At 38.6% G+C, this 288358-nt stretch overlaps 14 protein-coding genes and 1 long non-coding RNA gene across 26 annotated transcripts in view; 10 read left to right on the forward strand and 5 right to left on the reverse strand.

The window, feature by feature from the left end:
- The first annotated feature begins 1763 nt into the window (after nucleotides 1-1763).
- Prp8 (pre-mRNA processing factor 8) lies at nucleotides 1764-25622 on the forward strand. 3 transcript variants are annotated; one of them, XM_019054074.2, is made up of 25 exons: nucleotides 1764-1892; nucleotides 2665-2899; nucleotides 3532-3700; nucleotides 4661-4825; nucleotides 5588-5803; nucleotides 6150-6362; nucleotides 7192-7317; nucleotides 8698-8803; nucleotides 9054-9201; nucleotides 10105-10485; nucleotides 11268-11494; nucleotides 11977-12510; nucleotides 12908-13112; nucleotides 13320-13598; nucleotides 14330-14756; nucleotides 15350-15647; nucleotides 16043-16421; nucleotides 17181-17542; nucleotides 18325-19124; nucleotides 19618-19922; nucleotides 20599-21089; nucleotides 21759-22193; nucleotides 23122-23325; nucleotides 23948-24072; nucleotides 24514-25622. In XM_019054074.2, exons 2-25 carry the CDS (start codon nucleotides 2692-2694, stop codon nucleotides 24821-24823), a joined length of 7113 nt encoding a protein of 2370 aa, XP_018909619.1. In that variant the 5' UTR covers nucleotides 1764-1892; nucleotides 2665-2691; the 3' UTR covers nucleotides 24824-25622. The 3 variants fall into 3 exon arrangements, with proteins under 3 accessions (XP_018909619.1, XP_018909621.1, XP_072158176.1); XM_019054076.2 differs by having other exon boundaries at nucleotides 1776-1892; nucleotides 2670-2899; XM_072302075.1 differs by lacking the exon at nucleotides 1764-1892 and adding an exon at nucleotides 1957-1976.
- A 2325-nt stretch (nucleotides 25623-27947) lies between these two features.
- LOC109038922 (nuclear protein 1) lies at nucleotides 27948-28602 on the reverse strand. Its single transcript, XM_019054193.2, has one exon. The coding sequence runs from the start codon at nucleotides 28408-28410 to the stop codon at nucleotides 28183-28185; it is 228 nt and encodes a 75-aa protein (XP_018909738.1). The 5' UTR covers nucleotides 28411-28602; the 3' UTR covers nucleotides 27948-28182.
- A 2083-nt stretch (nucleotides 28603-30685) lies between these two features.
- LOC109038894 (adenylosuccinate synthetase) lies at nucleotides 30686-49519 on the reverse strand. Its single transcript, XM_019054157.2, has 9 exons — nucleotides 49076-49519; nucleotides 42262-42364; nucleotides 37800-37930; nucleotides 36850-36998; nucleotides 35992-36197; nucleotides 35108-35262; nucleotides 34448-34572; nucleotides 33399-33646; nucleotides 30686-32737 (listed from the first exon to the last, which is right to left on the reverse strand). Exons 1-9 carry the CDS (start codon nucleotides 49178-49180, stop codon nucleotides 32685-32687), a joined length of 1275 nt encoding a protein of 424 aa, XP_018909702.1. The 5' UTR covers nucleotides 49181-49519; the 3' UTR covers nucleotides 30686-32684.
- Nucleotides 49520-51107: 1588 nt separating this feature from the next.
- Nucleotides 51108-60377, reverse strand: AspRS-m (aspartyl-tRNA synthetase, mitochondrial). Its single transcript, XM_019054197.2, is given in 13 exon segments — nucleotides 51108-51431; nucleotides 52376-52562; nucleotides 52952-53016; nucleotides 53019-53166; nucleotides 54025-54243; nucleotides 55218-55337; nucleotides 55981-56160; nucleotides 56578-56754; nucleotides 57069-57239; nucleotides 58047-58145; nucleotides 58568-58666; nucleotides 59264-59430; nucleotides 60054-60377. Coding segments are annotated over 13 exon segments (1959 nt in total). The 5' UTR covers nucleotides 60181-60377; the 3' UTR covers nucleotides 51108-51231.
- A 3528-nt stretch (nucleotides 60378-63905) lies between these two features.
- LOC109038887 (facilitated trehalose transporter Tret1) lies at nucleotides 63906-82233 on the forward strand. 4 transcript variants are annotated; one of them, XM_019054142.2, is made up of 8 exons: nucleotides 63906-63993; nucleotides 69716-69901; nucleotides 70364-70502; nucleotides 74443-74828; nucleotides 76668-76875; nucleotides 78515-78714; nucleotides 79853-80124; nucleotides 81271-82233. In XM_019054142.2, the coding sequence occupies exons 2-8, from the start codon at nucleotides 69800-69802 to the stop codon at nucleotides 81551-81553; spliced, it is 1590 nt and encodes a 529-aa protein (XP_018909687.2). In that variant the 5' UTR covers nucleotides 63906-63993; nucleotides 69716-69799; the 3' UTR covers nucleotides 81554-82233. The 4 variants fall into 4 exon arrangements, with proteins under 4 accessions (XP_018909687.2, XP_072158177.1, XP_018909685.2 ...); XM_072302076.1 differs by lacking the exon at nucleotides 63906-63993 and adding an exon at nucleotides 64004-64286; XM_019054140.2 differs by lacking the exon at nucleotides 63906-63993 and adding an exon at nucleotides 64004-64280.
- Nucleotides 82234-85127: 2894 nt separating this feature from the next.
- Nucleotides 85128-99894, forward strand: LOC109038888 (facilitated trehalose transporter Tret1). Of its 2 annotated transcripts, none has more exons than XM_019054143.2 (9): nucleotides 85128-85426; nucleotides 86201-86490; nucleotides 87345-87483; nucleotides 89076-89360; nucleotides 91838-91938; nucleotides 92970-93159; nucleotides 93764-93960; nucleotides 96010-96281; nucleotides 97356-99894. In XM_019054143.2, exons 2-9 carry the CDS (start codon nucleotides 86389-86391, stop codon nucleotides 97621-97623), a joined length of 1554 nt encoding a protein of 517 aa, XP_018909688.2. In that variant the 5' UTR covers nucleotides 85128-85426; nucleotides 86201-86388; the 3' UTR covers nucleotides 97624-99894. The 2 variants fall into 2 exon arrangements, with proteins under 2 accessions (XP_018909688.2, XP_018909689.2); XM_019054144.2 differs by having other exon boundaries at nucleotides 86235-86490.
- A 28-nt stretch (nucleotides 99895-99922) lies between these two features.
- LOC140224960 (uncharacterized) lies at nucleotides 99923-157281 on the reverse strand. 3 transcript variants are annotated; one of them, XR_011900180.1, is made up of 4 exons: nucleotides 154101-157279; nucleotides 150812-151068; nucleotides 150042-150173; nucleotides 99923-100061 (listed from the first exon to the last, which is right to left on the reverse strand). It is a non-coding gene; the product is annotated as an uncharacterized lncRNA (long non-coding RNA). The 3 variants fall into 3 exon arrangements; XR_011900179.1 differs by lacking the exons at nucleotides 99923-100061; nucleotides 150042-150173 and having other exon boundaries at nucleotides 150787-151068; nucleotides 154101-154247; nucleotides 156012-157279; XR_011900178.1 differs by lacking the exons at nucleotides 99923-100061; nucleotides 150042-150173 and having other exon boundaries at nucleotides 150787-151068; nucleotides 154101-157281.
- Nucleotides 103165-126266, forward strand: LOC109038886 (solute carrier family 2, facilitated glucose transporter member 6). Its single transcript, XM_019054138.2, has 8 exons — nucleotides 103165-103443; nucleotides 106775-106916; nucleotides 109176-109460; nucleotides 117000-117100; nucleotides 117677-117863; nucleotides 118981-119177; nucleotides 121806-122077; nucleotides 123942-126266. Exons 1-8 carry the CDS (start codon nucleotides 103345-103347, stop codon nucleotides 124222-124224), a joined length of 1566 nt encoding a protein of 521 aa, XP_018909683.2. The 5' UTR covers nucleotides 103165-103344; the 3' UTR covers nucleotides 124225-126266.
- On the forward strand, nucleotides 129435-141583 carry LOC109038916 (facilitated trehalose transporter Tret1). Its single transcript, XM_019054187.2, has 8 exons — nucleotides 129435-129697; nucleotides 131370-131511; nucleotides 133068-133352; nucleotides 134199-134299; nucleotides 135192-135375; nucleotides 135980-136176; nucleotides 139445-139710; nucleotides 140987-141583. The coding sequence occupies exons 1-8, from the start codon at nucleotides 129596-129598 to the stop codon at nucleotides 141282-141284; spliced, it is 1575 nt and encodes a 524-aa protein (XP_018909732.2). The 5' UTR covers nucleotides 129435-129595; the 3' UTR covers nucleotides 141285-141583.
- Nucleotides 144807-165273, forward strand: LOC109038864 (trehalose transporter 1-like protein). Its single transcript, XM_019054090.2, has 8 exons — nucleotides 144807-145058; nucleotides 151510-151648; nucleotides 153677-153961; nucleotides 157160-157260; nucleotides 158884-159058; nucleotides 159921-160120; nucleotides 160998-161272; nucleotides 164506-165273. Exons 1-8 carry the CDS (start codon nucleotides 144939-144941, stop codon nucleotides 164759-164761), a joined length of 1551 nt encoding a protein of 516 aa, XP_018909635.1. The 5' UTR covers nucleotides 144807-144938; the 3' UTR covers nucleotides 164762-165273.
- Nucleotides 165274-167591: 2318 nt separating this feature from the next.
- Nucleotides 167592-178891, forward strand: LOC140224968 (facilitated trehalose transporter Tret1-like). Of its 2 annotated transcripts, none has more exons than XM_072302123.1 (8): nucleotides 167592-167917; nucleotides 170725-170863; nucleotides 172306-172590; nucleotides 173247-173347; nucleotides 173968-174139; nucleotides 175035-175231; nucleotides 176181-176452; nucleotides 177833-178891. In XM_072302123.1, exons 1-8 carry the CDS (start codon nucleotides 167816-167818, stop codon nucleotides 178158-178160), a joined length of 1596 nt encoding a protein of 531 aa, XP_072158224.1. In that variant the 5' UTR covers nucleotides 167592-167815; the 3' UTR covers nucleotides 178161-178891. The 2 variants fall into 2 exon arrangements, with proteins under 2 accessions (XP_072158224.1, XP_072158235.1); XM_072302134.1 differs by lacking the exon at nucleotides 167592-167917 and adding an exon at nucleotides 168336-168486.
- A 2260-nt stretch (nucleotides 178892-181151) lies between these two features.
- LOC109038816 (facilitated trehalose transporter Tret1) lies at nucleotides 181152-197413 on the forward strand. The gene is made up of 8 exons (XM_019054015.2): nucleotides 181152-181401; nucleotides 182614-182752; nucleotides 183837-184121; nucleotides 184949-185049; nucleotides 185672-185843; nucleotides 188168-188355; nucleotides 194355-194626; nucleotides 196064-197413. The coding sequence occupies exons 1-8, from the start codon at nucleotides 181321-181323 to the stop codon at nucleotides 196401-196403; spliced, it is 1578 nt and encodes a 525-aa protein (XP_018909560.2). The 5' UTR covers nucleotides 181152-181320; the 3' UTR covers nucleotides 196404-197413.
- Nucleotides 197414-199220: 1807 nt separating this feature from the next.
- Nucleotides 199221-212156, forward strand: LOC109038863 (facilitated trehalose transporter Tret1). The gene is made up of 9 exons (XM_072302139.1): nucleotides 199221-199523; nucleotides 203794-203984; nucleotides 204598-204736; nucleotides 205233-205517; nucleotides 207095-207195; nucleotides 208015-208204; nucleotides 208392-208591; nucleotides 209080-209351; nucleotides 211527-212156. Exons 2-9 carry the CDS (start codon nucleotides 203883-203885, stop codon nucleotides 211816-211818), a joined length of 1581 nt encoding a protein of 526 aa, XP_072158240.1. The 5' UTR covers nucleotides 199221-199523; nucleotides 203794-203882; the 3' UTR covers nucleotides 211819-212156.
- A 1062-nt stretch (nucleotides 212157-213218) lies between these two features.
- LOC109038862 (protein abrupt) lies at nucleotides 213219-258515 on the reverse strand. 2 transcript variants are annotated; one of them, XM_019054086.2, is made up of 8 exons: nucleotides 258280-258515; nucleotides 251883-252295; nucleotides 231788-231985; nucleotides 230224-230490; nucleotides 229297-229507; nucleotides 228527-228589; nucleotides 221757-222061; nucleotides 213219-221218 (listed from the first exon to the last, which is right to left on the reverse strand). In XM_019054086.2, the coding sequence occupies exons 2-8, from the start codon at nucleotides 252078-252080 to the stop codon at nucleotides 220706-220708; spliced, it is 1755 nt and encodes a 584-aa protein (XP_018909631.1). In that variant the 5' UTR covers nucleotides 252081-252295; nucleotides 258280-258515; the 3' UTR covers nucleotides 213219-220705. The 2 variants fall into 2 exon arrangements, with proteins under 2 accessions (XP_018909631.1, XP_018909630.1); XM_019054085.2 differs by having other exon boundaries at nucleotides 257828-258515.
- A 13471-nt stretch (nucleotides 258516-271986) lies between these two features.
- Nucleotides 271987-288358, forward strand: part of Ca-beta (Calcium channel protein beta subunit) — a 328761-nt gene continuing 312389 nt past the window's right edge. The window contains exons 1-2 of one of the 2 annotated variants that reach the window (XM_019054128.2): nucleotides 271987-272118; nucleotides 275005-275252. In XM_019054128.2, coding sequence (XP_018909673.1) covers nucleotides 275202-275252 — 51 coding nt within the window. In that variant the 5' untranslated portion in view covers nucleotides 271987-272118; nucleotides 275005-275201. Of the gene's footprint in view, nucleotides 272583-275004; nucleotides 275253-288358 lie in introns of both variants that reach the window. The other variant, XM_019054127.2, reaches the window with a different exon arrangement.

The raw sequence follows: 288358 nt of genomic DNA on the forward strand, positions 1-288358 counted from the left end.
GCGCCACTGACGAGGAGACCAAGTACAGAAAATCAATTTTATCCACTTTAACAATTGATCAAATTTAACATGTAAAGCTCGTTACAAAGTTTAAAATACGATAAAGAACATTTTACTCTTTGCGTTTTTTCCCTAAGCCCCCATTTTTTGGAGTTATGGGGCATTTTCGGGACAATTTTCAATTCGATGCTGTAAGTGGCCAAATTATTCGCATTTCAAAATCTAAAAGTCTCCTGAGAGGAGAGGTCAATACTTTCTTTTGATGTGCCATATGCGCCCTGCTGATCGCAAATTTTGGGGGCCACGACCTCAAATCACGCAAATCACGCAAAAGGCGTAAATCACGCAAAACATAAAGTTTACAAAGGTTTACGATTGTGCAATAGCCATCAAATCAGATTGGATTTTTTTCATAAAAAATAAATTCTTGAAACTTAACGCTAAACAGGACCGGATGAAGGGGGTGGCCACATGGGCCGCGGCCCATGGCGGCAAATCTATAGGGGGCGACAAATTTTGCAATTTTTTTAAATGTAGGTATAAAAAAAATTCGGATTTAGAAAAAAAAATTACAAACGAGAAAAGGCGACAAAATCTCTAATTTTCTGAGATGATAGTAATTTCTACTTTTGTCATCTTTCAGTGATACAAGAGACAGCACCTTTAATTAGTCGAGTTAAGAGAGAAACCAAACACGCAATTTGGCCTGGAACTGCGCAACTTACCTTGAGAGAAATGATGACGAGGACTTGAGATGAAAAGGAGAAGCCCTCGGCACGGTAATCGGCATGTGACACATATTAGCGCCTGCAAGACTGCACGAATACTTCAAGCATTGCATCAAACACAGCGCGGTCACTGCGGACAGCGTGAAACGGATAGCGCCTACAAGAATGCATGAATACCTCACGCATTGCGGCAAACACAGTGCGATCAGCGTGAGACGCATAGCGCCTACAAGACTGCGTGAATACATCACGCATTGCGTCAAACACAGTGCGGCCTGCGAGGCGCGGCTGCGGAAGTTAAAATCATTAATCCACATTTATGTTTGTTCTTTCATAATTTTTTCGTTCATTTCTTATGAATGGAAGGCCTTGTCCACACAGAGATAGGTTTACGAAACTTAACTTTCGCGCAAAGTTCCGTGAACTTTTGCTAGTAGTGTTGACAGGACTTTCCCAAAAAATGTGTTCAACACCAGTAAAAGCGTCTCATGCACCCCTCCCCCGCTGGCACGTTCATTTGATGGTTTTCATCGATGTTTCAAAACGAATGAGAAGGGGGCGGCAAAATACTAGCGGTGACTAGCGGCCCATATGGGCGGCAAGTAGGTAAATCCGGCCCTGACGCTAAATACCTCTCGAAATTTCAGGAAATTATGAAAGTTGAAATATATTACAAAGTGCGATTCGATAATGGATTTTCACCTTTAGGTTTGAAAAAGTATTAAAATTCAGTTAATTTTTCACATGTAGTCATGCATATGGGTAATGGGTGCATGTTTATGCCTCTCACTTTCATGCAAAAAGAAATCTTTCTTTTCACTTTCTGTGTTTTCTGCGACTTGCACACTTTCGTCTTTGAAAAAAATCTAATACTTCACAGCATAATGAGATTTCTTTTAATTATTCCCAGAAATTGCAAATCTTTTATATTTTTTTCTTTTATAATCAAACCGGCACCAAAATCTGCTTAAAATCATATTTCGCGCTCGTAATTTGATGGCAACCGTTCAACCGTTGGCCATAAATGTTGAGCGATGCAAATCGTCAGTTTCGAGCATCCAAATTCACGCCGTACGCCGTCGTCTTCGATGTTCCGTGAAATTAAGTACTTTTAAGTTCGTAATGTGATTCTGTTTATTATATAATAATGATAATTTTGAGTTGGTGAGTTTTTACTTTTTATCTGAATGAGATGCGTTCCTTTTGTAAGTAGAAATCGGGAACTGTTCACACCGTGCGGTAGGTTAGGTACGAAGGCCTCCCCAAGCTTACACTATCTCTAACTACATTTACATGTGAATTGTGCAAAATTATTTCACCAAGGTTTTATCTAACATGTTTTCATTCTCTACTAGCTCAACCTTCAACATCTACATGCCCAGTTAGGTCCCATTTCTTATTTGTACCCAACGTCACTTGTTGGAACATCCTGCTTCTTTACGACTGTCACTGTTTCCTTAGTCCATTGTTTTTCCTCAATCATCCTCCCCTGCAAATACATTTAATGCCGTCATTTTTATTACTAAGTTACTTTTATTACTTTGCTGATCCAATACAAAAATCCGTTACTTTCTGAGCTCGTTGTCGTTTCTAATTCAGGTGCTATGTTGACTTCTATCTTTAGTGCAAGGGTTTACCTTAATTGCATGAACCTTCTTAAAACAATTTCCGTGTAAGCTGGATTTCAAAGAATATGAAAGCTTTCAGTTAATTTTCTCTCTCTCTGATGCAATTTTCATCGGAAGTATTTGAAGTGTTCGTAAGCTACAGATATGCTGATAACGAATGTCAGCATCCAGGGGTTAGTAAACAATGTCATCTCTTTGGAGCCGCTAGAGCAAAGTGCTGCACTGCTCATCGGATGAGCATTCAGACTTCTAGCTGGAACCATGCTCTGAGTTCTATCTGTACTTAACTTATTCTTCATTTGTTTCAGAGAAGAGTGTGAAGTTGCTGTTTGACAATGGCGATACCACCTTACATGCTGCCCCCTGGGTGGGCATCTGTTATGGTGCAGCAGCAGCAAATGCATGCTGCTGCAGTCCATGCGCAGATGCAAGCAGCACAGCAGCAACAGTTACAGCAACAACAGCAGCAGCAACATGTTCTGCCGTTCCCTACGCAGCCTAAACTCCCAGAAGCTTTAAGCGAGGAGAAGCTTCAAGAAAAAGGTAACGATTAAGTCTTAAATGATTTCAACTATTGAGAAATTCTTTACTAGTCCAAGTGAACAATTCGAGCACCAAACCGCAATCTGTTCGTTAAAAATTTTATAAAATTACTTGAGAAAATTAAAAAGCGGTTAACAGTTATTCATGTACAATATACTGGAAAGTAATCACTGTAGCAGCGGTGATTACATGGTCAGTTTTCAATGTGTTTCTTTAAATTTATTTAAATACTCTCCTTTCTAAGTTCAGAATGATCTATTTCATTGTTTGAGTATTATCCTCTCTACTCCTATAAAATCATTTTTAAGACGCCCAAAGTACGGGGTGAGAAAAGAGAGTAAGACGATCCCAAGAAGGAATCTAAATTCAGAATAAGGAGGAAGTCAATAAGAATATTGTTTGGTGGGGAATTTTTATTGGAAACATTGTTTTGTTATTCAATTAAAATTATTTGCTCATTATCTGCCAACGGGCGATTTCAACAATTTCGCTGGCCGCGAAGCGGCCTTCACATTTGGGGGCTTCACATTAATTGATATTTCAGGAGTATCATCCACTTACACAAAAGTTTCAGTTCATCATTTGGTCTCATACCCTCTTCCAACCTAACCCAAGCTTTTTTAAATTTTCAGCACAAAAATGGCAGCAGCTTCAATCCAAAAGATTTGCTGAAAAAAGAAAGTTTGGGTATGTGGATGCACAAAAAGAAGAAATGCCCCCAGAACATATAAGAAAAATCATTCGTGATCATGGAGATATGAGTAGTAGAAAGTACAGACATGACAAGCGAGTCTACCTTGGGTAAGTTTCCAAGTAGCATTTTAGTAGTTTTCATTGCCATATTTTCTCAGGGTCTAACGAATCTGTTGGAAATATCGTGGATTTCTTATGGTATTCAGATAATGAATCGGCCCAATTCCTCACTTTTTAACAAGGCGAAATGAAGCGAGCAACTACTAGAACTCCAGAGTAGGAATGTAGTATCAAGCAAGACTGAAGGAAAATCATAGCTTTTGGCCTATCTCAAGTTACTGAAGTTTATGAATAATAAATGTTTGCATCGATATTAAAATTGCTTATTTTTGCTATATTGAGATAAAAGCTATGTGATCTCTTATGTTCTTAATCAACCGCTGGAACAATCGCGTATTTTTCGCGATATTGTGGTGCTAATCAAGTAATTGATCATTTTTTTACATATTCTCAGGAAAAATAGGGCATTATTGCGTAGCTCTCTCATTTTTTCTTTTTCTTAAATATCACTGAAAAAATAGTTCATTTTCAGCAACTGATGCACAAACGGCTTGAGGTGAATTTTTAAATTTTTTTTCTTTACATCTATTATTGGTTTTAAGAATCAAGTCAAAATCGTGGAAAACTGTTGATGAGGAACTCCGGATTGTTGAAAATATTGGTTTCAGGCTCAAAGATGCAGAAAGGGTGGCCTTCCCATTTCAAAAACACTTTTTTATTTTTCAGAGTGATCACCATCATTTTAATCCAGTTCTCATGCCCAAGTGAAATAATGTCCTTATCTCCAGATCCTTTCTTGTGGTCTTCACTTTTTCAAAATCACTATTTGCAGACTTCGCAGTTTAGCAGGACGCTAGAGCTAGGCAACTGCCAGTTGTATGGTCGAGATTTTTTTGTATCTCTGATTGATTGAACTATGATGATGATGAAATGTTCTTCATATCTTTAGGTGTATTCCTGTTGTTCCAAAACTCTTCTCTTACTTTAATTCCCCCTGATTTTTTGCAGTGCTTTGAAATACATGCCTCACGCTGTTATGAAGCTATTAGAAAATATGCCAATGCCATGGGAACAGATTCGTGATGTAAAAGTTCTGTACCATATAACTGGTGCCATAACGTTTGTCAATGAAATACCGTGGGTTGTTGAACCTATCTATATTGCGCAGTGGGGGTAAGGAATTCGCTTCACTCTTTTCTATTTGTAGCGTTTTATCTATAATATGGAATTAATTATTCTCTCTCATAATTAATCTTGTACATACAAGGGTTGTTCAGAAAGTAAGATTACCAACCCAAGACTAAACTAAGATGAACAGAGAAAATCTTTAAAATACGTCAATAAGCCATTACTATTAGCTTTCTGGACCTAACTTGAGGTAGTGGGTCCAGAAAACCCCACTTTTTTAGAGTTCTATTGATCAAAATTAAAATTTCTGCAAGGCATCAGAAAGCCTAGAGTAGTGGTTTCTTACCGCTTTTCACAGGTTTTAACTATCGATATCAGTTTAGGAGTTATGAAAAAGGTGAACTCACTCTCCGGACGACCCTCGTCCCTTCACAATGAATCATATAGACATTAATAAGTTAATTAGAATTTAGAACTTATTCGTTTGAGCCTAACTGATACGCCAAGCATAGAAACAAATAAAATGAATTTATTTTAGTTTTATGTACAAATCCTCTTTTGCCATTGCAATATCTCGTGTTCATTGCGATTCATTGAATCGTACTATAAAATCATGCAGATAGGCTTCAAATTCAGGCAACAGAGGTGGCGAGCGAAAGTGAATGTAAATCAATGCAGTCTCTTGAGCTGGTTGTCAGTTCCTTTTTCAAAATGACTCCTTAGCTTCCTCGCCCATAATCAAAACAACTTAAACTGTAGGGAATTATACATATATATTTCCATGCTGATTTTTCATTTTCATTTCAGAACGATGTGGATTATGATGAGGAGAGAAAAACGTGATAGGCGACATTTCAAGAGAATGAGGTTCCCTCCATTTGATGATGAAGAACCTCCCCTAGATTACGCCGATAATGTCTTGGATGTTGAACCCTTAGAAGCTATCCAGATCGAACTGGATCCGGATGAAGATGGCCCAGTCCACAAATGGTTTTACGACCATAAGCCTCTAATCGGAACCAAGTAATTTGATAATTTTTATAAATTGTATTTTATAATTCCATTTCATAGAGTATTTACAATTTCAAAATTCCTCAGATCTAACATTTTCACGAAATATCTAATCAACCTTTTTTTTATTTATGAACAAATCAACAATTCATTTTAAATCTCATACTCATTCTCTTTTTTGTTTGGATCATGTGTAATACATACATGTTTAAAATCCTCCTAAGACATCAAGTTTTTCAAGTTGCCTTGCTGTTCAAAAAATAGCTGTATATTAATTATCGGTCGTATGACCAAAACTCACCTGTTACTGAATCCATATTTTCAACGTTAAGTTTTGAACATCATTTATTCTTCACAGACACATCAATGGTTCAACTTATCGGAAGTGGAACTTGACATTGCCCCAACTAGCAACCCTGTATAGACTTGCCAATCAGCTCCTAACAGACTTGGTTGACGAAAATTACTTCTACCTATTCGATTCGAAGTCATTTTTCACAGCCAAAGCTTTGAACATGGCAATACCTGGTGGACCTAAATTTGAACCGTTAATCAAGGATGCAAATCCTGCGTAAGTGTGCTTTTGGTTTCTTATGTATTTTTGTTATCATACCTTAGTTTTACTAACCCTTATACCCTCTATATAGCGTCCTTTTTTGACAATGAAACTGCAAAAATGCAGATCTCAGTTACGATTTTTCGAAATCGGTGCTCTCGTTTTATTTTTGAAGAAAATACGAAACCAACATCATGGCTTGAAATTTTGACAGAGTATTCTTCTCATTGAGAAGGAAAATCACCAAAGTTTTCAAGAAATAATGTTTCGAGGTTTTCTATGTAGGAAACAAAGTATAACAAGAAAACCGTGACACTGTAAACTGAGATATGCATTTCTACAGTTCCATCATTGATTTGCTCCTAATTTTATTTGAATAATTAGGCATGAACAAATTTCCTCATAGAAATCTTATAATCTGAGAATATAACTTTCAGGACACGATTTTAACCCTTCACTGTGCCTACTTTGTTGTTGTTCTACCGTTTACGTTTTTTATTGAAGTCCATCTTGTGATGCATTCGTTACAATATCCCACAATTGAAGTATTCAGTTCCTCCATTATTTTTGGCTGCATTTTGCGACAGATTCGTCACACAACGCAGCATAAGATTCAGCAAGCAAAATCAGTTTTTTTTTTTTTTTTAAATTCTCTCTCACTTAAGAAGTTGACTATGCTCATTTGTTTTTCTCAAGGAGCCTCATTTTGTGATCTTAGATGAAATATTGAAAGAAAGCATGGAGCTAAAAGTGAAAAGGTCAAGCAGTCATCATGGGTGAAATAATGGTCTCTTTCTATTGTCATTAGCTGTAATTTTTTTCAAGTATTCTTTTGTTTTTCTAGGGATGAAGATTGGAATGAATTCAACGACATCAACAAAATTATCATCCGGCAACCAATCCGTACTGAATACAGAATAGCATTTCCTTATCTGTATAACAATCTCCCTCATTATGTCCATTTATCTTGGTGAGTTCCATATTAACTAATCATTACTGTTTTCTTTCTTTATTAATAGTCTGATATCTCTGATACTTTAAAATATTTAAAATTGCATTGCCAAACTGCTATTCTGTCAGAGAGTGCTGATTCAAATGCAGTATGATGGTTTTTTTTTGCAGAACAAATCTGATCCAATTGACCGAAAATTAGTGTATAACCTAAATTAGTCCTAGGGTGTCTGGAAAACAGAGAATTTTATCCGGTCAGGGAACTCAGGGAATTTTATGAAAAAGATTAGGAATTTGAAACATTTTGAAACTTTTAATCTGAAAAGCATCAGTGCTATCCACTTAATCATATTGATTCCCAGTCTCATTCTGGGTTCAAGAAAAGGTTAAGAAAGTTGAAGGTTTACACTCTGTCATTTGCAGTGAAATCAAAGGCAAACATTGTTCATTTTCAGTTCCATGCATGCTAATTGTTGATGTGAAAAGTCAGTGAATTTTTATCATTTTTCTGAGGATAACCTTGAAAAGTCAGGGAATTTTTTTTTCATTTATGTCACTTGTGTGTGTATTACATGAAATGTTTTGAAGTTGAAAACTTTTCAGGGGCACAAGTGGTACAAGAATCTATTGATTTGATATTGGTTGACTTTTGAAAACTCTCAAAGTTAAATGCTACCGATCAATTACAGTTTTTAAAGTGAACTCAGTAAGCCTTTGCTTTGGACAAAATCATAGAGAAAATGCAGTGGGTAGCACAATCGGAGAAATGCATATATCTATGCCACTGTGTATTGTATCTCGTGAAAACTGTTGCCGAGTTGGGTCATGTATGGCATAAAGCAGTATCTAAACCCTCCCGTAGACTCTTATTGGCTGATAGGTGGATGGTGGATGTATATCTCTTTGTCACTATTTAATCCAATGGTGGCTCCCGTGCCACCATCTTCTGTATTTTCTCGATGAGCCAAATTGGCTCAAAAATCATCCAAGGGTCGAGTAAATTTGTAGCAGCCTATTTTCTGCTTTTGTATTCTTTTAATTTTCATCAATGTGCTTAGAACTGAAGTATAATGGCAGTAGAATTCCCAAACCATGCATCTCGTAAGCAATGTTTAAAAATCTCCACTCCTATTTTATTTTTTAAAGGAGATCAAATCAGCATTATTCCCTTTCCATCAATCAACATCATGGCTTTTCTTGAATTTGCTTGGCACAGAGAAGAAAAAATCACGGAATCTTTTAAGAATTAAAGCTAAGTAGCTCTCCAATTAAAAATGAAAGTATTTCAGGAAGTCTGCAACGTTGCAAACCAAGTACGTCACTTTGGAGTTTCACTGTTGATATACTATGTCAGTCCCTTACCATTGGGTGATGAATAATAAATTGTTTATCTTTTCAGGTATCATGCTCCAAATGTAGTCTACATCAAAACTGAGGACCCTGATTTACCAGCTTTTTACTTTGACCCCTTGATCAATCCAATTGCTCATAGGCATTCTGTCAAGGTACTTTTTCTCTTTTAAACATTCATAATTTGTCAAACATTTCTCTCATACGATTAACTTACTTTCATATATTATACTTTTTACGACATCAAAATTGCCGGAAAACAACAAAATTTTGTTAATTCTTTGAAAGAAGTTGCGAGTTTTCACTTTTGGTGGAAGGACTTTTTTCTCTGATTTTCCATGTAACTTCTCCAATTGATTTTAAAGCCATCTTTGTTATTAAATTGTAAAATTCTTGTCTAATTAGGTGGTAGAACCTCTGCCAGATGATGAGGAAGAATTTGAGCTCCCTGAAGAATTCCAACCCTTTTTGCAAGAGACTCCATTGTACACAGATAACACAGCCAATGGAATCGCTTTGTTATGGGCCCCAAGGCCTTTCAACACTCGTTCTGGTGAGTTTCAGACATCTTTTTAAAATATTAGCATCATTAATTTGGCACATTCCATCCATGCTAATCTATGGATGAGCCTGATCAACTTATTTTATTAGACCTTCAAATCGCATAATGTAACTTTCATTGTCATTTCACCAGTTAGTAAAGCCAGGTGTCTAACAGCAGGAGAGGTTAGGTAAAGTGATAGAGACAAAATCAGTCAGGGAGAAAAAACGGGGAGTTGAAAGATTCATGAACTCCAGTGCAAGATGGTGATTTTTTGCATGACTTTGTGGTGCTTTGATGCTAAACCAGGCCGAGTTCTCTCCTGATCTGTAGTGAACTCTTCCCCTCAGAGATTGGAGCCTCTACCAATCTGTACAGGTACTTTACGTTGAGCCATGTTTATTTTTGTGTCACAGTAAGACCACAATTTATCGGATCGCAATTTAATGGATTTCGCAATTTAACGGATCAATTTTGTAGTCCGTTCAAGGACTTCAAGGTAATTTGAATCAGCAGATTCCGTGATCTATCGGATCAATTCGTCAGTCCTGTGAAATGCGATAAATCGAGTTCTTACTGTACTCTGCGTTTGGTAAAAAAGTCAGGAAAGCTAAGGAAACAGAAAATTTGGAAAGTTAAAGAGAAGAGAAAGTAATTTTTGCTAAATACCCTGTACTAGATGAGCATTATGGAAAGGGCTTGCATCAACAAGCTCTTCATCACTTGTTCTGCACACACTGGCTGAAATCTTGAAACATTTTCTTTGATTATCCTACAGTTTCTGCCGAAAATTGTTCCCCATTTGACCCTGAACTTGCTTTAACTTGCCATTTTGATATCTCTTTTGCATTTATTTAGATGTGATTTTATACTGTATGTTTTTCTAAGACAGTGGTAATTTTTTCTTCTGTATAGGACGTTGCAGGAGAGCCATCGATGTTCCTTTGGTGAAAAGTTGGTACAGAGAGCACTGTCCTCCTGGCCAGCCGGTGAAAGTTCGTGTCAGCTATCAGAAGCTGTTGAAATACTTTGTCCTTAACGCTTTGAAACACCGTCCCCCTAAACCTCAGAAGAAAAGGTATCTTTTCCGATCCTTTAAAGCCACAAAGTTCTTCCAAACAACATCGTTGGACTGGGTTGAAGCAGGGCTCCAGGTTTGCCGGCAAGGATACAATATGCTGAATTTGTTGATTCACCGGAAGAATCTAAATTACTTGCATCTGGATTACAACTTCAATTTGAAACCTGTCAAAACGCTTACTACCAAAGAGCGTAAAAAGTCCCGTTTCGGAAATGGTGAGTTACAATTTAGTTTAAAAATAAAATGCCAAAGAATGGTCTCTGAGTCAGAACCCCAAATTAACCCCTCATTAAAAACCTTTTATGAGGAGTAGATTTAGTTCTCTAAACATAGATACTGCTCAATACAATATTTTCCAAGTGTATTAGGATTCAAGTTCCTTTCTGTGCTGAATGACAGGCTTAGATCCTGTTCCTAAAGTGTCATCAAAATTCATAAAAAATTGAATGAAAGCTTATGTTTTGACTCAAATAATTTAAAGACAGGTTTTTTCTTAAAAACTTACCATGGAGAAGGTACAAAAATTGCTCTATCAAGCGATCCCAATCTTGGGTTGTGAGGAAATTTTCAAAAGCACTTCTTCCCCCTCCTGCTTTTTCGCTCATCCTCTCAGGAAATTGAACATTATCAAATGGCATGAATTACGCCAGATTGCAAGAGTTAGAGGTCATGTTGGAACTTCTTATATCCTAGCAAAATTTTTTTTAAAATCTGAAATCACATGAAAAATACATAAAAAGTTCAAGTAAAATTCAAAAAAAGTGACTACCCATCTTGTTGATGTCTGCACAAAGGTATCTATAGATTGCCTTTTTCACAAAGGGTTTTGAAACTTAATTTGTTCTAATTTTTTCTTCGTTCCAATGACGAGTTGAAACTAATTCGAATGCAAGTGCTGTTAGAAATCCTGATTTTCTCTCTAATCCTGCAGTCGTAACATGGCTCAGCTAAATCATTTTCATCCAGCGCTCACAGAAGGCTCTGTTTGCTCTTTCAGCTTTCCATCTGTGTCGAGAAATCTTGCGTCTGACCAAGTTGATAATTGACTCGCATGTCCAGTACCGGCTGAATAACGTTGATGCATTCCAGTTGGCTGATGGTTTGCAGTATGTCTTTGCCCATGTGGGTCAGCTAACGGGTATGTACAGGTACAAGTACAAACTAATGAGGCAGATTCGGATGTGCAAGGACTTGAAACACTTAATCTACTACAGATTCAACACGGTAATTTTCCATGTCTATCTTCTTCTATGTTTGTATATGAACCTAATTTTTTTAACATTGCTTGAAGTAAGAAATAATCAAAACGCTTGCGTGGCAGTCTAATAAATCAAAGTTTTTGAAGAAGGTTCAAATTTCTTAGCAGAAAAATGGAAAAGTTACCCGCTCTGTTAGAGATCCATTTTCCCGTTTTTTATTCCTCAATGTTAAAACGATGGACTTCTGCTGGTTTTTTCAGAGAAGATATATTCCTCAGTGAGAGTCTAAAAATGCCATGAATACTCATATTTTTTTTTTTTTAAAAAAAAACTGGACTTGTACCCTTTTTGCATGTCTCGCAATCAGTTCAGTCACATGGTTCAAGCAGCATTGAGTATTGCTTGATTTTATAAAAAATTCCAAAGGCCTTGAAAGAGCTTGATTTTTTTGAAGGTGCTTAAGAACACAATTTGAGTTTAAAAGACCTGTCTTTGTAATTTTCACAGGGTCCAGTTGGCAAGGGACCAGGTTGCGGTATTTGGGCTCCTGGTTGGCGTGTCTGGCTATTCTTCATGCGAGGAATCACACCACTACTAGAACGATGGCTTGGAAACCTTCTGTCAAGGCAATTCGAAGGACGTCACTCAAAAGGAGTCGCTAAGACAGTGACGAAGCAGCGAGTTGAGAGTCATTTTGATCTTGAACTGCGAGCCTCTGTGATGCATGACATTGTCGACATGATGCCTGAAGGAATAAAACAGAACAAAGCACGAACCATCCTCCAGCATTTGTCTGAAGCGTGGCGGTGTTGGAAAGCCAATATACCGTGGAAAGTTCCAGGACTGCCGACCCCTATCGAAAATATGATCCTGCGTTACGTGAAAATGAAGGCGGATTGGTGGACAAACACAGCTCACTACAACCGTGAACGTATTCGACGTGGTGCAACTGTGGACAAAACGGTCTGCAAGAAGAATTTGGGACGTCTTACTCGATTGTACTTGAAAGCTGAACAAGAGAGACAGCATAACTACCTGAAGGTACGTCATCCTTTGCTTTTCTGAATTCTGATCTTTTTCATGTTTTACAAGAATTACAGACTTGGTCTCATTGTCAGTTGTTTTGGGACAATCCTTGTAACAATTCATAGTGATAGCAAGAGTTTCCTCCCAACTATCAGTGCTCTGTTAGAGAGGCTCTGTTAAAAATGACAATAAGAGTCTTACTAATAGCTGCCGGATTTTTAGAGCTGGTGAACATTATCTGTTACTAAGGTGCATCTTTGTGACAGTGACCTCAAAGACACAAATGTAAGGCAGAAATGACAGAATGATTATAAGATAAGAATATTTACCTTTGAAATCTAACGCCCAAATCAAGTATCTTCATTTTGGATTCTCGTATTCTAATGCCATGTTTTGTTCTCCAAAAATTTAGGATGGACCCTACATTTCACCAGAAGAAGCTGTTGCAATCTACACAACAACTGTGCACTGGTTAGAATCACGGCGCTTCGCTCCAATCCCGTTCCCGCCTCTCTCATACAAGCATGACACGAAACTTCTAATTTTAGCTCTCGAGAGGCTCAAAGAAGCATACAGTGTCAAATCACGCTTGAACCAAAGCCAACGAGAAGAATTAGGTAAGATAGCAAATTATTATAAGTATCTGTTTTCTTGTGAACAAAAATGCTTTTCCTGGAAAATTTGCCCTTGTGCACAAAGGCTCCTTGGTTACATGCCTGAATAATTTTCTCTTCCTGGCGATAAAATTCTACCACAATCAGCGTATATTTTCTCTTTTTAGTGCGTCTGAACTTTTAATAATTAATATTCATTGTTTTTTGCAGGTTTGATTGAGCAAGCATACGACAACCCTCACGAAGCACTGTCTCGTATCAAGCGTCATTTGCTGACGCAGAGAGCCTTCAAAGAGGTCGGGATCGAGTTCATGGATCTGTACAGCCATCTTGTACCAGTATACGATGTGGAGCCATTGGAAAAAATCACGGATGCGTATCTTGACCAATACCTGTGGTATGAAGCGGACAAGCGGCGATTGTTCCCACCATGGGTCAAGCCTGGAGATACAGAACCCCCTCCACTTCTAGTCTATAAATGGTGTCAAGGTTTGTATATTTGCATCGTTTCCAGTTGAACAGTATGCAAGCCCTGCTAGGATTTTTTTCTGAAAAAAATCTTATAATTCCGATTTATCTTACTGTGAAAACAATTACATTTGTGTGTTACTTGTTTCGCTGCAAATAGTTTACAAAGTCACACAATCTCAGCAGCATTGCAAGTCTTATGCGCCCTTGTTCCAAGGAACTCCTCAATTGTTAGTCTCAAATTTTTTTTATTTTAAGAACATTAAAGTCCCCTAGAATTTCATGTCTGTTGATGTTTCTCAACACTTAACAAGTGACAAACTAGCTTGCTGAACTATAAATCATTGTTCAATACCAAAGCCTCGTCCACACAAGTGCAGTCTGAACGAATTCGCTCCATAAACTATGGTTTTGCGGCATAAGTTATAGCTGAGCAATAATAAGTTCTGGAAACAAGTTATCCCGAAAGTTCTGCAAACCGCGCTTCTGTGGACAAGGCCTAATTAATCACCTGAATGGTCAGAGAAAAATAAAGAAAAAGGTAAGAAAAGAGTAAAAAATGTTCCCTCTGAACCCGATTATACACCTTGTTCTACATATTCCTGCCATCATGTTTGTTGTTATAGTGCCTTTGCATTAGATTAAATATCGTAAACTGAAAATTTTCAGGCTCTCAATACTTGCTATTCTTATTGTAAGATTATTTTGATTCAAGTTAGAAGTAAGATAATATTGTTTTATTTATTTTTCAGGCATCAACAACCTACACGATGTCTGGGACGTTAGTGAGGGTGAATGTAACGTCCTGCTGGAATCAAAGTTCGAGAAGATCTATGAGAAAATTGATTTAACCGTGTTGAATCGACTTTTGCGTCTGATTGTCGACCACAACATTGCTGATTACATGACAGCCAAGAACAACGTCGTCATCAACTACAAAGACATGAACCACACTAACTCCTATGGTATCATACGTGGGCTTCAGTTTGCATCATTTATCGTCCAGTACTATGGGCTTGTCCTTGATCTCCTAGTTCTAGGTCTGCAGCGAGCCTCTGAGATGGCTGGCCCGCCACAAATGCCCAACGATTTCCTCACATTCCAGGATGTCCAAACGGAAGCGGCCCATCCTATAAGGCTGTATTGTCGCTATGTTGAAAAAGTCCACATATTCTTAAGGTGAGCCCAAACAGTTTTATGATTCTTCTCTGATCAAATGCTTTTGTGTAAAATTAGAATGTTTTCTTTATTAACAGACTAGCACTTTTTTTAAAGATCACATCTCTTGCTGTAAAAATAAGATTCAGTTTTAAAATTTCAATAAAACTAGTATCACAGTAAGACCTCAAGTTATCAGACTTTACGGGACTGATGTATTGATCTGTTAAATAGCAGAATCCGTTAATTCAAATTAGATTGAAGCCCTTGAAGGGAATGAAAGATTGATCCGTCAAATCGATATCAATCCGATAAATTGAGGTCTTACTATAGTAGCGTCATGAGATCTGTGCATTTGTTGAATGCGAAAATCAGTTCCCTAAAAAATTGTGATCAGTATGCTCAAGTGGGTTTTTCTATTTTTTCCTTGGTAAATGAAGCTCTGCTTACTAACTCTCAGTAACACTCAAATAGAAACAGAATGCTTGGCATTGGCGTGTAACATCTTAAAAGTTCCTGTGAAGGAAGTAGGGTAATTGAGTCAGATAGCTAGTTTTGAATTTGATCTCTGATCGAAAATTTGCATTCACAGAATTATTCTGCCCCTTTTTTAGATTCACAGCAGAAGAAGCACGAGACCTAATTCAACGCTACCTGACAGAGCATCCGGATCCAAACAATGAGAACATCGTTGGCTATAACAACAAGAAATGCTGGCCTCGTGACGCTCGCATGCGTCTGATGAAGCATGATGTTAATTTGGGTCGAGCCGTGTTCTGGGACATCAAGAACCGTCTGCCTCGCTCTACCACCACTATTCAATGGGAAAACAGTTTTGTTAGCGTCTACTCGAAAGATAATCCCAATCTCCTCTTCAACATGAGTGGTTTCGAATGCAGGATTCTGCCAAAGGTAATATTTTAAAGACCGTCCTTAAATTAACTCTCGCCTCTTGGCAGAGGAGGGGTCTGAGCTTGCTTAGCAGGTATGCCATTGGGGGATGGGAAGAGAGGGAGAAGATCCAAAATGATGAATATTTTTCAAACATGTGTACCTTTTTATGACAAAGAAATTAAAGGAAGATCCAAAATTAAAAAAAGAGGGGATGAGAAATAACCTAATTAAAATGTTCATAAAGAAAAAATACATGTTACTACAGAGATTGGCCGGATACTCGCAATCTGTATGAACTAGAAAGTTCAATGTGATCTTCTCCGCACATACTTTTTTGTATTCTGTGGCTGAAGCACAGTTTGGATTTAATTAATTTGGTCAATAATGTGATCTTTTTTCTTGCATTCCCTCAGTGTCGGACAACGCATGATGAATTTACTCACCGTGATGGCGTCTGGAATCTGCAGAATGAAATTACAAAAGAGCGTACTGCCCAATGTTTCTTGCGTGTAGACGATGAATCCCTACAGCGATTCCACAATCGAGTGCGTCAAATTCTCATGGCTTCTGGTTCAACAACATTCACGAAGATCGTGAACAAGTGGAACACAGCACTAATTGGGCTCATGACCTATTTCCGTGAAGCTGTGGTCAATACCCAAGAGCTCCTCGACTTGCTTGTCAAATGTGAAAACAAGATCCAGACACGTATCAAAATTGGTCTCAACTCCAAAATGCCCTCAAGATTCCCGCCAGTTGTTTTCTACACCCCTAAAGAACTTGGTGGTTTAGGTATGCACTTAGTCCTTGTATCAATATTGACTTCAATTTTAATTGATCTCCGAAGACTTGTTTTTTCAGTTGGTCGGTTTTCCAGTCTTGTTGTCTTGCTATTGTTTGTGCATATTTTACATTCACCATCATAAATAGGAAAGGAATCATTTTTAAAATATAATTAGTTTGGTTTGGACACTGTGTACAAGTCAATTAGCACTCCCAAAAACACTGAAAGCTAAAGCTCTAGTAATATATGTATTAAACATATTGCAGCTTTTTCACAGAAAAAAGTATTCATTTAGCAGAAAATCTATGAATCAATTGTAAATTAACATTTTTCATCATTCCTGACTGAATGCAAAATGTCAGTTAACAAGTAAGCTCATAAGTTATTTTTGATTTGAAAGATGATAGTCCCGTAAACTATAGTCAATGTCTAGTATTGTCCAATAGATCACAGTTATTCTGCAATTTGTTGGAGACCTGTGCCAGACATTGGAAAGGCTGTATAATTGAAATCATACGAAAAATGTCGGAATTCATGGTAAAAGAAGAGCTGGATGAAGCTGTGAACTGAGTGCAGAACAACTGAAATTCTGACTTAGTGTCTCAAAAATCTTTGTGTGTGAGATATTTTTATAAAAAATTCCATCAATGATTTTTAAGGAGTCCATTCTAAGAAGTCCTTCCACCTTGTTTTCTACAGGAAGAAAGGTGCTCACAGTTTTTGCTGAATCTTCATCTCCCTCTCACCAAAGTTTTTATTAATTGCAGGTATGTTATCAATGGGTCACGTCTTGATTCCCCAGTCAGACTTGCGTTGGTCAAAACAAACCGATGTTGGCATCACCCACTTCCGATCAGGTATGAGCCACGACGAAGATCAGCTCATCCCCAATTTGTACAGATACATTCAACCATGGGAGTCGGAATTTATTGATTCTCAGCGCGTCTGGGCTGAATATGCCCTGAAAAGACAAGAAGCAAATGCCCAGAACAGACGTTTGACACTGGAAGATCTCGAAGACAGTTGGGACCGTGGTATCCCAAGAATCAACACCCTTTTCCAGAAGGACCGACACACCTTGGCCTATGATAAAGGATGGAGGATTAGGACCGAATTCAAACAGTACCAGGTACCCAACATATATATTTTTCAATCTCACTCACTTACCTCTACACCTTTAAAGTAACCGTCAATGCTGCCAAATTTTATTCAAGCTTGGTCTAATAATTTCTTGGCATTTAGGGCATGAAAACCCTGAAGAATTATGGGATTCATAAGGGAATAAAAAATCCCACAGGAAATAATGAAATTCATTAAAGAAGCAGAAATTAAAAGTTTTAAGTTCCATCTTCTCCTCCATCGAAGCCTTTTATTTCCTGAATTTGGTGATCCTTATCAGCTTGCGCCAAAGAATCAGCCAGAAGATGAATGAAGAAATCAGCACAGAGCAATCAGGCTCACTGTACCGACTCAATAATGAATCATGATAAAATCACAGCATCTGCAAATCGATGACTTATGTCAAGAATTACTTATCTTTGATGCAAAACATAGAGAGTTGGTAACACTACAGTGCTGGTACGTATTTTTCGACCTCAGCCACCAAAATTTAGCAGGAAACGTAAACGTGTTGTGCCAAACTAGAATTATCAGGAGTTGTTCACTGCTCTTGCCTCATACAGCACAAATATTCTAGGATGTGTTGATGGGTTAAGGTGTGGCTATGGGTTGAAGAATTCCCAACACTCAAATCCTGTTTCTCAACAACTGCCAGTTTGAAATAATAAGCATTAAATTGTGAATGTGGCAACAAGAGTGAAGTGAGAATCATTGTTACCAGTATAATTGAAATATTCTGTATTTAGTATTTTAAATTTCTTTAGTTAACCATTTGTTTTGTTTCATTCACAGGTTCTAAAACAAAATCCATTCTGGTGGACCCATCAGCGGCATGACGGCAAATTATGGAACTTGAACAACTATCGGACAGACATGATCCAGGCCTTGGGAGGTGTTGAAGGTATTCTAGAGCACACACTCTTCAAAGGAACCTACTTCCCAACCTGGGAAGGTCTGTTCTGGGAGAAAGCCTCAGGTTTCGAGGAATCCATGAAGTACAAAAAGCTGACCAACGCCCAGCGATCTGGTTTGAATCAAATCCCGAACCGTCGATTCACACTTTGGTGGTCACCAACCATCAACCGTGCTAATGTCTATGTTGGTTTCCAAGTCCAGCTTGATTTGACTGGTATTTTCATGCACGGCAAGATTCCAACGCTCAAGATTTCCCTGATTCAGATTTTCCGAGCCCATTTGTGGCAGAAGGTCCACGAGTCAATCGTAATGGATTTGTGTCAAGTGTTCGATCAAGAGCTAGATGCCCTAGAGATTGAAACAGTCCAAAAAGAGACGATTCATCCCCGTAAATCGTACAAAATGAATTCATCATGTGCGGATATTTTGTTGTTTGCTGCATACAAGTGGAATGTCTCTCGACCGTCATTACTTGCCGACTCCAAGGATGTTATGGATAACACAACCACACAGAAATATTGGATCGATGTCCAGTTACGATGGGGAGACTACGATTCTCATGATATTGAGCGTTATGCCCGCGCCAAGTTTTTGGATTACACAACTGATAACATGTCTATCTATCCATCACCAACTGGAGTTCTCATTGCGATCGACCTAGCATATAATTTGCACAGGTAATTACATTTATTACTAAGTGTGTTTTTGTTATTCATCAGTCAACAGCCTAAATCATTTTGCATTTGCTTTCAATTCTTAAGTCTCAACAGGGTTGGAAGTACAATTCTTTCGGCTAGATTTTCAAGCATCCTAATTACTTGGTCTCTAAACTCCAATTGTTAGCAAAGTATTAATTAGTGGCTGTCAGGTCCTGAATGGTCATACTTGTGAAGGATGGATAAGTCTAAAATTTCGTTCTGGTACTGATTTTTGCACTTTTAGTTCTCTGGTTTCGATAGCTCTTTTTCCAGTCAAGAAGGTAATTTGTGAGCTTTCTTTCCATCTTCCCTTTGGTTCAAAGAGAGATTAAAGTCATGTGATTATTTTGCCTTAAAAACATCACAATCCTAGTTACTGTATCAAGTTTTTTTTTTTTAAAAATTTTGTGAGAATGGATTTTTTTTTTAAACACACAATATAGTCAATGAAACATTTCTCTTCTTTTTTCAGTGCCTATGGTAACTGGTACCCTGGATGCAAGCCCCTGATTCAGCAAGCCATGGCTAAAATAATGAAAGCAAACCCTGCATTGTATGTGTTACGTGAACGTATCCGCAAAGCACTCCAGCTTTATTCCTCAGAGCCAACAGAGCCTTATTTGTCCTCACAAAACTATGGAGAACTCTTCTCAAATCAGATCATCTGGTTTGTAGATGACACAAATGTGTATCGAGTCACTATTCACAAAACGTTTGAAGGAAATTTAACGACAAAACCGATTAATGGAGCTATCTTCATTTTCAACCCTCGCACAGGTAAAAATCAAGGACAAAAGGTTACTCAAAACTACAGAAATCATGATGACTTTAGTCATAAATTATTTTCAATTTAGACGTAGTAATTTACTAACCTCTCAAAAGATAAATGATAATTTTTCTCTGTTTTCTCTTCGACTTTCAGGTTTCTTGCATATCATCCCTAATTGAGCTGAAATGTGCTATTAATAAAATTTTAATGGTCATTGCAATGAATTTTTTCATCATATTTGCAATCAAATTGAAAAATAAATTGTCGCTGCTTTTGTTTTTATTCTATTTTTATCGTTCTGATGATAGTGCATTACCATACTGCAGCGGAATAAAATTGCACTGTCCATGTTGATCACCCGATAAATATAGCCCAACTGTGCATTTTACTGTAAGTGACAAAGGATTCTCCAGATATTCTTGATTGTAGAGGTTGCCAGTGCATTTATAATTCAATGAAAAGTTGTGTGTGACACATTTTAGGGTGAATTATGCCATGATTTTCTTTGCGTTGTTTATGTTCTTGAAATACGTTGAGCTCCATTTTTCCTGTCTTTTAAAAGATCATTAATTCTTCTAATGCCTTTCAACATGATTTTCCCTGAGCCTCTCACAGAGATTTAAAGCTTTGACATAATTTCTATTGATTCCATCTAACACCTAGCCTGAAATTAAAATTTTTCAGGTCAGTTGTTTTTGAAGATCATTCACACATCTGTCTGGGCTGGCCAGAAACGTTTGGGACAATTGGCAAAATGGAAAACAGCAGAAGAAGTGGCTGCCTTGATTCGTTCTCTACCTGTTGAAGAGCAACCCAAACAGATCATCGTAACCCGTAAAGGAATGTTGGATCCATTGGAAGTGCACTTGCTTGATTTCCCTAACATCGTAATCAAAGGATCGGAACTACAGTTGCCGTTCCAGGCTTGCCTTAAGGTCGAGAAGTTTGGTGACCTCATTCTCAAGGCCACCGAGCCGCAAATGGTGCTGTTTAATTTGTATGACGATTGGCTCAAGACAATCTCGTCGTACACTGCATTCTCAAGGCTGATCTTAATTCTGAGAGCACTGCATGTCAACACAGAGCGAACTAAGGTTATCTTGAAACCCGACAAAACTACGATCACCGAGCCGCATCATATCTGGCCAACGTTGAACGACGATGAATGGATCAAGGTACGTTTTTACGTTTTAAAGGTTCTTTTTTCATTATCATATTGGGTAGGAAAAGATGATCTATGTAATTGTTGCGTTATAATTTCAGACTGAGTTTTATGTCCATGCTGTTGCAGTCTTGAAAACTACAGTACAAAGAGTTAAGGAAGGACAAAATTGTTCTTTATTTTCTTTGCTCTATTAGCCACCTAAGTTCTAAGTAATTTTTCACAATAAAATAAACAAATTAAGCCTGGAAATATTAATTTCCAACTGCATATGAATGTTTCATTGTGAAGTCGTGTATCTCGTTGTACCCAATAAGGTCACAACAGGCGAGTGTTTCAGATCAGGAAGTTAGGGGCACTCTCATGGATGTTGTGTAAAATTTGAGGATGCTTGAAAGAATTCTGCATTCTAGTACTGAGGTGAAAAAAAGAGCCTTAGAGTTTTTCTTCTCAAAGTATACTTTGAATCCAATTTTATTAGTATATTAAACCTTCTAATCTGAAAAATGATTCAATTGATGAGTTATCTCAATGTACGTTTTTAGCCCTCACAGAACTATAGTCTACATATTCGGATTAGCCAAAAAATTTTCTATTATTTTTAAGTAAGAGACAAATTATCAATTCTTCATCTCAAGAAATATCTTTTGAAATCTTTCATAATTCTTCTTTCCCTTTTCAGGTGGAAGTCCAATTGAAAGACCTAATTCTGGCCGACTACGGTAAGAAAAACAACGTAAATGTTGCCTCTTTGACGCAGTCTGAGATTCGTGACATCATTTTGGGTATGGAAATCTCAGCACCATCCGCTCAACGACAGCAGATTGCCGAGATTGAAAAGCAGACCAAAGAACAGTCTCAGCTCACAGCTACAACGACTAGGACTGTCAACAAACATGGAGATGAGATCATCACGTCAACGACATCGAACTACGAGACACAGACATTCAGTTCCAAAACTGAATGGAGAGTCAGAGCCATATCAGCTACGAATTTGCATCTGCGTACGAACCACATCTACGTGTCCTCAGATGACATCAAGGAAACTGGCTACACGTACATCCTCCCCAAGAATATTTTGAAGAAGTTCGTCACAATATCGGATCTTCGAGCACAGGTTTGTTTAAAAATTGTAATTCCATGTCGGAAGAATTTAAGTGGGTACCGGTGCAGTTACATGCCAAAATTTTCTTTGCTCGCAACTTCAGTCTAATTGAATGGTTGCTGCGAGGATTTTTGCCTTTCTCTCACTGCCATTTAGAGAGCAAGGTAACAGGCATGATTTTTTTTTTGTTTTGGTCATCCTTTTTCCCATCCAGACAAAGTCTTCTTCATTGATGATTTCTGTATGGTTAAAAATCCAAAAAGACAGGTTTCTTATCGAATTTTAGCAAAGTCGGCTCATGTGTTTTTTCTCCACGATTTTTTTTAACTTAGAATTTAGTGAGTAGGTACTCAACTTATCATTGGATCTGGTGTGGAGCAAGTCAATTAAGTTGATTTTCTAGTCACAAACTGGACAAAGGTTAAATCAAGAGTTGCAGGAAGTTCTTAGCCTTGCCATTTTTCAAACTAGCCTTCTCAATTTTAAAAACAGTCTTTTTTTATCAGAATTATCAGTGCCATTACCTTGTTTTTGTTCTTTATTCATAAATTGCCTCGATTTTGCGATAAAAACGCGAATTTCTTTGCTATTTTGCAACAGCACATGCAAATTTTATCGTCATATTCGTAAAATTAAGTGTTTCTGAAGTTCCTGTAGCTGGCCTTCTCAATGTACACAGCCAACCCATTTTTTCACATCAGCGGCCATGCTATCGTGATTAGGAATTTTCTGCACCCTTGGGTTGAAGAAAAGGAAAAAAATGGACTGTAATTCCGCTTTCTGAAATTTCAGTGTGATAAATAATCGCCCAAATCAATTCATCGCAGAAAAATCTCTCTGGGTTGATAATGCAGACTCATATTTCTGTGATTTAGTAGCTAAACGAACTATCACTTTTTCATTTTTTATAAGGTTGACCCCCTTTAATTTTTTATTTCAGATTGCTGGTTATTTGTATGGTGTGAGTCCTCCTGACAACCCACAGGTCAAAGAGATCCGATGTATCGTCATGCCTCCTCAGTGGGGAACACATCAAACTGTGCATCTTCCAAATCAACTACCATCGCATCAGTATCTGAAAGAAATGGAGCCACTTGGATGGATTCACACTCAGCCCAACGAGTTGCCTCAACTTTCACCGCAGGTTTGTTTCACAGCTTTTGTATTTCTTTTGTCCCTTCAAAGATCTCTGGCTATGCTGTGTCTTTTCTGTTCTGTGAATTCTCAATTCCAAATCAACAGAATATCGCTGAAAAAGTTCAGATCTATCCATTTTGGTTCCAGTGTTTCAAAATTTCCACTCTTTACTTATTCGAGAAAGAAAAGAAGACAATTTAGTCGCTTGAAGTTTTCAATTTTCGTACCGAGAGCAAATTTTTAAGAAATTACAGTGACAGGCTCCCCAATCACAAAACATTCGAATGTCCTTGCCAATAAGATTTTGGCACTTTTGGAGTGAGACAAAAGATCCCCTATCTTGGATCTTGTATTCACTTTAAATGTCAAACTGAAGACAATTAACGGAAGAGCACAATGACGCAAACAGAGGTACGTCGTTTCAGAGTCTAATTGTTGATACATTGATGCTATTGAGTTGTGGTAAAGGAAAGTAAATTATAACATAAGGCTCTGTTATTCTAACAAGAAGTTAGTCTACACTTCGGCAAGACAGTTTCAGAGTGCAATTCCAAGCCTATTGCCAGTAGTGATCGGCCGTCTGTTCAACGTTATGAAAATATTTTGATAAAATTTATTTTTGTTTTCAGGACATCACAACCCACGCTAAAGTAATGGCTGACAATGCATCTTGGGATGGAGAGAAAACCGTCGTCATGACGTGCAGTTTCACACCCGGGTCTTGCTCGTTAACGGCTTATAAATTGACGCCAAGGTAATTTTGTCATCTTGTGTTCTTCTACAGCTTTGTTTATTTCTTGTCATAGATCGGTTAGAAAAGAGCCAGCTGCGCTAGTTAAATCCTATCAGCTAGGAGTGAACTTGAACTGTAGCAGAACTTGTTTTAGCAGTTGTATACTTTTTCTTGTCACACATAGTAGGCAGATTTGCGCATGGCAGAAGAATCACCGGCTGTCAATCCTTGGTCACTATTACTATTAAAGTAGCAGTGCTTCATCTCAACTTACTAATGAACATAAAAGTATCTCAAGTTCTTTCAAAACTACTCTTTGTACTTTAAATGATGCTACTAATCTTAAGATTTTATTTGAAGAGCAAGTATGGAAAATATTACTGAAATGGAAGTATAAGGCTCTTAACGGCATCATCGTATGACGATGACTTTATTGATTTCTGATTTCTCTTCTGTTTGCAGTGGTTTTGAATGGGGTCGACAAAACACAGACAAAGGCAACAATCCTAAAGGGTACCTTCCGAGTCATTATGAGAAAGTCCAGATGCTGTTGTCTGATCGATTCCTTGGATTTTTCATGGTACCAGCTCAAGGATCGTGGAACTATAATTTCATGGGAGTGAGACATGAACCTGGAATGAAGTACGAATTGCAGTTAGCCAATCCCAAAGAATTTTACCATGAAGTTCACCGCCCGGCGCATTTCCTCAACTTCTCATCATTAGAGGATGGTGATGGGGTTGGAGCTGACCGCGAAGACATGTTTGCCTAAATAATGTATTGGTCAGACTTCAAGCTTCAGCACTTCAAGGTATTTTCTTTAACTCGCTCATGTGTAAATATTATCTATAGCAATGAATCAGCGAATTCAACTTGCGGAAGTAGCATTTACTGCCTACTTACATTTGGCTGCTTTATCAGTCTAGTGTCAAAGCTGTTTTTGTACTTATTTTAAAATAATACTTTGTAAATATCAGTTTTAAGAATAGTACACGTTTTAAAAACTAAGTGTTCCCGAAAGGAGACTCATTCTCTCACCTGATCAATCGTAAAGTTCTAGGAGAATTTTAATAATAGTAGACAATATGTTGTTGCTATAATGATCAACAAAATTGTGCCTGGAGCAATTTTTTGATCCTTTATGCCCACATGATGGAAAATCACCGTCCCATCAAGCACATGAACCCCTATACTGATTATAATTTGTATCTATCTTGTATAAACAACTTCGGAGTTCTAAACTGTGTATCCTTGCTCTAAGATTTACATGAAATTTCCCTTCGAGCACAGGTAGCTTAATAATCCTCAACACTGGAAATTCTTTCACAACTTGCGCATCTGACTGTATCATGTAAATATTTTTAAATGTATGCTTTTCTCTCCATCAATATTGATTTTGACTTTTCACTCTAGTGTTGGATTAATTAGCGTTGACATCATGCAAGACATCAGCCACTGAACTACACTAAACTTTTAAACTTTAAGGAATCACTCACTTGTACATATTTTGTTATACTGTCCAGTTGCCCTATTTTTCCAGTCAGAATAAATTGATTTTTTTTTTCAATTGATTTGGATTCTTTTTCTTCTTTTTTATTTTCATTAGTAACACAGATCTCGATTTCCCTAGTTTCCCCTTGAGTCAGTATGTCTGTAGACTGATTTTGTGGTTATGTCGCATGAAACATGACCAGTTTTTGCTGCTCTCAAAATGTGCAACAAAGAGTTTGATATCAAAACAGTCCATTTATTTTTGGGTGGAACCATTTGATGGCTTTGAACTAATGATGAACTTGAGGTGATTTGTCAAGCTTTCTGACGCAGTCGAACTAGCATGCGATAAATCGCATTGATTAGGTAAAAAATCTTGGCAGATTTTGAATTTTTAACCATAAAAAGGCCGATAACCCCTGTGCATGAGCCTAAAGAATCATTCTAAACCAAAAAATTGGTAAAATATAGGAAAACGAAAGTAGGATCCTGTTATGAAATAAACCTTGCATTTGATACAGAAATCGATAACTGTCGAATGCAAGGTTTTTTCCGAACAGGATTCTGCTTTCATTTTCCCACATTATGCCAATGTTTTAGTTAAAAACGATTCTTTACGTTTATGTGCAGGGGTGAATTTCCTTTCTTTGGCCAAAATTCAAAACCTGCCAAGATTTTTGACCCAATGAATGCGATGTATCGCATGCCAGTTTGCTCATGTTAGAGAGCTTGATGAATCACCTTAATGTCAACCTATCAAAGTTTCATCAAAATTTACTTGGAGCCATCAAGGTACAGTGAGGAGAGAATCTCATAGGTGTGCAGGGTTCTTCTGAGATTTTTTTTTTTATGTACACTGTCCAACTAATGATAAATCTGAATCATAGTTTTCAATAGAAGGGCTTACTTTGAACCTTGCCGCATAGTTTAAAGGGAGGATGTGTAATGTTTGAAATTTTGATGGAAGTATCTTTTTCTATTTTTATACATTACTAACATACACAGATTTTACAACTTAAGATAACCCCTTCCCTTACTGTACATCTGGCACGTTTTCAATTCAATTCTCTCCTAGGAAATTCACCCAGAAGAAAATTAGTATCATTTCATCGTTAAGTAAGTCTCAGGGCAAAAAAAACATACGTAATTTTTTTCTTATTTTTTCCAAACCTGAAAATTGTTCTACTAAATTTTAGTATTGTGAAAAGGCAACCCTAATGATACACTTCCTGATCCTTATGCACATCAAACTCTTCTTGAATGGGCTTTGTAGAACGAAAAGGGTTAGTGAAGTTCAGACATGATTCATCAAATTCCTAGGACGCCTCCATTCTTATTAAGTTAAGTAAATTTTTCTTGCTTCAGATGGGAAATAAGTCCTTACAGGACTTAGGGAACTTACAGGAAAGGTTTCGACTTCCCATGTTCTTGGTTGCTGAATAGCAGCCTGATTGTTGACATTTTTTCATTGATCAGACAAGACAAAACCAAAATGGAATGGAGATATGCATATGTTTGTCAGTCGTTCATCTTCTTGGGCTTGTTTTGGGTTTAACTAATGACTAGACAGAGCACCTCTTGAGTTGCAGATGGTTTATCATAAATTTTACCAACATAGGCAAGACAAACAGGACGACTAACAAAGACGTTCAATCACATGACTCCATTCCACCTTCCCCTTGTCTTTGTTCGGTTGACAGAAGATTTCAACAATCAGGCTGCTAGATTATTATTGCTTGGAGGAAAAAAGTAAATCCATTGATTCGACTTAAATCTTTACAGAACTACCTGGCAAATTTTTTCCCAGGGGGATAAGTTCATCATCTATCTAATCCTTACAGGAACCAAAGACAAATGTATCACCTTCCTGCTCCTTAAAATATGAGAACAAGGCTAGGTACACCTTAGGGAAGATTCAGAAAAAAATCCAAAAAGTGGATGGCAAAATCATTTAACATTAATATTTGAAAACAGGAAATAGTCTCTTCAGGAGACATTGAGGAAAAAATTTTAACGATGAAATGAAAACAAGGTATCCAGATTGTTACCATATGTTTCTAGTGGCAAAATACACAGGAAGTTAGTTGAGAGGACTGTGGACATCTAGTATAGGGTTTAATTTTATGTGGTACATTACAGCGCTGTGCTGCGTTGGGCACTTATAGCAATTTCAAAGGCTAGTGTCATTTGATCACAACATTCAAACTCAATTGTTTACAAATAAAAATTCAAAAATTCTTGTGAACATTTAGGTTAGGAATTCATGAAACTGAAAAAGAACCTTCTAGAAATGCAGGGCTTCTTAGCTTTTCTAGAACCTTCCTTCATGTCCCACTGGTTTAGACGTTGACGGATGAAGAAAATATTAATTTTGAGGGGCGAAGCATCAATGAAAAGGAAAAAGCTTTGTTCGTTTTGATTATTTTATTGCTTTAAATTCGGATTTCAAGATTAAATGCTTTCCATGGTTAATTAAAAACAAAATTTACACAATAGGTTTGAATTGAAAAATAGTACATACTTACAAACTAGGTCTTTTCAAAAGATCAAGTAGTAATGGGTACAAAATAAAAAGAAAGATTTAAAAAAATAAATCTTTACAATAGATAACGGTGTCCTCATTCCGGTTCAGGAGGCAGCTTATTCCTTCGTGGTCACAGGTTTCGGTCTGGTGGCTTCGACCTTCTTATTCTTTTCAGTGTTTTGCATTTTCTCTGTTAATTTCCTGGAGTGCCCCTGAGGGTCGAAGTGGTTGGTGTGTTCACTGGCTTCTTTCTTGGACCTTTGTTTTCCACTGTGACCAGAGTGGATTATTTTGTCTTGGTCGTAGTTGTAATGCTCATACTCGTCCATATGACTTTCGGACATGGTGAAGATGAATTAATGAGCAAATTGGAAATAAATAAGACACGCACACTAAGATGCCACGTAGAATATTCGGAAAAACTTTCTAGGTAACGCACAACTTGTTAATTTGGACGCAGAATATATACCACTTTCCGCACAATCAGCCGATAAGCAGAACCAAAGCGAGCAGTGACGAAACAAACATCTGTTTTTTGTTGACATGCGTTTCTTGGAGCCAATCAGAGGGCAGCTCGATTCGCGTACTACGTTGTTCGCGATTGACGATTCTCAGAAGCGTTCTGAGATAATCAAGAGGGGGAAAAACTGCAGACGCGACGAAAATATTCCCAATTGCTTGCAATTATCAATTAAATGACGCGAATCAATATGTGCAACGAGTTTGAAATGTTAGATAAACACAAGAGAATGAACTCGATTCGGAGGTTCAATTCGCTTCGTTGTAGATATGTTCATGACTACAGTTGTTAGCAAAATGAGAGAAAGCCGCATTTACCCGGGAGTTATGAAATTATTTCGAAGGAAAACCTGATCGACAGAGCACAGGGGAGAATTTCATGAGCCGCCTTACGCCGTCCGCAGCGCGCATGGTGCACGACCAGCCTTTCATTATTACACTTCATCTAGCGTTGAGAGTTCACTTTTTACTTCACACGACCAGTGTATAATTTTAAAAGTCGAAAATTATAAATAAAAATTGAAAAAAAAAAAAAAAAAAAATTACACGATGAACGAATTTCTTCGCCAGGGAGCTCCTCCGCAAGAAATCGTTCACCACCCGCCCGTCGGGGGGCGCCTCGGCGTGCTGCCAGTGTGAAACGCGTACTGACGCCTACAAACCTAAAGGGCTACTTCACGCATTGCGCAATGCTTGAAGTATCCCTTTGGGTTCGTAGGCGTCGGTGGGCGTTTCGAGATGGCAGCGCAGCGGCAAGCACGCCGCGCAAGCAGCAGCGTACCATAAACTTGCCTACAATTAATAGGTACGGGTGTTAAAATATTGGCAATTTGACATCCAATTCATTAGCAGCTCAAAAAAAAAACATCAACTACGAAACTTTCGTGATCTTTCAGTCATTATCCGACTTATCTCTTCCTATTCTTGAGTTTTGGACCATAGTGCGCTCATGAAGTTCTCCCCTGTGCTCAATCGAAACCCAATCAACTACTTTAGTTTGAAGGTTTCTTTGTTTTTGGTTTAAATTTTTTTACAGATGATCCGATTCCACTATCACTGCTTCTGATTGGATGGGATGATTTCAGTTTATTCATTAGACACTTTTTTTTTTACTTGATTTCGGTCCTTCTCACAAAAATAATAGAGGCACACCAAAAGATGTTGGCTGACCAAGTAACCTGGGTGAAATACAGGTTGTCTACCTCTATTCTTCTATCTAGATTTAATAACACATGGTGAAGATTACCTACTAGTGAGTAAAGTGATAAGAGATTTTATTCAATGATAGTGACTATCTGAACAGACGTTTTGCCCCAAGAACAATGAGTATTAACTGATCCACAGGAGAACAATCTTAGATACCTATATTTTCCGAGTAGTCATCTGTGGCTGAACTACACTGAATAATAGATCCAATGCTGGCCACATAGTTGAGCTAGAAACAACGTTATTTTTTAAATAATTGGGGTGATATAGTTTCAACGTTGCTTGCAATTTGCAATGTATGTAACAAACTGAAGAGTTTTCCTGGGATACTCTTCACTATTATTAATTATATAGTTCTGGACTATGCCAAATTCACTTGCTGAAAATGAGAGTCATTAGAGCATTATTCACAGTGACTCCCTGCAGCAAGAGTTTTACAATTTTCAGCACTCGATGAAGATAGGGAACGAAAAAAATCCATCTAATTTTTCAGAAGCTCTTCATACAGCAGTGTGAAATAATTTTCCATTCAAGAGAAAATGAAATTCAAAATACTAATATTTTTCCAAGTTTGGAAAGGACATTATTTGCCCTATAAGACTTGAAAATAGTTCCTTCTAAAAAGCTTCAATTGTACGCATTTATGCAAAAAAAGCTCAAAGAAAATGAATGGACTAAGAAGGAACTAAAGTGATCAAATCCTATGCACATGCTAAATAATTCTTTTTTATAGATCATTTTCACATCTTTTAAGCATATATACGTCCAGCTTCATGATAAAATACTGAAATATGCTAGAAGGAAGAACAGGATTCTATACCAATTGATGAAATTCTCTTACAACAAATTAAAGCCGCTCTCTCCATGGAGAGAAATAAAATGCAAATCGCGGAGGACTTTTTTTGTATTTTTATATTTGTTTCGAACAACAGGAAATGTCAACCAAATTTAAAAGTTTCTAGAAAATTTGACACGAACAACATGGGACATTTAATATCCTTTAAAAAACGAAAAAAAGAAAAGTTTTTACCAAAAAATAAACATGTAAATAAGAAAAGGATAAAAAAACACACAAATTTACACAGATGTGTCTGTTTCTCAGTGCATCATACAAATAAGAGTAAAGATTATATAAATACTGTTGTTGCCTGATGTCTTTTATGATGACATTAAAAATTTGCTGTAAGCAGCTGACAAAGAGTCTTAATATTAATACTTGTAGTCTAAAAAAATTTGTCAGTGAGGTATCTAGGAAAAAAAATTGTCATCCCAGCCATCTGGCCCAAAACAAACTTTAAACTAAAAACCCTTTGGCACCTAAATACAAAGATTGAATGTTGACTTTTTGACAGCAACTTAATTTTTTCAATGACAATTTTACACTGCATAAAAATCAAATTATTGTTTTTTCATTATTTTCTTTCATTTCTACGCACTGTAGACTGACAGTAAATGTGACATTCCCTCTTCTGAAAACTCAAATACTGGCCAATATAACAATAAAGGTTGTTATCCCACCTGAGAGGTATACAATTATTGATTTAGGTAGACTATGGCTCTCCGCACATCTAATTCTATACCAGTATTGCTAGGAACGCAAGGGACTAGTTAAGATTAACGCCTTGAAGGAATCTTTGAAAGAGATTGATTTGAATGACAAAATATTGAATTCACTAATCTATCATTAAATGTAGATTGAATAGTTAACTGAATGGCTGTTTCTTAAGATTACCTATGATTGATTAATCAATTCTTGAAACAAAAATTGAAAATGCCTATACGTCACGGATAAAAATGAATAGAAAGCATAATGTAGGTACCATTATTTTATCACTTTTTCAAATAAGTATGACATGTAATATTCAAGATGGGTTCTTAAAAGAACTAGAAGTTTTCCAAACTTCTAAAAATTATGGTACAACATGAAAAACAAGTTGAGAGACCTGGGGACAGAGTTAACATTTAGAACAGTACAAAAGTAAGGCACTGTTTGGGAAAAAAGTTTTTGTGCACTTTAAAGTCCTGAGATATGATTATTTGAAAATTTATTTCCAATGAAACAAAATAGAAAATCAAAAGATCTTATTGATGACAGATGGCAAGTTGGTTGGCTTGAAGGGCCTGAATGCTCAGCATTGGCTCACCAAAGCTCCCAATCAGGCCTACGACTTAGCAATCATTTTTCAGTGTTTCACCATTTTAATGGATAAGGACATTAATGTACATTTCCTCTCACTAAAAATGGACTAAGAGTAGTTGCTTGCACCGAAAAAAATGCATAGCCATTTCCTGTATTGTGCCTCCACTTTGGAGAGACATTATAAATGAGACAACATGCGTTGATTGTTTCATGCTTCTCACACTTATAGAGTGTGACAAGGTACACTGTACCACTATTCTTGCACTCACTGCTCAGAGAGGGACAAAATCATAATTTGGTTGTTGGGTCCTCGAGTCAACAAAAACTTAAAAATAAACAATAGCTGGACACATCAGAGAAGATTATCATTGAACTATGAATTTGAGGCTTGCGTGTTTTTATCCTGCTTTCTGCAGTCAATGACGAGAATACAGAAATGCTCTTGTTCTGCGGCAAAATTGAGAATCATATTTTTTTCCAAAAAGAGGAGGAAAAGAGAGCCCTAAAAGTTCTCAAAATTAGAGGGGAAAAATTACTGATTGCTGCAAAAGGAACTATTATTTCATGTTTTTGTCTTTCTGCAGGCATTCTGAGAGTGTGCATTTTACCAAAACTATGGAAACGCTTTTAAAAGAGCATTCTGAATTTTAGGTAAAATTATAGTTTTACTTACGCAATACACAACAGCTTAGACTTCAAAACTTAACTAGATTGAAGGAACAAAAAAGCTTGGTAACTTCAGGGCACTGCTCCTTAGGATACACTAATGATCGATTCTCTACCTTTGCCGACTCCAATGTACTTGACTGCAACAATTGAACGGAAAAAATTAAAGTGAGCAAGTTCCGAAGTAAAATTTTATGTTTAATAATTAACAGTGGCAAAACTTAAGGTAAATCTTCAGTAACTCAAGCTAAGAAATTTTATCTGTCTTAAGACGCCAATGCTATGTTAGTGTTGTGTGTATTTTTTTAGATAAGAACCATCAACATATTTAACTCTAGATCTAGTCTAACTATCCACTTCAAACAACACACAATAGTTCAGGCACGTTCTTTAGTTTATGAAATGCAGAAAATTGGAAAATTGAAGAAAACTCAAAACTCACAAATTTAAACTTTGTGAGTTCGAGTTTTTAAATTTAAAATTAACTTTGAGAGAAAAAAAGAATTTTAAAAAATTAAGTGAAGAAACATATTAAATTTTTTGAAATCGAGTTTTATCATTTTACAATTTTCTTTATTTCATTTATTAGCTCACAGTTTGTTACTTCGGACTCCTGTTTGTTTTATTTCCTTTTTCGTTAATTTTGGTTTTGTACATTCTTAGGACCTTGATGTATCAGTGAAAAAAAAAAAAAACACACAAAAAATCTCACGATGGAAAAATGGAAAAACGGGAGAGGAAAAATTGAAAACTGAGGAAAATATTGCTTAAAAAACTCAGAAAAAGTCATTGTAAACTTACTTGGAACTTGCAGAAGTTCTTGGACAGTTTCAACATAACGTTTAGCATTTGGAGGGAGGTCGTCATACACACGAACATTTTCTATGCTTGTGTTCCAGCCAGGCAACGTCAAATACTCCACTCGGATGCTCTTAAGCTCTGATGCATTTGACGGAAAATATTCCAAAACCTGTTCACCTTTCATGTAAACTACACCAATCCGAATTTCCTCAAATGTATCCAAAACATCAAGTTTTGTAAGGCAAATCCTGGAGGAGGAAAACAGAAAAAAAAGCAAAAAATTAATTTGTGAAATAGGCAGATTGATTCAACCAGAGTCAGTCTTACTACCTCAGACATTTCTTAATATCTTCTCATTTATTATTTTACTCTATAGAAAACCAAGAACGATTCTAATATGGAATTTTGTGGTTAATTTCTTCATGAGCTGCAGGAAACTCACAGATAGTTTCAAGGCAGTGTGTTCTTTAGGTATGTTTTAAAACAATAAAATTTGAGAGAATATCAAAGAATGAAAAGAAAGAGTGATACAGCTACCTATCATAGGATCAGGTGACAAGAAATAGGCTAATTTTGGTTAATGTCATCTGAACGATGGCTGGGGTAAAATTGTTATACGTTTGTTACTCATCGACAATTCTGGGACGATTTGTCAAGGCCAATCCTGCCACTAGCCAGTTCCCTACAAACATTCACTGCAGGTTAATTCCCTGAGTTAACCATCCTGCACAGTGTCTACCATACCTGTGTGGTCTGGTCTGCGGGCACCAATGTACCTACTCATCATACCTGATGGTCCTTCCATGTCATTCATCCTGGGGACTTAAGAGATGACAACTTCTGACAGAAAGGATTCGAGATGACCAACTGTGTGCAAATTAAGTAATCTTGAGGCTGAAAATTTTTCTCCGTGAATTGAAATCCTTTCTAAAATGGATGGTCACTTATTCCATTTTAAATTTTACCCTTCTTACTGGTCTATTAGATAGTGTTTGAAATGCTGCATTCTAGGTAAAGGTTCCTGCATGATAGTATTGATAAGTACTCACTTTGTGTAGCCATTGACCATGGTAGTGTACAGCAGCAGAGGTATGTCAAGCCAGCCACAACGCCTTTTTCTTTTTGTCGTTACTCCGATCTCATGACCTATCGACTGCAACTTGTCACCAATTTCCTGGAAATGAGAAGACTCGTCATACATACTAGATATGGAAAAAAGAACGAAGAATCTCAATAGAGCCCTTTCACCAAATGAAAATGCTACAAACGTGAATTGTTAAGGCTGTGAGTGTGAGAAGGGCAGTTTTCCCAAAGGAGAATAATGATTAATTGGAAATTTTTAAACGTTGCTATTGAGATACTTATTTTTGCATTCAGCAAATAATATGCACTATTAATTATTTCAAACATGTTTGAAACACTCATTATTTTTAAAAGAAAGTTTTTACCAAGGAGGCATCTTCCATTGGGAATTTAAAGGGGTAAAAAGCAACCAGAATTTACAGGGAAGTTCTTTCAAACTTCATTCACTTAGAGGGAAGATAGGAGGATCCAAGACTTTCTACATACCCTAGATTTTCTTCATGTAGCCTATCCACAAAAATTCCTCTGCGTATATCTATGATAAATGGCAAAAATTCTACTTTACTTAGAGGGTTTGGATGGATTTAACTACAATGCCCCACACACATTTGCACATTTGTACTCACATTTGTTAGCTCTGTGGGGAATGGTCCATCACCTACACGAGTTGTATATGCTTTCACAACTCCTATAACCTCTCCGATCGACGATGGTGGTATTCCTAGTCCTGTGCAAACACCGCCTATACTACAATTGGATGACGTTACATAAGGGTAAGTTCCTGAAAAAAATAACATACAGCTATAGATGAAGGAAGACTATTTCCTATATTTTGGACAGTTGTAATTGCTTGCATTTGTTCAAATGGAGTTTAACTGCGTAAGGAGTTTAAAAAAATTCCTTTCTAAGTGCAATAGTTCAAGATACTGGTGTCATACAAGGGTCTTAACAGTGTGAGTCAAGTCTCAATACTTCCTCCTTATGCCTTTAGCAAAATGAATTTCTAAAATTATTATATTATTAATAATTAGACATAAGACATCAATATAAGACAAGAATGTACGGAAGCAATATTGTTAATAATTATTACAAACATTATTATTCAATTATTTAATATTAATTATTTTAGCCTGGCAAAATTTTCTCTCCCTTCTCCCCGTAACAGTCCAGGTTTTAGCTGACCCTTGGGTTTTCTGTCTCCCTTTGTTTCTCTAGATCTCCCTGATCTTTTTTTTAAATTAAAAGAAATGCACGGAAAAACATAGCTCAGCGTTAGATACATCTACGGTTTAGAGGGGGCTCGAATTTACAAGGGAAAAATTCATTACAAACAGAGAAAGAGTGTTATAGGGGTTCAGAATCGGAGCACCATGAAGCTATTCAAAAACTTCCAATCTTTTAAGGGATTTTACGACTAATGGTTGCGCGTTTTCTCTCCCTGGCTTTCCCTGTTTCCCCACTGGCTATGATCATTATCATGTGTGACTTCAATTCAGTAAATCAAAATTACCAAAATCAATATCGAGCATTGCTGCATTGGCTCCTTCAACGAGAACCTTTTTCCCATCGCGCAGAGCACTGTGAATGTAGGATACCGTCTCAATGACCAAGGGGCGGATGGATTCTGCATACTTTTTGTATTTTTCTAATTCGTCATTTTCATCTACTTCCAGGCTTGGGAACATCCTTCTGTAGGACTTGATGATTGCTTTCAATCTAAAATGACATACAGGCAGTATATTAACAATAGCAGAAAGGGAAAAGTTAATGATACTCCTTTTATTAATATTCATCAAAGTATATAATAACCTCACCAATGCACACAATAAATTGTGTTTTCTTACACACACAACTTTAATAAGATTAAAATGAATTAATTTCTTGACATAACTATTTGAGAAATGAAATAAGAAACATATGTGTTCCTCTTTATCAATTTCAGTTGATCCTGTGAATATGGTTGCTGAAAATTTAGTTTGTCTACACAATCTAACCATAATGTATTCAATGGACTATAAAAATTAGCATCTGATGTAAAAAAAGAAGATAGGTAAATAAATGAAAAATGCAACTCTTCATTGCTGCAATGAAAACGCTCCACTTGTTGAGCAATCAGGTAAAATGATTAATAGAAAAAGACCCCAGAAAAAAATGTTTGAATGAGAGCCTATATTTAGTACTTAAGTCAACAGGAAATAAGAACACACCTTCAGGCAAGGAAGAACTAAACAGAGTAAAATTTTATCTGCAGTTCCCATAAATGCAACGCACCATGATATTAAAGGTCGAAAGCTCTGGGTGCAGTTTTGATCAACAGAGGCAAGGCAATCTTTCAATCCACCTATTTAAGTTTTAAATAAAAAATTACTTTTCAGAGAAAGCATCAAAATCTCCGAGCAAGTCAGCCACTCGTATCCCATTCCTGGTTGCTTTTGAGGCATATGCAGGTCCAATTCCTTTCTTCGTTGTTCCTAGGGACATGCTACCTTTCTCTTGTTCTTGCAGGCCATCCACTTTCTGAAACAAACAAGAAATTAAATTAAGAAATATTAATGGGTTGATGGAAGCAGTTTGAAATCAAGGGCCTCTTTCCTCTTTCCTCTAATACATTTGAAGCAGCAAATGGTTAAAACATTGCACAGGAGGACTTTTAATCCCAAGGTGGAAAAAATAGCACATTAAGATAGCATTACGCAAAAAGAGACCCATCTTTTCAGCTCGAAACAGAAACAATAAATCATTCACGTTGATTTTCTGGAGAAGATAGACGCTTTTATGAAGCCTATAGACTTTTGACTCTTAAAGTTTCTTAAAAAAACAAAAAATCTACTTCGGTACCTCCTTCATTTCACCTGAGGCTTCAAAATGTGAATCGTGAGTTGGTTTTTAAAGATTTTGTTAAGTTATTATGATTATCTACACACAATTTTGGGCTAACATTCAATTTCACTTGAGCTCAATTTTCATGCATCTTTCAATTTCAATTTAAGACATGCCAACAGTGAAACTGCGCAAATGAGCATCTTGGCTGCGGTATTTCAAAACTTCCGTTCCTAATTTATAATTCAAACGGAGACCGAACCAACACCATGGCATAAAATTTTCACAGAATATTCACACAGAGAAGAAAAATCACCATGGTTTTCAAGAAATGAAGCTCGGTGGTTTCCCATGTAGGAAATAAAGTATGACAGGAAGTCCGTGACATCACAAACCGAGATACACATTTCTGCAGTTTCACCATCGATATTGGCTGAAAAACTAACTTCCAAACCTAGTATGAGATCTTAAGGGGAAAAATACTCAAATAAATCTCACTTGATGGAAGTCAAAGACAAGATGAGCGCGATCTGATATTAGGAGCCGCTTTTCCCAGCCTGTTAGCCCTTTGTTTTCATTTTTCTGCACTTCGTCGAAAAGACCTGGTAGATGAACAACAACGCCATTCCCTAGAAAACAATAATAACAGGTGGTTAGATAAGGTTCCGGTACCTCTCAATAAAGCCATTTAGAGGAAAATTTACCCCCCCCCTCCTTACATTTTTGCGCATTTTCCGCGAGTTTTTCGTCACACGTCAGTCGTTGAGCGAGACATAGAAATCCTGATAGTTAACAAAGTGATGCAACACAAAATTAGAATATTACATTTATGCTGTTTGCGTAGTGTGTAAGTAAATAAATCATTGTTGAGTGTCGACTGCCTGAAATCGCATACTGATTTTTCCCCCGCGTGGCAGCGTATTTCAGCTAAATGCATCGCTGTAATCCTATCACTTGTGATAATACTAAGGGTAATATGGATTGCATTTTGCAAAAAGGAACCATGAGCATTCCGATGTCGTTAGGATTGTGCAACTTTTTTTACCTTGCAAATATAAACTGATCATGTAAACAAGGTCAGCCTATACTCCCAATAAACAATAATTTCAAGACGAAAACTACCTTTGTAAATTTAATTTTTGTTCATAATTTCAGTGATTTTATTGCTAAGAATGCAAGTTGCACATAATCTTAGCAAAATTAGATTGCTCTTGGTTTCTTTTTTGCAAAATGCAATCCATAAATAAGTCTGTGTGATGCAAAATACATCGTGAATTTCTCAGGATAATCATGGCACAACCCAATTTTTTCGCTTGTTTGCAAGGAAAATCCACGTAAGTAACTAGGTACACCAAAGTGATTTACTTTTGAAATTTAACCCAACCTCCAGTTCACTGCTTTTACATAATTCAAGCCGCAGGGGAAATTGAAAATTCGGAATTTTTTTTTAAAAAATTGTCCCGATTTTTAGCTGTTCCTCGTGGGAAACTTCAACAAAAAGATTAAGTCACATGTGACCCCTGCAACTTAAATCCCTTTGCCTTGACTCCACTACAAAGTATCAAAGCGGCAGTGCCAGATTTACATATTTTGCGCCCGAGGCTGAACTCTGGGTGGCGCCCTAAAAGTAGGCGCTTGCGAGGGGGGAAGGGCAGACCTCCCCTCTCCTTTCCTTCCAAGAAAAAGAGGAAGTTATAAGGGTGAAATTCTGAAGAACATAATTGGAATCCGCCTTTAAAAAAATCGTTATTTTCTTGGCGGAAATACTGACACCAGAAAAAAAATTGATTTGAGAAATAAAAAGTGATTGAAGACACGAAAAATAAATGTTTGAATACATAGGTATACATCGGTATCATACAGGGCCGGATTTGCAATCTTTTTGAATGTAGGTATCAAAAAATGAGAGAAAACCATCGGATTCAGAAAATAAATTACAAACGAGAAAAGGCGACAATATCTTTCATTTCCTGAGAGTAAAAGTATAGTAATTTCTAATTTTGTCGTCTTTCGGTGATACAAGAGACAACACCTTTAATTAGTTGAGTTAAGAGAGAAACCAAACACGCAATTTGACCTGGAACGGAGCGGCTCGGCATGAAACACACAGCGCCTACAAGACTGCATGAATATTTCACGCATTGCGTCAAACACACTGCGGTCAGCAGCGGTCGGCGTAAAACGCATAGCGCCTACAAGACTACACGAATACTTCACGCATTGCACCAACACGGTGCGGTCGGCGCGGCGGTGGAAGTTTAAAATTTTTAACCACATTTATGTTTGTTCTTTCATAATTTTTTCGTTCTTTTTTATAAATGGCAGGCCTTATCCAAACAGGGGTGGGTTTACGGAACTGAACTCTTGTTATAGTCGACAGGGCTTTTACAAAAAATGTGCCCAACACGAGTAAACGCGTCTTGTACACCCCTCCCCCACCGGCACGTTCACTTGATGGTTTTTATAGATCGTATTCGACAGATCACACGGGTGAGATTATATTGATATCGGTGGGTTCGATATGTAGCCAAAGCCTCAAAAGTCAATTTAGAAATCTGAGGTAACGGGTCTTGTGTGATCGAATTTTTATTCTCTCGAGTACCAAATGGCAATGAAAAGTGAAATTGTTAGGAATTTTCTCATTTTCAGCTTTTCCAAATTAAATCCTAAAATTTTCGGTTGAGGTTATGTTCTATTGTTTTGAACTAAACGATACATCGAACCACTGTCGAATACAATCTATTGATGTTTCAAAACAAGTGAGAAGGGGGGGGGGGGGGCACAGGCGGCCCATGGGCGGCATGTAGGTAAATCCGGCCCTGGTATTATAGGTATCGACGTTTCTGAATGAGGTCTCAAAAAGTTTGCGCCCCTAGGTCGTGACTAAAGTATAGAGCCTCATACCAAATCGCCGGCTAAAGTACGAAACCACGTATCTCCATTGTAGCGTTCCAAAATATTCGTCCCTTTTTTTCGAGGAGAAGCGATTCAACTTCGTAACTTAAAATGTTAACAGAATATTCTGGTGATAGAGATGGAAAATCAAGGAAGTTTTCGAGGGATTACGTTAACTAGTTTTCCGAGGAAACAACAAATAGTAAAACCGGAAGTCTGCAACGTTGCAAACGGAGATACGTGGCTCCGTCGCAGTGGCGTGGCGTGAATTGCTACATATCGATTGATTTGCCATTTAAACCTATGGTAAAGAATCGATTATTAAGGAGTTCGCTGCGAACACCCTGTTTATCGATCCTTTTCCATAGGTTTAAATGGCATAACAATCGATATATCGCAAGGCACGCCACGCCACCGGCTCCGTACTTCGGCCATCGAAATTCGGTCCCGCAAACTGGGGTTTGCCAAGAAATCCCCCCAGCCGCGACGAGACAGAACAAACACCATAAGTCTCATTTCCGTCGCAATCGTCGAATAATCAATGGGGGGTGTTTCAAAATGACATCACTGATTAGTCAGGTAATAATCGCTATCACTTGAGGCGCAGCGGCAGATTGCCGACTAGTTGATCTCTTTTCACACAAATGCGCGGCGACTCGTGTCACGTGACGCTACCTCAGTCTCGTAGAGATGCCGAATGTTTCAAAAAGTCAAGCATTTAAAAGGGTTTTCTCTTCTCACTAATCGTGGAGTGAGCCTCGGCGACTTGACAACGCACAATACTTAATACTTTTCTAATGCGTACTAATTTCCTCCTCTCCACTCCTCCTTCCTCCGTCTCATTTTTCAATTATCCAGGCGCGTGCAATAAATTCCGCGCATGCAGCTTGGAATAATTGCGACCGAGCGCATTATCCGGTGTAAAATTTCTCGAGACACCCGGGTCATACTGGTCAAGTGAGAAGTCTTAGTCCAACTTGGGTTTCATTTTGAAATTGGCGTAATGTTAGTAATGTTGGCGTCCAATTTAAGAAGGGACACCACACCGCATACGATGGCCCAAATGGACGTAGCTGCTTGAACTGTGTGGAAATCGATGGCGAAAGTGCGAAACCACTTATCTTCTTATACTTATATAATCTTAATACTTTCTTTAAAAAACTAGTCAACATAACCGGAGGGTATGGATTCGATCGACATGAATCGATCGACACCGATTTGATCGACAAATTATTAAAAGACCGGTGTCGATTCGATCGACATGAATCGATCAAAAAATGAAAACTTGAATCGATCGACACAGATTCGATCTACAGTTAATTTAAAAACACCCGTATCGATTCGATCGACATAATGAATCGAAAAATGAAAACGTGAATCGATCGACAAACCCGTGAATCGATAGACAAACCCGTGAGTCGATCGAATCGGTGTCGATCGATTCACGTTTTCATTTTTCGATCCATTCATGTCGATCGAATCGACACGGGTGTTTTTAAATTAACTGTCGATCGAATCGGTGTCGATCGATTCATGTCGATCGAATTACGTTTTCATTTTTCGATCGAATCGACACCGGTTTTTTAACAATTTGTCGATCGAATCGGTGACGATCGATTTACGTTTTCATTTTTCGATCGATTCATGTCCATGGAATCCATACCCTCCAACATAACCTATTGAAAACCTCTGTGATTTATCTTCTCTGTTAGGAGTGTATTCAGTATAAACTTTAAATTATACAGTTGCCTTGTTTTTCTTCGAAATAATAAAATATGATAGGAAATTTGAAAACATCGCAATGGAGATAAACATGGGTTCGCACTTCAGCCATCGATATTGATTTTCGACGTACCGTCATACTGACAAAAGTTTCAGTAATAAGTTCGTCTGCATGCACCAAAAGCAACCTTCCTGTTCCTACCTACGATTGTGTTTCCACGATCATAATGAAAGTAAATGGAGCGGTAAATGAGAATTTGGCCAATTGCGTCGCGCAAATTAGGTATAATCGCCAAAAATCAGCATATCATCAGGAGGAAAATAACAGAAAAACTCAACTCACCAATAATGTTGCTGCATTTGGGGTTGACCATGCCACTAGGCAGCAAGTGGAAGTCGTATTCTTTCTCATCGACAACGACGGTGTGACCTGCATTGTTACCACCCTGAAACGAATACCAGAGAAATAGCTCCATTATTTATATTTTAATTTCCATGAGCACTTTACAAAAAACCGCAAATTGAGAGGGAAAATGAACAGATGCGAAAATAATGTCGGGATTAAAAGTTAAGGTAGGTAGGTATGTAAAATAAGTACGCCATACGTTATCTATTCCTGTGTAGTTTTCCTTAGATTAGTCGATAGTTCCTCGTATCCCTACGTTCCAAACAAAAAAGCTGATTTTTTTCCGAGAAAATAACGTGAGCAGGAATTCTAGAATTCGAATGAAAGAAAAGAAAAAAATAGACAAAAACCAGCCGATCTAGAAAATTAATTTGAACGTACAAGATTCCCCCAGTCTTCGAAAGGTTTAGCAGCTTAACTATTCTACTAGTAGAACCTGTATTTTCTGTTTTTTTCCATCCACAGGCAAAAATACGCTGATCAGAGTAGGCATTGTCTGACAAATTGCAAATTCGATTGTCTATGAAATGATGATTGTCCTTTTTCCGAGTATGGGCATTTTTCAATATAATTTTGCGAAGTTGAAGAACTGACTCAATAAGTTTCTCCTCATTATGCCTGCTCCATTCGAAAAATCGGTTTTCACATTTATAACCAGCAGCAAAATATTTTCGACAGGGTGTCTAGTTTTCTTCATTATGGGAAATCCTGATTTTTTCTGATTTTTGGCTGCTAAATCCTGATTTAATAATTTTTCAAAATCCTGATTTTTTGCAGAGATAATTAAAATTTCTAAATATGAAAAAATCCGATCGGACGGCCGACTTTATTTCTCCTCAAATCCTGATGAAATCGGAATTAAATCCTGATTGACCTCAAATCCTGATAGAATCTGGAAAAATTGGGAAAATCCTGATGCTAGACACTCTGTTCAGTATTAGAAAGAGAAAGAAAAGAAGGCGGGGGAAGAGAGAAACAATTTAAAGAATTTTTGTCCGGTGAAATAATCGCGAACACCTCCCACCGCGAAAAGAGAACAGCGGCAATATTGCAGCAATATATTACTTTGGATTTAAAATATGATACCATTACGATACGATCCCATTTCCCATACAGCCCTATTGTGTGAATACATCAATAATATACAGTAAAAATAGATAAATAGAAAAAATAATTTTTTCACCTCAAAAAGCTTGTCTAAAAATCAAAGAGGATATTGATATATTTTAAAAAATTAGTTTTTTAGCAATTTATTTTCGGTGTTGGCAGCGCGATTCCCTACAGCGCCAGGGCACGCACGTAGACCTGCACTTCCACATTTTTAATTGAAGCGTGATCCGTGACATTGTATATCTCGCGTGGGGAGGGGGTCCGGTCCCGGGGCGGGGGTGTCCAACACTAAAATGAGACATTTTGTCTAGCGCTTCGCGCTTATTATTATCGATGACCTTGGGTCGAGCCAGTGAGTGTGATATGCGTTCCCACTTGGTGAGGTCGTGACCTATTTGTTACATTTCACTAGACCGCGTCAGCTTACAAAGTTGCAAGCTACAAGTTTACGAGAATGCTCCGCATGTCTGACGACTGTCTCGGCGCTGAAGCTACCGCAAGTCGAAAGCGACTGGCATCATACGTTACTGACCGTCAGTAACACTATCATTACGCAGGGATACGGAAAACGGTTGATGGCCTGTGCGCACGTAAGGATACACACCGATGAATGTGGTTTACCCTTAAGGGCGTTATTGGAGACGGCCGTGGAGGGGGGGGGTGGGGGGGTGGCTTTTCTACCACAGAAATTAAGAGTTTGACCATGCTGTCTAAAATTCTTGTCCTTGCTCATTCCCTGTTTTCCCCTGTTTTTCAGGAGAGCCCTGATGTGCAACGGTTTCCCCCATTTTTCCGGGATTTTCTTGGGTCATACTGCCGTGCTAAGGAAGAACGCCATATGAGCCATCAGGCGTTGCCAAATGTCCTCCGATAACATACGAATTTTCAAGAAAGCTGTTGGATATTTTTCTTCAAATTTTTCGGACAATTTTGTTCACACTTTCCCTGGTAAAAATTGGCAGTAGAATCTGTGTTCCAAAATACCATAGACCTAAGCGGCTGTAAGATTTCCAATAGCTTCTGTAGCCGGCTGTACAATTTTTTACAGCCTTTTATAGCTGATGGCGACTAAGCAACAGCCAGACGATAAAGTTTATGCCAAACGTTACTAAATACGGATACTAGGACTTAGTGAGTTTTTGGACTACCGCTTTCTTTTTGTGCCGTAGCATCTTGATTTATTTTGCGCGGAAAGCTCCGTACTTTTGAAGGATGCCTGTCATTCTTCATATGTTGGAGCACCTTCAATTTCTCATGATACTGTGCAATACCTCTGGTGTGAAATAGTTGCTTCAGACGCCGTGGCACGCTGCGGCGCGGCGTGGCGGGCGGGCAGAAAGCGCGAAACGCGCTTGGCGCCTACAAACCTAACAGGGATACTTCACGCATTGCGCAATGCGTGAAGTATCCCTGTTAGGTTTGTAGGCGCCAGTGCGTCGCCGCTCCGCTTTGTGTTAGGTTCTAATATATTTAATCTCGCGGAGTCAGCGTTTTTCAACTCATGATTTTGAAATGTTTGCACACTCTGTATGGACTATTCTCATTTTAACTGATGAAAAAAAAAAATATGTTTTAAAGAAAAATATAATGTGTGTTTTGTAAATATTAAGGTAGTTCCGTATCAAACTTAATGATTTCCAAAGCACACGAATTTCTACACAATTTCTTGCAGCCTTTCATAGCCAATGGCGATAAAGTGTAAAGCCCGGCGATAGGAACTATAGCCCGACTGTATACTTTTTTATAGCTTCGTATAGCCCGGCTATATGATTTGCTCCGCTTTCTACAGCCAGCTATATGATTTTCAATAGCCTTTTTTAGTCGGCTATAAGAACTCCTATGGTATTTTGAAACGCAGCTCCTATCGCTAATTTTTACCAGGGTTAATCTAAAATATCGCAACATTTCAAGGAAAACTCTGCACAGCTTTCCTATAAAATCCATTTTTCATCTGACGGAATTTGGCAACTCTCGAATGTACATACGGCGTTCTTCCTGCATGGCAGTATAACTCTCCGGAGTTCCACATATGGACATCGATTTTTTTCATACTTACAGCCGATTTTTGGACACCCATTCGAATTTTCAATCCCAAAAGCGTTCTTGACGTATGTGTTGTCTGGTCAATGAAAGCTTCTCCATTAATCTACGATTTGAAGATTCAAATATGTTATTCGAGCGGTAGAAGAAGAGACTCCAGTTTCTGGAATAGATTCCCTGGTTTTCCCAGAAATTTTGTAGGCTATGCACGAGTATTTGTATCTGAGAGGTGTCTCCTTCAACATTAACGAATAATTAAACCGGCCGCCGCACCGTGGGGTGAAGCGGCGAGTGTCTGGACAGTTGCTTTACAAATCATGCCGAGCATATAGGTTTATCAAACCTGAGGCCAAAAAATACTCACATCTTACGCATGTGTGCAACTATTCATGCGTATTGGATGTATTCACAAAGTATAATCACATAAACAAATAATTGAAGGCGCTGTGACGTATACTACCCGCTGCCACACCGCGCCGCCACGGGTAAGTGGTGAGTGAAGAGAGTCAAAACGCCTTCAATTCGGTGCGTATGCAACACGGACATCCGTAGAGCTCGAATAGTTGCATCCAGGCGTTATGATGTGATTCGCTCAGTGTTCGTTGCATGCGATACCTAATGCGGATGCTTTGCTTGTCTCTCTTTTACGTCCCAATTTAAGTTTAACGTCGCCCATTGCGCCGATGAATTTATTACTGGGCTTCTGATTTTTATGACCGCCAATTTTCTGAAAAATGCTTTGATAGTTGAAATGGATCACAAATATGCCCTTCTAAACTGTGGGCTGCGGCCCTACAATTTCTGACCTAAGAGCGACGAAGAAGAGACTAACGTCCTGGAAGACATTCTATTGGCGGATCCAGAAAATTGGCAACATTGTCTTTTCAACAGTTGAACCGATGGAAATGTATCGATTCTCTGAGGGGTCCGGTGCTCCGATAAGAATCGATTATTTAGCATAGATTTAAATGGAGGCAATCCGGTGTTGCCAAATTGCTAAATCCGCCTCTGAGACATTCTTCGTTAGGAAAACGGATCCGATTCTGAGCGGTGAACAGTGACGCAATATTTTTCAGTACTGCCGATGGGTGCATATCAGTAATCTTACTTCCCTGACGTGGATTTGAAACGGTCTATATTAAGTACTCGAGCAGGTGGTGACAAGATGATCTAAGACGGGGGCTTTTGCCAACCGTTCCGGAGACTCTAAAGGCCTTCGCGCCCGAGACCGCGTGCCACCCTTGATCTCTCTTTCTCTCTAGGTTTAAAGGGCATGGTCGCTCTGACAATGAAAAGAAATGCACGCCACGTGTGGGAAAGATTATCAGATGAGAGAGAATCCACCCTCTAAGTGAGTGTTCTTTGGACAATGTTGTTGAGGCAACAGAGAATTTGCAGGTGTCTGTTTGATGAATTTTGTGTTCAGTGGAAACTACTGAGTGAACTGAACACGAGGATACCCTTGGTTCATGAATTGAACAATTATCGGAGAAGACATGACAAAATGATCTAATCTGCTAAAATACGAGTGTCTAAATGGGAAATGCCGCCAGATGACGTCACTAGGCGGTGCACTTTCTCACTTTTAAATCTATTTTTACGCTCTTTCCCACATCAGAAAAAAATTATAAAAAAAACTGTGAAATCAGCTATTTAAGCACTTTTGGATGAAGCAATAATAAATTTGTATGCAAATTCTTCACTAGGCAGCAATTTTTCAGAAAAACTTGACTTGTAGTAAACCAGTGGTAGGGATGCTCTTAAAATCGATTGGTGAGAAGGGGGGGGGGGTCAATTTTGAGAGATGTATTGTACATTATAAAGTTGTTAATATTTCGTTCTTACGTTCCTCTCGGTAAAAAAATGATTGAAATTTATGTACCCCCACCCGTCCCCTTTGTGTATGAGAAACAACAAATAATAAAATGTAAATTAAAAAATGAATGCAAATTTCTAAGCGAAATTTCAGTGGCCCGAACATATACGGGGTGATCCAGAACGCCCAGTACTAGGCTATTATCTCGGTTATTTCAGGTTGGATACGGTCGGGGACTGTGGGGAAGAAAATAATACCAATTCTCACTTGCAGTACTTGCACGTTACTTTGTTCGGCCGCACGAGGCGACCAAAACGCGTCCGACCGGATATAAAGTAATATACAAGTGAGTAATTTAATTAATGTAACTTTAAAAAGTCCGTGAGTGAACCCGGCCTTCACCGTCGAAAAGAATACTAACCTCAAGGAATTCAAAAACCATCACCCTTGGCCCCTTTTGGACGTACTTAAAATGGGGGTACTAATTTTAAAAGTCGAGGTTCCTGGCGAAACTTGAAATTACTTTATCGCAAAGTCAGAGAGCATAGAAAATGTTAGCCTCGATCAATAACAGACGGTCTGGAGTCAGCTCATCACTGTCCAAAATACTGAACCCCGAAAGTGTGGAGCAGAAGAGCCCCCTTGGTCTCACCAACTCTCTTTTTCCAACTTGTTTACCTGTCAAGAGCCCAAGTACTAACTTCAAAGCACTATCCGTTGATTTTGAATTACTGAAAATAAATTTCATTCCTTTCAAAGAAATAAACAATAATCAGAGATTTTACAAGATCGCGATGGAGATGGGCATTCATATGTATCAGTTAGGACATGCCAAGGCGGATAAAGAATGGTGGTCGTGATTTGAATCCTCTTGACGTCACACGGCATCGGGTACGTTTCGGCTACATCCTGATTGCATGGCAAAGCATGTGCCCTCTGCGCATCATAGCCTTTAAAATGAGAGCTCAGCTTGAAATGCAACCACCTTTCTTTATTCGACTTGAGGACATGCGTTCATCTTGAATTTGGCAGTACATATTGATGGTGAAACTGCAGAAATGCGAAGGTATCTCAGTTACTTAGCTGTGTAGCAACTTCCTATCATAATCTAGGTATTTTCTCTGTCAAAAACTACTATTGACATGTCATTTCCTGAACTTTGGTGATTTTCCTTCTAAAGTTGGAGAATAATCTATCGAGCTATGATACACGCTGTGTGTTCAACCTCTCAGAAAAATAAAATAGGACTGATGATTTTGAAAGACCGCAACTGAGATTATGTACACATTTTTGCAGTTTCATTGTCGATATTTAATTACTTTGAGTTAACAAAAAGTTGTTATCTATACTCAAAACAATCTTCAGGATCCAGAGCTGTTAATAATAAAGTTTTGATAATGATGAGATTTATGAAATAGATCCTAGAAGAAGGCAATAGATTTTCAGAATCCACTTCAAATACCTAAGTTTCAATGCTCTTCCATTGTGGGAAAGAAGATCTTCCATGATGATTTTTGAATTTCATTTTGACAATAAAATAAAGTGGCAGATCAGCTGTCACACTCATGTAAAGAGTTGACTTATTGGGCATGGACTCTCCAAAAATCCTAGATACCTAATGTTCACCGAAACAAGGTTACATAGAAGTGCAGTTAAAGGTAAAAGAGGCGTGGACTAAACAAAGTGATGACAGTGAATTTTTTGATTCGCTCGGATAAAATAAGTATGCTCAAATAAAAGAATGTGTGTATTCATGGAAAACTGCAGGATGATAAAATTCCTTACCTGACAGCGGCAGACAAGATCGGCTTCAACTGCAAGCATGTCAACAACTTTGCCTTTGCCTTCGTCACCCCACTGGGCACCAAGAACCACCGTTACTTTCGACATGATGGGATTATTATTAGAAACCGAAACAACTTGAGAAATACGCTGAATTAGTAATCTTCTCTGAAGACTATAAAGGGGTAATATTTAGATGCATGATGGTGAAGGTGTGAGCTGATAAGAACTACCTGGTTGAAACACGCGGTTGACAGTCAACAAACTTTGATAGAAATCGAGGAAACTACTACAAGCTATCGGGATATGATCGACACTGAACGCACGAATATTTCATTAGAGAGATGAAATTGGAAAATCCGATTGAATGTCGGTGGAAGAAGCCGCAGAGGCGGAATGGTGATACTGATTAGTGATTACTGACTGAGGAAATGTTTTGTTATTGTGCCACGGACAGGGGACAAACTGCACAGTTGCCAAGTGCTATCACAATTATTTTGTAATGAATGGAGTTGAAGTAACTAAATATTGTGGCAACCAGATTAAAAAATCAATACTAGAGTTTTTTTTGGGGACGTAAACCGCAATAATATGTCACCAAATTCTTTCGGTTGGTGAAAAACTTTCCGAATTGAGAAACATAAATAAATAAATTTGAAAGCAGACTCACGCGAGTTAACTAGACCAATCAACAATCGGTAATGGACCGCCTCGATTTCACCGGACGGTGATTCGCTGAGAGATCTCTTCTCTCTCGTAAGCGGGATTTTTTAAATTGACGGAGAATTCGATGAAAATGATTAAAAATTCTGCCCTATTAAAAAAAAGTAATGCTAGTGAGGAATAGGCTTTCAGAGAAAATCGGCTTTAAACTCGGCTCGATTGCATAACTTCTTGTGAACTGGTCACATGTTCATCCTCTAATTTCACACGTTTATACTTGAATTTTTTGTTATAATCTTGTCTCCCCAGAAGCACAGGGAAGAAATTAAAAATAGACAAACGGTAATAGCCGCTTTCTTCCTTATATGCTCTGCTCTTTCTTGGCAGGGCAAAATTCGTGTCAATCTCATCTAAGAACAATTTGGTTTTAGATGGCTAAGGGACATGCTTAATATTGTGAATGAGCAGAAAAAGGTAAAATAAATTCCTAGGAGGCTTGAACTCTACAAAAATGCTATTATGTAAAAATTTAGTCCATTATTGTTCAGGCAATGATTAATGTTTTACAAAATTTTGCCTTTGTGATAAAACAAAATTTTTAATCAAATAGAGGCACTCGCCTCCTCTCTCTTTTTATTAAGATACAATTGTAATCAGATCTCCGTCTTAATAAGTAGTTATTCTGTCTGTGCACATATCTACCTGTCAGGTTTATTCTTCAAATTGCAAAACGATGAAAAACAGTGATCCAACTTCGAGGTGAAATTTCGTTAGGAGCCATTTAGGCAGGCAAGCCGAACTTTTTCGGAGCCAGCCACGATTTTTAGGGGCCAAAATGACTTTTGCATACAAGCGCATGGTGCCCTGTTGCCGCGACAAGAATTCCTAGCAAGATGTGTGGGACCTTTTTGAAAATAGTAATGTTTGGCCAATATTCTGAGTTTTTTGGTGCATTTTGAGCATACCATCTGGTGAAATAGCATACAGATTTCAGACGAATTAAAAGGAAAATTTGGGAAGTCAGATACCTTGTACGCATAATAATGAAGAAAGAGAAAAAAATTGTAAAATCTGTTAAGTAGTGATAGGTAAGATTGTAGGGTTCTTTGATGGAGTCATTAAGATAATGGTAACAGTTAATGTTAAAACCTGAAACAAGACCAAAAAATTGAGGAATAAGTCTTTTCTATAAAGAACCTCTTGGGAGAACCTCTACTGTCTGCTTGAAGATTTTGCACAAACTCCAAAAAATGGATAATTTTTTTAAAATAAAATCACCTTCCTTCTCTACTCCTGTATGACTTAACTGCTAGAAAGTTTTAACATCAAATGACTCAATTTATGAAAGAGAAAACAATTATTGTAGTCTTCATAAGGATAAAATACATATATATATTTATTTAAAAAAAATTCAACGATGATTACCTCTTAATAGTTACACGGTTTTTATGTACAAGAAAAACAAACAGCTAATTACACGGAGGCACAATGGTACCTTATTGTACTACCTCATCCTCAGGGACAGAGTCTTTCACTTCCTGTTGAAAATTTGGCTGATGATAATAAATTTTATCCTCCACTGAAATATCGCAAGGAGCTCCAACCATGAGGTCTTTGCTCTCAAAACTTTTGGGAAACGCTATGACATCACGGATACTGTTTTCCCCACAGATAATTGCCAACAATCTGTCAAGGCCTAGGCACAGAAACAAACACAAATAAAGTAGTTTAATATAATCGTTATTTGTAATCTGGAGATGAGTATTATAGACACAATTTAATGAAGATGCTGTCATCTAAAAATAAATATGTTAAAACCTGGAGGAAATCTCTAGATTAGCTGAGGACTTGGGTGCAAAAAAGAGCACTTCTCAGTTTTAGAGTTTTAGAATCTCCTTTTACATTTTCGCTCTTAAGGTAAGAAGTAGGTTCCAAATGAAAAAATTTGACTTGTTTCTGTCTGCTTTAATAGAAGACGTTTTTGCTTTTAAAATAATGTATAACATCCTATTTATTTGAAAACCACTCTTTTAACTTTAACTTTTTAATAATAAAGAACTCATTGAGGTCAATCTAGGTATGTTGACCCCCCCCCCCCCTCCACGATTTTGAAAGTAAGTGTTTTTAAACCCTCTGGTGCATGTTTCTCGAAGACTAAAAAGGCTAACTTCATAAACTTTTTTTAAAATTTTCCTCGAAATTAGGGCTCTAGGCAGAACTGGAGTTTAAAGTGAAGACGCAAAACTTTTTTTTTCTTTTTTTTGCTAAAATACAGCTTGGAGAAAACTGCAAAAAAAATGTACCCAAACATCAGCTTTCAAAGAAGAACCTTCATGAAAACAGGTTTCCAGTTTGTGGTTGTAGCCAGTGTAGCCTACAGTCATATTTGCATGCCTTCTAAATTTCAAGCTTGTGGGTCTAAAAGTTTCTCAGAAAAATGCACCAGAAGTTGAACAGATTTTACATTGATTCAACTGAGACCTACTTCTTACCTTAAATGCATTGAAAAAAAGGATTTTCTACTTGATAAAGCAATACATGTAAAGCTATGATTATGAAAGGTGAGTCTGATGAGAAGCATTTGGCCGGTGCATGACTAAACGAAACAAAAACTATGCAAGATAAGGAAGTTATGCAAACCTAGAGCAATGCCACCATGGGGAGGACATCCACAATGCAGAGCATCTAATAAATGCTCAAGGGATGAAGTTGGAATGTTCAGAATCTGTTCCAGGACTTGACGTTGCAGTCGATGATTGTGAATTCGGATTGAACCACCTCCAATTTCAGCACCGTTCAACACCAAATCGTAATGCTGACCACGAACCTGAAAAATAAGGTCTGTGGTAAATAATCAGATTGTTACTCGATGGATCCTGCATGAAAGCCAACCATTTTAGCACTAGAGAGATTGACTTTTTTTTCACACATTTTTTTATTTATTTTTACAAACAAGATTGAAAGTTTGAGAAAAATTCAGGACTAACAGCAATTCCATTCAAAAATCTTCAAGTCCAAGGAATAAATTAAAAGTTTTTCACTTAAAAAAATGAAAAAACAGGTACCTAATATTTCTGTATCTTTTATCTCAGCCAATAAACCTGCATTCAGGCATGCTCCTTGTTGTTGTTAAAATAATAAATTATACGCAATTATAGGCATTTGTATTTGCTTGAGAGACAAGAAGGTGATGTTGCAAATAGTAAACATGCGTACCTTCAATGGATCTGTGAGCAAAAGTGGCAAGTCATCGGGATGCGGAGCAGTGAAAGGATGATGTGAGCTTCTATCCGTCCTGTTGCTTCATCTTTGGTAAATAGTGGAAAATCAGTGATCCATAGGAAGTGAAACTGTGACTTGTGGCGACCAAAATCAACATTCTTTTTTTTAAGGGCTTCGGCAAATTCCAACCGTATTTGACCCAATAATAACTGATGGAATACAAAAAGGGAATAAATTAGCCTTCGTAGCAATTGTAAAAAGGTGACAGAAAGAGTAAACCTTATGAAAGCCACAAATCTCTGTTCTAGAAAGTTAACTTATTCAAAACAGTGGGTCTGTTGCGCATGCCATAGAATTGTGTTTTGATGCTTCACACCTAAAACAACTCATTGATAATAATAGTTCAAGCGCCAAGTCTCTGCATTAAATATTCACAAATACATCAATAAGTCCGGATCCATCATAGTAATGTGCAGATTTGCACTAGTTGCTAAAAAGACAACTCTGACTAGACAAACAGGGAAAAATATGGTATGTACTTCCTCCGCTAATGACCATTTTTTTGTAGTGACAATATTTCCATTAGTGTTGATTATTGGAACTTAGCATTCGAACACATCTTATTATTTTTGCTGCCTTGCAGTCTGTAGCGTTAAAACAAAATTAAGTGGCAAACGCGATTTTGTCATTCTCATGATATTCAAAACGTGTGCTGGACTCAGGCATATCAAGGCCCAGCAAGTTAATTACTTAATGAAAGAAACAATAACAAAAGCAGTAGGATTCGAATCACTGTGAATGGGCTCGATTGAGATGGCTTTCTAAATGAATAATAAGGGGTCTTTCAGAGTCTCATTGGTACTTGTGTCCAAGACTGAATGTTTACAGTTTTATCTGATTACACAAGTGGCTAAACTAGGAGACTACTTGTCTTAATTGGGGCAGATCAAAATTTCCGCCTCTACTTTATTTGTTTTGAGGCAAACACAGCAACTTCATTATCTTTAGTTGTCAACTTGTGTTAGGCGAATAAAAATGTTTCTTTTATTGAATGGCTAGATGCTTACATTACTCTTCTTTTTCCCGATGGCTAGGAATAAGAGATCTCCACTGGCGCAACCAAGCTCTTCAGCAATTTTTTCAGGAGACAATGTTGGCCATATTTTTTTCAGTTTCTCACTCCATGTATTACTGTCGTTGAAAGGCAAAGGAAGGTAGAGGACATCTAGAAATGATTCTTTGGCTAGGATGTCTAACTTCTTCTGTATCGCTTTGGTGTAATGTCCCTGGGTGAGAGAATGCAGTGAATATCTTAAAAGCATAATTATTCCTAAAAAAACTCATTTTAACAAGAAGAAAAAAACTCTGTGCTATATCTGGGCAAATAAATTTACCTTTGTTGATCATGTGACAAGCCTTATTTATGTTCTAAATAGTCATGAGGTCAATAAGGCCTTGATCATACAAGCGTGGTTTGCAGAACTTCGAGTAAACTTGTTCCCGGAACTTGTTGTAACTCAGCTATAACTTATTCCGCAAAATCCCAGTTTGTTAAACCAATTCGCCCTGAAGTTCCGCGAACCGCCCTCGGGTGAACAAGGCCTAACTTTGCTCACACCATCAACAGAGAAGGGACATAATGGAGGGAAAAATATGCTTGTGAAACCCACAAAGCTTACAGGTCATAATCATCAGAAAATAAACACACTCAAGGCCAAAATGGAAAGTCCGTTTTAAGGAATAAAGAGCTACTTTTTCTGGCTCTTCATCAGGCGTTGATAAATTTCCTTGACAAATCATTAATTTTCGGGAAAATTCTTAAATACTTTCCTTCCACTTTTTAGAAAATTGTGTATAGTAATCTGAACTAGAGTGTCAGAAAATTTCAAAGAAAAATATTCCCGACTTTCTTCAAAAATTAATATTTTCTGAGAGGAAATTTGGCAAAATTAGAATGCTCATAAAGCGTTTTTCCTTACCCTAGTAGAACAATTCTTTGATTCTTGATTGTACTGCTCTTTTTTTATTCTCATACTTACAGACAAAATAAAATGCGTGAAAATTGACGAAAGATTTTCTTTTGAAATGCGGCTTACTATTTTAAAAGCACATTACAACCACTGAGAATATAGCCTTCCATCAGTTTGTAGGACTCCAATACTTTTAAAAATTTCAAAATATTGTATTCTAAACTGAGATCATAGATTAAATTACTGTAACACAGATAAAATAAATTGAAAATAAAACAAAGGAGACTTACAGCTTTTTGAGGGAACAATACACTATGAAAATTTAGATTTTTTGACTCTGCACCAAATTTTTTTGTCAAAACTTCAGATTCTCCAGAACTATTGGCGAAGATAGATGTCACATTATGCACCTGTAGTAAAAAACGCGCGGATACATTAAAGTTTAAAACTGAGGGGTTTTTTTTCTCTTTTTTTGGAAAAAATTAAAATGCAGAAGGTTTGTAAAGGTGATAGTTGACGAACATATTTATAATTAAGTTTTAAAACTGTTTCTAATAACTCGATCATTCTCATAAAACTTTTCGAAGATAAGAAATACTTACTCAAAATACTGATAATGAATGAATAGTTTATTCCTCTAAAAACACATCCTGTCACATGAATCACACATCCTGAATACACACCCTGAAGATATTCCATATGAAATTAAAAATCAATCTAATGTAGAACAAAGCTTTACTTGAAATTGATGATATATTCAAATCAGAAAATCTATGAATATATTCTATTGACAAACATATGACATAGTGGAAGAAAGTATCGATGCAGAAAAAAAGAAAGAAAAAATTCTGAAGGGAATCTAGCATCATCCGGGCAGCCAGGCTAGTATTGCCGTAAATTGCAGAGTAACATGCTGAAATGGACGTTCGGAAGAAAATAATAAGTATAAAATGTGTCTGAATTTTAGTCTTTCTACCTTTTCCTTTTCATACTTTGAAAATTTAAAACCTTAAAATTTTTTTTCATTTATAATTTATGCTTTGAAAATCCAACCTCTGATCCAAATGAAACATCCGGTTTGTCAGTGCCATATCGTTCCATTGCTTCTGTATACTTCATTCGGGGAAAGGGCACTGATATTGGCATTAAGTCAGCAGGCCAAGAAGAAACTAGTAAGTTCTCAATCAGTGGGAATATATGCTCTTGTTCCAAGAATGAGAACTCCAGATCTAACTGAAAGGGTGAGAATTCATAATTTGAATGAGAAATTAGGGTGGCACTAAAACTTAAAAGCTGAAAAAAAACAATGACAGTATACACATTGCATTTTCTAAAAAAAAAAAAAAAAAAAAAAACCAACAAAAATTTTTCCTCTTTTTCCAACCAAATGATACTCTAATACTGTGCGTACTTGCTTATTTAAAGCTTTTTAATTAAAAAAATCTCAATGACCTAAAGAAACATCCAATATCTGTGGGAAAACCTCCGAGTTTTCAAAAATCAAAAGAAAAGGAAAGTGAATTTTTCTACAAAATTCTGAAAATTTTACATGGAGTTTAGCAAAAGATGCTGATGTTGTCAATAAGCCACTATTTGCCACAGTTCTTTCACAATCAGCCCTTGAAATTTACAATTTTCAAAGGATTATACCTGAGTGAATTCTGGTTGTCTATCTTTCCTTGAGCCCTCGTCCCTGTAGCATCGCGCCACTTGAAAATATCGATCTACAGCACCAACCATCAGGAGCTGTTTCAACTGCTGCGGACTCTGTACCAATGCATAGTACTGGTTTTTGTTATGGGTAGGAACTACAAATTCTCTGGCTCCCTGCAGGCAAAACTTCAACGCATTAAAATTTACACAGACATATCAATTATGCTTCATTTTTTTAACAAAAAGATTTCCTTGAAATTTTAGGTAACCTCATTAAGTAGAATGAGTGAGGAAAGTTCAAAGAAAAACTTGCCCACCATTTCTTCAAAACTGAATTAATTTCTGGTTAACATGCTGATGCTGTGAATGAAACTCCTTTTTCATTCCTTTCTTTTCATTTGGAAACAGGAAACAGGATTGAAATTTGAAATATTTGACTCTTGAAAGACGAAAAATTTGTTTTAAAAAATAAATTTTTTTTTACTCACCCCAGGAGTTTTTTTGAATAAGGTGGGAGTTTCAACTTCAATAAAAGCACATTCATTGATTAGAAACTCTCTCATCTTCATGATCACTTTCGATCGGAGCCGTAAGTTGTGCTGTAACTTAGGATACCTCAGGTCTAGGTAACGATATTTCATCCGTAGAGACTCTTTGGCCTAGGAAAATAATATTTCAATTAACCCACAAAAAATTATGAACTGTAGAGGTTGGTTTGAAGTTTAAGAATGTGAAATTATTTAATTAAAACTAAATGTGGTTGCCAAATTTCTAGAAATCAAGAACACATGAAATTTCTTTTAGTCTCTCCAACACAGGTCTACAGAGTTCCGAATGAATGTGCAAAGTTACATGATAAAAGTTAAATTTTTGGAGCCAACTTGATCGGCAATCTTAATTTTCAGACGCCAAAATGATTTTTTCCATACATTTTACCAATTATGGTGTATGCAACCTTGTGAGGAGAGCAAATTAGTAATTAAAATGTAAAACAGGTGGGCTGCTTCAAGAATTCACAGTAGATTTTGTTTGAATTTTGAGGCGCCATGTTTGCCCAGTATTCTAAGTTTTTAGGTACCAAAACCTCATTTTTTTAGGTGCATTCGGCGCATGGCACCAGGTGAAGTTGGAACACTATGTATACGTCATTCATAGGACTTAAACATTTTTATAAGCAGCTCCAACATAATTTAATTTATAATATTCTATAAAAAAAAGAGGAACAGATATCTTGAATCATTTTCCAAAATAAATACACTTGTGGTTGATAGGAACATATATAATCAACAAAAATGAACAAAATAGTCTGAGTAAATGTACAGGTAAGAATTACAGACTGAGCCCTAACTTCTTTTATCGGAGTAACTGGTCAGTAAAGTGCAGAATACTTTCTTTTCTTCTCTTTTTTTGATATTTCTGCTTCAAGGCAATACCAAAATGAAAGAAGTCAGATACCAGCAGCTTACCTTGGCATGTTCACGGATATGGAAGGGTAAGTTTGCTTTTGCAACATTTAATACGTCTAGATCTTGGACAATAATTTCAATATCTCCTGTTCCCATGTCCTGTTAGAAAAACAAGATAGAAAAAACCAAAACCAAAATGAGACAAAAAGGAACAATAAAAGGAACTGAGCAAGTTATGAAACTCAGACTTTCGCATATTGAACATGCATTTTGCGTTCAATTGTAGTCTCATGATTATGAATCAGATAGCTAAAATATGATGGCAAATGAAGACTAAGAAAATTGAATTTCAAACCTTTTTTTCATTAAGTATTAAGTCCAAAACCACCTGCTTAAGCGAGCGTTTCTTTCAATAAGTTACTAGTAGGACATTAAATATACTCATCTGAATTTGAAAATTGTAAGTATCAATTAGACAGTATTTAAATTAATCATTCGCTTCTTCAGTTTCTTTACTCATAAAAAATAATACTGTATTAGGTGTTAAATTTTCACATTATTAGATATGGAACTGTACTTACTTTATTTGATTGACCTTCAGGCCTGGCAGTTACAATTCCTCTGAGTTTAATGACTGATTCCAAATTAAGTTTCCCAAGGATGTCCCCAATTTTTTTGCTCTGAAAATTACAGAAAAAAAAACTCCTAAAAATTAGAGGCCACGTAGATTAGGAGGATGAATTGGCAAAACATCAATAAAAATTGATGGCTCCAACACAGAAGTCTTCAACAATTTTTTTAATAAATTATATTTTAAGAGTAATTTAAATTTGAAAATTAATATTGATTCTTACTAAGAAAAACTATTGATCTTACACACTCTTAAGAACGCTATAAAGGCAGAAATCTCTCCCAAAAATTCTCTTTTTAATGCGGTACTAGTGAGGCTGAGATCAATTTTTGCAGAAATCATAAAAGTTTTAAAAAGTTGTCTCCAAGTCTGTAAATATAGATTCAATGTTTGCTTAATAGGGCACATGGAATATTTTTACAGATCATACTCAGCCAACCATTTTTGATGCTGTTGCATTGAGCTCTCATATTACTTATCTTTTTATTCTCTCCCAGCTCGCAGTGTCTTTTTGCAATGATAAGCGCAAGTATGAATGGTTTTTTTTAACTGCTTTCATAAATTTTATGTATTTGTCGAGAGCTAATGTCGATGCACAAGGTTTCAGAATAAAAGTCAAATGCAATACAGCTGAAATTTTACTTACTTCATCAGGGACCAGAAACTGGACAGAACCATATCCATCTCTGAGGACACCAAATTTGTCCAGCCGCTGATATTCCAACCAACCATATAGGGTCACTTCTTTACCAACATCAGAGGACCTCAACTCACCACAAGTATGACTTCTATTGGTATACGTGTTGACAGCATCTGATACAGAAATTTTCCGTAAATTAAAAAATTAAATATTTTTAAGATACCTGGAATTTAACTTTGATATTTAAAATGCAAATGAAAGACCAATTAATCTTGTATTATAATGCTCACTGCTCATTTCTCTGATAGGCATCGGCTGTTTGAGCAGCACCAGGCATACTTATAATGTCCTTTTACTTTAACCGATTTTGTTGGGATAAATGGTTCTTGGAGGGAGGTTGAATAGACACAGGAACTTATGTAATCTAAGGTTTCCAACATGCGCCACTGAGAATAACTTCAAGGATGACTTCCATTACCATTGGCTAATACCACAGTTTCTAGAGACAATAGGTACCATCAGCAAACACTTCTCTACTTTCAAGAGACCTCCATTGGAGTATGGGTAAGTAATAGTAGAGTTTTGCCCTGGTCTGTCTTGTCAGTCAGAAGTTACAATATAAGAAGCATGTATTTGTTTAGAATCAAGGAAAAATAGTCAAAAGACTACATATTCAATCAAAATTAAAAAGGGGCGAAGCAACGCACAGGCACAATATTTAGGAGCTCCACGGAGAAAAGGAAAACATGCAGCAATCATGCAAGAATTTTTGTAGATAATCAGAGAAAATACTAACTGTTAGTGCAACTGGAGAATGCAGATCTACAAGGGAGACCGCAAGCCTCTTGTAAAAACTGACTTCCAATTTTGGAAAAAGCTACTGATAAAAACTGTGGTTTCCCCAGTCTCCCAAACACCATCATTCCGGCTGGAGTTTACATGAATATGTCACAGGGGTCGAAGCACAAAAATTGACAGGTACAACTGACCAAATTGGTCTGTAAAATTATACCAAAACTAAATAGAAAGACTTATGAAAAAGGAGATTTATCTTGTTCAATCAATGGTGAATTTCTACTCCGGTCTCGTCTCGTGATAATTTTGAGGTTAGATATGTGTTCGTTTTGTTTATCAACATTTATGACGTCAAAGTTACAGTTTTGGCGGGAAGTACAAATGAGTGCAACTGTAGTAGTGGCCGGCGCGCACGCACCACAGTCCGCACATTTCCAACTCCAAGTAAGTTTAACTTCGGTAAACTCGACTTTCATAAGTGTTTCATTGAGGAAATATCGTGCATTCACAGGTGGATATGGAGGATGACGGGGAGAGGTCCCTCCGTAAGGGACGTACGACATCCCCCCCTCCTCCTTTCGGGTTGGCCCGAAAAAATGAGGAAGAAACAGGGAAGAAAAGAGGGAACGGAGGAAAGAGGAAGGAAGGAACCTTGTGATTATCCAAGACGAAATTGACTCAAACTGCATACAAGATGCTTTATAATTTCGAAAATTTTCTATGAGAAGCCCCCCCTCCGTTCAAAGTGTCTGAATCCGCCTTTGCGTGAATTATTGCATGTATACTGATTAAAATATATAAATTCAATTTGTCGGCGTGAAAAAGCTGTAGGGGCAATATAAATATATTTCGGTATACACTTTTTGTTCTTTCTTTTTTTCCGCGTTCCCCCTTCACATTTTTCTAATTTTTGAGTGTTTATTAACCCTTAGATGCTCAAGACCTTTTTTTCTACACGCAATTACGCAAATGGTTTTTGAGGTATTATCTATGTTATATGTATTTTCTGTAAGGTGAGAAATACTATTTTTATTTTTATTTTTACCTTTTTTTTGTAGCATATTGGCGCTTTCTCATTCCCGCCTTCTCATCCGCCATTTGAAACTCCCCAGCAGAGATACTTAGTCGAATTAATTTGATAAGGCTTGGGATTTCTAGGATGTCAAAAATTTCCTGACACTACATAACTCTCGCCAAAATGCAATTTTTTAGACGTGCGCTCTTAGGATGCTTAAAAGACCTAGACATGTTATTACTTCTTTTTTTTTCTTTCCTCATTTTCCCCCAAAATGATCATTGATTTTGATACATCAGAGCATATCTTGAGCAAACTTAACCTTAAATTGTCTTAAATTTCAAAAGTAAGAGACACTTCAACGCGGGTTGATGACAGCGCAGCGATGACATTATCCGTGCTTGATTGATGTCTATGTTGCATTAGCAAAATTGAAGGCGCGATGGCGTGAGGCGTGAACTCGAAATTATGCTTCGCTCTTTGCTGCTAGTGAGAAGTCGTTCGGCTTCAGGAGAAAAGTTAAAAAACAAGGCCGGATGACATCTTTTCTATCTCCGGCTGTGCTGCTCACGTAACCTTTGATGCACCATAAAAGCAAGACAAACAGAACCAACACAACATGGAAATAGAGCAAAGGATAAGGAGCGCGTTGATGACGGCGCAGAGATACAACTATTCGTGCTTGATGGATGTCCGTGCTGCATCTGCAAAATTGAAGGCGCGATACCGCGAAGCGTGAACCCGCACTGCTCCGCTATGCTGCCAATGAGAATGAGGTGTCGCTCAGATTCGGGAGGAAAGTTAGAAAAACGAGGCCCGAATAAGTCTCTTGCATCTTCAGCTTCGCTTTTTTCCCTTTTTACAATCATGATCATATTAGAATTTCGATGTACCTTGAAGGTGAAGTTCGTCACATGAGACCTATGAGAGTATAGAGTATAAAGGAGTTTACGACTCGTACCTAAATATGCTTAAAAATTTTGACAAAAGTCCGTGTCCTGCAATGAAAAACTAACGATACATAAGCATTGCTCTTACATCTTGCAAAAAACACTTGAAAATTAAAAAGCTTTATACCCACACCAGATATATGCTTTTCTTTTCCATCCTTCACATATGAAAAACAACTTTAATTTAACATGAGAGAGTTACTTGAGACGTCTCATTTTTTCATTCAATTTCAGTCGATACATTAAAAGTTCAGAATGTCGTATAGTTCCAATGGTACTACAATGAAAGTAGCTCCGCATTGCTAAGTGTATTACAATTTTAGTGGCGTCGCCAGAGACTGCTGAGCGAGTGCACGCGCAGTATATTATACTCGCCGTTGGGCGTCTTTTGTGCGAACACTCGCAACTTCGCAAGTGGCTTGCCTCTCCCAGGAGGGGAGGGGGGAGTGCGGAGTGAGTATGGGGGTCTACCGCCAACAAATTTTGGAATTTTTTCGAAGTAGAGCGATTTTTAGGCACTGACGAACAGGAAATTATGCATTTTTTATGCCTTAATTATAGACAGCCTGAAATGCAGCAACTTTGATCACCAATTCGATTGTAAGTTGCTATAGCTGCGGTTTATAGATGATGCAGCTATTCGGCCTCCGCTGCTACGCTAGGAAGTATCTTTTTACAATGAAGGCGTTCCTTATGCGTCGTCACTCTACGTCCAAGAATTATCTCAATCAACCGCATTATACGCTCATCTATATGCGGCTTCACTGTTGATTTGTTTTTTAAATGATGAAACAATGCTTCTAAGGCCGTCTCCAAATATGCTTCTTGTTCAGAAGAGGCGCCAACGGGAGTGCCTTGTTTTACTCAATGCTTCTGATGTCAAAGCACAGAGAGCGATGATTGTTTTTCTATATTTTTTTTTTTTTTTTTTTTTTTTTTTTTTTTTTTTTTTTTTAGCGGTGCGGCGCGGCGTGCTGCCGCTCGATGCCAGCTCGAAATGCACACTGACTCCTACAAACCTAAAGGGATACTTCAAGCATTGCGCAATGCGTGAAGTAGCCCTTTAGGTTTGTAGGCGTCAGTGCGCGTTTGGCGCTGGCAGCACGCCACGCGCCGCGGCGCTCCCGACGCGGGCGGGTGGTAAACAATTGCGGAGAGAGCTCCCTGGCCGAGAAAATCGTGCGTCGTGAAATTTTTATTTTTTTATTTTTAATTTTTTTTTTAATTTTCAACTTTTTAAATCACACACTGCCCACTAGTCGTGTGAAGTAATAAGTAAACTCTCAACGCTATAGATGAATAGAGGCAGGTCGTGCGCCATGCGCGCTGCGGACGGCGCGGTGCAGGGCGGCTCATGAAATTATCCCCTGTGCTCTGTCGTCTCTTCTTTTCCCCTCTCCTTCCTTTTTCTTTTTCATTTTTCTCTTACTTCCTCCTTCTCTCTTTCTCCCGTTTCTTTGTAATTTTGGCGCCTCCGGCAATACTGCGCCTGGTTCCGTCGCTCCTACCATTACACCCTCAAGACCGCACAGTCCAACTCATCTGTATTTCACCGCGTACTCGTACTCTCTTGTTGACACTTACGAAATAACAGGCATTACATGCCAATTGGACAATATTGTGCAATCGGAAACTAAGATCTCTAGCTTATCCATAAAAACACTTATGTGCATAGGGGAACTAATGGTACATACGTTATTCCTAAACTGAGCCAGGAATTGTGGTTCCTAATTGTAAAATGCAGTCCAATTGAGAGATGTTACAATCGTTACAAGCTGATGAGGAGCAATTCTTGTTGCAGACGTTACGAATTGAAGGCACTTATCGGTACTTTACGCACAAGGCTGAGCTACAATTTTGTGCACGAATCGGTATCTTCCCAGAGCAAACATCTTATGGAACAAGTGGCTCCGCATACTGTGCTCCCATAATAGTGTCAAGTGGATAGTGCAACAAACTTGATTTGTCGTTTTATCGTAAGTATTATGTAGAGAAAGAGGACCGAGGTCCTTCGACCCAGCTAAGATTTGTTGGATGGGGAAAGAAGTGCGAAATAGAATTGCTCAGTATCGTTGCTTTCGTTCACGTTCACTCAAAAGTATGCGGGTTTTGACACAATCAGCTAGTGGACTTAGACTTTGCCTTTTAAGTAATTTGGTGCTTTTATAATCCAGAGATTCTATACAACTGATCTACAAATTATTTTTAGTTGCTTTTATTTTTTATAATGTCATCGTAGCGACGAGTTATGAATAAACAATTGGTACAGGTACACAAATATTAAATTTTTGCATAATTTTTTTTAAATGGCGTTTTAAGGTACTATTTATCTCTTCATATTATAGTATTAGTAGCATTTGTTTATTTAATGGAAGTGTCTTAGAAACTTTGGCCATTCACACCTTAGCAGCTACGCTGCTACGGTGCACATTTTGTCACAAACTGAGAACATTTTTACAAAAAAAGAACAAACTTCGAAGGAAGGACGTGAAATTTAGAGGGAAGAAATATATGATTAAAAGTCAATAGTAATTGAATGCTCAGTAATGGGGCATCACTGGATCTCCAGTGTGTGGCGCGGTCGTGGGGGGGGGGTGGACTTAGATTTAAAGTTTAGTGGAGCGCATATCATTCGTTAAGCTTTACATGGGTGGGTATTCAAAAGTAAATTTTGAAGAAAAGGGAGGGGGCGAGGAAAAGGCATGTGCCTTTTGAAATTCCCAAGCTTAAAAATTCCTCTCAATGAAGCAGAATTACAAATCAGTGAGTTACAATAAGTTATTGAAATATTGAGGATGTTTCGCCCGCGTTTTTATTTTCAAATTCAAACTTTTTGAATGATAACGACTGGGGACTTTTTTTTAGATCGTATACATGGTATAATTCATATTTTTGTTATTCAGCCAATATTACTTGTTGACACTTATATCTTTGTTCAGACTTCTTGTTGTGTAATTAGTTTTCCTCGTGGAATTTCGAAGAAAAAACATGTTGCATGTTGCTTTGATTCATACCGCGCCCGAAGGTCCATTTGTAGCAGTAGAGATCCAGCAGATATTAGCAGAGAGCCAATTTATATAAGAAGATATACGATATCAGAAGAGATCAAAACTGGCATCAGCAGAATTCCTTACCCATCATATCCCCATCAGTACATCACCCATCATTTCCAGCAGGTAGGATACTGTGCTGCCGTGCTAAGGAAGAACGCCGTATGAATATTCGAGAGTTTCCAAATTGCCCTTAATAAAACATGGATTTTTGACAACATTCATGCATATTTTTCCCTGAAATTTTCAGATATTTTACTTTAAATTGCGTACAAAATTGTCTGAAAATTTTGGAAAAAACTATTCACAATTTTCTCAGTTAATTCGGGTTTTATAGAAGGAAATTTTGCAACGTCTGAAGGCTCATACGGCGTTCTTCCTTAGCACGGCAGTATGCCCCTTGTGCTCCTCTACAAAAAAAAATCGCGATGGCCAAGGTGCGAATCCGCATAGCTCCATTGTGGTGTTTCGAAATTTCCGCCCTGTTCTGATTTTTCGGAAAGAAACAAGCTAACTTTATACCTCGCAATTTAGCCAGAATATTCTACCGACCGAGAAAAACAAAAAAGTTTTCAAGAAATTACATTGACTGATGGGAAGTTTGACCGCAAACGGAGGTACGTGGTTTCGCACTTAAAGTGCGGCACTTTGGCCCCCGAAATCCTGATTCCGCTTCTGTTCGATTGTGATCGACGCAGATGAGACGTTGCACTTTTCAGACCTGCAAGATGACGGGCGCGGATTAAATATAGAAATAAACTCCTCGAGCCTTTGCAATGCCCACTTAAAGGCTGCTCAATTGTCAAGGAAGTCATTCGTACTCCCTTGGCCGACATTTGCACACTCGTCAGCTCAGATTCCAGTCCTTCGCGGTGACCCTTCAGGGCAAAACAAGACCTTTGCCCTCGCCAATCGCACGGCCCCGAAAAGAGGGTTTGTTTATTCCTCATCTGCAGGTTTTTCGACAGTTTGGATACTCCTAGGTGTGCGGTATGTTTCGCGGGAATAGTGTCTCTGAAAAGGTCCTGTGCGATTTTTTCAAATTTCTGTGTTTAAGTTTTTACATTTACCTCCTTTAAAGAGGAATTCAGAGTCAAAGAACTCCCTGAAATACCCATTGCTGTGAAATTCAGCCAAGCGTAAACCCGACGTATCTACTCTCTCAGCCGCGATTCGTTTCTAAATTTTGCGAGACACCTTGATTTCGAATTTAATTTTTCGCGATTTTCAACGCTTCCGAATTCCAATCGTTTTGTTGCTTTTTTTTCGCTGAAAAATCACAATGGTTCGATTTCGTGTGCGGCGCTTCTTGACCTTCTAAAGTTCACTCGAAAAGGTGTTCGCGAGTGCTGGACTACCTTTGACAAGCCAACAGCAGTTAAAAGTAGTTCGATCCATGTCCGAAATTCTCACGATCAGGAGACCGAACTTGAGTATCCGATACCATTTGTGCATCGGTATGCAATTTTCTTACATTCTTTTTCATAGTTGTTCTTAATCATTTATTATTTCATCAGTTAAAGGGCTTGGAGGACAAAGCGCTTAAGTGCAGTTTTTTGAAAAAGTTAAGTTATGAATAGTATCAAGTAGAACTTGTCTTAATGCATTTTCTGTGAAAAATTCGCTCCCAAATTCAAAAATTTAAGCATCAAAAAGTCAGTTTGAACTCTCTTTCCGCCATAAGGATCCATGTAATTTCGAAATTTCAAATACGTATTTTTCGAAAAAAAAAAAAAAAAAAAAACTGCACCTATGCGCCTTGTCTTCCGAGCCCCTAAATTAAAAATGTATGCGTCGTATTTATTTTAAAATCGTAGTTGAGTCTTGATTTGTGTTCCTAGTCTTTTATTGAAACCACAATAGAAGACCACTAGACAAGGTACGAATTTAAGCAATCTGATACATGTTTCTTAACCAGAATTTTACGTAAAACACGATTAGCACATCGAAAATTACTGAAACCAACTCCTAACGAAGATATTAACGTTTTTATTTCACATTGGTTACGAGGAATTTGAACTGCCCGCTCACAAGAAACTCAAAGCTCTGCGTGAGTCAATTCGCGCACTACAATGGTTTCAGCAAGCTTCTCAATCGAGCAATGGTCATTTTCCACCATGTGTTGATCAAACTATAAGCAATTTGCTATAGCTGAGCCAAAGCGTCAAAGACTGAGGTTGCCAGATTTTCATATCGCAGAGACTGTCATGATAACGTTTAGCGCGCGATGTGAATCACGTAGAGCATTGAGTTTTCATGAGCGAATAGCTTGAATTCACGCATCAAGAATTATTGAATATCTTCGTAAGGAGTTGATTTTAGTAATTTTCGTTGTGCACATCGTGTTTTACGTGAAATTTTGGTTAAGAAGCATGTATCAGAATGCTGGAATTCGTACCTTGTCTAGTGGTCCATTGTGTTGTTCAATGTATAAAACGTCAAAGTTTAAATCAAACGTGTTAATTTCCGTGTCAATATTATTGTTAGTACCAGTGCTCAGTTACAGTAATATTTCGTCGCTCCTCTGGCGAAAGGGCGTATCTCGATTTCCGAATGAGCCTTGGAAAGCATGGATTTATGTGCAAAACAGGGCTCACGTGGAAATTGAGGTACGCCCTTGCGTTAGAGGGGTTGCGATTTGCGCTGTTTATATATTCCCACTTCAAATGGTTAGAAAACAAAGATATAGACTTCTATTTTGTGACGACGTCAAAAGACCCACGCTTTTTCCGTGCTTAATCTTGATGTTCATCGTACAAGCAAAACAAATCCGAATCAGGTACTTCACAGCCTTCAAAATGAAAATGAAAAATCAGGTCATTGTATCATTCAGGTCGTTGCGTCATTTCAGAGGCCTGCAAGTTGAAAACATTGTTTTTCCTCCATTTAAATTCATTAAAAGTATCGAGTTTAAGGTAAGACAAGCTGCCTCAGCGATTTTTTTACATACATTTAAGTGGAGGAAATTAAAAAAAGAAACAATTTTACCGCAGGTTGAGGTGCATTTTTGACTGGACTTTTTCTAACTCCTCGGCGCAAAAGGCAATACATGTACGTTGAGATGCGCGCTTGACTTTTTTCCGAAGTGACCATGAAACGACTTTTCCGCATTTGTCGATCTTGGATAGAGGAGGTTGGGGCCGCTGCCTACATTTTAAGACGGCAAAGTTGTTATACATTCAAATAATCAAAGCAATATTCGGAAAATTGACAACGTTGAGATAAAAACTGGGTATAGTTTACCCCATCGGCACACTGGGAAACAAGTCACAGTGCAAGAGAAACTAGCAAAGCGCCCTTGGTTAGTGTCGAATGCGACGAATAATCATTTTGACCCAGATGCAACTATTCGAACTCTATGGATGACCGTGTTGCATACGCACGAAGTTGAAGGGGTTTCGACTGTTCAGGCACTTACCGCTTTACCGTGCACGGCGGGCTTTTTACCGGGCTTAGGACAAGTGCATCTAGGTATTATGCCTCGGTTTCTGATACCGCGACGTGCTGAGCATGATTTGTAGAGCATCTATTCATGCCTAAGAGATGCCTTTGAAATATAAATAAAGAATCGAAGGCACTCTGTCATCTAAGATCCTCGTGGTAAAGCTCGACTACTATGAGACAATCCTTTTAGAGAAGTTGGACATGAAATTTTCAATGAACACTGCAAATTTTGATGTTAATTTCTTCACATTCTGAATTGCATGGGGTGTTTCTTGAAGTAAATTTTACAAAAATATCAGCGTAACCACTTCTAAATCTATACGTACCGCATCAAAATCGACTTGAGTTTTAATGATGCCACATTTCGTTCGACTCCTCTTATTGACTCGCTCCACTGAGCGCCGGTTAGTGAGGCGGTTGATGTCTGAAGAGTCAAAACGCCTTCACATCCGAGTGTATGCAATACGGACATCCGTGGAGCCGGAATAGATGTATTGCATCCAGGCGCTATAATGAGTCCGTCGAAGATGAGGAGGACGGGAATCGACCATCAATGGCAACCGACATATGCGACGTGGAAGAAGTGCGGGCAAAAGTGCTCGAGAATGGTCGTTTCGAAATTGTTGTGCGTTCAACAAAAATCCAACCGAATGTAAATTTCCCTAGAGCTTCTTGAACGTTCTGACGATGACCCTACATTTTTGGCTACGATAATTTCCGGAGACAAAACTTAGGTGTACGGCTACGATAAATAGACGAAACTCCAATCATCCATGTGAGTTGAAATACGTAGTGCAAGATCGAAAAATGAGCGATAAGTTCGGTCAAACATGGAAATTTCAGAACACGGCCATGACCCATGAGGTTGCCTTTCTTCAATCCATGTACCAACAAAGCTAATTGAGTTTTTTCAAATTTGTGAATGCAGCGTTCCTAAATATATTTTCAGCTATCACGGTATAGTCCAAGAAAACTTGATTCGGACGCACGATGGGCTAGTTATCACCAAAATCCGGTTTCTAATCTGACAGACCTCGCAGTCAACATTTTAATATGTGCTGCTCTTTCCTCTCTGAAATGTGGGCTACGTCTAGTTTAATTTTTATTGTCTCATGTAAAGCTTTTTTATGAACAACTCTCAGTTAAAAAATTCAACTGCAATTGTTTCTACTTTTGACAATATTTCTCGTTCTTTGGGTCACAGATGATCAAATCAAAGAATTCAACAATGAATATCTTCGGATTCTTTTAAAGCATCGACCCTGACGCCAGGACTTGGACTAGAGTCATGAGCTCACCTGAAAAACCAGTGAAAATCCAACCCATCTACCAAGGGTGCGAGACGAATAAATTTCGGTACAAAAATGCCAGCAGATCCACATTATCACAGGTATGAATATTTTTTTTATTATAATTATTTTTTTCTGCATGCGCACTTTGAACATAAGTATTTTTCCAATATTCCTTTTTGATGATTCACACCTCAATGATACAATGTCAATGACTCAAATTTTAGTTTTTAGAAATAATGTCTCTTTTTCCGTAGACGATCACATATCGTTGGACAAAGTGTGTTAAACCACGTATCTACATCGCACTGTATCAAGATTTCCCCTCCTTTTTCATTTTGTCGAAGAGAAATAAGCTGACTTTATATCTTGAACTATATACAGAATATTCTGGTAACATAGTAGAGAAGTCAAGTCTGCCTCTGCTCTCATCAAATTACGCTGATTATTTCTCTAAAAAAAGAATGACAAGAAGTCTGCGAACCCCCTCAAAACCCCCAGCATAGATTAACGTTATGTTTTGATACGAGTCAAATTAAGATAAATATTCTTGTGAGTTACAGGTGGTGGCCACCCTCATCCAGAACTGGTTGCTCATCGATCTTGGCATGCAGTTGGTGATGCCAACCATAGTTTTGGGCGCTATTCATAATAATCCTGCCGAAGATCTGAGTATGAACGATGAGCAGGCATCGTGGTTTGGTGAGTAAGAAACTCAACGCTCATATCGGGCGATTTGAAATTATTCATTTGAACCGATACGGAATATTCAGATATCTGAATCCGAATAACTATCTAATTTTTTTAACATCAAATTGATAAATTTAGGAGTCGGGAAACTTGTGAGTCGAAAAAAGCACCCTTTGCGCATTGCTCATCATGCAACCCAAATAGTGGGACGAAAACTGGTCGCACTAAACTTGTGTAAGAAATGGGAAACAACGCCTTCAGTTTCTTGTATATGCAACCTAATCATCAATTGAGCAGGAACAATCAATTGCTGCAATTGGAGCATCAGTCGCAGGAGGTTAGCAATAGTTCCTAGCACTGCAAATTACCATCAGGCTTTCCATAGAGAAGGAGTACAAGTTTTTTTTATGGCATCAAAAAACTATCCGACACATCGAATAGTCGGAGGAGAAGAAAAATTATTTCTCACCAAGATCCTTCACTGCCATTGGGTGCTTCTCCTACATTCATTATTGCGATGTATTGACATTTCTAAAAAAAACTGCTCTCTGATTTGAATTTTATACGTTTTCCTTCCAAGTTTAACATCATGTTAATTTGTTTACGTTTCTTTAGCATGACAGAGAGTATTTAATTTGAGTTAAACAGTTGTGTTGACAGTCATGGATATTAGTCATTTTGTAAATGAGGTCGGCAGAATGTTATAATAATTGAAAATAAGTGACCAAGGTTAAGAAAATAGTGCGTGCCCGTTTCGGCGCGTCATTATTATCCGTAAACGTATGTTAACACGTGTCACATTTTATATAGGCTCTCTTTTTATCAGTTTTGCAGCTCCATATCAAGAAAGATATCATTATTATTGACACTGGTTATTGAAATGTCAAGTAGTGTCGTAGAAAAACTGTTATTTGCAGAGATTTCAGATTCTGTCAACGTATTTGTGAAGAGTTCTTTAGATAGAAACATGAGATCATTCTGAATGCCCAGATGGGTCAATGGAGATGCTCCAGAGATAACCGCGAATCAAATTTTGTTAAAAACAGTCCACACCGGAAAATTTTTTAACGATAATTTAGTGTTCAAACATTCACTGGACATAGATGAGTTAATATATGATAATACGTAGGTCCAAGCAGTATTGGGGCCTGAGGTTAATGAACTTAAAAATCGATGGCTGAAGCGCAAGACCACGTACCTCCGTTTGCAAAGTTGCAGACATCTTGTCATACTTTATTTTTCCCTCGAAAAACGAGTCGACGTAAGGTTTTGAAAAGTTATTGATTTTTCCTCTCAGTTAGCCAGGGCCGGATTAAGGGGATGGTCACATGGGCTGCGGCCCATGGCGGCAAATCTATAGGGGGCGGCAAATTTTGCAATTTTTTTAAATGAAGGTATAAAAAAAATTCGGATTCAGAAAAAAAAAATTACAAACGAGAAAAGGCGACAGAATCTCTAATTTTCTGAGAGTATAGTAATCTCTACTTTTGTCGTCTTTCAGTGATACAAGAGACAGCACCTTTAATTAGTCGAGTTAAGAGAGAAACCAAACACGCAATTTGGCCTGGAACGGCGCGACTTACTTAGAGAGAAATGATGACGAGGACATGAGATGATAAGGAGAAGCCCTCGGTGGGGCGATCGGCATGTAACACATATTAGCGCCTACAAGACTGCACGAATACTTCACGCATTGCATCAAACACAGTACGGTCATTGCGGACAGCGTGAAACGGATAGCGCCTACAAGAATGCATGAATACCTCACGCATTGCAGCATACACAGTGCGATCAGCGAGAGACGCATAGCGCCTACAAGACTGCGTGAATACTTCACGCATTGCGTCAAACACGCAGTGCGGTCTGCGAGGTGCGGCGGCGGAATTTAAAATCATTAAACCACATTTATGTTTGTTCTTTCATAATTTTTTCGTTCATTTCTTATGAATGAAAGGCCTTGTCCACACAGAGATAGGTTTACAAAACTTAACTTTCGCGCAAAGTTCCGTGAACTTTTGCTAGTAGTGTTGACAGGGCTTGCCCAAAAAATGTGTTCAACACCAGTAAACGCGTCTTATGCACCCCTCCCCCGCTGGCACGTTCATTTGATGGTTTTCATTGATCTTTCAAAACGAATGAGAAGGGGGCGGCAAAATACTAGCGGTCCATGAGCGGCAAGTAGGTAAATCCGGCCCTGCAGTTAGCAGCACATTCTGTACACATTTCAAGAGATGTAGTTGACTTTTTTCTCTTCAGAAAAATATACTAAGAGCGGAGATTTTGAAACACCACAATGGAGATACATGGTTTCGCACTTTAGCCATCGATATCGGAGTCGTCAGGGCCTTAGGTTCCCCCTGTCTCCCCCAAAACCCTCCTGACTGGTGGAGAGCCCCGCGGATGGCCATATTGATCGCATACTTTTACATGGGAAAAAGTACTTTCATCACATCTTTGTGGTATGCAAGAGCTTCATTGCTCAACACTTCGGTTATGAGTAATTAATTATTGGGCGAATCTGAGCGTTGACTTTTAGATATTAGTGGCTAAAGTGCGAAACCACATATCTGCATTGCGGTGCTTCGAAATATTTGATCCTACTTTATTTTTTCGAAGAGAAACAAATCAAGAACATAGCTTGAAATTTCTACGGAATATTCTGTTAATAGAGAAGAAAAATCGAGGAAATTTTCAAGGAATTAAATTGATTAGTTTTTCAAAAAAAGATTAAGTATATGGCAAGAAGTTTGCGACGCACAATGGATCGAGTCAATAAGACAGGTTGGACATCATTTGGAAACTTTAAACGCTTATAACTCCGTTTATACAAACCTCGAGGTTCCAAAATTGGTTTCATTGGTTTTCTCGTGAAATTCTTCAGCAGTCTTCCTTAAAATTTGAAATGTGACGAAATAAACATCAAAATTTGCAGTTTTAGTCATGGCCGGACTTACCTACTTGCCGCCCATGGGCCGCCTGTATTTTGCCGCCCTCTTCTCATTCATTTTGAAACATCAATGAAAACCATCAAGTGAACGTGCCGGAGGAAGAAGGGTGCATAGGACGCGTTCACTCGTGTTGGACACATTTTTTGCGTAAGCTCTGTCAACACTACTAGCAAAAGTTCACGGAACTTCGCGCGAAAGTTCAGTTCCGTAAACCTATCTTTGTGGGGACAAGGCCTTTCATTTTTAAGAAATGAACTAAAAAATTAAGAAAAAACAAACATAAATGTGGTTTAATAATTTTAACTTCCGCCGCCGTGCCGCGCTGACCACACTGTGTTTGGCGGAATGCGTGAAGTATTCATGTAGTCTTGTAGGCACTGTGCGTTTCACGCCGCGCCGACCGCTGTTGACCGTACGTGTTTGACGCAATGCGTGAAGTATTCATGCAGTCTCGTAGGCGCTAATATGTGTTACATGCCGACCGCCGCGCCGAGGGCTTCTTCTTTTCATCTCAAGTCCTCGTCATCATTTCTCTTTGCGCCGCCCCGCTCCAGGCCAAATTACGCGTTTGGTTTCTCTCTTAACTCAACTAATTAAAGGTGCGCAGTCTTCTGTATCACAAAAATACGACAAAATTAGAAATTAATGAACTCTCAGGAAATGGGAGATTTTGTCATCTTTTCTTGTTTGTAATTTTTTTCTGAATCCGATTTTTTTGTACCTGCATATAAAAAAATTGCAAAATTTGCCGCCCGCTAATTTTGCCGCCATGGGCCGCGGCCCATGTGGCCACCCCCTTAATCCGGCACTGGTTTTAGTCAAACATTTTATGTTCGACCTCTCTGATTGACTCGACCCACCCTGCGACGTCGCAAACAGAAATACGTGGTTTCGCCCTTTGGCCATGGACAACACTTTTAGACTTTAGCGTATGGGGTCTCTGAAATGCATTGTCTGAGTTGGCTCTAATATCGTTGTACGTTGAAGTTCCTCTTGATTCCCAGGAAGCATCCTGTTCTTCGCGCACCCAATCGGGAGCATGGTCTCGGGGTTCCTGCAGGAACAGTTCGGGCGGAAGGGGTCCTTGATCCTGGTGAACATTCCCATCTTCGCGGCCTGGAGCACGCTCTACCTGGCCGGCTCCATTTACATGCTCTACTTCGTGTCCCTGGCGATGGGCCTCAGCGTGGGCTTCTGCGAGGCGCCTCTTCACTCCTACATCGGCGAGGTCGGCGAGCCCCATCTCCGCGGAACCCTCTCCACCGTCACGTCAGCGGCCTGTATCCTGGGAATGCTCATCATGTACATCATCGGGTACTTAGTCCACTGGAGGACAGCTGCTCTCATCAGCAGTGCTGTCCCTGTCATAACCATTATTTTCATGACCCAGGTAAGCAGGCAAGGATCCAGGACTTCCGGATGTGTTGGGTTCCTGCACCGAGAAAAAAAAAACACGGTTTTTCGACGGTTACCACGGTAGTAATGTCACACGGGATTCCACGGTAGTAGAACCGTGGATTTTGATGATTGTAATGATGAGCACGGTGCTGTTACTGTGTTCACCGTAATATTACTGCGAGCACAATAATGCTACCACGAGCATGTTATGCTACCATGCTCATCAATAATCTTACCCAAATCCATGGTCCTACTACCGTGGAATCCCGTGTGACATTACCACATTGTAACCGTCGAAAAACCGTGTTTTCTTTCTCCGTGTGGCAGTGGCGTGGCGTGCTTTGCGATATATCGATTTTCCCCATTTGGAGCTAGGGTAAAGAATCGCGATTATAAAGGAGTTCGTTGCGAATACCCTTTTTATCGATCCATTTCCATAAGTTTAAATGGTAGATCAATCGATAAATCGCAAAGCACGCCACGCTACTGGCTCCTGGATTTTCGGACTGTCACATTTCGTCGTTCCCCGAATGAAAGAATGTAACTCCAATCCAAGGTTGAAAAATTGATCCAAAAATTCCATTTTTTACACGAATGTACCTGTGCAATTTTTCTCCAAAAATTTTCAGATTTTTACACGAGATCTGAAGAGAAATCAGGGCAATTTTCAGCAAGAAATGCCCAAGACGCTACTAGTAAAGATTCATTTGGCAACATTAAAGTGTTGATACGTTCGAACATAAAGGAGACGACAATATTTTCATCTATACTCAAGTCATTCAATGGTGGTAATGGATTTGAATGTAGTATTGACAGTGTTGCCAACTTGCTGGAATCGCCACTGGACGCATTAAACGACTGCCAAAACCTAAAGGACACCACCTTTTAATTTTTTCTCTTGGGTGCACGTCGAAAGAAATGAATCGAATGTGATACATTTTCGTATCATTTTTATCGTATTGAAGACATTGATTTAACACTAGACGTGTAACCCTGCAGCTCCACAACTCCTAGCAGAGCTGAAAATGACCACCACGTATAGCTGCCGCGTCGTAGTTCTTTATTTAAAAATAAACAATTTGCTACTACTAAAAGACATTTATCCGATATTTTCTCATTTCTGCTTCCTGGGTTAAGTGCAACAAGTAGAGGTGCAATTGGACGTATTTCTATCAAACGGAACTAAGCGCCAATATGAGTTCCTTTTGAGGAATTTAAAATCCCGGATAGCGCGTTCTGTCAAACGGACCTAAGCGCCATGGAAAAGCATTGCGAGTATAGGACGGAATAGGCCGGACGCCCGATTCCGCTGCCCTCACTCTATGGCGCTTTGGTCCGTTTGATAAAAATACGTCCAATTGGACTAAATTTCACTTACCTCATACAATTTTGAAATCAGGAATTACAGTTTCGATACCATTCGTTAAAATACTTACGTGCACAGGGAAACTAATAGAATACACACGTTGTTTCCATATTGAGCCAGGAATTCTAGTTCCTAATCGTAATCGCAAAACGTAGTCCAATTGTTCATGTAGTTAAAAGTAGAAAATATAACGACAGCTATTTTGAATTTTGTATAGAGTTGTAAAGCCAGGATGGCTCGTATTTTTCAAACTATGCTTTCATTTTGATGTACTTTTTGAAGCAGGAAGCTTAAAAATTCAAAAATGTGAATTTAGGAGTGATTTTCAAACATTTTCGATGCAATCATCGTGTTTTAAGCGTTGTAATATTTCTCAAGGAGTCTTCTTTTGACCAAAGCAAAGGTTTTAAGCAGACCCATTCGCCTATTGGCTCACTCAACCGAGGCGTTCTCGACTCATTTCAGATTCCAGAATCACCAACGTGGCTTATCATGAAAGATCGTTTGAAAGATGCCCAGAAATCTTTGAGTTGGTTGCGAGGCTGGGTTGAACCGGAGGAAGTGCAGGAGGAATTTCAGGAGCTCCTGAGCTACACCAAGATATCGCCCCCACCCTATCAAGCCAACGACATTGAAATAGAAAAATACGAGCTAGTCCGCACCGACGAGAATGGTGAGTCAATCAGTTCCTTTTACATAAGACATGTCTATTCGCGTATAAGGTCATACGGATTAAAGTAAAACAATTCCGAAATTCCGAAGTCCAAAAGATGAAAATTACTAGAACGGCAATGCCGCCACGTGGTGAACTGTAAATAAAAGCCGAGTTTATTGTGTCTGTTTTATCAAATACATCTCGTACAAAAAATACAAAAAATAATGTACGAATCATAGAGAGGAGTGTTGAAAAGGGGCATAACATAACTCACAAATGCCGTGAATTATTCGGAGTCTACGTCGCACTAACCATCTGAACTTGAGTCTATCCGAGATATTATTTAACTGTAGGTTCGAGATAATATCTTAGATGCCCCTTCAAATCAGGTAAACGCGATTTGACATACACCTCCCCGCTTAAGGAAGGAGTAATCCTAGGACAACCGGAGGTGTTATTTGGACTACATTTTGCAATTTGGAACCATAAATTCTAGCCCGGTTTAAAAACAACGTATGTGCCATTAGTTTCCCTATGCACATAAGCGTTTTTCCATAAGAGCCAGAATTTATAGTTCCAAATTGCAAAATGCAGTCCATTTCATCATTCCTTAATAGCCTCATACTGCCGTGCTAAGTAAGAACGCCGTGTGAGCCATCAGGCGTTTTTTAACAAATCACGAATTTTCAGGAAAATTTGTGAATATTTCTCTTCCGATTTTTCGAGAGAATTCGTTCGCAATTTGATCTAAAAATTCAGAAAATTCCAAGGGAAAATGTTCATAACTTTCTTTAAAAATAAACATTTTCCAAGAGGAAATTTGGCAACATTCGAATGCTCATACGGTATTTTTACTTAGCACGGCAGCATACGCTAGTCCTCTTTTACTGAATATTGCATATTACTGAGGGGTCGTTTATAAATCATGTCACCAATTTTGGAATTTTCGATCCCTTCCTTTTCCTCCGCTGGAAATCAAACGAGTTGCTCCGTGTCACCAATAGTTATATCCTCCCTCATTATAAATAAATAAAGGATTAAAATCAGAGGATTTTTAGAATGGACCACTAGACAAGGTACGAATTTCAGCATTCTGATACATGTTTCGTAACTAAAATTTCACGTAGAACACGATGCGCACAACGAAAATCACCGAAATTAACTCCTCACGAAGATATTTAATGTTTCTTGGTGCGTGAATTCAAACCACCCGCTCATGAAAACTCAATTCTCTACGTGATTCACACCGCGCGCTAAACATTATCATGACAGTCTCTACGATATAAAAATCTGGCAATCTCGATCTTGACGCTTTGGCTCAGCCATAGCAAATTGCTAATAGTTTGAACAACACATGGTGGGAAATGAATATTGCTCGATTGAGAAGCTTGCTGAAACCATTGAAGTGCGTGATTTGACTCACGTAGAGCTTTGAGTTTCTTGTGAGCGGGCAGTTCAAATTCCTCGTAACCAATGTGAAATAAAAACGTTAATATCTTCCTTAGGAGTTGGTTTCACTAATTTTCGTTGTGTGAATCGTGTTTGACGTGAAATTCTGGTTAAGAAACATGTATCAGATTGCTTAAATTCGTACCTTGTCTAGTGGTCCATTGTAAATTTGAAATCCTTGCACCTAACAATTTCTTTATTTTTGTAGGGAGAGAGGTGGCAAAAGAGAAGGAGAGCTACTTGGAGGCGAAATTCAGAGAATTGACGGACAAGAAGCTTTTGCGGCCCTTGCGAATGGTGTTTATTGTTTTCGTATTCTGTTACGCATCGAGTCTTATAGCAATGCGCCCGTACATGGTCGGTGTCTTCAATGAATTTGGATTTCCAATGGATAGCAAACTAATATTGGTGAGTGACCTAGCAATTAGCTATAGAAAATTCTAATAGTTGGAGCCGAAGTGAAAAAAGGAACGAATGAACAGAACTCTGGCATTTTTATACTTTTAAAGGTGACTCTGCATCAGCCATGCAGTTGTATGTTTACATGTAAATCAACCCTCTATGTCATGAATTAATGTTGGATTTCAAAATCTGGGGGACAATAATCTATTTTGTAGCTTGCATAAAAAACATGGAGCATCAAATTGTTTTTCAAAATTTTAAACTTTGGGGAATCAGTCAATCAATAAAAGAAAAAAAAAACTAATAGAAATTTGCAAAACCATGCCAGAGAAGACATATTCAATTTTGAAAAACCTCAAAATATTTTGTTATGAATTCGTAACGCTATGCCATAGAGGGTTAATACCACTAAACGGCTCGTACAGCACTGGCTTCAAGGACCATTGAAAAACATAAAACCGCAAATTTGGCTAAACCGAAGCCTTGAACGCCAATGCCTAAACGCTTCTTTCGACACTCAGAAAGTTTCAAACGATTTGAAAGTGAGAAAATTTAATGATTAATCAATTGCAATTAGCCTTCTCCCATATGAAATGCATTGATTCCCAGCTTTCTGGCTTTTGCGCCGGTGATGTTGGCACCATGGACAGCAGATTCTCATTTCGGCTTTGGGAATGACTGACCTAAATAATTAGAAGGGCTTGGAGGACGAGGCGAATTAGTGCAATTTTTGCTATCTCGAGAAATACGTGTATGAAGTTTCAAAATTACACGGATCCTTATGGCGGAAAGCAAGTTCAAACCGACTTTTTGGTGCTTGAAAATTGGAATTTGGGAGCGAATTTTTCACAGAACGCCACCCCTCTGACGTAAGAGCGTATCTCAATTTCCACGTGAACCCTGTTGTCCATATATTTCCACGCTTTGTAGGGCTCATGTCCAAATCGAGATACGCCCTTACGTCAGAGGAGCAACGAGAATACGCGTTCTGACTAGTTTTACTTGAAATCATTATTACTGACCTCGATTTTCTCAAAAGCTGCACTAAGGCCTCTATTCAGTGTCTTTGACTAAGGCACCTTGTCCTCCAAGACCCTCAATAGATCCTGATCGGATTTATGAAGATTGTGCCTCTTGTTTCCAGATCTTGACGAGTGCTTTCTTCTTCGTCGGCTCGATCTTGAACGTGGTGCTCCTTCGACGGCTTGGCAAGCGGAGGCTCACTCTCTTGTGCCAAGGGATGGCCTCAGTGTCCATCGTCCTCCTCGGCGTCTACTGCTCCTTCTTCGACCGGACCAATCGGATCCCAAGTCTGGTCTGGGTCCCCATTTCCCTCTTGGTCAGCATCAGTTTTTTCAGCGGTCTCAGCGTAGCGCTCCTTCCCTGGCAACTCCTTAGCGAGGTTTTCCCTCTCAAGTAAGTGTTATCCACCGGCATGTCCATAGCTAATGATCGGTTGCCTGAGAAGATTCTGGATCGGGTCCCCCCTTGGCAGAAAACGTAGAGGACGCCCTGCCAAATCGCAGATTGAGGGAATAAGGCAGGAAATGAGGAGATGCGATCTGCCGGAGGAGTTTTGGCAAGTACGGTTGGGTGTCGCAGAGCGCACATAAGCGCTATTATAGCGACTTATTAGTTAGTTAGTTAGTTAGTTAGTTATGTCGATAGCTAAAGTGCGAAACCACGTATCGCCATTGCATTGTTTCAAAGTTTCCGCTCCTAGTTTATTTTTTTGAAGGAGAATAAGTTAATATTATAGCTTGAGATGTATGCAGAATATTCTGCTGACTGAGAAGGAAAAGCAAGGGAATCTAAAAAAAAAAAAAAAAAACTAAGTTGACCAGTTTTCCAAGGAAAAAGAAAGTATGTCTTATTAAGTCCTTGTAAACCAGCTATTTTGATAGTAACGCCTTGATGCAATCACTACTGCTCTATGGATGCCTGTATTGCATATAGACATAATGGAAGGCGACTTGAATACCCTTTTGCACGAATTATCGTACATCGCAGTACTGCACTGTAATGCGCGCATTTTTCTGTTCGGAGTCCCTGTAAAGAGAACGTTTTGAGATTTGGCTAGAGCTTTGTGTCATGGCAAAGGTTCATTTTTTTTAGTTCGCAATTTTTAGTTCGATTAAGACTGACATTTTCAGGAATTTCCGCGCTTGAAAAACACTCTTACATGCTTTGCTTCAAAAAACTCGTATCTGCGTCTCTGTGGAGTAAGGTTTTCCCTCACATAGATGGTCAAATATCGACTGTGAAATTTCTAAACCACGTATATCAATTTACGACGTTGCAGACTTCCTGTCATACTTTGTTTCTTAACTAAAAAATCACTCAACGGCAATTCGTGAAAACTCTCGTAAGTTTTCTTCACTGTGCAAAAAAAAATCCTGCAAAACTTCAAGGAATAATCTCATCTTTACTTTTTTAAAAAAATGAAATAGGAGCGGATATTTCAAAACACCGCAACCGAGGTAAGTGGTATTAGAGTTTCGTATCAATACGAATTCTCTCGTAAATTTTTAATTTTATTTTCAAGTATGCATTTTTTTCCAGGGGTCGAGGGGCTGCGGGAGGCATTTCTGCGGCTTGGGCGTATTACGTCGGGGCCGTTATGTCAAAAACGTACTTGTACTTAGAGCGGTGGATCAAACTAAACGGAGTCTTATTTTTTTACGGAGCGATTTCTCTCATTGGATTCTGGTACTTCCTGCGCTATCTACCGGAGACTGAGGGCAAATCCCTTGAAAAAATTGAGTCCTACTTCACCAAGAACCACGACAAGAAAGAAAAATTCTCCAAACCGAAGCGAAGTAAAAAACCAGTGTCACCGCTGTGAGATTTGAATCCTATTTAGGTGGTTTGGAATCAGCTAGAAGGGATCCCAAAAAGAGCGTTTCAGAGAAGCAGTTTTTGTAGGGTCTAAACTGACCTCATCCAGAAGTATTTCATCAAATGGAATATTGTATTTATAATCACATGGATTCTATGGCTAAACTTTGGGAACACATTCCTCCATCCGTGAGGGTGCACTTTTCATGACTCTTAGTGGCGTGGCGTGCTTTGCGATACATCGATTCATCCGTCATTTAAATCAATGGTAAATGATCCAAAAACAGGGTGTTTGCAACGAGCACCTTAATAATCAATTCTTTACCATGGTCTCAAATGAGAAAATATTGATAATCGATCATTCACGATTCGTCATTGGTGACTTTTAGTTGATTAAACGTCAAATCACGTAAATCTACACATTTTTGGAAGACTCTCGTGATTTCATTGCCTCTATGAGGAAAATATCCAGGAAATTTCAAGTACTTTGCTGTTTCATTATTTTCCATTTTTCAAAGTAAAGAAATAAATGGAATAATGCAATTGAGGCACGTGTTCACAGAATTTAATCATAGGCCCTGGTGCAATTCCATCGGAACTCATTTTTTAGAAGGTGGATTTATATTTTTTGTATATATTTATTAATCAGAGATAATTTTAGTAATAAATTGTTTTTGTAAATATCAACTTATGCCCTGCATTTTTTTCATGACCTAAAGGATGAAAAATAATAATGGCAACACATTAAAATGGTCAATGAGGAAATGTTGTATCTTCAGCCGAATCAATCAGTATTTATGACGGCTTATACTCTGAGATTCAATGTTTCCCATTTTTAATACATGATTTCAGGGTGGGAAATGTAAGAACTAATCATAGTTCTTACTGAAAGCTACACATTTTTGAAAAAAGGCGTGATTGTATATTTTATAAAACATCATAAAATGGTAGTTACAAATACTACAAAAATATCTTATCATCTCTATTTTAAAATCTTCCCCCAGAAAAACTAAACTGTCCGGCAATATTGAAAAATACATACAATAAAAAAACACTACATATTTATACTCCTTTAAAATTAATTTTCTGTTGAATTAGCAGCCATTTGAATGTTACATGACAGCAAAAACTTTTCTTTTCTATTTTTACATTTCAAAGGTTGATTGGCTGTCAGTTTTTATTTCCAAGCCATGTTTTTTCATTAATGCAAAACTCTCCATCTTAGCGAAGAAAGTTTACTCTTTCTTCAGTGTATCTTTAATAAACCGAGAAATCCAATAATTACGGGCCTTAAAAGCTTCAAGGAAAAAGAAAAAAAATTGCTATTTTGATTTTACGACCCTTGCCAACAAACTGTTCATACAGCAAGAGCAAGTTTCACTGAAGAACCGAAATCAGTATCACACAGGGTGTTACGCCCCTTAACATGAAAGACCTTGACTTGACGCCAAAGAAAAACAGATCACTAATGCACGAAAAATTTTTTTCGCGGCACATTTTAACCAAATTTAACAAAACCGTTATGGAACGTACTGCGTCACGTATCAAGTTTAGACCAAGGAAAAGTGGTTTCTTTTTCTCACAATGACAATATGTTCTCTCGACTTGGAATCTTTGACAAGAGAAAAATGACTATAGTCAAATTTAAAACTTTTCCCGACTCATTTTTCTTTTCAAAATGCCGCGCACTGCGACACTATTAAAGGACCCATGTTGCCCCGTTACAGGATCCAATACAAGGTTGTGTTGGAAGTACCTTGTTCATAGTAAAGCACCGACATAAAGTTGAACTCCGTACCCCGAACGCTTGACTGACATCACACCGGAAGGCCAGTTACCATGGCTGCTCTTGAACAGCCTGGAGAATAAGTTGGTGTCGATACTCCTGTTGGCCATGAGGAGACCGTACAACTTTCCCCAATATTTCGGTTTGCGCGTCTCTTCGGCTATCGTCTTGGCACCTGGAATGTGACCCCTTTCGATGAATGGGGTGAGGAATATCAAGTCGTCTTCTCTGGCCGTGGATGTCTCAGTGTCATCTTGGAAGTGGAAGTCGTAGTCGTCGAAGAAACAGTCAGTCACTAGAGAAAACATTGGTAACAGAAACGAATAATATAGCCAGCAGTGCATAGCTCAGGTTAATTAAATAAAAAATAGATTCTGACTTTGAAAGTAAGTGTTAAATTTACACTGATTCAAAGGGATTTGAAGTTGGGATCAAACTTTTTGCACAAGTAAAAAGTTTGATATATTTTAGCACAATTTCAGTAAGGATACCGGCTAAACGATTTCAAGGTACTACAGGTAATTTGAAATTCGCACGACCAAATGCTGAGTGAGAGGTTCACCTGTGTCAAAAATTCTGAAGAGTGCTTCCAAAAATCAAGTGGAGTCTGGAGATAAATTTCGTGAGATATCAAGAGAACTTGAACTTCGAGTATGGTCTCAACGGTGGGATTAGAGTTCAATTTCAACAGTCAATGAACTTTTATCATGTCGATTATTGAATCGGTATCGAATGTTCGATATATCCACGTCTTATTAATGCTATTTATCGATTAGGGTCGCATGATAAAACGATTTGACAATCGATTCGGTGCCAAAGATTGTTGGGACAGTTGACATTTTGGAACAGTGGGTGATCAAATTACAAGGAATAACACATTAAAAGTGTTCAATAGTCAGTCTTAAGTATCTTAAACTCAAAATCTTACATGATTCCCTCCCCCCCCCCCCTTTTTGATGCTCTCTATCTTGACTTTCAAAAGTGGTCATGATATTGTCTAAAAGACCACTTTTAAATATACTATGCGTGCGTTAGCTGAATACTGTAATTTTTTGCAGGTTTGTTTTTAAAATCAATTGGGGGGGGGGGCTGACCGCTTTGCGGTCCAACCTCTTGATGCGCTTCTCGCCTCAGGCGTAATGCGTTACTGGTTAAAAACTTAAGATTTTTTATCAAAGAGTGAGTAAAATGTGATCATATTGATTTTTTTCTAGAATAATAGATCATATTCGATAGTAGTTCGATGCATCGGTTGGTTCAAAACAATAGAACATAACCTCAAACAAAACTTTTAGGATTTAAGTTGGAAAAGCTGAAAAGGAGAAATTCCGAACAATTTCACTTTTCATTGTCATATTGCACTTATAAGAATAAAAAATCTATCACAAAAAAACCCGTCCCCACAGATTGCTCCATTGACTTCTGAGGCTATGTTTACAAGTTGAACCAATCGACATCGATACAACCTCATCTATTTGATGTATCGAATACAATCCACAACAAACCTCCTTATTTAAGAGATTATTATTTTGAATTATTCCACATAAAAAATCAGGAGCTGGGTGTCATCGTGCATGTTCACATTTTAGCACTAAATCCTTTTCTTTTTTAATGAAATTACTTATTTTTTCTCATTTATTTGATCTGATGACCAACCTGAAGCACTCGGATTTCAAGCTTTTCAAGTCGTTTAAGTGTACTTTTAGATAGCGAGTGTCTACTTTATCCGAAGAGGAGATTGTAAAAAACGAGGCCAAACTCCAGCAAATGCGCGGAAAAACTTAATTAAAAATAAACTCTAACAATCAATAATCAAAGATACGGTGTGAAGATAGTAGCACTTGTATCATTCAAGGAAAGTGCAAGCTATTTTCTAGTGTGCCAATTCAATGTGTTCATAACATATGTATAATTGAAACAGTCAATCCGTGTTTTTGTTTAATCATTGTTTTTTTTTTTGTTGTTTTTTTTTCGTCCCAATCGAAGTCACGTAAACTTTTGTGCAGCCTTATATGCTATGTTCCATGCAATTTGATTAGGCATCCTTGTGGTTTTTTGACCAATCACTGACAGTTTGATGCTTGGAAGTCTTAGGTAAGTGATTATACTTTGGCCGCTTAGTTATCAAGGGATTTAGATTCTTCTTAGTTGTGCTTCGAGCTTAAGACAAACTCAATGAATTCGGTTATTTAATTCTGTTTTCTCTTTGTTTCCTACGTTCGTTTCACTGCGCATGCTCTGAGCAAAACGCAGTATTGAGAATGCTCTCAACTCTCAATCTTTTCGTCACAGATTCCAAAAATAAATTTTGAAAAAATATTTTTTTGTGTATCTATTTTGTAAATGAGCCTTTGTTACACCGCTCAGCGACATCTAACCGCCGAACCGTAGGCCGTATAGGGTCACCTATTTTTTCGTGAAGGAAAACGCCGTATGGACCTTCCATTGCCAAATTTCCTTTGATAAAATACGAATTTCCTGTTAAACTAATGGATATTTTCCTTCCAATTTTTCTGATACTTTCGTCCTCAATTTCTTCTTAAGTTCTTGAATAGTGGAAGAAAAATTGTTTGTAACTTACCTTAAAAATAAACATTTTAGCGAAAGAAATTTGGCATCTCTCGAATGTTCATGGCATTTTTCCTTGGCACGGCAGTATTGATAAAAATACTAAATAAAGTCTCGTTCTCGCAACAAGCGTGAATCGGCGACTCATTTTTGCTCTCTTTTTTACGGTTGAAAATGAGGTTGTAACCTCATAAAAACAGGACAATAAAAACAATTTTATAATCAGTTATAGCCGTCATTAATTTAAGGCTCATAAGAAACATTAACACTTTGGTGCTTATAACAACTGGTTTTTTTCAGTGCATCAATCCCTCCTGGTTGTGTGATTTTACAGTCGTGCTGCATTTTCCCGGCCAGTAACAAGAGCGCCCCAAGTGCTCTTTTGAATCAAAGTCGAAGAGACTTGAACATTAGGATAACTTAACGTTGACTCGGTAACCTGTGACTGACTTTTGGATCTCGTAAAACTACCCTCAGCGACCGTTACCATGACTGATACTGTGGTGCCATCTAGAGGCTCTGATGTTCAACATGGCAAGTCAACATCGAACCATCAAACAAAGTCTTCATACCGATCCGGTTTTGCTCAGGTTTGTTATCTTTTCTCATTTCCCTATTTTGCTCAATTATTTAAAATTACAAGAGTAAGGAGCAACGCATAACATCTGAGGCGCGAAGAGTTATAGGGGTTGTACCTCGAAGCAGTCAGGGGATGTATATTGGCGTAACTCCTTGTTAGTGTTAGATTAGAGCGTATACGCGTCTGTGGTCTACTGATAAGTCAATCGAATCGTATTGTTTTTCATTAAAAGAAAAAGTTTGGGAATGAATCAATTAAATCTGAAATGTCTGAAAAAATTTATTATTTCTCTCACGGAAAAAATTAAATTGCTGATTTAACAATTCAGTTGCTAAAAAAAGTGACTGCAATATTTTAATATAGATTTTACAACGAAAAATGCTACTTTAGCCACCCCCGTGGTTAAATTGGCTTAAAATAGTGGTTAAAGTAGCATTTTTTGTTGTGAAATCTACGTTAAAATATTGCAGTCACTTTTTTTACAATTGAATTGTTAAATCAGCAATTTAATTTTTTCCGTCTACAATTTAACCAGCGTAACATACCTAGAGAGTGATCCCTGGAGAATAAGACTTGAAAAAGAAGAGAAGATCGTAATCATGCTTTTATGGATTCAAAGAGACTATTGAGCAAGTCTGATCGGTCTGATATTTTTTGGAGCTGACCCAGCGAGAAATTTTGGATTGCTTTGTCGTGAAGGTTTCTAATTTACAGCCTCGTCGGATTGATATGTGTGAGGGTCCCACAATAAATAGAATTCTGTTATATGAACGAGAATCTGCCATAATTTTCCTCCCCTTATCATTATTAATCGATTAATGAATCAAGTATCAATAATTTTTTGATGTCTGAGAAATTCCACAGATTTTGGTTGCACTTATACAAAGCTGTTTGATTTTTGATCACGGTCTGGAGATGGGCATTCCAATTCTCGTGATCGGTGCACTTCACAGGAATTCCTCGGAGGCCCTCAATATGAACGATGATCAGGCATCTTGGTTTGGTCAGTATCAAATAATTACAAATAATACTTATCGAAAATATATATTTTTTTTTTTGCACAAACGCAGAGATAGACCGCCTTAACTGATCTAGCTGAGATATACTCATTCAATATTTACCCAAATTACTATTGAACGCTAAAGCAAACACTCTTGGGTGCAAGAAAATTAAAACCCCTTTATTTTCACCTGCACGCAACACGCACAATAGGAAAATTTGCCTAGTGATATAACTGACGACCAACGAGTACAGCAAGTGGTTAGTGGAGGGTTAATTTTGTCCCTGACAAAAACTCACCTAATAAAGTGCTTACCCCGACATTCATATCAGTCATCAATTAGCGAATTTTTAGCTCACAAATGGTCACAAATCATCATCAGGCGAAAAATAGCCTTGACCTCTCAGGGCCGGATTAAGGGAGTGGCCACATGGCCCCCGGCCCATGGCGGCAAAATGTAAGGGGCGGCAAATTTTTCAATCTTTTTGAATGTAGGTATTAAAAAAAAGAGAGAAAAAAATTGGATTCAGAAAATAAATTACAAACGAGAAAAGGCGACATAATCTCTCATTTTCTGAGAGTAAAAATATAGTAACTTCTAATTTTGTCGTCTATCGGTGATAAGAGAGACAACACCTTTAATTAGTCGAGTTAAGAGAGAAACCAAACACGCAATTTGACCGGAGCGGCGCAGCGGCGGTCGGCATGAAACGCATAGCGCCTACAAGACTGCATGAATACTTCACGCATTGTATCAAACACACTGCGGTCAGCAGCAGTCGGCTCGAAACGCATAGCGCCTACAAGAATGCATGAATACTTCACGCATTGCGTCAAACACACTGCGGTCAGCAGCAATCGGCTCGAAACGCATAGCGCCTACAAGACTGCATGAATACTTCACGCATTGCGCCAACACAGTGCGGTCGGGCAGCGGCGGAAATTAAACTTATTAACCACATTTATGTTTGTTCTTTCATAATTGTTTCGTTCGTTGGAAAGCCTTGTTTAAGAAGGGGTAGATTTACGGAACTGAACTTTTGTTAACTACTGACAGGGCTTTCACATAAAATGTGCCCAACACGAGCAAACGCGTCTCATACACCCCTCCTCCACCGGCATGTTCACTTGATGGTTTTTATAGATCGTATTCGACAGATCACGCAGGTGAGATTATATTGATATCGATTCAATGTGTAACCACAGCCTCAAAAGTCAATTTAGAAATCTAAGGTAACGGATGTTATGTGATCGAATTGTTATTCTCTCGAGTACCAAATGACAATGAAAAGTGAAATTGTAGGAATTTTATCATTTTCGCAGCTTTTCCGAATTAAATCCTAAAATTTTTGTTTGAGGCTATGTTCTATTGTTTTGAACCAAACGATACATCGAACCACTGTCGAGTACGATCTATTGATGTTTCAAAATGAACGAGAAGGGGATGGAAAAATACAGGCGGCCCATGGGCGGCAAGTAGGTAAATCCGGCCCTGCGACCTCCAAACTTGATTTTCGCCCCGCCTAGTCAACTGATTACAACTTGCTCTCATACAGTCTATTCTTCCCCTGATTTTATCGTGTTCCTTTTTTCAGGGAGTATTCTGAATATTGTCCACCCAGTGGCTAGCCTCACCTCCGGTTTTTTCCAAGAGAAGTTAGGCCGGAAGGGATCAATGATTTCTACAACGATTCCACTTTTCGGGGCTTGGATGACTCTGTACTTTGCCCAATCCGTATACGCCTTGTACGCAGTTGTCCTGATTTTCGGACTCTGCAGAGGGCTCACCGAGGCCCCCCTCCACGCCTACACCGGAGAAATCGGAGAACCTCTCTTAAGAGGCACCATGTCCACCATCTCAGTTTCAGCAGCTATCATAGGTATTTTAATATTTTGATTTTTTCAGCTTTTGCTTCAGGGTTTATCGAATGAGTCAGAGTCGAGGTCGGAAATCGGCGATGGGTTCATTCAATGGAGGATCCAATCAGATATCCTGTGCTGCCATGCTAAGAAAGAACGCCGTATGAACGTTCGAGAGTTGCCAAATTTCCTTCGGTAAAATGTTCATTTTTTAGGAAAGTTATGAATATTTTATCTTGAAATTTCCAGGTCTTTTAGATGGAATTGCGAGCAAAATAACCTGAAAAATTGGAAGAAAAATATTCATAAGTGTCAGAGGATTTGCATTTGGCTCTAAATAGGTTGTAGAGCGATCGAACAACAAGTTATGAAACACTGGAACACTGGTAAACGACATTGGTGGTAAAATTATTGTCTCCTTAACAAAAGCTGAAAAAGGGGTATGTTTATTTATAAAATTCACAGACGAAATGTGGTTTCTTGGTAATAAAGCAACTGTTAACGGTGGACCTGATATGGAATCAAGGGACAAACACTTGGTTTGAAAGTCGATGTTAGCTTTACGTTCCGATAGAAACGGAGTTCCTAAAACAATAGGTGTTGTGAGATTTTTTACAACGTAAGTAAAGACCTTAAACAACTGATTCTGAATTTTAAAAAACAAATGGCCTTTACCAAGGATCCCAAGGGGCTGGTCGCTGGCTGATTTTAAATTCAGAATTGGGCCCCTACAAGGTAGAATCAGATCTTTAAAATCACTGGAACACACGTTAACAGAAGCGCCTGTATCTAACAGCGCAATGGTGTTTTTACCATTAACAGAGACTGCAATAGTGGAACTGGAATCGGAAATTACAGTAGAAATGATGCCAGTTTTTGGTGATTTAAAAAGTCGAATGTCAGAAATTACACAAAATGCACTGTAAAGTTAAAGAGATTGACACAGTGTGTTAGAGTACTGGGAATCACTAAGACCGTAGAGAAATATACAGGTCTAGAGTCTACAAGATGGGAAAAAGACCGTAAAGCGAGGGACGTAAGTCACAGGTCAAAAGATGGAAAAATAAGACCTCGATTTTTAGGCAACCCACGCTTATATAGTCTTGTTGACGTCACCGGTGGTGAGACAACAAGCCTACACGTGATTGGTTGGCTATAATCTATGTAGGTATCTGTTGCAAGTCTAGTCATTAATTTTATGGGACATTACTGAAGATTGTTTAAGGATAAAACTGAAAGTTGAAGAATGGACTGGATTTGAGTGAGACTAAAGAGTTAAAAATGAAAAATTTAAAATGTATGAGAAAATATGGGAGAGTGTTGACAATAAGTTTAATAGGAAATTCATGATTTATCAACGGCAATTTGGCAACGCCTGGAGGCTCATACGGCGTTCTTCCTTAGTATGACAGTATCGTGGACTTAAGTGCTGTTATGACTCATCCTAAGTCCATTGCAGACGTTTGTCAGACTTTTATGTCGACGAGAGGTCCCCAGGCTTTCATTTTCGAAAGCAAATATCGGAGGAGGAAAAGTTTGTTTGGCAATGAGACATCAAAATTTGCAAAAAAGGATAGCTATCGCAGTGCTAAAGGGGATTCTCTGGGATCAGAGGATTGAAGAAGGAAAATTTATAGTGTCAGTTTTCATTTTTATGCACTGAAAAAAAACCTTCGGCCGTGAAAGCCGTACTTACGGGCTCCATAGACATACCGTCTGCGTTCTGGGCGTAGCAGTCGGAGCAGCAGAAGCAACAGCTCCAGCACCCGGAACTTTCGGTCTCTGAGTCCGAAACGGAAGGTATGTCTATATAGCATTTAGCTCGTAACTTTTTTTTAGTGTGTTTTGATATATGCAATCACGTAGAGAGAGAGAGAGAAAAAAAGCCAATGATAATCTTTTTATCATCACACATTATAACTGATTTATCTGACTCCTCAAGTTTCCATTTTTTGTCATAGACTAAAGATTGTGCTTTAAAGATTTTTGAACTATCCTCGGTGACTATAAATCTAATTTTCTTGACCGTTATAATCGATTCGAGTTATGATGTTACTCATTCTGCCGTGCTAGGGAAGAACGCCGTTCAAGCCATCAGGCGTTGCCATATTACCTTCGAAAAACAACGAATTTTCAGAAAAATTCGTGAATATTTCCTTTCCGATTTTTCGAAGGATTTTGTTCGAAATTTGATCTAAAAAAGCTGAAAATTTCAGGTCTGAATATCAATAACTATCTTTAAAAACGAATCTTTTCTGAGTGGAAATTTGGCAACATTCAAATACTCATACGGCGTTTTTCCTTAGCACGGCAGCATTAAAGATCATTCATCACTCAATTGGACTGCATTTTGCAATTTGTAACTATAAATTATGGCTCTTCTGGAAAAACACTTATGTGCATAGGGAAAATAATAGCACATACGTTGTTTTTAAACCGGGCTAGAATTTATAGTTCCAAATTGCAAAATGCAGTACAATTCAAATATGTTTTCCAGGTGCTTCAGTCGTATTCGCCTTGAATTACTTCTTCAATTGGCGATCTGTTGCTTTGATCTGCAGTGCGTTTCCTATTGTAACTTTCGCACTCTTAACTCAGGTAACGACCAAAAATCTTAGCATGTACATACCGACCTCCATTAAAAAGTTTAAAGAAAGTATATTTTATTTTTCATTTTTAAAAAAAAAGCCCATATCCTCTACCCGTATGAGTTGAGGCTAATCTTAGGAGTAGATAAATTTTTAATCAATCGGACGTGCTCAGAACTAGTCGTAAAAGACCAATGTACTTAAAATATTTGATTTAAGCACATTTTTAATGTTTCAAAAGGTCAATGTCCAGTCATTTATCTCTCGAATAGATTTTTCAAGAAATATACAGCTGACGCTTATTGGCGCCATTTTGAGGGGGGAGAGAGGGAGGATAAATTTTCTCTCCCCCTTTCTACTGCGTTTTGTAGGCCTACATCAAAAACAAGGAAAATGGACCAGTCTTGCTAAAACCGTGATTTTTTTAAAACGTTTATTCGCACGTGCTTGAATTAAATCGGTTTTAATCATAGCGTGATAGAAGCAAACTTTTTTCGGAGCATTAGATGTTAACCCTTAGATGCCCAAGCTTGACCCGAAGCTCAGTAAAAACATGTGCCCGCGGATTGTTTATGGGACCATCACGTAATAGCTTTAGATGTAGGTCTACCAATACATCCTAAGGAACAAAGAATCAGACTTCAAATTGAAAAAAAGGAACAGCCCTTGCTTTCTTCCACCTTGCTTCCATCCGAGTTTCACGTTGAGTAAGTGCGTATCGCCGACTGAACTCGTAGTCTGGCCCAATGCGAGAAGTATTCATGCAGTCTTGTAGGCGCTAGCCGACCGCACAGTTTGGCGTAATGCGTGAAGTATTCCCACAGTCTTGCAGGCGCTCATATCATTCATCCGAGTTTCACGCTGATTGTGAGTAACCAGAGCAAATGTGCGGCACGTCCCAGAGTAAATATTTCAGAAGTTATCGTATGATCAATTATATGCCGAGAACTGTTTCTCAGGTGGAAGAATTAATTGTCAGATTGAAACGTATCTTTTATAGAAAACAAATTCCGTCTACCTATCATCTATTTATTTATGCAGATACCCGAGTCCCCGACTTGGCTGATATCAAAGAACCGCCTGGACGATGCCATGAAATCTCTCTGTTGGTTGCGAGGTTGGGTTGAACCGAACAAAGTGGAGACAGAATTTAAAAATTTAGTAAACTATGTCAGGAATTCGACAGAACAAAATGAAAGCAGCTCTAACGGATCGGATCAAACCAAAAAAGGTAAGTTTTGTAAAGAACAGCTGACGATAGAGATTTTGGTACTTGGGCCAATTTATTGCTTTTGTTCCATAGCCTTTTTAATATCGGTGTTTTTCTGAGATACGGCACTTAGAGACTATGCACGTGGTTCTTCTGTCAATTTTGAACGAATTGTGACGATTAGTCGCTTAGATATGTCCGCACACACTACTTCATGGCGGAAGACACCTAACGCACGAACAAACATTTTTTTTGAACAATTGCGAGGCGTGAATGATCGATTATAGATATTTCCCCATCTGGAGCAATGGTAAAGAATCGATTATTAAGGTGTTCGTTGCGAACACCAAGTTTATCGATCCTTTGCCATAGATTTAAGTGGCAGGTCAATCGATATATCGCAAAGCACTCCACGGAACTGTTCTCAGATTGTTTTCTCTTTAGTCAAAGGACTGTGAAATGCCTAAGAATGACGATTTTTGTACCATTACCTTTACTTAGACATCTCTTCTGTTTGCGTGGAGAGCAAAACTGTTTTTCTATTTTTTCTGAATGAACAAAAATATCAAATTATGTTCTTTCAAACCAGTCGCACCAACTATTTTACATTCGAATCTGATTTCAGACGGATTTTTCGCGAAAGGAACTCGCTATTTGGCAACGAATTACAAAATAATGACAAGCAGAAAGGTACTGCGTCCTCTGCGCTTGGTTTTCATAGTAGTTGTAGTTAGTTTAACTGCGTTTCTGGCGGGTATCAGGCCATATTTCATCCGCGAGATTCAGGAGCTAAAATCTCCTATCGACGCAAGATTAATTTTGGTAAGTATTAAATAAAAAAGAAACGAAGTCAGAGGCTATGCGAACTTCTAATCTATTTTTACGTTCAAACACAAGAAATGTCACAAAGAATCCCTAAATAAAATTTTAAGCTCAAAAGCTGGGTATAAATATTTCTCCGTGAGGTGGTCAGCTGCTCCGAGTCATAAACTAATGAAATTCCCTGATAGATTAAAATACATAGGGTGTCCCAAAAGTACCGAGACTGGTTCATAGGCGGTTCTAGACCTTCATTCTTGGGGGTGCCCAGAGGTGGAAAATGTCCGAGACCGGCTCCAAAGGGGACGGTCGCTCAGGGGAGGCCTAAGTTTCGGCCCTCAAGTTGTATCCCTCCCCTACCGTCCTTTCTCTTTTTCTCTCCTTCCCCTCCACTTAAATACCTGTAAATTCAATTTAGAAAATTTTTAGCACAACTTTCCATCAAAAGTACAATCTTACCATAAAAAAACAGTGGAATCTTTGTAAAACACGGCTTTCAATTTTAATTCTGTTTAAAACATTTTCAATTAATTGCTGGGATTTTTTCTCAGTGTAAGCGAATACAGAATCTTTAAAAGCAGTAATTTAACGGTTTCGATAACCGTACTTAATTTTTGCTTGGGGGTGCCTGGCACCCACTGGCACCCCCGTAGAACCGCCTATGGACTGGTTCTGTAACTTCCAAAGTAAGATAGATACAGACATGATCTTGGTCACATTTTAAAGATCAACTCAATACCTATCGATTAAGACCAAGATCAGCTCAATCGAATAAAAATTGACCGAGTTATGGCAATTTGAAATCAGTGAGGAAAGTTTACCCCTACGGTTTTTAATGAAGATTCTTCATCGCCGTAAATCGAAAAATCGGCCTGTAAAGTGATGCTTATTGTGTTTTTTGATTTTCGAGGTGTCATTTATCAACATTTTGTACCACCAAACACAACAGTTGACAGTGCGTATTATTGCAAAGTGCTAAAGGAGTTGAGAATGCACATCTCCCGGAAACGGCCGGACTTGAAAGCTTCGTGGATACTCCATCAAGACAATGCGCGGCCTCACACATCGAACTTAACACGTGAATTTATGAGTAATAATGGAGTTGAAACAATCCCTCATCCACCTTATAGCCCTGACTTGGCTCCATGTGATTTTTGGATGTTTCCTGCGCTTAAAAAGGAGCTTCGCGGACGAAGATTCGAATCGAAGACCGAAATCCAGAATGCAGTTTAGAACTTTTTCTACGCCATCCCAGAGGAAGAATTCAGGAAAACAATGTTGGATATGTGGTAGGAGCTCATGAAAAAGTGCATCCGGTTTGATGGACGATGCTTTGAAAAGCAAAAAGAAATTATGGAAGATTCGGAGGAAAGCGGATACGAATATTAACTTTTTGAATCCTGGTAATCGAAAAATCTTCCCAAAAAACCGTAGGGGTAAACTTTCCTCACTGATTTCAAATTGCCATAACTCGGTCAATTTTTATTCGATTGAGCTGATCTTGGTCTTAATCGATAGGTATTGAGTTGATCTTTAAAATGTGACCAAGATCATGTCTGTATCTATCTTACTTTGGAAGTTACAGAACCAGTCTTGGTACTTTTGGGACACCCTATGTAAAATTACCCATTGGTTGTCCCTATAAGTCGTAATTTATTAGGGAAAATTTGACAGAGTCCGAAGGCCCATGTTTACAGAGCAGAGTATTATATATCGATACAAAAGTAGAACAGATTGCAATAAATTGCAGTTACATGGTAAAATTATTGGTACTGCATCATAGTGTTGTGTATGTTGCCTATCTACTGATTGAAGGAGAAATTATTGAAATATATTGCAATAAAATTCAGATAAGTCCAATTGCATCGCAAATTGCCTATCGTCCTGACATGTGGAGCTCTTTTTATTGATCGTTTGAAATGGACATATACTGACCAAATGATGTAAAAATATTGAAAATTTTTTACAGAATGGCAATTTTATTTTAACATTTTCATTCCGTGCTACATGGGCAAGAGTCTCCTTTTTACTTCCAGTACGGTTTGTTTACAGGTATCCTCTACAGGTTCTCTCTTCATCGGTGCAATAATGAACGTGGCATTTTTGCGTCGCTTTGGGAAGCGGAAAATTGCGTTATTTTCTCACGCGGTCGCAGCTTGTTGTATCTTCGGCATGGGTGCTTATTCTTCTTTTCTCCGAGATGCTGGTTCATACGTACAACTGCGGTGGATCCCTATCATCTTTTGGCTTTTACTGAATGTAGTCTGCGGGCTTAGTATATCAGTCTTGCCTTGGCAGCTCATATGTGAGGTCTTTCCAGTGGCGTAAGTTGCTGCATTTTTCAATTAGGAACTACAATTTCTGGCTCAATTGAGAAAAAACGTGCGTACCGTCGGTTTCCCTGTAGACTACGTTGAGTGATTCTGGCCTAGGTCGGCGGAAGGCAGATGGGCGCCCGACTGGCGCGCGTGAAGCGGCTCCATGGGCTTTTGGTGGTGCAGCCGTTTGGGGGTATGCCTTTGTGCGTAACCGTCGCGTTTCCTGGTAGGAATATTGTGTTTTTTACGAAATAGCCGGAAATTGCAGTTCCTAATTGTGAGATGTAGTTCATTTTTAATTTGATCAATTAAAAGAGAGGACAGAGACCGTTTTCTGCATGTTCGCTCCTATGAAGGAGTATTTCCTCCCAAAGAAAATTCGAGATCTATGCTTGTTGTTTCTTATACAAACATTTACCATGCGATACATTTCAATACAGATCATGGTAAAATTATGCCCATTATTGTTCATTTTGCCTATCTACTAATTGAAAGAGCTCCTCTTATAGAAATTTGAGATAAAATTAAGATACAAAATTGAGATAAGTTGCAATGTTGCTTCATACGTATCATAAATTGTACATCGGCATTAACTTGACCGAAGAATGTGGTAAAATTATTGCAGTTTCATGGCATTTATTTCATTTTATTTCAGTAATTTAACTGCAGGCTCACTGTTAAAAATTTTGGAGTGAAATTCTGTGTCGGAGTGAATATAGCGCGGTGATGTGAAAGCGGAGCGGATGCGGACCTATTCTCCTTCCAGGTTGACTTACAGGTTACTCATTACCGAGCGGAATCGATCTGCTCTTTTTGTGGAGTATCATACGCTTATATGGTTCTAATTTCACTTAGAACTCATATTAATCGGGTTTTTTAGACACGATATAGACTCTAGCACCGAATTTCACTCCTCGACTTTAACAGTGTTGGGTTAGGTGAGGTGAGGTTTGTTCACATTAGGTTGTTAGGAAAGATTCGGTTGGATTAGATTCAGCTGGATTAGATTAGGTTGGGTTTGCTGAAGTGGTCTGGGTAATTTTGCATCTAAACCTGATCTGAAGACTATTTTTTTTGCAGAGGACGTGGTCTTGCAGTTGGTATTTCGGCCGCTTGGGCACATGTGGTGATGGGACTGATGGTTAAGTTTTATATTTATACCGAGGCGTGGTTGGGCTTCAGTTGGATGATGTATCTACACGGCGCAGGGACGCTGATTGGACTCACGTATTACTTCTTCTACTTTCCCGAGACCGAGGGGAAATCGCTGGAGCAGATTGAGCAATATTTCGCGGGAAATTACAACCGCGAGGAAAACAACTCCATCGATAGACGGATGAAATATTAGTCAATTAACCTATACATCGAAGAAAATGTGGTCATTTGAAAATGAGACCGTCCGCAAGCAGTAAGATCTTGATTAAAAAAGAATTTACTGTGATACGGAAACAGCAATAGAGTGCATAGAGTCGTAATGTAAATGGGAGAGCTAGGGCCATGGCCTGGTCGACGAGTTCCGAGCCCGGTGTGCGCCGAGCTCGGGTCACTTCTTCGATACATATTCGAACCAAAATGGCGATGTGGAATACGTAGTAATTCCTATATTCTTTTTTTACATCAGATGGCCGGGTCCCCGTGTATTGAAGACAATCGATTATGTATCGAAAAAGTGACCCGGCGTCTCACAGGAGTCTCGGAATGGACCACTAGACAAGGTACGAATTAAAGGATTCTGTTACATGTTTCTTAACCAAAATTTCACGCAGAACACTATTCGCGCGACGAAAATGACTGAAACCAACTCCTAACGAAGATATGAACGCTTTTATTTCACATTGGTTACAAGGAATTTGAACTGCCCGCTCACAAGAAACTCAAAGTTCTACGTGCGTCAAACCGCGCATTACAACGGTTTCAGCAATCTTCTCAATCGAGCAATGTTCATTTCCCACCATGTGTTTTTCAAACGATAAGCAATTTGCTATAGCTGAGCCAAAGCGTCAAAATTAAGGTTGCCAGATTTTTATATCGCAGAGACTGTCATGATAAACGTTTAGCGCGCGATGTGAATCACGTAGAGTATTGAGTTTTCATGAGCGGGTGGTTTGAATTCACGCATCAAGAATCATTAAATATCTTCGCAAGGAAATAATTTCGGTAATTTTCGTTGTGCGCATCGTGTTCTAAGTGAAATTTTAGTTACGAAACATGTTTCAGAATGCTGAAATTCGTACCTTGTCTAGTGGTTCATTCGGGGCCTGGAAAATGCTTAAAAGTGGCTCTTTCACTTACATTTCGACTCTATGTACTCTATGGAAACAGCTCACGGTGTGAATTTTGGTTTGGTCAATATCCGGGGTTTTGTCCAATAGAACTCCCCAAATTTCTGGCACGACCCCAGGAAACTTTGCGTGCATAAGCGGAAAATGAATATCAATGGCCAAAGTGCGGAAGTGTGGATTGGTGCGGCTGTTGGATGTTATAAAACAATTTTGTGTGTGAGGTGACCGAAAATTGGCAACTTTTCTTTGAGAGCTCTGTACACATATTCGCAAATTTCTGCACGTAATATCAGATTCGATGTTTTTGAATTGGCAGATTTAAAGTATCATCATTCCTGGACGAAGAAGTTCCTCACAGTTCGTTTGGAAGTTTCTAGTTTTGTGTTTATACACCTTCAAATTTTTAAAAATTTTCGTTTGATCACACGAGACCTTCAGGTGTATACTTCAATGGGATTTATGATGATGCACTACGCTTTTACTTTATCTATTTGCGGGTGCCGCGAAATAGTGTCACAGCTTTTAATAATGTAGAGAGAAAGTCAATATTTATTCTACTGTCGACATATCGAAGAGTGCGGTATTTGTTTTTGAGCTGGTGATTATATTGGCGGCACAGAAAATTTGGTCACTGACCTCGTGGAAAGGTCTCCTCAATTACGCATAATCTGTTCAGTTTGTAGGTATGTATCGTGAGGGGTAGTTTTAGAGTTTCAAACACATTGACGATAAAACTCTATAACCACGTGACGTATTATTTTTTAGAAGAAAAACTACTCAACGTTGTTCGTTGAAAACTTTTGTGTTTGTTTTTTTTCTCTGGTGAGGCATTCTCCGTGAAAATAACAAGGAATGATGTTGATTCATTTTCCATTAAAAATTAAATAAGAAAGTAGATGTTAAAATACCCAAACCGAGGTACCGGGTTTCAGGATTTCATTGTTAGGAGCATGAGGAACTTGAACGTATCAAAGCTCAGTCTACAATGATCAACAGCAAATATTGCATCTGTAAAAAACGTTGTGCAGGAATGTATGAGAATTATCACTCATTGTCAATCTGAACCTAAGTGTATCTTGGTTATTTTCTTTTCGAAAGACTGTTTTCCGCAAAAAAAAAAAAAAAAAAAAAAAAAAAAAAAAAAAAAAAACTTCTCCTCAAGTAAAGCAAATCAAAATGTTCCATTGAATATGTGTGTGACTCATTTAGAATGAGTGAAGAAAATTTTCAGCAAATTTTAATAAAAACTGTCAGTTTTTCTCTAAAAAGAAAAAGAAAATGAAACATATCTGCTCATACAATTTCGCAATCCGAGGTAAGCATTTTTTTTTTTTTTTTTTTTTCAAAAGCCATCAATATGCAGGGTTATGGCCCATATTTACTTAATTTTCATTCAGGAAGTAGCAGTGGTGCCAATTTGATAGTGTTTATTACTGGTGGGATGGCTTGCAAATACAAATATTTTCACGCAAATAAATGTTGATATGAATGTACCAAGCCGGACCTGAAAAAAAGAAGAAAAAAGAACGGCGCGTCAAATCGCAAGTTGATAATAAAATACAATATGTGAAAGAGATAATAGTTGTTGAGGTGAACGATTAAGCACTTAATGATACAGGCATTGGATTAAAAACTTGAAATTGATAACAAGGAATACGAGCAATGTATTTATCATTATGATTTATTTTTGTATGAGGTGACGAGGGCGATACGAAGATAATGCACACTGATTCTGACAAGGGTCGAAGAGAGCAGCATTTGCGGATCCAGCAAATTTGCAACACTGCTTCTCTCCATTTAAACTTATGGAAATGTATAGATTCTAAGAGGGTTCAGGTGCTCCGAAAAGAATCAATTATTTAACATAGGTTTAAATGGAGGGAATCCGGTGTTGCCAAGTTGCTGGATACGCATGTGGAGAGCGGAAGAACGCAGTAATTTTTTCGCTCTGATACTTGTTTTAAGTATAAAGAAAATTAAGGTAATTTGGAGCAAAATAAATTATTGTAATCTTTTCATATTTTTTTTATAAGAAAAATAAACACATAAAAACTAAAAGAAAAAAACCAAAGACATTCATATTTTGGATAGGCACATTTTGATATTATTTTTAAAATTTCTTTATCACTGAGGATTGCACGCAGTCACCGGTGAAATTTAGTCCGTTGAACATCAAATCCATACCTGTAATAAATTAAACGCGAACTACACGCACAAAAGAAGAAGAAGAAGAAGAAGAAAAACTTTTCGTATATTATTTCCCGTTGAATTAATCAATAAAATCTTCGAATAAATGGTGCCCAATGGTCAACCGAAACATCGATAAGTTCTTTTGTACATTTTTTTGTATCACTCTTTCTTTTATAGCGTTATTATACCTAAGGTATCGACCATCAAATTGCGCTTTGTAAACTTTAATACGTTTGTTCCTTTTTTACATATACTTTCCTGAGCATAACATTTGAAAAATTTACAAAGCCGTCTAAAGATTTAAAGTTATAAAGGTACGGCACGTCTTGTAGTTGGGTGTCGAGGTAAGAATAGCTAGAGTGCCTTCATTTATAGGAAAGGCAACACGCACATCCGTAAAGGACGAATAGTTGTATCAAGGCGTTACTTTCATAAAACGCCATCGCACGCGTCTGAGCAAGAGGTGCCTCAATTCACTTTGAGCTAGTTCACATTTTAATACTGTTGCATTCCAGAATATTTCATGAATTTCACTCACAATCAGTCATTTGATTGATAGTGAGCAAGTTCAGACAATGCTAAAAAAGAAGTGATTTGCAGATTGCATTGGGAAAAAAACCCAAGCTATAGTTATACTCTGGTAAAAATTGGCAGTAGAATCTGTATTCCAAAATACTATAGACCTACAGCCGGCTGTAAGATTTCCAATAGCTTCTATAGACGGCTACACAATTTCTTACAGCCTTTTATAGCCGATGGCGATTAAGCAATAGCCAGGCGATAAAGTGCATGCTAAACGTAACTAATTTTGGATGCTAGGACTTAGTGAGTTTTTGGAATACCGCTCTCTTTTTGGGCCGCAGTATCTTGATTTATTTTGCGAGGAAAGCTCCGTACTTTTGATGGATCCCTGCCATTACTAATATATTAGAGCGCCTTCAATTTCGTATGATACTGTTCAATATCTCTGGTGTGAAATAGTTGCTTCAAGCGCTGTGGCACGCTGCGGCGCGGCAGGCGGGCAGCCAGCGCGAAACGCGCATTGACGCCTACAAACCTAACAGGGATACTTCACGCGTTGCGCAATGCGTGAAGTATCCCTGTTAGGTTTGTAGGCGTCTGTGCGTTGCCGCGCCGCTTTCTGTTAGACTCTAATATTTATACTCATTTTAGTTGATGAAAAAAATAGCTATTAAAGGAAAATATGATGTGTGTTTTGTCAATATTAAGGTGATTCCGTACAAACTTAAGGATTTACAAAGCACACGAATTTCTACACAATTTCTTCTAGCCTTTTATAGCCGATGACGATAAAGCAAAAACCAGGCGATAGAGTGTAAAGCCCGGCGATAGGAACTATAGCCCGCATCCATAAGTTTTTATCGCTTCGTATAGCCCGGCCGTATGATTTTCTCCGCTTTCTACAGCCAGCTATATGATTTTCTATAGCCTTCTTTAGTCGGCTATAAGTACTCCTATGGTATTTTGAAACGCAGCTCCTATCGCCAATTTTTACCACGGTAGCTTGATGATAAAATTAGATTTCATTTGAGGTCACGCTAATTTCTTAGCATTCAGCATTCTTTTAGTCGAATTTATCATCTTCTCCTCAAGACAGCAGTTTCCCCCCATCTTATCTGAGCGTAACACAAGTTTTATACAGCGCATAATATTTTTATATGCAATTAAGTTACATAGTTTCCAACATTTGAAATTCGATGAAAAGGTGTCTTCTCCAAATATCCTTTTGAGAGAATTTTTCGATGCAAGATTTGACTGCAGGGGACGTTCCTCAAAAAGCGGAATCCAACGTTCAAAAACAGATTTAAATTCTGAATGCGTCTACCGTGACTCTACATAAACTTTTACTGGCATGCGTGCCTCCTCTTACCTTGTCAACTAGACCATCGAAAAAAGCGATAGTTATTGCAGTCTGTAATGCAACAAGTGCAGTCTCATTGTGACAAACCTCGATGATCCGAATCACTCCTTACTACGTATCGTAAATGCAGCTCAGTGCAGCGTTGCCAACTCCAGCTCATTCATCAAACACTCTCACTTGAAGCAACGTAAATACCATATCGATCTGGCACAGCACAGAGCGCACAGCTGAGCGGGAGCGCAGCGCAGCGTGTCACAGTGGAGCGAGTTGTTAGGAGAAGTTGGACACGGACATTTTCTTGGATTTTGAAAAGCTTTCACACTCATCAATACGAATCGTAGAGATTTGAACGTGCTTTCATAAATTTCCTCGTGAAAATTTCCAAAGGAAGCACCCCTCATTATTAATGTAACGGGGTAACCCTTAAAATTTGAAGTCTAAAAAGTTATGTCCAAGCTTGCCCGATGCTCGCTCCACCGTGCGCGCGCGGTTTCGCGGTGGGCGGAGCCTAGTGAGTTACGTAGGGGCCGCCAAGGACGGTAGACAAAGATCAGACAGTTTGGTTTGGATGGCTACGGATCGTTGACCAGTCATGTAGTTTCAGTGCGCAGATCCGAGCAGATGCGATTGCCTACAGTAATCGTAACGCAAAGCATGCTTTGCAGTTTTGTTACTAGTATATGAGTGTTTGTGTATTAGGGGGTGAAACTCCATCATGTCTGATTCCCAGGAGACGATTAGTGCGCATGACGAGGTCCCCCTTGTGCCGAGAAATACCCGCTATGGATACTCAAGCAAATCTACATACGCACAGGTGAGACCCATCTAACAGTTTACAGTAAAGACGGGGTAAGATTAGACTGCTTTCGCAAAAAGGAACTACTCACCATTGCTCATTTTAGAAACAAAGTATGTGTTGTAAGTCTCCCTATGGAGATGGGTGCTTTTAGAGCATAGGATAATAATAGTTCCCAAATGCTACAATAGAGTCCAATTAAACACTTAAAATACTCGTTCCCTCATCTACAGTTCATAATGAAGACGTTGACCCTCATGAAAACTTCCAAAATTAACTCACAAGCAACTAGAAACCAACATTTTTATTCTACACATACTAATGGTAAATTCAAATTTCCCGCTCGTGAAAAAAAAAAAAAAAAAATCAACGTAAATCAAATCAGTAAATAAAAACAAAATACAGGCATGTTTGTCAGGCAAATGACTGGAGCTTGGCACCCACAGACATTATCTATCCTCTTTTTTAAAAAAAGGAAGTCCTCTCTAATCTCATTAAAAAGACATCGCGCAGGAGAATTTTTCCTTCGTCTAATACACTAAGATTATTTTAGTGCTCGACTTGACTCGAGAATACTTACATTTTTCGCGACCGGAAAGTGTGGATTGCGACGTATGCGAAAAATGTCCCATTCTCTTTTCTGAGTTGAATTTGGAAAGATTAATGCGTACGATTATTTTACGTAATATATATAAATAAAAAAATCCCGTTACTCTGTGGAAAAATGGTTTTCAGGGTCATCCGCATTTATTCCCCCCCCCCCCCCATCCTCCGATATTTCCCGGAGTTTATTTTATATGGAGAAGATATGTCGTAAATTTTCTTTTGCTAATGAAAATTTCCCTAGAAATTCCAAGGGTTAACTATGAAAGTTGCACCATTGAAGGGCCGAAAGTATCATAGTTTTGATTACGGGACCATTATTAGGAACCGGATAACATGGGCGAAAATTTTCACTCGCCAAAAAATTTTGAGGTGAATTTAATTTTTTTTTTCGTTTTCTGAATAATTACGTCTCTTATATTACTGAGCATGCTTAAACTCCTACAGAAAATTTTCACGAGGCAACATCAATGATAAATCACTTAAATTTGACTTCATGTGGAGCGCAGCGGTTAATTACTTTTTTGTAAGTAGTCCCAGTACTTATCTTCATGAAGGGAGTTAAGGATGATTTTCTCAGAATGCATCTCGTATCTTGAGTAGATACACCTGAAAGTTCAAAAACTTCGCCTTACAAATTATGAAAATGAGGCTGTCTCCACTTATCATCTAAGCAAACAAATATTTAAAAACTTTATTTGAGAACATATAGACTGGTACTTGACTGGAAAATATCCTTTTCAAATAGACTTTATTTACCGAATTAATATCGTCATTTATGAGAATAATTCGTCGCCTTGTCTGACAACATGTTCCGAATGAGTCGGAAAGTTTAACGTCATGCCTACCAGTGGGTCAACATTTTATTTACCGCAATTTTTTCAACGTTCGACAATAGAAGCTCATCATTATTTTTTTCATCCATTCCTGTTTTTTTTACGTTGAGATTATGCGGGATTATCTCTCGCAGAAATAGGTCGCAATATAGCAGCCGAAATGGCGTGTGATTTTAACAGGCAAGTGGGAGTTCGTGCTTACTGCATGGCCATAAGCTTTAAAAATTGTAGTCTGTTCAGGCATCAGGTGCTGTTCATGCAAGAACTCCATTGATAAGCTCACATTCCTCCTCTACGAGAAAATATGACTGATATGGAGGTAAAGACAGGGGCGAGAGATAAAAAAGAAGAGTGAAAAATGAGTCCTGAAAACGAGCAGTGCTCTGAAAAAAAGTATGGTTTGAGGTACAATGATAAGTTAATCACTAACAGATTCAATAATATAGCAAAAACCGTACCTCTAATAGCATTCTTTAAAAGTATGGTAAAGATGTCTCCTTACCCTGTCCCCTATTACCCTTTCCTTAATTGTGATATTTACCTTACAGCATCACTGTGTCAAAAATCAAGTAGACTCCTGATAGAGTTTACCATAACTCTGGTAAAAATATCCACCTTTTTTTCGGTGCATAGAGTCATAACAAGAGAAGCCCCCTATTCAGGGCCTCCCAAAAATAACTACATTAAAATTATATTATGAATAATTTATTTTTGAAAATATAGTGTAATAGTGCGTAAAGATCGCACACTGGCAGCAGTTTGAAGCACACTAAATAGTTAAAAAAAAATAAAATAAAATAATTTTAAAAAAAAATAATGGGAGGCTGCGCCCGCTGAAAAAAAAAATTTGAAATTTTTTTACCAGACTTAGGGTGAATTCTATAATGATTACTTGATTTTTGACACTTTTGTACTGGAGAGTAAAGGTAGCCAGACATTGGGCAGCATTTACCGTAATTTTGGTGAAAGCCATTGGAGCTACGGTTTTTGCAACCATGGCCGGCTTCACCTACTTGCCGCCCCTGGGCCGCCTGTATTTTGCCACCCCCTTCTCATTCGTTTCGAAACTCGATAAAAGCCATCAAATGAACGTGTCAGCGGGGGAGGGGTGCATAAGACGCATTTACTCGTGTTGAACACATTTTTTGGGAAAGCCCTGTCAACACTACTAGCAAAAGTTCATGGAACTTTGCGCGAAAGTTAAGTTCCGTAAACCTATCTCTATGCGGACAAGGCCTTCCATTCATAAGAAATGAACGAAAAAATTATGAAAGAACAAACATAAATGTGGTTTAATGATTTTAAATTCCGCGCGCCTATCAGACCGCACTGTGTTTGACGCAATGCGTGAAGTATTCATGTAGTCTTGTAGGCGCTAATATGTGTTACATGCCGATCGCCGCACCGAGGGCTTCTCCTAATCATCTCAAATCCTCGTCATCATTTCTCTCTAAGTAAGTCGCGCCGTTCCAGGCCAAATTGCGTTTTTCTCTCTCTTAACTCGACTTATTGAAGGTGCTGTCTCTTGCATCACTAAGAGACGACAAAATTAGAAATTACTATACTCTCAGAAAATGAGAGATTTTGTCGCCTTTTCTCGTCTGTAATTTTGTTTTTATAAATCCGATTTTTTTGATACCTACACTTTTAAAAAATTGCAAATTTTTGCTGCTCCTTAGATTTGCCGCCATGGGCCGCGGCCCATGTGGCCACCCCCTAAATCCGGCCCTGTTTGCAACAATGGGGTCTGTTGGTGATAACCATACTTATACATCATTTTAACTCAACCATTTTTTCATCGCTCTTATGTTATAGGTATGTGAAGAATTAATTTTTAAATCGTCATGTGCACCAAAATTTGTGAACGTTTTATTTTGCTTACATGGCTCTAATTCACGGAAAATTTTAAGGTTTCAGCAGTGCTCATTCAGAGCTGGTTGTTCATCGACCTAGGGCTACAGATGACCATGCCTACGCTGGTTCTTGGTGCACTTCACAGAAATCCTGACGCAGCCCCTCTCGATTTAGACGATGACCAAGCATCATGGTTCGGTAAGCGGCTTAATTGTAAGCTCTCTAACTCGGAAAAAGCCGGTTGTCAAGGACCAGACTGCTCAATCCCTCCTAAGAAAGAGCGCAGTGTATGGGGGACATTCTTCTTTAAAAATGTCTTTAGTTTAAAAATGAAATCCTGATCGATTAAAGGCAAAAAATTATGCAAAAATAATAATAGAAATTTAAATACAAGCGCATAAAAAATGGACCGGTCTATAAGACGCTAAGTATGTAATCGCGCCTATACGACGAAGTTGCCAAAAAGTTAGAGTGCGCCAGATAAACTGCATTTTGTGATGAAGGACTACAAATTCTGGCTCAGTTTAGAAACATCATTTGTACAATTAGTGTCCCTATGCAATTAAATGTTTTTCCGGATGAGCCTGCAGAAATTGTAGTTCCTCATTATAAAATTAAGGCTAAATTACCAACATAGTTTTTCGCCGTTTGTCAGCTAATGGTAGCTGTTTTCCCCTCTTCACATAGGTTTGCATACACTTTGTTCAATCTCTTCCTTTTTTCGAACAACGTAATCCCCAAATCTAGGTAATTTATTCTTTCCCTGCATGTTTTTTTTCTTTCTTTTTTTTACATTTTTTGCACTACCATTAATCTTTATTTATTGAGGTGTTAATGGCGTATTTTTTGTTAAAGACGTGTAAATACAATTGTAAATCAACCAGCCTACCCATAAGTACATCATTTTTTGGTTTTCTAAAATAGCTCAGCGATGACCGAATCTTCTGTTTAGAAAATCCTTGAACCCGAAGTATTAAGATTTCCCGGTACTAAAAATGACCGTTAAGAGAAGAATGGTCGAGTTGAAAGAACCTCTCACCTTGTTATCACGCCGACACGAATGATGGTGATAAAAATATGTTTTAAGACTATCAATAAATAAACGCATGACTCCAATGTCGTGGGAGGTGCCTAAGAGAAGACCACACTTTCGTTGAATCGGATTTCAAGGGAGCGAAAATAAATCTTTTATCTACATCTCCCCGTTCAGAAGTCATGATAAAGCTGATTATGATATACATTGTGATACTCACATATTAAATTGTGATAGTTTACATAGTGCTGATTTTCCGCTCAATTAATTTAAAAAAAATGTGCCTTAATTAAGGATTCACGTGACGATCAGAGGCCCGTTTCTAGTCACGTTTAAGACTGATAAAGATATCAAAAACACCTCGACCTATCCTAATGACTCCTTTTGAAGCGTGCCACACAGAAAGGGCATGCTCTCTAAGAATGAGTCTCGTAAAAAAGCATGCGTTTTACAGTGTTAACCTAGCTCCCTTACATTATGAACACACGCGATACGTAATTTAACAGTTGCTGCAGTAATCTCCGTTTGCAGACAGCTCTGGGGTAAATTCCCCAGTGCATGCATATCACTGTCAACCTAGGTACCCCTGTTCTCCACATTGTATCGAGGGGAGTTTGAACGCCCTGTCATTGGCGGATCCAGCAATTTGGCAACATCGATTTTCTCCATTTAAAGCCATGGAAATATATCGATTCTTGGAGGGGCCTGGTGCTCCGACCAGAATCGATTATTTAACATAGTATTTAGGTGGACGAAATCCAGTGCTGCTGAATTGCTGGATCCGCTTCTGGATATATTAATGCTCGGTGTAGTCATTCTTTAAAGTCATTGAAGTCATTGAAGTCGATGAAAGTCATTTTTCATCTCTGCGCCCTGTGGTATTTCACTCAGGTTGCTTTCCCCGCAAAACAGTGTGGCTTGTGGGCCCACAACTATTTTACCTAGAGACAAGTTACCCTCCACTGGCCTCTTGGCGACGGGTTGAAGCTTTTATTTTCGGGGATTCAACAATTCCTCATGGGCAATAAGAAGGGAGCAACAGTCATCTTTCTTTTTTCGGCTGTCGACCTACCTATATTGTGGATGATGAGCTTCGGGTGACGTTATGAGCCAAACAAGTTTCCCAAACTTCGGCTTGTTGCAAACTCCAGTTTGCAAAAAAAAAAACTGCCAACACGTTGTTCAACATCAACCATGTAGGTAAGTAAACAATGGAATGCTGAAGTCCCGAAAGAAAAGCTTCCACCATTGCCATGATACCAGTGGAGGGGTCTTGTCTCTAATTTCACCACTTTGCTAGGTACATTATACAGTTTGGTTCATATTTTTTAGTGTTTCTCTTTTCTTGTTGTATTTCAGGAGTACAAATGTAATTCAAGTTTGAGATATAATTAAGTTCTTATTGGTCTTTCTCCTTGTTACAGGGAGCATACCGGACTTGAGTCTACCGTTGGCGAGTTTGTCCTCGGGGTTGTTCCAGGACACGTTCGGGCGAAAGGGTTCCATGATGCTCGTGACGATCCCCCTCTTCAGCGGCTGGCTCCTCCTGTATTCAGCTCGCTCCATCACGACCCTCTACGCGGTGGCCGTCATCTGGGGGCTCGTCGGAGGACTTTGCGAGGCCCCGCTCATGTGTTACATGGGCGAGATCGGCGAACCCCACCTCAGGGGCACCCTCTCCTCCATCTCGACACTGGCCACCCTGACAGGTAAATGTCCCATCTCAATGCATAAATGAGAGACGAGGAGAGTCCCTCCACTGGTGGCTTCTTGCCGACGGGTGGAAACTTTTACTCTCGGAGTCTCAATACTTCCTTATGGACAATTATACTCTAAAAAAAATTCTCGGCGTTTTTACCAAGGTCCGCTGGTACCTTTACCATCTCACTTTTTTTACCAATTATTGGTAATTTTACCAAGACAGACTGGTAAACTTACCTAAAAACCGGTATTTTTACTGTTTTTTTTTCAGGTAAGAATACCACTTTTATTGGTAATCAATTCCCGGTAACTTTGCCATTTTATCTCGGTAATTCTACCATAGTCGATATTAAATATTGGCGTTTTTACCAAGGCCCAGTAAAATTACCGAGAAAGTTCAATAATTTTACCGAGATTTCTCGGTAAAATTGCCAATTCCATAAATGGTAATTTTACCAAGAAAAAACTGGGATCAAATAGAACCCTGAATTCTTGGTAATTTTACCCTTTTCTCAGTAAATACACCGAGATTTTTTTTTTTTTTCAGTGTAAGGCAGCAATAGTCATTCTTCTTTTTCGGCTGCAAACCTATCTACTACCTAAGTAGTAGTGATCGCGATAAGTTGCGATTTGACGGGAGAATGTATCGCGATTTTATTGACGTCGATTTATTGCAATAATATCTAATAAAATTTTATTGCCATTTCATCACTTACAAAGGCTGTCCCAAAAGTATTGCACACTTCTCTCTTTTGAGAAAAAGGTAAAAGCTACCGACATGCGGTTTAGACAGGGCTGTAAATTGAATCTTTAGCTTGAAAACAAGACCAAGTGCAGGCATCTGACTTAAAAATTGCCAAAGTTACATCACTTCGACGTTGACGTGTAAAAATTGACCCTAGCGAAAACTATTGAAATGCACTTTTGAAAATTTCATAAAAATTGATAATTTACCGCTGAGCGCTTTCGTAGGCTCTGTTTACTTCGCCGACTTCAGTTGGCTTCAACGACGCATCTCACTTATCAATACGTCCATAAATGAAGGTGTACCTTCTAGGAACTCCGCACAAATTGTTTTACGGCCTCGTTTCTTTACAACATACATACAATAGATTCTTGAGCTTATGGTTCGATCATTGATCTCAGTACTTGAAAGTAATGTTGCCTGTTCTCCATCATCAAACATGAGTCATCTGCAGTTGGCTCATATGATTTTCCATTAGGAATTTTTTGGAATCGGCATTTTCGGCTGATTATGGTAAGAAAAGTGCGCCCATCCCAAGTAGCAGTCATCGAGAAAAATAGCGATTTTATCGGTTGATTATCGGGATTTTATCGGTGGCAATTTATCACGATATTATCGAATAAAAAATTCGCTATTATGATGATTAAATCGCTATTCATCGCAATTTTTTGTTCGAAAAAATCGCGATCAATTTTTGTCGATAAAATCGACATTAAATCGCCAAATATCGCGATTTTTGTTTCGATATTATCGCGATAAATTGCCGGGCGATAAAATCGCGATTTTATTGCAACAAGATCGAGGATTATCGCTCAGAAGTTGATGATCGCGCCGATAAAATCGCAATATATCGCGATTTTTCCGTTGAAAAATGCTACTTGGGATATTCCTGTCCATCCTGCTTTCATCGTTGTGCATGAATTCAATCCTTCAGTAAAATTTTTCATAATCTTTAACATCTTGGCACGCCCAACAGTATTAAATTGCGTAGTAGTTACGAAGTTTCTTTCATTGATTAATCAGTAGGTCAGAATGGATATCTTGAATTCTTAACCCCGGCTATCAGGAACACGATGTAAAAAATAATGAATAAATAAACAATAGTGGCTAAAAACAGGTTATTTTACTGCCGTCTAAAGCACAAAGGCATTTTAAAAGGAGCCAACTAATCGATTGTATCAAAATTATGAGTAGAGGATTCTTTTTGAAAATTTTCTTTAAATTTGTTATCCTGCGATGGAGTTCAAAATGTTTACAGCTTAATTCACAGTGTGCGTTCACAATTTAGTGATTTCATGAAAAAAATGGTACATATATCAAAATGCCTCGAATGTATGGCAACGCGGGAAAGACTCTTGGGTTTAAAGTTAAATTTTGCAGAAGATTTTAACTGCTACCACATAATTTTCCGTCTTTCCGATCAAATATTACGTAACTTACTTTGGGACGCGACTGAAAATGAGGTAAGGTGCGTCATAAGCGAGAGATAAGGAACCAAAGCCGGTAAAGTCAGGAAAAGGCCCTCTTTTTTTATTTTCATTTATTTTTTATTTTTTTTTAAAAAAAGATAATTTTTAAGCGATTTTCGAAAATTCGGGTAGATTCCATTACGAATGGAGTTTTGCAAAGGATAAACGGAAGTTTGCCCAAGTCCCTGGTAAAAATTGGCAGTAGAATCTGTGTTCCAAAATACCATAGACCTACAGCCGGCTGTAAGATTTCCACACAGTTAAAAAAAAAAATACACAAGCTTAAGTTTTATACGGGAACTGGGTCAAATGATTTCACAAGCCTTGTGTCAGCGTAAAAACTCGCACACATCCCCGAGTATATACTTGAACAGATTCGTGTTAAAATAGTCCATACTTTGATATTCATACACATCATTGTAAATGTTTTTTAAACAATTTTTTCCACAATTTTTACTCGTGTTCCAGAAAAAAAAACCCAACCCTGTGAATAAACACACAAAAAACACCGAAGTTTATTCCTAGTATTGTGTTTTTAGAAATAGTCATTGAGTTTGAATAAACTCGAAAGTTGTCGATTTATTCCTAAACTCAAGAGAAAAAAAATACAAAATTTGAGTATAAACGCTGATCATTTGTGTAAATTCAAGCGAGTTTTTTTTTTTTTTCAGAAATAGCAAGGCTTGTGTAAATATTTGACCCAGTTCCCATATAAACTTAAACTTTAGTTTTTTTTTCACATCGTTGTGCAAATTCCACTGAGCACAATGGAAGAAGTTAGTGTCCCTCCAACAGTTATCAAAGAATTTCAAACATCACAAATTCGTATCATACTCATAAAAAAATCAAACAAGTTAGACTATAGAAACAAATCTTTGGATAGAAGATAGCACTACAATAGTAAAAGCGTTCTATATCTATCGAATGTTCAAGTGTTCAGGAAGCAATTAAATAAATATTCACCATAATCTTGAGATTTATTTATTCAACAGTGCATACATAGATGCCGCCAAATGACGGCTATGATGCATGTCAAAAAGCAGGCTGTGTTAAAAGATTAAGAAGAACAATCACCTATAAGAACTCTTTTGAATCTTATGCATTTCCTACTAAACAGAACGTTTTCAATTGATAGAAAATTGCTACTAAGTTACCTTCACGAGGTAGATCCTTAAAATCATTAGGAAGAGAATTATACATCTGTACACAGATAGAACGTGTCCGAAAAATTTCTAGGTTCCGTCCGGATGTACGCTTCTCCAAACTCGACAGTGTTGCCATGTGGCTACACTGTTAGAAATTTTAGAAGACTCCGGGGTGAGAATCACTCTTACTTCGCCTCCATTTTGCCCATGGAAAAATCGAGTGAAAATACGAACGAGTGACCGACGGCGCGGAGGGAACAACACTCCTGAACTCGGCGTGTAATGCACCCCGACCACAGGTGCTAATCACCACACAAAGGAGTGATTTCAGGAGAGGTGAGGGGAGGCTCGAGGAAGGGGCAATATGCTGCTACAAGAATTCACGCGACGCTACCGCGCAGGGTTTCAAAATTTCACGAAATCACGCCGATAGCGCTATCTGTCAATTAATGACTGAACTACTTTCTACGACATACTCAGCGCACGCTGTCAAATAGACATGGAAGTTCTTGCCATGAACATTAGTTACGGGTTTCTACAAGTTTATCACAATTGAAATTCGGATTACCTTAGTAATGACAACATTAACCATTTACCTTAGATCCTGCGACGATTTGTAGCGTAAAATTCCGAGCGCTCCCGTGTGGATTTGGACCCGAGCCGCGTTGGTGATAGTCCAGTGCTCTGCCACTAAGCCTCGAGGGTCGGATGGTTGATAAGGCTGAAATCACGCCTCTTATTCTCATGGGTCGCGTTTGTGCAGTAGTGCGCGCAATGGCGCACTCTCTGCTCGGGGTGAAAATCACTCCAGGTAAAAGTGGGGAATTAACAACTGATTCGCTGCAGCGATATTGTCTCGCTATCGCGGCAATTCACTTTCATGGAGAGTTCCGAACTCCTCGACGGAGTGATTTTCACTGCGCATCTCAGGTCACTCCGCATTTGACTCCGGGTTTCCCGAAAGATTTTTAACAGTGTATGCTAGTTGTTCATTCGTCTTTCCATTCGTAATCACTATAAATCACTAAGTATAAGGCAGCGGAGCCTTTTCGTAACGATGCTATCGTTCAAACACAATAAGTATATCACGCAATGGAATGCTTAATACGTTAAAAATATACAACGGAAGAACACTCGACCTGGGTTGCACAATTCACTTGGACATGGGTCTCGCGGATCGCGCACGCTCTAACTGAGGATCATGGGTATCTGCGTTGCGAGACGGGGACTTACTGCGCATGCGTGAACCAAAATATATACACAACCACTGTGTTTTAACACACGAACAATGAGCATTAACACACAGAGCTGTTAATTTGTGCACAAACTCGTGCACTTTCATATATTTGTAGTGTGTTTCTTTACATCATTTCAGAACTTAATCATACTAGTAGAGTATTTTTTCTCCCAATTGGTTAATTTATTTTAACACACAGATTTTCAGGTGCCCAACCGTTTTGAGTTTTTTTCTCGAGATTGCCTGTGTTTTATTTCTCTTTGCACCATGATGTTTTAGTCTACGAGTGTGCAAAACAACACCAACGTAAGAATATTTTCTTAGGACCGTAAAAACATTCTCTCTCGTTAATGAAAAGAAACACCGAGTCGTGATATTATTGTGCATCTTTTCTTAAGAGCTCAGAATATGTTGCAAGTGTTGTGTTTTTATTTTGAAAACACAAAGTTCTACGATTTCACTCAGTCAGAAGAGCCCTTGAGTAATTTTTGTAAGCATTTTTTTGTTATTTGTGTTTATTCATCGAGATTGTGCACTTTTTCTCCACCTCGAGTATTTTTACTCCAAGATTTTCAGAAGAAGTACACTGAAATTTCAAAAAACAACTACACAATAATACACAAGTCCATTTTTTTTTAACTGTGCAATAGCTTCTATAGCTGGCTACACAATTTCTTATAGCCTTTCATAGCTGATGGCGATGAAGCAATAGCCAGGCGATAAAGTGCATGCTAAACGTTACTAATTTCGGATGCTAGGACTTAGTGAGTTTTTGGAATACTGCTCTCTTTTTGGGCCGTAGTATCTTGATTTATTTTGCAAGGAAAGCTCCGTACTTTTGATGGATGCCTGCCATTACTAATATATTAGAGCGCCTTCAATTTCGTATGATACTGTGCAATACCTCTGGTGTGAAATAGTTGCTTCAAGCGCTGTGGCACGCTGCGGCGCGGCAGGCGGGCAGCCAGCGCGAAACGCGCATTGACGCCTACAAACCTAACAGGGATACTTCACGCGTTGCGCAATGCGTGAAGTAGCCCTGTTAGGTTTGTAGGCGTCAGTGCGTCGCCGCTCCGCTTTGTGTTAGGCTCTAATATTTAATCTCGCGGAGTCAGCGTTATTCAACCCATGATTTTGAAATGTTTGCACATCCTGTATGGATTATTCTCATTTTAATTGATGAAAAAAAAAAATATGTATTAAAGGATAATATAATGTGCGTTTTGTAAATATTAAGGTGGTTCCGTATCAAACTTAATTATTTCCAAAGTACACGAATTTCTACACAATTTCTTATAGCCTCTTATAATCGATGGCGGAAAAGCAATAGCCAGGCGATAAAGTGTAAAGCCCTGCGATAGGAACTTTAGCCCGGCTGCATAATTCTTTATCGCTTCGTATAGCCCGGCCATATGATTTTCTCCGCATTCTACAGCCAGCTATATGATTTTCTGTAGCCTTCTTTAGCCGGCTATAAGAATTCTTGTGGTATTTTGAAACGCAGCTCTTATCGCCAACTTTTACCGGGGGTAGCATTTTTGAACGGAAAAATCGCGATATTTTGAAATTTAGTTGCGATTTTTTACGATTTCAAGGCGATAAAATTGCTAAGATCATCAACACCTGACTGATTATCCTCGATCTAGTTGCAATTTTATGTCTATAAAATTGCGTTCGATAAAATCTAAATTTTATCTCAATTTATCACGATTTTTCGTTCCATTATATTACGATAAATCGCCGTCGATAAAATCGCGAATTTATTGCAAAGATATGAGATGACATTGCAATTTATCGCAATTTTTTATCAGATAATATTGCAGTTAATCGACGTCAATAAAATCGCAATACATTCTCCGATCAAATCGCAACTTATCGCGATCACTGCTACGTGGGTGGTCTTATTTTTCAGGCGTGGTGTAATTACGGGAGGGGGGAGGGGGTATTAAAAAGTAGAAAAATAAGTGCGTTACATACGAAAATATCATTGCGCAAACACGTACGTGTGACTCAGAAGGAATGTTTATTGTCAGATTGACAAATTCACAAAAGGAGGCGTTGTTTGCCGGTCATCGAACTCCGCGATGAGAATACTCTGACGAACGTTGACCTACTTACCACGGGTACATTGGGCCGATCTACGCCCGCGGTCGACATCGGCAAGGCGAGATCACCCACAAAATAGAATTTGACTGTAGGATAAAGGGATTAGAGGGTGAAGAGTGGAAGAATTTAAGGATTCATTTTTAGCGGACCGTGTCTTACATCGAAAAAAAAAGTTTCGGGCTATATAGACATACCGTCCGTTCCGGGCTCAGAGGCCGAAAGTTCCGTGTGCTGGGGAGCCGTAGCTTCGATTGCATCGAGTGCTACGCCCGGAAATTTCGGCTTCTGAGCCTGGAACACGGACGGTGTGTCTATAGATCCCGTAAGTACGGCCTCCACAGCCAGAGTTTTTTTTTCAGTGTGACGATTTGAAATCTTTTTTTTATATTCATTGTTTACACGACCATTCAGGAAAGGATTTACATACCATCAGTAACGCAATTTGTACGTTTTTATGACCCTTTTTCGCCCCGTTTTAACTCACCCAACACAAAATCTGCATTCATCGTACAATTTGCTATACCCCCGGGCACAACGTACCCTCAAAGTCAGTCAATTCTTCGGCAAAAAATTAAAAGTCTCTCTCAAGAAAATTATACAATTGTTCAATGGATCATCACGTAAAGCTAGAAATTAACCCCTTCTCATCAAGTGCGACTCGTAATCTTTGGATGCATCCCAGAAGTGCAAATACGTACTCAAACGCAGTTTTTGAAATGGTTGAACGCAATCACTAGATTGTCTCTATGAAACCGCTGACGGTCTCACACTCATATTGTGAATAATCCGATTTCTTTGTACCTGTGCGATGCACGTGCTTATGGTTTACATTATAATGTTCTCAGGGTCGTTCATGATGTACACGCTTGGTTACTTTTTTGACTGGAGGACGGCTGCATTGGTTTGCAGCGCATTTCCTGCCATAACTTTCGTTATTGTAACACAGGTAGGTGTTCATGCTAGACACTCGGGTCCCAGATTTTGTACGTGAGAATTGTAAGACATTGAAAAAAAAAAGATTACATTGTCAGTCTAATGATTGCGTATTTTAAAATCATAACTCATTCTAGGAACATCCCTCAGACAATGGATGGATGGTCGTGGATGGAACTTGAACAATATTTTACGGGTTGAAAGTTTGCCTTCATTTTCTGATGATCCTAGAATCCTGACACGCACACGGTCGCATCGCGTATCGTGTGTCGCAAAGAGCTCAAGCACCCCGCGAGAAGGGTCGAGTGTTGTGCTTTGCGATTATAAACTACTCGTTACAGCTCATCCCTAAAAGCACGCATCTGCGTAGGGACATATACTAGTAGTACAGATGTGAATTCTAAATCGAGCCAGAAATATTAGTTTCTTATTGCAAAATGTGGCCCAGTTATTCTAAAAAAAGTTCCGCATTCAATGAATCGCCGCCGATGAAAGAGTGTCAACGTATAAAATTAGCATAGAAATATGTTTATCGCTAGATTATTGCCTAAGAAAAATTAAATTAATCACGCATAATGTATAATTCCAGATGCCGGAGTCACCATCGTGGCTGATCGCTAGAAATCGGTTAGACGATGCGAAAAAAGCTTTGTGTTGGTTGCGAGGCTGGGTTGAACCGCACGAGGTCGAGGAAGAATTTCAAGATATAGTCAATTACACCAGGATATCGACTGGAGTAGGGACCATTTTAGACGATTCAGATCAATCAATCGAGGGTAATTATGTGTGTCCCTTTGTCAAGAGTGCTTAGAAAGAAGTAAATAAATGGTACCTGGTCAGAATGGAAACTCTCGGGATGGAGAGATATTTTCGTTAAAAGATATTTTCGTTAAAAGATATTTTCGTTATTTCGATTTCAGGTGTTCGTTGCGAACATCCTGTTTTTCGATCCATATCCATAGGTTTAAGTGACTTAGATCAATTGATACATCGCAAAGCACACCACGCCTCTGGAGAGTAGATTCTTCATTCCATGCGAGCATCTTCTATATGTATTTTGCCGGTATAAGGAAAAACCCCGTATGAGTATCTGGATGTTGCCAAATTTCACCTGTGCAACATTGGTTTTTAAAGGAATTTATGAATATTCTCCCCTGACATTATTTGGCGCTGTCGATTCAATTGCGAATAAAATTATCTGAAAAATTGGGGGAAAATGTACACAATTTTCCCTGAAAATTCTTATTTTATCAAAAGAAATTTGTCAACGCCTAAAGGCTCTTACGGTTTTTTCCGTAGCAGGGCAGCATGGAATATGCATGGAGCAAAAGTTCCTTTAAAAGCGACTTTCCGCTGTACGAAGGTTCCATCATGATCGGGCTCCATTGTCACGATTTAACTGGATTTAACATAATTTTTAAATTATTTTCAAGGTTATTAAAATGTGCTTGATGAGAATATTATTTTCCCGTCTATTGAAATAATATTTGAACGTTTTTATGACAATATTATAACAAAATCTGTTCAGAACATTCTTAAAAACTTTCTAACGGTATTTTCATTAACATTTTTTTTAAAAAAGCTGACCTACAAGTATTTAAACGAATCAGATACTCTATAATGAATCGATAAAAATGTCATTAAAGTCACAATATTGGTCGCTGATCGAAAATCGTTGATGGGTCAAGCATTTTTGGGTTTTGAATTCAATTAATTTATGAACCGAGTCATGATTTCGAGGTGTGTTACTCGTATTTGTATGATTATTGGTGGTGGAGAAAAGGATGTGCATGAGACAAGAGGGTTTTGAACCAGCGCGTGAGAGTAAATTTCAACACCCGTTTGAAACTTTTTGTATAAACCTGCCTAAAGTGCATTTTTTTCTTACTTCAGGTAATTCGTTAGGGAAGAAGGATGGCTACCTAAAAACACAATACAAGCAGATGACTGACAAGAAAATTCTGCGTCCCCTTAGGTTGATTTTCGCCCTGTTCTCGATCTGTGGAGTGGCATCAGTTGCGGGTAATAGGCCGTATCTGATCGGTGAACTGACCGAATTAGGTGTACCAATTAACCCTAAATTAGTATTGGTAAGTAATGGACTTTAACACTCTATTCAAAGAACGTAATTTTATAATTTAAAAAGAGCTTGTTCGGTGATTTTCTCATGCCTATTGAATTTCTTGAATGTAAAGAGAGCACAGATTCAACGAGAATTTTACCGAATTTTCTTGGACGAACTGAAATCACGAAAAACGAGCCAGCGGGCTGATTGTTGAAATTGGTAGACAAAACTATAGACAAAGAACAAAAAAGGAATATTGAGGGATCCCACAGCCACAGGTGAAAACGGGTGGTTGCAACGGACAAAGAAGAGAGGTAAAAGACTAACTAACGGCAGCCCACGAGAGGCCTTAGAGTTTATCAATGCATCATTCTCTCCCTTTGTGTTTTAGAACCAACCATTTCAACTAATAACATCGCTTCATTCTCCCTATGTCTACTTTGTCTATAGCTTTGTTTACCTATTTCAACAATCAGCGCCGCACGCCACACGGGCCAGCGCGAAACACGCATTGGCGCCTTCAAACCTAAGTGGATACTTCAAGCATTGTGCAATGCGTGAAGTATCCACTTAGGTTTGTAGGCGCCAGTGAGCCTCTCCCACTGGCAGCACGCCTCTCCGCTCTGTTCGGCTTTAATATTTATACTCGCATAGTCAGCGTTTTTTAACTCATGATTTTGAAATGTTAGCACACTCTGCATTGATTATTCTCATTTAAATTGATGGGAAAAAATATGTATCAATTTATCAAAGGAGACTAATAATTTAATGTGTGTTTTTTAAATATTGGTGGTTCCGTGTAAAATGTAATGATTTCTAAAGCACATTAATTTTTTCTTTTACATTTTGTAATATTATTGTGCTGCAGGGAGGTGTACGCGCAACGAAACGCTCAAAATTTGATGATATGACTCTGAAAGATCGATGTACAAATGGGTTAAAACTAAAGATTGCGTGCTTCTTGGTTTTTTTCCCCTCTTTTATTCATTTTTGCAGTTTCTGTCGGCACAACTGCGGCTCATTGAGAGTGATGTCGCTTGGAAAAGGTTTTACAAATATTTGTCACGTTTTAAAAATGTAAATGTTTTCAAAATGAAGTAATAATTTCGTAAAAAAAAAATAAAAAAAGTACCTATACATATATAAGGTATATTGTACATTCAATATTTTAAGGATAGAAATAAAACCAAATATTCACCAATGGCAATTTAAAAAGATGATACAAAAGGAGAAAGTAATAACATTTCATTTAGAAAATGAGCAACCATAACAACACCTCCTCCTCTCTCAATTTCTCATTTCCATATCGTCAATATAATTTTACATACCGACTAAAATATAACGCTTGGACCAAGTCACTGATGCTTATTTTACGTGTGGGCGTAAACTACTGGACAAAAAAGGTACGCGGACAAAAAATCGTCGACAAAATGTCCTGAAACCAAAACTAATATTAATATAAACTTCGAAGGATTCTGCCTTTTTCTATTTCACTCGAGGGGAAATGTCCCCTCCCGGACTCTCTTCCCCACCCGGTGACTGACGCTGCGCTGCGCTGTGCTGAACGGTTCAGCCTGAACCTTTCCCCTACGTCTGACCGTTCCCCACTCCTCTGTCAATCGAACCATATGCCACCGCTTACGTATTGTCGCTCGCCCACCCAGGTACCTAGCGGCCAGCGGTCAGTTGATGATAAATCTCGCTCATGCTCCTATACAGCTACGCATTGATTACGCCAGCTAATTACTTTCTAATAATTAGAATTTCTTCGATAATAGTTTTCTTTATTTATTCGACTGTATTTTTTTCTCTGTTCTACTGTGATTTCCTTGGTTCTCTACTGTGTTTTTCCTAAATCTCTGAGTCAGAAATCTGAAGCACTTCGGTATGCACCGAGTACTTCAGATGTGTGACCTGAAACCTTCGGTATATACCGAACTACTTCAATTGTCTGGCCCGAACTTCGGCAGATGGACCTTAACTTTTCGGATGCGTGATCCGAAAACTTCAGAGATCCATATGATCTCAGCCTCGGGTTACATGCACAATTTTTTTTCTCCGTGTTTCCTTTTAGGGGACGCAACTAAAATTTCAGTAAATTTTTTTCAGAAAAGTAAAGAAAAAAAAAGTGGCTAACGATGGTTCCTCACCTTCACGTGGTGTTGGCTGTTTTTACTAAGTGGGAACCTTCCATTTTAAGATATAGTCTATTTCTTGCCCTGCCATTATTATTCTACAAGTTAATCGTGGAGTGAAAATTTCATAATGTTTTCTATGAAATCTTCAAAATATAGTGATAAAAAATTTGCAACTACTACAAAATCGGCTCGCGAAGCGAGCCGAATGTCACTCGCGTAGCGAGCGACCGGGGGTCCAGGGGGCGTAGCCCCCGGCTAGGCGTGACGGGCGCGCGAAGCGCGCCCAGAACGGCTATATTAATATATACTCTCTGAAAAATTCGCTCCCAAATTCCAATTTTTAAGCATCAAAAAGTCAGTTTGAACTTTCCTCCCGCCATAAAGATCCATGTAATTTCGAAACTTCAAACACGTATTTCTCGAAATAGCAAAAACTGCACTTATGCACTATATCCTCCAAGCCCCTCAAATAAGCTCGTCGTATGATTCTGATTTATTCTGCATTATTCCTACAGATTGGAGCTCTGGTTTGCTTCACGTTGGGTGCTATGGGGAACGTGATATTTTTGCGACGCTTTGGGAAGCGAAACATCGCGTTGGTCTCTCACTTTCTCGGAGCGCTCTGCATCTTCGGCATCGGTGCTTACTGCTCTTACGCCAAAGTTTTCACTCCTGAGCCGCAACTTCGATGGCTCCCTGTCATCCTCTGGTTCACACTTCAATTCCTCGCCGGTCTCAGTATTATTCTTCTGCCCTGGCAACTCGTTAGCGAAGTTTTTCCTTTGACGTAAGTTAAAACGCCTTCGGGACGATGGGTATGCAACCCCGCACAACTGCCGCGTTCGAATAGTTATCGCCTCAGGTCAAGGGGCACTTTAAAGCTCATTGATGGTCGTACTACGGAAGCCTCTTGCCTCCGTTTGCGACGTTGTAGACTTCCTATCATAAATAATTTTCCCTTCGGTAAACCATTCAACGTTGATTTCTCGAAACCTTCCTTTAATTTTCTTCTCTATTATTATAGAATATTCTGTATAAAGAAGCCAGAAAATTGGCGTGACTCTATCCAAAAAATGAAAATAAAATAGAAGTGGGAATATTTGAATTACCGCAATGGAGATACGTGGTTTTGCACTTTGGTCATAAATATTCTCCATTACACATAGAGTTGTGCCCCAATGAAGGAGACAGGGCATACTAATTCGATGAAAATGGATCTATTCGCCGCTGCATGAGTGCTATCGTTACATACTCTATTTTTGACCTAAACAACGCATCCTGGGCGTGACATGGGTAGTATGCACAGAGACAAGTAAAGATCCTCTCCTAGCATTCCTGCAATTTTGCCGTGCAAAGTAAAAACGTCGCATGAACATTGAAATTTTGCCGAATCCCAACCGATGAAATGTGGTTTTTTCAAAGGGAAAGTTATGAATATTTTTCATTGAAACTTTTGGAAACTTCAGATCAAAATGGCAACATAATTCACTGAAAAAATTTAAGGAGAAATATTCGCAATAAGTTTCCCAGAAGCATCTTTTTTTACACAAAGATTTTCGGCAACACCCGAAGGTTCATACGACGTTCTTCCTGAGCAGGGCAGAGTGGAAGAAGCTTTTTACGCTTGAGGATCCAACCTATCCTTGTAGATTAAAACAGTCGTCTGCCTTCTCATTGGCCGTTGAGCACCTTCGTGCCGGATGGTGAACATCCTCTTTTTATAGTAGATTGCTTCGGGCGAAAAAATGTGCATTAAATACGTAGAACATACTTAGCATTTTTTACTTCAGTTTTTTTTTAATGTCTGGGACGGCTTTCTCATAGCAGGAAGTCACAGAAGTACATTAAGTTATCCGTGAAATTTTAGATTCATTTGCATCTCATCTCAGCCTTGGTGCCCTCAGCGATAAAGACAAATATCTAAACCATTGATGAGATAGAAAAAAATTCGTTGAGTGCTTACGTTTGATTCTTTTTCACTCCATATTCATGACGGAAGTTGTAAGACTTATCACAGTAAACATTGAAGCATACCCAAATACCTATACCTCAGCCTTTTCCTATGATGTGTGCTGAACATACAACTTGAGCCAAATTAGCCAATGTAAAAAATGGACTTCATTTTGCCATTAGGAACTATAATTTCAGGCTCTTGTTAGAAACAATATTTGTGCCGTAAGTCTATACAGATAGGTGCTTTTATGGATGAGCCTGAAATTTTAGTTCTGAATAGCAAATGCGGTCCAAATGTAGTTTGGTAGGCTGATTCTGGTTCAATCTGTCCATTTGGACCACGTTTAGTCATTAGGAACTACCTTTTCTGGCTCATCCATAAAATCACTTATGTGCATAGGGTAAGGGTATATACGTTGTTTCTAGACTAAGCCATAAATTCCGTTTCCTCATTACAAAATGACGTACATTTATAATTGTTATGTAAAAACCATAACTTTGTCAGCAGTCTTCATAAAGGAGATTTTTCGGATACACTGAAAAAAAACGTCGGCCGTGGAAGCCGTACTTACGGGCTACAATAACATCTACAAAGCCCGTAATTGTTTTTTTTTCAGTGTATAGAGCTGTACCTAACCATTGTCCTTTCCAATCATGCATAAGCTAGAAGAATACTAATACCGATTCTTATTTTGCAGAGGTCGCGGACTCGCCAGTGGTATCGCAGGCGCTTGGGCTCACCTCTCATCGTCTATATTAGTCAAATCGTACCTGTACACGGAGTCCTTGATTAGTCTCAGCGGCATAATGTACCTTTACGGTTGCGGCACCGTTGTCGGCCTTATTTATTTGTATTTCTATCTACCGGAGACAGAGGGTAAAAGTCTGGAGCAGATAGAGACGTACTTCACCGATCAACACGATCGGAAGGAGAAATTCTCGATCGGCAGGCCGTCCTCTTTCAGTCACGCTAGTCCGTGAAAGCTCCGTCGAGTTATCGAGAAGAAACTGAAGGAAGATATTGGAAACGCTCGAATGATTGATATCTGAAGCGGCAGATACACTCGCGAGTTACAAGCGCTTGTTGAAAGTGAAATACCAATAATAGGAAATCGTGATTTCGATCGTTCGACGTCGACCTATCGAAATCCTCCTTGCCTATTGGTGTTTCGCTTTCAACAAGCGGTGTGTCTGGGCCTTAAGCTCTTAGGATGTCAGGTTTTCATGAGAGAGCCTATTTAACTTGCTTTGTTGGCCGTCGGCACTATTGATAGGGTCTTCACCTTCAACGAAAAACTTAAAGTTACCGGTTTTTAACTCCCAAAATCATAGATTGTTTCTTGTTTATCGTAGGAAGAATTTTCTTACAAGACGAAAAACAAAGCGCTAACGGCTAATGACGAAATCCAGATGCAAAAATTCGTAGTGCACACTAGTCAGTTTTTAGGATACTCTCAGCAACATGAAATGTTGTACTGATTGCATGTCATCTGCATTCTAACAGAAATGAATGCAAACTAGGGGGCCCGTAAGCAGCCATGCGGGGTCAAACATGCTGATCAATTAACATTACGAGTATTATCTACCGATGGTCGAAAAATCCTGTGTGTTAGCACTGTCAATTTCTCAGCATACCTGTGACAAAAACTGAAAACTTCTGAATGCAGATAGCTTAAAATAATCACGTTCTCTTCAAGAGTTTACCAGACTTTGGGAAAGTGCACCTCAAATTTTCATTTCCTTTTTTTTTCAAAATTGAAGTGCATTAATGTTTGGACTTGAAAAATATCTACGTCAATCATGGATAAGTACTTTATGTGTCAATTTGTGCCAACATTTCCATGTTTTTCTTTCTCTCTTTCTTTCTGTCGACGAGTATTAATTTTGTTACCCTCAGAATTTTGAAAGAAAATGTTGCCTTTCACAATGATATCTTTGCGGTCGCACTCGAGGTGCTCGGAGACCGAATGATAAGTGAACTATGATACTGAAAGAATGTTTAAATGCTCACGTTTTTTATAAAGCAATGTAAATCATAATTACATTACTCATTACTGTACGGATCGATGGAAATTACTAATTCATAATCACAAAAATTCATAAACTTGCCAACTTTGAAATCCTCCTCTGTGACTTGTTGTCTCCGAGTCTTTTACATGGCTTAATAGATTTACCATTCTATTTTTGTTTCCCATCTTCTTCTGTCAATGTGCCTTTTTATCTGGCAGAGGTATACTAAAATTGTTGACGAGTTTACCTATGAATTTTATTTATTATTTTTTTTTATTACGAAATCATAGTTCAGAAGAGCCATTTTCATTTTAGTCTCCGGAAAAAACGTTTAAAACAAGTTGGTGAGCATCTCATGATCCAGATTTATATTTGTACCAATCTATTCTTACGAAATTTCTACGTTTAAGGTGCTTGATAAGAATTTCATAATTTTCTTATGATGACCATTATGTAATATTATTATTTTTTAATGAATTAAAATAATTAGCTACTAAGCGATCTCTTTGGAATGAAGAGGTCTATATTATGACTGTGATAACTACATATTTGCTTGTACTTTTTTCTCTCTAAATGTAAAACTTTTGCAGTAAATGTGATAAGTCTGTAGAAAATATTGTGATGTAGTCCCTGCAATTTTCCTTGTTCTTTGTCGTTATGTTTATGTTTAATTTTCTTTAATATGCAGATGCGGTTGAAAAGTAATTGACATGACAATATTTTGTAAAATGAATGGTAAATCCTGCTTTAATTCTATTTTTGCACAATTATTTGTATGATACGCAAGATTTGTGATACCAAAGACGTTACTATTTTTACAATGTACAAATATTTAATTCATTCGTATTTTTAACCAGACATACTCTCTCCGTTCTTTCGTCATCGTAGAGGAAATTCAAATTATGAACCAAATTTTTTACTTGTATTTTCAACTGCCTCTGTTTACAATACACAATCATGTTACCTCCTCAAAAGTAGCTCGTGATATTAAAGTATAGTGATATCCATGTAAACTGCGTTTTCTTTATTTATGAACCACGAAGAGTCGGAAATGCGCTAAGTATGAAAGTAAATAAAATTAGAAAGAGGGAGACTTTGTATACAGATATCTCTGTTTTTGCCCGTGCCGTGTTGTTAATTTTTTCATGAAACTTGACCATTACTTATATACCCTCGGCTCGGTGTGCACATATCTCTCTCCCCCCTCTCCTCCTCCCGCCCTCTCTCTCCCTCCCTATCTCCCCTTCTTCATTTTAACTTCCTTCCAATGTATTTTTTCATGAGATGTATGTAGAAAATGACTAAAAAAGAAAACAAGAAGGATCGGGAATGAGCAGATGAATGTTTAATTAAATCAATCGAGTCAATCGGTTGTGGTCGATGGAGATTTAAGGAGTACCTATACTTTGTGACACCTTAATAAACTTGTAGGTTTATTTTTTCATTCTTGACAGCTGTCGATTGTCAACCATTCATTCTCCCAATCGATCCGTGACCTACCTACCACCCATCAAAACATGTTAAAATTAGCTTCAACTCCAACCTTTGCTTTATCTCAATTCTGTGATTTTTCCTTGATTGGGATAGCTCGTGACGTTTTGTTACGATTTATCTGTGATTAAGAGCCGAGGAAAAGTCAGTTAAAATTTTGGAAAAACCAAGTTATTTGCATTATCGACACACTTGGCAAGAGAACTTTAAGTGTAAAAAATTGTTTATTATATCTAACACTAACACACGGTCCAATATACAAGATATTAAATTAGTAAAATATGCTGGAAGCAATGGAGCTGTCGCACGGTGTTCTCCTGATATTCCGAATTAATGAAAATGACGTCATGGTTCTTTGGTCTTTAGCCACAGTCAAGATACCCACAGTTTACATTTATCAATGACATTCAAGACCTTTATAGCAAAGAAACTGGAAGAAAGAGATGAAAAAATAAATGAATGCATTTTCCAAAAGTAATGTGTTCTGTTCATTCTTGGGCATGTGAAAGGCTCAAATTTACGTTTTAAACTAACATTTTTCAATGTCGCGCATGACCGATAAGAAGTAGACTGTAAGGTTTAAAATGGATAAATAATCGCATGAACGGAAATTAGAACACGGTTCATTTGATTAAAATAGCGAACAAGTGGCAAAAGTTGTGACAACACTAGAAAACATCTATTCGTTCCCGAGGGTATGTCAATCGTTGTATGCACAAATTTGAAGGGGCTTCGCCTTCTTAATGACAACGCCTCGATGCAACTAATCGTATTCGGGGGATGTCCGTGTTGCATCGATAAAATTTGAAGGCGTTCCGGGTTTTTTAACGTCACCGCCGGGATGCAACTTTACGAAGGAACTTATCCAAAAATCCGATTCTTTAGCATAGAGAAAACTGCTCAGATAGGTAATTTGTTTTTTTAAAGAAATGTGAAAGCTCTCCTCGCACGATCTTATAATACAAGTTCAGATGTCTTCCCTCTCCCCCTCCCCCCTCACCTAGCTATAAATGTAATACTTGAACAACCGCAAACAAATTAAAATACGAGAGGAACTCAGGCAATGTGAAATAAAATTTGACCGATCTTGATTAAATCCGTCTGCATCATTATACAGAATGATATTACTCACTAAATTTCAGCTCTCTACCTCAATTGTTCAAAAGTTACAGTAGTAATGCCTGGTTCTGGTGGTGCCGTACTTACCTATCACCCTGTATCAGGGCCGGATTAAGGGGGTGGCCACATGGGCCGCGGCCCATGGCGGCAAATTTTGCAATTTTTTTAAATGTAGGTACCTATAAAAAAAATCGGATTCAGAGAAAAAATTATCAATAAGAAAAGGAAACAAAATTTCTTTTTCCTGAGAGTATAGTAATTTCTAATTTTGTCGTTTTTCGGTGATACAAGAGACATCATCTTTAATTAGTCGAGTTAAGAGAGGAACTAAACACGCAATTTTGCCTGGAGCTCAGCGCAGAGAGGAATAATGACAAGGACTTGAGATGAAAAGGACAAGCCCTCGGCGCGGCGGTCAGCATGTAACAGATATTATCGCCTACAAGACTGCATGAATACTTCACCCATTGCGCCAAACACAGTGCGGTCACGCTGTCAGGAGCGGTTGGCGTGAAACGCATAGCGCCTACAAGACTGCAGGAATACTTCACGCATTGCGCCAAACACAGTGCGATCAGCGCGGCGCAGCGGCGGAAGTTAAAATTATTAAACCACATTTATGTTTGTTCTTTCATAATTTTTTGGTTCATTTCTTATAAATGGAGGATCTTGTCCACACAGAGATACGTTTACGGAATTTAATATTCGCGCCAAGCCAAGTTCCGTGAACTTTTGCTGGTAGTGTTGACAGGGCTTTGGCAAAAAATATGTCCAACACGAGTAAACACGTCTCATGCACCCCTCCTCCTCCGGCACGTTCACTTGATGGTTTTTATTGATGTTTCAAAACGAATGAGAAGGGGGTGGCAAAATACAGGCGGCCCATGGGCGGCAAGTAGGTAAATCCAGCCCTGCCCTGTATGGCTCTTGTGTTTATTTACACCTCTCATTCCCAACGGTCAAGTGTCTCTACCTTGTCTTCAATGAAACTTCTATCGGAGTAATTGAGGAGTGGGTATTGTCAAAAAATGCAAATAACTGGCATGTAGCGGAGGAAATAAGTTCACTTGGACCATTTGCGAAAGAAATTAAGTCAAAAGGAACTATTTACATAGGAAATACTCGTTTCATACTTGCTTCTGAAGTTAAATTTAGCATAAATTTGTCCATTAATGCTCGCACTGGGGGTAGATTTGTGTAGAGGAGGGCTCTTCACAGAAAAAAATGGATGGTGCTGACGACAGAACCTTTTGTTCATACGGCTCCCACAGTTTCTTTGTTACACTTACAGAACTTTTCTGTTGTGAGAACAGAACTTCTGTCGTGGGAACAGAGTACTCTGTTCCCACGACCAAAAGTTCTGTAAGTGTAACAAAGAAACTGTGGGAGCCGTATGAACAAAAGGTTCTGTCGTCAGCACCATCCATTTTTTTCTGTGTTCACGAAGGCATACGCTGTACTTCCATCAACTTCAGCTACCTATTGGTAGTGATTCATTGTCACTTAGCCGGCCAAATCTGATAAGCGGGATGCAGCAGCACGGGGAGTGGTGACCCAATCGCCAAGGATCTGAGTAAACCTGTTTTCCTCACACCTTCGTCCATACGCTGAACTTCTCATCGCTTACAGTCTAGTCTGATTCAGCTACACTCCGACTCCGAGATCAGTGACCAAAAGCCCCGTGCGTCTTTTATTCCATGACAAGTTCAAGTTCAAATGTTTTTATGTTACGATGAGCGACCCATCCGAGCATTCAAAAAGTTTGTGTACAGGGAAGAATCCTGAAAAAACCAGTTCCCGCTATGGTTACTCTAGCAGGTCAGCTTTTGCTCAAGTAAGTTGCGTTTAATCACGGTTTTTCATTTGCGTTGAATGGGAGTTTAAAAGCTTCCGTTTGAATGATTACTTATTCACGGAAAAAATAGGATAGCCGTTACAACTAGCCACTGGTTGTGATTGTGATGACTATCCTATTTTTTTTTGTGTGTTTCTCTCTCAGCAAAATTTTAGTTGCTTGTAGGTGTTACTACTCGTTGTAAAATCTTAACGCTCGTCCAGGAATGAATGGAGGGTCCGGTGCATGATTTTATCAAATGCACTTTTTGTGGTTTTGAGAAGTTCGAGAACGTGAGTGAAATGTTAAATTGACGGTAAAATTTTAAAAAGATGTGCCTCAATTACAACGTTGATAAAACTCCGATTTCGTTTTACTTTCTCTTGAGATAATAATAATCTCTCTGAGTGTCCCTTTGTAATTTTATGTGAAGCATTTAGAATCCAGTGATGGCAACTCATATAAAATGTAAGATCATTAGTTTTGATTACTTTTTCCTTAAAAAAATGATAAATAAATAAAATAAAATTAAGTTTGAGCGGATATACTTCTTTACGAAATATTGCTTATGTTTAATTAGTAGTTTATCGCGGTTATGCCCTTATTCTTATTGCCCACATAACTGAGTACCTCTTAATAATGCCCGAGAAGACTTCGAGTCGATTATACAAGAATGCACTCAACAGGTTCACGCACTGATTCACAAAATCTAATGTTTTACTTATCTTCCTCCGAAAATATCACTGAGCAAAAGCGTGTTATTGAAAAAAGTAAAAACAAAAACAAAGTAAGTAACTAAATGCAATACCTATGAGAAAAAAAGAAGCTAAGATTGTCATTCGATCATGAACATATATCACACATATACACGATAAAACTCAGAAAAACATGCTTTATTGTTGGGAATGTTCATCTGAAAAAACCCAATTTTGTCACATATTTAAGAAAATTGAGGAAAACTTATTTATAACTTTTATCATTTTACTCTGGGACATGAAAAAAAAATCATCAATGATTATTACGTCTTTGGCAGAATTTTAAACCTTATACGGTGTCCTAATAAAATTTTCCGATTTATTTTCATCAATATTCAGAAATTATTATAAAGAAAGCAATAAAGCCTACAAGCAATCAATTTAGGCCCGCTCAGAGGATGATACGCACAAAATTTGTAGTATCTAAATAACTATGTAGTAATTTTATGCAGTTACACAATATCAAATTCTTTGTCTCGTTTTATACTTCTCACCTGCGCTGCGAATGTTTAAGTAGTGCTTATGACCTGCTATTAAAATAATATTATGCACGTGTCTTATATAATATACACACTCGCCGATGCCACCCTGGTCACTATCTATTTACATAAAAGACATTTAAAACGTTGAAATGAAGAAATGATGAAATGATGCTGTATCGACATGAGAGCACAGCGGACTATTCGGTGTATATAAGTTGTAAATTCAATCATTTTTAATTTAATTTTTTGTTAATTCATCAATTTGAAAAAATTGGTGAGCAAAGGCCCTCGTTATTAAATTTTTTTTTTTTTTAGAATTGCTCTCTGGACCATAATATTTATTTGAATTTTAATCGTTGACCCGAGGAAATTCGCTCAATTTTCACTGGGCTCGAAAATAGTCTTTTAGGTATAGAATTGTATTTATTTCCACAGGTTATAGCGACACTTATCCAGAGCTGGCTTATACTCGAGAATGGTTTGCTTTTTGGTGCCCCTACGTTGATTTTAGGGGCTTTGCATGGAAACTCCTCCGCAGAGGGTCTCAGGATGAACGACGACGAAGCCTCTTGGTTTGGTAAGGTAGTAACTTAAACACTTCTCGAAAGTTTCTACGTATGATTCATACTTTATTTTCTCTTTCTCTCCCTCCTCTCTCTTCTTTCCCTTCCTCCATCTTTCTACCCCTCATGTTTCTTCTTTCTTCTTCCCCCTTTCTCACCCTTTTTCTTTTTTACTCCCATTTTCCCTCTTTTTCTGCCTGTATCTCTTATATTATTTCTTCTTCTCTCTTCCTCTCCCATCTCTTTCCTCTTTTCCCCTTATTCTCAAGTTTTCTTCGGTTTTTTCCTCTTTCGAAATAAATAAGAGCTTAGCCGGGAGAACCACCTCTAAAATGACGGCTACAAGTTTCGGAATACCCTGTAAACATACTATTTGGTCTTTGGGCTCAAAAACTGGAGGGAAATGGAAATATCTCCATATTCATTCTAGTAAATTGCACAGCTTACGTGCCTGTTCGATCGGTGAAAAGACCTGGGACTCCTCTCAAGTAATAAATAAATAGCCACGCCCGTTCGGACGGTAACAGATAGACTTATCGCAACTGTATAATGCGTCTCGGTTGAAGATCCGAAAGATGAGGAAATTCTATAATATGTGGTTTTTAAGCAAAATATATGAAACCTTGGAGCATTTTAAATTATTCTGTACTGTCCATTAATATTTTTTGTGTCGCTCAGGATGGTTCAAAATTTCTTGAGAAATCATTGCCGAGGGGAATATTTTGGTTTATTGGGAAATACAATAACGCATGAAACATATATGGTTGCCATGGAACTATGCAGTCTTGGATTTTCCAAACAAGAAGGCAACCCTGCTAATGTATTAGTTCCCTGTTTGTGCAAGGAGCTTTTAACAGGACATAGTGGTTGTCCCTCTTAAAAAATTCTTGGGGGATTCCTCCACTATGACCGCAACCTCGAGAGCTTTTTTTTGAGTTTGAGCGTTTCAGAGAATACTGCTGACACAATCGTATTCCTCGCGAAAATTTTCCATAGAGTACATAGAGTCGTAATGTAAGTGGAAGAGCTAGCGCCTTCTGAAGTATTTTCAGGGCCCGAATTCCGAGACTCCTGTGTCAAGCCGGGTCGCTTTTTCGATACATAATTGATTGTCTTCGATACACGGGGACCCGGCCATCCGATGTAAACAAAGAGGATAGGAATTACTACGTATTCCACATCGCCATTTTGTATCGAATGTTGAAAATGTATCGAAAAAGAGACCGAAGCTCGGCGCACACCGAGCCCGGAACTCGTTGACCAGAACATGGCGCCAACTCTCCCATCTACATTACGACTCCATGTGCTCTATGAAATTTTCATAGGAGTATGAGAAATTGAGGAATTAAGATGGACACTTGCATTTTTTTGAGAGCTTCTGGGGTCAAAGAAAACGAGTTTTGGAATCCACCAAAATTTCAAAAGGACACTCTAAAAAGGGGCAAGAACTCTCCGGGTTAAAGGAGGTGGTGGGGGACTTTCGGATCACCCTGTATACGTGAGTCTCAAATTCCGCGCAACATGGAAAAGCTTCATAATTCAGCATCTTAATTCAGATTTTTTGTTGCAGGGGCCATACCTTCCATCTGCACCCCTCTGGCGAGCTTCGCTTCAGGCTACCTCCAAGATCGGTTCGGCCGGAAAGGAGTGGCTCTTCTGGCGAACATTCCCATCCTCGCGACCTGGTTGCTCCTGTACACGGCCAACTCAATCCCAGCCCTCTACATCGGCGCTGGAATGATGGGACTTAGCCAGGGACTCGCCGAGGCACCGATCATCTCGTATACCGGCGAGATCAGTGAGCCGCACTTGCGCGGTATCCTGTCCACCATCACGTCTACTGCCGTTATGATAGGTCAGTTGCTGTCTCAATATTTAATACTATAGGGATGCCCCCCTCCCCCCCCCTTGACCGTGACAAGACCCAAGCTCCAAACCCTAGAGTTGCGCCCTCTATCACAGAAAAAAAGATGGCGCTGACGACAGAACCTCCTGTTCACAGGGCTCCTGCAGATTCTTTGTTACATTTACAGAATTTTTCTTCTGTGGGAACAGAACTTCGGTGGTGGGAACAGGGTACTCTGTACTCATAACGGAAGCTTCTGTGACTATTACAAAAGAAGTGCAGGAGCCGTGTGAACAGAACTATTTTTTCAGTGTAGTTTTGATCTAAGAAATGTACCTTCATCAATTTTTCACTGCAGGTGATCAAAAATAAATATAAATAAAAAAGTTTCTGGTGCTTCCTGAGGCCAACGACCTGATCGATATTGATGATGACCGAGAAATTTCTCATGGAACTATACGAAGGGATTTGATTAATCAGATATCTAATAAACTGACCATACCGGGTCTCACGAAGAAAAAAAATCATTGTTCCGAGAATGCTCGTATATTGGATTCTAGATCCCAACTGCTCTTCAAGTAATTATTAAAATGTTGCTTTCGCCAAATTTTTACTGCGGTAAACAGAATTTTCAATATAAAAGTAATATTGTAACCAGAAAAGTAGGTGGGCCGCGGAATCCACTATGAGCAAATCAAGATCAATGATTCTTTTTTATCCTTAAATTACCCTTGTTTGACCGTGTCTTGCTTACACCGTAATTCAATTAAACGCTCACCGTTTGGATACTCAATGTCAGCGTACATTTTTCTCGCAGCGTATAGATTGTGATTAATTCGAGCATCCGTTATCCAGGTATGATCATCATGTTTGTCCTGGGTTACTACTTTGACTGGCGAACAGCGACATTGATCAGCGCTGCCTTCCCAATTATCACCATTGCAGTCATGACTCAGGTAGGTACTCTCGGAGGGTTTGAAATAACCGATCCTAATGTAACATGTTAATTTTATTTCCTCATTCATCAGCTGATTTTGAACACGTTAAACGTGTTTTTCTTCAAATTTTGACGAGTCTTATCATGTGATGCTTCAATTTTTACCCTGCTTCGTGCATGGCAAGGTAAGTGGAACGTAGGCATAATGCTGTTGACCTTTTTGGCCCAATCGTAGCTTTTTACTCCCGCCTACAGAGCCGTGGCGCGAGATTTTAATCTCAACAACTTTACAGTCTCGGCCGAAAACAAATAGGATCGTCTGCTGTTCGATAAAAATTAAAAATTCAGTGCAAGCAAATTCGTTCCGAATAAAAATAAATTTAAATTTAGTGAGGTGGCTGTTACCTCATTTTTTCAACAGCAGACAGTCGTATTTGTTTTCAGTCAAGTCTGAATAGTTGCTGAAATTTAAATCTTGCGCCGTGGCTCTGGTGGCGGGAACAAGGAGCTACGTTTCGACCAAAGGGTTCGACAAGAGCATATATCTTCGCTCCACTTACTTTGGTTTCGTGATTCATCCGAAACGTAAAGCATGATAATTTAAAAAAATATACTCTCATAAATAAACAGATTCATCTGGTAGTATTTTTTTTCAAATAGCTAATCTACTTGACCTCGATGACAGGCCAGGAGGCAAGCTAAAAGGTCTCATCAAGTATTTGGCTTGCCTTGAATTCAAAACTTTTAAGATCTATTAAAAGGATCAATAAAGTAAGGGTGAGGGCGATGGGTAACTCGCTGGAAAATATTAAATACATGGATAGCGGAAAAAAACAACAAATAAACAAATTTAAAAAATAAGAAAAAATGAAGACACCTTACATCTTTTTCGTTTTTTGTTAAACAAGTAGATTCCCGAATCGCCAACATGGCTACTGGGGAAGAATCGACTGGACGATGCTAAAAGGTCCTTATGCTGGCTCAGAGGTTGGATTAGCAACGAGGAAATAGAGGAAGAATTCCAGAATTTGGTCAATTATACAAGAAATTCTGCTAAGGAAGATTGCAGTGCAACTTCGAATGGACATGTACAAGGTGAGATTACCTGCGCCCGAAGTATTGTCAAGGAGCCTGAAATAGGTACCAAGTACGGACCCCTTAAGTTTAGTGCCGGTATTTATGTTCTCTTAACAGGACAAATCTGATAAAGACGAAACATCTCGAGATCTTCGGATCCAATTTTTCAGTTTCGTTAGGATGACAAAATTGCGAGAAAAAGTTGAATTCGATACATTTATGGAACTCATTTTCCCATGTCCTTGTTTCCTCGGTTCAGTTTGAAACAGAAAACACCGAACTAAGCACATTCGTTTCGAAGTTATGGATGTAGGGCCTGAATTTCGATTAAAACATTTCTAGGTGTGGTAATACCTAAACTATTTAGCCGATGATGCGACTACTTAACCGGATTTAAATTTGGTCAAAACAACTCTCAATAATGAAGGGCCGACAAAATCCATCATGAAGGTGGCAAAATCGCCGATTTTGAGTGACCCCGTTTTATCATAGTAGTCTTAAGTCTATAAAACGATGTGATATTACCAATCTTCGTGAAATAGTATATGTAAATAAATGAAGTTATAAAAAAAAACCTGCTTTGAATTGCCCGTACAACTTTGCTTTTCTTAAAATGTTTCAGATAGTTGTAACGTTAAAAGTGATGGCTTTTTAAAAACGCACTATAACATTTTGACGCGCAAACATGTTTTGCGTCCTCTTCGACTGGTGATGCTGACTGCCTTTTTTACTTTTGTGGCTGTTCTTGTCGGCATGAGACCTTATTACATCAATGAACTGAAAGCCTTGAATAGCCCTCTGGACCCGAAACTTCTATTGGTAATTACTTGTTCTAAATACAATTTCTTATTTTTTAAACGTTATCAAGGCAAAAAGTCACAGGGCTCTCAATTTCTTAGGGTAAATTTCACAAAGGTCACTTTTGGGACGCATTAAACCGAATGATCGGCTAACAATCATTGAGAGAAGAACTTCCTCCAGCTAGCTCCTCGATTTTCAGCGATAAATTTTTCAACATATAACTGTACGCTCATTAGATAACAAATATTTGAAGGCGAATTTTATCTACTCATAAGCGCCACTCTCCATGGTCTAACTTAAAATAGTCTGCACGGGGGGAGAGAGGGGGAGAGAGCGAGAAGAAAGAAAAGTGCAATCATAAACCCACATAGCACAGAATCTTATGTCAATACTGATACATATTGTTGGATGTTGACATGATATCACCAACACTAATGCAGTATGATATTAAGATTGTCGGTTAAAAGGTATACCGCGTCAGCATGAATATAACACTGATACCTTCAATATATCAAACAACAGTATTGAGTCAATGCTGGCGAGGTAAAAAAAAAATAACACGAAAAGAAATTAACACGAAAAAATGAAAAAAAAGTATAGGAAGAAAAAGAAGCCTAAGAAAACACGGTGTTAATCAAAGTTATGATGAAAGTCGAGCCGCGCACTGATGCTATTCATGCTATAACAGCCTTAACAGGCGTGATTTTAACCCAAAATACCATCAGTTCCCTGTGGCTCAATGGCAGAGTACTGGGCTAGGAATTCCGCGGTTCGGGTTCAAATCCACCCGAGGGCGTCCGGGTATTTTACGCTACTAAACGTTGCAGGACATCAAGTAAGTGGATTACTTGTATACTTGTGTAATTCATGTTTCAAATGTAATACATGTGTAGTACTATGAAAATGACGGTCATCGTCTGAACTTTCATATCTACTTGACAGAGTGCGCTGAGTGTACAGACGTGTCAGTGTCAAGGTAGTAATGCATACATATTGTCGGTGTCCTGCAGTGTTCTGATGACCTTGTCATAACCCTGATTCCCATATGACATCAACCTTTTCGGCCAATACTGTAACAATATTTTGACAGCTCCAAATCAGTAACTAATAAATACTGGCATAGTCTTGATATAATATTAAATCAGGATACATCAGCATTATATAAATACTGACACTACTGACGTGTCAGTACTATTGTAGTATTATATCAATATTCTGTGCTATGTGGGAAAGTTGTGAGTTTGGTGGTGGTCAAACTAAATCGCGTGTCAAACTTAATTTCCGGTTCGTGGACCGAGCCTCTTAATTTCAGTTCGAGTAAGTTTTGCAAGTAGAAGGTAAAATACCATAGACCTAAAGCCGGCTGTAAGATTTCCAATAGCTTCTGTAGCCGGCTGTACAATTTCTTATAGCCTTTTATAGCTGATGGCGATTAAGCAACAGCCAGACGATAAAGTTTATGCCAAACGTTACTAAATACGGATACTAGGACTTAGTGAGTTTTTGGACTACCGCTCTCTTTTTGTGCCGTAGCATCTTGATTTATTTTGCGAGGATAGCTCCGTACTTTTGAAGGATGCCTCTCATTCTTCATATGTTGGAGCGCCTTCAATTTCTTATGATACTGTGCAATACTTCTGGTGTGAAATAGTTGCTTCAAGCGCCGTGGTATGCTGCGGCGCGGCGGGCGGGCAGCCAGCGCGAAAGGCGCATTGGCGCCTTCAAACCTAACACGGATACTTCACGCATTGCGCAATGCCTGAAGTATCCCTGTTAGGTTTGTAGGCACCATTGCGCCGCCGCTCCGATTTGTGTTAGGCTCTAATATTTAATCTCGCGGAGTCAGCGTTTTTCAACTTACGATTTTGAAATGTTTGCGCACTCTGTATGGACTATTCTCATTTTAATTGACGAAAAAAAAAATGTTTTAAAGGAAAATATAATGTGTGTTTTGTAAATATTAAGGTAGTTCCGTATCAAATTTAATGATTTCCAAAGCACACGAATTTCTACACAATTTCCTATAGCCTTTTATAGCCAATGGCGATAAAGTGTAAAGCCCGGCGATAGGAAGTATAGCCCGACAGTATACTTTTTTATAGCTTCGTATAGCCCGGCTATATGATTTGCTCCGCTTTCTACAGCCAGCTATATGATTTTCAATAGCCTTTTTTAGTCGGCTATAAGAACTCCTATGGTATTTTGAAACGCAGCTCCTATCGCTAATTTTTACCAGAGCGTTATGTTACTCACCTTTAAATCTCTAGTATGTAGCTTATAGCATAAAGTTGTGTTGAAAGAGTTTTCACTCGAGACCAAGGAGCTTGGTTAGAGGGAGCTCTTCAATCGAAACAACCGGACAGCGTTTCAGAAAAAAATATTGGCCGGTTTTACCACAGCATGTTTTTAACTTTTTGACAAGACAAAATTTTAAACGGTATTTTCGGCTGGTCACTAGGGCTTGAATGATATCTTTTCTGAACCAAATTTTCGGTTCTGGTGCACTGAAAAAAATAGTTCTGTTCACAGGGCTCCAGCGCTTATTTTGTAACTGCTTCTGCTATGAGGACAGAATACTCTGTTCCCACGACTGAAGTTCTGTTCTCACAACAGAGAAATTCTGTAAGTGTAACAAAGAAACTGCAGGAGCTCTGTGAAAAGAAGGTTCTGTCGTCAGCACCGCATATATTTTTTTCAGTGTGGGAAATTTTGGAGCCATGAACCTGAACGTCCAGGTAAAATTTACTATCTACCGTGTGAACTATCGTCAAATTTTAATCAGATGATAAATCCGTAACAAGGAATGGTAGAACCGCGACTTGGACTATCTACAAATTTTAGCATCGGTCACAAATTACACCAGTTTATCAAATGGACGTATTTCTCTTTTGAAGAATTGGAAAAGCGAGATTTTACATTCTATCAAACAGACCTATGTGCTAACTGAATGCGAGATTCATGAGCCGCGGGCATTGCAAGAGAGCGTTGTGGACAGGGCTCATGAGTTAAAGCGCCCCGACTATGATCTCAGTCTCGCGCGGATGCTCCATCATTGCCGCTGACGTCACTGGCGCTTTATTACTCTCATTCACTCTTACGGCCAGAGAAGTAACGAGCACAGGAGCACACCCCATATTTCTCACCTCCACATGGGTCTGTTTGGTAGAAATACGTCCAATTAAATTACCTTTTGAGTCAATTTTTGACCCAAATCTCATCTTAAAGAAAGTCTGTGTCAGATATGTATGAAAGCTCAGTGTGCTTTGAATTTAATATTTGTTCTCAGATAATTGGGCAATTTTTATTTATTGGTGGCGCCGTCACAAACATGGCTGTTTTGAGGATGACCGGGAAGCGAATACTAGTCCTTTTCTCTTACTTGACGGCAGCTATCTCAATCCTAGGCTTGGCTGCCTACAGCACTTTTCTTAAGGACTCTGCAACGTGGATCACCTGGATCCCTATCGTCTTACTCTGTGTCATCAGTTTCCTCAGTGGGCTTAGTATTCTCATCTTGCCGTGGCAACTTTCGGGAGAAGTGTATCCGCCAGTGTAAGTCTTAAAAGATCATGTATTGTGGATTGATGTTGCCTCAACGTTGCTTCAAAGTCCCTCAAGTCCCGGTAATATTGATAGGGGTGTTATGGCGAAGTTGAGTCAACATTTATGAGAAATTACATTAATTACAGAAATTAATGTTACCAGGGGATATTTTTCAAAATTGTAGGCAGATACGAAACGTCATAGCGAAAGAAAACTTTTTCGGAGGGGACGGGGAGAGGAGCAACTTGAAGGCAAACCCCTGACCAATGAACTTGACATCCCTTTTTCCTGAGACACAATAAAAATCTTCAAGGTAAAAAAGGTTCCTGGAAAATGTCAAAAAATCATTTTTATGGCTTTATTTCTATACGGCGAGAAATTTAAAGGAGTATGACCACATGCAACTTCAGTTCACTCTGTCAATATTGGATGGAAGTAGATAGACGTGTCACGTGACCTGACTGGCTGTGGAGTAGACCTGCATTTTGGGTATTAAACGTTTATGCACTCACTATTGCATACCATCTTATTTGAAGGCGAATTTCTTTTCTTTGAGATTTCATAAAATATCTATGCCACTAATTTTGGACTCTCCTCCCCGCCCACGCCATTAATTATCAACAAGTTCCTTTACTCTGCGGTAAAAGTGTTGTTCAATTTTGCCGGGCGCCCGTTGGCAATTTTCCTGAATCGCCCTTCATACTTTTTGACAAATGAGTCGCGGTTTGAGAACATTTTGTACGATTGTCCCGGATCAACCAGTCTTTGTTCCAGAGTTGAAAATTATTGAATCGAATTTTAAGATACCTGAACATTCATTCTCTGAGAACCTGTTTATCATTTCACTTGAATATACAAATATTTAATTTGGAAGGTATGGATTCGATCGACATGGATCGATCGACACCGATTCGATCGACAACCGTGAATCGATCGACAAACCCTGAATCGATCGAAAACCCGTGAGTCAATCGACGAACCCTAGAGTCGATCGAGGAACCCTAGAGTCGATTGACAAACCCGTGAGTCGATCGACAAGCCCGTGAATCGATCGGATTTCCTCAATCGAATCGGTGTCGATCGATTCATGTCGATCGATTCACGTCTTCATTTTTCGACCGATTCACGTCGATCGAATCGACAAGGGTTTTGCTAAATTAACTGTCGATCGAATCGATGTCGATTGATTCACGTCGATCGATTCACGCTCTTATTTTTCGATTGAATCCATACCCTCCATTAAAATCACGGATTGATTAATTTAGTTTCTCACTTTTGTTTGCAGGGGCCGTGGTTTAGCGACCGGTATTTCAGCAGCTTGGACGCATTTAGTAATTTCAGCACTGATCAAATCATACCTGTACATGAAGGCTTGGGTTGGTTTCAGCGGTGTTATGTACCTCCATTGTGCATGTGTAGTCATAGGTTTTGTGTATCTTTATTGCAATTTACCGGAAACGGAGGGAAAAAGTCTGGAGCAGATTGAAACCTACTTTACGAAAAATGTTTCTCGAAGAGAGAAATTCTCTATAAGTAAAGCGACTAATAAGAGTAAGTCATTGCGCGGTGACCAAAGGCTGTGATTTTCAGTTGAAAGATCTCACAAAAATAAAAAAGGCATTAAATGGCTGAGGTCAAAAATGGGTCTTACTACTCGTTTGAAAATATCTGTTTGTTTATTTGTTCAAGAAAACGAACCAAAAATCTATGAAATGATTGAATCATTGAGAAAAATTCACCAAAAACTTCAAGAAAAAAAATGGAGGAAAATTGGTTGGTTTATTTAAAAAATAAAACACTGACAGAAATTGCAACGCCATAATTGAAGTTACGCATTTTTCGACTTCAGCCACTGGCCCACTGCATTTCAAAGTGTTTGTTTTTTTTAAAAAAAAAAAAAAAAAAAAATAAGCAGATTCCCAACTAACTTTGCAGACAGGGATTTGTCATTTTAATTCATATTCTAGTAGCTAACATTCAGAATCAGGACTTTACAGTGTTCAAACTTTTAAAATCCCCTTGTTGTTGCAATATGTTATTTTTAATTTTGTCAAAGTGTTGAGTGTGTTTGTTTTCATTATTCTCCGGATAAAAAACCAGTGGCACCACCATCAAAATCTCTCTGTAAATTTTTAAATGCATGTGGAATTTTTAATTGAATATTTCAAACATTTTTTTCTTCCTACGAGATGCCGAGATATTGTTCAAAGAGATAATTTAAAATCTAAGAACGGCTACCGATCACTCGTAAAGCTTGCTTTTAGATTTTGATTTATTGAAATGACTCCTAAAAGACTGGACTAAAAAAGCTGGCAATGAGGAGAACTTAAGATACTGATTGGAATGCTGGCCAAAGGAGTTGGCGAATGTTTACATACCCTTACTTTTTACTTGAATAGAATTACCCCTGTAACTTAACGATAGTAAGATTGATTTTATAGTTGTAGTTGATAATACCTACTTATTTTACATACGGTGTCATCACTTCATGTCAGAGCACAGATACGGTAATTTAATTTACTTGATTGACACAATTTTTCAAGATCTCCATAATTTTTCCTTTTAATTTTAAGAGGTCTGTATACATGGTAGATGCAGATAAGAAAAAATTAAAATGAATTATGAGCGTGGAATTTTTTTACATTTAATGACATTTTTGTTGGGCCTTGCAGAAAAAAAGTTCCCAATAAATTTCCGTAAAATATCAATGGAGAGCATGAAAACTTCAAATCCAAGTATATGTGACGTCCGCTGGTGGTTGTGGATATTCTTTTATTTTCTTGTGTCCTACATGATTTTATTAACGTCTTTTTCAAAACTTCCCAATTCGATAGAATTTTTTAAGCATCTTAAGCTCGGTAATTGATTTAAAGTTTTGCAAAATTCGGGAAAACAACAAAAACACATCTCGTTTCGGCCTATCATGGCCTCAAAGCCAAACCGTCCTCATTTAAAAGTTGAACAATTCCTGGATAGGCCACACCACACCAAGTACTGTGATACATTTTGACTAATTAATATAATCAAGCCGTGTACTCTGTACTAGCTGGTAAGTTACGGAAATGTTCATGGTTAGAATCAATTATTCATAAATATTAATTTAATCATTGCATTTATTTGTATACTTTACATGTTAATTTTAAGGACAGTAAAGAATAAATCCATATTTTTTACAGATTTGTTTTCTTTCAGAGAGGGGCATCATACATTCCGGTGATGACCGATGATAAAAAAAAAAGTTATTATGTTGTCTGAGTTATTAATGAACCGTGACTCTCCATGATGGCACAATTTGAATTGAGCGATTTTACCGGAGTAGGGTACAAAAATCGAAAAACTCTATCTACTCTATTGACTTATTAAAAAATACGTTGCAAGTAGCTCTTTTAATTGTTGTACCTGTTCATGGAGAGCGTAAAATCGCGTTCAGATTATAGAAACATACATGCTACAAATTCTATCATGTTAATCTGTACATTGTGTAGTATATTTAGAGGAGGCGGAAGTCAGGTTCGGAATTTAACGCTATTTTTTGTAGAATGATGATTGACGAGCAATCTTTTGACCATATATAATTCGCTTAATGATGACTATAAGTGTTACGGCGAACTTTTATCGTAATTTTTCCAAACTAGGCCCAGGACCTAACAAATTGCTTACATCCCTCCATCAGTTTTTATTCGGCAAATCTGAGGCCTTGTCTTCATTGAACGTTTTATGGGATTTGTCCCAAGTTTGAATCGCAGGAATGAAACTTCTGGGCTTTTATCCCGTTAATCACAACAACAAATTTTTTTATTCTTCTCTCTGAGTCGTTCTTAGGTTTCCACAAGGACGGTATTCCGTACTGGGATAAATATTGACAAACTCAATTTTTCCCCCAACTTTGTAAGTGAAATTTTTCCCTGGGACAAATCCCAAGGAACGTCCTGTGGAGACGTGGCCTAAGCATCAATATCCGAGTGCAGAGTCTTTGGTATATATTTCCTCTAATAACATTATAATCTGGCAATTTTGTGCCCTGAGCAAAGGTCAGAATCGGAAAAAAACTTTCTCTCAAAATTACTGTAGCTGAGCTGCAAACCGGCAGTACTGAAAAATATTGCGTCACTATTCACTGTTCAATGTTCAAAATCGGATCCGTTTTCCTTGCGAAGAATCTCTCCCATAAGGCGTTCATCTCTTCATTCATCGTTCCTACTCCAGAAATTGTAGGGCAGTGGCCCTTTTAGAAGGGCATAGTTGTAATGCATTTCAACAATCGAAACATTTTCCAGAAAATTGACAATGATAGAAATCAGTAACAAGCGCATGTGGTAAATTCATCGGCGCAACAGGCGACGTCAAAATTAAGTTGGGACGTAAAATAGAAACAAGCAAAGCGCCCGAATTAAGTATCGCATGCGACAAACACTGAGCGAATCGCATTATAACGCCTGGATGCAACTATTCGAGCTCCAGGGATGTCCGTGTTGCATAAGCTCAGAATTGAAGGCGTTTTGACTCTCCGAGCACTCTCCCCTCAAAGGAGGAAAGAGGGAGGTTTTTTTTTTTTTTTTTTTTTTTTTTTTTTTTTACTATCTCAAATACCACACAAGTGGTAATCCTGCGCTTCCACTTAGAGGCCCGCCCCCTCCGCCCCAACTATGCACCAGCCCAAGAAGAAAACAGATAAAGGAAGAAAAGGGAGAAAATGGGAAAATGAAGACAGGTGTTTAAAGATATGTATTCGTAAAATAGACGAAAAATTTCTGAGTCTGTTGGTGGATGGCAATATATTTTAAGTTCAGATATGTCTATCCTTATCGACGGACATATTTAAATAATCGACATGACGATGATTCATAGATAAATTTTCGAAAGCAAGTCATTTTTTTCTTCTTGAAAAACAACCCGATTGACGTGTGTCCGTAGCCCAAACGTCAAAATATCGAAGTTTAAAAGCTCTACAGTAAGCCAACTGCTTTTGGAACCCACCTCGATTCGGCAACAATTCGCGTGCTTCCGATAGGCGGAGCTTACCGGCGAACCGGCATGCAGGCCGGTCAAGGGCAAGACTGCGCCAACTCCAGCGCTCCAGCGGGAATAAGTTTCCACTTTCATTCACAGTCAGTTACAGATTCTGCAGAGCCACTCCGCAAGCGGTTACGTAACGGCGACGCTCAGCGACGGGGCGTAGAAGCGGCCAATGTTTTGAGTCCGGGAATAGTTAGGTTAGTCAGTGTGAATCCGTCGCGATGCGCGATCCACCCGGGCCCTCCGTGAGTCTCATCGACGACGCCGTTGACGTCGATGAGGATGTGCCAGTGCCGACCAACACCCGCTATGAGTACTCTAACAGGTCCACATTCGCCCAGGTGAGCCGATATCCAGTTTGATTTTGGCCTCATCACCACTGCGACGTGTTAATGCCCTGCATAGACGATCAAATTCCGATCAAAGTAGACATGCTGATGACTGGTGGTCACCATCTACCATCAAATTTTGACGGGCCGCACTTTTTTGTTCAATGTAAGATCAGAAGGGGGGGTGCCACCATTCATCATTTCCTGCCACAGGGAACATTTCTGCCAAGTTTTCATTTTAAAATGAAGCATATTAATGAGTTTAAGACTGATGACTCCCGACACTTTGATGCTACTTTGATCGGAATTGGTTCGGGAATTTGATCGTCTATCGAGGCCTTAACGCAGGGGCCGAATTTTGTCGGCTTTTTCACACGGAGTACAACATCCATCGATGAATTCACACCGCACGACCGGCCAATCAGAAGCGCTACGCCGGACTTAAGTGCAGTCGAGACCCGTCCTAAGTACATTGAAGTACGGCGGAAGGACAGACAAAATTCGGCCCCAGGGAGCAGTAACGCCCAAGTTTTGGAAAAATTCAACTGAGGGGCTTGGAGGACAAGGCGCATAAGTGTAGTTTATTGAAAAATTGAGATTTTGATGATTTCAAATAAAACTCGTTTAAATACATGTTCTATGAAAAATCCACTTCAAAATAAAATTTCAGATTGAGTATACGCACCGTTTTCGAGTTATGGGGGGGCAAAGTCCCCGATTTTCACCCATTTTTGCAGGTGTTTTAATGTCGAACTCCGGCTGTTACGAGGTACCAGATCTAGATATTGAAGCGCGGTTTGCGGTGATTTGTTCAGCTATTCCTGTAGTATTTTTCCACATCTTTCACAAAGCCCCAAATGGTTTTTCGGGGGGCGGGGAGGGGGGCTTTATTCATACTATCATGACCGTTAGCGCATCTTACTGACTTTACTTTGTTCTCTTCTCTCCACGCCGCGGTCACGATGGTATTTTCTGTTGGGGATTTTTCTTCTTCTTTACATTATTTTACCAATTTTAATGTCCTCCCCCTCTTTTCCCCTTTTTACCCCCTCCCCCGCAATCCAAACACTTCCTCTCAAGTGCTTCTTCCTGTAAGGCAGATATGACGGGGTCATATGTTGGGGATTATTTTTCTTTCTTTACGATTGATAAACTTTGACCCAACTTACTTCTCCCTTACAGGGGTAAGGGCCCCCTTTACCCCTATATTATCCCCCCCCCCCTGCCCGCTCCACTTTACTTGAAGTATTTTGCTCCCTCCGCAGCAGAATGGGATGTTTCTGGCAAATAATGTTTTACTTATGTTTAGGTACTGAAATACTGAATACATGGGAGCCACCCTCCTACTCTTCTCCATTATTCCCCCTCTTGTTCATCCCTCTTTTGCCTCGTTCTCTTTACTTTTCACTTTTCTTCTACTTTTTACTACTTTTTTGTGGGAGTAATATAGTCACGCAAAGAGAAAGTGGAAGAGAATGTACCTAGGAAAGAATAAATCAAACATAGAAGTGGAAAGAGAAACGTGAAAAATATGAATAAGATACAATTCTTCACAGGAAACATCGTCATTTCTGCTGCGGAGGGAGCAAAATACTTCAAGTAAAGTGGAGCGGGCAGGGGGGGGATAATACAGGGGTAAGGGGGGCTCTTACCCCTGTAAGGGAGAAGTAAGTTGGGTCAAAGTTTATCAATCGTAAAGAAAGAAAAATAATCCCCAACATATGACCCCGTCATATCTGCCTTACAGAAAGAAGCACTTGAGAGGAAGTGTTTGGATTGCGGGGGAGGGGATAAAAAGGGGAAAAGAGGGGAAGGACATTAAAATTGGTAAAATATTGTAAAGAAGAAGAAAAATCCCCAACAGAAAATACCATCGTGGCCGCGGCGTGGAGAGAAGAGAACAAAGTAAAGTCAGTAAGATGCGCTAACGGTCATGATAGTATGAATAAAGCCCCCCTCCCCGCCCCCCCGAAAAACCATTTGGGGCTTTGTGAAAGATGTGGAAAAATACTACAGGAATAGCTGAACAAATCACCGCAAACCGCGCTTCAATATCTAGATCTGGTACCTCGTAACAGCCGGAGTTCGACATTAAAACACCTGCAAAAATGGGTGAAAATCGGGGACTTTGCCCCCCCATAACTCGAAAACGGTGCGTATACTCAATCTGAAATTTTAGTATGTGTAAAGGGTCACTCTAAGGATGAAAAAAAACCTCACTTCGACCCCAATTTCGAGGGCCCAAAAATGGGCCACTTTGTGCATTTCAATTTTTAAGCATCAAAAATACAGTTTGAACTTTCTTTCCGCCAGATGGGTTCATGTAATTTTGAAACTTTAAGCACGTATTTTTCGAAATAGTAAAAACTGCACTTACGCGCCTTAACCTCCAAGTCCTTCAACTGTCTCAGCTAAAACATCAAAATTCCTCTCATCTTGATAGCCAAAGGTGCGAAACCCAAGTATATCCGTTTGCGAAGTTGCAGACCTACTGCCATACTTCATTTTTTCTTTGGAAAACTGATCAACTTAATTTATTCAAAACCTCTTTGATTTTTCTTCTCTGCCAGCAGATAATAAATTTCTTAATAAATTTCACGCTATGAAGTTGGTTTGTTTCTCCTTGGGAAAAGTGAAATACCTAGGAGCGGAAATTTTGAATCACCGCAGTGGGGGTGCGTGGTATCGTACTTGGGCTATCGATTTGTTTTAGAAGCAGTAAATGGAGTGGTAAAAATTAACGTCACGTTTCAGACAGAATATATCACTAAGTTCACATTATTCCGCGAGAGAGCTATACTTACTACTGTCTCTAGCGAAGTAATACACTTTTCCCCCAATTTCTGACCTTAAAATGTATTCGTTATGTCACAAATGAACTGAATCGGCTAAAACATCAAAATATAACCGAAGTCTTCATATTCGCCCCGGGCCACCACAGCCCCCCCGTAGGGGGGGATGGGCCTGTTACAATGAAACATTGCATTAAAATGCGAAAAATCACAGAAGAGCTTCAAACTTAGCATCAAATCCGAGTGGAACTTCTTGCCAATGTTAACGCAAACGCAGCCTGCGACTTTAAAGTGAGTTTTCAAAACTCTTAGCCCCCTGCCCCCCTTCATTTTTGGTTGCAGAGCGGGTAAAAACCGGGAAATTCACTACAAATAATGCCCGAAACTAATGTCCAACTTGAGGAGGACCCTTGAAACGTTGCGATCAGTCGGAGCATTGAAATACAAGGACTGCCACCCCCTTAAAGTACGGAAACATCCAAAACACCCCTATTGTTAGTTTCATTAGAAAAAAGTAAATGAAGTGCTGACAAACTTGCATCGTTTCAGAAAAAAAAAAAAACAGTTAGTTCACATCGTATTCCGCGAGAGAGGTAGATACTTGTTGCTGTATGCAGCAAAATGGTACCCTTAACTCTAATTTCCTCTAAATAGAGCGGAGCATTGCGAGTTCACACCTCGCGTCGTCGCGCCTTCAATTTTGTAGATGCAACACGGACATCCATCATGTACGAATAGTTGTATCTCTGCGTCTCCTTCCCCTTGCTCTATTGCCATACTGTATTTGCTTGCGTTCTTCATATTTGTATTTGTAGTGGTGCTTCAAAAGCTACGTGAGCCACACAGCCAAAAGTAGGAAAGGAGTAATCCAACCTCGTTTTCTAACTTCCCTCCCAAATCTCTCTTGCAGCATAGAGCAGATCGTTGCGAGTTTACGCCTCACGACTCACGCCATCGCGCCTTAAATTTTGCATGTATGTATGCAATATGGGCATCCATCAAGAAGCACGAATATTGTATCGAGTTTAGATGTCTCTTATTGCAATTGAGTTAAGGTTAAGTTAGCTCAAAATATGATATGAAGTGTCCAGATCAATAATCATTTTGAAAAGGGGAAAAAGTGCTCAAAGGTCTCTCAAGCGAGGGTGATAAAGTGTACTTATGTTACCAAAAAGGTGAAAATTGCAAAGAAAGATATTTTTGATCCTCCAAAACGTACAAATAAATGTTCAAAAACCTTCAAAACGAATCCGTCTAAATACGGGTCAATATGACCCGACTTATGACTCTGCGTATAAAAAGGTTGTTGGTATTAGAGGGTTGAACCGATTAAATTCATGCAAAATTCTCAGGAATCCCACGTGGTTTTAAAATGCCTGGAAGGTTCAAATCTTCAATTTTAAGAATAAGCACCCAGATTGGTCTTTGATAAATATTCATTGAGAAGAAAAGAAAACCGGAGGAGACGTTTAAAAAATGTAGATTAGTTTCCTCTAAAAAAAATATAAAATGTTGGAATATTTGCAACGTTACGATCTAGGATATATCGCCGGGTCAGGTTAAGTCCAATTTTTTTGCTGAAAATACCTCATTGGCGTCTGTTCGTCTGTCTGCGATATGATGTGGTTTTATTCATTGACTGCACTGGCGGATCCAGGAAATTGGCAACATTGTTTTTTTCAATTTAAACCTATGGAAACGTATCGATTCTTGGAGGGGCCAGGTGCTCTGCCAAGAATCGATTATTTGACATAGGTTTAAACGGAGGGAATCCGGCGTTGCCAAATTGCTGAATCCGCGTCTGACTGCTAACAGTCAACAGCATAGAGATCCGTTGATGGTGCTTTTGGTGACAGAGGTTCACCAGCTAGAGAAAGTGTCCTCTGCGATCTGTGTTAAACACGAGGTAACTTCTCGTTGGATTGATGAATTGCACTTATCGAAAAACAAGACTTTGATCCTGGTATTACTTTGTATGATAGATCAGATCATGCGGTAACGAGGCCGTCTGAGTATCGCACATTACGTAATACAACCAGTGCAGAGACAGCTTGGTCTCTCTAAACGGTTTTACCACCGCGCGCCGCGCCGCGGCCGTTCGACTATTCCAATGCTGTTATCCTGCCCGGTAATTAAAACCAGGAATAAAAAATTGACCTCTCAAAAGATAAGTGTAATGAATGAGGTTATTTTAGGCGCTTACCTCCAATGCAGTCACAATTGGTTCTCTACTAATTATTTCGTAAAGGGAGTTTTTTGGCCGGTATTTTTAAAACAGATTCTATAAGCGATAAACCAATTCAAAACATATGTGCAGGGTGATTTCATTGTGTGTCTGTATGAAAGAAAAAGAAAGGAAGGAAACAAGAGAATTGAAACGTCAATCGTTGCAAAATAAACTTAATTCAACTCCTTTCTTGTTGATGCTGAATTAGACAATGACCTCAGCCCCCCCCCCCCACCGATTTTTCGGATCACAGAATTTTATCGAGACATTCGTTGTTTGGCATATTTTTTTTTTTTTTTTTTTTTTTTTTTTTTTTTTTTTTTTTTTTTTTTTTTTTGGAAAATGACATATTTTAGAATATTGGTGTATAATGAAAAAAATCAAAATAAATTTTGAATTCAGCATTAATAAGTCAATGAAAGTATCTCCAGTAAACACTTAGATAAAATAATTTTCCCGTTTTTTTATACGCAAAACAGATGGATCGGAACCACATGAGGGTATATGGGAGGATAATGTCATTTGACCGGAAAAACCTTGTTAGTACGCATTATGGAGATAATAATTCCGGTATGTCATACACGTCATCACCATTTCAGCGAGTGGAAGTGCATTTAGCATACCCTCTAAAATGGAGGCGAATCCATTTTTAAAACCCTTTTCATCCAGTCGGAAATTGAGTAGTTTCTCGGAGAGCTAATGAAGTGATAACGGAAACGGAGATAATTCATCTTTCGTTTATTTACCGTAAGGGTATTTGACGTTCAGCTATCCACTCTATCTCGTGGATAAGAGGGTAAACAAAGTTTTTGGTGAACTTTGATTTCTTCGCCTGAATATCAGTATGAATAATGTCTGAATTGCCCTGTGCCTTTCAAGGGAATGTGACTTGTTACAAATAATATCTCTGATAGTCTGCGGAAAGAGAGATCTGATAGTCTACACAAACTCAAAACTGAGTTATCGATGGTAGAGCATCCCAGAAATCTAGAGTTCTAGTAATCTGGAACAAAAAAAGGAAAAAAAGTTTAATCAAACGGAGTTATGATGAATTTAAGTTCACGGATTAAAAAGCATAGTTTCGAGAAAAATTCTATTAAAAATCTTAATCTTCATAAAATTTCCAAAGTACGACTAAACTTTTATTAAACTGCTCTCAACTTGTTTTCTAAGGCACAAGACAATGAGAGTTTTTCGTATAAATGTCAAAATCCAGTCATTCACCGAACACCAACAAAATCCTTCTACTAAAAAAAAAAATTCTCTGTCGAAATGGTCCTTTTCTCGTCGACAGTCAAAATTTGGGATCAAATGAATATATACTCATTCAGATCCCTCCAAGACACTTGTAGTTGATTCTGATTTTCTAAATCCATATTCCTCCCAAAAGTTCTAATTAATTCTGCTTTAACCTCGTAACAATAACTTTTTTCAATGATTGCAGGTGCTGGCAACCATCGTTCAAAGCTGGCTCCTGATTGACAATGGTTTGATGAAGGCTGTACCAACCTTAATTTTAGGATCACTCCATGACAACCCCAATGAGCCTCTTGATATGAATGATGACCAAGCCTCTTGGTTCGGTAAGGGAGATTACGGCCTAAATTTTAAGCTAACTGAATCTGTGACAACAGACCTCAACTTTCCATTGAACACCTTTCATGAGTCTAGAGTTCAAATATTAATAAGACCCACACAGCATTGGTTCATTTTGTCATTGTAACCCATCCATGCCAAATTATGAGTGGAGCTCTGTAACGGCAAGAAAAAGCGAAACGCCTTCAGTTTTTGCATAGGCAACACAGGCAGCTTCGGAACACGAATAGTTGCATCATTGAGATTTTAGCTTCCGATTGCGTGGACCGTAGTCCGTATTTGCTCGCGAGTGAAACTCTGTAACGGCAAGAAAAGGCCAAACGCCTTCAGTTTTTTCGTAGGTAACATGGGCAGCTCCGGAATACGAATGGTTGCATCATGCAGATTTTAACTTCTGATTACGTAGTGTTGTATTAGTTCGTGAGTGAAACTCTGTAACAGCCATAAAAGACAGTTTTTTCGTGTAGCCTTCAGTTTTTTCGTATAGGCAACATGGGCAGTTCCGGAACACGAATAGTTGCATTGGAGATTATTTCCATGGGCAAGTAAATATTGTTGGGGGATGAAGGAAAAACTTCAAACTCTGGGCTCCAGATGATCGGTCATCCATGAAAACTGCTAAGAGGACGTGGATTTGCTGTATCATCTAGACCAGCTGTATTCTGCGGAACGATCATAGCGCCGTATTAATTTTCTTGGATCGAATGGATAATTTTCTGGTAGAATACTTTTACGAATGTAATTGAACGAGTTTGTTAGTGCCTTTTTTCAGGAGTTTCACGACACATTCTATTCGAGTTGAAGTGAACATAAACACAAGAGAAGCTGCCTCGAGAGAAAAAGATAGTCTAATATCACTGTAATCTATTATAGACGAATGAGATAAGGCTCCCCTACAAGATTAGATAGATATAAAAGTAACATTTACTGCTGCGGCAGGCGGTTGTCAAGTCATACCTTTTAGAAGTGTTGCGGGTTGCCTTACATTTAATATGTAAACATAACGAACGATGTGGGGGAAAAATGCTAAAATGCTAAAATGCTAAAATAAAAAAAAAATTTAAAAAAAGCCAATTGCTAAATGCTTCACACTGAAATGAGTTGAAAAAGAAGTGACCGGCATATTATGCCAAAGTAGTACACGATAGTGACACCAGAAGAAATAGATATTCATTGCGGTGTTTCTAGTCAAATTATTATTAAACATGTCAATGTTGTGAAGTAGCTGGAGCCCACATACTTATTAATTGTATAAAAAAGATTTCATCGTAATTATAAATTTTATCACTCATATCTGAAGCCACATAAGCCACGCCGTTACAGGGTATTTTAAACACCCACGAGTACCCTCTTACCAAGAAATTTTTGCACAGTGATGAACCTAGCATTATATCCTCATGGTGTCTTCGGGCTGAGATCTTTATGCTAATGAGAAAAGTCCCCGGTGGCCTCAAGGTCAGCTGCGCTTGGTTTTTCTTATAGAAACAGTCAGGGTACAAGTAAACGAATCGTAACATTACGATTCGCATCGCGTATAAATAAGAATTCGGAGGCGTTATTAACCCCACGTTTAGGTTAAATTCGTCCTCTATTCCCCACAATTGACACTAAATGGACTGCATTTTGCAATTTGGACCTATAAATTCCGGCCCGGTTTAAAAACAACGTATGTGCCATTAGTTTCCCTATGCACATAAGTGTGTTTTCAGATGAGCCAAAATTTATAGGTCCAAATTGCAAAATGCAGTCCAAATATAGATTCCTTTTTCTTCATGGGTCGATTGCTCAATGTTATCCATTTGTCTTTTGGAATACACTTTGCAATTGGGAACTACAATATCTGACTCAGTTTAGAAACACCGTATATACCAAAAGTTTCCCTATGCACATAAATGTTTGAACGGATGAGCCAGTAGTTGTACCTAGTTCCTAATTGCAAAATGCAATCCTTTTGTCCACTCGTTGAGTTTTCCTTTGAAAGGCCCATCTCACTAATATCTCGTTCCATCGTTTAGGGGCTATACCATACATCTGCACGCCGATCACAAGCTTCGCTTCGGGGATATTCCAGGAGAAGTTCGGGCGGAAGGGGTCCATGATCCTCGTCAACATCCCGATCTTCGTGGCTTGGATACTTCTCTACGTGGCCGAGTCCATCGCGGCTTTCTACACGGTGGCCGTCATCATGGGTCTCAGCATCGGCCTCAGCGAGGCCCCGCTCAGTTGCTACATCGGGGAGACATCCGAGCCCCACCTCAGGGGAACGCTAGCCACCATCATGTCCACCGCCATGATCATAGGTAAGCACGGCGGATTTTTCACGTTTAAAATATACAAGTTTCCTACACTATTAATAATTTGGGAGTGGAGTGGTATTAATAATTTGGCGAATATTACACTACTAATATTTATCTCTCACCATACAGAGACTCGACTAACCGTAACTAGATCTGCAACTTCTGTACTTCGCTGCAAGGCGAGGGCTACAAAGCCGAAGCGCCTTCGAATCGTCGTACACGCAACACGCATATCCATAGAGCACGTATAGTTGCATCCTCAGCCGTGTGCCTTACTCAGCCGTGTTACCTACCAAAGAGAGCAGGAAGTAAGCAGTAGTTGTGTCAAGACGTTGTCACTGTTGAGATTCTCGTCCGCCCAACAGTCAGGGCACGTTATTTAAACAGTGTCAAAAATTTTAGAGTGAAATTTTGTGCCCGAGTCTATGTGGCGCCAAAAAACACCGAGTGATATGAGTGCAAAGCGGAATTGGACGTATTTCTACGTAATTTGGACGTATGAGCCCTGTTCACAACGCTCTCTTGCCACACCCGCGGCTCATGAGTCCCGCATTCAGTTGGCACATAGGTCTGTTTGATAGAATGTAATATCCCGCTTTTCCAATTCTCCAAAAGGAATCACGCCCTCTTTTACATTGTTTCTTAAGCAGCTTCGACGAGCACACCCCATATTTCTCACCTGCACATAGGTCTGTTTGATAGAAATACGTCCAATTCATGCTCCATACGGAGTGACCTACACCATTACGGAGCGGAATCTACGCTCCTTGCAGAGTGTCATACGCATTTATGGTGCTAATCTCACTTCGCATTATACTACTCGGGGTTTTTGGTCGCCATGTAGAATCTGGCATCTTTTTCGCGACTTGAGAGACTTTCTACAGTCAGATTTTATTTCTTAAAGAAAAAACTACTCCAGGTCAATTCTTGAAAACCTCCGTGATTTTTCTTTTCTGTGCGACGAATTTTCAAAAAATTTCAAGCAATGATGTTGATTTCACCTACTTTAAAAAAGTAAAATTGGAGTGGAAATTCTTAAACACCGCAAACGACATACGCGGTTTGGGAGTTCCGACGTCAACATGAGCCATGAAGAAAGAAGAAAAGAAGAAGAAGAAGAAGAAGATGTAAGAAGATCAAGAAAGGTTTTTGAGCTGGGACTAATGAAGCTCATGCCTTCATCCGTCGATAAATGAGTTGTTTTTTATCCTGAAATACTTCCACTCTGCTCGCTTTCTGCCGTGAATCGCGAAAATCCATTTTTGCATATCACTGGACCTTTCTTCTCGCTGGAATGTTTATACAGTGCTCTAGATTACATAACTATTCGACCAGTTTATTGAATTAGCAACGAATGTTGTATCAGTGTACAATCATAATCTATAGGATGGGTGGAAAGGCTTCAATCGGGTATGTATACGACCCTATTCAGAGATAAATAATTGTAGACCAGCAACTTTTTGGTCAGCTCGTCCGTTCAGATGGACATTCAAGCGAATGAAAAGGAGGCTTTTCATTAGGTGAAGAGTCGCATAACTCAAGATAGAGGATCTGCCTGAAGCCGTTAACAGACGTGGCGCCAAGGCTAATGCATTTGAAATGCCGCCAAAGAGAGCGTCCTTGGTTGCCAAGTATCCAACTGGCGTAAATGATCAGCATTTTTTCTATAAAGCCCCGTTCAAATTAGGGACTCCTCATAAGATATACCTTAACTTGAAATTCGGATTTTTAAATTCCACCCCCGACCCCCCTCTTCCCTCCCCCTCTTCCGCAATGCACGTGTAACACAGGTCTGCACCTCCCTGAAATAATTACGCCACGCAGTCCTGAAGTCCTTCCGTAACGCACCCTGTATACAGGATTAGATTCCACTCTCCCTGAGTCGTTACGCACTTTGTGACCCTCAAGAGTTTCGAAAATAATATATTCTTTTAAAAGTGATTTTGTTGAATGATTTGATACGAACAGAAGCAAGAAAAGTGGTAACACAAACACACGCTCGTGTAAATTGTGAAAACAAATAAATAACTGAATAGAATAAAAAGTAACTTACGTAAGCATGAAAATTCATCACGTTTAGAATTATTTGACGCACGTGAGCTATTCCGTACATTCGTTTTATTTTTTATTTTATTTGAGGATTAGAGGTTGAGGAGCGTTCTAGTGCATTCTGCATTAAAAAAGGATGTATAAGGCGAAAGGCCTAATGAGCCATAATTTGATCTGAGCTGGGATTAGACTATTTTGCGAAAATGATGTGATTTATTTCATTGCATTTACTTGAAATTCATTTCGAAGAACTACGAGCATTCGTTTCATAACGCTGTGCCTCCTCCCTCCATTATAATCATGGAACGCCCCATTTGCAGCATTTGGCACGTTTGCCCACAGCATAAGCCTAACTAACAAGACGTCTTGTGGATTGCGTCTGTTCACGCCTCAGGAGTATCAAACTCCCGTAGTCCAAGCGAACCAATTTGTTTGCCTTCATAAAGCTTAAGCCTTTTTGAACCGCCGATTTTATCACACTTTTCGTAGGAAGTAGACGGAAACGATTTGAAAATACGAGTAAATCATCAAGAATCATCACGAAATGTAGCCGGAGGAGGGAGAGGGGAGGGGGGCTCCCATGACTAAAAACTCCCCCCTTAAACAGTAATTATTCTTGATTTTCCGAGATTTTTTTCCTCTGAACTCCCCATACTGAGAAAAATGTTTGACCGCAGACCCTCCTCTCCTCCCCCTTCAGATATATTTCTGGTTACGACAGCGCCAGTAAAGCTGCATAACGCTGGCAAAGCCTGCCACTCACGATTCACCTAACGGGTTGTTCCGTAATACTTAAGGGATGAGGGATGACAACATATCAGATACTCAAGTTTCATGTCAGATAGTATCTTTGAAGATCGCTTAGCAGACCGAAGCTTATCTATGAAGTAGTCACAGAGCTTACATTGGCTCCCAAGTCCAATTACTGCATGTCTTTCCTTACTTCGTTGTCGCTATCGCGTGTGACTGACACCTTAAGGTCTGCAGGTTTCTCTCCATACGCGGCTTGCAATACCTGGCTGGTTACGTAGCTCAAACAATGAGTAACTCAACCGGTAACTCGGTTCACAGTTTACAATGTAGCACAAAAAATGTCTTTGAAGTACTTGCCGACCATGTAAATCGTGCACTAATCAATTATTCTTCATTCAGGTTATTTTATAATGTACACTCTCGGATACTTCTTTGACTGGAGGACTGCCGCCTTGATTAGTAGCGCCTTTCCGATTGTTACTTTTGTACTCATGACGCCGGTGAGTTATTTAATGCAGTATCATAAACTAGGGGGCCCTGCCCCCTGACCGCTACGCGGCCCAACCCCCGGGAGGGCGCCTCGCGGGCTCTATACGCCTATGTATAGGCAAAAATGTTCTTCCATTTTAATACACCATTTTGTGTTCGAGCTGCATCGATTTCAAAATTTTTGACGTAACACTCAGATTTGTAAATAATGATGATGTAATGTAATATTTTTAAATACTTAATTTTAAAAAAAAAAAAAAAAAAAAAAAAAAAAAAAAAAAAAAAAAAAAAAAAAAAAAAAGGATTTCGACCGTTAAGAGTTAATAATATTTGGTCCGACCCGACGTGACGCAGCGCTTGCCTTCTCACTTTGTATCTGCTGTAAATATTATTTGAACTTCAGCAGTCAAGTAAATTGACCAATGCCGTAAATCGAAGCCGGAAGAACGCAGGAAAAATTGAGTTAAACCTTATGCCTTGGACCTGAACTTGAACCCTGAGCGATGCACCGTTCCTCAACTCTTCGAATGAGGAGCCCTTCACGAGCTTTTCCATTGTTTTATTGTTTATTCGAGTCACTCAGGTAGAATCCCACACCTTGACGTTTCCAGCGGAAACGACATATCTCTCACGCTATTAACATTGGACTTAAGTGACATGAGCTTTAAAAGCTCTACAACATTAAAAGTTCGGGGTTTCATAATTTTTTGCACATCTACATCTACTACGGATGACATACATGTAAAGATCATCCTTATCGGTCCGGCAGTTCGTCAGAAATAGTGCTTCCAAGATTTTGCTTGTAGTTGTATAATATAGATATTTGCGCATCTGAAAAAGTAAAAAAATAATCGAATATAATATTGATGATAACATTATAAGTGACGATAATTTGATTTCCATGTTGTATGGGCAATTTTTCACTTAGACAAAAAATTTTTCGACACAAATCCATTCATTGGAAGCTATGGAACGTTTCTATCGTAGGATATAGAATGAAGGAAAATGCCGTCTACTCCTATGGTAAATTATATGTATCAAATTTTACATTTTGGAGTGATGATTCACATTAAACGGAAAAGCGCGCTCTTACAGTAATGGTTTGGAGGCCTAGTTTCTCTGCTTGATCTATATTGGAAGTAAGAAGGAATTTTTCAAGATGCTAGCCGTGCACTCATCAGAAGCTAACAAATTCCAATGCAAATGCACCTAGAAATGATACTGAGATTGTAAAAAATTTAGCGCTGTGTCTAGAAAATTGCCCTTAATGATCTGAAGTTATTTACTGAAAATTCGATAAAATGTCTCGGGTCTTTCCTGACACAGCCATGAAATAGAAAATATTTTCGCAGAAATTTGAAAATACATGCAATTCGTAATATCTTAATGAATAACCAAAAATATAGTACATCGATTCAATTAATTGAATCAGTTTCTGAGGTTTATCGATTTTTCTTTTTAATCATGTTTCTTCAAGCATGAAAATTGTTTTTTCCCCCTCGGTTTAAGGATCCTTCGAAGTGAATTATTTTTACACAATTCAATGAATGATAACATACATCTTTCTAGACCTTAAACCTAAAAACTCCTTTTCAAGCACCATGAAATATGTGTAAATTGGTTTTTTATTGCAGATACCCGAATCGTCAACATGGTTGATAGGACGTAGCCGATTCAAAGATGCTAAGAAATCACTGAGGTGGTTGAGAGGTTGGGTTACTGCAGAAGCCGTTGAAGAGGAATATCAAAGTCTCCTCAGCAACAATCGGGATCCAATCCGCAAAAAACCATCGGAAAGCACGCTCCAAGGTGTGTAAATCCTTATCTTATAAGCATTACATTAATGTTAAGGTAACTAAGTTTTTAAGAACATGGTAAAATGATGAAAGGAAAATCGAGCTACAAGCCAATAATAAATTAAACAAGTAATATTTCAAACTATACATAGAGATGAGAAATAATAGAAAACTTACTTATTTCTCATCTCTTTGTAGTTTGAAATATTACTTGTTTAATTTATTATTGGCTTGTAGCTCGATTTTTCTTTCATCATTTTACCATGTTCTATGCAGCTTAGCCAGCCAAATTTGGCATTATAATGTAAATTTTTAAGGTTGCATAATTTCTACCACCATAACATTCAACCGGTAGGTATCTAGAAAGTAGTAGAACACTTGCCGTCTTGAATTTTGTCTTCGTTCACATTGCAAAAATTAGAGTGTCAGATTTCAGATACTTGGTTGACCACGAGTTATCCTTCCTAACGTTATGGAGGTGAGGGGAACCTTTACTTCCCAGGATTTAAAATTTATGAGCAGTAACAGTCATTTTACCTTCGTGTAGGCTTTTGAGTTGTGTTGAAGCAACATGTGACAAATATGTACTACACATTAGCTGTTCGTTAATATTGCTCATTATTTTGCTCATCATCCAATGAAAAAATCAGTTGCAGATACAAGAATTTGTTAGCATAATAAGACAACAATTTGGCGTTCCAAGGGGTAGGGAGTATTTTTAAATTTTGAGTCTATCGGAAACTATTACAGGCGCAATCTTGTCCATTAAATAAATGTGCATTGTTCAAATAATATTCACATGACATTTTACCGTAAATTGGCAGTAGGAGGATGTTGACATTATCATTATTGTATTTGTTTCTGATATATTTCAGAAAGGGGTCCTGAACAGGAAGATTATGGTTTTTTCAGAACGCAATATCAGACATTGATGAATGATAATATCATGCTGCCACTTCGTTTGGTGCTGATTACCTCTTTCATTGGGTATGTGGCCGTTCTCAGAGGCATGACACCGTATCTGATCGGCGAACTCAACGCCTTGAGCACACCGATTGATGCAAAGCTTGTACTGGTAAGCACATTTAACTTAAGAATCAGATAATCAGATTAAAAATATATTGATCCCTGAAATTAGTTAATTTCTTGTTCACTTCATTAAATTAACAATCTATTAATCACTGGTGGAAACATTTTTGGATATGAAAGAGGAAGAATGCAAGTCTTCCGGGGTCCTGCTATGCCCTATTTCCAGAAAATTGGGTGAAAAAATTATACAAATATATTTCGAAAAAACCTGAGTATACCAGGAAAAGAGGACGAAAAGAAAAGTTTACTAAGGTCGGTTTGATTTGTAATACCTTTCAAAGGAGATTGTTTTTGTATATGTCTTATTTCGAAAATTGTCCAACTCGGGAAAAATGAAACTTCCGTGTCATTGCGAAAATGTGTGTGTTTTTATTTTTTTTTTTAAAACTTTTTACAATTATTTTCATTTTTATTTCACTCTTCATATAAACATAGGCTCCAATTTCATGTGTCGCGAATAAAACCTCATTATTAGGTTTAAAACTTTCATACTGCGCACCTTTAAAGGACCGCACAGTATCATATTTTTGCCAACGGGACTATTTTTATGAACTGAATAATGTATGTCAAAAACTTTTACCTTTTAACAAAAATTTTCAGCCGAGTAAATTTTTTTTTTTTTATTTTCTTGTAATTTTGCATTATTGCATCTATTAGACACGATTGAACAAGAGTAGCGTAAATGGATAAAATTTAATTTATTTTATTTTTGCATTATTTGAAAAATGCATTTTTTTGCGTTTTCTGAATTTCCTCCTCCGAGTAGAGCACTTTTCCGATCAAGCGATTCAATTTTAAAGTAGCTTCACTTTAAATTTCGACAAATTTCCCCAGATTTCAGTACACGGTGTTCCTGTTTCCAGATAATCACTCAAATTTTGTTCCTGCTCGGCGCTGCAGCCGATATGATGTTCCTGCAGGGACTCGGTAAGCGGAAAATCGCGCTTTTCTCGCACGCGATCGCGGCGGTTTGCCTCCTGGGGATCGGCTTCTACGCCTTTCACCTCCAGGCTTCGGCCGTGTACTACCCGCATCTGGCCTGGCTCCCTGTCATCTTTCTGATGGTCATCAACTTCCTCGGCGGTTTCAGCCTCCAGGTCCTGCCGTGGCAACTCATGTGCGAAGTCTTCCCACGGGTGTAAGTATCGCGTCAACATGTTGCTTCTCACCAGTGGCGTATATGTAGCGTTGATTAATTTTAATAGTTCCTGGCCCATATAAGCCTGGTCTTTTTTGGCTATTGGAGAGACAAGATAATGTTAGGTGTAACGATATTGATTGGTTGGATTTCGGCACCAGCGAAGATATGTGGCTTAATTTATCACTTCTCTGATGAACTGTGCCAGGAATCCCCATGGTTCAACCATATTTTTTCTTCGGCGTTAACAATCAACTATAGGAAGTCCTTTTAATTGGTCACCTTCTTTCGTGAGCAGAAAAAAAAAAACCCGAAAACAAAACGTATACCTGTTAGTGCAGATAAAAGTAGTGCCTAAGTACATAAAGTGATAACACTCATAATCATGCAAAAAGGAAACAACTAGATGGCCGCAAACCATCCATCCCTCGTCTCCTCAAAAGAAGAAAAAGAAAAAGAAAAAAAGGGAGAAATTACAAAGCTAGTAATGACACGATTGTAAAGGATAGACTATAATCAAGTGGGTCTCATTTTATAAATAATGACTCATCAATTTTATTTTACTTGTTTTTTCTTTACATTATTCATCACATTCGTTTGTTTATTTTCTGGACGATGAAAGATACACCGGTGACCCTGAGTCAAATCAGTTTATACCCTCTTTTTTTATTGGCTTCAATTTTCTATTTCTCTTAATCGTGAGTTTTTTCTTCGTCTTTGCCTCGCTTATGTAATCGCATCAACGTTCCTAAGTCCGTGTTCGTATGCTCAAGCAAGCACGCCATTTCCATTTTAACAACCGCGATGGATCGACTTAATATAGAACCGTATTATTGCGGAGGATTGAAATTTTATCGAAAACTGGAATGGGAAAAAATAAACCTCATTCGGCTGAATCGATTTTATGGGGTTTTGAAGGATGATAATTTAACGTTTCGCGACCGTTTCTATGAATATGAGCAAGTTCCTGGCAAATTTTTCCGGTAAAAAATATTGATCGAAAACTATTTTTTTTAAAACAACTTTCATTGGAGGTATGCGACTGTCCACGAAAAAAGGACCTTGGTCGAAAGAAATTCATAAATTAGTTATTGATACTTGAGTGTAGATGAATTTCGTATAGGGAAATTTTTGCACAAATAATTCACTCTCACACATATTTTAAACCAAATCTGAGTTTGTGCCTTGGCCGGATTCACCTACTTGCCGCCCATGGGCCGCCTGTATTTTTCTGCCCCCTTCTCATTCGTTTTGAAACTCGATAAAACCCATCAAATGAGCGTGTCAGCGGGGAAGGGGTGCATAAGACGCGCATTTACTCGTGTTGAACACATTTTTTGGGAAAGCCCTGTCAACACTACTAGCAAAAGTTCACGGAACTTTGCGCGAAAGTTAAGTTCCGTAAACCTATTTCTGTGTGGACAAGGCCTTCTATTCATAAGAAATGAACGAAAAAATTATGAAAGAACAATCATAAATGTGGATCAATGATTTGAACTTCCGCCGCCGCGCCGCGCAGACCGCACCGTGTTTGACGCAATGCGTGAAGTATTCCGACAGTCTCGTACGCGCTATGCGTTTCACGCGCGCCGACCGCTGCTGAACGCACTGTAATGGACGCCACGCGTGAAGTATTCACGCAGTCTTGTAGGCGCCATGCGTTTCACGCTGACCGCACTGTGTTTGGCGCAATGCGTGAAGAATTCATGCATTCTTGTAGGCGCTATCCGTTTCACGCTGACCGCAATGACCGCGCACTGTGTTTGGCGCAATGCGTGAAGAATTCATGCATTCTTGTAGGCGCTATCCGTTTCACGCTGACCGCAATGACCGCGCACTGTGTTTGATGCAATGCGTGAAGTATTCGTGCAAGCTTGTAGGCGCTCATATGTGTTACACTGTTACATGCCGATCGCCGCGCCGAGGGCTTCTCCTTCTCATCTCAAGTCCTCGTTATCATTTCTCTCTAAGTCGCGCCGTCCTAGGCGAAATTGCGTGTTTGGTTTTTCTCGTAATTCTACTTATTAAGGGTGCTGTCTCTTGTATCACTAAGAGACGACAAAATTAGAAATTACTATACTCTCAGGAAATGAGAGATTTTGTCGCCTTTTCTCGTTTGTAATTTTGTTTTTATAAATCCGATTTTTTTTATACCTACAGTTTAAAAAATTACAAATTTTCGCCGCCCCCTAGATTTACCGCCATGGGCCGCGGCCCATGTGGCCACCCCCTCAATACGGCCCTGGTGCCTTGAAGTTTGCAGCTCAAGAAACGTAGTTTCGAGGAAAAACCATTAACAATGGGCCACTAGACAAGGTACGAATTTCAGCATTCTGATACATGTTTCTTAACCAAAATTTCACGTAAAACACGATACGCTCAGCGAAAATTACCGAAATCATTTCCTTACAAAGATATTTAATGATTCTTGATGCGTGAATTCAAACCACCCGCTCATGAAAACTCAATACTCTACGTGATTCACATCACGCGCTAAACGAGATCATGACAGTCTCTGTGATATAAAAAGCTGGCAACCGCAATCTTGACGCTTTGGCTCAGCTATAGAAAATTGCCTATAGTTTGAACAACACATGGTGGAAATGAACACTGCTCGATAGAGAAGATTGCCGAAACCGTTGTAGTGCGCGATTTGACTCATATGGAGCTTTGAGTTTCTTGTGAGCGGGCAGTTCAAATTTCTTGTAACCAATGTGAAATAAAATCGTTAATATCTTCGTTAGGAGTTGGTTTCAGTAATTTTCATTGCGCGATTCGTGTTCTACGTGAAATTCTGGTTAAGAAACATGTATCAGAATCCTTTAACTCGTACCTTGTCTAGTGGTCTATTTTACTCCGCCACGTTCTGAGAACAAAATTTCTAGATTTTAATGCTATCTCACATCTTATTTGGACACCAAAACCAATCAAATTGCTGACAAATTATTCTGTAAGGTCCTTCAGGGAGTTTCCCGATGAAAAATCAAAATCCAATTTTTCGACCCAACTCGACGAGATTTGCATTACTAATAGTTAAAATTTTGTCCCTGCGGACTAAGGGTCCTTTTCCCGTGGATGGTCATATGTACCAAGAATATACCTAAACATTAGATCTGGGACACAAAATGGTGTGGCATCAACAACAGAGTCTAATATTTCTAAGCTTTTGTTGACACATATACATCCGTAAATTAGATTTCCCCGTTCACTTAATTGGTTGTTTTTTCTTGCAGAGGCCGTGGTCTTGCAACCGGAATATCAGCCGCTTGGACACATTTGGTGATATCCCTCCTGATCAAGTCTTATCTGTACATAAAAGCTTGGATAGGACTAGGTGGCGTGATGTATCTTTACGGCACGATCACAGCCTTTGGCGTTGTGTACTTCTACCTCCATCTCCCTGAAACGGAAGGCAAGAGCCTGAAGCAAATCGAAACCTACTTCACCTCAAACCACGACCGAAAGGAGAAGTTTGAGGTCGAAAAATGAATCAGAAGTCGGGCTTTGACGAGTAATGCCCGTTATCCTGAATTGCTGTGATATAATGTACGAGTATTAAGTAATTTGACTTAAGTACAAATTTGTGATTTTATTTTTTTTAATCGATTCTTTGGGGTGCACCCCAAACGATTTACTGCCCAGATTGTGGTTAAAATCAACCTCGATGAGAGAATATCTCCGTAATTTCAAATTGATGGCGCGCAAAAAATCTGCGTGTTGAACGTTTAAATTTTTCTCATTAGTTTTGCTAGGATATTGAATTTTCAGGAGATTTAGTAGACGATAAAATTTAGGATTCAATTACTTTAAAATTTCGAAAAAACTTACACAATTTATTGTTTACTTTAAGTTTTAAATCTCTTCAATCATTTTTATATCATTTTTTATGTAATAGTTTTTGTCTCCGTAAAGACTAGAATAAGCTCAAATGTAAAGCAATTTTTAAGTTGACAATCTTAGGTATTAAGTAAAGTTAATGAATGTATTTTTGAATAAGAAGACATTAATTCGTCATAGTTATTTCAGTTCGCCAGGCACGTAAGGAATGTAATTCCAAACCTCTGTTTCTCGATTTTATTTTTGTCCATCTTTTTTTTAATGAAAACTTAACGATAACAAAACAACGTCTTATTAACTCAAAAAAACTGACTTTAAGTTAAATCCGCCCGCATTTAATTTAAAAAAAAAAGAAACAACAAATTTTGTCGACAAGAAACGACGCTTTAAGTCAAAATAATATATCAAGAATTTTTTTTTTTGTCCGATTGTAAGACCCACTCCTATGATCTTCGGTTAAGCTCCATCCACTGACTAAAAAAACACACGTCGAGTACCTAGTTAGTTTATACCGATGCTCAAGAATTACAGTCCAAAAATGTCCCTTTAGCCAAGAGAGTGTCATTAATACCAAGAAATTCCCTTCATAAGCCCTAAAATCTACAAAAATGCCATCTAAAGTTTTTCTTCGTCAGGAGTCTAGAGGTGGAAGCCGAAGTGGTCGAACCGGTGAACCGGGTCTTAGCGTTACATAACTTCGCAGAATCCACCGAAGTCTTCACGGAGTGCAAGAAGCAACCGAGGGGAGAACTGTGCGACAGTTTTTGCCCAGTTTACAGAGAAGGATTCGCTGGATGCTTCGCCGCTGGCCATAAGCGTCGACTGGTTTTCCTATTAGCATCCTACAACACCGATTCAGAATCAGTCAAATGCGTTACATAACCAAACAGAGAGCAAGGTGCCAGCGGTTCCACCCGTGCAATTTCCTCCGCCGCACAACGGAGCAAGTCAATAGGAGAAGTTGGACATGAATCGGAAACTTTAAAAGCTTATATATTCGTGTGTGCAGATCCTGGAAGTTTAAAAGTTGTTAAAGTGGTTTGCTCGTAAAATTTCCTTTCAGAGGCATTCATTTTAAACTATAGTTTGACAAAATAAAAATAAAAAATTTTCAGCGAAAACAAAAATTTTATTTTTGACCTCTCCCGACGGGTGATCCTACCGAGCGTCGTTCCGCGCCGACCGCTACGCCTCACGTGCCGTCCGGTGACCGGTTGGGCAGATTCTGATTGTAAGTTAAATCGCTGAAAACCGTCGCGCCGCGCCGATATGCAAAGTTCAAACGCTGAAAATACTGAGATTAAGTTGCGATTTAATGCAATAAAATTGCATTTTTTTATCATAAAATTGCAAAAGTAATAAAATTATTTGGTCAATAAATGCCAATTTTGCATAATCAAAAAGACGGTATTCGTGTGTAAAGGATGGGCAAGGAAAGCACAATGCAATAAGAAATTGCAACGTATTTCAATTTTATCGCACATACCTAAGTACATATACCTTCAGTCAGTAGACGGGTAACATACACAACACTCCAATGTGGTAGCAATAATTTTACGGTGTAATTGCAATTTATTGCAAAGTGTGCTGCTTGGGAATGGCTCCCCTTTTGACGCGCACCATAATTTAGCAACCAATGAAGATCGGGACGCATTATTGGTCATCTGCTTGTCTGACTTATTCGAATGAGACTTTGGGTCCGTTCATAAAACATGTGACACTGAATATTGATCTTTTTTACAACCCCATCTATCTAGTAACGCACCCATAGAACACGAGTCTATATCTCCCTAAAAGTCTGTTTGACATCTCCCTTCATCCCGTAAATTGACGTTTCCTGATGAACTTTATGTAAATTTGCTACATTGCGTTAATTACTCATATGAATTTTAAATAAATTGGCCCACGCGCCGATCGTAGCGTTACGTAACGAAGCCTTGGGCTTCTCCTAGAAATATCCTGGGTCCAAAGTATTGCCCAATGAACGAAAAATTTATATGTCTGAATTAAATTGATACATTCATTGGCGAATCCAGCAAATTGACAACCTTGTTTTTCCTCCATTTAAACCTACGGAAATGTATCGATTCTTGGAGGGGCCAGGTGCTCCGAAAAGAATTTATTTTTTAACATAGGTTTAAATGGAGGAAATCCGGCGTTGACAAATTGCTGGATCCGCTTCTGGATATATTGATGTTCGATGTAGTCATTTTTGAAAGTATGACTTTAGAAAAAGCAACCCACACAAAACGCCGTCAGACGTCCGTCTATAAAAAAAAAAACAAAACAAAAAAAAAACAAAAAAAAAAAAAAAAAAAAAAAAAAACAAAAAAGCAAACCCTCGAATTAAGAAAATTGGGCACATTTTCAGTACGTGAACTTGGCAATACCCGCTGGGGATGAGTCTTTCTCACACTAGCGGTCAGAGACGACCATTTCGTGCGCGCGCAGCGTAGTGATCAGACCGTCGCGCGTCGCGTTGCGGTTAGACCGCTAGTGTGAGTGGGACCACAAAGGTTCCAATCAGATCCGTGGCCGGACGCAGGTGAAACGGTTCTCACCGGTTGTGGCGAGATATGGTGCTCCTCGGTACCACGACTTTGTTGACAAGTGCACGTGAAAGTTAGAGTTAGTGCCGGCCTCGGTTCGATCCCTGTGATAGTGTGAATGTGTTTTTTTACAGGGATTTAAGTGATAAGGGACGAAATGAGTGACCCTTCGCCGGCCTCTGGCAGTCCCTCTGACGAGAAGAGCTCTCTCACAACCAAGAGGCAGTATGGATATTCAAGCAGGTCGACATACGCACAGGTTAGTTTGTTACGTCATCCTGGAGCTCCAATTTATTTCGCGTTGTCTTGTTCGAACAGACTGGGTTCAAATGGACCTTGGTCCAGGAAAAAGGCCTGCAGGGAGGGGAGGTTTTTTTTTATTATTTTGTTTTGTGCATGTGTGTCGCACTAGGTGGTTTTGAAATTTCCAAAAAAACACCCAGATCCGTAGAAACATTTTTCCTAACGACAAAACTGCACAAGAAAAATTTGGATGAAATTTGAAAGAGTTTAGTAAAACTAGAAAAGTTATCATTGAATGACACGTTTCCTGTGTTGTTTTGCTGCTCTGCCATGAAACAAACGGGTACTATAGATAGTGCCGTGATTTTTTTTTCATGTTACTTGAAATCAAGTTAGATTACGTACTAAATCGCATATTTTAGTCTATTCTGCCTAGAATTAGTTTGTGAATAGAATCTTATATCAAAATTAATGAAGAGCAAGTGGTGAGTCGCACCTGAGATTTGAGACATTATCGGAATTAATTTTGGGGACAATTACATTATTTTGCACCTGTAAATTATCGCTCAAAAACGTGTGCACGCGGTAAGTAGCACCATTTGATTGGCGAATTCAAGGTCGAATACATTTTCAAGCTGTAATTCCGGGAAAATCTATTTTCCTCCTTTAAACGTTAGCCATATTTGCTCGTAATAAAGAAAGCATTGCTTATCTGATTGTGCAATTTCAGCGTGAAACTCCGGGTGCATCGCGACTGAAATTTGAAGGAAAATAATGACCAGCTCTCTTACATTGCAAATTGCTTACTTTTCTCACACATGGAGCTCATATTATTGATTGTTAATAATCTGCATGTATTAACCAAATAATGTAAAAATATTGCAATTTCACGGTAATTTTTTTTAATTTCATCGCATTAAACTGCAAAGTTATTTTAATAAGTTCGTTACTCTGTGGTAGTTGAATATCAGGCTGGCGCACTCCTTCAAACCGACAGTTCAACCAACAACAGCATCATGTGATCGACAAAGATGGGAAAAGGATCCGAAATATACTCAAACAAATAATTATTTTCCTAACATTCGGCATTGCTTATGCTATCGAGTTTTAAAATCGAATCTCGTTAAAGTCGCCCACTAGAGAGCACTGCTTGTTATTCGCGCGTCTAGACACTTACATAATCAGTGTAAATCGTCGACGGGCTTTGCAGCCTCGCCACACTGTGGATTGAAAGAACTTTAAACTGTTCGCACTAACAAAGCGCATCCTCATGTTAATTGGTAAAGCAGTTTCGGGTTCATCTACATGGGGAGAGATTAAACTACAATCAATGCTCACTTGAATAAGATTCATCCTTCTAGAATATCGCAGTTATAGGATATTTTATCAAATTGATATTTATTTGATTTTCACCTATTTCAATCGATCAATCTTTCAAATTGATCCTTGTAGGTATGCGTATAAGGATTCAGGTGACTATCCTCCTTTTACTGGCAAAATTATGCAGGATATCACATTGTGGCCAAAAAAAGAGAAAAAAGGGGAAAACAAGTAAAAGAGAAAAAACAAATACTCCATCGCTGTTCGCTCGCTATCGGTGGCCGCCTGCCATGCTTAGGAGAAATATATATAAAAAAAATTCGATCAAAACCGGCAAAAAAAAATCAATCAATAAAAAAAAAAGTTTCAATCAAAAAAGTAAAAACAAGCAGGAAGCTCCAACGCATTCGCGTCGGAAAGCGGCTCTGGCGACGGTAGGTAGTTGTTACGCGTTTACGGTTTCCTTGGTAACCTTTGTTTGCTATCAGCTGATGTCGAGTAATATGCCTAGGAAGCTCCAACCACTGCATTCTTCGAAAAAAGCGCGAAAAAAAAGAGCCTCAATCAAAAAAGTTCAAATCAAGATTTTTTCAAATAAAAACAAGCGGGAAAGTTCTAATACCGTCGTATTAGAAAAGCGCTCAGGTGTTAGTAAATGTATTTAATGAAGAAAGGACGTATAAACTCCGTCGACTTGGCTGGGAAATGGAAATAAAACATCAGCTGATAGCAAACAAAGGTTACCAAGGAAACCGTAAACGCGTATTTTTGTTTCCCGAAAATGAGCTCACCGTTGAGCTCATCGGGCGCGTTTTTTTTTAGGCTTCATTTGAGTTCAACGATCAATTTCGATAAGAATTACTCTACCGCTAAGAAATTTTCTTATAGACAAACGATCGAAACTACCTGCGCATTACGTTAAAAGCATAAAATACAGTTTTCACAGCTTTATTTATTTTAAAAATGCCCCCCCCCCCCCAAAAAAAAAGCCTACACATCGATGAGCTGGTGCGCCATTTAAACGCATTAGCACTAGTATACTAGTACTCAGAGGCAAGTCGAAATCAAAAAGTGCTGCCTATCGGCTGAGCGCTTAAAGTGCAAGTGAGTCAAAAACAAAGCTAATTTTTTAGATATTCTTGTGCTGACTTCAAAAGTGTTACTGTTAAGAGAAACATCTTGCGAGAATTTGAACTTTGCCAATTTTCCGCCCAATTAAATTTATTTTTAGGCAGAGTTATCAATATTCTTCAGTCTCTTCTATTTTTTTATTTTAATTTCGTAACCTCAGCTTAAATTGCGAATGGATTTCTCTAAAAACTTGGAGGATAATTAGTACTCAAAGGCTCCTCATAGAATTCGTGTTTAATTTAGAAGCATACATTTTGCAACGTCCGAAAGTTTTTACGGCATATTTTCTTCGCATGGCAGTTCCGCTTTTAGCAAAACACACACTTTGCGATTCACACTCATTATAGATGTAATATTCATGGTACTTTCCAGGCGCTAGCGACGATAATCCAAGGATGGATTCTTATCGACCACGGACTGATGATGGGTGCTTCGACTTTGATTCTTGGCGCGCTCCATGGGAACCCTAACGAGGAACTTAACATGGACGATGCTCAGGCATCTTGGTTCGGTGAGCGTTATAATATATAGCTATATAGTACACGAAAGAAAAGTAACGGTAGCCCGAAATTCGATAGCGAAAACACAATAAAAACAGTGGGAAACAAAGCTAAAACTTTATGAAACATTCGCAGACGTTTCGGCTGGCGACCAAAGCCATTATCAACTGCTAAAATAAATACAAAATTAAAAAATAAAGCTAAAAGCACAACTACATTAAAAACCGTGTGATCAGCCCCAACGAAATTCAATACTGATAAGATGTAAACAATTTCATCAACCCTCAACACTACGGAGAGTTGACCGGTCCTGGTCAACAATGTTTCTTGTTGAGGGTTTATGAAGTTGTTTACAACTTTTCAGTCCTAAATTTCGTTGGGGTTGTTGGGGCGCATCGAAAAGGTCAGATATTTTAGTTAGGAGTCAATTGCAGTAATGAGAACAAGTGTATCATGATGTTTAAAGCACCTTTTCTAATGGTCCATTGAACATCTGTTACGTGTGGTTCGTAATAGGTTTGGAGACTTTGACGCAAGGTAAAGAAAGTAAGCACAATCTCGCAGCTGTATAGTATCGGATAGCCTTCAGACTTGAGCTGCACTGACTATGTGATTTTATATTGTAGGAGTCGAATTGATTTCTGGCAGGCCCGGGACTTTACCCGGTGGGGTGGCCGGTCAAAGGGCCGTTCCAACGCTAGAAAAAGTGAAAATGAGAGAAAAAAGGAAAAAAAGGAAGAGGAAAAGAAAGCAATGGAGGACATACTAACACATTACTTTGTGAACGATTGAATATTCGTTCGAACCCAACATATTGTTTTCATAACAAACTTTTTTCATACCATTAAAATGAAAATCAGATAGACTGTTAAAAATTTCGAAGTGACATCCGGACTGCAATTGGCCCCAGAGCCTATTTTTCTCCGGGAAAACTCGAAAACGGAGTGAATCATGCTCTCACAGAGCGGAGTAATGACTTTATTTTTGTGAAGTGCGCTCCATTTTGGCGCGAGTCTTGATCCTCATTCACATCATGCGAATTCTCTGATCTGAAATTAAGAGGTGGAGTCTACCGTACCGATTTCACTCCAAGATTTCTGAGAGTGATATGCACTATTTTGGAGGTACACTGGAAAAAAATTCGCTTGGATCTAGAGTCCAGACTCTTAAACACATTGACACGAAAAAATACTCTTGATTCAATCGAACTTTTTGCTTGGGTCAAAAGAAAATCCGCCTAAATCAAGAGGCTCGGCTCTTCGATTCAAGGAAAAATCGGATTGAATCAAGAGTATTTTTTCTTGTCGATGTTATTAAGGTCTGGACTCCAGATCCAAGCGACTATTTTTCCAGTGAGTGAAAGTATATGATCCATCCGGAGCAAATTATTTTCATAATTTTCTCTCTCTTTAAAATATGCTTTTTCAACTGAATCGGACTGTTTGGTTTCCAGGTAGCTTGCCTTATTTTTGCACCCCGCTCGCCAATTTCGCATCGGGTTTCGTCCAAGAGGCGCTAGGCCGACGAGGGTCCGGCATGTTGGTCAATATCCCCATTTTCGCGGCGTGGATCCTGCTGTCTTTCGCCGATTCTATCGCCACCCTCTACGTCGTCGCCATCATTATGGGGGTGTGCATAGGCCTGTCCGAGGCCCCCCTCAATTCCTACCTCGGCGAAATCGGAGAACCCCACATACGGGGCACTCTCATCACCATGACATCAACCGCGATAAGCACAGGTTAGTATTCTAAAATTTTCCTCATCAAATCACAGCTTTAAGCCCATATTTATCCCCATGCATCAAGTTCATTTCGTTTTCACAGAGAGCTGCTTTTGTGCTGCCAGGAAATTTTCTAACAGAGTGATCTAAAATTAAGAATTCATCCGAAATGTCAAAAGACTAGCTTGCTTTGAATAAAAATCGATAGCGACTATTTAAGAATGGACACTTGTAGGATTTTGTGAGTTTCTGAACGTTTAACTATTTGAGAGACGGGAACGGAAGGCAAGGAGACCAATGTACTCCCCATGATTAAAAATTTGTCCTTAAAAATATCTTTTCTTTTTTCTTTTTCGATATTTAGGATGCTTTAACCCTATAAGAAATTTTAGACCATGAATATCTTTTTTGGTCGGAAAATCTCTAAGTACGTAAAGCTACGTCTCTTTATTCCTCCAAGTCTGTTTCAGATAAAAAAAAAAAAAAAAAAAAAAAAAAAAAATGATTAAATTTCCTTTCGTTTTTAGTTATGTAAATGTCCCTAATCACTCGTCACTTGAACTAATTATTCAATCCCCCCTGTTAAAAAAGAAAAATAGGGAGGAATAACTCTTTATTATTGTGCATGAAGTTTCCCGCAAAACATTTTCTGACATATGCTTTGACATATTTAGGAATGACAATTATGTACGGTCTTGGAGTATTTTTTGATTGGAGAACGACTGCTTTAATTAGCAGCATATTTCCGGTTCTGACTTTTGCACTCATGTCACAAGTAAGTTCCAAAATTGATTAAATTTTTTCACATCTATCTACGCATAAAAATTTTGACTCATCTATAGAAAAGATATCGTAACCAGATATTGACTGATTGAAACTAGCTGGTTGCTGGTTGTTTTTAAGGCTACAGAAACGCCTACATTTTCTGGGGCGGCAACTTTCCTTGCATGTGCCTTCTGTGATGAATCACTTCTCCCCACTCTCTCCGCCTCGCACTGAAATTTCTCGCTATTTTTAGCAAAGGCAGTGCAGTGAGATAGTAGATAAGACTTAATTATGAGACATTTTTTTACATGTTTTAAATTGGATTGAATGGTATCACTGCATCAAATGCGTACTTTCTAATTGGTTGACTTGGAGCTATAATTGGTATTTGTGTCTTCCTTACTTATACGCTTTTGAAAAATATTTAAATAAAAAAATGATGCCTGGTAGCAGCTGTTCAGCTTTTAACGTTAGATGTTATTCGTTACTCTCACGGAGTTAAGCATTAAGTCAGTAACAATATACATCCTCTTCCAAAAACAATTTTATTATTTCACTCATGCAATCATCTAAATGATTCTTGACTGTCCTCGATGAGTTGGAAAAGTCTCATAATTTTTACTATTGCAGATACCGGAGTCTCCTGCATGGCTAATTAGTCATAATCGGTTGGATGAAGCTAAAAAAGCGTTATGCTGGCTCAGAGGTTGGGTTGGCCCAGATGAAGTTGAAGAGGAGTTTCAAAATCTTCTAATGTATGCAAAAAAATCTGCCAAAGAAGCCAAAGCGTCGGAAAAAACTGGTGCGTTATTATAGTGCATAGATCGTCTTTGTTTTATAATGTATTTATTCATTTTTTTAAATATTTATTTCTCGATTTTACTGTTTATCAAAGCACAAAATATTATGAATATTCTCCAAGAATGATTTATCTTTTGGGCGCACTCTCAGAAATTTTGGAGAATTGAGCTCCAAGACGAATAAATTTTTCTGGATGGATGGTGCACTCGTTTTCGTTATAGAACAATTAACTAAGTTGAATAATCGTTGCATAATGCTACTGTATGTTTGCTTTAAAAGCAAAACCCCTCCCGCTAATTCCAAGAAAGACCTCGTGTTGAAAATCGACGTTGGCCTTCTAACGCGGACCAAACACTATAAAAAATTTCTGAGAGTGCACCGAGAATTTAAACAATATCGTGTGCACGGTGTAGGCCTAAAACCTAAAAACGGCACGTAGAATTCCATTATCCCCCTATCAATCCAAATTCCTCGAATGGATGTTTTAAAATGATTAGTTCAAATATACTTTGGAGAATGTTTTTAGAGTCCTTTTTTCTTGAATTTAATCCATTAATTGTCTGAGTGTATTTTGCAAAAAATATATTCCTGTGCATGTGTGGCTAAAACCTACCGTCCATAATCGGCGTATGAAAGCAAAATTTTTGCTGTTTAAAAACCCAAATATAGATTTGTTCAGATTTTGCATTAAAAAATTCGCACTTTTCAATTCATGTTCGAGTAATTGGATAAAAAATATACTCTTCGGGAGAAATGGGCATAAAGCTCATCTTTAATTTGATAGAGAAAGCTTAGGAAAATTCTGTCCTTTCTCTTTCCCGGCCGCTTAATAAAAACTTTGCACATCTGCTTTGTCCAAAAAATTCTTATCAACACCATTTCGCTTCAATTTTCAGGTGACATTGATAGTAAAACTGATTGTTTATTGATGACGCAGCTGAAAGCTCTGACAAACAAAAATGTCCTTCGCCCCTTACGTTTAGTGTTGATCTCATTTACAATTACTTTTTTGGCTGTCGTCAGTGGCATGAGACCGTACTCCATCAACGAGCTGAATGCTCTAAACTCTCCAGTTGACCCCAAAATTATTTTGGTGAGTAAATACATTATGATGCAGTATATTTCTTCAGTCTGGTACGTATGATTTTCTCTCCACGGTTCCACAGAGAGCCTATTATTCGATTATTATTTTTAAACATGAAAAAATACTTTCGGAGTATCGAAACAGTATCAAATGGATTATACTGGGTATAACAAAGGGGGGGGGGGGTCTCCGGTCCTCCCTTACCAACAAGGAGATCTTGGAGGCCGTTCCCCGAAAATGATGCATCTTGAAGCGTAGGGGGCAAAGTCCATTTTGTTGACGAGCACCACAACGCGAGTATTCTTAAATAATCCAGAAAAATTAACTGTGCTCCCTTTGCTTCAAGATGCCTCAAATATCGAGGAATCATTGATATACGAAAAAAAAATTATAATACAATTAAAAAATTAATTAATTAAAAATGTAAAAATTATAATAAAATTATTAATTAATTATAATTATATTTAATATTAAAATACGATTAGTTTTAATTACCGGTATTGATATTATAGCTATTTGCCATAAATTAAGAAAGAAATAGAGATATAACATTCAAGCATCGATGAAAAAGCTGCTAAATAAATGGATTGCATTTTGCAAAAAGGAACCACTAGCATTGCAATGTTGCTAAGATTGTGCAACTTCTTTTGTCTTGGAGGAAAAACCCGATTATCCATTAATAGTTTTTATTTTACGCGCTAAAAACTGTAAATTTAAGACAAAAATTACCATCTAAATTTCATAGTTTTTCACGATTTCCGCAATTTTATTGCAAAAGATGAAGTTGCACAATCTTAGCAACATTGCAATGCTAGTGGTTCCTTTTTGCAAAATGCAATCCAAATATGCAACAGTAAAATTTCAAGAAAGAAAAAGGAGAAAAAAACGTTTGAATGACATGTCATAAGTATCAACATACTTCAGTAGGTACCCTCTAACCTAATTTTCTATGTTACAGATACTGTTCCAAATTTTGTTCATTTTGGGTGCTGTTGCATACGGTTCGTTTCTGAGGGATTTTGGCAAGCGGAAAATTGCGCTTTTCTCCAACGGAATTGCAGCTGCATCTATTATTGGAATCGGAGTTTTCTGCTCCTTTTTCTTGGACGCTAGTGAATACCCATATTTAGTCTGGTTTCCATCCATCCTGCTGCTCGTCATAAATTTCCTCAGTGGTTTTGGCCTTTACGCTCTGCCGTGGCAGCTTATGAGTGAAGTCTTTCCTCAGGCGTAAGTTACAATTTTATCAAAACTTTTCAAAGCTGAATGAAGAGCTTGTTCGTAAAACATGATGAAAAATCCACCAATTCCATGTAAACGCCGTAAAAATGTATATGCAGTAGACTCTGGATTATCCGGATTAATTGGTTCCGGGCCCGATCCGGATAATAATAGTAAACACAAACACCACCGACCAACACCACAGTATTCTTATTATGTATACATCATGTACATACCAACACGAATTTAAAAGGTTAACGCCAAATTGAACGACTGAATGGTGATTGTGAATGGTAACCGACAACGATAAATTACAATACAACGATTAAAGCGCGCAATGCGTGAAGTGTTCATACAGTCTTGTAGCCGCTAATGCGCGTTTTAGGCTAACTAACCGACTGCACTGCGTTTGGCGTAATGCGAGAAGTATTTATGCAATCTAGTAGGCGCTAATGCGTTCCACGCCGACCTCACTGTTTGGCGCAATGCGTGAAGTATTCCTTCAGCCTTGCAGGCGCCAATATGCCTTGCGACCGCTTCTCCGCGGATCCGCTCATAGCGCTTTTCTAATACGACAGTATTAGAACTTTCCCGCTTGTTTTTTGTTAATCTACGGTGGCGTGAGGTTCGGAGGGATTTTACCGAGCATGCGAATATTTGAAGGGGCATTTCCCGGAAAATGTCGAAAATAAGCCATTTAAGTTAAAATTTAAAAACTTTGCTTGATGGGAATAAAACAGAGATACGTGGTTTTGCACTTTGGCCATCGACGTGCTCCATGGGTTATCTTTGTTACTTACAATTTACATGCCTACAAATATTTTAGGTAATGAAATGGTTTTATGAACTTCACGGAGAAAGTGAAACAAATTCGGGTGCAAAAAAGGGAAGAGAGAAAATCAAATGAAAGAAGCTTGATGGTTCGCACCTACTAAACCGACGCACGCTCATTTCCTTACAATGCTGGCATTTTGAAAAGGAAGATTGCTTAACGTTCTTGTGATAGACATGAAAGTAGATGCTGAAAAAGACGGCTTTATTCTCGAGGAGGTAGTGCTGGGTGGAGAGAGGGGGAGCCTGTCAATGTAGAATCCGCCCATTTTAATTCACCTTGTTTAAAGCAGTTGTGTTGAATATTTTACATCGGTAGATGGAGTCCAATTCAAGATTCTAGCTTAGTGCTACCTGATATTTATGTCAGACGGTACCAATACGAAAATGAATGAAATTGAAAAGGACTATGAAACATTCAAATCCTATGCATATAGGATAATTTCCATTTAATCTGTGCTTAATTTTCCTTCGTATTTAGCGTCCAAACATTGATAAACTGTATCATATTTACATAGTATACATTTTTTAAATGTTTTGTATGATTTTAATTTTCAGAGGTCGTGGTCTAGCAACCGGAATATCAGCCGCCTGGACTCATTTAGTGGTGTCCGCCTTGATCAAGTCATACCTTTACATCAAAGCGTGGGTAGGCCTTAGCGGAGTAATGTACCTCTACGGAGCAACCACATTCCTGGGTTTCCTTTACTACTATCTCTACTTGCCGGAAACTGAGGGCAAAAGTCTGGAACAAATCGAGTCTTACTTTACCGATGATCCGGACCTAGAGGAATTTTTCTCTGTTCGCAGATCTCCTGCTACAGACGCTGAAAAAATCGGGTTACGTTCAAACAAGGAAGACCATAGTTATGGTAGCACGGCCTAAAAGGGTCATGATGTGATAGCTCCTGAAGTGTTCTTCCTCGTAAATTAAGTAAATTCAACCGGAATATCTGAATGCATTGGATTGTTAAACTTTAAAACATCAAATATAAATTGATGACACAGTTTCCTCTTCAAGGGATACGCACAACGACCGATTTATGGGATATCTAATTACAATAATTCATTTGACCGTCATTTTCTGATTGACAGACTTTGTATATTGCTACAATCGAAGTAAGATACCTAAAACTTTGTGCAAAATAGGATTTATTTCGATAGCCGTTTAGAAACATGTAAGATATCTTGCAATCAACCGAAATTGCGCCCCCTCCCCCCTCCCCCTTCCTCCAAATCGAGGATCATTCTGAAATGCGAAAGATTTCATGGGTACCGCTGCACTGCCAGAAAATGAGATTATAATGTTTCTTGAGCGACCCTGCATATATAATAGTTAAGTAACCCTATTTAATTTGATAAACGCAGTGATATGTTTTGTGATAATTTATGTATTGATAAGTATTATCAAGGCGTAGTTATAAATATTTCGTGTTGATTTTTTCATGGAGAGGAAGGTAAAATTTTGCATTCGATTCCCCTTGTTGTTAAGAAATTACAGTGATGACAGGTGCTTTTAGCCTGAGGCATCGTTTGTCCATAGATGTATTATATTTTTGTTTAATATTTCAAAATGCCCATTGTGTGATTGTAAATATATACATCGTGTTTTTGGAATTGGTCGGTTTATTATAAATTGAAAACCGTTTTTGCATCCCTATGATTACATCTGAAGTCTCCAGATTTTCAATTTGATTCAGGGAGCCATAGGTAAAACTTCCCATGTGAAATGGCAAAGTTCAGTCTGAAATTATTGTAAATTGCGCGATTAACATATTTATTTGAACAGTTCTTCCTTAAAAGGAAAGTAAAGTAACCTAATCCTTAAGGGGAACACTGATGTAAGTTTTGAACGACTTACTGGCAGATTTCACTTAAAAATTTAAAGAACAGAAATCTTAGTTGAATTTTTCTTTAAGAAGCATGCAGTAAGAGTAACCTGAAGTGAACTCAATCTAAAGTTTAGGAGAGTCTGAAGGTATCTGTCTGGGAAGGAGTTGAAAGGAAAGGGGTGAGACAAGGTGACGGGTTGAGGGAGATGCAGAGGACGGAGAGGAAGAAAGGGAGAGAGAAGCAAAGGGGGGTCTAAGGTAATCGAAAAAATGCCTGAAGTAATTTATGGAGAGCCCCAGAGTGATTCTTGCCAGTCTCGTGATGTACGGAATGTCAAGTGCTTCCTGACCTTGATCGGACGAGATACTCGTGGGTCTCGAGACCATAATGTCATTTTTTGCATGTAGGTTTTTTAATCGCGCATTTGTGAGGAGGCGACATGGACATGGACCGTGCTTGCTCTTAAATGGTTGATCTCAAGAAAAGTCGATCATCAAAATTGGTGGATCATAAAAAAAGAGAAATCAAAACCTCGGGAGGAATTAAAAATGAGACGCTATGTAAAAGGGAACATAACTCGATGGATCCATCGAAGCACGTTTAGGATACTCCAAGACATTACCTGACGAAAGCTACATGTTTAATTTTGGAAAAAATAAAATTAAAATTATTAACTGAACGATTGCAAATTTTATTTTTTCAGTGGTGAGAATTCTCACTTTTTCTTTTTTCTTGAAAGCCATTGGTAACTTTTTTTTTTTTGAACGCAAAGAAAAATCTGCTCGCGGTTTTTCAAAAAATTGATCTAAAATTATAATTCAAAGAAATTAGATCCACATAATGATCACTTAACTGGCCGCCCCTTTAAATTTTGGCACGCTTCAAGATTTCGTTAAATTTATCATGATTTAATCAAAATTGCTTAATTAACCGACAAAGCTGGCGCAATCGCATCGTTGAGGATAAAATACTTCGACTAGGTACTTAATTACATATCGCAGAGAAATGTTTCTGTATATTTTGTTGAAAAGAAGAAATGATCTGCGTTATTAGTTTGCCTCTCGAACTTTTACTCTATGCTAAGGAATCAAGGATCCATAGAGAGGTACGATTTCAGCTCGGGCGCCTTCATTTTCAGGTGATACTTTATGCTTCGTTACAGAGGTAATTTTAGTAGCCTACTCCTTCGAAATCCAACCAGGAGCATCGATTTTTCATTTTTTTTTTCGATTCATTTTTTTTGTATTCAAGGAAAGGATGAGATAAAAAGTGACAAATTGTACGTATTAAAAACCGGATGGTTTTGCCTTTATCAAAGTATGAAATGACAGGAAATCATTGCATCAGAAAATTAGGCACATGCTATTTTTATTCTTCACTACTTTGAAAAGCTCATTTGAATCTAGACCGATGCTACCGGGAGCGGAATATATAATTGAAAAACAATACACTCTTCGAATGATGAGTAGAAAGAAGTAAATAAAGAATTTACTGATATCAGTTGGATTTTTAATAAAGCAGTTGAGTCTTTAATGATATCAATGGAATCCCCATTTACACTTGTAAAACAGTTGGTGGTATCATTAGAATCTCTCTACTCGGATTTTGCCAATAGACATGAGTATAGATCTAACTGTCATGAGAAGAGATCCGGCCAGAATTTGGACAGCAGTTGCATCGGCAATCTCTGATGTCGGAAATTGACCACTGCTGCATCATAAAAATTTATTAATTTTTTTAATAATTTACGTAGTTTGAATATGCCATTTCATCCAGTGCTGCAGCTTAAGAATAAATAAAGAAAGAGGGTCCACTGACTACTGATATAGGTAACATTTGTCTACCGAAATCTGTACTCTATGCATCAGAGATAACTTTGTCATGATCGGAGCACGCTTCAATTAAATCACGCGCCTTCTCTCCGAGTGGCCGCGATTGGCTGAGTGAGAATCCACTCTCTCACAAGAGCCAACAAGATCCGAGTTTCTCTCGATACAACTCTTACCGTAGACACGAAGCTACAGTGGAGTCTATGGGCGTGACTTAGCAACTCAAGGTCTCGCTAGGAAACTGGTTTTTTTTGCAGAGAGTCGGCCGGCGGGTCCGGTTTATTTTAACGTTGACTGCTTAATCTTAAAGTTAGCCGCGTGCGAAATAAAATTTCGTACACGATGCCTCGGTTTACATCGTAGTTCAAAGTGATACCCACCGCCATGGGTGATTCTCCCAAAAGTTCAGAACGAGAAAAACTCATAAAACGTTATGGATACTCAAGCAGATCAGACTTTGCCCAGGTAAGTGAGCTAAATTGTTTATTATTTAAATGCTCGTCGTTATATTTTTTCTTATCTGCATGGCTGTCTCCCGACTTGAATCGTGCTGCTCTAATTAAAGTTGCGATAAGGTATTATTAGGTAAGCGTGTGATTTTGGAAGAAGAAACTGACACCACAATCACACGTCTAACAATTTGTGATTTATGGCGATAAATTCTAACCTCAAAAGAGCAGACCCCTGTCGAGGTATTCGCCTGCGGCACGTGCCACTGCTGGCACCGATGCGATTGGCTGTTGAATGAACATAATATTTGCATCTTACATCGCATTTGCAATGAACTGACTTCTTTAGTATCCCAGTTACTGCGACTGATGCTGTCATTTTTATGATACGCCAGCAACATACGTAAATTATAACAATGTAAAACCAAAACTATAATTAGGGCTGCCAAGTTTACACTGCATTCAATTTCATTTTATGTGAACGGAAAATGTTTTATTTCGGAATTCTAGAGTACCTACAGAATTCCAAATCACGATTCTCCATCCAGTCTACGTAAGAGGTAGATGTGCGCAGAGATTCCTCAGACGTATGATATTTTTGACAGTGTTTCCGTCTTCTTGTCAGCGTTATGTTTTATTTTCAGCCAATTTTTCCCGCAACGAAAGAGTTTCTGTCGAATCACCGGAATTTATCCACGAATGGTGGGAGGGGGCGGTGGTTAGAGATATATTTTCAATTTTTTATGGTTAAAAATTCCTGATATGTTCGTCAAATTATTTGTGGGAAACTTACCGGACAGAGGGGACGGTGCAGAACACCCCCCCCCCCCCCTATGCACTCCGGTTAACGCTGTCAGTCACCTTGTACGCAAAAAGATGCATAATCATCTATATGGAGTCTCAAAAGAAATTGAAAAATTGAAATTAGGTCTCAAATTATTCGAAATAGTATTAAATTCCAAAATTCATTATTAAAAAATATGTAGATACAGATAAAAAGCATTGACTGTAATAGGCTTACGTCGCCGCCAAAAGTCAAAATGCATTTCAGTCTATTATACATACGTATAAGTTTTTCTCAAAAACATGACTTTTTAAAGGAAATTATTGTGATGTCTTCCAGACGCATTAAAAATATCATAATATAATAACAATATATTAATAATCATAATAATCATAATATAACGTAAATAATCATAATTTAATAATTATCATGATTTATTTTTAGATATCGGCAACACTGATCCAAGGTTTTATTCTTATCAACCATGGTTTGTTTATGGCTGCTCCTACTCTGATTCTTGGGGCATTATATGAACATCCCGAAGATGAACTTTACATGGACGACGACGAAGCATCATGGTTTGGTAAGGAATTGAACTTTTCAAATGTTGATTAAAATCTCTTCACTCCATTCAATCTCGATTGAATTGATCAACTCTCAAGTTAACTATCTTTGATAGAATGACTACCTCGCCTTTACGATGAAACTGATAATAGGATGAGATGGAGTTAATCGATCAAATGTGGGTAGAGGAGGAGGATGGGTTCTTTTTCGTGTTGAAGAAATCAGTTTTACAAAATGTAAGAAGGAAAAGGCAGGAAAGGCAAAATCTTGCTAAAAAGGCTAAAATTTCCAAAGCGCGCAGCTGGGAAATGTAATACTACTTTTACCAAAAGAACCATTATTTTTCACCTAGACTCAAAAAGGAAAAAAAATATCGGTTCGTCACGGGTAACCGCATAACCTAATTTCCAAAAACGTTCACCTCTTTTTTCCTCCCCATTTTGGTCTTTTTTAACCAAGGTGTATTCTCTGACCCACTGACCCACTGGCCGATGTTTCAGGTACTGAGCCTACGGGTCATTCACCCTTAGATTTCGAATCATTTTTCGTTCTGTTTTCTATCTTTCCTTTAAATAACGAGGTGTATCGTGAGCGACCAACCCAAAAAACATTAGTTCAAAAGTGTATATTTACCTCGCCATATAGATTTTGAGAACTTGTCACACAACCCGTTGACTCTTCAACCCTTACTTCCCCTGCGATTCATCAAAGGTCGTTTACCCGCACTTGCTGTATTTTGCGGCTCACAGTATGTTGACGATCATGCTACCGAAACATGGACTTTAATCCACTACATTCGTATTCAGGGTGTGGGTGTCCCAGAGGTTAAATATGGACACATTGGACAGCAGAGACGTATTTTATGGGTAAAAATTACCATTCCTCCCTCAATCAATTTGTTCCTTCGTCGGAGCTGAGGCACCCAAATTGTTTAGAAAATCGTCGTTTTTTCTGAATATTTGGGCCACTCTGATAGGTAAGAACACTTCGTTGGTCAGGATAACTATTATCGTAAAATTGACGACTTTACCTTATCATCATTAAAATTTCCTTGTTTATCATCTCAGTTTCTAATGTTTTTCATTTTTTTTTTCATTTTCAAGGGAGCATACCTTACATTTGCACACCCCTGGCGAACCTTGCCTCCGGGCTTCTCCAAGAGATGCTCGGCAGGAGAGGCTCAGGGCTCCTTTCGACGATGCCGATGTTCGCGACTTGGATCCTCCTCTACTCGGCTAATTCGGTGACGACGCTCTACGCGGTGGCCGCCATGATGGGACTCTCGGTCGGTCTGTCCGAAGCACCCCTCAATTCCTACTTGGGCGAAATTAGCGAACCACACATTCGAGGCACCTTGGTCACAATAGCTTCGTCAGCCATCAGCGTTGGTCAGTCGAAGCACTAATAAAATTAGACTTGATTTTACAATAAAAAACGACAATTTTTTTCTCATTTTTTAAAGCACTTATGTGCATATTGAAAATAATGGCATGTACGTAGTTTTTAAAATGACTTGAAAATGGTAGTTTCTAATAGCAAAATGTTGACCAATTGGACGTATTTCTGAGAAACGGAACTAAGCACTATAGAGAGAAGAAGGGTAATGCGGGTTGGACTAGCGGATGCAGTCCTATGCTCACGATGCTTTTCCATGGCGCTTAATTCCGTTTGACAGAAATAGTCCAATTCATCACTATCAAAGTGAAAATTAGAGCAAAAAATGCCTCTTGAATTACATCATGAGCCGTTCAAAAATCATAGATTTTTACCAGGGGCATTGGTCATCTACAGAATATCCTATAGTGAAACTGCTGGATTGCAAGAGCATATTTTATTTGTTTCCTCCGTAAAGTTTTTCCGAAATACCCCCCTATTCCAAGCCTCCGCTCTTTGATCCACCAGTTTGTTGCTAACGACAATTGGACCACATTTTGAAAATAAAAACTACAATTTCTGGTTCATTTTAAAAACAACATTTATGCCATTGGTTTCACTATGCGGGTAGATGTTTTTATGTTTGAGCCAGAAATTGTAGGTTCTTACCGCAAAATGTAGTTCCATTAGTTTTTGTAGCTAAATGAGCGTGAAATCAAATAATTTCAACGGAAAAGGAATTTTTGCACATTTAACTCCTAAAGAATGTGTGAATAATTTAAATGACCCAAAATAAAAATAATGTAGCTCGAAGAAGACTAATTTATGATTTGTCCGATAGGTATTATCGTGTTGTATGCTCTCGGAAGCTTCTATGATTGGAGGACAACAGCTTCAATAATCAGCGTGGTTCCTGTCATCACGTTTATTCTCATGACGCAGGTAATTTGGAATTTTTTCTGGGAATTGTCGTATGTGGACAATTAATTGACCTTAAAATTTACGGCACGGCGTTGCGGCCCATAATTTGGGCATTCAATTTAATGAAAATCACATTTCTTTTTCACCGTCGCGAAATACTGCATGGACGGTTTCTCCTTGCATTTCATCACTAAATATCAAATTTGAGCAGTTTGATCTGTTTTTTTAACGCTTGCACATGATACAGGAAGCGTCTTTCCGGAACGTAACACGGAAGCATACAGCTGCCAGATACTGCTGAAAAATCAGCACTCTCCCCATTTAAAGCAATGCAAACTTTCCACTTTTTATCGCACGATCTGGCAACCCTGCGCGGAAGACATCGCGCGACATCTGGCACATTTTACAAGTGTCTGATTTTTATAAATTTTTTTTATTTTATTTTTATAAAATCGCACCGAGCATCTTTTTTGGTGTGTCACATCTTAAATAATGAAAGCATCTATGCTGATGCTTGATGCTTAGTTACATCCCCATATACACGGAAAGGAATCAGAGATAAATACAAGTATTTCTCGAGTAGGTTGTAATGAATGTTGTCCGAGCAATTGTCGGTCAGTAACTTCTAGCTTTCTCTATTCAGATACCCGAGTCACCAGCATGGCTCATAGGACGGAACCGCTTGGAGGATGCCAAGAAATCTCTGAGCTGGCTCAGAGGCTGGACCAGCCCGAATGAAGTGGAGGAGGAATTCGCAGATCTTGTCAGCTACACCAGGCATCACGTTGAAGATGACGAGGGCGCTCTGGCCAAAGGTACGTGACCAGTTTCCACTCTCGAAACTTGGCAACACCGGGCTTTGCCCATTTAAATTTATGCAAAATAGTGCTGCTGCGTTACCGAATAGAGCTGCAGTACTGCCGTACTAAGGAAAAACGCCGTATGAACCTCCAGCCGCTGCCCATTTTCCTTCAATGAAACCTTAATGTATTTAGGAAATCGTGAATTTTTTTCTTCAATTTTTCCAGACAATTTTGTTCACGATTTCGTCTAAAATGTCTGAAAATTTCAAGGAAAAATACGCATAATTGTTCTCAAGAATACATGTTTTATCCGGGGCAATTTGACAACTCGAATTTTCATGCGGCGTTCTTCCTTAGCACGGCAGAGTAGTGGCAAAAATGGCGTTTTGAGAAATTGAACCCGAGAGACTCCGAACAAGAAATTTGATTCACCCTTCATCGTAGCATTTTCAAAAAAAGTTAAGTGCGCCTAAAATGGAGGTGCGAAAAATGGCACAATTTGGCATGGAACGGCGCGACTTAGAGAGAAATGATGACAAGGACTTGAGATGAAAAGGAGAAGCCCTCGGCGCGGCAATCGGCATGTAACACATATTAGCGCCTACAAGACTGCACGGATACTTCACGCATTGCATCAAACACAGTGCGGTTATTGTGGTCACCGTGAAACGGATAGCGCTTACAAGAATGCGTGAATACTTCATGCATTGCGCCAAACACAGTGCGGTCAGCGTGAAACGCATAGCGCCTACAAGACTGCGGGAATACTTCACGCATTGCGCCAAACACGGTACGGTCGGCGCGGCGCGGCGGCGGCGGAAGTTAGAATCATTGAACCAAACTTCGTGTTTGTTCTTTCATCTTTTTTTCGTTCATTTCTTTTGAATGGAAGGCCTTGTCCATCAGAGATAATGTAGGTTTACGAAACTTGGCTTTCGCGCAAAGTTCCGTGGCCTTTTGCTAGTAGTGTTGACATGCGGCTTTCCCAAAAAATGTGTTCAACATGAGTAAACGCGTCTTATGCACCCCTCCACCGCTCCTTCATGCACGCTGGGCGTGTCGATTTCCTTTGAAATTTTTGCAGTGGTGAATGCATAGCTAAAGTGCGCTCCAGGTAGAATTGTATTTAGCAAATGGGTGGTTTTTATAGGGGGATTATAATTAACCAAGTGGTTAGAAATGGAAACAAAATAATATGAACTATGCAAAACGATTATTCCGATAACGGACCTTGGCTGTTTTGAAAACGCCTTCAAATTCGGCGTGATACCTCACGCATTCCGGAGATTTCAAATAGTTGTATCATTGCGACTTAGAAATGCGACGGAAGATTACAATTGAAAGAGCCTTCATGCACGCTGGCCTTTTCGATTTCCGTTAACATTTTTGCAGTCATGAATGCGCTTAGTTGTGCTTCAGCTAGAATTGCATTTAGCAAAAGGGTGATTTTTATGGGAGGATTATAATTAAACAAGTGGTTAGAAATGGAAACAAAATAATATGAACTATGCAAAACGATTATTCGGATAACGGACCTTGGCTGTTTTGAAAACGCCTTCAAATTCGGCGTGATACCTCACGCATTCCGGAGAGTTCAAATAGTTGTATCATTGCGCCGTAAGAATGTGACTGAAGATTTAAATGGCAATAGCTTCCATGCACGCTGGGCGTGTCGATTTCCTTTGACATTTTTGCAGTGGTGAATGCATAGCTGAAGTGCGCTCCAGCTAGAATTGTATTTAAAAATGAGTGGTTTTTCTACGAGGATTAAAAATAAACAAGTGGCTCGGAATATAACAAAAGAATATGAACTATGCAAAACGATAATCCGGGGATAGGGACTTGGTTGATTTGAAAACGCCTTCAAATGCGGCGTGATACCTCACGCATTCCGGAGAGTTCAAATAGTTGTATCATTGCGCCGTAAGAATGTGACGGAAGATTTAAATGGAAATAGCCTTCATGGGCCGCTGGCACGTTCACTTGATGGTTTTTATTGATGTTTCAAAACGGATGAGAAGGTGGCGGCAAAATACAGGCGGCCCATGGGCGGTAAGTAGGAAAATCCGGCTCTGTGTAATAGAATTTTTACGAAGTATCATACTGCATTTATACATTTTCTATATGCAACGTGCGACGGAGACATATCATTTTGTCGTGCCCGTTTACTTGACTTAGCAAGATTTTACACCTACTAATTTTAATGAAAACATTATACCTTTACCTCGATTGCTGCCTATCTTTCACAGGATCAGCTTTGATCTTGGGTAATATTATGGTGTGTCTTTTTAATATTCACTAACTTTTTGACTTACCATACTTTTTTAATCTTTCAGTTGCGAAGATGAATGGTTTGTTGATGACGCAGGTCAATGCGGTGTTTTCCAAAAAAGTTTTGCGTCCTCTTCGTCTCGTTTTGATCTCATTCGCCATCACTTTTCTGGCTGCTATCAGCGGTATGAGGCCATACTCTATCAACGAACTAAATGCAATGAACTGCCCTATTGACCCCAAGCTCATTTTGGTGAGTAGGTATAATCTCCTCCAAATTAGGAAATGATGATGATAAAAATTAACAATACTCTCGATTTATTAAGTCTATACCCGAGAAAAAATGGATCGTTCAAGCTCATTCAGGATCGTGTCGATTTTCAATGATCCTGAATGATTTGAATGAATCTTCAATGACAATCAATGATCCCAATGAGCTTGAATGCGCCTGACTCGTGGATCATTCAACTTGAATGATACCGGATCGTTCAAGTCGAACGATCCGATCTTTGACCAATGCGCTGGAATGACGCCTGGCCCCTTGTGATCATTCAAGCTTGAATGTGCCAACTTGTTGGATCGTTCAATTTGAATGTGCCGACTTGTTGGATCGTTCAACTTGTATGATCAGGATCATTCAATTTGAATGATTCAATTAATCGGCTTATTCAAACTCATTGGGCCAATGATCAGGCTTATCGTAGCTGAATCATTAAGAGCATTAAAATTGAACGGCCCAACATGCTAGCTCATTCAAGCTTATTAGGTCAACGATCCAGATTATTAAAGTTGAATAAGCCACTACTATGCCAGCGTCTGATTGGGTCACTTGGATAATTTTTACCTCCCACTATTCTACATTAATATAATTTTGCTATGTAACTTTAATAAATACTCAATCGGGTCAAACTCTGGGACCTACCACAATGATATGATCACTTCAGCAGATTCGGATATTCAAGTATCGGTCTGATGAGAATCTATTATAAAGAAATTGTAAGAAGTATAGACGCAAATGCACATGGGTAGCCATTTTCACTTCGCAGTTTTTCTTCGACAGAAAAATGAAGGAATAAGGGAAAAGTTCAAAAACACTGACTCGCCAGAAATTTCATCCAATTCCTTTTGAAGTAAGCTCATCATCCGCTCTATTAGAGTAACAGTGTGAATGTACCTTCAATAAAAGTAGATATTTTTGCTACAAACTATCTCCCACATGCTGTCAAGAATTCAAACCACAAAACAGTCATGATGGGAGAGGCTCGTAGCTTTGCCACCGAGTTGCAAAGCTGCTCTGCCGTGCTAAGAAAGAACGCCATATTAGCCTTCAGACGTTGCTAAGTTTCCTCCGATAAAAACCAAATTTACTGGGAAAATTGCGAATATTACTTTCCAAAATTTTTAGACAATTTTGTACGCAATTTAATCTAAAATATCTGAACTTTTCTAGAAAAAAAAATACATGAATATTTTCTAAAATACATGCTTTATCAAGGGAAATTTGGCAACTCTCGGATGTTCATCCGGCGTTCTTCCTTAGCACGGCAATGCTGCAGGGATACTTTCCATCTACAACTGAAGAATTTAACTAGAAAGAAACATATAAAAATAACAGCATAACCAAAAAAAATGTTGAATTGAAGAATAAACCGCGCGTTTAGAATTGCATGAGCGATGTCGCTGTTACTCTGATTTAAAAGAAAGATACCAGCAAAAATTATATTGGGATACAGGGGTATAAAATTGGCTTTGTCTCTGAAATAATTAATCTACCTTAGATTGTGCTTTGAAGTGATACAAGGCAGTAGGTAATTACAAATTTGTGCTTGAGTGTTTGTTCAAATGAAGTGTCATCGATGGAGAGAATTTTATTGAAGTAAAATTGTGTCCTCGGACCATAAAGTAGTGCATTTGATGACTGGAGCACAACTCACAGGTATAAGGTAACATCATACTGATAACTTGTTAAACGGTCAAGGGAAAAAACAATAAATAGAATTTAAAGCGACATAGAAGAGAAATTACAGAACAGAGGATTTCAATTTTCGAGGAAAGTAGGGCCTCTCTCACTAGCTTTTCTGAAAATTCTTAAGATTAGCCTTATGACAGTAAAAAAAACGAGCCTTACATGATAATATAAAAAAAAGAGACGAGAAATTGACATAATCATAGCAATCCTTAAGACAGGAGGATGGGAAAATATTTCAGCAATGTGGCAACGCCGTTACTTCCCCGCCTCCCACCACTCGTTTGCTGCGTGAAGAAAACAAAAGAAGATGACCGTTGAGCCAAAGGAAGATGGAAATTCCACCCCCGAACCTGTAAAGGCCGAGGGGTCGCGGTATTCGCCACTTGGTCTGATCAGTCTTGCTGCCTGCGTATCATTAGCGTGTCGCCGCTCAGATTTTTCGTCTGTGTTGCTTAAATTCTATGTATTTATTGTTTTTTCGCTGGACTGTTTAACAAGTTATCAGTATAAACTTACCTTGTACCTGTGAGTTGTGCTCCAGCCATCAAATGCACTGCTTTGTGTTCCGAGGACACAATTTTACTTCAATATTTTCTCCATCGATAACGCTTCATTTGAACAAACACGCAAGCACAAAATTGTAAGTACTATTGCCTTATTTCACTTCAAAGCACAATCGAAGGTAAATTAATTATTTCAGAGACAAAGCCAATTTTATACCCCTGTATCCCAATGTAATTTTTGCTTGTTTCTTTCTTTTAAATCAGAGTAAAACAGCGACATCGCTTATGCAATTCTAAACGCGCGGTTAATTCTTCAATTCAACATTTTTCTGGTTATGCTGTTAATTTAATATGTTCCATTTTAGTTAAATTTTTCAGTTGTCGATGGAAAGAATCCCCGCAGCAGCTCTGCAACTCGGCGGCAAAGCTACGAGCCTCTCCCACAATGACTGTTGTGTGGTTTGAATTCTTGACAGCGTGTGGGAGATGGTTTGTAGCAAAAATTTTCACCTTCAAACTACTTTTATTATAGTACCTACATTCACACTGTTGCTGTAATAGGGCGGAGGATGAGCTTACTTCTGGAGGAATTGGATAAACTTCTGGTGAGTCTGTGTTTTCTTAACTTTTCCTATCATCATATGTTTTTTTGGTTTTTTCCCCTTCATTTTTCTGTTGAAAAAAAACTGCAAAGTGAGAATGGATACCCATGTACTTTTGCTTCTATACTATTTACAATCTTTTTATAATAGATTCTCATCAGACCGAGACCTTGACTCACTGGAAATCAACGATCAGGAGAATTCAAGCTGGCTGGGATTCAACGATCAGGATCATTCAAGCTAGTTGGGATTCAACGATCAGGATCATTCAAGCTCGTTGAAATTCAACGATCAGGATCATTCAAGCTCGTTGAAATTCAACGATCAGGATCATTCAAACTCGTTGGAATCCAATGATCCGGATCATTCAAGCTCGTTGAAATCCAATGATCCGGATCATTCAAGCTCGTTGAAATCCAATGATCCGGATCATTCAAGCTCGTTGAAATCCAATGATCCGGATCATTCAAGCTCGTTGAAATCCAATGATCCGGATCATTCAAGCTCGTTGAAATCCAATGATCCGGATCATTCAAGCTCGTTGAAATCCAATGATCCGGATCATTCAAGCTCGTTCAAATCCAATGATCCGGATCATTCAAGCTCATTGAAATTCAATGATCAGGATCATTCAAGCTCATTCGGGCGCATTAAAATTCAATGATCAAGTGAACGATCTGGATCATTCAAATTTGAATGAGCTGACGAAAAACTCATTCAAATTGAATGATCCGGATCGTTCATTTTTCAATGAGCTTGAATGATCCATTTTTTCTCGGGATAAGCTGAATCCTTTTACTAAATTAAGCTTTTTTATTATTTTTAATAACTTGCAAAATATCGTCGCTCCTGTAACGGAAGGACGTATCTCAATGGTTTCAGGACATTTTGTCAACGATTTTTTGTCCGCGCACCTTTTTTGTGTAGTAGTTTACGATCACACGTAAAATAAGCAACGGTGACTTGGTCCAAGCGTTATGTTTTAGTCGGTATGTAAAATTATATTGACAATATAGAAATGAAAAATTGAGAGAGAAGGAGGTGTTGTTATGGTTGCTCAGTTTCTAAATGAAATGTTACTACTTTCTCCTTTTGAATCATCTATTTAAATTGTCATTGGTGAATATTTGGTTTTATTTCTATCCTTAAAATATTGAATGTACAATATACCTTATATATGTATAGGTACTTTTTTTTATTTTTTTCTTTACGAAATTATTACTTCATTTTGAAAATATTTATATTTTTGAAACGTGACAAATATTTGTAAAACCTTTTTCAAGCGACATTAATCTCAATAAGCCGCAGTTGTGCTGACAGAAACTGCAAAAATGAATAAAAGAGTGAAAAAAACCAAGAAACACGCAATCTTTAGTTTTAACCCATTTGTACATCGATCTTTTAGAGTCAAATATGTCAAATTGTGAGCGTTTGGTTGCACGTTCACCTCGCTGCAGCACAATAAAAGCACAAAATGTAAAAGAAAAAATTAAAGTGCTTTGGAAATCATTAAAGACATGGAACCACCAATATTCAAAAAACACACATTATATTATTATTCTCCTTTGATAAATTGATACATATTTTTTCAACATCAATTTAAATGAGAACAACCAATGCAGAGTATGCAAACATTTCAAAATCATGAGTTAAAAAACGCTGACTGTGCGAGTATAAATATTAAAGCCGAACAGAGCGGAACAGCGGCGTACTACCAGCGCGAGAGGCTCACTGGCGCCTACAAACCTAAGTGGATACCTCACGCATTGCACAATGCTTGAAGTATCCACTTAGGTTTGTAGGCGTCAATGCGCGTTTCGCGCTGGCCGCTCGCCCGCCGTGCGGCGGCGCGGCGCCTGAAGCAACTATTTCACAACAGAGGTGTTGCACAGTATTATACGAAATTGAACGTATTAAGAATGGCAGGCATCCTTTAAAAGTACAGATCTTTCCTCGCAAAATAAATCAAGATACTTATCGTACGCTGGAATATCTAGGAGCCTTTAGCTGAGGCAAATATAGAGGTTCATCCGGTTCAGGTATAACAAGGTGGGAATATCTTGAAATATAATTAAGTCCTGTTACACCAAAGAGGTGTAGAGAGTTTTAGTGAATTTTGTCTCATGGAATTGACGCTCCCCCATTTTTACCAAAACTCTCAACTATATATTATTCTCGGTTGGACCAAACAGACAAAACAAAAAAACAAGCAAACCCTCATTCTTCCAAGACATTTTACATTTCCATCCAAAAACGTCGAGAGCAATTGTCGTATGTATTTACATGTGGGCCAATTAACTGTGGGTCTCAAATGGCACGTGGACCAAAACTCCCGTGCCGAAAAAACGCGTGAACGTAAATTACTGGAAAAAACAGGTGCGCGGACAAAAAATCGTTGACGAAATGTCCTATAACCATTTCAATTTCTACGTACGCCTTGTGTTTCATACATCACCATACTTTCTGGGGCTCATGTAAAAATAGAGGTATGCCCTCAACGTTAGAGAATCGACGATATTTGCGCAATTTTTGCCGTGGCGTTGGCAATGATTTTTTAAAGGAAGGGTCTACAATGAAATAATTTTTTTTCAAACTGGAGTATAATTATAAAGATTAAGGTTGTAAAAAATACCTCAAAACGACATTTTTAGGAAATTCTTTGGCAGACCTGGACCATTTGGGTGCCTTGTTTCTGCTCTGGTCCACAGAGAGTATCCGAATCGTGCCGGGTCGTGTTCGTGAACCGCACATTTTCTCTAAAAAATATTTTCATTAAGAATAAATTTTTTATGATAATAATGGGAATTAATATTTAAAACAATGTTTTGACTCCAATTGATATTTTTGAATTTTCTGGCCTTGATTTCCCCGCAAAATTTGGAACCAGCACTGCTTCACCACCTTGTTTTTTATTTTTTTTTTATTTTTTTTTTTCCTTTTTCTGGTAGGTTTCCCCATGCACTGCGACCTCTCGATCTATTGTGCCCAGTTGTTGGTTTTGTTTTTTATTTATATTGTATAAAAAAAATATAGAGCCATTTCAGGATAATGAAACAAAGAAGATTAAAAAAGAGAAAAAATTGCCATACATTTTGCATCAAATTTCAATTTGTTACATCATCTGTTGAAACTTTTGCATTTAATTACATGCTACCCCTTTCTCATTTCTCATGTCCAGATGGTCGCCCAGGTTCTATTCATTGGCGGCGCTGTGGTGAACGTGTCGTTTTTGCAGCGACTCGGCAAGAGGAAAATTGCGCTTTTCTCATATGGTGTCGCGGCTGTCAGCATTATTGGTATCGGTGCTTACTGTTCCTTCTACAGGGACTTGAGCTCATACTCAAGTGCTGTTTGGCTTCCTCCTAGCTTGCTTCTAGTCATTAATTTTCTCGGCGGGCTAAGTATTTTGGTCCTTCCGTGGCAGCTAATGAGCGAAGTTTTTCCACCGGCGTAAGTTTCCTAAGCTTTTACGATGAAGATGTGACGACTTATTTGGAAAAAAATTGCAATTATAGGAACTGCTATATTATCAGCTCACTTTAGAAACACCGCAAGTGCCATTATTTTCACTATGGACGTAAGAGCTTTTAGTGCTCATGATGGACCACTACACAAAGTAAGAGATGAAACATCAAAATACATGCGTTTTCTCATTAAAATGCTACCCAAAGCTCGGATGATACATTCAAAATTCACAAACTGAAAGTGAGGATGAAAATGAAAAATTAGAGCTTTCTGTGTTTGAGAGTTTGAATTTCCCGCTTGCCAAAAGATTGATGTTTACCACTGTCAAATGCAAATTCAGCTAATCTATCACTGTTCTTTATACCGTGGAATACCTAATTCTTTACTTTAAAAAACTTAATTAAATTGTACGCGGAATTGTTCTTTTCCATTGGAAGCCATCACAAAAAGAGAGTCCTCTTTGAAAGAGAGATTTAATTCCTTTGATTTAAGTGCAGAAGCCTCCCTCCCCCCTTGGAATACCCTCCCTTTTTAGCATACTGCTAGGTCCGTGCCAAGTTCGGATGATGAAACTCTCCTGGACAGTGCACACGTGCACCACGGTGAGACTATTTGTCTACCGCGCAATTTGAAGGCCCTTTTTCCCCGTTCATGCATGCGAGTATGTTTCTAAATTAAATTGGTTTCATGGCCAACTTTCAACTTTCAAAACTTAACATTTGGACACATCTAAAAATCCCCTAAAAACCTAAAACCTTTGTGTTTTATTCGTACATACTCAAATCGCTTTTTTTTTCAAGACTGTGCGCAAAGTCTCCATCGGAGAATTCGCATGCAAATTTTTTATTGCCTCATCTGGAAGTGCTTAAAGAGCTGATTTCACAGTATTTTTTATGATTTTTCCCTGATGTGGGAAATAGCATTAAAATAGATTTAAAAGTGAGAAAATGCACCGCCTAGTGACGTCATCTGGCGGCATTTCCCATTTAAACACGTGTATTTTAGCAGATTAGATAATTTTGTCATATCTTCTCCAATCAATTGTTCAATTCATGAACCAAGCGTATCCTCGTGTTCAGTTCACTCAGTAGTTTCCACTTAAACACGAAATACACTGGAAAAAAAAGAAAAAAAAAAAAAAAAAAAAAAACATTGGATCTAGAGTCCAGACTCTTAAAAACATCGACAAGAAAAAATAATCTTGATTCAATCAGATTTAAGCTTAAATCAAGAAGCAAGCCTCTTAATTTGAGCGGATTTCCTTTTGATTTAAGCTTAAATCTGCTTGAATCAAGAGTCCTTTTTCTTGTCAATATTTTCAAGAGTCTGGACTCTAGATCCAATGTGTTTTTTTTTTCAGTGTACATCATATTTCAGATACCTGAAAATTCTCTATTGATTTAATCCTCTGCTTGTTTTCAGAGGTCGCGGTTTGGCGACGGGTATCTCGGCCGCGTGGACTCACCTGGTGGTGTCCGCTCTGATCAAATCGTACCTGTCCATCAAATCGCGGGTGGGTATGGACGGTGTGATGTACCTCTACGGCGGGGCAACGGCTCTGGGCTGCGTCTACTTCTACTTCTGCCTCCCGGAAACGGAAGGGAAAACTCTGGAGCAGATCGAGGCGTGCTTCGTCGACCAGCCGGACACCGAGGAGATGCTGTCCGTCGGTGCGTCACCGGTGAGGCACCCGGAGAATACGAGGCTCCGCGGAAACCGGGAAGAGCGTGGCTACGGTAGCACAGCCCGGTCCGAACTCTGACGGACTCTTCCAGTCTGACGTAAATGGGTCAGTTGCACGTTAGAGACACTATAGAGTACCCATATACGGGAGAGTATTGCCATCTCAATCCTTTTATTTTAAAAAAAAGTGTGCCGCTCTCTGATTGGTCGGCTACCACGAAGCCCCCCAAAATGACCTCTCTGAATTTTTTTTAAAATATTGGTGATATATTTCATGAAAAGTATTGTTGAGAAAACGTTTAAACATTTTGACACGATTTTTTTTCGAAGACTTTAAAATTGAAAAGGGACTTATTTTCAAAATGATCTGCGATTTTCAACATATTTCTTTTTCTACAAATGACCATTCTATTTTGTGAAGAAAGATTTCTGCAATATCCTGACGAAGTTTGTATAATCTCCAAGAGGGATTGAGTTTTGGAAATAAGTCGAAAATTTTTTGAAAAAGTTGCGAGCAATACTTTTTTACTCTATACATGTGTCTATCAGACAAAATAGGAGGAGTATTAATTAATCACTCTTCAAAATCAGAAAAACACATTCGTAGCTTTACAGAACAGTATTTATGGCGTAGTTACTTTAACATTAATATTTCTTCGGGTTTCAAGTGTTGATCAAATGTTAGACTATAAAGGTCAACCTCCTGTGAAGGGTCCACCCGATGTTCATTCACCTTTTCCCACCAATATCCAGTCTTTGTGATACGGAGGCAAGCTTACAAATACTCTGCAATACTAATGGAATTATGTGGCATTTACTGCTTCAGATTTCCTATTGTTGCATCCCTACATCGCTTTTTAATTTTTGTGCCATATACCATAGACGTAGACTTGTTAATATTGTTACCTCTGTCTATATTTGTTAACTGCTAGACGTACAGCACATACGTGAAATGTGCAAACACGTCCGGTACTAGACTGACTAAAATTTTTTGTTAATGTCTCAGTACATATGCGATTACTGTATGTATTCGTATATATCAAGTGTAATTGGATCGAACGTAAACTTACATTTTTACATGTATTTAAACCAGAGGTGTTTTTATTTCATTACTTTCAGCGTCAATCTCACTGTTACATAATGTAAAAGATGTAGGTCTGGGATTTTTTCTTTTTTTAGAGAGGAAAAATATCATTCAAATTTTATCTTTTAAATTTTCGGTTTAGTTACAAGCATCCTCATACTGTGCAGCCCCACCAAATTAAAGAAGCAGTCTGCTGATAGCCTTTAAAATCCTACAGATTACAGTCTCTAAGGTGAATAGTTTATTCATTGGCTTCTAATTTATTTAAATTTTCCAATATTTTTCCGGCGGATAAAAAAGGGTTTTCTATTTGAATAAAAGGATCAACATGATTCACGCCGTTTATCCTATTTTTTCTAAGAGGATGAAGGAGAAGAACAGGAAGGAGAATGTAATAAAAAAATGGGCACTAAGACAATATGGTTAAATTGCTCACAGAGACTAAAAAGCTCTCCAGTAAAATTTAATTTTGGAATTCCCATTGATATTTCATTGAAAGATTGACGTTTTCCATAGTATATCGACGGTGTAAGTCGGCAATCACATAACTCGTTTGCGGTGTCTGAAAATCTCCGCCTTTATGTTATTTTTTTAAAAGAGAACAAATTGACACCATTCCTTGAAGTTTATGCAGAATTTTCTTAGCACAGAGAAGAAAAATCACGGAAGTTTTAAAGAATTGCCGTTGAGTAGTTTTCCGTTTAAAAAATACCGTATGACAGGAAGTCTGCGACGTCGCAAACCGAGTTATCTGATTGCCGACTTCTTCGTCGATATATTAAACTAGTGCAAGTGACATCAACTTTGTATTTCTATTCAATTGATCGAATATTCTGAGTAACTTCAGTTTGTTTATTTCTTTCCAAGAAGTTCTCGGAACTTGTATTCGAGTGCGTCGAATTCTATGAACGTGAAAAATTGAGGAAAAATCGGATGATTAATGCCAGTCGGACGATTGCTACTTGTGACTTATTGATATTCTTTATTTACTCTGAGAGGGGTCCAAAGTGGGCCGGTAGATATAGAGCATTAATCCATGCACGAAACCATAAACGTAACACGCACTCATTCTTTTTAAGATTGCACGTGAGGTATTAAGTCTATTTGATCAAGGAGGAATGGACTAGAAAATATGCACCCAGAGATTGCCCCTCGACAAAGCAAAAATCCGTAGACACAGCTTCATCTCGTCAAAGTGACTTAATTTTTTCCAAGTAACATCAGATTCTTATATCTGTGAGTTTGACCCGTCCCCTTCCGAAACCGTCTAACACCGGGAAATATTTTGAAAACATACTTTAAATCATTTATAAACTGAATTTTGGATTTTAAGAACAATTGTTTTGATCAGAAAAAAAAAAATTTAGAGTGAAACCAGATGTTTTTCACTCCTAGATTTGCTCTGTGTGAAAGATTTTCTCTTATGCAGATGAAGTTTTTTTTCCCCAATTCAAAACAATTCTTTCACAAAACAAGTTTTCTATCACCAAGAAACCTTGATAATAAAAATAATAAAATAAAAATTCAGCCCGAAAAATTTTCTTCAAATCGAAGACCACTTTCTTCCTTTGCGTTAAAACATGTTTTTTACCATTTTTTCCGTGAATAGTCCGATCAGGTGCACCTTGAAGGAGTTATCAAATTATTTGACTTTCGAAAAAGTTCATAACCCAGTAAAAAATTTCACGTGGTCGATTTGATTGGATTTTTTTCTTATCCTAACCGTCTCTTGTTCAATGTGATTAGTGGAGCGTATCGCGGCCTTCAGGCTCCGGAGAGAATCGCAAACGCTTCACGACTAAGACCGGTCAAATAGTCGGCAGTATCAGTGTGCACTTAGCCTGTCGTGATGAACAGAAGGTTATATTATGCGCTTTGCAGTTTGTAAATGGATACTCTAGCACTAGGTGGAATTCATGTTGCTATTAGTTTCCTGAATCTGTATTCACGTGACAAATTTATTTTCTTATTAAAACTTAGTGAGGTTTCCTCAGAATAGTTATGTCAGAAGTGTGTGAATTAAGAAAAAGTCGGTCACATCAAATCCGGACTATAATTGGTGTTTAGCCTCAGCTCACACGTGCCCCGCAGTCCAGTTATTACAACTATTCTCAGGTAACTCCATAAGACATTAAACTGTCAGTTTTACAACTATAAGAGGTACGACATTCACCAGTTTTAGCTTTGCAAGTTCCTCGAGTGAATTACTTCTTTAAATCATACCCAATGTAAATTTTTAAGCTAATTTCAGATGAAGTACATACATGCAACGGATAAAATTTGAATCGATCTTACTGCTACGAAATTTTAAATACCTAATAACTGTTTACATTTTTGCCAGTGATTTTTCTCAATTTACTGTTACATGCATATGTACCCAAGTAGCAGTGATCGCGATAGATAGCGATTTTATCGGTTGATTATCGCGATTATATCGGTGGCAATTTATCGCATTATTATCGAATAAAAAATTGCGATTTATGGCGATTAAATCGCTATGCATCGCAATTTTTTGTTCAATAAAATCGCGATCAATTTTCGTTGATAAAATCGAGATTAAATCGCCATGCATCGCAATTTTTGTTGCGATAACATCGCGATAAATTGCCGGGCGATGAAATCGCGATTTTATTGCAACAAGATCGAGAACAATCGCTCAGATGTTGATTTTAGCGATTTTATCGCCGACAAAATCGCAACAAATCGCGATTTTTCCGTTGAAAAATGCTACTTGGGGTATAGTTTTTTAAAGGCTCCAAATGAACACCAAACATGTTGGCTTAAAAACTAGCTCCAAGGGCACATATATAGGATAATTCAATGTCAAGCGTCTCTGGATATTTCCACTTTATGGGAAAACATTTTTAAGAGGTGTTTAATGAAAAATCAGAAACAACATTGGCACAAAAATGAACCTGCACGGCTGTAAAGTAAAGCAAAGGTTCGGTCAGGGTCCTTCCGTGAACATTTTTAAAAAATGAATTCCTCACAAATGTGGTTTATTTTCAATTGAATTGATATACCTACTCAAAGAAAAATGCAAACATTTTTGAGGTCTTCTTATTTTTTTTTTTTTAAACTCTTCATAGAATATGTTATGTTTCCTTCACTGTTTTGGTGTCATTTCTCCATGTTTGCTTTTGAATTCACGTGAGCCATTGCCGTATGACATTTCTCCTCAGAACCCCCCATAAATGCAGCAAAGAAATGGTGAAAAAATTCAGCGTAAGCCAAATTTGGCGTATAAATCTCTGTGCATCACTTAAATCAGCCCCGAAGCTCAGCTTTGATGACTCAGGAAGCCCAGACGGTTTGATTTTGCCAATATTACGAGGTAACATCTCTCGTATCAGTTAAGCGTCCAGCCCACGTACAAACTAAAGACGCCAAAGGGACTCATCTGTTACCCCGACTTGCACCGCTGGCCAATGGGAGAGCCGGGAAAGGCATCGATGAGCGTCTTTGAAGTCTGTAGTTTGCACGTGAGCTGGACGCTTTTTTTCCCCTTTTTGCAGTTTATTTGGCTCTATTCCTGTTTATTTAGTAACTTAAGAATCTACAGCCATCTATAGACATGTGCTTTAACATAGAGATTATTTCATTGCCAGTAGACATGAGGGGGATTTTGCCACATCCATGCTCCGGCTTTCAAATTTTCATGGATTAAGGTCGAGTAGATACGTTTCTGCAAGATCCACTCGTCAGTTCCGTGAAAATTTGTCGCCACCACCGGGATTCGAACCCGGGACCTATTCTTCCGTGCTAAGGAACAACGCCGTATGAGCATTCGAATGTTGCCAAATTGCCTCTCAGAACCTATTTATTTCTGAAGACTGTCATGCATATTTTTCCTTGAAATTGCCAGAAACTTCGGATCAAATTACGAACAAAATGCTTCTAAGAGTTAGATGAAAAAAGTTGACAAATATTCCCGAAAATTCGAGATTTCTCGAGGGAAATTTGACAACGCCTGAAAGCTCGTACGGTGTTCTTCCTCAGCACGGTAGTATTGCTCCAGAGTCAAACGCGCTGACCGCTAGGCCAACCTGGCCGCCTAGCTGGACGCTTCAGGACGGTGTTTCCCGCTTTATAGAAGCCTTATACACTTGTGCGGCTAAACAGCATAATCGTCGGTGGCTCTCAACGGGACGCTTTGACAACCGGAGACAGGAGAGGTCTACCTACATTTCCTCATTGAGCCTCTCTAGCGAAGCACCATCGTATGACTAAAGTTCCAAACCAAAATTTACCCGTGCCTCTCTTTGATGGTGATGGTCAATTTTGAGTTTATCGGTGTTGCCATATTTTTTCGGTCCATGCCTTCATTTTCACTGGTATTCCCTCAGAAAAGCACTACAATGCAAAAGCGCAGAGGAAGACTGCTCATGCAAGCCTGGGTGAAATAATGGGCCACTATACATAGAGAAAGATTACCTCGTTGTGCGATACAGTGTAGCTATTTTATTCACGTTTAAATGGTAAAATTTTCAATTTTTCAGCACTACCTGACAACAACGAGAGAAGGTTGGAACTAGAAACAATCACATGTTTCCTCCTCAAAATCTCACGCAGGAAACGATTCACACGATTAAAAGTTCGGATATTAACTCTTGAACGAGATGTAAACAAGTATTTTTAACACAGATCATAAGGAACTTAGGGACCGTTTATGAAATACGAGCCTGCGTTAGGAGGTTGTTACAGGGAGAGGGGTGAGCGTTCAAGACAGCGTTATTTAACGCCAGAATGGGCGCGTAAGGCCGATTTTGCAAAAACCCAAGCGGATAAATCAACCGATGGCTGAGATGGCTATTTTTATCCAAAATTCATCAAAAAACACTAATTTAAGGGGGTGCGAATGAACGTTACATAATTTTTTTGGAGGGGAGAGGGAGGAGAAATATCTGTGATAAGGGTGTGGTACGAGAAAAAAAAGGGGGGGGGGGTAAAAAATACTTGTATATTTGCCATCTAACCAATGTTAATTGTAAAAACTTTGTGAATCTTTGTGAAGGAGGCGATTTACAGACTTATTATTGTGAGATTTGTTTTCCACGTGAAATGTTTAGGAGGAAGCATGTGTCTAAGTGGTGGCCCATCATTGTTTTAATATTGATACTCTTTGAGATAGCAAATTAAATTTAGATTCTAAATAAGATATCAATGTTACACAACACAATTTTCAACACATACACAATTTTGTGCGATAATGTGGTTTGTTATTTTTCAAAATGTTTAAAATGTGCCGTTGAGAAAACTGCGACGTCATAAACCCAAGTGCGTAGCTTTAAAATTATACATTTTGAGTGAATTTTAAAAAAATAGGATAGGTAAATAAAACGCGAATGCGAATATCGCTAAATGCGTGCGACGCGGCATCGTGGTACCGACTAATTTATTCTCAGCAGCATGTCCTCTCGGATTCAAATGAACCGTAAGAGGCTTTGAAGCATCAAGTGCGTCCTGTAATTTTGCCGAGACTTCGACCACAGTCATTCAGCTTTTTGTAAAAACCTCGGCACGCATAATCCACTGATGGGTAAAGATACTCGAGCAAGTATGCCTTCATAAACAGATCTGATCTCATGCATCGTGCAATATGCGAGTAGCGCAGATCATTATATCGATGACTAAAGTGTGAAACCACGTATCTAAACCGGGGAGTTTTAAAGCAGAAAAGTTGCGCTTCTTAAACAACGTATTTCTCGGTTCCTGAGTAACTTTTTCTCGTTTTTAGTATGTGCATCGTGCTCTATGCCAGTGGCGTGGCGTGCTTTGCGATATATCGATTGACAAGCCATTTAAACTTTTGGAAAAGGATCGATGGCACAGTCAAATTTACAATTTATACAGCAATTAAAACAATTTGATCATGACTGTTCAAATGCATGTGACATGCGAAACGATCGATATTTACTGAATAAGGCTGCGTTACTTAAAATCGATTTTTTTATTATAGATTAAAACTGGCGAAAAAACCTTGTCACTATTTAGGAGAGTCGCTGTTGTTTTTCACTGAATGGGGTCGGTGTCATTGACCGAAACTTTTTCAGTGTATGAGTCAACTTTTGTGAATATCAACACTTGAAATAATCCTGTTGTTGATGATTATACATACGTAATAAAATATGGCTAATTACCTTGAGTGTGTTATCACTCTTTCACGAACGTTCAAATAAAAGCCAACCAATTAGTAAAATTCAAAGTAATTAAAGAGATATAGCCGATCCGTCAACTAGAGGAAAACATTTGCAGTAGTAAAAAAACAATTGATGTAAAATACTTTTTATTAAAATACTTTGATTAAATTCTTCGGAGAATCCCGAGAACGATTGGATTTTTATTCGTTTTTGAGTTTTGAGTGATTGTATGTATTTTCTTGCAGATATGTCAATGTCGAGGTGAATCTAAACTCTAAAAGTTGCACACCCTCAATTTTGAATAATAATACGGTGCTAGTCCTGTAGGATCGAAATGTGCAATCCAGCCGAACCATCTAGAAGTCTGGATGTTCCAGAACAAGAGGTCAAGGATCACTTTCAGTATGCAAATGCGAAAAAATCGGCATGGGCACAGGTACGTGACTACAACTAAAATCGAAGATCGTGTAATTTTCAGTATATATTTCAGATCTAAATAGACGTAACTGACATTTCTTAGAGAACAAAACGTTTTACTATAGCAAGCAATATTTTTAAAAAATAGAATGATTTGGCAAAATCGTCTAGAATTACAAATGTGTTGAAGCTAATCTCTCTGATCAGAATAAATTAATTAAATAAATGGACTAAGTAGTTTCTAACTTTAGGCACTGATGAGGGTGCAAAGACTTGTTAAAGCTTCCATGTTTGTTATGTAAAAATAAATTATATCGTTTAGAAACTCTATACATTTTTTTTTCTAGAATTAGCCAACACATTGTCATCCCGTGATACATTCAACGTGATATTTAGAAATTATATTGTTTTTTAGAGAGGGGAAGAAGTGTGTATTAAAGTTTGTAATTTTTTTAACGTTTTATTTTTTAAAGGGGCTCAGCACAGTATTATTGAGCGTATTAGGGTGTCAATAAACCATTTACTTAAAGTTACGTAAGTCAGTGTTGGTCCCAAATTAAGCAGTCTCTTTTATAATGATAACATGACGTCTTGAGTTCAAAGTTGACATTGATAATTCTTGAACATTACAGATTTTGGCGACAATAATGCAAAACTGGCTGCTTATCGAAATCGGGCTGGAAATGGTCATGCCTACGGTCATTATTGGCTCGCTTCACAACAACCCTGCGGAGCCTCTCAACATGAACGATGATCAAGCGTCCTGGTTTGGTAATCAAACAAATCTTGAGATCGAGTTCATTTACATTACAGAATCCAAAAAGTGCACATATGAGTTCTCATATGTAACAATGGCGGATGTGAAAAATTACCTTTTCGAAACACGCTTAAAAAACTGTTTTGTTCACACAAAAATTTAATATGTTTGGCTCTGGCATAATAAACAGATCTCGAAGATCACATCTCAAGTATTTTCTCAAAATTTTCTCGATACCAGTAAGTGTAAGGTGTAGTCCGGTGTAAGTCCTCATATGTCACCATAGTATATCCCCTTGAATGTTCGGAAGTCATTTGTGCAATATTTTAACTTTCCCCGTTTTCACACGCATGAAACACATCTGGATTATTTACAAGAAACATCTGTAAACCATTTTAGGATGTGTAAAGATCTTTTAAAAACAATTTAGCATCTGTGTGCCATTATGACACTAAAATCCATTTAGCGTATGAAAACAAAGAGATTAAAAGGTACGTATGTGTTCGACAGGGAGCATTCCAGACTTCTGTCACCCTATCGGTAGTCTGACGTCGGGGCTGCTGCAAGATAAATTCGGTCGGAAAGGGGCCATGATGCTCATCAACATCCCCATTTTCATAGGGTGGATGATCCTGTACTTCGCCCAATCCATCCACGCTCTATACGCCGTTTCAGTCATCATGGGACTTTGCACGGGTCTGGCCGAAGCCCCCCTTCACGCCTACATCGGCGAGATTGGGGAGCCACGCATGAGGGGGACGCTCTCCACTATTTCAACATCCTGCTGTACCATAGGTAATATGCATGATCTTAAAGCCGAGTCCACTTCCTCTAAAATTTTGCCTAATACCTACTTTGAAACGAAACTCTGCGAGTATGTTGATGGATTAATATAAGCCTATTCTGGGACCCTTCACAATTTTCCGGGTGTCCTGTTTTTTTTTTCTTTATTAAATAAATAGAGAACTACAAGATACATCTATTAACCCTATTAGGGTGTCCTATGAAATAAACGAGGAAATTATGAAAGAACAATAAATGTGGTTTAATAATTTTAACTTCCGCCGCCGCGCCGCGCTGACCGCACTGTGTTTGGCGCAATGCGTGAAGTATTCCTACAGTCTTGTATGCGCTAAGCGTTTCACGCCGACCGCTGCTGTACGCACTGTGTTTGACGCAATGCGCGAAGTGTGCATGCAGTCTTGTAGGCGCTTAGCATTTCACGCCGTCCGCTGCTGATCGCAGCGACCGCACTGTCTTTGACGCAATGCGTGAAGTATTCATGCAGTCTTGTAGGCGCTAAAGTGTGTTACATGCCGACCGCCGCGCCGCGCCGAGGGTTTCTCCTCTTCATCTCAAGTTCTCGTCATCATTGCTCTCTGCGCCGCGCCGTGCCAGGCCAAATTCCGTGTTCGGTTTCTCTCTTAGTCTCAACTCGACTAATTAAAGGTGCTGTCTATTGTATCACAGAAAGACGACAAAATTAGAGATATACTCCCAGGAAATGAGAGATTTTGTCACCTTTTCTCGTTTGTATTTTTTTTCTGAATCCGAATTTTCTTTATAGCTACATTTAAAAAAATTGCAAAATTTGCCGTCCCCTAAATTTGCCGCCATGGGCCGCGGCCCATGTGGCCACCCCCTAAATCCGACCATGGTTTTCTTTGGTGAGAAGAACGACGAAGTCGAGTGAGCGGCCGTTCAAGGGTCACCTATACGGCACTTCAGTCGACTTTCTGAGCAAAACTGATGGCTAGCACATGAGTGCCAATTTTATTTAAGAGAACTTTGATTCTTGGTGAGCGGAAGATTGGGTTTTACGAGCACGTAAAATGCAATTTCTCATAGTTGAGTAGAGACTAGATATTTTTGCAATGTGGCCCATCTTATGAACTTTGTTGAGTTGAATTTTTTAGAGAGTGTATGTATTACGATGCTTGATTTTTCCCTCTAAATTTTGCAATTAAAAAACTACAATTTCTAGCTCATCCGTAATAACACATATGTCTATAGGAAAAGTGATGGTACGAACGTTGCTTTTAAACTGAGCCCGATATCTATTATAGTTCCTGATTACAAAATGTAGTCGAAGTGGTCCATTGATTCGAGTTTTAATCTCTCGTCTCTCATCCAGTGACTCATTCCCTCTTTCATTTTAAGGAAGACTTGTCACCCTAGTGTAAAAGAGTGGCAAATTGATTTAATTATTAGTAAAACTGTTAATTCTATAATAGCCAACTCAATTAAATATTCATCATAGATTCGTATTGCCTAAAACTTAACGCCGCAATCTATTATGGCAAATTGTATTTATGCAATATTTACATCTATTTGACCTACCTATTATGCTCTAATCTTGATTTATCTCTCAGGTGTTTGCGCCATGTTCTTATTTGGTTACCTTTTCGATTGGCGAACGGTTGCTTTGGTTAGCAGTTCATGCTCTATCATCACCTTCACATTCATGACTCAGGTTAGACGGCACACTCAGATAATTTTAGACATCCAGGGAAGGGCATCAGGCAGAAAAACTCAAAAGTGAGTTATTAGTGCCCAAGTATTGATGAAGGCTTACGATAATTTGGGATGAAAAGTTTTGAGGGATGTCAAAACAAACCGGACCTGTGGCAATTCAAAGTTTTTTCCAAGTAAAGAATGATGCTGTTTACTTTTAGCTACTATTTCACTGACTCCAAACATGTTTTTCCTTGTTCCTAGAAGAATTCAGCTCGAATCAAGATGAGAAATTCTTTTGGCGGCGAATTCAAGAATAACCCATTCTTAAGCCGATAATTTTTTTATTTTATTTTTTTATGACTAAAACAAGACTGCAGAGGCAATGACGAGGTCCGGTTGCATCCACTGAACCCGCATCAGGCATCACACTCATGACACTGCCATGTTCAAGACACAAATTGGACTGCATTCTGCAATTATAGGAACTATACTTTCCACCTCACTTTAGAAACAACTTAAGTGTTTTTAAAAACGTGTCAGCGATTGTAGTGCCTAATTATTGCAAAATGAAGTCCAATTACTGGATTACGTCGCAATTCTTGTCCACTATTGGGAACCAATGTACCGCTTTGTTCACAACATACTATTAAAGCCATGTAGAGAGAATTTTAGTCGAAATCTCAAAATCCAATAACCTAACTTAACAAAAATTATTCTACTGAAATTGTTGATTCTAGGGTCTTTTCCCTCATGAACATTTCAGCGGCAACATCGCAAGCATTTTCATTATATTTGTTATGTTGGTTTTTTATCTAATTGTTACTCTAATTTTCAGCTGCCCGAATCGCCAACGTGGCTGATAGTTAGAGGTCGACTGGACGAAGCCAAAAAATCCCTGTGCTGGTTGAGAGGTTGGGTTAGCTCGGCCGAAGTTGAACCTGAGTTCCAATCTTTAGTCAACTACGCCGTGAAGTCTGCCGATCTGAGCAGAGAGAACTCTGCAGATTCGAGTTTACCGATTAAAGGTATGCTATTTGACCAAAAAATGAACGGTCGACAAGATTTTTTTTCTTTTTTGGGGGGGGGGGGGCAGGCCCCCTGCCCCTTATTTATTATGCTGTTAGGTTATAGGTGTTGAGAAAAAGTCTGTTCTATATATTGCGACTGTTTTTAAAAATCGATTGTGTATTTTATCTTCACATCTTTTTTCAGAAGGCGAACCTGTAGCAGAGAGAGGTGGCTTCTTAAAACAACAACTGAAGGAGCTGACCAATAAAAGGACGTTTCGTCCTCTTCGGCTGATGTTTTTCGTGTTTATCATTACCAACATTGCATGTGTCTCAGGCATTATGCCTTATTTTGTCAATGAACTCAAAATGCTAGAGTCCCCTATTGATCCAAATCTTGCCTTGGTAAGTTGAGGATTTTTCCGATTTTTTCGTAGTATGATATTATATAAATCACTCAAATCATTGTTATCATATCCTTGACATAGATTTCAGGAATTGAAGTAATCCTCAAGATAAGTAAATCCACAATAAAGTGGAACCGTCCCTTCCTCCAAACACATATAATTTAATGAAGTACCGTAACGTTTTTTTAAACCTAAGACCTAAAAACCTGGTTTTTGAACAGATTTTATTTTTTTTGCTTGTGTATGATCTGAAATCATAAAAAAAAAACGATTCTGTGACTAGCGAAACTGACACATTGTCTATAATTGAATATTTTTAGATGAGGTAAAACTGCACAGAGAATACAAAAAAAGAGGGAAAAAATGATCTCCTTTTCAAAGAAATAAGAAATAAAAAATACGAGAGAATTTCAACGCCGGAATCGAAGATACGTATTTTTCTACTGTGGTCACGGATATTACAGTCACGATCTCGTTTCTTTTCAGATGATGTGTTCAGGACTGTTCTTCGTGGGTGCAATGGTAAATGTGGTATTCCTTCGGCGATTTGGCAAGCGAAAGATCGCCCTCTTCTCGCACATCCTGACGGGCATCTGTATCCTTAGCGTCGGAATGTATGCCTCATTCCTCCAAAGTTTGACACAATACCCACTTCGCGTTTGGTTACCCCTTATTCTTTGGTTCATCATGAACTTCCTCCATGGCTTCAGCATCATCACCTTGCCGTGGCAGCTTGTTTGCGAGGTTTTTCCTCCTTTGTAAGTCTCACTGAATTAGGTTATCAGCGGTTGTTCATAAATTACGCACTTTTTTAAAATTGAAAGAGATACAAAGTGAGGGAAACCAAGCCGTTAGCCCGCTTCACAGAATTCCTGATGTTACAATGGGATTCTGTTTTTCATAATTTGACAAGAATCCCACCCAAGTCGCACAGATTGCAATAAGTAGCAATTACATTGCAAGAATATTGCAATGTAATTGCGTGTGTGTATGTTGCCTAGTTCCTATTTGAAGGGGCCTCATTCATTGAAACTTATTGCAATACAATTGAAATAAGTTGTAATTTTTCATTGCACTGCATATTGCCTATCTTTCTGACACATGAAGCTCATTTTGATAATTGTTTAAAACCGGCATAAATAGATTAAATGATGTGAAAATATTGCAATATAATTGAAAAAAAATTACTATTTTATTTCAATATTTTTGTTGCACTGTGCTTCTTGGGCATCAAGACAGCGAAAATTCTGGTTGTCTAAAATATAAATTAGATGAAGAAATTATTAATAGAAGCATTTTTCTCTGTTTGTTATTGCAAAACCGAAACAAATCACAAAGTAGGTAAACAGAATCGGTCCAGTACAATAAAAATCAAGGTACATAGAGACAGAGATTGTCTAAATTTAACTATTTTACCACTCCCTCTGGACAAGGAGAACTGGCGATGAAATGTACACTGGAACTACATTTTTCTAATAGGAACTACCACTTTCAGCTCACTTTGGAAACATAACGTGCGTGCCATAAGTTTCCGTATGCACATACGTGCTAAAAAAGTTTCTAGTTGCAAAATGAAGAACACGCGCATGTTGAACACACTGCGAATTTTTGCATATTTATAGCAAACTTATCCTAAACTGTTCTCAAATTTTGAAAATAAGAGATATGTCAACGTGCGTTGATGACAGCGCAGAGATACAGTCATTCGTGCTTGATGGATATGCGTATTGAATCTGCAAAATTGAAAGCGGCGCGATGGCGCCATCGCGTAAACCCGCAATGCTCTGCTCTATGCTGCGAAAGTTGTTTCGCTCAGATTCGGAAGAAAAGTTAAAAAAGGAGGCCCGATTACGTCTCTCCTATCTTCGGCTGTGTTTTTCACGTAGACCTTGAAGCACCACCACAAATAAGACTAACGGAACCAAAACAACAGAGATAGAGCGTGGGAAATGACGCGTGCTTATGACGGCGCAGAGATACAACTATTCGTACTTGATGGATGTCGGCGTTGCATCTGCAAAATTGAAGGCGCGAGGGCGCGAGGTGTGAACTCGCAATGCTCTGCTCTATGCTTCCATTCTGGTATCGCTTAAATTCGGAAGAAAAGTCGAAAAGCGAGGCCCGATAGGTCTTTTGTATCCACGGCTATGTAGACACTACATTTCTTATTTTTCTAAATTTGACGTCTGATTCTTTAACATGTATTTAGCACGTATGCACCGCACGGTCCCCACATAACCCGCGGACCATATGTTTTCAACCATGTTTTTTTTGGTATGTTGTGACCATATATTAAGTCTTGGTCAATTTGACCCTTCTTGGGTATCTAAGGGTTCAATGAACATTTTGTTCAAAAAAACTAATGAACTGTTTTCCGAAAATGTTGAAGAGAAAATTTCAGAAACTTTGAATTTTGATGGCACATCTTGTGTTTATGCCAGTCAGGTTTAACGTAGACTGCGCGGCTGGATCAGTCGAAGTCTACTTTATACTTTTACTACGGGGTCCGCCTCTTTACCACTACGCGGCCCAACCTCCGGGGCGCTACTTACTGTTCTTACTCCCCTTCTTCACCTCGTCTATCGAGCGTCTTGAAAATGATTTTATTGGAATAGAGAAGATGTTTTGTTCAAGTGTTGAGGGACTCCTCCCAGAGTATTTTGCGGGTTCGGAACTTGATTTTGTATGCAAATTTTGACGAAAGTCAAGTAGTACTGGGAGCTGAGCCTCCTGACCGCCTCGCAGGTCAACCCCTCAAAGCGCTTTGCGCCTCAGCCGCCATGCATTACTCTTATGCTTTTATATTATAGAGCTTGTACATTGGCCTTTCAAGCTATGTAGCATGATTTTACGTGGGTGCTGTGAATGTTTGAAAATTCGCACACCGATGAATGACTGAATCTCACCTTACTGTTTCTTGGTTTTTCTTTTAGGGGCCGAGGTACAGCTACGGGCCTTGCAGCCGCTTGGACTCATTTTTTTATGTCCGTCTTGACCAAGACGTACCTGTACATGGAGGCGTGGCTGGGATTCAGTGGCGTGATGTATCTTTACGGAGTATGCACCATGGCTGGAGTTATCTATCACTACTTTTACTTACCGGAGACGGAGGGGAAAACATTGGAGCAGATCGAGACGTATTTCACCAAAAACCACGACAAGAGAGAGAAATTCTCCGTTGGGAAGCCGCAACGGCAGGGGGCTCAAAGTGAAAGTCCATCTTAATTTAAGGGGGAAAATGAGGGAGTTTCCAAATTTTGTCCGACCTCTCCTACTGACTCGATCCACTGTGTGGCAGACCGATTGAGGCAGAACAACGGACGTTTATACTTCTGGTTCGTTTTCCATACTTCGAATTTTGGATTTTGCAGGAATATTCCGCCATATTGCACAAACCCACCTACATCCCAGGAATAAATAAAAAACAGTACTCCTGTGAGAGTGCATAATGTGGGTTTTTTGTCAATTAAAAACTGTGATATTTATCGTTAAGTATACTTAAGCTAGGTTGCTCTACAGTTGTTATATATTTTAATAAAGTATTGGTTATTTTTATTAGAAAATGCTTCCTATTCTAATTACGACGTGTACCCGTTGACGATAAAACGGACCTTAACCTCTGCAACGGAAAACTCAGATTCGAACAGTTATAGTACAAAATGTATAGACGGTGAAACTACAAAAATGCGTTAGGTAGCAACGAGAGCTGAAGAGTAAATGCGATAGCTTCAGATAGTGAGGGACGACGCATTAAGAAACGCCTTCATTGCGAGCGGATACTTCCTAACGTGACCGCGGAGGCCGAAAAAAACGCCTTCAATCTGGGGAAAGATACTTCCTAGCGTGGCTTCAGAGGCCGAATAGTTGTATCATTTAGGAACCTGATTACTAGTGAGGCAGCGTGAACTCGTGAGTGAATGCGATTGATCAGATAATGAGTGACGACGCATAAACAATAATGGGGTTAACGTTGACAGTAATTTTTCACGTGTAACAATTTTACCGCCTGAGGTTTCAAAATTCGGCCATCCCCTGGGTGGAGCAAAATAAATTTCAAGTGAGGAGCCTTCTGCTTTGCTACACAGAGTTTATGTGTAACTTCTGTGAGCTACGTCAAAATTGGATGGAAACAGTTAATGATTTAAGTACACTTAGAGTCCTTTCCGACTACGTTTATGTTTTTTTAGACTGCAACAGAAGATTTGCCTTGATTCTTGCATTTACTTGCCATGCAAGAATGATGTCCGACGATCTTCTGTCGCAGTCTAAAGGTGCTTAAACTTATTTTTTTACACTACTTGCCTAAAATAAATTGGAATTAATTGAAATTTCATTTATTTTATGCAAGTGAGTGTTTGTATTCAAAGTGTAGAAATTTTTTGTTTTGTTTGTTTAAATATAAAACCGACTTGTGTAGTGGTATTATAAACTTCCTGAGCCTCCTGTGGCCAACCTGATTATTTTCAATATTGATTTATAGGTTGCTATTCAAGGTAAAATTTCAGAAGATCAAATCATCATCAAAAATGTAATGTAACCAATTCATTTATTTATCCTTTTTTTTTTATTTTTTCATATTCCTCCAGTATCATTAAAACCAGTGAAATGGATTCTATAAAAAGTCATTAGATTGAACAGTTCTCATGTATTTGTTTATTACAGAAAAATACAGCAATAAAGCAGATCTTAAAAAGAGTAAAGTAAAAATATAATAACATTCTAGAATTATTTTTCATAAAAATTCATATAATAATTTAAATGCACTTAAAAAATGATAAAAAACATTTTTTTTAAACAAAAACAAAAATTAAATTAAGTTGAGACACAAATATTCAACTGACAACCAGTTTAAAAGTTACAAACACTGGTAAAATTGCATGAGGTATTTTTTTAAGCATGACCAGAGTGTTTTTTTGATACGCTGAGTATTTTACAAAAAACAAAGTCAGATAAAAAAGAGAGCATACATCAGAAACAATAAGTATCTTGCAAACAAATAAGTAGTAGCTAAATGCACCGAAATTTTTTTTCATCATTTTGATTTCTTAAATTTTTCCACTAACGGGAGGAGGCCCTACTTAGAAACAAAAACAAATAGGTAATAAGAAAAAAATTCAAAATGAATGCCTGTTTCTACCTAATAATAATAATAAAAAAAATCAGAATGAAACAGGTACTGGTACTAGCTCCAGGTCATATAAGCAAATTTACTGATCAAACTAACTATTCAACTATGGGGATTTATAAAAACAAAAGAAATTTTGAGACAGTTGCTTATTTTTTGAATAATAGAAAGGTAGTACTTACAACACATGTTTGCCAAATTGAAGAATATTAAGATGAGTTTCAAATTAATAAGAAGACGAGAAAAATAATCTCAACTAACATAAAATGAACTCACTTTCAAAACGTTCAGTCAGTTTCACCGGTGAAATTTACAAATAAGACCTCCAATTCTGAAGCAACGATCAAGTGTGTTACATCAAGCCTAGATTCAATGCTAATAACAATTCGCTATTACCTACATAACACAAAAGCTGCCCAATTCTAGTGACGTGAACTAAAGAAATTTAAAAAAGATCAGTTACTGAAGGATCAAAAAAAAAAAGGTGGAACCTTCCGGTGAGTTATACAATTAATTTAAGCTACAAGTAAAAAAAACTGCCAACTTGTACGCTGTTAACTTTCAGAGGAAGATTAAGTTATACAACTGAAGGAATTTTGTACAAAGATAAGGGAAGAAAAACAGAAGTGCAACTTAGTCCAAAACATTTAAACTGAAAAAAATTACAAGACTTTTAACAACTACTTAAATGAAAGACAATTCCCTGAGAATAAATTTAGTCCCTGCAATGTTTAAGGTGAGTGTGCATTCCCTCTCGAAGAGGAAAGTTCATAATCTGAGCACTTCATAACAAGACAAATATGGCACAGCTTATGACACAAAATTAATGACTAGTTTTATGGCATTTTAAGAGACTCTGAAATACGTTTCAATATGACATGAAAGTATAGCAGCAGATGATAAGCTTGGTTGGATGCAGTTTTCTCGATGAAAAAAACCACTCAGCCTTCATCTATTTTTTTAAGGGCCTTGTAAAATCACAACTGATGCTAGCTGCAAAATGAACCTTTTGAAGACTAAAAAGTGGAGATATATTCAGTAATTTGAAGGAGAGATATGCATTCGTTGACTTATTTTTCCTGATAGTCCACATTCAAATAAATTAAATGGATGAGATAAATAAAGTAGCAGGAAAGATTTTGAAAAACGCATTCCAGATATAAGTTTTGCAACTTTCACCTTCATTAAATGGGAGACTTTAGAAGAAAAAGAAACATAGGTCTGTTTTTAGAGAGAGTAAAATATATCACACTATGAATCAATTTTGATTGAATCAGACTTCGATAATATAAACGGGTTGTTTCTTCAAGGGATTGAGTCTGTTTTTGGATAAGCGGCAGAACTTCATTGTTTTCATGAGGACTCATCTGAAAACAGACGGCTCCCTTAAAAAAAAGCAACAAGTTCAAATGTCAATTAAAAAATTACACAATTATTATCATAAGACTTGGGCAGCTTCATCAACGTATATTTACAGACTTACGAGTTAAAATTCTACTTGTAAGCATTAATTCATACCTTATAAGTACTTATAATACATCACCTAACATTAATCCTAAAAGTATTTGTACTTGAGGACGATACGATAAATTTTTTGATATAAATCAGAACACTTCGTTTTTTAAATTGTTAAACTCTGAGCTTAAACTGATTGGAGTGACAATGAAGGCCTAAATGAGACATTTGTACTGCAAGAGATACCTGGATTTTAAAAGATCGTTTCAGTTCTGCATTATTAATATAGTTACTGATAAAATGAAGCTTTGCAAAGAAATTTAACACTTTTGAGCGAAGGATGAAATGGAGCAAGTAATTCGGAATCAGCCAAACTACATCACACATTGCCTAGTTTTCTTTGATGTTTAAAATTTTAAAATACTAGGGTAAGCAACACTGAGACTTGAAATTTTGTAGGTACTTTCTTCATAATCTACAGCACATTCAAAAAGTCAATTACGTAACTCGGTAAGATTTTAAATAATCAATCAACTAAAGAGATGCAGCAAATATATGATTGGCTTTTATTCATTCAAATTAAAGGCTTTATATTTGACTCAGACATTGAATTGTAGAGTGAAAATAATATGTTATGCCAAAATAGAAAATAATTTACCAAAATGTTAAAAAATTAACTCAATGCTCCAATGATAATGATAATAATAAAATAAAAAAAAAAGGATCTGCTGGTACAATTTGCTGCTTGGAAGTTGAGGTCTAAGCTGTTGCTACTTGAATTAACACAACTAGAGAGCATGCGAAAGCTAGAATATGAATATGAAAAGAGTCATAAATTAAATACAGAAAAATGAACTAGAAACAGAACGATAATTTTAAAGAGACAAACACCGATGAATTGCTGATTTGCCTTTGAGCCAGAATAAAACTACAAACAAATGCATCATTCGAAAATTGAGTATTGAACTGAAAAAAGCTACACAAAAGAGTGAATGTAGTAATGGACAAATAAATAAATTAACAACAATGAATCTAACGAAACAAATGAGGTAGTTCACAAATAAAACTAGACTTGTAGTTAACAATGAATAGAGAGAACCGCATAAATATTAACTAGTTTGATTCATTGCAATCTAACACTAATGAGGTAGCCAATGGAATGAGTCTTTCATATCAGGACTTGAGATTCACACCATTCCTTTTTTTTGCGTCACAAAGTTTTGGATTTTACATCTCCTCTTTTCCTCTGACTGAGCTTGAGAGGAGGAAAAATCAAGTTAACATAAACACTGCCATGAATTTAACATAATAATTTATTGGTGACAAGAAAAATATTAAACACCTTTGTTGTTAAAATATTACTGCAAAAGTTCAACCAAACCTTTAGAAAGAGGAGCCCATTATCTCGTGCCACTGGCTGTTGGAAAAGAAAAAAAAAGAAGAAAAAAAACCCCTCTGAGTTAAGAACTTGTAAATTTCTGACAAAAACTCTTGAAAAACAATTGAAATATCTTAGTTAGGGAGCCCTTTTTGTTCTTTTTAACTGAAAAAATTTCACTCAGTTTCATACAAGTTTTTTATCAACTTATATTAGTAACTTTTAAAAAATTTGTGGTTTTTCATGTTGCATATTCTGTATTTAACAGCATTAATATGAGAGTTTCATAGAGTTGAACAAAATTCGGATGCCAATACTTCCTCATAACTTTATTACATGCATTTTACATAACTTTTCTTTTAAACGGAACAAAATAGGTTCCTAACTCGTACATTTTAACAATTATTTTATGTTTTTTCAAAGTCCAAATTCGACAATCACAATTTACTATTAGGGCAACCTCTTTTTTTGTATCATCAAGATCATCATGGCAGTGAGTGACAACTTTTTTTTATAAGCGGGGAAAAAGGGGTGAAGATAGAGATGCCTATGAAAATATCATTTCATGTGATGATATAAGTTTTCAATGGCATTTGTCTTACAGTGAGTAAACTTTCTTCCAGTTGCGGCAAGAACTTCAAACGTTGCCTAAAATAGAGACTAAGCAAGTGAAACTTAAATCATTTTCACATGAACCCTGTTTTACCCTACAATGATCAAATACATATACAATGAAATAACCAAGCAAAAGAATTGAGACGAATCTAAGAGTATTTGCAAAGTTCTGAAAAATTTAACGAAGTTAATGCGCATAAAATTTCATTGTCAGTCGTAGAATCGCTGACAATGAGAGTAAGCTTTCACTTTCATTTGCAAATTTTAAATGCACAGGAAATTGTGAAATTACAGAATTTGCTGTGAGGGGAATAAGTTAAAATTTTCTAATATACCAGCAAATTCCATAATTTAGAACAGCAATTATTGTTGTTCAGTAAGACTACATACTTTGCTTGCAATCTTTCGAGTCGATTAAACAGCGGTGGGTGCCTAAATTCAAAATACTAACTCAACTACAAAACAAGAGGACATAAACATAACATAATAAACTAATTACAGGTTTTCATAAAATACGAAATATCTACCCTATATTACACCTTTTTGTGTTCAGGACCTGTTTCAAAATTTTTGATTGTTAAGAAACTGGGGAAGTTTAGGAAGGATTGAGCAAGTATAAAAGGTCTAAATTTGATAGAAGAATCTTTCTATGATTACATGGAGACTGAAACCTGAGATTTACTATTTTTCTGTTTGTTTTGGCACTGAAATTCTGAGCTTTTAATATGAACAGAGATAAAATTATAGAAAAGAATGCTATTTAGTATATTTTTACCAAAAGGAAGTTTAATGCAGGTTTGTCTAATGATGTAAAAAGTGTACAATTCAGCAAATGAAATAGGTTTGTATGCTACATTGTCTTTCAAAAGTCTTTCATTAAAATTTTCCACTGAAATCTGATGACAAGTATTAATTTGAGGCTAATGAACATTTAAATGAAAGTTCAATAGAAAAGTAGGCAACTCTGGTAGACTGCATAAAATTGATTAAAACTAAAAGTAATTATGAAATATATTATTACACAAAATATTAAGACACCTGACATATTGCACATACAGACAGATGTATTCCGGTTGTAAAACTATGATAATTTTTACTGAAAAAGAGGAAATCTTTACAGAAATCAGAGATAGAAATATGGCTGATAGGGTACCGAGTTTCAGATTAGCAATGGCAACAGAATTTAGGTACTGTTGTTCCTGGTCATGCACCTCAGGGGGAAAAGGCAGTATATCGATGGCCAAGGTGAGAAACCATGTATCTCTACTTGTGACATTACAGACTTCCAGTCATGCTTCATTTTTTTCTATAAAACTAGTCAACATGATTTTATAAAAACTTTTTTGATTGTTCTCCTCTGTTGGTAGAATGTTTTATGGCAATTTCGAGCTATGTGGATGGCTTGTTTCTCTTTGAAAAAATAAAAAAAAGAGCGGAAAGTTTGAAATACCACGATTGAGATGTACTGTTTTGCATTTTGACCATCGACATGTAAAATCATTAGAATGCTTGAGGGTTAGGGATCTTTATACATCTATGACATAAGGCTGAACTGAAAACCGCAGAAATTAATGTAAAATTGGCTATCTAAGATATTAGTTTGAACAAAATCAGATAATTTAAGTTGAGACTGTCTTCACAAATTATGTAGCTGAATTTTGACAGAGGCAAGGCGCGGCTTTAAGATGATAGGACTGCATGAACAGCCTAAATTACAAAAAATAATACATCAAATTAAGAGATCAATTCAATTTTCTGAAGCATACTACAATTCATCCCCATACTGAGTTGCAAGCTTCCAGCAACTTAATATTGCATCAAGAACTTAACTGCAGAAGATGAAAGCAAAGCGAATGCATGGATGATATCAAGGAGAAAGAAATCAAGCAATCATGAAATGCACATTTTGCAATTCGTACCACTAAATAGGTGTGGATCATGACGATCACTTAGTATGACAATACTGCGTAAGTCATACACAAGGGTGTGCATTCTTAAAAACTTTTTCGTTTTTAGCTTTCATGAAAAAAAAAAAAAAATGTTGTGGAACTGTTAAGATACAAACGATAAAAGTATTTTCAGCGATGATGTTATGGGACTGTTAAGATGCAAACGATAAAAAGTATTTTCAGCGATGATGTAAAACTGATGGAACTTTAACCAGAAAATTGAGTATATACATGCATAAGTCACCAAAAGTAAAAATGTGTTCGAATTCCTTTTTTATATTTTTATTTTAGTTCGGCTGAGGATCAATCTGTTACGGTCAATATTGAAAACTCAGGGAGAATTTCTGCGGAATTCAATTTAAACTTGGCCATTCAACTTTTCATTATTGCTCGGATTCCAGGACTCATATTCTAAATTGACTAAATTGAGTGGATGAGATGGACTTCATTTTGAAATATGCGACTACTATTTCTGGCTCTTTTTAGAAACAAGCAATAAGCTGTTAGTTTCCTTATACAGCTAGGTGCTTTTAAAGATAAGTTGGAAATAGTAATTCCTCATTGCAGAATGATGTCTGGGCGAATTCTGAACAAAGACATAGTTGGAACAGTAACAGGGGAAAAGCAACATAAAGCCTCACATGGCAGGAATTCAAAATCAACATACATAAACAGGTGATAAAGAATCAAAATTAAAAAACAAACAAATAAATTAATCAATAATAACATTAATAATGCTGAGATTAATATAAATTCCTGAGACAGAGTATTAGATAAGAATTGAGTGTCACTAATATTAACAGAGCTCCTATGGGGAGCCACTTCAAAATGAGGCATAGAATTATCTATAAAAATGACTAATAAATTTTGTTCTTTCTTACTGTACACATAGTTTACAGAGGACTTGAACATATGAGGTAGAGCAATATAATTTCTGACTGAACACGAGCTGGCTGGCTGGTTTGTCAATTTTTGAAGAAGCACAGAAAACTGTTTCAGTGATGGCCCCATTTGCTATATATTCTTGACTTAAATTTGATTTTCAGTGCTGAAATTGATTGTTCCATTCTTGCATCAAATGTTTTTCATTGAAATTTGAAAAAAGGCAACATTGTTACAAACTTATTTTCAGCAGATTTTAGATGGTTTTCTGTGTGTATAAAACTGAAGAAATCACAGCTGTACCTCAACAAAATTTATGACAAGAAAAGACAGGGGAAAAACATGGATACAATCCTTGAAATGGGAGAAAACAAAGAAAAGAGGAATTCTAAAAATATGACATGCTGTAGTTTCAGCTGAGGTTCCAAGTTTGACAAACTGCATTAAAGCAGTCGGTTGCCTAAAGTTTTCCTAAACCTCCACAAACTTTTGTTTTAACAATAAAACAAATTATATCACTGATGAATCAGTCTTAGTGTGCTTCTTCCTATAAATATTGAATGAGGTCAGTAAATTTGTAACTTCCTGCAAAGATAAGTCATTTTCTTAAAACACACATAACCTGAGACTTGACTTAAAACATTCCAGATTCTTCTCAATAAAAACCAAGAATGTTACAAATCAACTGAACTCAACCGACTGTGTTATTTATTCAGCCTTGATGGGTTCAGGTTCCTCTTCGCTGAACTCATCTTCAGCTCCTGAAGAATACTCTGTGTCATCCATCATATGATTATTTTCTAATGCTAGCCGCTGCTCAGCAGAAATTTTTGCAGCTACCTTTGCAGCCTGCTCGGCGGATAGTTGATGATACGAATTCTCAGCGATCATTTGCAAATACGTGTCTAAAAGCGGGTTCCCTGTTGGTCCTGATGGACCTGGGACTTCACGATCTTTGGAAGGCGTTAATGAGAGATTGCCACCAGCAAATTTAGAGATGACAGACTGGTAGTTTGGTGAAGGGGAAAGAGCCCGAAGCTCGACCGAACCAAACCGGGCTGCACTGTGGTTGTTGTTGTTATTGTTTGAGTGTACAGTTAAGTCTTCAGGATCCTCGCTCCCACAGATGGAGTTTTCTCGTGATTTGAGGTCTAGCCTTGGAAGGCCTGGTGTTGTTTGTCCTGTTGGTGATGCACGAGCTCGCAGCTCTGCAGGAGAAATCTGAAAATAACAAATGTTTGTAATAATTAAAGAGATCTTTGTACGAAAGTTTAAAATAATAATAATTTAACCCTTAAAAAATTTGGTGAATAACATTACAGCTTTGTCGTCTGGTTACTTTTGGGTCCTCTCTCATGCATTGGATGGGAGTGAATGTCAATTGGAAAATACAAGATAATTTTACTGAAGAGTTGTGAGAGGTGTTACTATTACGTACTTTGTCTTTGAATTTTTAAGACAGTCAATGATAAATCAATGTTTAGAATACATAATGATGGGAAAAATAAGAAATAAATTAATCAATTATTTAGACAAATGAGACAAAATGCAATGTCATGTTCAATAATCATCAACATTTTGTCCAAGAATTTTTAAACTGAAATACGAAAATTGGCCCTGAAAGAGATACTTCTTTCTGCCTCAATGATACTGCTCAAGGTTTTATTCCTTCCAAAAACAAGAGTAGAAAAAAAGAATTTAAGTCAGAATTTCCACCGCCTGTTTGAGGGAGGTTTAAAAGGAAAGAAAAAAAACTCACTTTGATTCCAGCTTTGGCAAGTAGTCTTGACGCTAGCTCAGGATCAAAAGGTGAAGGCATTGGGAGAACAGGTAAGTCTTTAGTTGAGATGCCACGATGCTGCCGCGACATGTGAGAGTGAAGAGAATTCCTTGACTTTGCAACTGTCCCACAGAGAACACATCGGTATCCAGGACAAATTGTGTGCTTGTCCTCAAGGTGAGTCCGCAGTGTGTGAGCTGAACGATAGATTTTCCCACACTTTGGACAGGGTCTTGGATCTGTCGCTCGTACCCGCATCATGTCGAGACCACTTCGTCTTGAAACTGAAAAAACAAAGATTAGGCATTAAATAAGGTGCAAAATAAAATACCAAGACGCGATACTTAAGGTTTCAAATAAGCAATTAAGAACTGGTCAGAGAAAGGCATTTTGTTCCATAAGTTTGAACTGGATGAATTACAATTGCAATAGAGTCATTGATTGGTTCAATTACTTGAAAATCAATATTGATTGACGAAACTACATTATTTTTATTAATGTTGAATCAACTTTTAGGCTCTCTCTTTTTACTTTATCACTGCACAGTTGTTGGTCTGTATAATTCATGCAGACCAAACTAAAAAGAAAGGAAGAAAAACGCTAAAAACAGTAGCAAGAGATATGTTATATAGAGTATCAAGCAGTCAGAAAATCAAAACAGTATCATGTAACAGTTAAGAACTTCATAAAATAAAAATCAGCACTATTTAAGCAGAGTAAGGAAATCTAAAAAAAATTCCGGATAGCTGGGAAAGAAAATTGAGTCAAGAAACTAATTCGAAAAATTCAGCAATGCGATTTCCTTTTTTTTTTTTTAAGTGAAGGATACATTGAGAAATTAAAGCATTGATTGGGTGGTCACTTGTAAGTCATTAGTCTGTCTTTGTAAGAGGTTCACCTGACTTAACTAATTACATTTTGATACTTCAGCACTACAAGAGTAATGCTCCAACTGTTTACTGTCTGCAAGGAATTGACGAGTTCAACAATTGTAAGTGTGGTGTTTAATTCAGGGACAGTTTTGGATGAGCCATCGAGATCAATGGTGATTGCACCTCTTTTACCAGGTAGAGACAGGGTGTAGGAAAGGTATAATCATTCAAAAGTGTGAAAAGTATAAACAGTTCAACAATTGTAAGTGTGGTGTTTTATTCAGGGACAGTTTTGGATGAGCCATCGAGATCAATGGTAATTGCACCTCTTTTACCAGGTAGAGACAGGGAGTAGGAAAGGTATAATCATTCATAAGTGTGAAAAGTATAAACAGTTCTTGTGTGCGACTATAATTGAGTTTTATGAAAGCGGCTGATCAAGATGGCAAGTGCTCTTTTAAGAAACACAACCAAACTCTACCCCTAATTTGTCTAAAAGTAATACGGTTTAAAAAAAAAAAATATGACAGAAATAACGAAACATGATTTTTCGGTGATTTAAAATCATTTCCTTTTTTATTAACTTAACTTTTCGTAGAAAAGAGTTTTGGCAAAACGTTAACAGAGATTTTTACAAGTATCAGAAGCAACATTCAAAATAATGTTTACATAAAGGTTACAAAAACGAATGATAAAATATTTAGGTGGAAGTATCTAGTAATACAACGATTGAATTGTCGTATTAAACACTCATACACAAGATGAAATAGGGACAGGGTTCATATTTACCTACCATTCATATACTACTGTGCTACTTTTATGTTAGACTTGGATTTTGGTTTGGATGATGAAAAAAGTTTCAACTATTCACATATCAATGGATGGCACTTTACCTTGTGTTAACTAAATTACAACTTTTGACTTAGTTCTACTTAAATTAATTTTAATTCAAATATTTGGAATCATTAGGTCCATTTCCAAGAACTGGCAGGAATTAATTGTATTAATTTTTTGTCTATGAATGGTACAGGTAAAAATTACATACATATGTGATGTGTGCTCTTCCCTTGAAGAAATAATATTGCGTTTACTATGGTAAGGAACAAGAGAATTAATTTTAAATTAAAGTTGGACAAAAGTAAAAGAGGTGTTTTTTAAAGAAAAAGAAAAAAAAACTAAAAATACCAGTTTCAAAATCCTTTTCGAGCAATTTACAGTATTACTCAGTATTAACAATTTATTGAGAAACAATTTTTTTCAACTAGGAATTAACAAAAAACATGTCATATTTGACCTTGGTAAAAAAATATAACATGAGTAACAAATATGAAATATACTTCATCATCAGAATCAGAAGATAAAATGAAAATCACTAAAATTTGGAAAGAGTTAAAACTTTCCTAATTTAATTATTTGACCTAACATTGTTTCGGAGGATCATCCTCCTCAGTGGTGATAGGACAAAATTAATTTAGCGAGGAAAGTTTTTTTGCTCAATTTCAGTGATACCCATTTCATTTACTTGTACTTTTCCTGTTTTTTAGCCTAGTTTTACGATCATTTTAAGTAGCACCAGAGAGGACCAAAGACTATACTAGTCTACAAATAATTGTTTCCAGTTCAAAATAAAACAAGAGGTTGGCAATAAAATTGATGGAGCGGATTAGATTTTGTCATGAGCAATGGTATAATATGTACGTGAACAAAGTTCCAGAGTGCACTGAAAATTTTTCAAATACCGGGTAAAAAAAAAAAAAAAAGAAATTTATTCCACAAAATTCCAGAGAAAACAAGTTCATTTTGCCCTGATCCTGATGATAAAACATACTTTCTACTATTAACCCGATATATGTGCACAGCAAATTAAAAAGAGAGTGCAACTAAGAGAGCCATTCAAAGAATACGAGTCGCTAAATTTCGGATTTTTGACACACACACACACACACACACACACCCCCTCCCGCGCTTTGGTGACGTGGGTCCAATTCTCTAACACCTAAAAACAAAATGGCATAAACCTCTTCTTAACTCCCTTCTCCTTGAACGTTATGTATTTCATGAACAGGCTCCAAGTGTAGAACTACCTAACTGAATGTACACTATTTTTTCTTATACAAAATAAAGGAACTGGTAGTCTGAAAGCTTGAAAGCTCTGCATGTACTAACTTTGATTCTTAGGCCTAGTGTGTTAATATAATCAGATCACAAAAAACCATCATAACTAATGACGGATTATCATTTCATCCTAAAACTAGGTTGGTGAGGATAGTAAGGAGAAAAGATTGCAAAGAAAATAGTAAATATAAATGCATCTTTCCTCTTTTTTCAAAAATAAACTGATCATTTTATTCAGTCACTAAAGCAGTGTCTTAAGAATTCACCAAATAAGAATAAACTTATTCATTGAGTCTTCTTTCGTCAGCAAATTTATGAAAATTCTCAAGGGTTTTGCTTTTTATTTAGAAATTTCATCCTAACTTGATGCAACCGACATAAGATTCTGAATTTTTTACCCACTTGTTTTCTGTTCATCTTTTTCGGGCTGATCTCTCTTACTCTACACTCTCGATTCTCCATTATCTATTCTTTTAAAAAATTTGCCTTCAGTTATGTACTTTACTCAGACTAAAAATCTAGCGACAAACAGAACTTAATTCGACTGCCTTGATCCATCTTTTGCGGTGAGCATTTCAAAACACTGATCAAAAGTCGTAGGTGGCTGGGGTCTTTGAAGTGATGGTGATGTGGGTAGAGATGGAAGGGGAGGTGGCATGTGGAGATGATTCTGAGATGGCACTGGCTGAGTTGACGAAGTCACAGTAAGGGGTGGTGGGCATGACACTGACATGCGGTTGCTGCGTTGTCTGATACCGTGCGTCTGTAATAAGTGATTGAACAGATACTGACGTGTCTTGAAGTGCTTGCCACAAATGGGGCACGGTTCCCAGGCATTGGAATTGGAATGGACATTGGCCATGTGCTGCTTCAGGTTTGACACACTGCTGTACATGCGCCCGCACTCCGAGCAGACTGGCTTTGGATCCAACTTGTACTCGCCTGTCATTACTGGTGTAGTTCCTATTGCTCCAGCTCCTCCCCCTGGAACCGTATCAGCCCCATTCAACTGAAACCGTACATCAAAGCTCGCCCCCCGTCCTCGGGGCAAGAGGAATATGTATTGTTTAAATTTTTTTCATTCCTTAGAATACAAAATAAGTTCCCGACTGCCACATCAGGTGATGAAAAAAGACTGCGATGAACTGCACAAAAACTTCTTTCACAAAGTGCCCCTACAGCTAAACTAGGCCCATGATTAATTGATACTCACAAAATAATGGCTTTTAAGATTTTATGCAGCAAAAAAAAAAAAAATACAGATGACACAGATAGTGAGCATTAATAATGTTACGCTAAGCGAAAGATGAGTGTCTCAAACGGAGGTAAATTCTATCCCTCGGATTCACCTCACATTCCCAATTTTTTAAAACCGAAAATTTTCAGTGTTTTCGAAAGTATGAAGTGAAAATTGATCACATTGACATTGAGGTATCACATTACCAACAAAAAAAAAATTCCTTTCAGACAAAGTCATTATTTTATTCTTATATTAATCATCTACTTGAGCCATGAAACTGGATTCCGTTGTCGGATCCCATGGGATGCTAGCAGGTGGACCTGGAGGTACTGTTTCGTTTTGAACTGTTTATGGCAAACATAACAGGTTTCTGTCCGGTCTTGCTGCGCGTGAACGTTTGCGATGTGTTGTTTCAAGTTACTGTTGTTGCTGTACACTTTGCCGCACTCTGGACAGACTGGCTTCTGGGGTCCCATGGACGACGGCGTACTCTGGTAGTGACCCATGAAATCGCTGCCTCCTCCATAGTCCGCCATCCAGCTCGGCCCTGGAACCCCATCAGCCAGGTCAGGTCAGTTCTGTCAACACTGCTACACAAAACCGGCAAAGTATCGAACCGGTGTTAACACTACTCGGGTAAGATAACATTGTCTGTCATTCACATTGGCCTCATATCCAGAGGGGAAGTCACTTCTCCTACTTCAGTTCAATTCGTCATTTCCCAGACTAGGGAACGTAACTCCATTCTAATGTTGCAAAATTGATTAAAACGATTCAATTTTTAACAAATATACCAGAGCAACTTTCGACCAAAGTTTTCCTGATTCTTGCATAAGATCAGTGAAATTTTCAGTTAGAAATGCTCAAGATTCTCCTGGTAAAAGTGGAATTTAGGAGAAGAAATTTGGCAACGTTGAAATGCAGTTACGTTTCTTCATAAAAGAAATGACAAAATTTCACAGTAATGGGTCAGTGGCACCCACTTTTTTGAAATTCATCATCAGAAAGTACAGGGTGAACGCAGCTTCTAGGAATTTTTTCAGATATTTTATTTGTAACCCTAAATGATAAAGAAACCCCTTTTGAAAGTACTGCAATTGGGACTTGTTTGAGACAATATATTTGGTGGGCTCTGATGACATAGCCAGGTCCAGGCGTGGAAAACGGCGTTCGATGATTGGCTGATCATAGCTTCAGGCATCATCTTGCTGCGTGAACTCGACAGTCAGCTTTTCATTATTGGTTCTTCCTCCCCTGAGAGATTCGTGCCTGAACTTTTAAAAGAACTATTTGAACTTCAAAAAATTTTACCTAAGAAATACTACACTGCACTCTTGCTAAAATTTCTTGCCACTGATCCATTAATGCTACTATTATTAGAGTTCCTATTTTTTTATACAGAAGATAAACTAGTTTTGTGCAAAAAAAATGCTTGAATCAAAACCTTGATCCAATGATGGATGTGCTAAAATAGATGTTCGACAGAGAGCCATGAAATATATTTCTGCCAGCACAACTTATTAATATTGAAAGTTCAATTTTACATGATACTGTTTTGACCAGGGGAGAATTATCCATAAAGCAAAGTAACTAGTATAAACTTAAATGGTTAGTAGATAAGTATCATAAAGAACCAGCTCAAAATTTTAAGTTTGAAATGAAAGAGAAAAAGATGAGGATACTGAAGAGAAGATTTAAGTAGAAGTTTCTACACTGACAGAATAAGTAAGACCAAGTTGTGAAGCGGTAATTTTGTTCCGTAAACATAAAAATGAAGAATGATACATCTAATTCTTGATGTCATCCTTTGATAAACCTGGGTAGGAAGTAGCTTGGTCTCTACTTCAAATATACTTGATATTTTGAGGCAAATCTTCTCTAAATATTTACAGGATGTTTTGTAGTAAGACGACCAGGTTGTGTTGATTTTAATTCCAAGCTTCAAAATGCCATGAGTTCAGAATTTTCATCATTGAAAATTGATTAATTTATAAGATCAGCTACATTTACACCAAAAAGGGCTATTCAAATGGCTACAAATTATTTACCATCGGAGAAATAAGGGGCCCAAGCAAAATTTGTCAGCGAAAAAATTACAATATTTTTGGATTCCATTTTTATTTTTGACGATTGCCTATTAATGAAACTGCAAGAATGAACTGTTCAGACTGCAATTTATAGCATTTTGGAAAAAGCCCTTGTCTATTGCTAACCATAAATCGATGGCTAAGTTGAAAAATGCATACCTCAAATTGCGATTGTAATTACTGGCTCATACTTTAATTTTCTAAAGAAAAACTGGCCAATAATTTTCGTGCAAATTTTCTGTATTTTTTTTTCACTCATTCTGAATAAATCACACGAATTTGCACGGGAAAATTTTGAATAGTTTTTCTTGAAGAAAATAAATAATGAGTTATTTTTGAAAGTTTCCATTGAGATACAAATGTTGATACTAAACAATCAAAATGTTTAGTCGTCCATGAGTGGATAGATTCAGATTAAGAAATTAAAACACTTACCAAAATTACTATCTTGATTATTTCCATGCATTCCTGATGGTCCGGGCAACAATCCTGGTAAACCTAAGCAGACAAAAAGAAAGAGATAAAATTTGTAAACTAAATCATGAGACATTAATATTACTCAGTGATTAAAAACAAACCATGGTCCTTAAAAACTTTAAAATAGTGTGATATATTTGATTTGAAGTGGATATCTGACTTTGATGTGATTTGTTACCCACAATAACTAATAGAAGACAGGTAAGTAAATAAAAGTATCGAAGCATAAAAGTTGACATTTTTCATCATCATTGAAACATTTTATTAATAACTTTGACCCTTTGAGTGGGTATAGGTATTCACTCTCTTTGTTGAGGCATAAATAGAGGATTCATGATTTAATTAGAGGGTGATATTCGACTAACGCCTGCGCAAAAAGTTGTAAGGCAGATTCTGTGGAACTCGGTGGATTCTTGTGCCTATTTTAAAACTGAACTTGTAAATTCAACTGTGAATCTCAGGCCTAGAATCACAGTGCTTTTTCAGTACTTCCAGACCACCCCCAAAAAATCAGTAGTCTATATGGACTTTCAAGACCAGTAGACACCTTGGGTCTAATTATGGAAAAATTATAGAAGGCACTTCGCTCAGTTTCTGTAGAGTGCTTCCAGTGACTCTACTAAGTATTATATGGTTCCTCTAACCAATAGATGGATTGATAGTTAAATGCTACAATGCAGTGGGGCAGTATCTTAACAATGGGTAATTTTGTTATTGTGATTGGTTACCTTGAAGTCCTAGTAGAGCAGCCGGAAAGTTAGGAGGTGGCCGAGCGTGGTCCATTGGATGACTACCATGATCGTTGAAGTCAGAATTGGGTTCCGACTTGACACCATCTCCGGTCACACTGTGGCCTCGCTCACTTAGTTCAGTATCACTAGAATTGCTATCTTCACCCGTTGAATGAGCATGCAATGATGACTCAGACGTTAATTTTATCTGTGAAATTGAAAAAGTCATTAGGATTATACCAATTAGAGCAGTCAAAGCCGAAGTATTTGACATAAAAGGTCAACCTGAAATATTACCTACATCAATAATTAATTTTCAGGTTTTTTTTCTTAGATAGTTAAAAGACATACTTTGGAATAGTTTTCAGGCAAAATGTGTTGTTTGAAACTATGAAAAGCAATTAAGAGACACAACCATTTTCTCCTAACACTTCCGTCATTTTTGATAAAAATTTAAGGTTTTACCTGACTTTTTACAACTCCCAGACATTTCCTGGTATTTCTTGGCTGTGGCAATCCTGCTGCACTGCTTTTTAGGTTTTGCTCTTGCTCTTAATGACTATAAAAACCACATTAGCCTACAGAGAAAAAAAGGAGGTGTTGGCATCTTGAGGATCGTTCACCCTGTGACGTAGGTCGATACAACCTAGCCAGCGAAATCCGGAATTAGGAGTATGAAAAACGGACCGTAACGACCGGTTTTTTTTTGCTTAAATCAACTCATGATATAATTTCATACACTTTACACAGAATGGCTTTTCCTATAGACTACACCATTTCCAAGAAAATCGATGATAAAACTCGTCCGTACCGACCTACGTCACCAAAAAAATCCAAGATGCCTGAAATGCAAACACCTCCTTTTTTTCTCTATGCCATTAGTCCATGTAGTGAAAAAATAAACGCTGAGAGAAGGAAACTTACCGTCATATTGGAATTATTTAATAGTTGAGAGGGATTTTCTAAAGCTTGACTTAAAATCAAATCCCTGCAATTATTGTTTTGATTACTTTCGATGTTATTGTTATTATTGTTAGGGGTGCTAATATTGTTTGGGGTCGTTGAGGGTGAAGGCGACGTCATGTGATCAGAGCTACGACTTCTCTTGACAGGAGGAGGCGTCATTCCTTCATCTCCGCCAAGTCGCGATTCTGCACTTGGCACAGACCATGGCACTGGATTAGGCCCCGACTGAAATCAAACAAACAAGTCAGTAAAGTACCAAACTTAAAAAAAAAAAAAAAAAAAAAACCTTTAAAAATGTTTAAATGCAAATTCTAGCCATAAAAATTGAAGGATTTGGAGGACAAGGCGCAAAAATGCAGTTCTTGAAAAAATGGAGATGCTGCATGTGTGAGGAATTTGCGATTTGACTACTGATTCTTATGGAAAAGTTCGTGAGGAGTTTCATCGTCTAAGGTTGCAGCTATCTTTTCAATTCTGTTTTAAACTAGATCTTCTCAACACTGCTTGAGTGGGAATGCTTCGATTTGCTTTTAAAAATATTGATCTAAATTAGGAAAAAAAAGGCAACAGCTACTCTTAAAATTAAGGTCTGTAGGTATCACAACGGAAAGATAGCAAGAACCAGGTTAGGAATTTAGTGCAGTCGCCAAACAGCGATAATTAACACAGTATTGTTGTGGTATCGATTCTATTTGAAGGAGATTTATATGACCACAACGTCATTTCGTCCGAGTTGCGCACTACTAAGAGAACTATGAAGTTGAGAAGGGGCGAATTGAAAACAGTATAGAGGTGGTTTCACGATAACTGGAATAGTTATATCGCCGTAACAGACAACACCTTCTTCGGTCATATTTTTTAGTAATAATGATAATCATTTGAATCTTTTTGCATTGATCTACACAGGGTTATGTAAGTATCATAACGCTTTTCTAAAATTTATCGCTCTACTTTTCAATTTTAATACATAAATTACCGAAAATGTGGTGTCTGTTACACTGACTTTTTACCACGTAACAGACAGCACATGTCGACGGTGAAACTACCAAACCACGTATCTCGTTTGCGGTGTTTAATAATCTACGCTCGCATTTGATTTTTTGGAAGTAGACCAAATCAATATCATTCCTTGAAATTTTCACAGAATTTTCTCCGCACGAAAAGGAAAAATCACAGAAATTTTCAAGACTGGACGTTGAGTAGTTTTTCATTTAAAAAATAAAGTATGACAGGAAGTCTGCGACGTCGCAAACCGAGATACGTGGTTTGGTAGTTTCACCGTCGATGTTTGGAATTTACATAATATTAATTGAGGGTAGAGCAATAAATCATTAGAAAGCGTTATAATACGTAACCCTTTGAAGATCAATGCACAAAACAAAGTCTACTAAAAATATAACCCAAAAATGTGTTGTCTGTTACGGCGACCAAACAATTCCAGTTATCGTGAAACCACCCTCAGTTTGGCTTCGGCAAAATATGCTTGCTCGCACTAGAAAGAGGGATGGAGGTGGGTACTCACAGGGTTAAATTTAGGATGTTCCTTGCCGGGAACGTCGGCGAGTCCCCGAACTTGAAGGGTTTGGGCAGTCTTGAGAAAATCGGGAAGCTGTTCCTCGCCAATGTGAACTTCTCCGTTGTACATGAATTTGAGCAATGCCTTCATGTCCTGCTCCCGGACGTCCCTCAGGATCACGATCGGATGCTGACATGGGTTCGCCTGCAACAGAACCAGAACCAGAACTTCGGTTACTTTCCAGAAAATTATAACATCGAATGCTTAGAGCGTACGGTGAAATTTAGCCGTTTATCGAGGATTGGACTACATTTTCGAATTAGGAACTACCATTTCTGGCTCATCCATGAAACCACTTATGTCATAGGGAAACATAGGTATTATGAATATGTTGATTTGAAACTGAGGTAGTTTTAGATCTCACTTGCGAAATGTGGTCCAACTGATTTTATGAACGGACATGAGTCAAATTTATTTGGATTGAGGTGAATCTAGGGAAAGAAGTTCCGTGTAAGTATCGATAAAACGTCGATACATGAGTAACTATGACGATACCTCGGGTCATTTTTTTTTTCGTTTTCAAACGAATCAATAGGCGGTAGGCTTATGCCTCAACGTTGAAAAATCCAATTTTACAGTAAATTAGCCCGAGAATAAAGTAGAAAGAACGGCCGAAAAAATTTCATGGACTGACAAAAATTACCGATTGGTGAAATTTTTCAGCCGTAATTCTCATCGCCTGTTGAGCCGATTTTTAAAAATAAACCCCGTAATTGGTCATGTATCGAGGAGGAGACGATACATGGAATTATCCAACTTCTTGGATTCCACCTTATCGTTACTGTTATGCTGCGGAAGAACGCTATATGAGAATTTGATTGTGACCCAGTTCACTCGGAAAAGATATACCGTAGCAGAGAAAAATGTGCCTTAAGGCGACGAAAACAAAAAACATAGCAAATGACTAACAAATAAGAACCTCCGAAAAACTGATAGAAAAAAGTGTATGATTTTAGAAGAAATTGGTAAATCTGAACGCTCATATACTGCCGTGCTAAGGAAAAACGCCGTATGAACCTTCAGGCAGTGCCAAATTCCCTTCGATAAAACACGAATTTCCTGGTAAACTTGTGGAAAATTATCTGAAAAAATTGGAAGGAAGATTCCTTCCAATTTTTCAGATAATTTTGTTCACAGTTTCACCAAAAGTTTCTGAAAATTTAGAGGCAAAATATTCATCGCGATCCTCAAAAATAAACATTTTATGGGAGAAAATTTGGCAACTCTCGAATGTTTGTACGGCGTTCTGCCTTTGCACAGCAGCATACGACGTTTCTCCCTAGGATGGCAAAGGAGGCGACGCGACGGTGGCGCCGCGGTTGACCACAGGACGAATTCTGTCGACGAGCGATCCTCAAAACGCGCACAAAGGCACGCTGGGAATGTTCCGAGGGCCCTTTCCGGGACTTGATTTGCATTATACACTTTCCCGAAACCTGGACCTCGAGTCGGGTTTGAAGGCGCCCACTTTCACGCTTTTCCCGCTAACTACGTCGAGTAAACTCATGGCGCCTTCTCCTCAGCCCTCTTCATTGTTCTGTCGCACTCTGCCGTGCTAAGAAAGAACGCCGTGTGAACCTTCAGACCTTGCCAAATTTCTTTTGGTAAATCACGAATTCTCGGGAAAATTTGTCAATGTTTTTCTTCCAATTTTTCATATAAAGTTGTTCGCAATTCAACCTAAAGTTGCTGAAAATTTCAAGGAAAAATATCCATAGCATTCCTCAGAAATAAACGTTTCATTGAAGGAAATTAGGCAACTCTCGAATGTTCATACGGCGTTCTATCTTAGCACGGCAGTACTGAGGAAAAGCATCGAATACGGATTAAATTTTGCAATAAGGAGCCACTATCTCTGGCTCTCCCATAAAAGCACACACCTGCATAGGGAAACCAACGGCATGCATGTTGTTACTAAAATGTGCTAGAAATAGTGGTTCCTTATTGCAAAATGTAATCCATATAAAAAGGGCCGAATTTATTACTTCTCAACCTTACTCCTTATCTCAGGACAGCCCAATACGGTTTTTAAGATTGTAGATAGACTTAACATAATCATCGACACAGCATAATGAAAATGATCTTTTACACGAATCTCAACTAACTGGCACGCTCATTCTCCTTCAAGTAGCATGTTACTAAACGGGAAGAGAATTCTTTAACGTCATGACATTTCGCCTTCAGTTTTTCGCGTAGGCAACACAATCTCCCGCGTGGTCGAATAGTGGTATCATCGCAAAATAGCATGCTCAATTGGAGACATAGCGAGTAAGAGCTTTTCACTGAACGGAAAGAGGTTTCTTTAACGTCACGTCAGTTCGCCTTCAGTTTTTTGAGTAGGCAATACAAGCTCCCACGTGGTCGAATAGTGGTATCGTCGTGGAATGACACGCTCACACGTTCGGACACACAAATGAAAGCTTTGTACCAAGCAAGTGGATCGAGATAGTCCTAAATCGATAAAGATAGAGGAAACAGATGAGTGGGAACTGATCGAATGCGATTTGATCGAGAAATAATAGAGAAGCAGGTTTGTCCATACATTTTAGATAGAATTACGTCGATCGTGCGGTGCCAGTCTCTTACTCTGGTAAATTCTAGAAAAGTATCAATTGATAAGGTGAGCAAGTATTAAAATAATAATTTATGACGAAGCATCTAGACCGGTGCCTTCAGTCACGGGCTTTCGGCTGGTTATAAACACGGCACGACTATGCTACCGTGCTAAGGAAAAATCCCGTAGGAACCTTGTTGGTTGCCTAATTTCCTTTGATTAAATGCGAATTTTGAAAAAAAAACTCGTGAATATTTTCCGTTCAATTTTTCGGAGACTTTTCTCCGTAATCAAATCTAAATTATCTGAAAATTTCAAGAGAGAATATTCACAGCTCTCCTCAAAAATAAACATTTCATAGGAGGAAATTTGGCAACTCTCGAATGTTCATACGGCGTTTTTCCTTGGCTCCGCAGTATGAATCGGGCCTTTACTCGGACCTCAGAGCTGAATCACCGAAAACTCGGCGGGAAATCAGGGCTACGGCGGGCGGTCGCGGGCCGAAAAATTCTATTTCCAACTCGTCAAAAACGGAGAAAGAAGCGAAATGAAGCGAGGCTCATTGAAGCTGGAATTCTCGGTTCCCCCGAATCCTGGGTTGTCGTTGTTCGGTACAGCCGGAGCGACATGAGTGATCCATCTTGTTGCGACATTATCTATCTTGGCAGTCGGAGTGCATTTCTGGATTCGAACCCCGGCCCCCGGACAGGGGGTGGGGGGGTCCCCCACGGATAATTAAAAAAAATAAATAGACGCACTCCGTACTTCCCGATTTTTCGAGCCGCCGAGGCTGTTGCCCGAGTGATTGCCAGATCAGAGGAAAAAATGGTTAGGAAACGTATTTTTTAACTTGAATGGTTTAACCATACATTGTTCGGGCTCAAAAATGAATGGTTGATCTTAAAACAAACATTTTATTTATTTATTATTTATTTTTTTTTTTAAAAAGCGATTTCCCAAATCTTCCCGTTTATAAGTACAATTTTTAAGAGGAGAACATACACCTCGACCCTCTAAAAAATATAATCGGTGCGCGGTGCTGTTTTTGTCCATCGGCTCAGCGTTATTTGATAGTTGAAAGCTTCATGAGTAAAACATTCTGAGCTATTTTGAAATGGGGAGTACATCATATTGTAAGTACTAGTTGAAGCTATTCCCGCGTCAGGTCTCGAAAGCCCCGAGTCACCGTTCACCAGTTCACCAATCATCGCCGCGCCGAGAGCCAGAAAAAGCGCGCCGCTTCATTCTCACGTAAGCCCTGTGAAGCACGGCCTCATACGGAGGATATGGCTCGTCTCCGAGTAGAATTACGCTTTTTGCGTCGAGTGTTGCTGTGGTCTCAATCGCTGGGCCGCAAATAAGCCTCTAATGACCGGGCGCTAATGTATTCACTTTTCTCGGGCCGTCTGTTTCTGATTGACACGATTTGACAAGCGACTCGACTCTGCGGGGCCCCGCGGGCTAGGCCGAAGCGAACGAAGCGAACTTTATTTTTAAGCGACAATTAGCCTCACTTTTCTCGGAATCCGAAATGATGCGTCGCTTTTGGGTGCCTGTGCCGCACGGAACGGTGTACTGAAACGTACGGAGGGGCAGGGCCGAATTAGCGGGAAAAATTGGACCGAAATAAGTACGAGGTGAGAATAGTACGTTTAAAAGGCATGTTTCCTCACCAAAATTTGACCGTCACATCGAAAATCCCGATATTGCGTCATAATGGAAAAATTTACGTTTGTCGGTACCTACATACGCTGTTGAAAATCGCGAGGGGAGGAACTGAGTGCAGGGGTCTATACAACGCCAAAAAACCCCGAGTGATAGGTATGCGATGTGAAATTAGCACCATAAAATTGTATGACACTCCGCGAAAAAAAGTAGACTTCGCTCCGTAATACTGCCGTGCTGAGGGAGAACGCCGTATAAACATTAGAAAATCGCCAAATTTCCTCCGATAAAATGTTTATTTTTGAGGAACGCTATGAATATTTTGCCTTTAAATTCTCAGAAACTTGTAGTGAAATTGTGAACAAAATTATCTGAAAACTTGGAAGGAAAATATCCACAAGTTTACCAGGAAATTCGTGTTTTATCAAAGGGAATTTGGCAACGTCTGAAAGTTCATACGGCGTTCTTCCTTGGCACGGCAGAATAGTGTAAGTCATTCTTAAAGGAGAATAAATGCCGCTCCCATTTAAACTACTCGGGGTATATGACGTAATCGATGGGGGACCTCTCCCGGAAATTTTAGACGATTAATTTTGGATTCATTGAAAGAAAACCGCGACGCAAATTTTGAGCGTATAAGTGCTGGAGTTTAGCCTAGGTTTTTTTTATGGAGCTGGAAAATTAAATTAAATAAAAATGACTGCTTGCGTGAGCTAACCCTTTTGCAGTTCTTTCTATAAGAGAAAAAAAAAACTATCTTGCGATGAAGACCCTGGGACAATCGCCCCGGAAGCCCCCCCCCCCCTCTTCCGGCGCTGATTTAGCTCAACATTCAACCTAACTTCTTCCTCTACAAGGTGCTCAAATTTGTTGTTAACAAAAACTCGTATTTGACAGTGTAGACAGAACGCTTTGAATATGATTACATCGCCTACTAGATTCCTTCATCACCTTAATTGGTTTCGGTTTTAAAAATGAACCAGATCATCCTAGTATTTTTCGACAATTTTTTTCTTGTTTCCTCCTTTTTCAATAATGACTCGCGCGTAGTGATGGAACGTCAGGTACCGATGCAAGGCCGGGAGTGACACAGCTTGAAAATAATCGGTAAGTAGGTATGTGACATTGAAATAAATCTACCGAAAGAGCATAGGTTTGGCGGAGATCTACGCATCTACATATCTTGATAGTCAACACCCAAGGCTGCTTGGCGCGTACAGGTATACGCAATGCGTGATATACGAAGAACGCTTGCCAGCGCAAACAACAACACTGTTACACTCAATACGAGAGACTTTTCGTTTGAGGAGCACGTGCTCAGCAATAAAACCAATATCTAATCACACGCCTTAACAACACAAATGCACCGAATACAGATTTCAGGAGGACTAGCTTCACATGAAAAATTTAAGAAAGGAAGAAAAAGAAATCTGAAAAATGTATTGGAGTAATAAAATATCAATATCGATAGTGAAAGTTGAAAAATGCGCCTCTCAAATTGCAACGTTGTATGTTTCCGCTCATGTTGCAACAGTTTCTATTGCAATTGTCTGTGTATTTCTCCCACTCATCCCGGAAAAAGTACACAAAAATGTGAAAAGACGATTATTTTATCTGAGAAAATAAAACATAGTCGGAGATTGTTCGGCATTTTGTAATTGAGTTATGTATGCATTTTTAGTATTTAGCCATTGATTTATTGCATTCAAAATATGTTGAAAATGGCCATAAGAGAAGACTAAGGCAACCGAGCAACTTCATATTTCCCACTTTAATAATATTTCAAGCGTTACGCAAGAATTATTAAGGAATCGGCGCAGAGTGCAATGCTATCAACGCCCAATACTTACGTCGTTTTTTCTTCTCCTAAGTGTTAGTTTAAACTCAAGGCCATGCTATTTTTTCCAAAACTTTAACGATTGGTTTTTTTTTCTCACCGCCAATTAGAGCATAAATGCTCACTCTGATCTATTCTACCTATGATGGATAATTTTCATCGGTTTAACGATGCGAGACATTTCGTATGTTGTGCTTTATTGGTCTCGCTTGCTCATCGCCGGACAGAGGGGACCAAAATTCAAGGAATAGGACGAATTTAAGATTAACGTTAGGGATCACGTGCGAAAGTAGAAGTGCACTTAACGATTAACGAGAATGGGTCCTCTTTAACTGCATTTAAACTGCACGATAGAGAGTCAGGGGGGGAGAAGATCAATTTTAAGAATTAAAATCGAATTAAATAATGATCTAATAATGTAACGGTGCAAAATATGTTGCACTGCTACAGAATGTAGACAGATAATTGCACAAAAATAATTTTAATCGCTTTTTTCACGTTTTTAATTAGATACTTGCTGTACCTAGTCCTAGATATTCAAATATTAATTAATGCCTGCTTAGAATTTAAGATATTGACATTTGGAGAAGAACAACATTTACGTACATGATGAAATGAGAGTGTCAATGCTTCAGCCGGAAGAGAAGTTTCTTAAGTTCCGCAACGAAATTCCCTGGCATATCCAGGTTGTCAATGACTATTCAAGAACTTGTCACCCTACAATTTAGGCTAATTTTGTGGAAGTATGTTTTTGAAGCATTCTTGAAGGGGGGGGGGGACGGTGGGGGTTCGCAATAATTTTAGAGTGATTTCCTATCCCTGCGGAGTGTATACCTAATACGGATTGATTTTTGGCCGTAAGTCACACTGCACATTTAATTCATATTCGATGAATGATGACAATGCACTCAATCGAAGTTTTTTTTTTATACTTCGCTCCTTGATTAGTACCTAGCCTTAAAATTATTGATCTTGGTCCACGGCGCGGTGCGACGCAGCTGAGTGGTTTCCCCGCGTAAGCTTAAAATACGCCAGCTCCGTGCGCTCTAACCAAGAAACGCACTTTCCTGATTAATTTGTCCTCAGGTTTCGTAAATCCGAACGCGAATTGAAGTTAATTTATTGATTTCTAGTTTCTCTCTACTTCCTAGCGGTTCATGGCTACTCGAGGCGTGAGTCTACAAAAAAATCGTCGGCGCATTAATAATAGAGAAAACGATGAGTTGAGCCGTACTCGAAGCAAAATTCGAGGCTTGAATGTCAATCGCTTGTGGTCTCCGCAGTGTGGGATGCCACCGCGGATCCTGAATTTTATTATTTTTTTTTGTTGCAGCACAAAGGAAGCGAGTCGATGCGTCGTTATCCTCGCGAAAGGACGTAACTACATTACGTTGTTGTCAAATTTACTCTAGCAAATTCTATTTTTATCAAGAGAGTCTTGGGCACTTCCGACTGAAAATTTTACAAGACAAAGACGGCCATAAAAATGATTTTCTTCTGATCTCTTGCAAAAATCAGGGATTTTAATAATACACATTCGAAAATGGATCGAAACAAGTACAGACATCTGCATACATAATAAAATATATGTCAGATTAAAATAGAAGGAACCGAAACTGGATTTTTCTTGTAAAATAATCTCTGCATGTCGTTTTGAAAAGGAGTGCAGAATAGAATTGTCTAGCTGTGTTAAGTAAATATAATTATTTTTTAAACAGCCACAAAATTCCTCTGCAGGTATTATTCACAGACGTTTCCTTCAGTGGTGTAGCCAGAGGTTTTTCATGGAGGAGGGGGGAAAGATCTACGGTCAAAAATGCCTAATGGCTGGGGAAACGGAGCTCCAAGAGTACAAAAACCCTAAAATTCATGAATAATTGTGTTTTTTTGAGAAAATTTTCCGATCACATTAGGGTCCAAACCCTGGATTCCTCCCTTCAAATATTCCAGGTTATTTTTAATTCATACAAAAATTGTATAGGCCTTACCGCAAGCGTAAGTACAGATTTAAGGATACAGCGTTGCTAAGTTTATACATTTGAGCTTTAAAAATGTATATATTTCTAAGTTCCGCGTTTAAAAAGCTACTTTCGTGGATCTTCTTTAGAATTTGAAGCATGAAATCCACCAAATGTGTCATTTGTAGCTCTATGTTTGTATTTAAATAGAGATACTTTAATTGGTGGTGATACAGCGTTGCCAAGCTAACAACTTTAAACTCTCGAAATTATTAGTTATGCTAGTTAAAGAGGACGTCAATGGGTGTCAGGCCTTATATCAAGGAAAAATGTCGAGGGCTGATGTCAGTTCCAAGTGACGATTGGTATTCGCAAAAATACTATTGCTAAGTTTATTAATACTTATTTTCAAACAATTAATAATAAAATTATTTTAAAATAAAGATGCCTCCAATAATATTGATACTTAATTTTGTTTTTTTTAATACTATTTTACTGTTTAATTTTTATTTGATTTTTTTCCTCGTTGCATATCGACGGTGAAACACCAGACCACGTATCTCATTTGCGGGGTTTAAAAATCTCCGCTCCTATTTTATTTTTTTGAAGGAGAACAAATCAATGTAATTTCTTGAAAATTTCACGAGTTCTTTTCGCACAGAGAGGAAAAAACAGGGAAATTTTCACGAATTAACTTTGAGTAGCTTTTCATCTCCAACGTCGTAAACCGAGATACGTTGTCTCGTGTACTGTCACCGTCGATATATATTCGTGCGGCGGTGTTTCTGAAACAGCGTTTATTCGACGTGTAGCCACGCGGTGAGCGATATGCCGTGACTTGGTCAAAAAATTAAAAACGCGAGCGGGCATAAAAATTGAGAAACGCGGGGGATAAGTCTGCTAATAATCTACGCGATAAAAAATCAAAGTACACCGCTCTCGCATGCTCGGAATGTCTAATCATTGGACTTTAATGCAGTATTTACTTTGTCACTGCTCTCGCGGATCTAGGTTATAGAGAATAGATTGAAATTCGATTGTGAAATAAAAATTGGTCGTTGTTTATTTGTGGAGCCGTGAAATGAGCTCGCGAGCGGTTGAAACTAGGATTGTTCTCGGACAAGCTGTGACGGAATCAATAAACTCGCCTTGACAGAAAACGACAAGACGCAATGCGACAATTTTTTACACATTTTTTTCCGCGTCATTATGTCGTGAACCCAATATTACTACCAAAATTCTGAAACTCTTCACCTCTCTCAATTTAAAAATCTAAATTTTCGTATATACTCCCATTTTCAAAATTATCTGTAAAGGCGTTAATAGCCTGAGACGCTGAATGTCTTAAAATTGTACTAACTAACTAACTAATCTAACTAACTAACTAACTGTATTATGAAAATTGGTGTATAATTGGATCTAATTAACATGGTAATTGATTAAAAAATCGAGCTACAAGCCAAAATAAACAAGTATTATTTCAAACTACATGTATATGGATGAGAAATAAAGTAGTTTTGAAATGTTACTTGTTTATTTAGCTCGATTTTTTAATCAATTACCATGTTCTATACAGCTTAGCCAGCCAAATTTGGCGATAAAATGTATTGGAACTATTTGTGCTAAAAGGAACTGTACAGATGGATAAAATCAAAAGGAACAAGGAATTATGCAGATCTTATGCACATAATTCATTTTGAGTAAAATAATTTGTATACCTAGATACATTTTTTTTTAGTATGAACACGTACAGTTGAAAGCTTTCTGAAGAAAGAGCCCACTACCTGAGACTGAGCATGATACAACATATAATACATGCGAATAAACTTCATTTTGAATTAGAACTACTATTTTAGACTCATTTTAGAAACAACGTATTTGCCATTGGTTCACTGAGAAAAAATTTTCTTGAGACATTATTTATACTTAGAGCATCGTTCCTTGTCGACAAAATTTCGTTGTTTTGAGTTAAATCGGTGCGGATTTAACTTAGAGTCAGTTTTTTGAGTTGAAGAAACGCTGTTTCATTACCGTTTTTTATTTAAACTTAACGATAGCAAAACGATTGACTTTAAGTTGAATCCAAACGGATTTAACTCAAAACAACCAAATTTCGTCGACGAAAAACGACGCTCAAAGCCAAAGCAATAACTCAAGAAAAAATTTTCAGTGAATTCACTATGCAGATAAGTAAGAGCTTTCTACATATGAATCAAAAATTGTAGTTCCTATCAGCAAAATACGTTCATTTATGGAATTGTATAATGAACAGTGTATCTTCATGGCAAGTTCTTAAGTTAACTGCAAATATCTAAAATAATCCTGCACCGTTTTAGCAAAAATCAGCACGTTTTTCGTAGTTCAGTACCAAAATCCACGTTTTTGCCGTGCGGCCGGCACTAGGTTAATGTGAGGATCGTTTATTTTCAGTGATTACTTAATGCTCTGTAATTACGCTCGATTTGGCGACGCAAGCATGGTAATATTCGACTTTCTTTGTTCAGGCGGAACTGCGTATATCTGCATTGCATTTGCATTTAATCTGCAACTGGTCAACAACTGCGTAGATCGCCCCACTCCTAACGTTCCGACCGTGTGTGGATGACGACGCGGACAACGTGGCCAATTCGCGACATTTCGTCGCTCCTTCGACGTAAACGCGTATCTCGACTACCGTATAAACCCTGTTTCGCGCATAAATCCATGCTCTCTAAGGCTCAGGCGAAAATTGTAGGAAGGCAGAATTTTGTGGAATTCCCTCAGATAGTAACACAGATGCAGAATGGGCCACCGAACTAAATATGATTAATTGGTTATCCGTATGCTAAAATGTCAAAACCGATAGAAAACGTCTGCGAAAAAGCTCATTGACGGAAAGCTCGCTATAGATAGCGGGACGAAAAGGAAGGTGTTGGCGAAAAACGACGAAACTTAGAACGCTTCGAACTCCGCCTTTTCATCAGACGGGATGGAAAAACGTAGTATGAGCAGTCGAACACTATAATTCGTTTAATAAAGGCGAATTTCCAAGCAAACTGGGGTAAGTTTTTATTCACAATTTGCTTTAAAGTATCGGAACATTTTCAGGAAGCACATAGGGAGATTTTCTCAAAAATACAAATTTTGCGGGGACAAGGGGAAATTCGGCAACTTTCGAATGCTCATACGTCGTTGTTCATGAGCAGGATAGCATATTGCTGTGGTATGGAAAACCATCGAATTTTGCCAAATTTACCCCGTTAAAGAATTCATTTAAGAAGAAAGCCATGCATATTTTTGACTTTTTCAATAAATTTGATGTTTATCAAAAGGAAATTTGGCAAAGCTTGAAAGCTCTCACGACGTTGTTCCTTGAAATGTTTAGATATTTCAGATAGAATTGCGTGCAAAACTGTCTGAAAAATTGGGAAACAAATACTCTCGACTTTTCTAATAAATTGGTAGTTTATAGGAGAGTTCGTTGTTGGTAGGAAATTTGGCAATGCTTGAGGGGTCATACGACGTTTTTCCTTAAGACGGCAGGATGGGTGAGGTCCTGAGGTGACTCCTGAACTCGAAAGTGTGAGGCGGATCTCGAGTTTACGACATTCCTTTCTCGGGAATCGGGGATTCACGACGGCGCTTCTGGCCGACACAGACGGCGCGTCGTAAAATTGTTCTGCCTGGCGACAAAAATACCGCCAGAGTAAGCACCTTCCGGACGGGACTATTAAACCCGACCGACGAGTACAACAGGTACGCTGCCGCGCTGAGGAGGAACGCCGTATGATCCTTCAGACGTCTGCGAAAGATCCTCCGACAGAATTTCCGAGGGAATTTATGAATATTTTTCTTCTAATTTTTTTAGAGAAATTTGTTCGTGATTTAATCAAAAGGGCCTGAAAATTTCATGGAAAAACATTCATAACTTTCCTCAAAAATACATTTTTCAAAAACTAATCGACCACGCGACCCGTTCATAGCGTGCGAAAACGGTAGGGCCGGCACGCATTATTAGCGTAAAAAATGCGTATTTTTCGCGGAATTGAGGTGAAAATCGCGTGTATTTTATCACAATGCGTTGAAAACCATGTAATTTTCGCAGAATCGCGGCGACTCATATGTTGAGAGCAGAAAAGATGCCATCGCTTGGTCAGTTTTGAGGGGAAAATAGGTTCCGCCAGTTCAAGGACCAATTGGACCGCGTTAAACAGAAAGGAACCAAGCCATATCAGCTGCTGCCAAATTTGACTAGGCAATCTTATTTTTTAAATGGAAACGGTTGTGCGGATTTTCGTGCAAATTTCGGTGAGTTTTCTCCATAGTACGAGACAAATTCCTAAAAATTTTCAAATGAATCTGCACAAACGTTCTCCCGTAAACAAATTAAATTGTTCAGTTAAATTTGGCAATAGCTGATGTGGCTTGGTTCCTTTCTGTTAAACGCGGTCCAATTATAAAAATGTAAAGCCTGGGAGCTCTCTGCATACTTGCGGAATAATAAGTCTGAAAAGCTTTGATTATTTATCGTCAGATACGGTCTCTCAGTTTAACGAATCTTCAAAGTATTCGGAAGACACCCGTTAAAGTTTCATCATCGAAGACTCTCAGAGGGAATTTTCGGGGAAATTCTGAAGAACGTTCGTATGAAATGTATTTACTTATCACAAACGATACACATTCGAATGACGAAATAAGGTTAAAACCAAAACAGTCGAAATGATTCGAAATAATCGCTTGCAACGTAGAATTCGTTGACAAGCAACCCTTGCATCCTCGAGGAGATAACTATTACAGCACGGAGGATGTTATCTGGCCTACCTTGAAGATTGAAGGCGAAATGGTAACTCGTGTCTTTCTCAGTGCCATTTACCGTCGATTCTGCTCCAAGCAAATTTTCAGTTGGAGAATGCAACTGGTACGATTTCGCATCGTGCACTTAATGCCATTAGATCACCACCTGCCTCCAATTAATCTATCGGTTCATACTCTCGACTGCTAATCCAACCTTTGGCCCCCCGCAGCTAGACATACCGTCACGCAAGAGGGAGAGGGCCTCCGTGCGTGAACGCACTAGGCCGAATTTTTCTATCCGCTCACTTGGAGCCCGCGTGCTGCGCGGAGTCAATATTTGTGGAGGTGAAACCACAATTTACGGCCGGTCGGTCGGTCAAGGCGCGCTTCGACCTCAACCCCCCCCCCCCCCTTCCGGCCCATCGAGAGCGGTGCATACTTCGATGCTTGCAATGTGGCACTCCGAATTTTTTTTGGCCGGACTTTTTTTCCGTTCATTCAAATGAAGTAGTGGTGAGTTACATGCGCTCTGACTCGCGACGCCCGTTGCCGAATTTCCTCGAAATCCCGGTGTCCGGACTTCACTAAAACATGACCCACAATACCTTTTCCGAAACTGGAAACGAAAATTTTCGATGAAAAAAAATTATTTGGCTCCATTATTTTTCGGGCTTTACTTATTTGAGGAGTAAATAGTTCGCTTGAAGAGAAACATATTTGAAAGAGGAGATTCGTTTTTAATCACACGAGGCTGAATATTTACTTTAAAAAATGTGACTTTAGCTTAAATGAAAATGAAATTCATTGAATTTCGGGAATATCTAATTCGTTCATCATGACAAATTTCTTACGCAGTGAAAGAAATTGTTACTTGTTGTTGGATGAAAATTAATTTTGTGAATGAAAATACCCTTTTAATTATTTCTTGGTGGGAGATGATCCTTAATTTCAGGGAAGAAACATTTATTTTTAATTGATTTAATTATTTTAATTTTATTAAAAAGAACACATTACACAATATGCTTTCATTTCTTCTTTCTCTCTCAGTTAGTTGGCGATCTCAACAAGAAATACACGAGGATAATAATTATTGGTACTGCGATTAATATCGAGCGAGTCATAATTTTTCTCAACTTCGCAAGTTAGACTTCTTCCTGGGACAAATCTCACGAAAACATCCCATGGAGACAAGGCCAATCAATTTCCCGATTTTCGAGAACTTTTCACGCCTTGCGACCTTGCATATGACTCTTAACAATACAGGAACATCGTGATGGACAACAACAATCAACGCGGCAACAGTCCAAAAACCGGTATCGAAGAAACTCGAAGAGGCGTCGGATAAACATCTCCGAGCGTAGGCGAACAAGGTGCGCTCCTCGGAGACGCCGCACAGTGGAACGAGCCTTTAGCAGCGGGCGATTATTGAAATTGATAGACAAAGCTATAGACAAAGACGACAAAAGGGATTTGGAGGGATCCTATTGGTGGAAGCAGGTGGTGGCAATGGACATAGGAGGTAGGTAATGGACTAACTAACGGCAACCCACGAGAAACCTGACAGTTAGTCCATCATTTTCTTCCTTAGTCTATAAGATCCAATCATGTCAACCAATACGATCGCTCTATACTCCCTGTGTCTTCTTTGTCTATCGCTTTGTCTATCAGTTTCAATAATCGGCCCGCAGGACATTTATTACTAAAACCGCGAATTTTGACGCCAATTTCGGCACATTTTAAAGTGTATGGGAGCTTCATGCAGGATAAAAACCAATGAAAACTCTTTGGAAACCACTACGTTCCATCCAGGGTGTCTACTAAAATATAGGCTGGTCAAAAATAAGTACTTTTACAGTGCTTTTTCAGTACATTCTCGAGAAATTCAGTACCTCCTCCAAAAGAAAAATTCCGTACTTTTTCAGTACCTCCATTTGACGAAATTAGAAAAATTTCAAAAATTTGAAATCGCGACAAAAATGACAAAAATTTAAAAAAAATCCGGACCTTTTTGCGGAATTTCCGCACTTTTTCAGTACTTCCGGACCGCCCTTAAAAAATCAGTACTATTTCCGGACTTGTAGACACCCTGCCATCTTAACATAGATATGAGCTTTTAAAGTGTTCAGATTTCGTCTGACTTCTCCCATTGACTTAACCCACTGTGCGCCGGGCCCCGGGCAGCGCAGGTGAGGCACCCGCGTGACGTCACGGGCAGTGCTGACGAGCGCAGGGGTCGTGCGCCCCAAAAAACGATTCGGATCGGATCGCGGTAATCGATACCGGATAGCTTTCACGCGCGATCTAGTTCTGGCTCTAGGAGCAACGAGCAAAGAGCGTCATTAAAACGACGCCCCGGGCCACGGATTACGCGCCCGAGCGGTGATATAATATTCCGACATGATAGGGAAGAACGCCGTATGAGCCTTCAAACGTTGCCAAGTTTCCTCCGATAAGAACCGAATTTCCTGGGAAAATCGTGAATATTATTTTCCGAAACTTTCGGACAATTTTGTGGGCAATTTAATTAAAAATATCTGAAAATTTGAAGGAAAAATATGCATGAATGTTGTTAAAAATACATGTTTTATCGAGGGGAATTTGGCAACTCTCGAATGTTCATACGGCGTTCTTCCGACTCGAAAAGAGATGAGGTCGATTTTAGGATGAGCCCCGAGTGTTTGTGTCCTTCCGTATTTCAGGGCACGCCAGAAAATTGACAGGTTCACATGCTTCGTCTCTGGCCCGAATTCCAGACTGAGGCCTAATTACCTGGAGTACCGACTGAGCTTCAATTAACCTTTCCTCACTGCGATCACTCTACCGCTTGTCTCCGAGAAGTAAAGGGTTGTAACCATTCCGTCTTAAATGTTTGAATTTTCTTAAATCCTTATTCTCCCCCGATGTTAAGTTCGTTTCCCTTCCCTCCTAAGATAAGGCAAAATTCCTCTTTTACCCTTGGAGGGAGGGAGGGGGGGGGGGGGTCTTCAGAATATTACTGCAGCGCCATATCAACGCGGCGAATCACATATAAAACATGAAGATCTAAGTGGAAGTAGAACGAATTCCTGACTTTCAAGATCAACTAAGACGTCACTAATTGTAAGAATAAAAGCCGTGCGGCGCACTGTTCAGTTCATATGACCGAATTCGCAAGGAGAAACTTTTTAGGCGGTTTCCTACTTTTCCCCACGGAAGAAATCTTGATTGAAGAAATTTTATAGGCGGCATTAAAAACAAATGAACATATCATGAGCCCTGAAGTTGCATTGAAGAAAAAATCCAGACCTGTGCGGAAAATGAATTGATAGGTAACATTTGAATACATTTCAGTAAATCCCAAAAGTAATAAGACAGCTTCGATTTTGATATAGTGGTTTTCCTTTCGGTAACCTGCTATAAAATTTAAAGAGCGACGCGAGATGAACAAGTAAAGCGGGGGCAGGTCAAACTTTTTCTTATACCTAAATAGTTTTTTTTTTTTTTTTTTTTTTTTTTTTTTTTCATGCTGTCACTTGATATATAGGTATTTTCATTTTTTCACAAGTTAACATATTATTCACTGAAAATTAAACTGATGGCCCCCAACTTTGAGATTTACACAATATCATACCTACAGCTTCAATTCCTGTTGCCATATCGACAAATAAAGAAAAGACAGAGAGGCGATTTACTTTTCGAGCGCGAGAATTCGAATGTTCCCCGATTATATGGGTTGGAATACCTACTTAATATTGGGTAAAGTTATGGGTATTTTTTCTTAAAGTTTTCAGATAGGTAAACTAGGTAGATTAACTGAAGAAATATTTTTGGAAAAAATCTCAAGGACGCTTTCACAATTTTTTTTAGAAAATGCTCACTTTATCAGAAGAAATTTGGATACATTCGAATGTAAGTGCATCCGGTGTCTTTTCTCGGTGCATCCGTCGTATAATGAACGATACCACTATTCGAACTCGCGGGAGCTCGTTTTGCCTACTTCGTACAATGAAGGCGAACTGCTCGGAGCCGACTGTCATCCTTACATTTGGATGATTGTATTCCGTGACTTTCAGAGCGACAGGAGATCCTGCTGAAACTTGACTACATTTAGATTCTTTTTCCTGGAACCCCTCAAACGCTCCTATATGTTCTCCCATTTTTATTACTTTTCTCCTTTAGTTTTCTACTTTTGCTCCTTCACGTTTACGTCTATCGCCTATGCTACGTAAGGAAGAATATCCCTTGATCACAATATCAACCATATCTACCGTGCTGAGGAAGAACACAGTAAGAACCTAAGGACGTAGCCAACTTTTTTTCGACAAAATTCTTCGTTTAGAGGAAAGTCCCGAGTATTTTTCCTTGAAATTTTGAGACAATTTAGATTAATTGTGCTTAAAACTGTCCAAAACATTGAAAGCGAAATATTCACAAGTTCCTCAGGAAATTAGTGTTTTACCAAACAATATTTGGCAACCTACGGTGTTTTTCTTGAACACGGTAGACATGGAGCCTCCCGAGGAAAGGAGATGTTTTATGGGCGACTACAAATACGACCTTTAAACCCGGACGAAAAGGGAAATTTGACAGCGCAGCGCCTAATAGTTCCGTCGACGCCACTTTTGAGCGGGTAATCGCGTGAATAAAAGTGCCTTGATTAGGCCTACGCAGCAACGGCGTGGGGTGCTTTGCGATACATCGATTAATCTACCATTTAATCACAGGGAAAAGAATCGATAGACAGGGTGTCGCAGCGAACGCATTATTAATCGATTCTTTACCATAGCTTCAAATGGGGGATTGTCGATAATCGACCATCGCCACTGCTACGCAGGGAGCCCACACGCGGCCGAAAGAAATTGAGAAAATGGAGTAAAAGAGTAAGAGGGGGGCTCGGGAGGACGAACCGAGAACTATTGCTGGGGGGAGTCAATGATCTGATGCGCTCGCTTAAAATTAGAATATTTTGTCACCGACTCCGATGTCCCGACTCGATGACAACTCCGAAGAGATTGCAACCGCCGACCAGCCGTGTTCAGACCGACAACAGAACCATCCGCATCTCATTCGACGCCATCTGTCAGTCTTTAGCTCTCCTGTGACTCCATGGAACTTTCGTAGAATGTCAATGATCCGCTGCATTCATAAAAGTCGGTAATTTAAGACGGGCGGAAAGCTAGAATTTTCCTTCATTTTGGCGTGATACCATAATACTTGCGCGCTTGGTGTTCACTTTGACCATAGTGTGCATAGAGTCGTAATGCAAGTGGAAGAGCTGGCGCCACTTTTAAGCATTTTCCAGGCCCCGAATTCCGAGATTCCTGTGCGGCACCGGGTCCCTTCTTCGATACATAATCGATTGTTTGCGATACACGGGGACTCGGTCATATTCCACACCGCCATTTTGGATCGAATATGTATCGAAAGAGTGACCCCGCACACCGGGCTCGGAACTCATCGAGCAGACCATGGCGCCAGCTCTCCCACTTACATTACGACTCTATGTACTCTATGATTTTGACCGGCGTTCCTTCATATGCGATATGCAAATTTCCGCGAACACGAAAATAATATGCGATTTATCAATCAACTTGGTAGAAAAATAAGATACGATCCATTGAACAGAAATATACGTGATTTCCATCTCAGTATCGTAGCAAAAACGCGATTTTCCTGCGATTTTGACAAAACTGAGAGGTAACGCGTTTGTCACCTTGATATCGCGGCAAAAACAAGATTTTTCCAGCAGTTTTGTGAGAACAAAATAACGAAAATATCGCAGCGAGTATACTCCGGAGTTCAAATAGTTGCGCGCTTGATTTCCACATTAAACGATGCTTAAACGTCGGTTTGCAATTTGAGATGGACGAGAGGCTAAGATTTTCCTTCAATTTTGCGTGATACCACATACCTACTCCGGTGTTCGAATAGTTGCGCGTGATTTCCGCATTCAACGATGCTAGCGACCGACGCGCTAACGATGCGCTGTACCTAAGTATGTTCCTAAAAGTCAGTAATTTCAGACGGCGAAAACCCAAGATTTTCGCTCATTTTCATGTGATAGCGCATTGCTACACCAAAGTTCGAAAAGCTTCGCGCTTGGTGTCCGCTGTCCGATTGGACCAATGTTGATTCATAAAACATTTCTATGTAAACTTCCGTGATTATGAAAAAAATACGTGATTTTTCAAACTGTTTTGCAAAAACATTAGAAATTATACGCGATGTTCAGCTCAGTATCGCGGGAAATACGCAATTTTTCCAACGGTTTTTTTAACAAAGTGATAAGTTACGGGTTATCACGTAAATTACCTAAATCTTCCAGCGGTTTTGTAAAAACATAAAAAAATACGCGTTTTTAATCTCAACATCGCGATTTTCCCAGCAGTTCGGTGAATACATAAAACTTACGCGTACTTTAACTCAATAGAGTCCCTATATTCTTCAAATTCCCTGAATTTTTCTGATTGATTATGCTGTACCCTGGCTTCAAAATTTTCTAATTCCCTGATTTTTCCTGACCTTCAAAAAAAATTCCATTTTTTTTTCCAACGCTGCGTAAAAACGTATTTTTTCCACTTTCCACCGGCAGAATCTTCCAAGCTTCCACATTTTCACGCGCCCGCCAGGCGGCTTTCCACATTTTTATTATCAGTTTTCCACAAAATTCCCCATCAATCTAAAAAAAACATGACGATAATCTTCTATTTTCTTCGGATTCTCGATTTTTGGCCCCTCAAAACGTTCCCTCCTTTACATTTTCGGGGCTTTCCCACATTTTCACGCGACCCCCGGGCGCATGGTTGGGCATTTCTGCACCCCTGCCTAACTGTGAACATGAAGAGTGTAGAGTACCTATATTGAGAGAGTATGGCCACTGGGCCCCATGGAGAGGCTGAGGACCCAAAAATGGCGGTGCTGTGTTTTGGTTTTTATGGATGGGAGGGGGGTCATTGCCAACTTTTGACGGTTATCACCAACCGCACTTGCTGCCAACCTTACTACATCTAAGATAATTTTTCTCAAAATTGCACACAATTAGCCTTAAAAATATGTAAAGATGTTGCAATACTGCATTTGTGTAAATTTCTCGTTACGATAAGCAAAGAAAACTACATTTTGAGTCATTTCGCATTACATTAATTTATGGCGTCCGCCATTTTGGGTCCTAAGGGCTCCATTTAGCCTAAGATGGCTGAGCCAATCAGATAGGTGGGAACTCCAGTGGCCATACTCTCTCAATATAGATACTCTAGAAGAGTGTTGAGGGCTTACCTTGAGCAGGGTCCTGAAGTAAGGGCTGCAGGCCGAGAGGACGACTTTGTGGGCCGTGAAGGAGCGGCCGTCGCAGGCCAGCGTGACGTCGACGAAGTCCTCCTCATCGCGGAGGTGCCGAAAGGAGGAGAGGATGCTCGCGTGGTAATCGTTCCAGCGCAGTGAGTACTGCTGCTCCGGGCCGGCGAGTCCGCCCATGGCTACACATCAACCGCACCACAACCACGGGTAAACCGCACCGTTAACACTCCCGCATTTCACTCCACTCCCGAATAATATTTCAAAAAATTCTACTTCCGGGCGACTAGTCAACTACTTAATTTGAGGATTTCACTGAAAATATCGCAGATGGGTTAATCCCGAGAGGTTCCGATTGGTGTCATCTTTCAGTCATTGGATTTGCAGCGGTTTTCCTGAAACAGAGAGCGAAAAAAGGTTAGATCTAAAAACTAAAAAAACTAAGGGTAGAAAAAAACAAATATTGAGCTTTTATCCGATTTGTTTCTTAATAAGTAAACTCCCATGCTTAAAAAAACAGTGTGTAAGAAAATGCTGCAGCACGCTGGTTTTTATAAGCCAGGCTTGAGTTCACATAGTATTATAAAGAAAATCGGATAAAAGCTCGCCTAGGGGTTAGCAGAGAATCTCTGATGCTCCCACAATTTCACGTGCCTGCCTGCCGGCTTTCCACTAAGTCTCTCACCGATTTCTAAAGTTACTAAACGCAGCCCACATTTCAGGAGGGAAAGGGCAGAACGTGACATAATTTTCACTAATATATTTACCAGACTTAATTATGCTGGGGTTTTGTTATTGCACATAGGAATTCATAAAAGCATCAGGTTTGTGATGTTACAGATTTCCTGTCGCATTTCGATCATTCAACGAAAGGTCATCGTATGTGTTCAGAATTCTGTGCGATTCATATACATTTTTTTTTGTGAAAGGTTTTTAAACGTCAAAATCAGCTTTCCCAAAGCGGGAAAATACCAATCAAAAACGACTCATTAAGGAAGGTTAAAGGAGACTTTAGGTATCATGCTCAAGTACCCAATTTTTTGGTGATTTCGGAGGCCAGCAACATTGTTATACAACTGAATGATGCATTTCTCGGAAAAATGATTTTGTCGGGATAAAATCAGTGATGGATTACTTCAAAGGCAGCCCAACAGACAACACGAGAATCAAGTTAAGGTACAGAGAAAACAAAGCTCAAGTTAGTATCGAATGCGACCGATAACAAATGAATTTCTTTAAAACTCCTGGATGCAACTATTCGGGCTCCATGGATGTCCGTGTTGCATATGCACGAAAGTGAAGGCGTTCTGACTTCAGACTCTAGCGGCGCGGCGCTCAGTAGAGCTAGTCAATGAGACAAGTCGGACAAAATTTGGAAGCATTAAAAGCTCATATCGATGCTAATATAAAACGTGGAGGTTATAGAAGTGGTTCCGTCGATTGTCTTTTACAATAATTATAAAAGACAATCGACGAAAGGAAATTATTTCCTTCAAGAGGCACCAAATTCCATTTAGAATGTGAAGAAATTAAGATCAAAATTTGCGGTATTAATCGATAATTTGATGGCCAACCTCCCTGAAAGAGTCGTTGCATTGTAAGGCGGGCTTTACTGCTAGGATCTAAATTGACCAAGTGCCTTCGATACTTCATTGATACTTTAAAGACATCTCTTCGCCACGAATAGTTGCTCGACAAATCATGCTCACCACATCGTGATATATGGGAGGTATCTCCCTAGAACAAACAAAGAAATGCAAGCGCTCCGACATTTTGGATCCTTAGAGTAAAGCCCGCCTTTGGCGCCGCCGCGCCACGGATGAAGTAGCGAGTGCCTGGACAGTCAAAACGCCTTCAACTCCGAGCGTATGCAACACGGACATCCGTTGAGCTCGAATAGTTGCATCCAGGAGTTGATATACGTTTTCGTCGCATTCGGCACTAAGTGAGGGTGCTCTGCTTGCTTTCCTTGCACCGTACTTAACTTGATTTCAGCGTTGCCTATTGTGCCGATGAAGCAAACTATTACTGTTTCTATCGCAACACTGTCAATTTTCCGAATAATGCTTTGATTGTTTTAAATATAACAACGTTGCCGACCGGAAATGAAGGATTCATAAGAAGAAGTTGCATAAGGAGATTTTAAAAATGTTTAATGAGCTGAATTCGCTCTATTTGTTTTATAAAGTTATTTTCTAACAAGAAAAATAGGAGAAAAACACATTTAAACTTGAGAAAATGTACTGCATTATGGCGACATGCTCATGGACCGCATTTTCCGTCCAACCAAACGCATGTGCTTACGGAGACTAGATATTCTTTCGTAACTTCTCCAATAATTGCACCATTCAGAAACTGGGTATATTATCGTGCTCAGTTTCTTCCGTGGGTATTTTCCATCTTTAAATGAAATTCGTAAGACATCTGCAAAGTGCAATAACTTCATTTCACTACGCATAACGATCATTTTGACTAGACTCTGAATGAAGACTCTTAATGACTCTAAAATGGAGTCTTATTTGACTCATTTGTAAGAATTTTAAGTAAGTATGAGTAGGAATTTTTAACAGTGTGCAGGAGTTAAGAAACGAAAATGCGACAGTCCACGGGAAGAGGCACCATCGAGACCTCTGTCAACAAAAACTTGAAAAGACATTCGCGTCATTGATAAGAGAGCACGAAGGAGCGTTCTACGAATATTTTGCGACAAAAAACTCCAAAAATACCTAGGCATCAAACCGGGATTATGAAGATGCAGAAGTAGAAGTTCAAAAATATTTTAATTTTTTTAGAAAGAGCTTCGGAACTCTCTTTTTTACAATTGTTATTGTGCAAGTCATTGCCGAATTGAAATGCAACTTAATGCTCACTTAATTACTTCATGCACGAAAATGAACTAGCTTGCTTCGTATACGAGAGCAAGGACCTCAGAGGCGAAATACTCAAAACCGTGTGATTTCTAACTCGAATGCTTTGGCGCGAAAAACACCCAAAAATGCAACATCGAACATTTTTTAATGCAACACAATAGAGAACACGCTAATTAACGGGAAATACGATTTGCTTCCAGTTCAAAACTTCACATGAACGAGATGAGCGGCTCACAATTCTTTGTTTGTTTTTAAAATATACACTTCGGGAGTGATTTCCGTGGAATTCTCGGGACATCGACTTTCGGACTCAACTTGAAAATAATCGATCTTCAGAAACAATGCTTTCGAATTTCGATTGTTCGGATATGTTTATAATCTTTGGAGTGAGTTCTTAAACGACAATTTTTGACCAGACTCGAAGCGCAATTCAGAATGTACTTGAAGCTGAACTCTGGAGACCACACACCTTGGTTTGCGACGAAACGGCGCAGATTTATGTAGGCGCTTCATTTTTTCATAAAAACTGAGTAATGAACAAAATTTTGAGAAAAATTTCTATTTTCAACTTACAGTCTTCGTTTGAAGAAGATCTCTGAAAATTTCATGCAGTTCTAAACTTTGTTCAATACTAAAAATAATACGATGGGGGACAATCTGCGATAACTACCGCAATTAAAATGCGTGGTTTCCGAGTTCAACCATCGAGTACCTAGACTTTCAAACCTCGGCATTTCACTCAGATTGTTAGTTCTTCAGTGCTCAGTTTTGACATTTAAAATCTGAACATCAATGAATTTAATGGGTTAGGAAAGGTTTGCATCCACATTTTCGAAAAGGTGTCAATGAATAGAACCTGAGTTGGTATTTTTCGTGATTACTCTGCAAAATTTGGTATCGTCCCGAAACAAATCGATGCTTTGTTTGTATGAAAGCCTTTATACGAAAACAGCGTAGGTACTTACAGGCGAAAGAATTAGAATACATGCAGAAATAGTTAAAGAGAGGGCTTAATGTGGGTTATGCTTAATAGTGCACACATTCATTTATTGGCGTGAATCCTTAGGTTCAGAGGTTAATTGAATTTAGAGAACTTTCGTTAAGCCGGATTATCATACCGAAAATAACCTTGAACTGATACCTAACAACTAACGCGGTTCTAAACAACGCAAAATTGACAGTGGCAGGGTAAAGAGGCTCGCCGCAACAACTTTCACACCAAATACAACTGCAATGCACAAAATTTCGTCATAAGATTTAGGGGTGGACTTCCGGACTTACACACGCTACCAGCCCCCGACGAAAAATATCAACTTTCTCAGCTGACAACCTGGGGTTATATAATTGCGGTATGCGTAATGACAACCAAGGTTCTGGATACATCCCTGGGTTACACAATTATTGAATTCCGAATAACAACCGCGGAGTTCTGATGCTTATTCTACTGCCCAAATGGCACAGATCGCAATAACCTAGGTACATGGTGAAATTAATGCTGCTGGACCGGAGTGTTGCGTATGTTGCCTCTTCACTGATTGAAGGGGCTCTTCCTATTGAGATTCATCGCAATAAAATTAAAAAAGGTATTTTTTTTGGAATCGCAAATTGCTGCCTTTCTCGAGCATCTGCATTTTCCTGATCGCTTAAAGTCGGCATTTATGAAGCAAATGATGTTAAATAATGCTATTTCTTTGTTTAAGAAAAAAAAATAAAAAATAAAAAAAATTCAACAGGTACTTTTTTCTGCATAAAATTGCCAAAATGCTACGCTATCCTCGTTACACTGAGCTACTTGGATGGTTAAACAGACATTACCCAAATTAAAAAAAAAATAAAAATAAAAAAAAATAGGAGGGTCCTCTGCAACCCGGGAGAGGGTGTAGAGATGGCTCAGTGCCCCCTCCCCTACAACCTCCAAACAATCTCACAATTATTTCATATTCAGTGATATAACTATTCTTCTTTCCTCTTCTCTAAAACTATTATACTAAACCTCCAGCCTTGAATGTCAAGTTTCCAGACGGAACAAAACCTTCTATACAACGAAATGTTTCAGGATGATAACCATTTTTTCAAAAGGAGACCCTGTCAATTAATGTTGCCTACTTCATATGAGAAAAATTAGAATTTCACTTTATCTGAGGCTAGGAGAGTAAATTAATTTTCTTTTTTTTGTCCAAGATAGTAGCGGTTATTTAGCAGTCTTCGAGAAAGTATCCCTCATAGTAGTTAGATTATGTTTTAGAAGGAGGTAAGAGGAGAAGGTTACATAAAAGCTGTTCCTCCAGTAACTGTCGTGACAAGAAATCTAGAGTAGTGGCAAATCAAGCTTAAAGGACTCAAAATAATTCCTGCGATTAGGATTTGGTTAAAATTGAAACTTTACACAGTCCATGCCAATGCAGTTTATCCTCGTTAGATGGCAGGGTGCACAAAAATCACTAAAAGAAAAAATTAAAAAGAAAAAGAGAAATCATTTTACAGGAAGTCTTCAGCCCAAGGGACCCTGCCACTGCTAATAATTGGCACAACATACTATCACTAGGCACTATTAATTCTGAAATTAGTGATTTTAGTACGGCATTCCTCCATTAAGAAGCATGTAGTGAGTACTTATGTGAAGGGACCCGATGACACTTCAGGATAATAACAAATTACCACTCTGCACCCACATTAGTTTTGGAAAAACTTAACTGAGAGCTGGATTTAGGTTTTGACAGTCCATAGCAGCATGTATACAGCATTAATAAGTCTCATGCATAGAAGAGCCTTGCTGTCACAACTTTCCATCAAGAATTAAATAAGCATCATCAGTATGGAAAATTAGGGTACTTGAGCATTGGGCACTTGATTAAGGGTTATGAAAAAAAAAAAATACAAGGCTGACAGTCCTTCAAGAGATATTTCGAAACAATGATAATAAAATAGAAAACAAAAACAAATCAGCATTGTCAATGTGGGGCTTCAAACTCGAGTCCTGGATTAAATACGCAGTAATCCGCACACAAAAAGTAGGGTTAAGATACAAATAAGTAAATAGAAGAAAATGAAAAAAACCTGGCACTCGTATAAAGAATCCAAACTCTGAAGTAGCCGGGAGCTGTCCAGCGAAACGAAACAACCGTGTGGTAAAAATCGCACTGCACCCCAAACAAACAGTTATCAGTCACTGATTACGGATGAACAACAAGCAAAAATCGAACTCCGTGCGCAGCGTAAACAAAACGAGAAGCGTAGCGCCACAGAGGTATAAAAAAGGCTACTCCGTCGGTCTCGGTGCGTGAAAACAACGCGAAATCACAGAAATTGCACAGCGCGCAATCGAATCAGATGCTCGAAAACAAATGGCGACAAATGATCACAGAACTGCAGTGCGTTCGGTCGGGCGCCACGACGATAATTGGAGCACCGGCGAGGAAAACAAGTCGGAGTAAAATGAAGACAAGAGGAGAGAAAAAAAAAACAACAACTAAAACAAACAAATGAATCACGCGTTGCAGCGAACCCACCTCATAAGCGTGTGAAAACAAGAAAAAATCCAGCGGGCGGAAAGCGAACTTGCATCGAGCGGATGCGTATGACGACTGCACAACTACGCGTGTGCGCTGGGCGAGCGGGTGAGTTTCAATTGCTGAAGTGAGTAAGTGTGAGTGCGGGCAGGGGCCCGAAGCGCGGCGAATTCGCCCGATCGATTCATTTCGGAATACCGCATCCGAAGCTCCTGGCTCTTTATGCACGCTCTTCCTGTCATTACTGTCCGTAGCGACTCGAGTTCGAGTGATTCGGCTCTCTCCGTCTTCTCTCTTCGCCCCCTCTCGCCTCTGTCACTCTCTTTCTTCGGCGCCCCGACGCCGCCAACGACGCGTAGTTCACGAGTACTACGCTGTGCTGCTGCACTCACGGTCACACACACGCACTTCGCGCTCTGCTCTTGCCAAGTCTCCGAGAAAATTCGCCGATTTGGGGGCGTTTAGCATGCTCAAGGGACGATGGGGGGTGGGGGTAGCTCTGAAAAGCTCGGAGAACTTTCTATCAACCCCAAGATGCCCATGACTTTTCTTCCATACTAAGTCTCGAGTCGGGTAACAATGACTGAAAACCCGTCGGTGCTTAAATACATCGATTTTGATAGCTTTTGAATTTTCTTCGATGTTTTTCCTAGCTTTTCAACGTGAGACAAGCTTTTTTTTTTTTTTTTTTTTTTTTTTAAAAAAAAAAAAAATTAGATGACGGCGTAGCGATACAACTATTCGTACTTGATGGATATCCGCGTTGCGTCTGCAAAATTGAGGGCGCGATGGCGCAAGGCCTGAACTCGCAATGCTCTGCTCTATGCTGTCAATGAGGTATCTCTTGGATTCGGGAGAAAAGTTAAAAAAGAGGCCCGATTATCACTTTCATATCTTCAGCTGTTATTCTCACTCAGCTCTTCATTCACCACCACGAAACAAGCGAAAATGAACACAAAATGGTAATATAGATTGGGAAAGGACCCGCGTTGATGACGGCGCAAGGTTACAACTATTCATACTTGATGGATATCCGCGTTGCGTCTGCAAAATTGAAGGCGCGATGGCGCGGGACTGAACTCGCAATGCTCCGCTCTATACTGTTAGTGGAGTGTCGCTGAGATTCGGGAGAGAAGTTAAAAAAGAGGCCCGATTACGTCTTTCCTATCTTCAGCTATGTATATCTCACTCAGCTCCTCAAGCACCACCACCAAACAAGCGAAAATGAACCCAAAATGGTACTAAAGAACGGGAAAGGACGCGCATTGATGACGGCGCAGGGATACAACTATTCGTACTTGATGGATATCCGCGTTGCGTCTGCAAAATTGAAGGCGCGATGGCGCGAGGCGTGAACTTGCAATGCTCCACTTTATCCTGTCGATGAGGTATCACTTAGATTCGGGAGAAAAGTGAAAAAACGAGTCCCGATTACGTCTCTACTATCTTCGGCTGTGTTGACACTCGATTTTTTTCTCAGTGTATGTCAATGTGATGTCTGATTATTTTTCATGATGTATTGGTAGTCCTTTATGGAAAGGCTCCAGTTAATTACTCAATCAAGAAAAGATAAATTATTAAAATTATATTCAATGGCCGAGCATCTGGACCAGTCACTGGCTTTTCACCTTCGATAAGAAAATGAAATAGGAAATGAAAAAGCTGAGCGAAGATACAAGAAGTTCCGAGGAGATGGTAACAGAAAGATTGGGAATGGTGAAAGCGTAAGGAGACATCGTAAGGAGAAAAGGATTTTTTTTGGACTTAATATTACTTTAATGGATCAGTTGCACTGGTCACAGAACCGTGTATTAATGCTTGATTCTTGTAGTTCAGCGAAAAATAATAAGATCTGTCCAAACAGCAACTCTCTACGTTCAGTATTAACCGAGATATCGCCCCTTGAAAAGTCGGGTTTTTGACATCATCCACTGTGGTAGCGACACCCTTGGTTTATTTCACCTTGCTTTCATCCGAGTTTCAAGGAGAGTAATCCGTGTAAATGTGTGTTTCCCTGATTAATGAAAGCAACGTGGAAGAAACCAAGGGTGTCACTACCGCGGTGGATGATGTCAAAAATGCGACTTTTGAAAGGGCGATACTGGGTTAATACAGCGCTGAACGTCGAAAAATGCTTTTCGGACGGATTTTATCATTCTTTGCTAATCTACAAGAATAAAGCATCAAAATACGATTCTGTGACCAGCGCAAATGACCCATTGCTCCTGAGTTGCGTCTCATTTAACTAGATCTGTACAAGTCAATTGATAAGCTGAATCATCAATATGAAAACAGGATACTACCATTTTAAACTAAATTCCTACTTTGGCGTTTAAGCAAATGCCCAATTCAACTTCTTACTTACAACTTCTTCTGAATTGTCTGCAAATTAAAACATTTTTCAAAACCCATCTTTCTCCACTATCTCAAGGAAAACATGTTTGAAAGTTTTTTTCAAAGGAAAATGATCTGTGTGACGACTGATGACCCGACTGGAGACCGCAAATGAAAAGTGTGGGAATCTAACCCCACAGAAAAAAGAAAGAACAAACCCACTCGAGAGTTCCATCATATTTAGCTGACAATCAGTTGAAGAGGCTCCACTGTACTGTCGCCATTACCTCAATGAGAAGCAAATAATTTGAAATCCTTTCTCGGCGTTGACGTGACTTTCAACTAATCCGATGCATTTGCATGGGCTGGAATCATTGTCCCGACACTTACAGAACTGCAGCGGTCAATTTTTTACGCTCTCCTCCCGAGAAACAAGTTCCATTGATTTGTTTCCTGAATTTCGGACAATGATGCTCTCCTTTGCATTCAATACCACCCCCGCCCCCACCCCCGCCTACCGCGGGAGCGGACAAAAGGTACGCGTCTCTGGTGCAGGGTTGGGGTTTTCGCTTTCCGATGAAAAATCTCTCTGGAGGCGGGCGCCGCGCCGGACCCAGTGCGCGTACACATTGTTTGCAGGTAAGGAGCCATGCACATGAATGCCGTGCCGTGGAAAGGGTGTGTATTCACGCTTGAAAATGCGCCTAATAACTCCGGATTCGGGAACCGTGGCTTCGCTTCGTGCCTTTCCAGTGCGCCGCGCTGTCGCCAGATTTCCGATTTCATCGTTGGGGGTGTTTTTTTTTTCAAAAACTCTACATACTTGAAGAGTCGAACTTCATGGGCGCCACCAAGTGTCGTTCTCTGTTCTCTCAAACTTCACCAGTTTTACGCAACTGACTCGAATGCTTCTCTTTTTTTATTGGAATTAGGTGGTCTAAGAGGAATATGCAATGGTTCTTGTCATGTCACTTCAACGTCATCTCAGTTTGCCTTCAATTTTTGATGTAGGCAATTCGAGCTCCCGCGTGATCGAATAGTTGTATCATCCCTTATGCAATAGTCGACCGCTTTCTGTCGGCGAATACGTTGTGGGCTTGATGGCAAAAGAGGAAGATGGAAAGAGAAAAGAGAAGAGGAAGCAGGAAGAGGGAGGAGGAAGAAGAAGGAAGAGGGAGAGAAGAATATGAAAAAAAGGATGGAAAAGAAGGAAAGTGTAGGAAAAAGAAGAAAAGAGGAAAAAAATAAGGGAAGAGGAAGAGGTAGCAGCACAACTAAGCTTATTTTTAAGTGGTGCCTAAACATCTATGAAGAAAAGAAGAAGAAGAGAAAGAGAGAGAAGAAGAAGGAAAAGAAGATAAGAGAAGGAGGAGAAGGAAAAGGGAAATATGTAATGAGATAGGAGAGACGAAGAAAAGAGAGGAAAGAATAAAATACTATGATGGAAAGAGAAAGAGAAGGAGTTATGCGAAAAAAGAGGAAATGGAGATATAAGATGAAAATCAGACTAAAATCAGAGAAAATTTCCCAGTAAAAATTCATTTAATGAAAGGCAGATGCGTACCATATCCACTTCAACCATATAATTTGGAATATTTCGTATTCCTATGAAAGACTGTAGAGTACGGTCAATAAAGGTTGAAATCACGTAAGATAAAAGTTCGTATTTCATTAAAGCCTGTGAAATACGAGTAAATAAATGTAGAAATCATTAAAATGATCCTTGAAAACGAATCCTTCAGATGATCCTACATGCACAAGGTGTGCGTGCGACTCTCAATCTACAGCACATTCGCGTATCATCCTTTTTAGGATAAAACCGTGCACATGCGACGAATTTTTACCGCAATCGAAATAAATCCAAAGCAAACTGGAATAGGGAAAAGTGGAAGATTCAACAAAAAGAAGCCAATTCCGGGGATGAATGAACGACCTCCTTAGCGCGTAAACACGAGCTACATTTCAATATTCCCAGCCACCGGGATTGGTCGGGAAGCAGGCGCGGAGGAGAGGACAGGAGACGAAAAATCGGGTTATAATGCGCGTAGGGGCGCCAGGGGTGCAGCGAAATTTATGTGCCGGGGAAGCCCGGCCCGGCCGAGGAGCGAAGAAAACAAGGGAACAGTTTTGAACTAGTGAACAAGTGAGCTATTGTCACAAGATTCGACCATTTGCGCCGCCACTGCCACCCCCTCGTGACCCAACCCTCGGTCCGAGTTCCCGCCCGCCCCTGCCAAGTCGCCGCCGAAACCCGTCGCGCCCCGGAGCCCGCGCCGCGAGCGTGGCGCCATCTGGCAACCGCTCCGTCAGCCCGGAGCCCTCCCACGAAGACGCCGACTTTGATGTAAGTACTTGTATCGATCTTACTCTCTAAGTTCTACTGTTTCATACACGGTGGCGCCAAAACTATGCCCTCCATAAAACATAATCACTTCCCCGATGCGTTCTGTGTTCCTCGGCCCGGCGCGGCGCGGCGCGGCGCTCTCTCCCGGCTGCGCCTGCACGGACTCGAGCGGCCACCCGCCCGGCACCCGTGCTGCGCCGCGAGCCAAAACAAAGCTTGGCGCTGAGATTCGTCCCTTCCGTGACGATTGCCGCCTATGCGCGAGCTTCGGACTTCGGCAACTTAAGGCCCGGTTCCAACTGATAAGCCCACTGTTTAGGCTCTTGTTAGTCTCATTCGATGGTTAATTGATTTATTTCTTCAACGGACCACTAGTTATCGTACACTTCAGGTTCGCCTTCAATTTCGCCGCATAGGCAACAAACATATCGGAGAGCTTAAATAGTTGCCTATTCAAAAAATACCGAATACACCTCGCTACATAAACTTTGGTAAAGCCAATAAAAAATGCGTTAACGTTTTGGCAGATATCGTCACGAGAAGTTTCTAACCACAATAAAATTAGTTTAGGCGTTATAACATTGGATGTTTTTCAGCAAGAGGAAATTCGATCTTTTGCATCTATGAAGTGATAAAATCTCACTCGTGCATTGAATTTTGGAAATTTCTAAAAAGATGTTAAGATGTTTAATGAAGATATGAATATCATAAAAACAGATACAGTTGTTCCAACTCACAGATGAGCTCAACGAACAAGTTCGGTACTATTCGGAAATTGAACTCATTGGGCAGGAGTGCGTTTACGTGCGAAAAACAAATAAGTTCGGGTCGGAAACGCTGAGGAAGGCGAGGGGAGGGGAAAATTGAACCAATTTCAATACGAAATAATTGGTCGTACCCCACATGAAATTCACTCTTTATTCGATAAAAGCAATTATTAAAATGGTTACAAGCGTATCGCGAGTTGCCAAACTTATTAGAAAAAAATCTAGGAGATGAACTCTCAAAAAATACTTCATTATTTGTTCATTGGTTAGCAGTATAATGTTCATGGCGGTTCTTCTTGTGTACAAAGTAGTTTAAAATCTAAAGAAATATCCCCCCCCCCCCAAAAAAAAAAAAAATTCCCCTCTACTTTTTGATATTCTAACTCTTTTTCATGTGAAATTTAGCGTTCGTTAAAATAAATTGATAGTTCCAAAGAATTGCGATTTAGTTTTTCTCTATTCCAGGAAATTATTTGGTTTTGTAATTATCAGCGCAATTTCACTTTGAATTGAGTGCATGTTTATTCACATCGATAGTGAAACTACCAGACCACGTATCTCGTTTGCGGTGTTTGAAAATCTCCTCTCTCATTTTATTTTTGTAAACAAGAATAAACCAATATAATTCCTTGAAGTTCTCGCAGATTTTTCCTCACACAGAGAAGAAAAATCACGGAAGTTTTCAAGAATTTACGTTGAGTAGTTTACCACCTAAAAAATGAAGTATGACAGGAAGTCTACGACGTCGAAAATTGAGATACGTGCGGTCTGGTGGTTTCATTGTCAATATAGCTTTAACGCTGTTGCTATATTGTACTCTAAAATATAATCATAAATACGTAAAAGTAGGTAATGTTCAATTATTTTTGAACTGAAATGTTCATCATTAAGTTATGTGGACTGAGTTTAAAAGATATGCATGCACCAAGTCGCATTTTGGAAAAAAAAATTGGTCAGGAGTTGTTTTGAATTCAACTAGTCACAAATTTTCTTCAGTAGAAAATTCAAAATTGCGGGTAAATATTTTGCGCGTGAAGTTCATCTTTAACATTGAGTCCTATTGAGAAATAAAATGTTCAGCCTCTTTTTCTCGGTTCGAACTTGATGCGATACTTGACAGTTGCGTGGCGTACTTTGCGATAAATCGATTGATCTGTCATTTAAACCTATGTATTAGGATCTATAAACAAGGTGTTTGCAACAAACACCTCAATAATCGATCTTTTACAATAGCTCCAAATGGAAAAATATCGATAATTGATCTTCACGCCCCGCTACTGAGTCTTGATGCAATTCTGCTATACACTCGGTCTATATGAAACCATGACAAAGCAGGCACGATTTTTTAATGGATACGTAGAAATCATAGTAAAATTTTTCTACAACATAGAAGGAAAAACACGAAAATTTGAAATTAAAAATATAGAAATGAAACACAATGAGAGATCGGACAGAGGATTGATTATTTGATTAATCAAAAACAAATGGATAATTCAATAACTGCCCGTGTGTATTCATGATTATAATTTAGATTATAATAAAAGAACAAAATTGAGGCTAAATATGTACCCTATTCTTATTCCAGGAAAATTGGCATCATCCCCGCAAGTAGCCGCCCCCGTGTGACGCTTTCGTGCGCGTAACGGACAGCACTGCCTATCAGGGCCAATTTGAAACGCAGTTATTATCATGAAACTTTTAGCAACTGTTAAAGTTCCCAAAGACAAGCTCGCCTACCCTCCTCCTCACTCATTCGGCCATTGCGTCGACTTTGTCGACCAAATCGAGATCGATGCCTCAAACTCAATAAACGAGATTCTAGAACGTCATGGATACCTTCAGAGGCAAACTATAGTATCGTGGCGTGCTTTACGATGTATCGATTGATCTGCCATTTAAACCTATAGAAAATAATCGATAAACAGGGTGATTGCAACGAACACCTTAATAATCGATTCTTTACCATAGCTTCAAATGGGAAAATATCGAAATCGATCATTAACGCCTCGCCACTGAGGCAAAGGGTGAAATTGGTCGTCGTACCTCGAACAATTCCTTTCCTTCAGAATCGAAGGTTTGGGTATCTAAACATTGGGTTTTTGATTAAATACTCTGAAAGTACTAAGTGAGTAGATTACGACTCGAAACCAATTCATATGTTTGACACCCATCAAAAAGTTGATACATTACATTAATGGAGAATTTACATGCAAATTCTTTATTGCTTCATCTAATGCTTATAAAGAGCTGATTTTACAGTTTTTTTTATAATTTTTTTCTGATATGGGAACTAGTATAAAAATCAATTTAAAAGTGAGAAAATGCACCGCCTATTGACGTCATCTGGCGGCATTTCCTCTTTAAACACACGTATTTCAGCAGATAAGATCATTTTGTCATATCTCCTCCAATAATTGTTCGATTAATGAACCAAGGGTATCTTCGTGTTCAGTTCACTCAGTAGTTTCCACTTAAACACAAAATTCATTAAAGTTCAGACACCTGAAAATACTCTACTGGGACCAAAACCGATTTTAAAGTTGCATCGCGTTCATCGAAGAGGAAAATGACGTCACGCTGAAAATAAGCTATAACCGTTAAATATGTGTCCCTGGTGACGTCATTTTCAATGTATCTTATCCCGAATAAGTTCCCTTGATCGGACGCTGAGCGTACGCATGGAGCGGTAAAGGCACTAGGATATTTATAAACGCACAGGTCGTGTTTGCGAGGGGCGGGGCCTGAATTATTCATTAAGCAAATGTTGGTTCTGTGAATGATAGGCGAGAGGAGTTATGTAATTAGACCTCGACGCGCTGCATTTTTGATGACCGCATCGGTAATTAAAAGCGTCGAAAAGAACGCTGCCCGCCGCTCCTAAAGAAAACATGCCCCGGCCCGAAAGGTATTGTGGTGCCATCGACGATCGAATTTCGAGTTTTCACATCCGATATGCGGCGGAATAACGAAATGTAAACGGGAAAAACGGGGGAAAATGGGAACTTCCGGTTAAGAAGATCGAGAGGGGTGGGCATCTGGTTGAGGCGTGTCCAGGAGGAAAATTTAGAGGAAACAAAATTGACACCGAAGGATATGTTCATGGCTGGCGAAAAAAAAACTACGGAATTCCAACGCAACTTCCGTTAAAGGATGAGGGATTAACGTAAAACACATCGTTAAATGACTTTATGTATGGAAAAGAAAGCCTGAAACTACGACATACTGCGGCTACAGACATACTCACACTGCAAGTGATTAAGACTGATACATTAGGTGAGAACTGGGCATAAAAGAGGAAAAGCTTATCACTACACTGCCGTGATAGCGAAGAGAGCAGTAAGTGTCAAATTTTCGAAATCGACACACATTGCACCCAGCGCTTCAAGTGTCTTGGCACAACCTGTGAGTGCAATATTTTTATTTTGAAAGGGGAAAACGGGTTGTTCTATCTGCCATTGGAACTGGGCCCAGAACGAAATTTTCTCATCTATTCAGACATTAAAGGGCACATTCGGAGGCGCCCAAAAATGATCGATTATTCTGGTCCGTCATTAAAATAAGTAAATAAATTAAAGATTAAATTAAATCAAATAAAATGAGCCAATTAAATAAGCTACCAATCGTGCACGACTTTATCTATCCATCCGTCGAATTCCATGTTTTCGTTAACCTGAAAATTGTGAATCCCGCGATAGTGTCTTCAACCTGTTGGTCATCAGTGGCGTGGCACGCTTTGCGATATATTGATTGATTTGCCATTTGAACCTATGGAAAAAATCGATAAGCAGGGTGTTCGCAGCGAATACCTCGAAACTCGATTCTTTACCACAGCTTCAAATGGGGAAATATCGAAAATCGACCATTCACGCCTCGCCACTGTTGGTCATGGTTGCCGGTTGGACAGATAAAAGATGAAAAAAACGTTCCTCCAATTAATCCTGATGTATCTATTCGGGTGCACCGATCAGGTGATTTGCATCTCCGCGAGGGGAATTTATTCAAAAATATGCGCAAACCGAACAAGCAGCCAAAAAAACCAACACAGGAGCGTCGACCCACGGATTGTTAATTTCATTAAGATAAAAGTCGGGCTCAAATTAAGCGCGATCTATCGGCGACACGCGATATCAACCGCGATTGCCACCCGAAATTCTAGCGACTAGAAGTAAGGAACACGCTTATTTACTTCGTACGCCCTATCGAACATGGGCAACTGGTTAATTCACACCACACGAAGTATCGAACCCAGGCATATCCGGGGGCGCATGAACGGACCACGCGAGACTACAGGTGGCGTTGTCAAATTGGTATGTATGTCGAAGGCAAATGGTCAAATCAGGCATTTTTTCAAATGTCTAGGCAAACAGTCAAATATTCTTACGTAGATTGAAACTTCGATTATTTTCCTAATTTTAGAAAAAATAATTCGTCGCTCCTGTCAGAAAGAATTCTCTGTAAAAATATGCAGCATACAGTAGTATTTTAAATGATTTTTAGTTCCTGAACGCACATTTATCTCGAAATTTTCAGCACGTCATAAAACATAGAATTTTCACAATTTTAGCATTTGAATGTACGAGAGGCATTTAAAAAGGAAGGAACAAGGAGATTTGCGGATTTGAATTATTATTCTTCCCAAAATATTGAAAACTCATGAACTCCTCGCCATAATAAATTTACAGAATTCCGTAAACTGTCAAAATTTGACTACCGGCCCAGGCATTTGATGAAATGCTTGATTTGACTAATTGCCTTCGACATGTGCACATGCATGGAAGAACACCGCGGCTATACGAAGTAATTTTAAAAACTAAAAGATCTGAAAATTAGAAATTTTAAAACAACAAAAATTTAAAAAAGTAATTTCAAAACTTTAAACCAACTGAATTCGCGCCGTTCTTCCAAACACGAAAGGAAACGTTTTTAATTTTAATTTTGTATTTACTTTAGGTGAAGGAAGCACAAAGGATTCACGTGACCTTCATAACAATGTTTTCACAATGGAATGGAATTTTCTTCGTTTCCTAATCGGGCAGTTTTCGCAGCAAGACATGTCGTCGTGTTAAAAATATTCGAAAGTAGTATGTAAAACGTGGCCTTTTTGAGACGTTGCAACGTTGCGCTACCAAAAGCATGGACAGTGTTAAATTCGGAACCAAATTCTTGGCGTCCAGAAAATAAATAACAGATGAAAGTATTGAACTCCAAAGAATGCAAGGAGTCCGATCTTATCTGCAATGTGAGGAAAGCTAGGAGGGCTTGTTCCTCAGGCGAGGGGGAGGGGGAGGGGAGGAGGCGCTTATGGAACTGAATATGAAATCAGTGATTTGGTACTTGGCCCGTGTGCAGCGTTGCCTGATTTTTCCAACCACAATTTTATCAACGCCAATTTTTGTGACATTTCTATCTCATCGTTTTTCAAGCAAAATCTAGGACCATATTTTCATCCCAGGTTTTTGCGGAATCCCAAAATATGCGTTATGTAATAGTAACAATGCGAATAATGTAAAAATGACTGCGTTTTCAAATAGGTGTAGTAATAGTGTAGAGCAATGTAGCATTAGCATCTCTTGTTTTTTTTATCAATACTTCATTTTATTTTCATGTAAATAAATTAAAATTTTCACCGTATGTAACGTGCGTTATTTTAGGGTGTTACTACCTGAAAATTATAAAAATTAAATTATTTAAAGGTCCATTGCTGTTGGCGTTTGTAATACTACGTCTGTGCCGCCCATCTTTCAGTTGTATCGAGTGCATGCAGGCAACACCTATGAGGCTTTTCTCGCTGTGCATAGGCCTACGGTTTGAGGCCTTCAGACCTAAACATCTTTTGACGCTACTCTTTATAAAAGCTTTGGCATCAGATACGCCTGCACTAGATATATCTGCATCTGAAAAGCGGAACTGAGAGAGTGGTGGCCAATGAAACATGCAACAATCCCTTTAGTTCACAGAATCATCGATTTGGAAGGAGCCCACCGGCCAACAAAACCACCTGCCAAAAGCAAGCTTTTCATATAAGTATACTCGGCCCCTAGGAAATTTAACCGAATGTGAAACACAGGTCTTATGTCCTGTAGCTCGTCAGAAAACTTACATTAATTTTGTCATTGCGCCGTCATTTCCCGAGGTATGCTACAAAATATCATGCGTGCAGCGACATTTATCTATTCGTGAAAAGTCGTGTCGGTTGTCTAAATTGCACTATTCCCTCATGAAATTGCGTCGAACCTTAACGACCTATTCTAGTCCCGAAAACTGTCATAGTTGGCTCTGAGCTTGTCTGATGGAGGCTTACAAGGGATGAAAGGGGGGTGGGCATTTTTTTTTAAAAAAAATTATGTTTTCAAAACAAATTGTTTTTGTCAGCTATTTTTCTGACCTCCTCTGATATTTTCTGCAAAATTCGGGGGAGAGGGATCAAGCTAGTTTTAGGTAATTCAAAAAGGAGATTGGGAGTTCGTTTTATGGATTCTTACGAGAGGGTAGGGGTTCAAAAAGTCTGACGCCCTACATAAAACTTGATAGTTTTTGTAGAGAATTCTGTAATACATTCAAAGAAAAATCCATATACATACATATAAAGCTGCTTTTATCGCGCTCTCTGGCGCTCTGCGACACCTTGCCGCCAAAGTCCCCCATATGCCCAAAGCCCTTCACAGAGTTGGCACACCCTCATTTCTTCTAAAAACCCCTGTCGCCACCCTTACACTGGGCGTCCTCTTCGTCTCCTCCTAGGAGGAACCCAATCAAGCATCTTCTTCGGCAGCCTTTCGTCTAAAAAAATCCATATAAATTCTTTAAAAAATTCGATTTTTAAGCAGAAATTTGGCAGCTGTTGGATGCTCATAAGGCATTTTTCTTTAGCGAGGCAGTGTGAGGAAACGAGTCGAAATGGACAGATTTTTCGAAATAGGAACCAGAATATTAAGCTCCGACGAAGAGCAATGACTATTCTCCCGTATTTGGGCAAACGGGTACAGTCATTGCAAGGTTCATCTAACTCCTCAGCACCTGGGCCAAACGCCTCGTCTCTCTGTCTCTCTCTCGCTCCCCCGACTCCCGATCCCTCTCTCTCGCCCTCATTCGTACCTGCAGATCAATTAATACGCGCAAAGCTGAGAAAAATACCGAAGTGGCCGGTCACATAACTCTGGGTAGCCCTAGAATTATTCGACCGAAAATTCAATTAAATTCGATGAGTTTTTGTCGAGATCGGAGTAACGAACTTGGCCGGGCGATCAACCCCCCTCCGGCCCGCGCGCATCATGCCGCACCGCAACAACGCTCCTGATAGATATTTCTGGTCCGGTCTTTTAATTTATTTCAAGAATACCGTACTTATGTATTAACCCAAGGCGGAGGAGGAGAAACTGGTTCGGCGGAAGGAAAAAATTTGGCCCGTTTAAAAATTGTATCACTCGTATTCAAATTTTTCTCCATGTTCATTGCTTTATTTCGTTTTGGACGCAGTTTTTCAACGTGCTTCTTCTACTCCTCCGTTTTTCAATGAGCATACCTTGGATACAATATATTTTAGAGGCTCAGCTCTAACAATCTGAGCAATGTGATCGAATGAGGTTAACGTTCAAGTTCGGAGGTCAATGCTGTTTTTTTGCCTAATATTAAGTGATGAGCAACTGGTTGAGCATGAAATTGAGCCTGCTGCAAACTTCTACTAGAGCAAGAATAGGAGTTGTTTCTTACAGAAAATGGAGTCAAAAATCACGATGAGCGCATCGGCATATTCTAGAATGCACTCCTAACTGCACAATTTGCGTAAGGGATGTGCGTTTTTTTTAAGCTTCCCGCTTCGAAAACGATACCACGGAACAGGTGAACATTTCGTTTAAGGAGTAGTTGCTAAAAGGCACCTTTTTAAAATAAATATATTTTACTACTACTAAGACTGCTACTACTACTACTACTCCTCTCTTTTTCTTTGTTTTTATCCTCTTTTTTCAATGCATCCCAATAATTTTTCTAACTTAAAAATTTGTTGTCTTTTTCAAAAATTTGAACATGGTTTTTTGACCTTCTTTCTCTTCCATTTTCTCCCTTTTCCCTATTTCCCTCCTCTTCTTTTTCTTTTTCTTCTTCTCTTTCTTCTTCTTCTACTTCTCCTTCTTCTTCTTCAATGCATCCCTGGATAATTTTCCCGGCGATTAATCTACCCCACTCCCCCACTGGAGACCCGATCCTGCCCGGACCGCAAGGTTGGAGAGGAGGAGTTAGGGTCTAAAAATAGCGAGATGCAGGGATGCAGGGATGCTGAATGCATTCAGCGTGACCTTTACTCGCGCCCGCCGGTCGATACCCACCGAGGACGCCCGACGCATCGCGGAAACGCCCGATCGCCGCAGATACCCCAGGTGATCCGCGACTCCCGAGGTAAGTCCCTTAATTATTCCATCCTCCCCGGTAAAAGTTGAGCCTCAAAATTAAAAATAAGAGCCGCACCCTCAAAACCCCTCGCACTTCCTCGTTGACTGGCATAAAATATCTCGATGTCATCCCGACCTCGCCCGATCCAGGTCGGAAAATCGTCGTAACCTCTGTTCCCTCACTCCGCGATCGGTAGGCAAAACGCGTCCCAAATCACGAATTTCGCGGCCTAGTGGTTATTCTATCCCTTTAACGTGCGCGTTGAAAGTAATCGAACAAGTGTTTCGGGATTGCATAGTGCAAAACAATACGACAACCGATACAATCGGGTTGAAATGATTCGATTCGAGTGGTTCGATTATATCGATTCGTTATCGGCTGAATTACTTAATAAAATTTCGGGATTGCATAGTCATATTTAAGTGTTTCGTATCTCAAAGTTCCACATCTGCAGTGCTTTAGTGATCCAGGTCAGTTTTAATTCGGTCGCTTTTGAGCTTCTGATCTGCAGTTTTAAATGGAGGGTGTTTTGGAAAGAGCTACCTGTTGCGCCCCTGGAGACAGCTGCTTTTCGCGTCAGTGTCTTCCGGCTCAGCTCTTTTCCCGCTCTTGCTTTGAACCTGCACCGAGCCAAAAAAAACTGTAAATTTTAACAGTTAAATTGCAGCTTCAGTGATATCTGGTTGCTAATTTAATTTTTACTGTGAACCTTCTACAATCTGCATACAATTTGGCTCAATAACATTAAATAATACCTCCCTTTGAGTCCTTCCTCCACGATTCATTATTCCCTTTTTTATGTGTCATTTTTAGATTTCAAAGATTTAATGTCATTTTTCGATGTGTTTCGATATGAACCTCGCACAATTCGTTGTTTCTGCAAAGTCAGATGCTTTACACGCCCAAAATTCTCGACTAATAGAATTCGACCCCCCCCCCCCCCGCCATTAAACGGATTTACCGACGTTTAAATGTATCCCCCACGATTTTAGTGAGAACGTTATTTTCCGTTGCCACAAGAATAGCTTCGCATGATTATTCGGGATCAGGTACTCAATTACTCAGGTAACAATAATTAGCGAGGAAAGAAAGCGATTGCCATGTTAAATAGGATTCTTTAGGATCAGAATATCTCCAAAGAAAAAAGATATTGATTTATAACACCATAATTAAAAGCATTCTGAAGGTATGGCCCATGAAAGATCGTACGCAAAAGATTCTTAAGGCAACTGAGATGGATTTCTGGCGAAGATCAGCCGGATCCTCGAGAAGGGATTACGTTAGGAACGAAAGAGTGCGTGAAATCATGAACGCTAGGCAGAACATCGTGCATGAAATTATGACCAAACAGCTTGTCTGGTATGGTCATGTTCAACGAATGGCGGATGACAGATTGCCTGAGAAGGTACTAGATTGGGTTCCTCCTGGGAAGAGACGTAAGGGACGTCCAGCAAAATCGTAGATAGGTGGCATTCAAGATGAAATTACAAGATGCCATTTACCAGATGACCTCTGGGTCGATAGACAAGAATGGCGATCAAGTGTCGCAGAGCGCCCGGGCGCGCTGTAAAAGCGACTTCTATGTATGTGTGTGCAATAATCCTTACACAGGTTAGCTATATTGGACCATTCCTTTGAAGTATATCCTGAAAATTGGAGAGATCGAAGTATTCATTGCATGATTTGATGCTACCGGAGTCGTCCGAACGAAAAGAATAAAATCAACGTGCGCTTGGGTCGTAAATGATATCATATTTTATGCTTTCTTGTCTCCTTTAAATAAGTGTTTTTCCTTTTGGGGCTTGGTTGATGCGGAATTGTGGCTCCTGGGGGGTAAGTTTGCGTTCTGGAGCGTTTCATTCTTGATCATTCGAAGGACCATAATAATGCTCAAAGAGATTTTGACACGCAATTCTAGCGTGCTGAGAAAGAGCGCTGAATGGACATTCGAATGTTGCCAAATGGATGTATTTCTATCAAATGGAACTATGTGCATTGTGACGTGAACCCTGTAATGCATATATTCTCATGGGTCTCAGGGCTCATGTCTTAATGCACATAGTTCCGTTTCATAGAAATACGTCCAAATGTTCTCTAGGAGAGTATTTATTTCTGAGAAAATTTATGAATATTCTTCATTAAATTTTCACATGCACCAGATCAGATTTCAAAGAGAATTCTTTAAACTGTGCAGTAATAAAAAAAAAAAGAAAAAATCGAAAGTTTTATTTTAGAGATGCCATTTTAAATTAGAGGAACTTTGGCAAAGTTTGGTGGCAACGTATGGTGTTCTTCTTTGGTACGTCAGAATTGGACGAAAAGCAATTCGCAGCGAGTGATCTCAAAATCTGCTGAAACCCAAGAGGGCTACAATGCACTGCAATTTCGAATCCGGAAAAATTCCTTCGTTTAATACGTACTTTAGATGCTGTTTTGTAATGAGAATTCATCGTTTTGTAATACTCAATTCTTTGGAAATGTCACTTCAAAATTTAAAATTTCTCGCAGAGTAGATTTACATCAATGACAGTTGCCTGGGCAATTTAGAGAGCACCAAAAAGAAGAGTTTCTAAACTTATGGTGTACTTTTCTATGGTGACACTTTTTTTCATAAATAAAAAGTGAGAAGAGATCATACAACGTCTAATGAAGTTAGGCTAATTCTGTTTAATTTCCTCCAATTTTCTCCTGGATAAATGGACTTCATTTTGCCATTCGGAACTGTGACAATTTCTTGTTCATACATAAAACCACCTATCTACATTGAGGAACTAATGACAAATATGGTTTATGTATAATGAGCTAGAAATCGCAGTTCCTAATCGCAAAAGGTGGGCTAAATCTAAAAGGAGTTCGAATACACACGAACTAATTGCTCTCATTTTTGCACAGATTTTTCGCGTTGGGACCAAATGAAAATCGATAAACGGCGAGTTTACGTCCACTCGATAACATCCCGACTCCAGATCGCCCGGAAGACACCATCGTCAGTGAAGGGCGGGACTCGAACCCGGATCCCTAGTCGTTGAGGCGAGACAACAGTGGGTACCGCGTCATGGGTGTCGGTGTCGATTTAAATCGGTGACGTCATGACACACCTCGCATCGAATTTCGACGAGTTGGAGGAACCTTTGACGCAGGTAAATTGCATAGCTTGAACTTGCACGCTTTAATCTACCGCTTTAATTTTTTTTTTTTTTTTTTTTTTTTTTTTGGTGCGAGTTGCGCTTTTGTTTATTGTTTTTGGAAAAGTCAGAAAAATCTGCACTGATAATGTGCTGTTTACACGTTGAAGACAAGTCGAATCAATACTTCGCTCGTGGATCGAGTCAAATCAGACTCCAACTTGGATACGACTGGTAATTGGAAGTGTACTACCGTGGCCGGATTTATATTTTTAGCACCGTAGGCTAAACTGCTGTTGGCGCCTTAAAAGTAGGCATTCGGGGGGGGGGGGGGGTTGGAGTCCCACACCTCCTTTCAGAAAAGGAGGATCATAGGTTTGAAAAACACCGGGGAAAATGTTTCAAATCCACCTCTAAAATCATGATTTTAAAAGTTGTTGAAATAATTGCGAAAATATTGACCCCGGAAAAAACTGGAAAATAAAAAGTTATGGAAGACACGAAGAATAATTTTTTGATACATGGGCACCGGCGTTTTTGAGTGTGGTCTCAAAAATTTTCCCCGCACCAGATTGTGGCGCCCTCAGATTATGGCCTTATTGCAAATCTGGCCCTGAGTGCTTTACGCTTTCTCAAATCAGTGCGCCTTCAAATATTTGATAGGCAAGTTGAGCGTCTTTGGAGCAGTTATAGTTGCTTTTACCAATTTGAGCAAGTTTTCCATTCTATCAGGAGGAGGACGTGAAGTTAAGCGTATTGAAGCCGCAACAAGCAAAGAGAATCAGCGTTCATTTTAGAAAAACAAAAGGCATATTTTCTCCCGTTAAGGCATTAAATAAATATTTTGTATTAAGCCCTTTGGAAGAATAACTTCAAACCTCGGTTTTAGGCTCCAAATTGATGAGATTCGTTTTTTTTTAGTTGAGCACGACTCATTCAATCTCTTATAAATTAGATTTACAGTAATTCTACACCGGAAGTGACAAAATTCGATGTATCGAATATTTTTCGTTTAAACGTGAGTGCGAATTTTGGCCCAAAATGGAAAAAATAGGGCAGGAGCACATTTTGACACTTGAATTTTCTCAAATAAAAACCACGTCTAAGCCAAATATAACATAATCATCAACGTTGAGTTAGCTTAGTCACATCAAACAGTAAATTCTACGTCCAGTTACATTAAGCTATTCCGCTTGTGATTTCTCGGAATAACACTAAAATGCGCTTTCTCCACTGTTTCTCTTCGTTTTATCAAAACGTTGAAACAAAAATCGTCCGATAAATCGATGTTTGTTTGCTTCGAATATAAAATCCCTTAAAGGTTAATTATTGATATTGGACAACTTAAAAATGATGGACAGGCTTTGTCTTTTAAGCTGAATTATAAGCCAACTGCACGTTCCGCTATTGAGAAAAATAAAGGCCGGATAATTGTATCTGCATTTTGACTCAAGTCTCAGCGATTGTCATACAAAATACCCACATAATTTTGGATAGAAAATTATATTTTATCGTTGCCCAAATAACTTCAATGGCCGAGGCCGAAAAAAGTGAAGACCGGTGTGGTGTCAAGAGCTTACATGTTGACGGATTACTTTTTTGAATTGATCGTAAATTCGGAAGAAACCATAGAACTGGCGGGGGAAACCTTGGCAGTACAGGTAAATGCTCCTGCTTACTCGTCATTTTCTGAAACAAAATCCATCACGTAACATTTCCAGGCTCCTCAGTTGGTCTAATTATTCACTCTGAAGCAGAAAAATTACAGATGACGAAAATTGAATGGATTTTATTCGTAAGCCGAAGCTTCTGATAAGCTCATTGGTTCCTGTGGTGATTGATAATAGAAGTTAGAACAGAACAATCCGATTTGTAAAAAAAAGCACGTGTGTAAAGGATCTCTGTGACATTACAGAGTTTCTCAGTTATCAAAATTTCCTCCAATTTCCTTTGTCAGTAGAATTTGTAAAAACCATTGTAAACTCAGCTCATCGAGAACTTGTGCCACTTGGTTTATCGCAAAATGTGTCCAGTGCATTCCTTCATGTAAATTGTACTTTGAAAACCAATATTGCGTATAATGAGATTATTGAGTGGTAAATCATTATGAAAATAATTGAAAAATAAACGTTTCAACGCAAACCGGAGGTCTCCACCAATTCACCAATGACCGAGAGACGTGCAATTTTGAGCCAAACGTTTGTTTTATATACTTATTCCAACACTCACAATATGCGGCTACTATTGGAAAAACATTTTTTGGACCTCTTGCTTTCTCCGAGGGTAGACTCAAAAATGTTCACCACCACAATAGAGAGTTTCTTTAAGATCAGAGACATTATTAAAGTTTCATTCTCTTTCTTTTAGTTCAAAAGTTTAGAGGTATGGAGGAACTCTATATGGCTTTCTAACGTAGCAATTTGACAAAAAATGTAGATTAACCGCACCAATAACGCCGCACATTGGAACGAGTCTTTGGGAGAAGTCAGACATGAAATTTTTGACGAAATTCGTAACAAAATTACGTATATCTCATCATAATTTTAATTTTAAGGGGTGCTTTTTATAGAAAATTATACGAGCAAACCAATGAATCTACTTTTAAATGATCTACATTTCATATTAATAAAGATATAGTCTTTTTAAGTTTTTAAATCATGCCCGACCTCTCCCATTGACTCGATCCACTGTGCGCCGACTCTGTGTTGATTTACGCCAAAGCAAAAGGATATTTTACGAGAAAAATGCAACGCATGATGGCGTTTGAGCAGCGGCGGCCAATTAAAGAACGATATCGCCGGAAAAGAAAAGGACCACATTCTCAGGCGAGGGTATTAACGTTGCATGAGTGGTGGAATTGTTAAAAATTCGCTAAGTACTCAGGGCATCAAACCGGCGTCCCATGACAAGCTCAAAAAGGGCAAGCCCAAAAAATAAGTCGACAGTAAAATTACTCAGATAAGAGCAACGGAGGTAGTATACATTTTCGACGAAACGGCGATCTGATCGCTTTTCTGCATCTACAATCAGCATGTGGTTTTTGTCCAATTTCATTTTTGCAACACCAAAGTTGTCTCCATTTTATTACCCTCGAAAACGCTCGGCGATTTTATGTTTTTCGTTTCATTCCAGTGTCGTTCGGTCGCCTCTTCATCAACCGGACTCGAGAGACAATATTCTGGGTTTCTAATTTAAAGTAAGAATTAATCGAGTTTAGCAGAAAAGGAACCAAGTTTTTTTTCCTTCGGGAAAAGGGTTTGCTTGTTGTAGAGTTTCTATTTTATTTCTCACGAGTTTGTTTAACTATAGATATTTCAAATTGTAAAAACTACTGCATGATATGCACATTTCCGGAAAATAGTTAAGGTAAATTTATGCTCGATAAAGAAAAATCGCGACTTTCTGTTAATTTCATTTTTGAAAGACAACACGCTATTTTTTTAGAGTTTGAATTTACTGTTTATAATGAAAACTGCGAACGCGTATGTCTCCTTTACGAGTTATTTCTGGTAGTTTTTAATATATCTCACGTATTTTGCGTGACATCATGACATCATGGAATACTGAATTCCTTACCTTGTCTCATGGTAGCAGCGATTCATGAAAGTTAACAATACTGTTTTTTCTCCATTTAAATGCATGTAGGACAATCGATTCTTTGCGAGGTAGCTTGCCTCGTCTGACATCGATATTTTTTTATGGATTTAAATGAAAGGAAACCACTTGCGAATTCACCATTGTCTTGCGGTTCATTATTAGAAGCCTCCAAAAGCTTCACGAGGAGACTTTAAAATGTAGTTTGGCAATACAGTGACAACGGTACCAGTGTTCTTGTGAGTGGGGAGAGAGGGTTGCGGATGTATGCTGGAACTTTACTGAGAACGACAACTTTGGATAAAAATGAGTGGCGGTATTTATGGAAGAATCGCAGACACATTTTTATTTAAATGAGGCTCAATAAACGATGCATATTTTTTTTTTTTTTGACGTTCGAGTTTCTTGCCCCTTATTAAAACTCAAAGAGTCGGTCATAGACTGTTTATAGTGTTCGGTATTTTTAGTCTATTTTTTTTTCTTATGGACGTGTGTGCGTAATGCCCGGTTGTATAGAGATGACCATTCTTGAATGCATGATTTAGCGAATAGAGATAGATTGATTTTGTGGCAACGTAATTCGGCATGAGGCCGTTCAATTCTGCCTCTCGTAAAAAGTACGGCAAAACGATCAATACAATATCAGAAAGTTTATTTGTGGGTAAAACCATGAAATATCGATGACTTAAGTCCGAAACCACGTATCTTAATTATCATGTATCAAAATATTGCATTCGATTCGTCAAATCCAACGGTTCAATTTTGCGCTTGCATGCCTTCAGCCTCAGAAAAAGGTTTGCAAAATATACATTTCTTAGAAATTAATAGCTGAAATTTGCCTTTAGACGCAATGGATATAATTTTTTTAAAAAAATGGAATATTAAACCACAATTCTAGCTAGAAGTTTTTGACTTATCTATATGTTTGAATACCTCCACTGTAGGCCTACCTAAATATCTTGGTCAAGTGATGTATACCGCGCAAATCACTTACCCAAAATCACCTATTTTGATGAACTTAATCGGATGTCACTAATTAGATCCATCTGCACTCACACTGTCAGAGGAAGCACATCGTTTTCCAATTGTTTCTAATTGTCTCTTCTTTTCTTTGCTGTCGAAAAATATGTTTACTTTCTAAAGTTTTTCATTTTATTCCCAACGGGCAGCAGTAAGTACGTGCGTAATCGCTCGATTCTACACGTTGTCATTTAATCTCTAAATTGACTGAGCCTCAACATCGTAATTAAGATATTAATGGTAAATTAATTACTCTTTTCTGCCTCAAAAAATTCTTGTCTATATTCCGAATTCCAGATTTAATAGCTATATCGCCTGAATCAAGCCTTGATGAAAATGTTACGAAAAATATCGAATCGACTCTTCGGAAACATGTTTCATGGAGATATCAGGCTAAAAAGCTTACTTACATTGCGGCGTTACAAAGTTTCATTGACATTTTTTTATCTGTTAAGAATGATTTATTCTTTTTTTATTACAATAAAGGTTTTAACAGAAAAAGTTCACTGAAATTTTCGATGTAGAAAATTCTCACGTTACCAAATTAAAAGGGAATTTGTTGCGCTGAACGTTGACACTTTGCAACGCAACTGAGCTTATTTGGTTTTTATCTTTTCATTCATTCATGAAATATTTTTTTAAACGATTGAAAATGGTGAGTGCACTCTATGTTTTATTTAGTTATTTATTTTTTTCAACCAGTCCAAATTCATTCGTTCAAGCACGTTTATGTCATTTATTAATCTGACGATTGGAAACGGAGACTAGTGAGAAACAAAATTAATTTCAAGGACATAAATACAAAAAAAAGTTTCAACTTGTTTCCCTGATCTCCTTAGATCAAGAGTAGAAAGCGCAGCGATAGATATAATATTGATGACCAACGTGCGAAATCATGTATCTCCATTTGCGACGTTGCAGACTTCCTGACCCTGATTATTGTATCCTTGGAAAACTGTAATTTTTTGAAAACTTTCTTGATTTTTCCTCTCCGTTGGCAGAACATTCTGTATTTATTTCAAGCTATGAAGTTGGCCTGTTTCTCGTCGAAAAAATAAAATATAAGCAGACATTTTGAAACAACACTGCAATGGAGATAAGGGATTTCGCAAGTTAGTCGTGGATATGGATATTTTGCTTACATTGGGCATTTTAAGATTGTCCATAATCAGTTTTCTGATGGCTCAGGGGCTAGGGAATGGTATTTTATTCGAAAAACAGGTAGACTGGTAAAATCTCATTTCAACAGGAATCTTACTTTTGAATGTTTTTGATGATAATATTGTGATTTTGATCGGGATAATTTGACTAGAACTTAAAATTTTCACTCTACCTAAGCAAACTTTCGACGGTTTGTGTTAATGTTTTCCAATTCTCAAATAGACCTGCCATGGTTCTTCTAAATCGAGTTGAAACAGCTCGTAATGGGGGGTCGTATGAAAGTGACAAAAAACTTCAAGGCGCCCCGGTGCATCCATAAATAAATAATCGTCAGCTGTTCCCAATGATAGGCTAAAAATTACACTTTTAGAAATCCAATGTTCATTACCAACCCAAAGCCTCACTAATTTGAGCCTCGATTCAATTCATCTTCTGCTTATTACCGCCCACACAAATAGTGCCTGTAGCAAACTTTAATTGGTGTGCTGCAGCTCTGAGGAAGTACAGATGGCTCAGGGCATAAGCAAAACTTAAATTCAAGCTGGGATTTCCTGTGTCCGACAAGGACTGGGTGGAAAAGTTCGAGTTTAATTAAAAATTACATCTCCGTCCAATTGGGTACCGAATGGTAAGTGGATGTATCAAAAAATATGATGTCGCAATGACGAATACAAATTGCTAGGTTGCCCCCTTGGCTAACACGTGGCCCGCACTGCCGTGCTAAGGAGGAACGCCGTATGAACCTTCAGGCGTTGCCAAATTCCCATTCATAAAACACGAATATTCTGGTAAACTTATGAATATTTTTCTTCCAATTTTTCAGACGATGTTGTTTGAAATTTCACCAGAAGTTCCGGAAAATTTCAAGGAAAAATATTCATAATTTTCATCAAAAATAAACATTTTATCGAAGGAAATTTGGCAACTCTCGAATTTTCATACGGCGTTCTTCCTTAGTACGGCAGTACAGTGGATCGGTTTGTGGCAAAAGTAGAATCAAGGACGTAATTTGAAAATCTAAAAACAGCTCATATTGAGACGGGTACTGAGAGAGGAAGAATAAGATAAAAATAATGGGAATGAGATACAGAAAGAGAAGATGAAAATGAGGAAGAGGAGTGCGAAGAGGGAGAAGAAAGAGAAAAAGAGAAGAGAAGAGAAGTGAAGAGAAGAAGAAGGAGAAGAAAAAATAAGAAGAGCGAGAAGAAAGAGAGAAACGGAAAAGGAAAAAGAAAGGAATTAGGAAGAGGAAGGAAAAGAGGAAGAAGGAATCTCTAAGAAATCAAATTGAATATACATGCAAAAAGTGCGGGAAATTTCAGCACCCCCATGGTTGGCGCCCTACGCGAGTCCCAACTTTTTGTGCCCTTAGTGATTAGCCTGTGAAGGGTCCTATTTTAGACCACCCGCAAAGCAAAGTTATTGCCTCGTGTCTCTTTTCCCAAGCTATCTGATTCATTCAGACGCCCTTGTGGTTTCGCGCCTTTGCTTTCCGTCTCTAGCTTTAGGCTTTATTTTGTAGTTAGACCGTCAATCGACGTGGGCGTGCTTCGCCACAAACACGAGGAAGGTATGCAAGCAGGAGCACTAAAGGTATTATGTAAATTGAGCTCAAAAAGTTTCCTAGATCGTTTTAAAAATCCTAGCTCAATACGTTGATTCATTTACATTTTTAGTGCGATCCGACGCGTACGAAGAGAAGTTGGATATTCCGCTTGATTTCATTTTTTCTAGCAATTATATTTCAATGCCGCAAAACCTGTTTACTTTTTTCTCACCGCATTTTTTGTCTCTTTGAAGTCGAGAAAAAAATAACGGCGATAGTTAAGGTCAACATAGTTCTTGAAAACATCAATACATTACTGGTAAAAAGTCGTCATAGGCGTGTGGGGAAACATGTCGAATAATCATATTACAGCGATGAACGCTGAAACAGAATCTAGGCCTGACTCCGTGCATTTTAAAACTGATGTTAGTGCTGGACATTTCTGGATCATAAAATAGAGGAATAATTTGTTATTTATTTATGGGATTTTACTTCACAGGGATTTTGTAAATCTAATTTTGTTATAATTCTGTGAATGTTTTGTGACCTTTTAAGTTTAGGTTAGGTTAGGTTTTACCAATGCTCCGCATGATCATAATGATGATTTGAGGGGCTTGGAAGACAAAGCGCATATGTGCAGTTTTTGCTATTACGAGAAATACGTGTTTGAAGTTTCTGAGTTACATGGATCCTTATTGCAGAGAGAGAGTTCAAACTTACTTTTTGATGTTTAAAAATTGGAATTTGCGAGCGAATTTCTCACAGAATTTGCATTATGACTAGTTTTAATTGAAATTCATTAATATTTCAATTTTTTCAAAAACAGCACTTAAACGCCTTGTCCTCCAAGCCCCTCATTTGTTTTACAATAGGAAAAACAAAGCCGCTTATATGGACTTTGCCGTAAAAAAATTTGACAATGCGTGAACGAAGCTCATCCATTGCCGTAAATCCGTAATAACAGACTAAGCTCGGCTATTGTTTTTTCCCTAAAAGTCCGTCAGAGCTTAGACTATATGGCGCATGGCTCACTTCCTCAGTATCGGGACGCACAATGGACAATGTACCGATGGTAATAATGATAGTATTTTCCTCCTTTCTTTTTTCTCTGGGGCTAACCACGCATCTGATATGGAGACTGTAGTTTCAAACTCATAGTTACCCACTCTCTAAAACCTATTATAGCGTTTTCTCCACCACGCAGTCTCCCGGCATTTTTCGACGAAAGCTCCTCTCTGCGTGGGAGCACGATCATACCTATTCAGCACAAGTTTCACGGATCTTTCAATCTTGGAACGTTATGTTTTCATGAGATATGATTGACGCTCCGCAGCCCGTGACAAGATATATAATTTTTAAAAAAAATTAAAAAGCGGGTAACAAAGCTAAAATTTCACGGAGGAAATCATAACGTTTCGGCTGAAAACTCAGCCTTCTTCAGTCGAATAAAGTAGTGAAAAGAAAAATGGTAAAAATCTGAAATAGTACCTGGCTGTACATTTCAAGGCGAGAATGTTGTTATGAAAGGTACAGCCAGGTACTATTTTAGATTTTTACCATTTTTCTTTTTACTATTTTATCCAACTGAAGAAGGCCGAGTTTTCAGCAGAAACGTTTTGGTTTTATTCGTGAAATTTTAGCCTGTTACCCGATTTTTAAATTTTTTTTTATTGTTATGTTTTCACTGGCATCACTAAACATTCAGTTTTGAGATAAAAATAAGAGGCAAGTGGGGCCACACATTGCTACTTAACTTCCAATTACACTGGAATTTTCTTCGCGATTTTTTAAACATTTTGATCCCTTGACTCCTTGGTTTCTATACGGTTAGTATGTACAGATTTTCACGTTATGTAAAAAAAATCAACGAAGGATCCTCAACACCGCATATTTGACAGGTCAGTTCTGTAGTGGTAGGCAACGAAGATGCTCTCTCCAGAAAATTTACAGGAAATGGCCGATTGTTACCAGAATTTTCTCTTTCGCCCAACAGAGAAGTTGTTCAGTTGTCCATCTATCCAAAAATGCACCGTTCTCGGTAATTTTGAAACTTAGTCAGTGGGATTTCACTTCAATGCAAAAATTGATTCTACTACTAACTATCAAAATAAATATTGTTTAAATCGACGATGTTTTTTTATTCCGTGTTTGGAACGTACTTTTTTCCTCTTCTCTTTTTTCAAAGATAGCGAATAGTCTGCACTGTGAATGAAGTCTTCCTACACTACACTCACACCCTCTCAGAGGCAGGCGTGGCGTGCTTTGCGATACATATCGATTGATGCGCCATTTAAACCTGTGGAAAAGGATCGATATACATGGTGTTCGCAACGAATTCCTTAATAATCGATTCTCAACTATGGCTTCAAATGGGAAACGATCGATAGTGGATCATTCACTCCACGCTACTGCACCCTCTGTCCTCTTCGTTAACTCTTCTTTTTCCTCAAGCAGTAATTGCAAGACGCAAGGCCTGAAATTCTCACACAAAGACTCAAAATCACTAAATAAAAATCAATATTCCAAGTTCACAAAACGAATTAAATATATTTCACTTGCGAATCGCCCTCCGATGAAATCATAGTTAATAAAACCAGGAATGCCGTCCCTTGCTCAATTTCATCGATGGTCACTTGCATTCCGCAGAGGCGCGATCCGGGGGGGGGGGGGGGGCGAATTTATTGCGAAATCACAAATCGCGTCCTCCGGTGCGAATGGATGAGGGGCGTCATAAAACAAGTATGAATATTGTCGAGTTTGTCGAAGTTGTTGGGCGTAAGGAGGAGATTTACCGGGTCGATGAATTTCAGATCTTTCGCGTTAAAGAAAAACGCTGTTAGAGTCTTTGAATGCTGCCAAATTTCACTGCATAAAATGCGAATTTTCTGAAAAACTTTAGAATATTGCCCTTCCAATTTTGCAGATGACGCGTGTCGCAATTCAATATAACGCATTTGCAAATTTTCAGGGAAAACATTCATAATTTTTGTCAAATCTAAACATTTCATGTAGAGAAAAATTGGCAACGTTCGAACGTTTCATGCGACGTTTTTCTTCATGCAGCATGGCAGGGATCAAGATAGGCGGGAAATTCTGGAAACGACAAGCACATAAAATTGGATCAAGCAAGCTCGTAAAATTTGCCGAAAAGCATCCGATGAATTCGAAAGAAACTGTAGTGTAATCGCAAAGGCTGAGAGGAGGTTGTAGAAGAGAAAAAAGTTCCTTATCAGTGTTAAAGAATGATAATAAGTTACACTAGTGGCTGGTAGAAGGGATTATCTGATTCCTCGTTTCCCATATACGCAGGAGCGTCACTCTATGCTAAGGTTGTAAAATTTACTCAATCAACTCAAGATTTTACAAGTCGATGACTATGTGCGAATATTGTCGAAGATTTCTCCGTAAATTTTCAGTCAGAAACTCTCAGTAGTCCCTAAAAAAATTACAATTTACGAGGAGAAATTTCGCAATGTTGAAATGCAGTTCCTCTATCGTCTGATAAACGAGGACTTTAGAAAGAGTACTCTGTTTATGTTACCACACAATTTCCAATCTCTTCAAGTTTCCTTTTTTATAAAAATGCAAGTGTTCAGGCGCAAGATTGTCTAATAAAGTAATGCATATGAATGCTGAAAGAATAACATTAAAATCATTAGTTAAATTACAATATTTACATAACTTTTTTTTAAAAAATCTTTTTAAAAATGAAAATACTCACTTTAAAGATTTTTCTTGTGTCAAAATATCGAAAATATTGACATTTTCATTTCAGCTATACAAATTTCCATTATAACGACGAGTTGGATGCAAATTTGAAAAGTGCGAAAACCTTGCGTTCAAGTCACCACTGCTCGCACATGTTTAAGACGACAACAACTTGCTGACGAAATACCGCAACAGCTATGGCTGCGAAAGCAAGTGTCACGATTGCAATTTCTCAAAATTTCCGTTTAAATCTTTTTTAATTTTTCTTTTTAATAGTTCATACATTTTTATTCGGAATTTTTAGTGAATATACTTAAAAAGAGCAAAAAAAATGCATGAATTTTTTTAAAATGACGACAATGAGACACTCCTCACGAAGAAATAAACTTAAGTTTTACGGATTTTCGGTTAAATAAGAAAACCAAAGTTTCTGGTCCAGGTGAAGTTACAATGATTTTACAAACCGAGGTTCGGAGATAGCCAAAGCGTTCAGTCAAAAATTCAAGTATTATCGCATGCAGTCTCAGACACCTATCCGGCAAAATTCATGTGCCTGGACGAGATTTTAACCATTGTTAATAACCCATCGTGTTTACACTCGCGATTTCTTCGCGTAGATGAAGATCTTGGGTTGAATTCGTGCTCCCGATTGCTATATGCGCGTGGAGTGTCGGCTGTGTTGGGTATTGCTATTGCGAAGGGGTTTAACGGAACGACTCCTCTAATGAAATATTCACCTGTGCCGTAGTATCGTTTTTGAAGCGAGAAGCTCAATAAACGCAAATTTCTTACGCAAATTATGAAGTTAGGACTGCATATGAAACTTTGCCAATGCGCTCATCGTGAGTTTTGAGAAATTTACTGATAGAAACAACTCTTATTTTTGCTCTAGCTAAAGTATGTGACAGGCCCATTCCGCTCTTAAAACCAACCGGAATCAACACTTAATTGGATAAAATTTTCCAAGTAGGACCTACACTGTTAAAAATAATTTGGCTCTGAGTGATTCTGAGTGACTTGGTGTGCATTATTCCGACATTATTCTTCTGCAGCCTTTGACAATTTTCATAATCGGGAAGAATCGTCAAAGTTGAAGTGAATCAGTCGCTTTCAACATCTTCGGAAATGTAATGACTTGGAACGTGAAAGAGCATCGTATACAATTTTTGGCTCAACCGTGAAAACACTTAGGTGCATAGGAAGAATAATAGCACATACGTTGTTTCTAAACCGAGCCAGAAATTGCCTAGATTGCAAAATGTAGACCAATTCGGCATCGACGTTGGTCGTGTAAAGTCGGTTGTTTGGTCCTGCGGCTTGCAGCGTGATTAGAGGTCCAAATCGCAATAAACGCATGAGAGATCGGGAAACCACAATCATCGCTTAAACCACCGAAACACTCAAATTATCGGTAAAACGCTTGTTTAACCTGTAAACGCCCATACTCTCGCCGGGCAGATGCACGATGCACGCCCTCTCAAACGTGCCATAGTTGTTCGGAAATTGCAACGCTGTCGTTTCAACCAATGCGAAATGCGTAGTTTTCCTTTCGTTTCCTGTTTTTCATTTTTCCATACGTTATTTCAAGAATTTGATGGTTGCTCTGAAATTATAAGTTCCCACCTGTCATGGAGGAGCAAAGAGAGAGATAAATTTCCCGCACGCAGTTAAAAATTGTAGTACTTTTGTCTATGTTTGGTTATCCTCTATTTCGGTTGGATCGACCAAAACTGTTTGAACGATCAATCAAATTATGTAGATCACCAGGGCCGGATTTACCTACTTGCCGCCCATGGGCCGCCTGTATTTTGCCGCCCCCTTCTCATTCGTTTTGAAACATCAATGAAAACCATCAAATGGACGTGTCAGCGGAGGAGGGCTGCATAAGACGCATTTAGTCGTGTTGAACACATTTTTTGGGAAAGCCCTGTCAACACCATTAGCAAAAGTTCACGGAACTTTGCGCGAAAGTTAAGCTCCGTAAACCTATCTCTGTGTGGACAAGGCATTCCACTCATAAAAAATGAACGAAAAAATTATGAAAGAACAAACATAAATGTGGATTAATGATTTTAACTTCCGCCGCCACGTC

Source organism: Bemisia tabaci, chromosome 1 (genome assembly GCF_918797505.1).
Source record: "Bemisia tabaci chromosome 1, PGI_BMITA_v3".
NCBI lineage: Eukaryota > Metazoa > Arthropoda > Insecta > Hemiptera > Aleyrodidae > Bemisia > Bemisia tabaci.

Excerpts from the sequence above, each read along its gene's own strand:
- Prp8 (XM_019054074.2), top strand. The coding sequence starts at position 2,692 with ATGGCGATACCACCTTACATGCTGCCCCCTGGGTGGGCATCTGTTATG. Across the intron at positions 2,900-3,531 it reads GGAGAAGCTTCAAGAAAAAG|CACAAAAATGGCAGCAGCTT; the intron begins GTAACGATTAAG and ends TTAAATTTTCAG. Across the intron at positions 19,923-20,598 it reads CATTTTCAACCCTCGCACAG|GTCAGTTGTTTTTGAAGATC; the intron begins GTAAAAATCAAG and ends AAAATTTTTCAG.
- LOC109038922 (XM_019054193.2), bottom strand. The coding sequence starts at position 28,410 with ATGTCCGAAAGTCATATGGACGAGTATGAGCATTACAACTACGACCAA.
- LOC109038894 (XM_019054157.2), bottom strand. The coding sequence starts at position 49,180 with ATGTCGAAAGTAACGGTGGTTCTTGGTGCCCAGTGGGGTGACGAAGGC. Across the intron at positions 36,198-36,849 it reads TTTGATGCTTTCTCTGAAAA|ATTGAAAGCAATCATCAAGT; the intron begins GTAATTTTTTAT and ends ATGTCATTTTAG. Across the intron at positions 35,263-35,991 it reads AATGCTCGATATTGATTTTG|GAACTTACCCTTATGTAACG; the intron begins GTAATTTTGATT and ends TATTTTTTTCAG.
- LOC109038887 (XM_019054142.2), top strand. The coding sequence starts at position 69,800 with ATGAGCTCACCTGAAAAACCAGTGAAAATCCAACCCATCTACCAAGGG. Across the intron at positions 70,503-74,442 it reads TGAGCAGGCATCGTGGTTTG|GAAGCATCCTGTTCTTCGCG; the intron begins GTGAGTAAGAAA and ends CTTGATTCCCAG. Across the intron at positions 78,715-79,852 it reads TGGATAGCAAACTAATATTG|ATCTTGACGAGTGCTTTCTT; the intron begins GTGAGTGACCTA and ends TCTTGTTTCCAG.
- LOC109038888 (XM_019054143.2), top strand. The coding sequence starts at position 86,389 with ATGACTGATACTGTGGTGCCATCTAGAGGCTCTGATGTTCAACATGGC. Across the intron at positions 91,939-92,969 it reads CTTTCGCACTCTTAACTCAG|ATACCCGAGTCCCCGACTTG; the intron begins GTAACGACCAAA and ends TTATTTATGCAG. Across the intron at positions 96,282-97,355 it reads TGTGAGGTCTTTCCAGTGGC|AGGACGTGGTCTTGCAGTTG; the intron begins GTAAGTTGCTGC and ends TTTTTTTTGCAG.
- LOC109038886 (XM_019054138.2), top strand. The coding sequence starts at position 103,345 with ATGTCTGATTCCCAGGAGACGATTAGTGCGCATGACGAGGTCCCCCTT. Across the intron at positions 117,101-117,676 it reads CTTTCGTTATTGTAACACAG|ATGCCGGAGTCACCATCGTG; the intron begins GTAGGTGTTCAT and ends GTATAATTCCAG. Across the intron at positions 119,178-121,805 it reads TTAACCCTAAATTAGTATTG|ATTGGAGCTCTGGTTTGCTT; the intron begins GTAAGTAATGGA and ends TTATTCCTACAG.
- LOC109038916 (XM_019054187.2), top strand. The coding sequence starts at position 129,596 with ATGAGCGACCCATCCGAGCATTCAAAAAGTTTGTGTACAGGGAAGAAT. Across the intron at positions 133,353-134,198 it reads GTCTACTGCCGTTATGATAG|GTATGATCATCATGTTTGTC; the intron begins GTCAGTTGCTGT and ends TCCGTTATCCAG. Across the intron at positions 136,177-139,444 it reads TGGACCCGAAACTTCTATTG|ATAATTGGGCAATTTTTATT; the intron begins GTAATTACTTGT and ends ATTTGTTCTCAG.
- LOC109038864 (XM_019054090.2), top strand. The coding sequence starts at position 144,939 with ATGCGCGATCCACCCGGGCCCTCCGTGAGTCTCATCGACGACGCCGTT. Across the intron at positions 145,059-151,509 it reads ACAGGTCCACATTCGCCCAG|GTGCTGGCAACCATCGTTCA; the intron begins GTGAGCCGATAT and ends CAATGATTGCAG. Across the intron at positions 161,273-164,505 it reads TGCGAAGTCTTCCCACGGGT|AGGCCGTGGTCTTGCAACCG; the intron begins GTAAGTATCGCG and ends TTTTTCTTGCAG.
- LOC140224968 (XM_072302123.1), top strand. The coding sequence starts at position 167,816 with ATGAGTGACCCTTCGCCGGCCTCTGGCAGTCCCTCTGACGAGAAGAGC. Across the intron at positions 167,918-170,724 it reads GCAGGTCGACATACGCACAG|GCGCTAGCGACGATAATCCA; the intron begins GTTAGTTTGTTA and ends GGTACTTTCCAG. Across the intron at positions 170,864-172,305 it reads TGCTCAGGCATCTTGGTTCG|GTAGCTTGCCTTATTTTTGC; the intron begins GTGAGCGTTATA and ends TTTGGTTTCCAG.
- LOC109038816 (XM_019054015.2), top strand. The coding sequence starts at position 181,321 with ATGGGTGATTCTCCCAAAAGTTCAGAACGAGAAAAACTCATAAAACGT. Across the intron at positions 184,122-184,948 it reads TTCGTCAGCCATCAGCGTTG|GTATTATCGTGTTGTATGCT; the intron begins GTCAGTCGAAGC and ends TTTGTCCGATAG. Across the intron at positions 185,844-188,167 it reads CGAGGGCGCTCTGGCCAAAG|TTGCGAAGATGAATGGTTTG; the intron begins GTACGTGACCAG and ends TTAATCTTTCAG.
- LOC109038863 (XM_072302139.1), top strand. The coding sequence starts at position 203,883 with ATGTGCAATCCAGCCGAACCATCTAGAAGTCTGGATGTTCCAGAACAA. Across the intron at positions 205,518-207,094 it reads AACATCCTGCTGTACCATAG|GTGTTTGCGCCATGTTCTTA; the intron begins GTAATATGCATG and ends TTTATCTCTCAG. Across the intron at positions 208,592-209,079 it reads TTGATCCAAATCTTGCCTTG|ATGATGTGTTCAGGACTGTT; the intron begins GTAAGTTGAGGA and ends GTTTCTTTTCAG.
- LOC109038862 (XM_019054086.2), bottom strand. The coding sequence starts at position 252,080 with ATGGGCGGACTCGCCGGCCCGGAGCAGCAGTACTCACTGCGCTGGAAC. Across the intron at positions 230,491-231,787 it reads AACATCCTAAATTTAACCCT|TCGGGGCCTAATCCAGTGCC; the intron begins GTGAGTACCCAC and ends GTTTGATTTCAG. Across the intron at positions 222,062-228,526 it reads TAATCAAGATAGTAATTTTG|TTTCAAGACGAAGTGGTCTC; the intron begins GTAAGTGTTTTA and ends TTGTTTTTTCAG.